At 36.2% G+C, this 288,358-nt stretch overlaps 2 protein-coding genes and 1 non-coding gene across 4 annotated transcripts; 1 reads left to right on the top strand and 2 right to left on the bottom strand.

Moving 5' to 3' along the window:
• Positions 1–40,290: 40,290 nt before the first annotated feature.
• On the bottom strand, positions 40,291–58,050 carry METTL11B (methyltransferase like 11B). The gene is given in 6 exon segments (XM_032636473.1): positions 40,291–40,432; positions 40,434–40,553; positions 41,324–41,378; positions 41,381–41,570; positions 47,161–47,336; positions 57,897–58,050. Coding segments are annotated over 6 exon segments (837 nt in total).
• Positions 58,051–116,977: 58,927 nt separating this feature from the next.
• KIFAP3 (kinesin associated protein 3) lies at positions 116,978–283,338 on the top strand. 2 transcript variants are annotated; one of them, XM_032636472.1, is made up of 21 exons: positions 116,978–117,233; positions 132,704–132,835; positions 137,815–137,969; positions 140,981–141,036; positions 141,591–141,732; positions 155,888–155,987; positions 157,253–157,377; positions 159,559–159,657; positions 166,191–166,369; positions 176,696–176,858; positions 201,047–201,147; positions 208,831–208,939; positions 210,158–210,270; positions 210,673–210,838; positions 211,461–211,586; positions 218,712–218,810; positions 225,297–225,382; positions 238,370–238,559; positions 244,606–244,705; positions 278,814–278,882; positions 282,871–283,329. In XM_032636472.1, exons 1-20 carry the CDS (start codon positions 117,202–117,204, stop codon positions 278,857–278,859), a joined length of 2,319 nt encoding a protein of 772 aa, XP_032492363.1. In that variant the 5' UTR covers positions 116,978–117,201; the 3' UTR covers positions 278,860–278,882; positions 282,871–283,329. The 2 variants fall into 2 exon arrangements, with proteins under 2 accessions (XP_032492363.1, XP_032492362.1); XM_032636471.1 differs by lacking the exon at positions 278,814–278,882 and having other exon boundaries at positions 282,871–283,338.
• Positions 236,457–236,529, bottom strand: TRNAG-UCC. Its single transcript has one exon. It is a non-coding gene; the product is annotated as a tRNA-Gly (tRNA).
• Positions 283,339–288,358: the final 5,020 nt, after the last annotated feature.

Genomic DNA, 288,358 nt, shown 5'->3' with positions numbered 1-288,358 from the left:
CTGAGTGTTTACTACTATGATTATTTCACCACTTCAAAAGAAATTCCAAAGGGTTGAAGAGAGGAAGAGACAGAGAAAAGTACTTCTCATGTACCTTCTGAGCCAGGGAGAGGGCCAAAGGGCTAATACTCCAGAGACAGACTAAAATTTCACGTCAAGAAATGGTAGCTTGACCCAGTGCAACACCCAGAAAGGCCTAATGAACAGGATTCAACATGCCACTGGATATTTCATTGTTTGGTGGGCTGGCTCTCATAATTTAAATGCAGTTTTATCAATACATATTGTCAGAGAACATCTGGTAGACACAGAGGGGCTGTCTGCCACATTCCTTTTTCCTTCTTGACAAGTATTCCTCTAACCCTAGAGGGGGCGAGAACCAGACATTCTTCCACGACATCCTTTTGTTCTTCTTACAATAACTGAAATCCTTTCTGTACACATATTTAATCCAGCGGTGCAGGAAAATCGCAGCCTTTTTCGTCTGGCAAAAAGTCCCAAGTGCAGGTGTTGGCTGCCTTCCCAAGACACTCTTTTTTTTTTTTTTTTTTTTTTGCGGTACATGGGCCTCTCACTGTTGTGGCCTCTCCCGCTGCGGAGCACAGGCTCCGGGCTCGCAGGCTCAGCGGCCAGGGCCCACGGGCCCAGCCGCTCTGCGGCATGTGGGATCCTCCCGGACCGGGGCACGAACCCGTGTCCCCTGCATCGGCAGGCGGACTCCCAACCACTGCGCCACCAGGGAAGCCCCAAGACACTCTTTTTAAGAGTTCCTATCAAGAGACTGCTTCATTTCATCTCTAGTGCACAGCATGAAGATGTTTCATGATTTAAAATTTTCTTATTATTTCCTGATCTCAGTCACTAAAGACACTCAGACACTGAAGACAATTTGGAATATCTTCCCAGCTCTACCCCTCCTTTAACTGTGTCCCTCAACTACAGCCCACAGCTGGGGGGAGACAGGATGGGATACAGAGTCATATTGCACAGCTGATGGGACAAGAGGTGCAACTCTAACCTGTGCCAGGTCAATTGGTGGCCCTTTCCAGTGAAATGAGAATTGAGAGAAAGATCAAGGGCTACTGAGAAAGAGTCGGCCGCTCCCTGTGGCTAAACCCAGAACATGCAAACCAGAAAGCCATGGTTGCCCATGTTTCCTGTTATACGAAGTAGCGAGCGGAGAATGCCACCCACAGGGAAAGAGAAAAATGAAGCATTGAAGGCAAATCCAGCCTCTGTACCCTGACACTGAATTAAATCTCAGAGACAGAGTTTTGGGTGAAGTAGAAACGATTAGCTTTATTGCTTTGTCATGCAAAGGGGGCCACAGCAGCCTAATGCCCTGAAAACTGTGTGTCCCCGCCTGGAGGCGGTAGTGAGAAGTTTTATAGTAATGGTTCAAAGAGGGCGTGATCAGTTCGTGGACATCCTTCTGATGGGTTGGTGGTGAGGTAAGTGGGAGTCAGCATCATCAACCTTCAGGTTCCAACTGGTCTAGTGTCTAAGTGCTTGTGGACAGCATACAGTTAAATTCTCCCACCTGGTGAGGGTTTCGGAATCTGCAGAACAGCTCAGAGATATTGTTATGTGTATTCCTTGAGGGGGAACCAGGACCCTGCCCCAAGTTTGCACTGTTGTATCTTTTGACTGTTCCTCCCGTGTCTCCACATCCATTCCCTTCCCTAATTAGCGACTGTTTGAACCTGCTCATTGGAACTCAGGAAAGGTCATGGAGGCTCAATAAAGCCTATTTCCTGTAATCAAGAAATGGGGGCACAGACAGGCTTCTGTGGCCAGGAGCCCCACAGGATCCTACTCTGTTTCAGTGTATGTGCAGAGAGAAGAAAAGGCTCAAGATAGAGAGGGTCTATTTCCTGGTTCCCAGCGGCTTTCTTACCTCTGGTCCCATCCTGAGACCCAGCCGTACTCTGCCCTTGAGTTTTATAAGGCACCCTTGCATCCATATACTAAACCTTCCCCTTTTTAAGCCAGCTAGAGAGTGACCCAGTGTATTTCCTGAGTCCTCTATCTTCCATTTCCCTCAGTACACTGACCCTGCATTTCGTACACAGTGGGAGGCACATTCTCCTATTTAGGGACCACGGATGACTAGGTTCCTTTATCTGCATTTATATCTCCAGTTTGCCTGTAGCTAACATAGAACCTGCCGTCGCTGGGGGAATGCTTATTACTCCATCCCTCAGTTTCCACAGACTTCCATTCCACTTTCAGGAAAGACAGTAGGGGAAGGAGGGAGCATTTCTATCCCTTATGGTCTCTAGCTCACTCTTCTGCATAGAAGGAGCAGCTACTTCTTTCACTGAGATTGGGAGAAGTGACTGGAGTCACAGAGTAGGCATTTTTTACTCTTACTTGCTCTTGTTTCACTGTGGAAAGAAAGTGTAGAGGCCTCACAATCGCTTCCCATAAGTCCTTCATCCTCCCTGGGTAAAGGGAGACTACAGATCTCCTTGTACATGTCTTGGCAAATGTCAGCTCTTCAGACCTGATTCTTTCCTGGGAGTTGGTGCGGGAAGGAGGGGAAGCAGTGGGATGGTGAGGGCAATAAAGTCCCAAGATCTAGACTTGTGGAGGGGAGACAGAGCATGTGAGGAAGGCTTATCTGGGCTGCAGATCCAAGATACATTCTCCAGCCTTCCTTTATACACAGTAAAGTAACATTTGATCCTTGATTCCTGAGTCTATTTCTAAATTGGGTAAACCATTTAGAGGAAAGAATACAATTGGTCCCTCAGAATCCTCACCAGTCTTGAAGATACTTTAAGGAATGTTGAGTTCCATGAAAGAAATAAATATCTAACTACAGAATTAGGTGCACTCATTAAGACTCTGCTGTGTGATTGCCTATTAAAAGATGTGTAATTGGGCTTCCCTGGTGGCGCAGTGGTTGAGAGTCCGCCTGCCGATGCAGGGGACACGGGTTCGTGCCCCGGTCCGGGAAGATCCCACATGCCGCAGAGCGGCTGGGCCCGTGAGCCATGGCCGCTGAGCCTGCGCGCCCGGAGCCTGTGCTCCGCAACGGGAGAGGTCACAACAGTGAGAGGCCCGCGTACCGCAAAAAAAAAACAAAAAACAAAAAACAAAAAACATGTGTAATCTACCAGGGTATCTTAGTTGTTCTCCTTTATTTCCTAAACTGGTAACAGGTAACATATTCTACCTAGTGACTGTAGTTGAAAATCTTCAAGTCTTTCTTGATTCCTTTCTTTTTCTCATTAACGTCATCAAAATCAACAACTATTGATTTTGCCTTCCCAGGGTTTCCTCTGTTCTTATGACACTGCTTAAGTTCAGATCCTTTTATCCCTAGTTTTAACTACTGCTGAAGCTTTCTGGTTGTCTTCTTGCCTCCAACCCCTTTCACATTGTAGCAAGAATTACCTTTGTGAAATAAACCTGATGAGGTCAGTGCCCTGACTAAAAACCTTAGGTAGTCCTACAACCTTTTGCCTGTAGGACAACCTGAATGTACAAGACCTATCACAATCTGCCCCAATCTACAATCAGCAAGTTCACTTTCTTCCATCATGCTTTATGATGTCCCAGCATCTCTACATCTGTAGCACCATGCCCCAACCTGATACCCCAACAAGATTTATATACTCACCATTTCTTCGTACATGCTATTAAATGCCCAACCATTTCACTATGCCTGAAACATTGTTTCGCAGGCCTCTCTGACTGAAGAACAACCCTTTTATCCATGGCTAAAATTTAAATCTTATGTGAATTTGGTACCCTTCGTGCTCCTCATTGCTATTTCCAAACGATTCTCATTCTCTTTCCTCCCTAGACACTCTCAGAGTTGTCTCATATAAATAAATTATATTACTCACTGTTCGTCATTGTTGATGTCGCTAACCATCCCCTAGATAATACCCCTTTATTTCCCACTGATTTTAGTTCTTGGTTCACTTTCACTCTCTCCAGTACTGCTAATGTCTGAATTCTTTGAAGATTGCAATATACACAGTAGACGACTCAATCCAACACTCCAGACTCTCAGCTTCTTGAATTCCTCTCTTCCAGTGATCCAGCCTTCCTCCACACCACCCAGGCCATTCATTTATATATTCAACCCTAGACCTTCTCATTACCAGTAATCTCTCTGTAATCTCAATTTAATTCATTCCATTCTCTAACCATAACCTCCATCCATCCCTCTAGTGCCCCAGTTCCAACTTCACCAGGATCTCTAATCCACTGATCTTTCTATCTTTTCACTGTCTCTAACCTTCTTAATAGTCTCTCTTTCTCCTCTCCTTATTCATCTTAAATTCCACAATCAATCAATATACTCACTTCTTTTCATATACCCTCAGTTCCTTGTTGTACTCACTTGACAAAACCACAACCCTGGTTAAATTCATCTCTTTACCTAATTTGTGCCTTCATTCATGCAAAAGAATGCGCTGAAGACAAATGCTCTTGATTATGAACCTCAAGTGAACCCATATGCTGCTTGACGATCATATTATTTTTCTCCCATCTAAAGTCAATCCCTCCACTTGCAAACTAGATCCCATCTTGTCTTACTTACTCAGTGACGTTGCTCCAGCAATTCTCCCATTTCCTCTCCTCAATCACAGATGGCTCCCTCTCTACCAAATCTTTCCCATCAGTCTACAAACTCAATCAAATTATTTCTCCCACCTTAAAAACAAAAACAAAAAACCCTTCTCTTAGCCCTACTTCCCTTGCTTGATGCTGCCTTATTTGCAAATATGTTTCCCTTTCTAGCAAAACTGCTTAAACAACTTGTCTATATTCATTCTCTACAATTCTTTTTCTCCCATACTCATAACTGCTCCAATCCAGCTTTTGTTCCTACTTACTTATCAAAGCTGCATGGTCAATTCTCAGTTCTCCTCTTACTTGACTTATTGGAAAGAGTTGATATAGTCAATCCCTCTGTCCTCCTTGATATACTTTCTTCACTTGGCTTCCAAAACACTCCACTCTAGCTTGACTTTACTGTTCATGCCTTAGTCTCCTTTGCTGTTTTTTCCTCTCCTTCCCAAACTCCTAACGTTTAACTGCTCCAGAGCCCACCCTTTGTCTTCCTCTCTATTATCACTCGTCCTTTTGGTACTCTCATCCAGAATCACAACTCTGAATACCATCTCTATGGTAACTTTCCATCTCCAGCCCAGGCTTCTCTCCTGAACTTCAGACTTGCCTATTCAGTGAGTTCCTCAATATCTTCACTTGGTGTCATCTAAAAACTCACACCTGTTGACTTTAAGCTGTTCTGATTCCTGATCTTTCACCACGAGAATGGTTTCACTACCAACTTTCCCTACCTCAAATGATAGAAACTGTGTTCTGGTTCAGGTCCAAACCTTTACTCTCATCTTTGACTTCCCTTTATTACACTCCCCCACACAATCATTTAGCAAATAGAATTGGCTTTAATTTCAAACATAGCCAGAATCCAAACACTTCTCACTACCATCAGTGCTGCCACCCTGGTCTGAGCCACCATTACTTCTCTCCTGAATTATTGCAATACGATAATTTAGGGATCGGGAAAGTTGTGGGGGGGTTTTGGTTTTGGTTTGTTTGTTTTTGTAAGAGGGCCATATCGTAAATATTTTCTGCTTTTCAGGCCATATGGTCATTGTGGTGACTCCTCACTTCTGCCATTATAGTGCAGTTGGGCATAGCTGTGTTCCAGTACAAGTTTAGTTACAAAAAAGCAACAAGCTGAATTTGGACCGTGAGCCATAATTTACCAGATCCTGGTCTATCTGGTCTCTTTGCTTTTATCCTCACCCCGACTATTATCCTTTCTCAACACAGCAGCCAGAGGAATCCTTTTAAAACACAGGTCATAACATGTCACTTCTCTGCTCAAAACTCTGCAAAGGCCTCCTTTCTCGATCAGAATAAAAGTAAGAGCCCTTTCCATAACGTACAAGACCCTGTGTGATCTGGCCCCAGTCATATCCCTAAAGCTCCTATCTTATCACACTCTCTCCCTCATCCACTCGGCCGCAGCTGCACTGACCTCCTTGTTGTTTCTCAAATAGTCCAGGCACACTCAAGACTTGGGGCATTTGCACCAGGTGCCCCCTCTTCCCCCAGGTGTCCATATGGTCAGTGCTCTTACCCTCTTAACTTCGCTCAAATGCCACCTCTTCAATAAAACCAATACTGGCAACTATTTGACGTTATAACCTTCCTCCATGACTCTCAATCCCCCTCACTCTATTTTTCCCTTTTACTTTCCAAAAATTTGCCATCTAACATTAAAAAAATAATTTACTAATTTCTATTTACTGCATTCCTATTTCTCCTAGAATACAAGCTCCACAAGGCCAGTGATCTTTGGCTTTTATTCCTTGTGTAACCTGAGACCCTAGAGGAGTGCATGTCATATTTTTTTCAAAAAATATTTGCTGAATGAATGGAATCTGTGTGGCCTCCCTCAAATCCCAGAGATGTAGTGAGTCACTGTATTCTGTATATTACTTTAACTCTTTGTTCATGCTATTGTTTTAGTCCTCTTTATCCTGATTTATAATTATTTATATATCTCTCTTGCCCGTTACAGTGTCATGATCTTCTTGGACATTTTCTGTATGTATATTTGCAGTAAGTAATACAGCCTGTCACACAGCAAAAGGACAAATAATGCCAACTTAATGAACATACAAAGGTGCTGTATGTGTGTAGTTCTCTGACACCAAATCATTAACTCTGCAAGTCAGTTATTATTTTAAAAGTCTCTCCTCAACCCCAGCTCTAGATACAAGTATATACACACACTACTAATTGAGATAATTTAAAACTATTTTTCACATATTTGCTTAATTAACTTGCAGTGACCTCTGCAAAAGCACTGGCCTCTGATGATTATAAGAGGTAGTTTTCTGGCATAGACACCAAAGCATCAAAGAGTCAGCTAGAACTAAGGAAAGCAATAACACAACTGGTTTTAATTACTCATGACAGGCAGCTGAGTATATCTGACACAGGTCTTCTCCCCAATACATCACTCAAAACAGGCCAGTTACAGGAAATGGTGGAGAAAAAAAAAAAAGCCAGAATGGGGCCAAAATGTGTCCACAATATAAAGCAGATCATCTTTCACGTGGATGACCTTGTTCATTTTGTGTTATACTTTTACGATGGTCCTGAATGTATAAAATTGCTGACCCCTTAAGACTTGGCATGCTTCTATACTGATGCTGAGGAGGGGTGGCTCAGGTTCTCAGAAGAGGAGATAGGTGAAGACTGTGCCTATTCATGAGTCACTGTATAAACCAAGGGGTCCTCCAAAGTTAATCTAGAATGGCAGGCATGTTTGTGATGAATTCATCTGTGAAGTAGAGGTGAGCAACTTCTACGTCTCCTCAACATTCACAGAAGGATTAACTTCATCTAAACCTGGTTGCTTCTTTGGACTTGTCGCTTAGCAGGTAACAGGTGAGGATTCACCTGTGAGTCACTTTGTTAACACCTACTCACAATTTTAACATATCTCTCTTACGAGGTACATCCTCCCACCTAATGAAACGATGGGCTTTGGTTGGCCATATCCTTGAGTTGGCTCCTGTTGAAAAAAGAGACTTCCTAATCAGGCAGGATTTTACCGCAGGACCTAATTTTCTTGCTAAAGTCTCCTCCCAGGTGCTTGTATGATGCCTGAGCTCACTGTCTTCTTATTTCTGTGCATTTCCTGGTTCTTGCCAGCTTGCGCTGTTTGATCACTCTTTTGTCCAGTCTTGCACATTCCAGTGCTCGTGGAACTTCAGAAGCCCTTGGTTTTTCCTGCTGCTTTGCTGATTCCTGTTTGATGCCTCCAGAAACACAGACTGCCTCCTGAGTCTTTCTACTTTTATACTTTCAATAAAAGTTGGAGTCCCTGCAGTGTGCTAGGGCATAGGCTAAAGACTGAGACTCTAACATGAATGCTCCATTAAGAAGCTCAGAATTTAATAGAGGAAATGGCAAGTAAGCAAGCAAGTACAATGCACATGATAAGTACTGTAATACGTTAAGCAGAGGGTATGAGGGTAGCATATAGTGGCGGCACCTAAGCCAGCACCTGGGGGGTGAGGGAAGCTTTCCTAGAGCCAGTAACATCTATGCAGTCTAAGCCAGACAAAAGAAGAATGAGAGATGTTCTACGCTAAGGAAGTAACGTCAATAAATGCCATGAGCCCTAAATCATAGCTCCTTTAGAGATCTGTATGTATTGATAATTAAGTACGGCTGCAGGGGATGTGGGAAAACTGAGGCTGGAGAAGGAAGCCAGGGTTAGATCACAAAAGGCTTTATATGTCATTCTAAGGTGATGGGAATTCATCATATCAGTGATGGGGAGTCACTGAAAGTTTATACATAACATGGTCAGATTATGTTTTAGAAAGATTGGCATCGGCGTGGAGAATAGATTTCACCATCTAGCTACTTCCCTGAACCTGGCCCGCTTTCTTGCCTGCCCTGTCTTATCTTCCTTTGACTCTAAAGGGCCCAGTTCGACACCCCTTTCCCTATCAGTGTCCTTAAACAAAACTAATGATCAGAATCATTTTGAGACCTTACAAAAATACAAGTTATTTGATCCCATTTCACAGAATCAAACTCTCACGGAGACAGAACCTGGGAATCTCTATTTTATAAAAACTGCCCAAAGGATCCTGGGGCAGTTGGACTATGGACAGAATTTGTGAACTAATGTAGATTGTCACTTATAATACAACAGAGATGTGTTGATAAACATTAGCAATGTGTATGGCCTACTGAATTAGATTGAAGATGGCTGGAGTAGGTCTTACTCCTAATGTCTTCTTTCTACAGCATTAGAAGACCAAAACAATGAGCCCCTTACTTGGAACCTCAAGATCTTTCCCTCGTTCTTTGAATAACATGTCCAGACCTTCACATGACCTGTTAGGCAGCATGATTTGGCTCTGATGGCCTCACCTCTCAAGCTACTCTTCCCTTTACCTTGTACTAATTATTAACTTGTTATAGATAGGGGATGTTGATACATTTACTCACCAGTTTCTACATTCTCAATTAAATTACAGATAGATACGGTTTGGGGGAACTTTGTGAAACAATAAAGACCTGGAAATTTTCTAAGGAGAATGGAAAATGATTTGATTTAGGATGAGAAAAGGACTGCTGCTCAACCTCAAAGACTCAACTGAGTTAAAGATGAAACATCCATATTCATAGGACAATTCTGTTATTTCCTCCTTGAGGAGCCAAGGAGCAGAGAAAATGGACAATTTTGTCAATCAGCATGTGAGTACTGGCAAAGCATAAAGTCAAGAAGTAAGAGAATAAGGGTGCTCAGATAAAAGAAACAGAAAATTCCTGGGATGGGCCAAAAAGGAAGATTCAGTTAATTTGCTCCAAGATACAAAGGATGAAAACCTGAGTACCCTTGTTTTGTCATACTACTCAGTCTGTTTGGTAATGATCCCCCATTTTATTTAATTCTGGTCTCTGGCTTCTCCACCAATGGTTCTAACTCACATTCTGTTACGTTACCCTAGAGCACTGTGAATAACATACTGCAGCTGGAAGGTGCCAGTGGCAGAGTAAGTGACATAATTTTCCAGGACATAAATGAAACTACCTAGGTAAGGTTATATCAAGGTAGTAAATGTTTTATAATAATTGTTTTCCTCCTAAGTTAGAGATATGACTTACAGACATGATTTTTATGGTGACAGCATATCCATACAATAGACTTTCTTTACTTAAATTGATTGCATTTCATAGAAGACTCGATATATATCAAAACACAAATATGTCCTTCACATGAAGATATTAGTGTTTTAAATACAGTAGCTATTATATTTAAACATTCTGCTAATAAAAATTAATTACATTTTTGTTTTTGAAAGATTTTAGATTATTTTTAATTAAACCAATGCCTTAAATTAATCCAGTTGGTTCAATTTTCAGGCTTATCATTTCGTTTCTCTTTCCAATGTACAGCCATATCAATCAAGGAAACAGGAGCAGCTGCAATGAAGCAAGTTGTGTTGGAAGCCAATGGCTAAAATTAGATTAACAATGACATTTACTTATATGTTCACGGCTGAAATTTCAAGGGTAAAACATTTTCTCTTGAAAGGAGACACTTCCCCATCACTGAAATGCAGACTTTTGTTATCAAATTATATCCATATTCCATCACCGGGTGGTGAAACTGACCCAAAATAGAAAGTGAAACCATAGTCTTTTTTTCTGCTAAAGACAAAATTAAGTAATGGAATTGTTTTTATAAGATTATTTTGACTGGTGCCTTCTTAATTAGGGGGAGATTTTTATCTAGAGAAGTAGTATTCCCAAGGAGGAAGGAAGTATAATGTATCTAGCATGAGGGCAGAGAAAGGTGGTCTAGGCTTTACCCCACCCACCCTAAACTACTCTATAATGCAAATCTTCAGAGACCAAGCAGTTTAGATTTTGTGAACGTTGCTCCCTTTTCTGTTTTTTGCGTACACTTGTACAGTTTAGCAGTTTTTCCAGATGCCACTTTCCATTTCTCTTTTGGAAAATCCAGAGTGTGTGCATGTACTTACATAATTAGTGGAAACATGTACATACTACATCAGTCATTTCCAAACATGCTGTAGTCCCTTCCCTTCACTCCTATGTGAATTACAAGGGGCACCTCAGAGGAGAACACCTCTTCCCAAAGCACTACCATGACTCGGGGACCTTGAAGATGGCGGAAGAGTAAGACACGGAGATCGCCTTCCTCCCCACGGATACACCAGAAATACATCCACACGTGGAACAACTCCTACAGAACTCCTACTGAAGGCTGGCAGAAGACCTCAGACCTCCCAAAAGGCAAGAAACTCCCCACGTAACTGGGTAGGGCAAAAGAAAAAACAGAGACAAAAGAATAAGGACGGCACCTGCACCTGTGGGAGGGAGCTGTGAAGGAGGAAAAGTTTCCACACACTAGGAAGCCCCTCCGCGGGCGGAGACTGCGGGAGGCAGAGGGGGGAGTTTCGGGACCGCGGAGTAGTGCACAGCGACGGGTGCGGAGGGCAAAGCGGGGAGATTCCTGCACAGACGATCGGTGCTGACCGGCACTCACCAGCCCGAGTGGCTTGTCTGCTCACCCGCCGGGGCGGGCGGGGCTGCGAGCTGAGGCTCGGGTTTTGGTTTTGGACGGAGCTCAGGGAGAGGACTGGGGTTGGCGGCTTGAACATAGCCTGAAGGGGTTAGTGCACCACGACTAGCCGGGAGGGAGTTCGGGGAAAAGCCTGCACCGGCCGAAGAGGCAAGAGACTTTTTCTTCCCTCTTTGTTTCCTGGTGCGCGAGGAGAGGGGTTTAAGAGCGCTGCTTAAAGGAACTCCAGAGACGGGCGCGAGCCGCGGCTAAAAGCGCGAACCCCAGAGACGGGCGCGAGCCGCGGCTGAGGGCGCGAGCCCCCGAGACGGGCGCGAGCCGCGGCTGAAAGCGCAAACCCCAGAGACGGGCGCGAGCCGCGGCTAAAACCGCGGACCCCAGAGACGGGCGGGAGACGCTAAGGCTGCTGCTGCCGCCACCAAGGGGCCTGTGTGCGAGCACAGGTCACTCTCCACACCCCTCTTCCGCGGAGCCTGTGCAGCCCGCCACTGCCAGGTTCCCGGGATCCAGGGACAACTTCCCCGGGAGTACGCACGGCGGGTCTCAGGCTGGTGCAACATCACGCCGGCCTCTGCCGCAACGTCACGCTGCCTCTGCAGCCGCAGGCCCGCCCCGCACGTAGTGCCCCTCGTACCCCCATCCCCCAACCCCCGGCCTGAGTGAGCCGGAGGCCCCGAATCAGCGGCTCCTTTAACCCCGTCCTGTCTGAGCGAAAAAACAGACGCCCTCCAGCGACCTACACGCAGAGGCAGGGCCAAATCCAAAGCTGAGCTCCTGTGAGCTGTGAGAACAAAGAAGAGAAAGGGAAATCTCTCCCAGCAGCCTCAGAAGCAGCGGATTAAAGCTCCACAATCAACTTGATATACCCTGCATCTGTGGAATACCTGAATAGACAAGGAATGATCCCAAATTGAAGAGGTGGAATTTAGGAGCGAGATCTATGATTTTTTCCCCTTTTCCTCTTTTTGTGAATGTGTACGTGTATGCTTCTGTGTGAGATCCTGTCTGTATACTCTTGCTTCCACCATTTGTCCTAGGGCTCTATCCGTCCATGACTTTTTTTTTAAAATTCTTTTTCTTAATAATTAAGTTTAATTGTAATAACTTTATTATACTTTACCTTCGTTCTTTCTTTCTTTCCTTCCTTCCTTCCCTCCTTTAGACAACGAATCACCCCAAATTGAGGAGGTGGTCTCAGGGAGCAGGATTTATGATTTATCCCCCTTTACCTCTTTTTGTGAAGGTGTATGTGTATGCTTCTGTGTAAGATTTTCTCTGTATAGCTTTGCTTCCAACATTTGTCCTAAGGTTCTATCCGTCCCTTTTTTTTTTTTTTTCTAAATATTTTTTAATTCAATAACTATATTATACTTTATTTTATTTTTACTGTATCATCTTTCTTTCTGTCTTTTTTCCTTCTTTCCCTCCTTCCTTCCTTCCTCCCTCCCTCCCTCCCTCCCGCCTTTCTTTCCTTCTTTGCTTCTTTCTTCCTTCCTTCCTTTCCTCCTTTCCTTCTTTCTTTACTCATACTTCTACTAATTCTCCCTACTTTTTCTCCCTTTTATTCTGAGCTGTGTGGATGAAAGACTCTTGGTGCTCCAGCCAGGAGTCAGGGCTCTGCCTCTGAGGTAGGAGAGCCAACTTCAGGACACTGGTCAACAAGAGACCTCCCAGCTCCACATAATATTAAACGGTGGAAATATCCCAGAGACCTCCATCTTAACACCAGCACCCAGCTTCACTCAATGACCAGCAAGCCACAGTGCTGGACAACCTATGCCAAACAACTAGCAAAACAGGAACACAACCCCACCCATTAGCAGAGAGGCTGCCTAAAATCATAATAAGGCCACAGACACCCCAAAACACACCACCAGACGTGAACCTGCCCACTAGAGAGACAAGATCCAGCCTCATCCAGCACAACACAGGCACTAGTCCCCTCCACCAGGAAGCCTACACAACCCACTGAAACAACCTTAGCCACTGGAGACAGACATCAAAAACAACGGGAACTACGAAAGTGCAGCCTGCAAAAAGGAGACCCCAAACACAGTAAGATAAGCAAAATGAGAAGACAGAAAAACACACAGCAGATGAAGGAGCAAGATAAAAACCCACCAGACCTAACAAATGAAGAGGAAATAGGCAATCTACCTGAAAAAGAATTCAGAATAATGATAGTAAGGATGATCCGAAATCTTGGAAGTAGAATGGACAAAATGCAAGAAACAGTTAACAAGGACCTACAAGAACTAAAGATGAAACAAGCAACGATGAACAATGCAATAAATGAAATTAAAATCACTCTAGATAGGATCAATAGCAGAATAACTGAGGCAGAAGAATGGATAAGTGACCTGGAAGATAAAGTAGTGGAAATAACTACTGCAGAGCAGAATAAAGAAAAAAGAATGAAAAGAACTGAGGACAGTCTCAGAGACCTCTGGGACAACATGAAACGCACCAACATTCGAATTATAGGGGTTCCAGAAGAAGAAGAAAGAAAGAAAGGGACTGAGAAAATATTTGAAGAGATTATAGTTGAAAACTTCCCTAATATGGGAAAGGAAATAGTTAATCAAGTCCAGGAAGCACAGAGGGTCCCATACAGGATAAATACAAGGAGAAACACGCCAAGACACATATTAATCAAACTGTCAAAAATTAAATACAAAGAAAGCATATTAAAAGCAGCAAGGGAAAAACAACAAATAACACACAAGGGAATCCCCATAAGGTTAACAGCTGATCTCTCAGCAGAAACCCTACAAGCCAGAAGGGAGTGGCAGGACATACTGAAAGTGCTGAAGGAGAATAGCCTGCAACCAAGACTACTCTACCCAGCAAGGATCTCATTCACATTTGATGGAGAAATTAAAACCTTTACAGACAAGCAAAAGCTGAGAGAGTTCAGCACTACCAAACCAGCTTTACAACAAATGCTAAAGTAACTTCTCTAGACACGAAACACAAGAGAAGGAAATGACCTATAGTAGCGAACCTAAAACAATATATAAAATGGAAATAGGAACATACATATCGATAATTACCTTAAATGTAAATGGACTAAATGCTCCCACCAAAAGACACAGATTGGCTGAATGGATACAAAAACAAGACCCTTATATATGCTGTCTACAAGAGACCCACTTCAGAACTAGAGACACATACAGACTGAAAGTAAGGGGATGGAAAAAGATATTCCATGCAAATGGAAACCAAAAGAAAGCTGGAGTAGCAATTCTCATATCAGACAAAATAGACTTTGAAATAAGGACTATTAAAAGGGACAAAGAAGGACACTACATAATGATCAAGGGATCGATCCAAGAAGAAGATATAACAATTGTAAATATTTATGCACCCAACATAGGAGCACCTCAATACATAAGGCAAATACTAACAACCATAAAAGGGGAGATCAACAGTAACACATTCATAGTAGGGGACTTTAACACCCCACTTTCACCCATGGACAGATCATCCAAAATGAAAATAAATAAGGAAACACAAGCTTTAAATGATACATTAAACAAGATGGACTTAATTGATATTTATAGGACACTCCATCCAAAAACAACAGAATACACATTTTTCTCAAGTGCTCATGGAACATTCTCCAGGATAGATCATATCTTGGGTCACAAATCAAGCCTTGGTAAATTTAAGAAAACTGAAATTGTATCAAGTATCTTTTCCGACCACAACGCCATGAGACTAGATATCAATTACAGGAAAAGATCTTTAAAAAATACAAACACATGGAGGCTAAACAATACACTACTTAATAATGAAGTGATCACTGAAGAAATCAAAGAGGAAATAAAAAAATACCTAGAAACAAATGACAATGGAGACACAACGACCCAAAACCTATGGGATGCAGCAAAAGCAGTTCTAAGGGGGAAGTTTATAGCAATACAAGCCCACCTTAAGAAGCAGGAAACATCTCGAATAAACAACCTAACCTTGCACCTCAAGCAATTAGAGAAAGAAGAACAAAAAAACCCCAAAGCTAGCAGAAGGAAAGAAATCATAAAAATCAGATCAGAAATAAATGAAAAAGAAATGAAGGAAACAATAGCAAAGATCAATAAAACTAAAAGCTGGTTCTTTGAGAAGATAAACAAAATAGATAAACCACTAGCCAGACTCATCAAGAAAAAAAGGGAGAAGACTCAAATCAATAGAATTAGAAATGAAAAAGGAGAAGTAACAACTGACACTGCAGAAATAAAAAAAATCATGAGAGATTACTACAAGCAACTCTATGCCAATAAAATGGACAATCTGGAAGAAATGGACAAATTCTTAGAAATGCACAACCTGCCAAGACTGAATCAGGAAGAAATAGGAAATATGAACAGACCAATCACAAGCACTGAAATTGAAACTGTGATTAAAAACCTTCCAACAAACAAAAGCCCAGGACCAGATGGCTTCACAGGTGAATTCTATCAAACGTTTAGAGAAGAGCTAACACCTATCCTTCTCAAACTCTTCCAAAATATAGCAGAGGGAGGAACACTCCCAAATTCCTTCTACGAAGCCACCATCACCTTGATACCAAAACCAGACAAGGATGTCACAAAGAAAGAAAACTACAGGCCAATATCACTGATGAACATAGATGCAAAAATCCTCAACAAAATACTAGCAAACAGAATCCAACAGCACATTAAAAGGATCATACACCATGATCAAGTGGGGTTTATTCCAGGAATGCAAGGATTCTTCAATATACGCAAATCTATCAATGTGATAAACCATATTAACAAATTGAAGGAGAAAAACCATATGATCATCTCAATAGATGCAGAGAAAGCTTTCGACAAAATCCAACACCCATTTATGATAAAAACCCTCCAGAAAGTAGGCATAGAGGGAACTTTCCTAAACATAATAAAAGCCATATATGACAAGCCCACAGCAAACATCATCCTCAATGGTGAAAAACTGAAAGCATTTCCACTAAGATCAGGAACAAGACAAGGTTGCCCACTCTCACCACTCTTATTCAACATAGTTTTGGAAGTTTTAGCCACAGCAATCAGAGAAGAAAAGGAAATAAAAGGAATCCAAATCGGAAAAGAAGAAGTAAAGCTGTCACTGTTTGCAGATGACATGATACTATACATAGAGAATCCTAAAGATGCTACCAGAAAACTACTAGAGCTAATCAATGAATTTGGTAAAGTAGCAGGATACAAAATTAATGCACAGAAATCTCTGGCATTCCTATATACTAATGATGAAAAATCTGAAAGTGAAATCAAGAAAACACTCCCATTTACCATTGCAACAAAAAGAATAAAATATCTAGGAATAAACCTACCTAAGGATACGAAAGACCTGTATGCAGAAAATTATAAGACACTGATGAAAGAAATTAAAGATGATACAAATAGATGGAGAGATATACCATGTTCTTGGATGGGAAGAATCAACATTGTGAAAATGACTCTACTACCCAAAGCAATCTACAGATTCAATGCAATCCCTATCAAACTACCACTGGCATTTTTCACAGAACTAGAACAAAAAATTTCGCAATTTGTATGGAAACACAAAAGACCCCGAATAGCCAAAGCAATCTTGAGAACGAAAAAAGGAGCTGGAGGAATCAGGCTCCCTGACTTCAGACTATATTACAAAGCAACAGTAATCAAGACAGTATGGTACTGGCACAAAAACAGAAAGATAGATCAGTGGAACAGGATAGAAAGCCCAGAGATAAACCCACGCACATATGGACACCTTATCTTTGATAAAGGAGGCAGGGATGTACAGTGGAGAAAGGACAGCCTCTTCAATAAATGGTGCTGGGAAAACTGGACAGGTACATGTAAAAGTATGAGATTAGATCACTCCCTAACACCATACACAAAAATAAGCTCAAAATGGATTAAAGACCTAAATGTAAGGCCAGAAACTATCAAACTCTTAGAAGAAAACATAGGAAGAACACTCTATGACATAAATCACAGCAAGATCCTTTCTGACCCACCTCCTAGAGTAATGGAAATAAAAACAAAAATAAACAAATGGGACCTAATGAAACTTCAAAGCTTTTGCACAGCAAAGGAAACCATAACCAAGACCAAAAGACAACCCTCAGAATGGGAGAAAACATTTGCAAATGAAGCAACTGACAAAGGATTAATCTCCAAAATTTACAAGCAGCTCATGCAGCTCAATAACAAAAAAACAAACAACCCCATCCAAAAATGGGCAGAAGACCTAAATAGACATTTCTCCAAAGAAGATATACAGAATGCCAACAAACACATGAAAGAATGCTCAACATCATTAATCATTAGAGAAATGCAAATCAAAACTACAATGAGATATCATCTCACACCAGTCAGAATGGCCATCATCAAAAAATCTAGAAACAATAAATGCTGGAGAGGGTGTGGAGAAAAGGGGACACTCTTGCACTGCTGGTGGGAATGTGAATTGGTTCAGCCACTGTGGAGAACAGTATGGAGGTTCCTTAAAAAACTACAGATAGAATTACCATATGACCCAGCAATCCCACTACTTGGCATATACCCTGAGAAAACCAAAATTCAAAAAGAGTCATGTACCAAAATGTTCATTGCAGCTCTATTTACAATAGCCAGGACATGGAAACAACCTAAGCGCCCATCATCGGATGAATGGATAAAGAAGATGTGGCACATATACACAATGGAATATTACTCAGCCTTAAAAAGAAATGAAATTGAGCTATTTGTAATGAGATGGATAGACCTAGAGTCTGTCATACAGAGTGAAGTAAGTCAGAAAGAAAAAGACAAATACCGTATGCTAACACATATATATGGAATTTAAGGGAAAAAAAATGTCATGAAGAACCTAGGGGTAAGATAGGAATAAAGACGCAGACCTACTGGAGAACGGACTTGAGGGTATGGGGAGGGGGAGGGGTGAGTTTTGACAGGGCGAGAGAGAGTCATGGACATATACACACTAACAAACGTAGTAAGGTAGATAGCTGGGGGGAAGCAGCCGCAAGGCACAGGGATATTAGCTCGGTGCTTTGTGACAGCCTGGAAGGGTGGGATGGGGAGAGTGGGAGGGAGGGAGACGCAAGAGGGAAGACATATGGGAACATATGTATATGTATAGCTGATTCACTTTGTTATAAAGCAGAAACTAACACACCATTGTAAAGCAATTATACCCCAATAAAGATGTTAAAAAAAAAAAAAAAAAAAAAAACAGAATACACATTTTTCTCAAGTGCTCATGGAACATTCTCCAGGATAGATCATATCTTGGGTCACAAATCAAGCCTTGGTAAATTTAAGAAAACTGAAATTGTATCAAGTATCTTTTCCGACCACAACGCCATGAGACTAGATATCAATTACAGGAAAAGATCTTTAAAAAATACAAACACATGGAGGCTAAACAATACACTACTTAATAATGAAGTGATCACTGAAGAAATCAAAGAGGAAATAAAAAAATACCTAGAAACAAATGACAATGGAGACACAACGACCCAAAACCTATGGGATGCAGCAAAAGCAGTTCTAAGGGGGAAGTTTATAGCAATACAAGCCCACCTTAAGAAGCAGGAAACATCTCGAATAAACAACCTAACCTTGCACCTCAAGCAATTAGAGAAAGAAGAACAAAAAAACCCCAAAGCTAGCAGAAGGAAAGAAATCATAAAAATCAGATCAGAAATAAATGAAAAAGAAATGAAGGAAACAATAGCAAAGATCAATAAAACTAAAAGCTGGTTCTTTGAGAAGATAAACAAAATAGATAAACCACTAGCCAGACTCATCAAGAAAAAAAGGGAGAAGACTCAAATCAATAGAATTAGAAATGAAAAAGGAGAAGTAACAACTGACACTGCAGAAATAAAAAAAATCATGAGAGATTACTACAAGCAACTCTATGCCAATAAAATGGACAATCTGGAAGAAATGGACAAATTCTTAGAAATGCACAACCTGCCAAGACTGAATCAGGAAGAAATAGAAAATATGAACAGACCAATCACAAGCACTGAAATTGAAACTGTGATTAAAAACCTTCCAACAAACAAAAGCCCAGGACCAGATGGCTTCACAGGTGAATTCTATCAAACGTTTAGAGAAGAGCTAACACCTATCCTTCTCAAACTCTTCCAAAATATAGCAGAGGGAGGAACACTCCCAAATTCCTTCTACGAAGCCACCATCACCTTGATACCAAAACCAGACAAGGATGTCACAAAGAAAGAAAACTACAGGCCAATATCACTGATGAACATAGATGCAAAAATCCTCAACAAAATACTAGCAAACAGAATCCAACAGCACATTAAAAGGATCATACACCATGATCAAGTGGGGTTTATTCCAGGAATGCAAGGATTCTTCAATATACGCAAATCTATCAATGTGATAAACCATATTAACAAATTGAAGGAGAAAAACCATATGATCATCTCAATAGATGCAGAGAAAGCTTTCGACAAAATCCAACACCCATTTATGATAAAAACCCTCCAGAAAGTAGGCATAGAGGGAACTTTCCTAAACATAATAAAAGCCATATATGACAAGCCCACAGCAAACATCATCCTCAATGGTGAAAAACTGAAAGCATTTCCACTAAGATCAGGAACAAGACAAGGTTGCCCACTCTCACCACTCTTATTCAACATAGTTTTGGAAGTTTTAGCCACAGCAATCAGAGAAGAAAAGGAAATAAAAGGAATCCAAATCGGAAAAGAAGAAGTAAAGCTGTCACTGTTTGCAGATGACATGATACTATACATAGAGAATCCTAAAGATGCTACCAGAAAACTACTAGAGCTAATCAATGAATTTGGTAAAGTAGCAGGATACAAAATTAATGCACAGAAATCTCTGGCATTCCTATATACTAATGATGAAAAATCTGAAAGTGAAATCAAGAAAACACTCCCATTTACCATTGCAACAAAAAGAATAAAATATCTAGGAATAAACCTACCTAAGGATACGAAAGACCTGTATGCAGAAAATTATAAGACACTGATGAAAGAAATTAAAGATGATACAAATAGATGGAGAGATATACCATGTTCTTGGATGGGAAGAATCAACATTGTGAAAATGACTCTACTACCCAAAGCAATCTACAGATTCAATGCAATCCCTATCAAACTACCACTGGCATTTTTCACAGAACTAGAACAAAAAATTTCGCAATTTGTATGGAAACACAAAAGACCCCGAATAGCCAAAGCAATCTTGAGAACGAAAAAAGGAGCTGGAGGAATCAGGCTCCCTGACTTCAGACTATATTACAAAGCAACAGTAATCAAGACAGTATGGTACTGGCACAAAAACAGAAAGATAGATCAGTGGAACAGGATAGAAAGCCCAGAGATAAACCCACGCACATATGGACACCTTATCTTTGATAAAGGAGGCAGGAATGTACAGTGGAGAAAGGACAGCCTCTTCAATAAATGGTGCTGGGAAAACTGGACAGGTACATGTAAAAGTATGAGATTAGATCACTCCCTAACACCATACACAAAAATAAGCTCAAAATGGATTAAAGACCTAAATGTAAGGCCAGAAACTATCAAACTCTTAGAAGAAAACATAGGAAGAACACTCTATGACATAAATCACAGCAAGATCCTTTCTGACCCACCTCCTAGAGTAATGGAAATAAAAACAAAAATAAACAAATGGGACCTAATGAAACTTCAAAGCTTTTGCACAGCAAAGGAAACCATAACCAAGACCAAAAGACAACCCTCAGAATGGGAGAAAACATTTGCAAATGAAGCAACTGACAAAGGATTAATCTCCAAAATTTACAAGCAGCTCATGCAGCTCAATAACAAAAAAACAAACAACCCCATCCAAAAATGGGCAGAAGACCTAAATAGACATTTCTCCAAAGAAGATATACAGAATGCCAACAAACACATGAAAGAATGCTCAACATCATTAATCATTAGAGAAATGCAAATCAAAACTACAATGAGATATCATCTCACACCAGTCAGAATGGCCATCATCAAAAAATCTAGAAACAATAAATGCTGGAGAGGGTGTGGAGAAAAGGGGACACTCTTGCACTGCTGGTGGGAATGTGAATTGGTTCAGCCACTGTGGAGAACAGTATGGAGGTTCCTTAAAAAACTACAGATAGAATTACCATATGACCCAGCAATCCCACTACTTGGCATATACCCTGAGAAAACCAAAATTCAAAAAGAGTCATGTACCAAAATGTTCATTGCAGCTCTATTTACAATAGCCAGGACATGGAAACAACCTAAGCGCCCATCATCGGATGAATGGATAAAGAAGATGTGGCACATATACACAATGGAATATTACTCAGCCTTAAAAAGAAATGAAATTGAGCTATTTGTAATGAGATGGATAGACCTAGAGTCTGTCATACAGAGTGAAGTAAGTCAGAAAGAAAAAGACAAATACCGTATGCTAACACATATATATGGAATTTAAGGGAAAAAAATGTCATGAAGAACCTAGGGGTAAGATAGGAATAAAGACGCAGACCTACTGGAGAACGGACTTGAGGGTATGGGGAGGGGGAGGGGTGAGTTTTGACAGGGCGAGAGAGAGTCATGGACATATACACACTAACAAACGTAGTAAGGTAGATAGCTGGGGGGAAGCAGCCGCAAGGCACAGGGATATTAGCTCGGTGCTTTGTGACAGCCTGGAAGGGTGGGATGGGGAGAGTGGGAGGGAGGGAGACGCAAGAGGGAAGACATATGGGAACATATGTATATGTATAGCTGATTCACTTTGTTATAAAGCAGAAACTAACACACCATTGTAAAGCAATTATACCCCAATAAAGATGTTAAAAAAAAAAAAAAAAAAAAAAAAACAACAGAATACACATTTTTCTCAAGTGCTCATGGAACATTCTCCAGGATAGATCATATCTTGGGTCACAAATCAAGCCTTGGTAAATTTAAGAAAACTGAAATTGTATCAAGTATCTTTTCCGACCACAACGCCATGAGACTAGATATCAATTACAGGAAAAGATCTTTAAAAAATACAAACACATGGAGGCTAAACAATACACTACTTAATAATGAAGTGATCACTGAAGAAATCAAAGAGGAAATAAAAAAATACCTAGAAACAAATGACAATGGAGACACAACGACCCAAAACCTATGGGATGCAGCAAAAGCAGTTCTAAGGGGGAAGTTTATAGCAATACAAGCCCACCTTAAGAAGCAGGAAACATCTCGAATAAACAACCTAACCTTGCACCTCAAGCAATTAGAGAAAGAAGAACAAAAAAACCCCAAAGCTAGCAGAAGGAAAGAAATCATAAAAATCAGATCAGAAATAAATGAAAAAGAAATGAAGGAAACAATAGCAAAGATCAATAAAACTAAAAGCTGGTTCTTTGAGAAGATAAACAAAATAGATAAACCACTAGCCAGACTCATCAAGAAAAAAAGGGAGAAGACTCAAATCAATAGAATTAGAAATGAAAAAGGAGAAGTAACAACTGACACTGCAGAAATAAAAAAAATCATGAGAGATTACTACAAGCAACTCTATGCCAATAAAATGGACAATCTGGAAGAAATGGACAAATTCTTAGAAATGCACAACCTGCCAAGACTGAATCAGGAAGAAATAGAAAATATGAACAGACCAATCACAAGCACTGAAATTGAAACTGTGATTAAAAACCTTCCAACAAACAAAAGCCCAGGACCAGATGGCTTCACAGGTGAATTCTATCAAACGTTTAGAGAAGAGCTAACACCTATCCTTCTCAAACTCTTCCAAAATATAGCAGAGGGAGGAACACTCCCAAATTCCTTCTACGAAGCCACCATCACCTTGATACCAAAACCAGACAAGGATGTCACAAAGAAAGAAAACTACAGGCCAATATCACTGATGAACATAGATGCAAAAATCCTCAACAAAATACTAGCAAACAGAATCCAACAGCACATTAAAAGGATCATACACCATGATCAAGTGGGGTTTATTCCAGGAATGCAAGGATTCTTCAATATACGCAAATCTATCAATGTGATAAACCATATTAACAAATTGAAGGAGAAAAACCATATGATCATCTCAATAGATGCAGAGAAAGCTTTCGACAAAATCCAACACCCATTTATGATAAAAACCCTCCAGAAAGTAGGCATAGAGGGAACTTTCCTAAACATAATAAAAGCCATATATGACAAGCCCACAGCAAACATCATCCTCAATGGTGAAAAACTGAAAGCATTTCCACTAAGATCAGGAACAAGACAAGGTTGCCCACTCTCACCACTCTTATTCAACATAGTTTTGGAAGTTTTAGCCACAGCAATCAGAGAAGAAAAGGAAATAAAAGGAATCCAAATCGGAAAAGAAGAAGTAAAGCTGTCACTGTTTGCAGATGACATGATACTATACATAGAGAATCCTAAAGATGCTACCAGAAAACTACTAGAGCTAATCAATGAATTTGGTAAAGTAGCAGGATACAAAATTAATGCACAGAAATCTCTGGCATTCCTATATACTAATGATGAAAAATCTGAAAGTGAAATCAAGAAAACACTCCCATTTACCATTGCAACAAAAAGAATAAAATATCTAGGAATAAACCTACCTAAGGATACGAAAGACCTGTATGCAGAAAATTATAAGACACTGATGAAAGAAATTAAAGATGATACAAATAGATGGAGAGATATACCATGTTCTTGGATGGGAAGAATCAACATTGTGAAAATGACTCTACTACCCAAAGCAATCTACAGATTCAATGCAATCCCTATCAAACTACCACTGGCATTTTTCACAGAACTAGAACAAAAAATTTCGCAATTTGTATGGAAACACAAAAGACCCCGAATAGCCAAAGCAATCTTGAGAACGAAAAAAGGAGCTGGAGGAATCAGGCTCCCTGACTTCAGACTATATTACAAAGCAACAGTAATCAAGACAGTATGGTACTGGCACAAAAACAGAAAGATAGATCAGTGGAACAGGATAGAAAGCCCAGAGATAAACCCACGCACATATGGACACCTTATCTTTAATAAAGGAGGCAGGAATGTACAGTGGAGAAAGGACAGCCTCTTCAATAAATGGTGCTGGGAAAACTGGACAGGTACATGTAAAAGTATGAGATTAGATCACTCCCTAACACCATACACAAAAATAAGCTCAAAATGGATTAAAGACCTAAATGTAAGGCCAGAAACTATCAAACTCTTAGAAGAAAACATAGGAAGAACACTCTATGACATAAATCACAGCAAGATCCTTTCTGACCCACCTCCTAGAGTAATGGAAATAAAAACAAAAATAAACAAATGGGACCTAATGAAACTTCAAAGCTTTTGCACAGCAAAGGAAACCATAACCAAGACCAAAAGACAACCCTCAGAATGGGAGAAAACATTTGCAAATGAAGCAACTGACAAAGGATTAATCTCCAAAATTTACAAGCAGCTCATGCAGCTCAATAACAAAAAAACAAACAACCCCATCCAAAAATGGGCAGAAGACCTAAATAGACATTTCTCCAAAGAAGATATACAGAATGCCAACAAACACATGAAAGAATGCTCAACATCATTAATCATTAGAGAAATGCAAATCAAAACTACAATGAGATATCATCTCACACCAGTCAGAATGGCCATCATCAAAAAATCTAGAAACAATAAATGCTGGAGAGGGTGTGGAGAAAAGGGGACACTCTTGCACTGCTGGTGGGAATGTGAATTGGTTCAGCCACTGTGGAGAACAGTATGGAGGTTCCTTAAAAAACTACAGATAGAATTACCATATGACCCAGCAATCCCACTACTTGGCATATACCCTGAGAAAACCAAAATTCAAAAAGAGTCATGTACCAAAATGTTCATTGCAGCTCTATTTACAATAGCCAGGACATGGAAACAACCTAAGCGCCCATCATCGGATGAATGGATAAAGTAGATGTGGCACATATACACAATGGAATATTACTCAGCCTTAAAAAGAAATGAAATTGAGCTATTTGTAATGAGATGGATAGACCTAGAGTCTGTCATACAGAGTGAAGTAAGTCAGAAAGAAAAAGACAAATACCGTATGCTAACACATATATATGGAATTTAAGGGAAAAAAATGTCATGAAGAACCTAGGGGTAAGATAGGAATAAAGACGCAGACCTACTGGAGAACGGACTTGAGGGTATGGGGAGGGGGAGGGGTGAGTTTTGACAGGGCGAGAGAGAGTCATGGACATATACACACTAACAAACGTAGTAAGGTAGATAGCTGGGGGGAAGCAGCCGCAAGGCACAGGGATATTAGCTCGGTGCTTTGTGACAGCCTGGAAGGGTGGGATGGGGAGAGTGGGAGGGAGGGAGACGCAAGAGGGAAGACATATGGGAACATATGTATATGTATAGCTGATTCACTTTGTTATAAAGCAGAAACTAACACACCATTGTAAAGCAATTATACCCCAATAAAGATGTTAAAAAAAAAAAAAAAAAAAAAACAACAGAATACACATTTTTCTCAAGTGCTCATGGAACATTCTCCAGGATAGATCATATCTTGGGTCACAAATCAAGCCTTGGTAAATTTAAGAAAACTGAAATTGTATCAAGTATCTTTTCCGACCACAACGCCATGAGACTAGATATCAATTACAGGAAAAGATCTTTAAAAAATACAAACACATGGAGGCTAAACAATACACTACTTAATAATGAAGTGATCACTGAAGAAATCAAAGAGGAAATAAAAAAATACCTAGAAACAAATGACAATGGAGACACAACGACCCAAAACCTATGGGATGCAGCAAAAGCAGTTCTAAGGGGGAAGTTTATAGCAATACAAGCCCACCTTAAGAAGCAGGAAACATCTCGAATAAACAACCTAACCTTGCACCTCAAGCAATTAGAGAAAGAAGAACAAAAAAACCCCAAAGCTAGCAGAAGGAAAGAAATCATAAAAATCAGATCAGAAATAAATGAAAAAGAAATGAAGGAAACAATAGCAAAGATCAATAAAACTAAAAGCTGGTTCTTTGAGAAGATAAACAAAATAGATAAACCACTAGCCAGACTCATCAAGAAAAAAAGGGAGAAGACTCAAATCAATAGAATTAGAAATGAAAAAGGAGAAGTAACAACTGACACTGCAGAAATAAAAAAAATCATGAGAGATTACTACAAGCAACTCTATGCCAATAAAATGGACAATCTGGAAGAAATGGACAAATTCTTAGAAATGCACAACCTGCCAAGACTGAATCAGGAAGAAATAGGAAATATGAACAGACCAATCACAAGCACTGAAATTGAAACTGTGATTAAAAACCTTCCAACAAACAAAAGCCCAGGACCAGATGGCTTCACAGGTGAATTCTATCAAACGTTTAGAGAAGAGCTAACACCTATCCTTCTCAAACTCTTCCAAAATATAGCAGAGGGAGGAACACTCCCAAATTCCTTCTACGAAGCCACCATCACCTTGATACCAAAACCAGACAAGGATGTCACAAAGAAAGAAAACTACAGGCCAATATCACTGATGAACATAGATGCAAAAATCCTCAACAAAATACTAGCAAACAGAATCCAACAGCACATTAAAAGGATCATACACCATGATCAAGTGGGGTTTATTCCAGGAATGCAAGGATTCTTCAATATACGCAAATCTATCAATGTGATAAACCATATTAACAAATTGAAGGAGAAAAACCATATGATCATCTCAATAGATGCAGAGAAAGCTTTCGACAAAATCCAACACCCATTTATGATAAAAACCCTCCAGAAAGTAGGCATAGAGGGAACTTTCCTAAACATAATAAAAGCCATATATGACAAGCCCACAGCAAACATCATCCTCAATGGTGAAAAACTGAAAGCATTTCCACTAAGATCAGGAACAAGACAAGGTTGCCCACTCTCACCACTCTTATTCAACATAGTTTTGGAAGTTTTAGCCACAGCAATCAGAGAAGAAAAGGAAATAAAAGGAATCCAAATCGGAAAAGAAGAAGTAAAGCTGTCACTGTTTGCAGATGACATGATACTATACATAGAGAATCCTAAAGATGCTACCAGAAAACTACTAGAGCTAATCAATGAATTTGGTAAAGTAGCAGGATACAAAATTAATGCACAGAAATCTCTGGCATTCCTATATACTAATGATGAAAAATCTGAAAGTGAAATCAAGAAAACACTCCCATTTACCATTGCAACAAAAAGAATAAAATATCTAGGAATAAACCTACCTAAGGATACGAAAGACCTGTATGCAGAAAATTATAAGACACTGATGAAAGAAATTAAAGATGATACAAATAGATGGAGAGATATACCATGTTCTTGGATGGGAAGAATCAACATTGTGAAAATGACTCTACTACCCAAAGCAATCTACAGATTCAATGCAATCCCTATCAAACTACCACTGGCATTTTTCACAGAACTAGAACAAAAAATTTCGCAATTTGTATGGAAACACAAAAGACCCCGAATAGCCAAAGCAATCTTGAGAACGAAAAAAGGAGCTGGAGGAATCAGGCTCCCTGACTTCAGACTATATTACAAAGCAACAGTAATCAAGACAGTATGGTACTGGCACAAAAACAGAAAGATAGATCAGTGGAACAGGATAGAAAGCCCAGAGATAAACCCACGCACATATGGACACCTTATCTTTGATAAAGGAGGCAGGAATGTACAGTGGAGAAAGGACAGCCTCTTCAATAAATGGTGCTGGGAAAACTGGACAGGTACATGTAAAAGTATGAGATTAGATCACTCCCTAACACCATACACAAAAATAAGCTCAAAATGGATTAAAGACCTAAATGTAAGGCCAGAAACTATCAAACTCTTAGAAGAAAACATAGGAAGAACACTCTATGACATAAATCACAGCAAGATCCTTTCTGACCCACCTCCTAGAGTAATGGAAATAAAAACAAAAATAAACAAATGGGACCTAATGAAACTTCAAAGCTTTTGCACAGCAAAGGAAACCATAACCAAGACCAAAAGACAACCCTCAGAATGGGAGAAAACATTTGCAAATGAAGCAACTGACAAAGGATTAATCTCCAAAATTTACAAGCAGCTCATGCAGCTCAATAACAAAAAAACAAACAACCCCATCCAAAAATGGGCAGAAGACCTAAATAGACATTTCTCCAAAGAAGATATACAGAATGCCAACAAACACATGAAAGAATGCTCAACATCATTAATCATTAGAGAAATGCAAATCAAAACTACAATGAGATATCATCTCACACCAGTCAGAATGGCCATCATCAAAAAATCTAGAAACAATAAATGCTGGAGAGGGTGTGGAGAAAAGGGGACACTCTTGCACTGCTGGTGGGAATGTGAATTGGTTCAGCCACTGTGGAGAACAGTATGGAGGTTCCTTAAAAAACTACAGATAGAATTACCATATGACCCAGCAATCCCACTACTTGGCATATACCCTGAGAAAACCAAAATTCAAAAAGAGTCATGTACCAAAATGTTCATTGCAGCTCTATTTACAATAGCCAGGACATGGAAACAACCTAAGCGCCCATCATCGGATGAATGGATAAAGAAGATGTGGCACATATACACAATGGAATATTACTCAGCCTTAAAAAGAAATGAAATTGAGCTATTTGTAATGAGATGGATAGACCTAGAGTCTGTCATACAGAGTGAAGTAAGTCAGAAAGAAAAAGACAAATACCGTATGCTAACACATATATATGGAATTTAAGGGAAAAAAATGTCATGAAGAACCTAGGGGTAAGATAGGAATAAAGACGCAGACCTACTGGAGAACGGACTTGAGGGTATGGGGAGGGGGAGGGGTGAGTTTTGACAGGGCGAGAGAGAGTCATGGACATATACACACTAACAAACGTAGTAAGGTAGATAGCTGGGGGGAAGCAGCCGCAAGGCACAGGGATATTAGCTCGGTGCTTTGTGACAGCCTGGAAGGGTGGGATGGGGAGAGTGGGAGGGAGGGAGACGCAAGAGGGAAGACATATGGGAACATATGTATATGTATAGCTGATTCACTTTGTTATAAAGCAGAAACTAACACACCATTGTAAAGCAATTATACCCCAATAAAGATGTTAAAAAAAAAAAAAAAAAAAACAACAGAATACACATTTTTCTCAAGTGCTCATGGAACATTCTCCAGGATAGATCATATCTTGGGTCACAAATCAAGCCTTGGTAAATTTAAGAAAACTGAAATTGTATCAAGTATCTTTTCCGACCACAACGCCATGAGACTAGATATCAATTACAGGAAAAGATCTTTAAAAAATACAAACACATGGAGGCTAAACAATACACTACTTAATAATGAAGTGATCACTGAAGAAATCAAAGAGGAAATAAAAAAATACCTAGAAACAAATGACAATGGAGACACAACGACCCAAAACCTATGGGATGCAGCAAAAGCAGTTCTAAGGGGGAAGTTTATAGCAATACAAGCCCACCTTAAGAAGCAGGAAACATCTCGAATAAACAACCTAACCTTGCACCTCAAGCAATTAGAGAAAGAAGAACAAAAAAACCCCAAAGCTAGCAGAAGGAAAGAAATCATAAAAATCAGATCAGAAATAAATGAAAAAGAAATGAAGGAAACAATAGCAAAGATCAATAAAACTAAAAGCTGGTTCTTTGAGAAGATAAACAAAATAGATAAACCACTAGCCAGACTCATCAAGAAAAAAAGGGAGAAGACTCAAATCAATAGAATTAGAAATGAAAAAGGAGAAGTAACAACTGACACTGCAGAAATAAAAAAAATCATGAGAGATTACTACAAGCAACTCTATGCCAATAAAATGGACAATCTGGAAGAAATGGACAAATTCTTAGAAATGCACAACCTGCCAAGACTGAATCAGGAAGAAATAGAAAATATGAACAGACCAATCACAAGCACTGAAATTGAAACTGTGATTAAAAACCTTCCAACAAACAAAAGCCCAGGACCAGATGGCTTCACAGGTGAATTCTATCAAACGTTTAGAGAAGAGCTAACACCTATCCTTCTCAAACTCTTCCAAAATATAGCAGAGGGAGGAACACTCCCAAATTCCTTCTACGAAGCCACCATCACCTTGATACCAAAACCAGACAAGGATGTCACAAAGAAAGAAAACTACAGGCCAATATCACTGATGAACATAGATGCAAAAATCCTCAACAAAATACTAGCAAACAGAATCCAACAGCACATTAAAAGGATCATACACCATGATCAAGTGGGGTTTATTCCAGGAATGCAAGGATTCTTCAATATACGCAAATCTATCAATGTGATAAACCATATTAACAAATTGAAGGAGAAAAACCATATGATCATCTCAATAGATGCAGAGAAAGCTTTCGACAAAATCCAACACCCATTTATGATAAAAACCCTCCAGAAAGTAGGCATAGAGGGAACTTTCCTAAACATAATAAAAGCCATATATGACAAGCCCACAGCAAACATCATCCTCAATGGTGAAAAACTGAAAGCATTTCCACTAAGATCAGGAACAAGACAAGGTTGCCCACTCTCACCACTCTTATTCAACATAGTTTTGGAAGTTTTAGCCACAGCAATCAGAGAAGAAAAGGAAATAAAAGGAATCCAAATCGGAAAAGAAGAAGTAAAGCTGTCACTGTTTGCAGATGACATGATACTATACATAGAGAATCCTAAAGATGCTACCAGAAAACTACTAGAGCTAATCAATGAATTTGGTAAAGTAGCAGGATACAAAATTAATGCACAGAAATCTCTGGCATTCCTATATACTAATGATGAAAAATCTGAAAGTGAAATCAAGAAAACACTCCCATTTACCATTGCAACAAAAAGAATAAAATATCTAGGAATAAACCTACCTAAGGATACGAAAGACCTGTATGCAGAAAATTATAAGACACTGATGAAAGAAATTAAAGATGATACAAATAGATGGAGAGATATACCATGTTCTTGGATGGGAAGAATCAACATTGTGAAAATGACTCTACTACCCAAAGCAATCTACAGATTCAATGCAATCCCTATCAAACTACCACTGGCATTTTTCACAGAACTAGAACAAAAAATTTCGCAATTTGTATGGAAACACAAAAGACCCCGAATAGCCAAAGCAATCTTGAGAACGAAAAAAGGAGCTGGAGGAATCAGGCTCCCTGACTTCAGACTATATTACAAAGCAACAGTAATCAAGACAGTATGGTACTGGCACAAAAACAGAAAGATAGATCAGTGGAACAGGATAGAAAGCCCAGAGATAAACCCACGCACATATGGACACCTTATCTTTGATAAAGGAGGCAGGGATGTACAGTGGAGAAAGGACAGCCTCTTCAATAAATGGTGCTGGGAAAACTGGACAGGTACATGTAAAAGTATGAGATTAGATCACTCCCTAACACCATACACAAAAATAAGCTCAAAATGGATTAAAGACCTAAATGTAAGGCCAGAAACTATCAAACTCTTAGAAGAAAACATAGGAAGAACACTCTATGACATAAATCACAGCAAGATCCTTTCTGACCCACCTCCTAGAGTAATGGAAATAAAAACAAAAATAAACAAATGGGACCTAATGAAACTTCAAAGCTTTTGCACAGCAAAGGAAACCATAACCAAGACCAAAAGACAACCCTCAGAATGGGAGAAAACATTTGCAAATGAAGCAACTGACAAAGGATTAATCTCCAAAATTTACAAGCAGCTCATGCAGCTCAATAACAAAAAAACAAACAACCCCATCCAAAAATGGGCAGAAGACCTAAATAGACATTTCTCCAAAGAAGATATACAGAATGCCAACAAACACATGAAAGAATGCTCAACATCATTAATCATTAGAGAAATGCAAATCAAAACTACAATGAGATATCATCTCACACCAGTCAGAATGGCCATCATCAAAAAATCTAGAAACAATAAATGCTGGAGAGGGTGTGGAGAAAAGGGGACACTCTTGCACTGCTGGTGGGAATGTGAATTGGTTCAGCCACTGTGGAGAACAGTATGGAGGTTCCTTAAAAAACTACAGATAGAATTACCATATGACCCAGCAATCCCACTACTTGGCATATACCCTGAGAAAACCAAAATTCAAAAAGAGTCATGTACCAAAATGTTCATTGCAGCTCTATTTACAATAGCCAGGACATGGAAACAACCTAAGCGCCCATCATCGGATGAATGGATAAAGAAGATGTGGCACATATACACAATGGAATATTACTCAGCCTTAAAAAGAAATGAAATTGAGCTATTTGTAATGAGATGGATAGACCTAGAGTCTGTCATACAGAGTGAAGTAAGTCAGAAAGAAAAAGACAAATACCGTATGCTAACACATATATATGGAATTTAAGGGAAAAAAATGTCATGAAGAACCTAGGGGTAAGATAGGAATAAAGACGCAGACCTACTGGAGAACGGACTTGAGGGTATGGGGAGGGGGAGGGGTGAGTTTTGACAGGGCGAGAGAGAGTCATGGACATATACACACTAACAAACGTAGTAAGGTAGATAGCTGGGGGGAAGCAGCCGCAAGGCACAGGGATATTAGCTCGGTGCTTTGTGACAGCCTGGAAGGGTGGGATGGGGAGAGTGGGAGGGAGGGAGACGCAAGAGGGAAGACATATGGGAACATATGTATATGTATAGCTGATTCACTTTGTTATAAAGCAGAAACTAACACACCATTGTAAAGCAATTATACCCCAATAAAGATGTTAAAAAAAAAAAAAAAAAAAACAACAGAATACACATTTTTCTCAAGTGCTCATGGAACATTCTCCAGGATAGATCATATCTTGGGTCACAAATCAAGCCTTGGTAAATTTAAGAAAACTGAAATTGTATCAAGTATCTTTTCCGACCACAACGCCATGAGACTAGATATCAATTACAGGAAAAGATCTTTAAAAAATACAAACACATGGAGGCTAAACAATACACTACTTAATAATGAAGTGATCACTGAAGAAATCAAAGAGGAAATAAAAAAATACCTAGAAACAAATGACAATGGAGACACAACGACCCAAAACCTATGGGATGCAGCAAAAGCAGTTCTAAGGGGGAAGTTTATAGCAATACAAGCCCACCTTAAGAAGCAGGAAACATCTCGAATAAACAACCTAACCTTGCACCTCAAGCAATTAGAGAAAGAAGAACAAAAAAACCCCAAAGCTAGCAGAAGGAAAGAAATCATAAAAATCAGATCAGAAATAAATGAAAAAGAAATGAAGGAAACAATAGCAAAGATCAATAAAACTAAAAGCTGGTTCTTTGAGAAGATAAACAAAATAGATAAACCACTAGCCAGACTCATCAAGAAAAAAAGGGAGAAGACTCAAATCAATAGAATTAGAAATGAAAAAGGAGAAGTAACAACTGACACTGCAGAAATAAAAAAAATCATGAGAGATTACTACAAGCAACTCTATGCCAATAAAATGGACAATCTGGAAGAAATGGACAAATTCTTAGAAATGCACAACCTGCCAAGACTGAATCAGGAAGAAATAGGAAATATGAACAGACCAATCACAAGCACTGAAATTGAAACTGTGATTAAAAACCTTCCAACAAACAAAAGCCCAGGACCAGATGGCTTCACAGGTGAATTCTATCAAACGTTTAGAGAAGAGCTAACACCTATCCTTCTCAAACTCTTCCAAAATATAGCAGAGGGAGGAACACTCCCAAATTCCTTCTACGAAGCCACCATCACCTTGATACCAAAACCAGACAAGGATGTCACAAAGAAAGAAAACTACAGGCCAATATCACTGATGAACATAGATGCAAAAATCCTCAACAAAATACTAGCAAACAGAATCCAACAGCACATTAAAAGGATCATACACCATGATCAAGTGGGGTTTATTCCAGGAATGCAAGGATTCTTCAATATACGCAAATCTATCAATGTGATAAACCATATTAACAAATTGAAGGAGAAAAACCATATGATCATCTCAATAGATGCAGAGAAAGCTTTCGACAAAATCCAACACCCATTTATGATAAAAACCCTCCAGAAAGTAGGCATAGAGGGAACTTTCCTAAACATAATAAAAGCCATATATGACAAGCCCACAGCAAACATCATCCTCAATGGTGAAAAACTGAAAGCATTTCCACTAAGATCAGGAACAAGACAAGGTTGCCCACTCTCACCACTCTTATTCAACATAGTTTTGGAAGTTTTAGCCACAGCAATCAGAGAAGAAAAGGAAATAAAAGGAATCCAAATCGGAAAAGAAGAAGTAAAGCTGTCACTGTTTGCAGATGACATGATACTATACATAGAGAATCCTAAAGATGCTACCAGAAAACTACTAGAGCTAATCAATGAATTTGGTAAAGTAGCAGGATACAAAATTAATGCACAGAAATCTCTGGCATTCCTATATACTAATGATGAAAAATCTGAAAGTGAAATCAAGAAAACACTCCCATTTACCATTGCAACAAAAAGAATAAAATATCTAGGAATAAACCTACCTAAGGATACGAAAGACCTGTATGCAGAAAATTATAAGACACTGATGAAAGAAATTAAAGATGATACAAATAGATGGAGAGATATACCATGTTCTTGGATGGGAAGAATCAACATTGTGAAAATGACTCTACTACCCAAAGCAATCTACAGATTCAATGCAATCCCTATCAAACTACCACTGGCATTTTTCACAGAACTAGAACAAAAAATTTCGCAATTTGTATGGAAACACAAAAGACCCCGAATAGCCAAAGCAATCTTGAGAACGAAAAAAGGAGCTGGAGGAATCAGGCTCCCTGACTTCAGACTATATTACAAAGCAACAGTAATCAAGACAGTATGGTACTGGCACAAAAACAGAAAGATAGATCAGTGGAACAGGATAGAAAGCCCAGAGATAAACCCACGCACATATGGACACCTTATCTTTGATAAAGGAGGCAGGGATGTACAGTGGAGAAAGGACAGCCTCTTCAATAAATGGTGCTGGGAAAACTGGACAGGTACATGTAAAAGTATGAGATTAGATCACTCCCTAACACCATACACAAAAATAAGCTCAAAATGGATTAAAGACCTAAATGTAAGGCCAGAAACTATCAAACTCTTAGAAGAAAACATAGGAAGAACACTCTATGACATAAATCACAGCAAGATCCTTTCTGACCCACCTCCTAGAGTAATGGAAATAAAAACAAAAATAAACAAATGGGACCTAATGAAACTTCAAAGCTTTTGCACAGCAAAGGAAACCATAACCAAGACCAAAAGACAACCCTCAGAATGGGAGAAAACATTTGCAAATGAAGCAACTGACAAAGGATTAATCTCCAAAATTTACAAGCAGCTCATGCAGCTCAATAACAAAAAAACAAACAACCCCATCCAAAAATGGGCAGAAGACCTAAATAGACATTTCTCCAAAGAAGATATACAGAATGCCAACAAACACATGAAAGAATGCTCAACATCATTAATCATTAGAGAAATGCAAATCAAAACTACAATGAGATATCATCTCACACCAGTCAGAATGGCCATCATCAAAAAATCTAGAAACAATAAATGCTGGAGAGGGTGTGGAGAAAAGGGGACACTCTTGCACTGCTGGTGGGAATGTGAATTGGTTCAGCCACTGTGGAGAACAGTATGGAGGTTCCTTAAAAAACTACAGATAGAATTACCATATGACCCAGCAATCCCACTACTTGGCATATACCCTGAGAAAACCAAAATTCAAAAAGAGTCATGTACCAAAATGTTCATTGCAGCTCTATTTACAATAGCCAGGACATGGAAACAACCTAAGCGCCCATCATCGGATGAATGGATAAAGAAGATGTGGCACATATACACAATGGAATATTACTCAGCCTTAAAAAGAAATGAAATTGAGCTATTTGTAATGAGATGGATAGACCTAGAGTCTGTCATACAGAGTGAAGTAAGTCAGAAAGAAAAAGACAAATACCGTATGCTAACACATATATATGGAATTTAAGGGAAAAAAATGTCATGAAGAACCTAGGGGTAAGATAGGAATAAAGACGCAGACCTACTGGAGAACGGACTTGAGGGTATGGGGAGGGGGAGGGGTGAGTTTTGACAGGGCGAGAGAGAGTCATGGACATATACACACTAACAAACGTAGTAAGGTAGATAGCTGGGGGGAAGCAGCCGCAAGGCACAGGGATATTAGCTCGGTGCTTTGTGACAGCCTGGAAGGGTGGGATGGGGAGAGTGGGAGGGAGGGAGACGCAAGAGGGAAGACATATGGGAACATATGTATATGTATAGCTGATTCACTTTGTTATAAAGCAGAAACTAACACACCATTGTAAAGCAATTATACCCCAATAAAGATGTTAAAAAAAAAAAAAAAAAAAAACAACAGAATACACATTTTTCTCAAGTGCTCATGGAACATTCTCCAGGATAGATCATATCTTGGGTCACAAATCAAGCCTTGGTAAATTTAAGAAAACTGAAATTGTATCAAGTATCTTTTCCGACCACAACGCCATGAGACTAGATATCAATTACAGGAAAAGATCTTTAAAAAATACAAACACATGGAGGCTAAACAATACACTACTTAATAATGAAGTGATCACTGAAGAAATCAAAGAGGAAATAAAAAAATACCTAGAAACAAATGACAATGGAGACACAACGACCCAAAACCTATGGGATGCAGCAAAAGCAGTTCTAAGGGGGAAGTTTATAGCAATACAAGCCCACCTTAAGAAGCAGGAAACATCTCGAATAAACAACCTAACCTTGCACCTCAAGCAATTAGAGAAAGAAGAACAAAAAAACCCCAAAGCTAGCAGAAGGAAAGAAATCATAAAAATCAGATCAGAAATAAATGAAAAAGAAATGAAGGAAACAATAGCAAAGATCAATAAAACTAAAAGCTGGTTCTTTGAGAAGATAAACAAAATAGATAAACCACTAGCCAGACTCATCAAGAAAAAAAGGGAGAAGACTCAAATCAATAGAATTAGAAATGAAAAAGGAGAAGTAACAACTGACACTGCAGAAATAAAAAAAATCATGAGAGATTACTACAAGCAACTCTATGCCAATAAAATGGACAATCTGGAAGAAATGGACAAATTCTTAGAAATGCACAACCTGCCAAGACTGAATCAGGAAGAAATAGAAAATATGAACAGACCAATCACAAGCACTGAAATTGAAACTGTGATTAAAAACCTTCCAACAAACAAAAGCCCAGGACCAGATGGCTTCACAGGTGAATTCTATCAAACGTTTAGAGAAGAGCTAACACCTATCCTTCTCAAACTCTTCCAAAATATAGCAGAGGGAGGAACACTCCCAAATTCCTTCTACGAAGCCACCATCACCTTGATACCAAAACCAGACAAGGATGTCACAAAGAAAGAAAACTACAGGCCAATATCACTGATGAACATAGATGCAAAAATCCTCAACAAAATACTAGCAAACAGAATCCAACAGCACATTAAAAGGATCATACACCATGATCAAGTGGGGTTTATTCCAGGAATGCAAGGATTCTTCAATATACGCAAATCTATCAATGTGATAAACCATATTAACAAATTGAAGGAGAAAAACCATATGATCATCTCAATAGATGCAGAGAAAGCTTTCGACAAAATCCAACACCCATTTATGATAAAAACCCTCCAGAAAGTAGGCATAGAGGGAACTTTCCTAAACATAATAAAAGCCATATATGACAAGCCCACAGCAAACATCATCCTCAATGGTGAAAAACTGAAAGCATTTCCACTAAGATCAGGAACAAGACAAGGTTGCCCACTCTCACCACTCTTATTCAACATAGTTTTGGAAGTTTTAGCCACAGCAATCAGAGAAGAAAAGGAAATAAAAGGAATCCAAATCGGAAAAGAAGAAGTAAAGCTGTCACTGTTTGCAGATGACATGATACATGATACATAGAGAATCCTAAAGATGCTACCAGAAAACTACTAGAGCTAATCAATGAATTTGGTAAAGTAGCAGGATACAAAATTAATGCACAGAAATCTCTGGCATTCCTATATACTAATGATGAAAAATCTGAAAGTGAAATCAAGAAAACACTCCCATTTACCATTGCAACAAAAAGAATAAAATATCTAGGAATAAACCTACCTAAGGATACGAAAGACCTGTATGCAGAAAATTATAAGACACTGATGAAAGAAATTAAAGATGATACAAATAGATGGAGAGATATACCATGTTCTTGGATGGGAAGAATCAACATTGTGAAAATGACTCTACTACCCAAAGCAATCTACAGATTCAATGCAATCCCTATCAAACTACCACTGGCATTTTTCACAGAACTAGAACAAAAAATTTCGCAATTTGTATGGAAACACAAAAGACCCCGAATAGCCAAAGCAATCTTGAGAACGAAAAAAGGAGCTGGAGGAATCAGGCTCCCTGACTTCAGACTATATTACAAAGCAACAGTAATCAAGACAGTATGGTACTGGCACAAAAACAGAAAGATAGATCAGTGGAACAGGATAGAAAGCCCAGAGATAAACCCACGCACATATGGACACCTTATCTTTGATAAAGGAGGCAGGAATGTACAGTGGAGAAAGGACAGCCTCTTCAATAAATGGTGCTGGGAAAACTGGACAGGTACATGTAAAAGTATGAGATTAGATCACTCCCTAACACCATACACAAAAATAAGCTCAAAATGGATTAAAGACCTAAATGTAAGGCCAGAAACTATCAAACTCTTAGAAGAAAACATAGGAAGAACACTCTATGACATAAATCACAGCAAGATCCTTTCTGACCCACCTCCTAGAGTAATGGAAATAAAAACAAAAATAAACAAATGGGACCTAATGAAACTTCAAAGCTTTTGCACAGCAAAGGAAACCATAACCAAGACCAAAAGACAACCCTCAGAATGGGAGAAAACATTTGCAAATGAAGCAACTGACAAAGGATTAATCTCCAAAATTTACAAGCAGCTCATGCAGCTCAATAACAAAAAAACAAACAACCCCATCCAAAAATGGGCAGAAGACCTAAATAGACATTTCTCCAAAGAAGATATACAGAATGCCAACAAACACATGAAAGAATGCTCAACATCATTAATCATTAGAGAAATGCAAATCAAAACTACAATGAGATATCATCTCACACCAGTCAGAATGGCCATCATCAAAAAATCTAGAAACAATAAATGCTGGAGAGGGTGTGGAGAAAAGGGGACACTCTTGCACTGCTGGTGGGAATGTGAATTGGTTCAGCCACTGTGGAGAACAGTATGGAGGTTCCTTAAAAAACTACAGATAGAATTACCATATGACCCAGCAATCCCACTACTTGGCATATACCCTGAGAAAACCAAAATTCAAAAAGAGTCATGTACCAAAATGTTCACTGCAGCTCTATTTACAATAGCCAGGACATGGAAACAACCTAAGCGCCCATCATCGGATGAATGGATAAAGAAGATGTGGCACATATACACAATGGAATATTACTCAGCCTTAAAAAGAAATGAAATTGAGCTATTTGTAATGAGATGGATAGACCTAGAGTCTGTCATACAGAGTGAAGTAAGTCAGAAAGAAAAAGACAAATACCGTATGCTAACACATATATATGGAATTTAAGGGAAAAAAATGTCATGAAGAACCTAGGGGTAAGATAGGAATAAAGACGCAGACCTACTGGAGAACGGACTTGAGGGTATGGGGAGGGGGAGGGGTGAGTTTTGACAGGGCGAGAGAGAGTCATGGACATATACACACTAACAAACGTAGTAAGGTAGATAGCTGGGGGGAAGCAGCCGCAAGGCACAGGGATATTAGCTCGGTGCTTTGTGACAGCCTGGAAGGGTGGGATGGGGAGAGTGGGAGGGAGGGAGACGCAAGAGGGAAGACATATGGGAACATATGTATATGTATAGCTGATTCACTTTGTTATAAAGCAGAAACTAACACACCATTGTAAAGCAATTATACCCCAATAAAGATGTTTAAAAAAAAAAAAAAAAAAAAGCACTACCATGCAGTGCAGCCGTTCACTCCCACTGCTGGTCAGGAGTGTCCATCGCTATGCAGTGCAAACATGCACACTGGGATGCACTGCTCTGGAAAGCCGTCCTGCTTCTCCTGGCCCAGCACCACCAGCCCACTCTTCCTAATGAGGCTCTGGAGGATGTCCATATCCCGAGTCACACAGATGGAAGATGCAGCCCACCTGAGCCACACTGTCCTTCAGTATGATGATGCCGTTTTCTTTCAGGCCATGTCGGCACCGGGAAAGAAATGTAAGAAGGTCTTTAACAGTCAGGTACCCAACAGGTGAGGCCAAGTAAAATGGGGAACAGGATGAAAGGGTGGGTGGGAAAGGAGGTGAGTAGGAAAGACAGACCAACCATAAGGCTACAAATCAGGAGCTCATTTGTTCACTCATTCATGAATTATTTAATAGCCTGAATTGTTTTGCTGCAGGAGGCTTTGAGAATTTAGATAAGAGGACAGGTATCTTCTTTGAGGTGAATCAGTGTATGCTCTAAAAAATAGATATTACCTTACCTAGTCTATCTACCTCCCAGGCACAAGATAAACTATTGCTCATCCCTTGGGTTCCCTCCATGTCCCCTGGACAGCCGAACTCTGTCATCATTCCTCTGTGTCTCACACACACACACACTCAGACCAAAATCCAATTCACCGCTGTCTCACTTCCTGGGAATTTAAATCTAAGAAAGTCTAGTTTTTCCAGTAAATGGGGATAGACTCTTTTTGTCCCCACTTTTTAAAGTTTTTCAAATATTTAGGTTTCTTCTATGATGTAGGTTGGTCTGAAGTCACTCCATCCCTAAGAATGGGAATTGTCAAGCTTGTTCAGAGGATGTTATGGGAGAAATCTGGAGGACCAGAGCTTTGGGGGAGTTCCCATGATACCTAAGCCTAGCTAACTGTTCTAAGCACAACTATAGCCAGATCTCCCTTTGTGTCCTTATTCTGCCTCCACAAATCCTCCAATCAGCCCCATGTGTTTTCTTCTTCTCTATCTGGAAAGGGAAGAATGGCAGATGCAATGCCATGCAGGACTAACCAGAGAGAGACCCACTGAATCCAGATGGCATCGTATCTCCCCAGTGGGGGTGTGAATTCTTCAGACTGTAGCAGTGGTAGGTTTCTACCTTGTCCCCTCTGACCTGCAGGTAGTTCTGTGCCATGAGGAGGAACGATTCCATCATGTCCACAAGTTCCACGGTGTTGGAAACCAGCAACAGGACATGCTTGCTGACCCTTCCTATCCCAGAGCCGCAATCCAGGGCACCGTCTGTCCCAGCTCTCCCAGACCCCTGCAGAAAGGTACCCTGTGGAATACTTCAGGAACAGACACTCACCCTGAGTTTGGACACTCAATTACCTCCTTAAATAAACTTTATTTGGGTCAATTTCATATAATTAAATGTACTATTTTAAGTATACCATTCAATGAGTTTGGACAAATGTATACAGGCACGTAAACACTACCACAATCAAGTTATAAAATATCCAATGACTTTTTTCAAAAAAAATCCAATCATGTCTAGTTTTTGCCTTCTTTATTTTATTCAAATATAGGTCTTTCAAAGAATTTCAAAATAGGATTTTAGAAAATAATGTCTTAAGTTTGAAAACTGGATAATTTTCTCTAAGATAAATGGGCCTTTGAAAGCCCTATGAAAATAGAACTTTGTTAACTGTAAATTTGGGTCAAACCCACAGCTAAATGGACCTGCACCATAGCTTATTGCCTTGTTAAAAAAAAGAGAGAGCAAAGCAGTGAGAGTCTTTCAGAGTTTTAAAATTACTTTTCAAATTCATGCGATGAAAACATTTCAATTCATACTGGGATGGATAACTGAAATTTTATTTTTTTCAGAAGTGATTTTGGGGGCTCTGAATTATCTACTATTCTTGTGTGGAAGATAATTTTTAAGACTTGAGCTGAGGAAATGCAAACTGTTCCATTCTCAGGCCAGGATTTTACTTCAAACTCAGCCTCAGTGACACACAGCACATTCATGAGGATAAAAGGTAGTTGCAGCAAAGTCCCCTTGTCTCTTTTCATGCTAAAAATTGTTTTCTGCTTTTATACCAGAAGCTACATGATTTATTGGGCACAAAAGCCCTGAAATGTTTTTAAAGTAAATCTCTGCATTAAATTAACTGATGGTGAAAGATGAATAGGGGGTAGAGATAGGAGGAAATCAGCCAATAAAAACTTTCTCAAATTTGCTTCTATAAAGTAATATACACATATACATATATACATATATGTATGTGTACATGACCAGTATATATCTATGATGTATATATATGTGTATGTGCATATATACATATATATGTGTGTGTGTGTGTGTGTGTGTGTGTGTGTGTGTGTGTATATATATATATATATATATATAAGATTCAGCTGGTCTAAATTATTTGGTCACAGTTGGGATGGCTGCTGAATAGGTTTTGTGCTAGAAATTACAGTAACAAGATACTTGAAGTTGTCAATCAAGATCTTAAGGAGAAAGTCTACTCTTGATTTCTCAGGACCTAAGGGTTTTAAAAAAAAAAATTGGCTAAGGATCAAAAGGTGAAGTTTAAGCAGAAGGAAACATCAGAAACACTGCTTTCCAGTCCACTCAAAAGGCCTTCCTTACAGCAAGAACAAAGAAGAACAAAAAGTGAAGTAATTGTAGTTTCTTTTCAGAGGAAATAATAATAATCACAATTTATTGACTGCTTGTGTGTAGCAAGCTCTTTGCATCCATAATAACTATAGTAATCAAAAAGCCCCACAAGATAATGATTATTCTCCAATTTGGAGATGAGGACCCTTAGACATTTTTAATATCACCCAACTAATGGCAGAACTAGAATTTGAACAGTGAACTGTGTGAATCCAAAGCCAGTTCTACCTTAGGGCTGTCACCTCAAGTGCCACAACTCTGGTTCCCTTGTTAGTAGCTGTCTAACGTTATGTTGAAGAGAATTCTAAGGCTTCATTCAGACTTACCAGGAAGAGGTCTATGATTGATTAGTTACGTCTGCCTTGAGTATGGGAATGGGAAGTGGTAGTACATGTGCCACTTGTTTGCCATTCCTACTTACAATATGCTACATCCCTCATTCAGATATTATAATATAAACTAAGCTAATTCATTAAAAGGCCTAGGCTAAAGTTTTATGTTATGAAGGCCATAAAAGTAGCATCATTTAAATAAATTTATAACATAAACAAGATGGAGGGAAATACAGGGAAATTATTTTAAGCTACTGAAAATGACTTTAGTTGAAATCTGTGTGCTCAACTAGAGATTCTCATTATAATTTTTTCTTATCATTATTTAGCCCTAAAGCCTCTACTGATTGTGTTGCTCACATTATTATAGCAAGTGGGACAATAAAACAGAGACAACAGAGATCTATGCCAGAGGATTTCAAGAAGTTTAAAACAGCTTAACTCCTTTTTCTCAATGAACAAATAAATATGAAGCTGTTCTGGTTAAAGTGAGGCAGGGCCTCACCCACTCAGCCTTTCTATCATTCTCCCAATAAGCCCTTGAAGGATATCAGTACAACCCTGGAGTTTTAAAACCATTCATGTCTAATCTCCCTACTTTTTCAGACAAAGAAACTGAGGCCCAAAGAGGTGAAATATTTGCAATAGAACTTCCTTGAAAATGCACATCCTCTGATGTGTATTTTTCACCAACTTAGATGTGTGATATCTGACCGCAGTTATCCTTGAAACAAGTTATTTACAAATACAAAAGATGCCTTTCACTCAAATCCTGAGCACCTTAGCCCTTCGCCACTACTGCCTAGTTCTCTTTATTGCATATCACTCCACATGGTTGGCACTACCTCATATCCTGGCACCACATTTATTCCTCTGTCTCTCATTCACATGCAGCACCTCTGAGAAGGGACATTTAAAGGCTGATCTTGGGAACAACATCTCTAGCCTCTTGGATACCATAGCTGCCCACTACTGTGACTGGATTGAAATTTGATGCTCTTCCATGAATGTGACCAGAACTACATACAATGTGTGATTTCAAAACAAGATGTTTTGTTATTTTCATTTATTATCCTATCTTCATATTTATGGATTCATATAAAATAGTGAAATATTCTTAGAAATTTCATTTTCATTTTGATTCTGCCTATGTACTTTGTCTTGAAGAATATTATTTTACCTTCTTTCCACTGGAGTTTAAAACTAAAATGAGGGCTTCCCTGGTGGCACAGTGGTTGAGAGTCTGCCTGCCGACGCAAGGGACACGGCTTCGTGTCCCGGTCCTGGAAGATCCCACATGCCGTGGGGCGGCTGGGCCCGTGAGCCATGGCTGCTGAGCCTGCGCGTCCGGAGCCTGTGCTCCGCAATGGGAAAGGCCACAACAGTGAGAGGCCCACTTACCGCAAAAAAAAAACTAAAATGAAAGTGCTAAATGCCACTTTATAAAAACCATGAAATACAAGTTAGCCCCCAATTTTTTAGTCATCCAATCTCTGAGAAATGTCAAGAGATAAATATCATCAAATACCAATTACTTTTTATAAATTTCTACTTTCCCCAATAGACAGCTAGAAGTAAGGAATGTTATCAGCTATGCTGTTGACATCATCTTGGTATCATTTGTTTATTTGCTAAAGTAAGCACATTTGCAACAAGTTTAAACACCTTTTCCCACTGTCTCATGTCACTAAGTGTTGAAAGGAAAGAAAAACTTTAAATTAAACAATCTGTCTTTTCCCAGTTGACACAAGGATAAATCATGTCAGATACTCATATTCCCTAACTCCTTGTATCTTGACCTGGATACTAATTTAGCATATTATTAAGGTCAAAGTACCAAAATATCATTTCTTTAAAAAGACTGTGTTTGTACTTAGTTAGAGGTCACAGCTTCACAATGAGCCTAGTCTACTAAGAAGGACTCCTTATATTTGTTTGAAAAGAGCAGGCTGCTCTTTTCCAACATAAATATGCAAGCACAAGGCTGTTTCCTTTCCCGGGTCCATGGGCGTGTGTATGGGCTCTGTCTGACCAGCATCCCTGTGGTCAGCTTGGCATTCCACATGGAGTGACAAGACAGCTGGATTACTAACTAAGCTTCTGAAATGCACTGGGATCAAAGTCAGCCTCACCATGAGGCGAGCAGGAGGGATTGCTCTTGGCCAGACTGGAGGAGAGTTGAGGTCTGTGGTATACACACACACACACACACACACACACACACACACACACACACACACACACACACACAAAGCAGGGATTTTTCTGCTTCATGAGACAAATGGAAAAAATATGTCGTGGATAAGAGCAGGGAGTTTGGTGTCAGACAGACCTTGCCAGGCGTAAGTCCTAGCTCTGTCTCTTACCAACTGCGTAACCATAAAAACTTATTTAACCTCTCCAAGCCTCAGTTTCCACAACTGTGAAAACAAGAAATGATAATAGTACTTACCTCACAGAATTATTATGAAGAGTAAATAGGACAGTGCTTCTAAAGTGCTTATCAGAGTGACTGACTATCTCAGAAAAAGTGCTCAGTAAAAAAAAAAAAATAAAAAAAAAAGTGCTCAGTGAAATCAGTCAGCAACACTCATTTAAAAATATTCCAGGTTAACCTGACCTAGAAATAGCCCCAGCCAACAGCCCTAGCTCCATAGTCTTTATGGCCACAGCTGATGTCCACTTTGGCCCAATGGGTGCTCCATCATTATCCTTTTTTCTATACTCAGGCAAAGGGTGCTCTAGGGAAGTTGGATGTGAAGTGAACCTCACCTCAACACTAGGGATATTATTAATGTTATGCTTCTAAATAGGTTGACAACATAACCCCAAATATTCATAATATTCTTAATGTTTCCTTCATTAGAATAAAATGGACTCCAAATTTTAAACGAATGACTTCATAGTGAATTGGAACAAAACCTATTTGCTGGGTAGGACTTTGTTCTCAGTAGAACCAACAATAGCTTTATTGTGTGGGGTAAGTCTATTCTAACAACTGAATGAAGCTCCTTAAAATATAATGAATGCAAAAAAAAATTAAAAAAAAAAAAAAATAATGAATGCATTTTATGAAAGCTTGTTATTAGTAGTAGTAGCAATAAATTAGATGTATTGGGCAATAATTATGTGCACTAAAGTAAGCACTTGACTTATATTATCTCATTTGAGCTTCACATTATCCTATGAGGTGAGTTCTGTGGTTATGCCCTAGTCACAGGTGAAAAATTGAGGTTTAAGAGCATTTAAGGAATAAGCCCAAGGTTGCTTATACAGTAAGAAGAACTGTAATGACTCTAGAGCCCAAGATTTTGGCCCCTACAGTATATGATCCATCTTCATATGACGTGGAAGTAAGGAAGTGGAGTTTCACCCAACACCAAGTCTACAAAGGGATCACATTCTTTCAAGGCAATGTCTCAACTATGTATAGAATAATATAAAGAGATTCTACTATACTTACCACTTTTAGACTGAACATAAGCTTGCATTTCCTTACAACATGGAATTTTTATTACAGGGACTCAAAAAATCACCCCAAAACCCAAAATGGCATGATCTCTCATCAATCATCTGGGTATCAACTGTTTATCTATGAGACTCCGAAAGAGAAGTCTTCTTAATCCACTAATTGTAATATTAACACTGCTAGTTCACCTTCCCCTGTAGCATAAGATATTAGCTGGTGCTAGGAGGGTGAAATGCCAAGTGGGACAAACCAGTCATTTAATGTGACCTATCCTTTCTGAACATCTTAAAACAGGCTTTCACACTAAACTCTTGGCTGAGCCATATGGCTTTAATATGACTTAAGCAACAACACAGAAGCATGTGAGCTCAATGTTTGAAAGGACTTTGCCTCCTCATCAAACTGCAGTTGGATAACTCACCCCAACAAATTTCCTAAGAAATTCCCGAGAGGCCTGGATATCTGGGTTGGACAGTTCGATGAAATTTCCCATCATACCCTCTTCTGTAGCTGGTACTTCTTGGTAGAAGAGTTTAGCTCTGGCATAGAAGTGCATCTCACCATTGATGACTTGACTTGTTAAAGCATACAATTTCACTGCAAATGAAATGTTATTAATATTTATCAGTATTTAAATGGCAGAACAAGTTTATTCTTATCATGCATTGAATTTCCTCTTAGAAGCCTGCAAATTTGTGCTGTGGGAGAAAGGGTATTAGTTTGATGTCAGAAGATCTGGGTTTGAGTTCTGGCTCAGTGACTTACTTGCTATGTAACCTTGGGTAAAGTTCTTAACTCCTATGATCTTCAGGTATCTCATGCATAAACCACAATCATGTGGCATTTTCATGATTTAATAACACTAGAGTTTAATTTTAAAAATAGCTTGTCACTGTATTAAAAAAAAGCTGAACAATGTTTGCTACAGTAGAATAAATAATATCACAAGTTTCAAAGTAACTTTTACCTTCAAATATTTTATGAGAATTTAATCACTAATCTTTACTTCTAATCACGAGGTAGATTAGGCATAGCTATTTTTTCATCTCTTTTTTTTTATGCAACTCATACCCAAATATCTCTTTGTACCAACATTACAGAAAATGTGCTTGAGATCTATCTTATGAAAATAAAATAATAAAAAGAAATATAATATTTATTGAGCAACTATTCTGTACCCGGTAGTGTACTAGGCATATTCACATATACTATGTCATTTCATTATTTCAGGTATTTTAAGACATTTATTTTTAGAAAAACATGTGTTCTACTTCTGAGTGGTAAATGAGTATGCATTTAAGTGTGTTTTTTAAACCAAAAGGTACATTTGCAGATATAAAATATTTTCATCAGAGGATATTCAGAAGGAAATGATAGAAAGTGAGATAAAAGGGAGAAACTTATGGTTCAAGATTGTAGGCTGAATATATGCATTTGTCCTCCCTGCTCCCCAGTACTCCCCAAGAATCATTTTAATAAACTCAACCCTTAACAGTGAAGAAAATGAGAAGGGGCCATCAATGGATTCATGATTTCAACAAATTTCTGGAAGACAAAAAACAGATAAAGCAGATGGAACAGAGCTAAAGAATTTACAGCGGGCTTCCCTGGTGGCGCAGTGGTTGAGAGTCCGCCTGCCGATGCAGGGGACACGGGTTTGTGCCCCGGTCTGGGAAGATCCCACATGCCGTGGAGCGGCTAGGCCCGTGAGCCATGGCCACTGAGCCTGTGCATCTGGAGCCTGTGCTCCGCAACGGGAGAGGCCACAACAGTCAGAGGCCCGCGTACCGCAAAAAAAAAAAAAAATTACAGCTCAGGAGAGTTGCAAAAGGAAGTAAGAGTTAATAAAACAAAAAAATCTGTCTACAGGCCAACTGGTGAGGCAACCAATGCACTCCCCACAAAAGTGACAAGCAGCACAGCTATAATCCTAGGGAGGGTAAATATGTCTCTTCTCTAAAAAAAAGGAAAAAAAATTAATTAAGTGCTTTAGGAGAAAAAGACCAGTTAGTGTTGGAATCCTAGAACACTACTCATTCTGGCATATAGAGGATTCCAAGTACCTCATTTCCTCATACTCAGAGTCTCGCAAGATCTACCGGCAAATGTAGAGCTTCTTGTCATCCTTTCTATTCAGTGGAGAAGTATATAACAGAGGAAACCTTCTCCATTACCTAAAATCACTGCCCCTGTCCTTCATTTCTAACTATGGATAAATAATGATTTCCAAACACATGGGGGTAAAATGGCAGTCTGAAAAACAAAGATACAGATAGACAATCAAAACTGACCCCAAAGGAAATAGAAATAATCCAGGAAATGAATGAGAATTTAAACCAAAACTAAACAAAAACTTACACCCTTGAAGAGGTATGAGAACAGGTGCATCCATAAATCGAAGATGTCAAGAAAATGATAATTTAAAGAATAATAAAGAATTCTTAGAAATTAAAATTTTGATTACCAAACACTTTGTAATATAACGTTGAGTAAATTATCAGGACATAAAGGAAAAGATTGATATGGAAAACAGAAGTAAAAAGATTAGAGCTGTAAAGACTTAATTCATGTACTTCCCTGGTGGCGCAGTGGTTAAGAATCCGCCTGCCAGTGCAGGGGACACGGGTTCGAGCCTGGTCCGGGAAGATCCCACATGCCGTGGAGCAACTAAGCCTGTGTGCCACAACTACTGAGCCTGTGCCCTAGAGCCCGTGAGCCACAACTACTGAGCCCACTCACCACAGCTACTGAAGCCTGTGCACCTAGAGCCTCTGCTCCGCAATAAGAGAAGCCACCACAATGAGAAGCGTGCGCACTGCAACAAAGAGTAGCCCCCGCTCGCCACAACTAGAGAAAGCCCGCGCACAGCAATGAAAACCCAGCGCAGCCAAAAAAATATAAATAAATAAACAAAAGTTGTATGAGTTGAAAGTGCTAAGTACATTCCATCAGTGCTCAGAATTCAATGAAAAGAATGAGCTATAATCAAAAAGAAAATTTGGAAAATATTTTTTAAAAAAAGACAATTCAGAAGACCCAACATCAAGCTAATTAGGATTCTCAAAAACAGAAAATGGAGGGAAGAAAATTATTACAGAAATAATAGAAAAAAATTTCCCAGAGGTGAAAGAGACTATAAAGTCCAAAAGTACTGAGCAGTATGGATTTAAAAATAATTATATAAATAATTAATAATTAAATAAAAGTCACATTTATATATATCCTTAGGAAATTTCAAATCACAAAGAGTAATGAGAAGATCATTAAGTTATTTAGAGGGAAAAAGTTTGTTGACCTTCAAGTAGGGTTGCCAGATTTAGCAAATAAAAATACAGGACACACAATTAGTTTTGAATTTTAGATAATCAATGGATAATCTATTAGTATAAGTACAGTTGAAATATCACACTTGCATGGGACATACTTATACTAAAATTTGTTCGTTGATTATCTTAAATTTAAATTTAGCCGGCCTTTTATATTTTATCTGGCAACCCTATGTTCAAAGAACTAGAATCAGGCATATAACACAGATCTCATCAGAAACCCTGGAAAACAGTGGAGCAGTGACATCAATATTCTGAGGGAAAATTATTTTGAGGCTAAAATTTGTTACCATTCAAATGGTGAAAGAATATTTACCTCCCATGGATTCATCCTTCAGAAGTTTTTTGAAGCTATATTCCAGCCCAATGAGGGTTAAAATCAAGAGAAGATATACAATGAAATTAACCCAGGAATCCAATGAAAAGAAATACCAAAATGACAGATACTATCAGATCTAGAAAGAAATCAGTTTATATTACAACAGAAAACATAGGTTTTAAAAAAATATCTTCAGGAAGTAGAATGAACTGGATTCTGGGTAATACATAGCAGGTAAGAAGTAAGGAGACATAGTGATATTCTTAGGAAGATATATTTTTAACCGCAATCAACAAAAATAAAACAGTTGAAAGTTCGAAGTAAAATATACAACAGTATAAAAATGTTACAATCAGGATATGAAGCAAACCAAAATATGACATAATTTTATGTAGAAGGAGTATAAGAAAAGACAATCTATTTAACCTTAACTAGGAACACTTTTCTTCAGGTAAACAAAGATTGTGACATTGCACTAATGCACTACTTGGCTTTGAATTGAACAATGGTTACATAATCCCAAATTTTTATTCTAAAAGTTAAAAATCCAATAAACACTACTACCATCCATTTTAGTATGCTTCATCTGTGGAGTTAAATCAGTATTTCCCAACTTGAAAACACTGGATGTGGCCAACATTTGGACCCTTGAATGATCATGAATTTGCTAAAAGGGGTACAGGAATCAGTTCCCATGTACTTTATTTTCTAGAGACTAACAATGTTATATACTATATCTCCCATATATATTAACCAACAATAGATTGTCATTTTAAAAATACAAATCTTTTAAAACTATTAATAATACATAGATTTTTTGACATTTTATACTCAAGTTAGTTACTGATTGAGAAAATAAAACATTAAAAGGAGCACCCTCATGTTCAAAAACATTGGAAACCACTGACCTACACCAGTCCCCCTTCCCTAGTACTTGGTAAAGTGTTGTGTGAACAGGTAGCTCAAGAAATGCTGATAATTTCAACAGGGACGACAAAAATTAATCATTGCCATGCCAAAAACATGACTGTTCCAAATTCTTCTGTATGCCTCAGAAAAGCAGGCTAGGAAATCACAGCTTACCAAGTCTTCCCAGAGTTGAATGCTTCTTGGGATCACAGGCAAGCCACAGCCCAGTACTCTCTCGTTGATCCAACCAAAGCAGCAAACAGCCACACTCATCATCACCTGGTTAAGTCAACAAGTTGGTGGAGTTTACTAAAACCCTTAATCTGGAAATGGGAATGGTCCATTATGCCAGCAACATTTAGACTACAAGTGAATGCCAAGCTCAGCAGGGGTCAGACTCAATAGGTACGTTTTTATGGTTATGGGCTTGTCACCTAATTGACAGGAACATTTCACTAAAAAGATATATGAGGTGTAATGGCCAGCCCCAGGTTCTCCCTTCTTGATAGCTCCTGCAATGGTGCCAGCTGATTCAGATAAGGTTATCAGTCATCAGCCTGTGCCTTTTTATTATAGAAATGCATCTAGTGGCTTATTCTTGCATGATTGCAATGTTTTTGTGAAACTTGGGGTAGTCTAAGACAGAGACCAGACACTCTATTAGTTCTTGATATAATACGGTACTTATTTCTTGACCTACATTATGAGCTGAACTCCCAAGGACCTTCCAACGGCTTACTTTTTACAAAAATAAAAATAAAGTATATGTGAATTTGCCCTGAAGAAGAACAAAGATCTCGTGAACTCTCTAAGAAAAATTTTGTTGCGAGATAAGTGTCTATGTTTGCTGAGTAGCTTTTTCTTTTTCTCTTTTTAATAGTTGGATATAACTATTTTAGACTTTATTCCAAACGTTAGACCTGTTTGTCAACTGAAAATTGACCTGGGAGTCTTCAGAGGATATGTAGGCTAGATTTAAATGGTACGTTTGAAATGATCGGAGATAGAATATTGAATCAAGTTAGTCTATAAGAGAAAAGAAAGTCCAACTAGAAGATGCCCTTATGAAGTGTCAGATCTTCCATGAAAGAGGTTTGTAGGTGATGACTTCTCATTTTAGCCATTAAAGAAGAAATGGTAAAAATTTAAGGAAGGAAGGAAGGAAGGAAGGAAGGAAGGGAGGGAGGGAAGGAGGAAGGAAAGAAGGAAAGGAGGAAAGAAGGAAGGGAGGAAGGAAGGAAAATGTACCTAGGCACAATGGAATATTACTCAGCCATAAAAGGAAGAAAATCCTGCCATTTGTGACAACATGGATGGACCTTGTAGGCATTATACTAGGTGAAATAAATCAGAGAAAGATAAATAATGTATGATCTTACTTACATATGGAATCTAAAAAAAACCAAAGTCATCTGTGTTTTCACCAACAGGAAGGGGTAGGAAGTGGGAGTTTATCAATGTTCCTGGTAGAATCCAAGGGTCTGTGTGTGCCAGAATGCTAGAAAGTCATCATTAACAAGTCTCAGAGTTACCCTGAGAGGCCCTCTAGGTTTTATTTCTTCCCTGCATGCTTTAGGTGTCTGGTGTTTCTTGCCTCTAAAATAATGCACTGCCTACCCTGAAAGTTTTAGTGGGTTTTGTTCTTTTCAACTGAGAGCTATTTCAGTGTTCCCTAAATTCTTTTCAGCCTTCAACACAAATAACGTAAGCAGAGGGGGGAAAGGAGGGAAAATACACTTTCCCCTCTTTAGCAAGAATGTACTCAAGCTCCCACCACACATCACATCCCCTGCCCACTTGGCTGAGTGTCTTCCTAACTCTTTATTCCAACTGTAGTGTTCTACCTGACCCACTGTCAAATTTGAAAAGGTCAGAATTCAGGTGAAGATACTGGGGACAGGTTTTTCATGGTGAGATTTTGCATCAGAAGAGTCAGAAGCTGATTCAGCAGTCACCACGCCTCCTCTGCACCTCTGCAGCATCCTGTAGTGGTCTCTAACATGACTTCCACATTCCACAAAAATTATCTGTGGGTCTCTCTCCTACACTAAACTCTCAGGATAAAGCTCTATTTTATTTTCCTTGTAATCCTAGGACTTACAATTACACTTAACACATAGCAGACCTCCTTTAAATGTTCACTGAATAAAGGAATATTGTCTAGCTTTTTGTTCTTTGAATAATACACAGGTTCAGCAAAGTAGTGAATGGCTATAAGGAAAAACCAGCATAATCACAAATAAGTCACACTTTTTGTAGTTTACGAAAAACTATAGGAGGATATATCTTCTCTCCTAATTAGGCATACCCAAATAATAAAAAATATTAACTATCACTGATCAAATATGTATATATGTGCTACATATGCTAAGCATTTATATCTAACTGAATATGTAAGATAAATGTGATTATCTACAGAAGAAAACAGGGCATCAAGAGGTTAACTAAACTGCCAGTGAGTGACACAACTGGGATTTAAACCTAGGTCTATTTAAATCCAAAACTCGTATTTCATCCATCTAACACAGTGTATCTGAAAGTCTGCTCAATAAAGGGAAATGATCTGGTTCTTCATTTCTTTAAAGTGAAAAAATGATCTTACGGCATTTGCACTGCAAAGGTAACAATAAACATTTGGAAAATGGATCACTGTACAAAAAGTTGTGCAGCAATGCCTACCACAGGGATGAAATCAATTTGAAAAATGCCAAGAGTTGTATGCTGAGTTTCATTTGGAAGTTCCAAGTGTATTATAGGAAATGTTTTTATTAATTCTAGTTTTTAATTGCGATGGCAAAGGCGTGGCCATTGTTCTCAATTTCCTCCTCAGAGCCTAATTCTTCTAAAAAGGGGTAAGTGAAGGGGGGGTTGGTTACTAACCATTAGTGGGTACCTATGTTCCAGGCATTAGGCTAGGCACTCTCAGGTCATCTCTTCACACTCTGATCCTCACAACGACACTACAAAACTGGCATTATAATCATCATTTTACAGGTAAGTAATGAGAAAATCAGAAAGATTTAGTAACTTACTCAATATTACACAGAAATGAAGTGTCACAGCCAGGCCCTAACCCAAACCTATTTAACTGCAAAGCCTTAAGTCAGAAAGAGTAAAACAAATACCGTATGCTAACACATATACATGGAATCTAAAAATATAAGCGGTTTTGAAGAACCTAGGTGCAGGACAGGAATAAAGATGCAGACCTAGTGAATGAACTTGAGGACACAGGGAGGGGGAAGGGTAAGCTGGGACGAAGTGAGACAGTGGCATGGACATATATACACTACCAAATGTAAAACAGATAGCTAGTGGGAAGCAGCCGCATAGCACAGGGAGATCAGCTCGGTGCTTTGTGACCACCTAGAAGGGTGGGATAGGGAGGGTGGGAGGGAGGGAGATGCAAGAGGGAGGAGATATGGAGATATATGTATACATATAGCTGATTCACTTTGTTATACAGCAGAAACTAACACACCAATGTAAAGCAATTATACTCCAATAAAGATGTTAAAAATAAACAAACAAACAAATAAATGCAAAGCCTTTGTTCCTTTTGCTAAACCATGTGGAACTATTGTTCTAAATGTGAAGTTAAACTAAGCCTTTAACAATGTCCAGGAGTAATAGATTCTTGCTCAATATATAATTAATAATTATTCGCTGACTTCTATCTACTAGAAATATGCTGTGGATAGTGCTAGAATAATTACTGAGGAGTAATTATATGAACATCTCCAATTGGGCCATATATAGGCCCCTGCATGCACTGGTATACAAACTGGAGATTTATATGAATTTTTTTCCTATTCTACCTCTGATTTGTTCACAAACAGCCACCTTTGGAAAATTCATTGACTCCAAGCCTCCAGCTGAACGTGGGCTAGTAAAACTAGATTATATGAACCTGCTCACTGGCTGCCCATCTTGTTGATTATCTCAGTAGAAAGCCAGCGCTCCTCATAGACTATGTTTTGCATTCCTGTCAATTCAAAAAAAGTGGTAAAACTTACATTGCTCCTCTCATTTGTCAAGTTGCCATTTACAATGGGAGGCAGCATGATTTTGTGGTTAAAAAAGACAGACCGTGGAGCTAGACTGCCTGGATTCTAATCCTGCACTACTTACTTCCTCTGTTCCTCAGATATAGGGTGGAGAAAATCACGGCACCACATAATAGAGCTGTTGTGAGGATTAACTGAGATAATATATGTAAACCACTGAGAATAGTAATAAGCTTGCTCCCATTTCTTTGTGAAGACCTGTTGTATTCAATGGCATAGCTAACTTTTCCATTGGAGATTTTGAATAGGCATCCTCTTGCTTCTCCATGAATCACTGAGGCTAGTCGGGGATATTTCAGCAAATGTTCCCGTGAATGAATGTCACTGCACGGTGAGCTGGTGTGAGCCTGGCTGCCTAACACAGGCAGTTGGAGGGAGGAAGGAAGGAAAGAAGGAATCAAAGAGTCCGGTTAGCCACTGTTCTTCCCATAACTACCCCAAACAACAAACTCTCTGTGCAGACTCTACAGTAGGGTTCCCCATCCTTTTAAAAGAAGGGTTTTATTTTCATTTCTATGAAGTCTTGAAATCATCAGAAGGAGGGGAAGCCAACTCTAAAACACTTCAGTGGGGCTGAGTTTTATTTCCAAACTGAAAAGACTAATATCCACTGCAGCCTGAAAACTCCCATATAGCAAATTAAGCTTATCATCTTCGGTAATGCCTGTTCTAAGGAAGGCTACGTGATGACTTTCAAAGAGATCTGACTCTAAGGAAGGAGATAAAAAGCTAATGCTTACTGAGCATTGGCTAGTTTCACATATATAATTGCATTTAATCCTCCAACAGCCCCACAGTTTTGAGGAAAATGATGCTCAGAGACTTTAGTAACTTGCAGAGGTGATTTTCTCTACCACTAGCAGTGCCAGAATTTGAACTCAGGACATTGGTAACCTGCAATTAATTATTAGTAAAGGGTCCTTAATTTGTCTAATAAATATTTATTGGGGTCTTTTAATTCATCTTTAGCTACTTTCAGAGATGAGTTTCTTTTCTAATAGTTATTTTTAAAATCGGGCAGTCATCTGCCCCTTAGTGAACCTCTCATAAGTTATTGTAATTAATATCTTTCTCCAGACTAATGCAACACGAGCCAACAAGCTACTGTTATTGAGGTGGAGCCCAAAGAGTGTCTCCAGAAAAGCAATGCTCTGACAATATGTGGAGTGGTCAGAACATCATCACCTTCCAAATAGACTGCTCTAACTTTTCCATTTGAATACAAATGAGATGCACACTATGTCCTAAAAGAATTACTCATGTGTAGTGCTATCTACCAGAAAGAGCCCTGGTCTTGGGTTCTTGCTTTGGTATCTAGATGAGATCTATCTAGATTAGATCTCACCATCTCTGAATTTTCTTTTCCTCACTTGAAAAGATAAGATAGGGGGCAAGAGTGAGAAGGTGGGTGGAAAAATAATAATACCCTATCTATCGCATAGCATGGCTGTGAGGATCAAATAGAGTCATGAATGCGAAATTTTTATAAGAAATAAATATAAGATGAAAGTATTTGTATGTCTAGAGTTAAAGATTCCCTTCAGAAATGGACTTATAGAAAGAGACTTTGGTAAGCTGCTAACATAGTTTTGAATGCAATACAAAGAATTATGTAGCTCCTTTCACGTCTGGAAACCCTGGCCACATCAAGTGTACAATGGGGCTTTCAGCAACCTTAACAAAGCAGACTGGGGTTGATACACACTGTTCCTGCTTTCATGGGGGGAAAATACAAATCAAAGGGAGATACTTTACTCCTTAATCGCAAGTTATTTCCTCTTCAGTGTTGTTAAGAGCGCCCTGAAGTAACCATTTTCACAGAGGCTGAGAAAAGTGGTGTAGACAAACCAGATAAGCTTTTTATTGCCCTATTGTCCAATTCCTGAAAACTAGAGGAAATAACTAAAATGGAGACAGACTACAGCCCAGTTTTTTTGTTAATATTCAAAGACCAAACTAAAATCTACTCCTTTTAAGCTCTTGGACTATTATTGTAATTTAGAAAGGCCAGAAAGGATTATGTGGAGTGTGTACTCATGCATACAAACACACACACACACACACACACACACACACACTCACACACAGCCACACACACCAACAACCTTGATCTATTATTGTTTAGCCTTTTTAAAAAATTCTTTGTTGATATGCTTCTGTATTAATATTCTCATCTTTGAGTTACCTAATTTGCCCACCTCTAAATTTTTGCAAATACTAAAAATGTCCTTCCAAACTCAAGAAATTAATTTCTATAATCCTGACACTCAGGCAACCAACACCCAGAGAAGCAAGTTACCCATGTCTGAGGTGCATGGAAGTCCCCAAATAGAGGCTTGTCCTGCCAGGCAATACTTGGTCTTTGCACTTTCCATAAAAGAATGTCATTGAAACATTTAAGCCCATGGACATTGGTTGTGTGTCCTTTTTATCTGGAAAGTGTCCCTGTTCTAATTCCTTTTGCAAAAGCCCCAGAGTCTCACACAGTTGCTCCAGTCATTTCTTGTCCCTTATCTAGTAGCTCTAACTCACTTACCCAGGGGAATATTTTCCAGCCGGTAGAGATAGCTCTGAAAGAAGTCATTGCAAATAGCTTTGTGAAGAATAAAGGACATGCTATGTCAACGGAGCTCATCATTGGTCTTCTGCCTGCGGGATCTGAAGGCAAAGTGGGTTCCCAGGTAGGCCATGGTGAAAGGCGATAATAGTTATTCCTACAGAAGAAGGAAGCTTGTCTGGCTGTTTCTTTGAATTAACTTTCTCTTCCTACACGAACTTGAAACTGTCATTTTAAACCAGCCCCTGTCCATCTGTATCAGGAGAGGTGTCACGGGGATTGGGGGGAGGGGCGGCAGACACGGGGAGGTCAGACACTTGGCACATCTACCATCTGATTGCTCGGCTGCCACCACTCTAAGCCAACAGGTGCTAACTAAAGATGAAAACAGGCTGAGTGAGATCCTGCTTCATCCAGGAAAAAGCACGCCTCCCTCCTTTAGCTGCCACTTCAAACAGGCAGGAGCACAGCTGGCTAACACCCTGAATACTTGCTTTAATTTGATTCCTAAATTGGAATAGCCTAATTTCCATTTCAAAGAGTTGTGAATATTTTGCACGAGATCCAGTTCCCTGATTTCCATCACTCCTCCTGGAATGCCATAACCTCAAGTTACAAGGACACTTCAAAGTCATCTTAGCTACTCACACTTCTTTCATCAGTACAGTTTTGCCCAAATCATTTCATAGAGATGGATGTGTGTTTCCCATTTTTAAGGATCTTCAAGAGACACAATTATATGAAAGCCTGTTCTGATGTTAAATACCCTTCTCTGTCAACAAACTCTTCCATCTAGCTTGCTCTAAACAATACCTAGTAGTGTGAGCCTGTTTCTTCCTCTCTGCCTATAATGGATATGATTTTCCTCATAAGTACTCATTTGATTTCGGTACTGGGTATCTTCTGATTGTCCCTCCAGGTCTGCTTTCCACTCTTCCCACATTACTGTGTGCAACTGGAGACTGGACTATATTGACAACATCAGTGAACTTCCTTGCCTTCTGGCTTCTGGTTGGGCTCTGCCAACGGGTAGTGCCAGCAGGAGGCTGGAGGAGAGTGATTCAATATACTTATTCCCCTGGCACCTTCCCTGCAGAGATGCCATAGGCTGACTGCTTCCTATGGTGAAAAGTCATAGCTCCTGTCCAGGGATCTTCTCATACAAATATCCTCTCCTAGTTCTGATATCTGCTGCTTCCTCATGCTGCTTCAGGCTTCGGGAGAGTGATACACCAAGCTGTCACAAACCCTGGAATAACATACTATTCCTTGTAATTTCTCTATACTTAACTTACCACACCTTTGTAAATAGTCCCTTTATCAAGCTGGCTCAAATTCTCAATTTGTGAATGTCATACGTTTCCTGTAGGGATAACAACTACCATTTTAACCCTCCAATACTCTTAACAGGAAAATCCATAAGAACTCATACTCTTTTGGCCCCATACCATGTGCAACCACTGACTACCCAGTGTCCCTGAAAACACATGTACACACCCACATACACACAAATGCACACTTTATGGTACGCAGCTTCTAAGATAGCCCCATAGATCCCCAACTTCTGCATGATATTCACACCTCTGTGTCCTCTTTCCTGAGAAAGGGCTAGACTTACTGACTCACTTCTAAAGAATAAAATATGGCAGAAGTGATAGAATGTCACTTCCAAGATTAGGTTATAAAAAGACTGTCTTGGGCATTTTCTTTTGCTTTCTTGCTTGCTTGCTCCCAGGGAAGCCAGCCGCCTGTTGTGAGCTGCCCTAAGGAGAGGCCTACATGGCAAGGAACTGCCTCAGTGCAAGAGCCCAGGTAAAGCTAAATTCTACCAACAACCATAAGTGAGCTTGGAAAATCTTTCCCCAGCAACCTAATAAAAGATGCTGAGCCAGCTAAGCCACACTCAGGTTACTGAGTCAGAAATAAATGCTTCTTCGAAGCAGCTAAATTTTGGAATTTGCTACAATGCAGCTAATGGAGAGCTAGCTAATTCACACATCGTCAGTGGAATTTTTTTAAGATTTGGAATCTAACCATGATCTTTCTTTTAGTTTAATTTATGTGTTAATCTTTTAGTGGGAAAGGAAGTAAGGATTCCATTTGATTGATTCTGACTTACTTTTTTCATTTTCCTGTGCTTCTATATTTCCATTTCCCCTCTCCCTACCTCAAGGGGCAGCCACTCAATTTCCGTGGGATTGTTCCCATCCCTGGCTTCAGGAATTACCTAAATTGCAATCCAAGTTATCCATTTTCCCCTTGCCACAGTGTGTGGTTCATGGATGGGTACACCATCCTGTCCTGGGCCAATGAATACATGGTGTTCCCCCAGCTCCAGTTTTCACTTGGAAGTGGGCACATTATCTAAATCTGTTATTAATGCCAGCTTGAGTTGGGCTTTCTGTGCTAGCAATATGGAATCTCATCTAACACAAATACCATCGTGCTTCATTTTTACTCAATTCTGATGAGGATGGAGATAAAGTAGATGATATTAAACAGAACAGGGAAACTTCAAGACTATTTCATGGTGTTAAGAGGAAGGCTCTTAACTACAGTTAAACATATCTGACTAAGTTAGAAACTCATTCCCACCACTTACATACTTGGCAAACTTGACAAATTCTTAGCCTTTCTGAGCCTCACTTTCCTCTTCTGTAATATGACGGTAATGATAATAGTATATACCTCATATGTTAGCTGTGAGAACTAAATATACTCTATGTAAAACACCTCAGTGCCTGGCACACAGTCCATGTTCAGTAAATGCAAGCTATTATCAGTATAGTCTTTGGAAGAAAGCTGATGAGTTATAGGTCCTAAAAACACTTTCTGTCTGTCTGGCTCTTTTGGGGTTATATTCAATGTAGCATTGCCTCTTACTGTGAAATTTCACCATATAACCAGGAGACTTTTTTGCACTGTATGCTTTTAAAAGTTGAAAGGAAAAGGAACTCAAGTTACATATGCTATTGGAACTCACTCATCATCCCTTCAGAATTTTCTGTTGTTGTAGGAAAAACTAAGCAACAGAAGAAGAAAACTCAGGGAACCTCCTTTGTCACTTGATTTGTCAATACATCTAACGGGAGGCAGGTTCTTAACTTCAACATCTTAGTAGTATTTTGATAACCTCTCATATGCTGAAAAGGTTAGGATGTATGGTCCTAGGAGAGAGACTGGCAATCACTGACTCCAGCTACTCAGTATTCTTTATTTGCAAGATATTGCAAGATATTGGCAAGTTTCTCCACTTTTTACAAAACTAATTTTCTTTCACTATAAAATGGACGTTAATTACTTATGTTTCGAGAAGGATTAGTAAGTGTTCTAAGATCTCCATATTTCAGACCTATAATTCCTGTGTGGGAATGAAAGACAGATTGGCTTATCCAAAATGCCTTTGTCAGCTTTTGTTTACCTCTGTGAGTCACATTAGGTTTTGCGACTATTTCTCATACTGGTATAGCTTGTGCCAATTTCTGGTTCATTGTGTTTATTTCCTTATGCAAATAATTTTTCTCTCATGGCTGAAATGCTCTATTTGCTAAAACCTCATACCACTCTTGACTATATTTATAGTAAGTGAATGAGGGTATGATATAGATCTCCAGTCTACCACAGGCATCCAGTTTCCAGGCAGGAAAGGAAAACAATGAAGACTATAGCAAAAGAATGTGGAAATTCTGAATTTATCCAGGTTGGTTTGCCTTCTAACAAACAGCCGATTCCTTAGTGAGGAGTAAACCACTGTTAAATAATAAATTAGCATGGAGAGAGACTCAGAAGTAAGAAATATAAAGAAAGAAAAAATTCATAGAGGAAGTATACTCATTCAGTAGTATGATAAACTAAATATTTGGGGAAATCCAATCAATATAAAATACATATCAAATTAAAATTCCATAATACTTCATACTGAAAATTCAACAGAGAAGATAAAGTAAAGATATTTTCAAATGAAGATAGAACTTACCATTCATAGATGCTCACTGAAAGGACTATCTAAAAATATCTACTTCAGGAAGAAGGAAATTAAGACAGGATGCTATTAGCATAAGAATAGCTAAAAAGATGACTAAAGCAGAATGCAGAGCCCCCAAACAAATCTATTCACATATGTTAAGTTGATATAAGACAGAGATAAAATTGCAGTAGAAAAAAAGATAGTTTCAATAAGACCCTTGTTGTTGGCACAATTGGATCCCTACCTCACATCCTACACAAACCAACTCCAGGTAGATTGAAGACTTAAAGGTGGAAAGCACAATTCTAAAATTCTTTGAACAAGTTACAGGAAAACATATTTATGACACCAGGGTAAAAAAAAAAAAAAAAAAAAAAGATATATTTTTTAAGATGCAAAAACCATAAAGAAAGAGTTAATTAATTTGACTGAATTAATATTTGAATAATGAACTTCTGCCCATCAAACGAAACCATAAAGAAAGTGAAAAGTCAACCAACAGAAAGATAAATATTTGGAGCACTGATAATCAATAAAAATTTGGGTACTAAATATATGAATAGTTCCTATAAATAAATAACAATACAAATAATCCTAGAGAAAAATGGAGAATAAAAAGTATACAGAGACATAGAAAACAAACTTATGGTTACCAAAGGAGAAAGGGAGGAGGGGAGGGATAAATTAGGAGTATAGGAGTAACAGATACAAACTACTATACATAAAATAGATGAGCAGCAAGGATTTACTGTATAGCACAGGGACCTATATTCAATATCTTGTAATAACCTATAATGAAAAATAATCTGAAAATATATATATGCATATATATATAACTGAATCACTTTGCTGTACACCTGAAACTAACACAATATTGTTAATCAACTATATTGCAATTTTTAAGAAAGTATAAAGAATTGGTGGTTAAAACAAGACTGAAGTAAAAGTACCTGGATCAAGATTCCCAACTCTAACCCAGGGAAGTAGATCTAGAAGACTAAAACAACAGGCCAAAATCATCTAAATTAAATTTAGGATAAAATCAATGCATTTTATTGTATATAGGTTTTAATGAAAATTAGTGGTGAGAACACAGAATGAGTAATTATTGCTTGATAATCTCTACGTGTCTTTGTACTAAAATGGGCATTTAAGTAGACTTTAAGCTTGGAATGAGATAGCAGTATGAAAAATAGGGCAAATAGGTTTCTATGAGCAAATCTTAAACAGACCATCTCACTTCACCCTATACTGGTATAACCTCATATGAAGTGTTTGCCTCTTTCTTTATCCTGCTTGTTTAAGAAACAGGTAGCCAATAAAGATTACCCCTGATTATAACTTGGAAGTCAGTAAGAGAGATTATGACCCTGTATGTGCTTAGAATATATGGTACAAGAGGAAGTTTGGATGACTATTTTCATCTAGTGCAGTGCTTCATGTAGTACAGAAAGGCTGTCTATCCGTTGAGTTAATTAGATTCAAGGTCAACAATCAGATTTCCACTTAACAGTCATTATTAAATAAAAATGGGGCTTGAGGTAAATGACCCGTTGCAGCTAAAGAAATATTTAACTCATAATTTTCAGGTTAAGTCATTCAATTAAACAGACAGAAAGACTGGTGTAGCCCTTAAAGAACTCCTTCCTGTCATACTGAGGAGGAGAGAATTCAACTGGGCTGCTTAGTTCTAACTAGGGTTTTTGATTCCTCAAGAATTTAGATTTAAAAAATACATTTACATCTCTAACTAGGGGAATATGTCCTTGCCTGAAACATCTGTTTGTGTGTGTGTGTGTGTGTGTGTGTGTGTGTGTGTGTAGAATTTTCTCATTTCTCATTTATGTTAATTTAAGGAATTATAAAACATTCAACTTCATTTCAAATTCTCCTTCTAAAATATAACAAAGCTTGATTTCATATAATTTCCATAATTTAATATTTCAATATGATTTTGGATAGATAAAAGTACATACATAGAACACTATCTAGGTAAATTAACTTTTGTACATTTTCCCTAACCAAAAGATATTAGGCAATTATTAATAAAAGAAAATCAAATTATTTTAAATCTTACTTAAAGAATTAAGAAATATGATGAAGTGTCAGATTGATATCCTAATATTTCAGCTTTCCCTTCAGTGTATCAACCCTTATTTTCCATTTTAGTTGGAAGGCAAGTTGAGGGAGGAAGTAGAGATATGAGCTAGGATGTAAAGACAATATGCCTTATCAGTAGTACTAGGTCTTCGTAGATTCGGGCAGAGCATGATGAGGTGAACAAGTAGGTGGGCTCTGGCCTTCCCACCCTCACATTGGCCAGAGGAGCAGATTTTAATTTTAATATAGAATTCTACATAGACTTTCACTTGAAAACAGTGTTCTGCTCCCATCCCCTCCTTTCATCATGCTTCCCCTTTACCTGATATCCTGGTTCTTACTCAACTTGCCCTTGGCTTTCTCCTCAACAATGTTTTCATACGTATATGAGCCTCCATAATTACCCCATTGTGCATTTAGTAAGCTATATTTTGGGATAAATATTCTATTTACACTACCCTCTGATTTCAGCTGAAACTGAACATATATCACTACCAGATATAAGTTTTTCAGAGGCCTAAGTAAAAGAATATGCTGTCCAATCCACAATACATAATACAAAATAAAATTCCCTCTGTTCTGTCTCTTAATCTCAATCCCCACCCCCTGTCTCTCTCTGTCTCTCTTTCTCTCCCCAACCCCCTGCCACCCCACAAGCATAGAAACTTGGACTCTTGATGTCCTTTGGATAACCCAGCATTGACGACAGAGTTTCTCAAAGTGTGAACCTCACACATTGAGCATCAAAAACTTCTGGGGTGTTTATTTTTTCCAACTAAAAGCTAGAAAAATAAGAGACTTTCTTCTCTGCCACAGTTATGTTTTTTATTTTCTAATTGACTGGGTTTTGAAAATTATGAAATAATTCAGACTTACAGAGATTTACAAAACAAGCATTCATGTTACCATCCAATGTTAACAAATGTTATATTATGCTGTATAAGCTTCAGATTTGTCTTTTCAAGAATTAAACAGTTATACAAATACAGTTGGGAGCTCTTTCCTACCCGCATTGTTCTACTGCCTTTCTCAGAAAACACATGCCAATTTGAGGTATGTATCCATCCTATATAGGTGTTTGTATTTTCAGTATATATGTACATATCCACAAATTGTCTTGTTAAGTTTTAAATGGACACAAGTTGGTATTCTGTAATTCACTTTACTCAGTCAACTATATGCTCGATATTTTATCCATGACATTACATATTCAATGCACAATGGGGAGAGGGGGAGCAAATACACACACATTCATTCATTCATTCATTTTAACTACAATATAGTGTTCTATCATATAACGGTACCACTTTTCATCTTTCCCTATTGATAAACATTTAGGTTGCTTCCAATCTCATACTTCACCAACATCCTTCTAAAATCCTCCTGGTGCATATGAGTGAGAGTTGCTCTAGAGAGTATGCTCTACTGGAATCTGTGGGTTGTAGACTATGCACTGCTTTAACTTTGCTACACATTCCAAAGCTGCTTTCCAGTGTGGATATACGCATTTACCTACCAGCAGTGTGAGACTTTCAATTTCCCTATATTATTCCTAAAATCTGTGATATTTTTTAAGTTTTGCTAATCTGTTTTTATGGGCATTTCACTGATAATACTAAGTAAACATTTATATAGCACCTAAATTATTCCAGGCATTGTTCTATGTACCTCTTTGAGAAGGTTCTTTTTTAAATTTCTTTTTTAAATTGAGGCATAGAGAGGTTGTATAATATGCCCAAGGTCATACTGTTGATAAGTTGTAGAGTTGGGAGTTTGAACCCGGGTAGCCTAGCTCAAAAGTGCATTCTCTTAGCCTCTGCACCATTTAATCATTATTCAAGAGAGCTGCCTGTAAAATGGGGGGGGGAAATGGCTTTAAAAATCTGTCATATTATCAGTAAAGTAGCAAGAAAGTCTTACTGTTGCAATTTTCCATCTCAAATTATTTCGATGAGGCTCTTCTGTAGAGGAAGAAAAAAAATATCTCCAATTGTGCAAGCTGCACCAGGCCCTGGGAAAGCAGACATGAAATGGTTGAGATGGCCAAAAGTTGTCACTGGGGACTAGGGATTAGAACCTGGTCAAAGCAGCACATAAAAAAAATTTTTAAAGCTCTTAAAGGAACCTGACAAGGGAAGCTTAAATCTTATTTAAAGGGTTGGGTTGTACTAAGCCTTGAAAAATTCAATCCTCTGGAGGACTATATCTCACTAAGAAAGCTCCATGTAAGTTTATCATGTATCCAACACCTAGACATTGGGCCTTGGAGACCACTAGGATAATATTTCCTCTGGATTAGCACTGAAGTTTGGAAGTGACATTTGTACGAGGCATACTTTAAACTCTAGGGCTTTTCTGATTACAAAATGATAATTCTGAGGGAGGAAAAAGTGCTTACTGCAGAAAGAAGTTGCCATGATTTATATGTCTTGGACAATCTTCCTTTTTCACACAGAGTAACTTATGAGACCAAGTATGTTTTGCTTTTACTTTTGTTTTTAACTAAAGTTGTCTTTTGATTGATATTAAGGGTAGAGCGTATTTGTTTTAGTGTGTTTTTATTTTTATAGTTCCACCAAGTCCAAAAGAATGATTGTATAAATGCTAGTTACAGGTGACATTGGCAATTAAACTGTACACATAGCACCGAAATGCCAACGTTAAGCCAGGGTAACCTCTGAAGCTTCACTGAGTGGTCCTTCCCTGCACAGACTCAATGGATCACTCTCCAACTGCTCTGGCTCTCTGATGAAAGACAGACAAGAATGAAGTGAGGCTGAAAAGCTGTCCCTCCTTTATTTTTGGTGCATCTATCAAGATCTCTGGAATCACTGTAAAACCTCCTATCGTTCCAGTTATAAAGGGTACTTTGAATGAGTTAAATATCTGGTGACAGCCAAGGTCGTAAATTGCTTGATTCCCTTGGGTCACTTTTCCCAGGCTAATTTTAATCGTACTTTGGCCAGTATGTATATTTTGTGCAGTTGTGAATACTGATGGGTTCAGTGACATAATTTAAAATAGTACATCTCTATATTTGCATATGTATGCATACGTCCAGGGTATCTAGAAAGTAAGCAAGACAGACTTGCATTTGAAGCCAAAGGAAGCCTTCTAACTTTTGTTTTACTTCTTAACTGCAGGCTGGATTCCTAATTGACTCACCTCTTTTATAAATCTGTGCAACTTGCCAGTACTGGGACTAACAGATTATGGTTAGATCACAGCAAATCCATCACCACTGGTAGAAAAAAAACACCTAGACCTGCTGACTAGATCAGTAAAATCATCATTATATGGAGAATTCTTCCCTCTCAAAACTAAAATGAATCTTGAAGCCAAATGTCAGAAGCCAAGTATCAGAAGACAATAAATTTTTTACACTTCCACATACTCTATAGAAAGAATTAGAAACCTGGTGTGAAAAAATTCCTGGCTTCCCTTCTCTACTCTGTGCTCACCTTGCTTTTCCTTTTTTCCATCACTCATTCCCTATTCCTATCCTCAGCTCCAACACTTCTTTTATCAGGATTTTGAAAGTTTTTATTAAGGCCTGAAAGGCGTAGTCAGTTCTTGAGATATATGAAAGTCCGAGCAATTTTACCAAATTTTTAAAAAGTTAGAATACACACATTTTTAGGAAACAGAAAATTGGTGATTCTTAAAGTTAGACAACTCTAGAACCACATTTAAAATCAGCTTTAGCCAAAGTGTCCCCTCAATAATATAAAATTAATATTCAATTACAGTGATTGAAGTCAAGATTCCAGTTTTGAAGATCCACATGAGGCAATTATTAAGAACTAGAGGAAGACCAGCTGAAGAGCAGATATGCAGATCTGCTATGACTTTGTAGAATTTAGTGTGTATCACTTGAGGGAGTGAGAGCAAGCCCTAAAGTTTAGAACACTAACAGTTTGGAGGAATCGTGGAACATTGGTGGTTGGATAAGATCTAATATAGAATGAAAGTCAATGACTAAACAGACAACTTTACACCCATGCATTCATTTAAAAATATTTTTTGAGGGAATTCCCCAGCAGTCCAGTGGTTAGGACTCAGCGCTTTCACTGCCAGGGCCTGGGTTTAATCGCTGGTGGGGAACTAAGATCCTGCAAGCGGCATGGCGAGGCCAAACATTTAAACATTTAAAAAATTAAAAATAATTTTTTGATCACCTACCATGATACTGTACTAGGCACTCGGGTCAAATAGTGAACAAAACTATTCTCAGTCCCTTATCCTCCTGAAGCTTACAGTCTAGTAAGCAATAGAAAGTAGCCAGGTAATCAGAGCCTTGTGAAAGCATGCGTCTTTATGACGAGTGCTGAGAAGGAGAAGCACACAGGCCATGAGAGCCTGTCAAAGGTAGAGGTGATCTATTTAGGGACCACTGCCCTGAGAAAGTCACCCCTGAGCTGAGATCTCAGGAATACGCAGGAGTTAACGAGAAGGGAAAGGGAAAGACAGCTGCTTCTCATTAAAGTAAAAGCGTGTCTGTTTTTTTTTTTTAACATAATTAATTGATTTAATAGTTTTTAAGACCAGGATTAAAAGATATTAGAAGAAGCAGTGTGAATGGGTGGTAACCTTTTTCTTTCCCTGAGTTTACTGAGGTACAATTGACCAATAAAAAGTATATAGAAATATTTAAGGTGTACAATGTGATGCTTTCATATACATATACATTGTGAAATGTTTGCTAATTAACATAGCCATCACCTCACAGTTACCTTTTTTTTTTTTTTTTTTGGTGAGAACGGAAAAAAAAAAACAGATCTACTCTCTTCGCAAATTTCAAATACACAATATAGTTGCTTTTCTTTTCTTTTCTTTTCTTTTTTTGGCTGTGCTGCACAGCTTGTAGGATCTTATTTCCCTGACCAGGGATGGAACATGGGCCTGCTGAGTCCTAACTACTGGACTGCCAGGGAATTCCCTACAATACAGTATTATTAACTATAGTCATCTTGCTATTCATTAGATCTCTAGAATTTATTTATCCTGCCTATCTGAAACATTAAAATTTTATATGTTTACTCCCCAACAAATCAAAGAAGCCTGCTCAGACCCCCTTGTCTGGTCCTATTTCCAGGCTCTCTCCTCCACTGTTAGGATGTGGCTTTGATCCTGGAGATAATTAAGCAAAGAAAGGAAGGAAAAGCATTCCAAGAAGAGGGAACAGCTTATGCAAAGGCCCTCTGGCTTAGGCAAGAAGCAGTCTGTGCAGAGCTTTATAAACTGTGTCAAAGAATTCTGTCAAATCTAAAAACATAGAAAGCCATTTAGGACATCTTAAGCCAAAGGGAAGAAGGTGGAGACGGGGCTAACATTACCAGGTTTGCATTTTGGAAAGATTATTTTATCTACAATATGGAAAACAGATGGAAGGAGTAAAATGATGAAAAGTTTGATTGTATACATAACCTCTGCCTCAGAAATGTTACTAAAATGAATGGCTTCTGTCACATTATATGGAAGAAGGATATAATCATCACTCTTCAGTTTATTCATTCAAATGACATTTACTGTACACCGACTGATTTCGTAGTGGTGCTATAACAGTGACACAAGAGATAAATTCTGTGCCCTCCTAGAGTCTACAAAATAGACAAAATATAAAAGTACATACTACAGCTTGTTAGAAGTTGATAAGTGCCATAAAAAAATAGAGCAGGATAAGTATGATTTGGAGTGAAAAGAGAGGAAAATGGCATGTGGTTTTAAACAGGATAATCAGGATAGTTTTCCTTAGCCAGGTGTGTTTTAGCAAAGGCTTAAAGGAAGTGAAGGCATCCACCTTGCAGAGGTCTGGGTGAAGAGCCTTCCTGGCCAAGGAGCAGCCAGTGCAAAAGCGGTAGCATATCTGACATGTCTGTGGAACAGCTGGGAGGCCACTGTGCCTGGAGCAGAGTAAACATGGGGAAGGACAGTAAACATAAGAACAGGGAACATAGGGCCTGGAAGGACATTAATGGTGCTCTGAGTGAGGCAGGGAGTCATCATAAGGTTTTGGGCAGAAGAGTCTCATGATATGACTTCTTTTTAAAAAAGGATCAGATCACCCTGCTGCTGTGTTGAGAACGGACTTTAGCAAGGCAAGAGTGGAAGCAGGGGGACCAGTCAGGAGGTTTCTGCAGTAACCAAGTGAGAGATGATGATCGTTCAGACCGCCATCACCAGACTTATGAATGGCAGCAGTGGTGGCTAGAAGACAATAACAGAGGAAGATTTTCAAAATTGTGAGAAAAAATTATTTCAATACTAAAATACACAACGAAACTATCCATTGTGACATGAAGGAAGAATATCATTTTTGACATGGAAGAAGGCACCACAAATTACCTCCCATGGACCATTTCACTAAAGGAAGATACTAAAAAATGTGCTACACCAAAATGAGAGTGTAAACCAAGAGGGAGACATGGGATTGCTGATTCTAAATTAGACAAAACTCTTACAATTTTGACTGAATAAAAAACACAACAGCATCATGAATTCTTTTTCACTTATAATCTTTTTCTAGCTAAACAAATAAACTTCAGAAGTACTTATAGTTTTCAACACGAAAAGACATGTCCATTTGAATATTATTTGAATAATATTACTGAATACTATTATTTGAATATTACTGACAGGTTGACAAATTAGTGAATAGGACAACCAGTCAGACCTGTAGATTTTGGAAAGAATATGATCTATTTCATAGGACATAGCAATAAATTCTATCTGGGTGTCTTTAAGATTTTTTGTAGGAATAATACTTCTAAGAACAGTTTTAAACAAATAATATAATAGACAAATATAGTTCTACTCAAATCTTAAGACTGGACAGGAGCGTAAAAATTGAGACTTTTGTAAACTTTTCCAATCATCATTTTATCAGGGTGAGTTTTATGATGCAGAGATTCTCTCTTTTATGCAACTGTAAGGAATGAAGGAACATTTTCCCATTTTGATTTTTCTCAGATTTTTTTCACCAACTGTTAGAAAGGCCTGAAATTTTTAAGGCTAAGGATTGGAGTTCTATTAGCACTGAGGGAAAAAAATTGGCCAACCCTTGAAGCTCAAAGCTTACATTATGAAAATTAAAGGGCAGAATGTGGTTATTGAAAAAGGAACTATAGGGTATGTAGTATTTTGAATCTACAGGATCCAGGAAAATGGGGAATCATGATAAAAGAAGAAAAAAAATCCCCAGGATTCTAGTGAAAAGAACCTCCATAATGGCAAGTATGCTACAGTTCTAGATAATCACCAGCCAGTTTAGAGCAAGAGGGTGGAGGTCTCTGGGAGGAAATAAATATGTTACCTGATATGTTGGATATAGTAGGAAGAGACCAACAGAGTGTAAGGAGAAATTGGTACATAGAATTCTAAGGAACTAAAAAAAGGAGGTTTTTACTGATTCCAGAGAAAACCAAAAGTTATAAAAGAATAAAAAATGTAAGTTATTATAACTACACAGCACAGCTATGAATATTATTCATATTATTGAATATGAATTTAACAAAAAATTATGATTTAACATTTTGAAAAATGTAGAAGTGAAGTGGGGATAGGAGGCAGGAGTGTAAGAAATCTAAATGTTCATTTTCTACTACAAAGATGTCAGTATATAATATCTAAACAGAAAAATATCAAGAAATAGAATAGAAGCATGTTATTTAGAAATAAGCTGGTAAATACAGAAGAAACAGCTACAAGAGTAACTTGGAGAGCAGGAATAAAAACTGGGTGGCTGGGCTAAGGTGGGGGACCAATGGACCTTTAATGAGCATCACCATCTCTATCATCACAATCCATCAACTCTCCGGGTCTGAGTTGGTGCAAGAAACTTCAAGGCTATATAGGGCAGGTCTGTGGTTCATCAATGCAAAAAAGATACTTAGGATTGGGGAGGAGATTAGTAGAGCAGATTTGGGCAGGTACTTAATGGCCTCACTTCTGTTCCTCTTCCATGAAGTTTCGGGGAAATAGGCAAGTTTGAAACAAGACAGGATAAGGGACAGACAACACTACTTCAAGGTGTAGTCAAGTATTTAAGGTTTGGAGGTAATGTTAGTTTTACTAGTGACCTACCCCCTTGACTCTAACACAGCCTTTGGCTAGACACCTGAATCAATAGATTTTTCATCCTCCCTGATGTTGACCTATAGTTTCTGACCCTGGCTTAACAATCCACCGTGTTTGTCCTGTTTTCTGATTTTTCTGTGGTCCTCCTCTTGCCTTAACAACTTCACTCTTATTAATGTTCCTAACTTTGGCCTGGAAAACTGATCTGATTTTCTGCATTCTTGATTTTCTCCCAGTTTGCTGCATCTGTTACTTCCTTCATGCTAATCTGTTTCTTGGGCCCCTGGTAACCTAACCTTGATTCTTTGGTTGCCCCATTTGATTCAGGATTTGGTTTAGTACTCATATGACACTATTTCTGATTAATGCTGTCATGTGCTCCAAACTTTTCTCCTGACAGTGGTATTATTGTGCCAGTATTGGTTGGCTACTTCTTACAAGTGGTATTGGCCAAACTACGCTTATGCAGCTAAACCAGCAGACTGAACAAGTTAGATCAGATGCTGACAATACAGAAATTTAAAAGTGTTCCTAGAATGAACAAAGCACAATCGGAGACCCTTAGACCCAGACAGATCCAGACAGAACTGCTCTTTGTGTCCCTCCAACCCCAATCCCACAGTCAGGGGAGAGATTTTCAGAGGAGGAAAAAAGTCCAAAGAAAGAGCTGGAAAGGTCATTCAGGGACTTCAGCTCTCAGAGGAGTTCCCTGAGTTTACTTTAGGGTTAGGAGGTTTAACTCTCAGGGCTCCCACAGTGTCTGTAAACCTAACTTCATGGTGGAATTTTAAAAAGCAAAGGATACTTAGGCCTCTGGATAGTTCACAGCCTCTCTAAATATCAGCACCACCTCACAGTGGATGAAATAGCTCTTGCCTGATTAAATTTCAGTAGATTAATATTGAGACACTCATATTTGACATCAGGGATTCTTTCTTGACTTTCTTTTGCCTGGTTTTATTCAATAGCCCCGGAGTGAATTAATTAAGATAAGACCAGAAAAAGAAAAGAAGAGAAGGAAGAAAAGAAGCAATTTAGTGATATACTGGCTCTAGGGGAAGGAAATCCACATAATTGCTTGTTCCTTCTTAGAGAGTCCTTTTTTTTTTTTTTTTTTTTGGCGGTACGCGGGCCTCTCACTGCCGTGGCCTCTCCCGTTGCGGAGCACAGGCTCCGGACGCGCAGGCTCAGCGGCCATGGCTCACGGGCCCAGCCGCTCCACGGCATGTGGGATCCTCCCGGACCGGGGCACGAACCCGCGTCCCCTGCATCGGCAGGCGGACTCTCAACCACTGCGCCACCAGGGAAGCCCGAGAGTCCTTTTAATAGATGGTAACTCTCATCCCTTCTTGGAAAAACAACAAAGAAAGGACAAGAAAGTACTGAAGACAATACTTGCCACTTATTGAGTGTGTATTAGGTGCTAGGTCTTTGTACACATTAATTAAATTAATTCTTATATCAACCCAATGAGATGGGTGACATTTAATGAATGAGGAAAGTAAGATTCTGAGCCATTAAATATTATAATTTTCCCAAGGTCATTTAGCTGCTAGCTGAAGAGATGGGACACAAAACAAAGACTATATGATGCCAGAGACCATAATCCTAACTTCAAAGGCATATGCTCTTCCCAGCAATATTGGGAATAAAAGGAAATGATAATTTAAACTTTTAGGGGAACGATTAGGATTTAGATGATGTTCAAATCCAAAAAGAAATCATCTCCCTTTATCATTCAGTCAGGAAATCAAAATATCTCCCAGGAAATCAAGTGAGAATTTCAATTCAATTCAACTAACATTTTATTGAGTGCCTTCTAATACCAGACTCTACACTAAGGTTTGGAATATATAAGAGTGAGCTAAGACAGGCATAATTTCTGCCTTCAAGAAAGCTGCAGCCATTTTAAAAGTAAAAACTACATGTATAGGGCTTCCCTGGTGGCGCAGTGGTTGAGAATCTGCCTGCCAATGCAGGGGACACGGGTTCGAGCCCTGGTCTGGGAAGATCCCACATGCCGCAGAGCAACTGGGCCCGTGAGCCACAATTACTGAGCCTGCGCGTCTGGAGCCTGTGCTCCGCAGAGAACAAGAGAGGCAGCGAAGTGAGGGGCCCGCGCACCATGATGAAGAGTGGCTCCCGCTTGCCACAACTAGAGAAAGCCCTCGCATATAAACGAAGACCCAACACATCCATAAATAAATTAATTAATTAAAAAAAAATTTTTTAATATATATGTATAATAACGATTACAAACAAAGAAGGGGAGCAAAAATCTGTGGGAGGGAAAAGCAAGGGTACTTTATAGTCTAGAACATAGAAGCTCTTGCTTAGGAGATGAAGGTTGAGCTAAAATGTAAATGATAATGTGAATTAGCTAAGTAATGGCTTCAATCTGATGTCACAGGTTAATCTAATGAACTAGAATCAGAAGAGTGGCAAGCTCTTCTCAGGAGAGATAGCACACACTACAGTGTCTCCTTTGCCAGAGCAGCAGAAGGGGAAGGAAGGGTAAGAAGAAAACAATTGAAATTTTAATAAATGTCAAAAGGCTACACATGGGCTGGCGTGACAGTATAGGATCCTGAGAGCCCCAGACACAAGGAGAGGCTGAAACATTCAACAACTACAAAAACAGTTCATAGTTCAACTCTTTTAGTCCTTAACTGAGAGCTCATGAAAAAGACCAAGAGCACAGCAGGAGAATTGAGAGAGTCATCTGCTAAATCACAGGCATGCAGGGTATGCCTAAGACTGAGGACAGAGTAGAAAGACTGAGAGAAATGCTCTGTGCTCTGGATCCTGCACGAAGTATAAGACAGCAGCTGTCTGCCACTGGGAAAGAAAGAAGAGACCCGAGAGAGGTTCCCTCTGAGGCTCACGCAAGCAGGAGCGGCTTAAGTCAAGGGCAGAGATGGAAAACCAAATGAAACCTTTCCACCTCCCCACCACCCCTACACACACACTCCAAGCCTCGCACCAAGCACTAGACCACAGCAGTCTGATGCTAAGGGAAGTGAAGAAGCATTGAGAGAGTCACCATTCTGAAGACACAGGTACACAAGTCTCCCTATATCTAAGGAAGGAGCAGCAGAATTGAGAAAGCCCTCTTACCTTCTGAGCATTGCCAAATATGCTTGGCATTGCCAAGCATTGCCAATAGCAGTCTAATTCTGGAGGAAAAAAAAAAGAAAAGCTTTGAGAGAGGACTACATTTTGGTGAAGATGCATAGACTTGCTAAATTCTGAGGCCACAAAAGGAGAACTGAGATATATGTTTGGCACTCCAGGCCTTATAGTAAGTACCGGACAGCATCAGGCCACAACTGGGAAAATGTGAAGCCCATGGTTCCTTGAACATAATTAAAGCATTCACAAAACCCAGACCCAATAAATCACAGGCTAGTTTAATTTACTCATGTAATGACCTCACAGAAGAAGAGCAACGCCTTTTTCAGAGAGTAAATGTTATTTACCTTACAATCTACTATACTTCTATTCAGTGTCTTGCATTCAATCAAAAATTATGAGACACACTCAAAAAATAAGAAAAGATAACCCATAATGAAATTATAAAATGGAACAAACCCAGACATGGCCCAGATGTTGGAATTATCAAACTGGGACTTTAAAATAATTATGATAAAAAGGTTTTTTAAAACGAAGGAAAAAATTAACAACTTACATGAACAGATGGGGAATTTTAACACAGAGATTAATAGTATACAAAAGAGTCCAATGGAAAATCTAAAAATGAAAAAAACTTGATATTGGAGATAGAGAATACTTTCAGTAGGTTTACCAGCAAAATGGACACAGCAGAGAAAAGAATCGTGGAACAAACTCAGAAGGATGTATTGGTGAATTCTATGAAACATTTAAAAAAGAAATAATATCAATATTGTACAAAAATTTCAAAAGTAGAGGAGGAGGGAACACTTAGAAACTAATTTTATGAGGCTAGTATTACCCTGATACTAAAACCAGACAGAGAAAAGAAAAGCAAAAAAGAAATGAAAACTGCAGACCAATATACCTTATGAACATAGATGTAAAATTGCTTAACAAAACATTAGCAAATTGAATCCAGTAATACATGGAGAGGATAATACACCATGACAAATTGGATTTGGCACCAGAATGCAAAGTTTATTTAACATTTGAAAATTACTCAATATAACTCACCACATCAACAAATTAAAGAAGAAAAATCTTATTATTTCACTAGATGCAGAAAAGGCATTTCACACATTTATGATAAAAACTTTCAGCAAGCTAATAAAAGAAGAAAACATGTGCAACCTTATAAAAGTCACCTACAAAAAACTTAGTTAGCTACAGTGAAATAGTAAATGCTTTTGCCCTAAAAAGCAAAGCAAGCCCTATTTACTAAACAAAACAAAAATGTTCACTTTAATCACTTCTATTGAACTTTATACTGGAGATTCTAGCTTGTACAAAAGGACAGAAGAAAAAAATAAGAGAAATTGGAAAAAGGAGGAATCGTCTTTATTTGCATATGACATGATTGTGTATGTAAAAACTCCTAAGGTAACTATAAGAAAACTACTAGAATTAATAAGTGATTTTAATAATGTTGCATGATACAAAGTCAATATACAAAAATCTATTGCATTTCTATATATTAGCAATGAACAATTAGAAATAAATTTTTAAGCAGTACCATTTACAATAACATCAAGAAACATAAGATCCTAGGGATAAATTTAACAAAAGGTATATAAGACTTCCGTTTTAAAAGGTACAAAACAGGAGAGGTTTCAAGATGTTGGTGTAGGAAGATCCTGAACTCACCTCCCCCACAGACACAACAAATCTACAACTATAGGTGAAATAATTCCCTCAAAACGGGCCTGAAAACCAGATAAACAAAGCCTCCACAACAAAGGGTAAAAGGACAGCATCCAAATGAGTAGGAGAGGCAGAGATATGGTCTCAACAAGGAAAAACCCACACCCTAGCCACAGTGATCCACAACCAGAAGGGATCACAAAAGTATGGATCTTTTCCCTGAGGAGCAAGGGATTTGAGCTCCACATCAGGCAGCCCAACTCTTGGATCCTGTGTAGGAGAGACCCCCCCAAACACCTGATTTTGAAAACTAATGAGGAATATGTCCAGGAAAACTGTGTAACTGCAGGGAACAACGACAACAAAAAGAAAACTTTTAAAGGGTTGGAGCATATGGTTGCTAGACCTTAAAACTGGCACAAAAAGTACCAGATTGAAATGCACATGGACTGTACATGAAGGGAACCCTCTTACTAATTTTGAAGCATCTGCCAGAGAGGCAGGAAACATTTGGGATGTTCCCCAGTGACTGAGAAATGAGCGGGAGCCCTTTTTGTTCTTTCAGCTACTTTGCTAATACTGCCACTGGCTGGGCACCATCTTGGAATTCTCCCTCTAACCTGTTAGTGCCAGAGGGCACACACCACTAAGAGCCCTGTCCACTCCTACACCTTGGCTGGACCTCATAGATGGCCCCACCATAGATGGCAGCCACAGGCAGACCCAGTAGCCACACTGGGAGCCAACTCACACAACAGCATGCTTCAGCAGCAGCTGTGGTCCCACCACAACGGAGGGCACACACGGCTCACATATGGGACATCCCTTGAGCACTTAGCTCTGGTGGCCAAGCAGGATTGCACTTCTGAGACCCACAGGACCTCTTCTAAATAATGCCACTCCTCAAGACCAGGAGAAATAGATGATTTACATAAGACACAGAAACAAATGCAGAGATTATGGTGTGCATATAAGAATGGCTAAAATAAAAACAATCTACATCAAATGTTGGAGAGAATAAGAAGCAACTGGGACTCTAATACATTGCTGTTGGAAATACAAAATGATGTAACCTCTTCAGACAACTCTTTGGTAGCTTCTCAAAAGGTTGAATATGCATCTACTATGTAACAGAGCAATTCTACTCCTGGGCATTTAACCAAAACAAATGAAAACGTATGCCCACAGACACCCTTGCTTATAGCAGTTCTATCCCTAAAGGCCATACAATGGATGTGTTATATTCAAAGGAAAACTATTCAGCAATAGAAAAGGGGCAATGTATTGATATATACAACAACATGAATAACTTTCACAAACATTTTTCTGTGTGAAGGAACCCAGACACGAAGAGTGCATACTCTTTGGTTCCACTTGTATGGAGAATAGGCAAATTAAGTTATAGTGGTGGAAATTAAATCAGCGGCTGCTTCTAGGAGAGTGGAACTGATTGCAAAGGAGTACAAAAAAACTTTCTGAGATGATGAAAATTTTCTGTCTTGGCGTGTGTGTGGCTTATACAAATGTAAGCATTTGTCAAAACTGAAAGTTACACTTGAGATCTCAAAAAATTAAACACTCATTCCCAATCTCCACACATTTGGAAACTAGATAACATTTCTAACTACATTAGGGTTAACAAGTGAAGCATTTTGAAACAAGTAAAGCATTTTGAAATAACATTTCTAACTACATTAGGGTTAACAAGTAAAGCATTATTAAAAGTAAGTATCAATGAAGGCACTAAGTATCAAATCTTGTGAGACATACAAAGGTAAAGCAATATGACCCTCAACCCCCTCATCTGTAATTCTGAATGCCCCAAATCCATGAAAGCCAATTTTTAAAAAAGTTTGACACCAAAGCCTGAACTGATGTGATATAAGGCTAATTATAGTCTTTATTATGTCAGTGTATATGAACACAGATTACTGGCACAGGTCTCACTGGAGATTTTTATAATATTCAGTATATACCACATTGCCATTCTAATATCCAAAAACACTAAATTCTAAAACACATTTGAACCCAAGAATTTTGGATGGTGGAATGTGGTTCATGTAATATATAACCTTAATTAAATATACTAGTTTAAAAAATTAAGAAATAATGAGCTAAACATTCCACACATAATAGAGAAAAATTTTTAAAACAGAAATGAATAAAATAAAAAACAAAAGATATGACAGAAAAGAACAATAAACCAACAGCTGATTCTTTGAAAAGATTAATAAAATAGTCAAACATCTGGAAATACTGACTGAAAAATCCTCAAGAACTCACATATATCATAATGTTGGGAATAAAAAATGGGACAAAGCTATAAAGGCCAACAGAGAGTCTAAAATTTATATATAATGTCAGTAGTTTTGAAAACTTTGGTTAATGGGCATATTAGAAAAATAAAAACAACAAAAATTAAAGAAGAAAGAGAAAATCTAAATATTCACTTTAACTGATCTCTTTTTTTGCCTTAGTGCATCAATGAATAGATGTTATGATAGTAGGTATTCTGATATTTTTAAAAAATCTTTTAAAATGTTACTTTATTAGTCCAGATTCTCCAGAGAAACAAAACCAATAGGATAAGGATACATAGATAGATAGATACATACATACATACAGAAATAGATAGGTAGATAGGGATGATTTTAAATTTGCTTGCTTAGTTGTGGAGACTGGCAGGTCCAAAATCTGCAGGGTTGGTCAGTTGACTGGAGACCCAGGGAAGAGTCAGTGTTGTAATTCCAGCCCGAAAGCCATTTGTTGGTGGAGGTCACTCTTTTGTTCTATCATACCTTCAACTGATTGAATGAGGCCCACCCACATTATGCAGAGCAATCTGTTTTACTCAAAGTCCACCAATTTAAATGTTAATATTGAAAAACAGTCTCACAAAAACATCCAGAGTAATGTTTGACCAAATGTCTAGACAATATGGCCCAGCCAAGTTGACACATAAAATTAATCATCACAGGGGCTTCCGGGAAATGGCAGAAGAGTAAGACGCGCAGATCACCTTCCTCCCCACAGATACACCAGAAATGCATCTACACGTGGAACAACTCCTACAGAACACCTACTTAACACTGGCAGAAGTCCTCAGACCTCCCAAAAGGCAAGAAACCCCCCACGTACCTGGGTAGGGCAAAAGAAAAAAGAATAAACAGAGACAAAAGGATAGGGATGGGACCTGCACCAGTGGGAGGGAGCCGTGAAGGAGGAAAGGTTGCCACACACTAGGAAGCCCCTTTGCGGGTGGAGACTGCGGGTGGCGGAGGGGGAAAGATTCGGAGCCGCGGAGGAGAACACAGCAACAGGGGTGCGGAGGGAAAAGTGGAGAGATTCCCGCGCAGAGGATCGGCGCCGACCAGCACTCACCTGTCGGAGAGGCTTGTCTGCTCACACGCCGGGGCGGGCGGGGCTGGGAGCTGAGGCCCGGGCTTCGGTCGGAGCGCCGGGAGAGGACTGGCGTTGGCGGCGTGCATACAGCCTGCAGGGGGTTAGTGCGCCACGGCTGGCCGGGAGGGGGTCCAGGGAAAACTCTAGAGCTGCCGAAGAGGCAAGAGACGTTTTCTTCCCTCTTTGTTCCCTGGTGCGCGAGGAGAGGGGATTCAGAGCGCTGCTTAAAGGAGCTCCAGAGACAGGCGCGAGCCGCGGCTAAAAGCGCGGACCCCAGAGACGGGCATGAGACGCTAAGGCTGCTGCTGCCGCTACCAAGAAGCCTGTGTGCGAGCACAGGTCACTATCCACACCCCCCTTCTGGGAAGCCTGTGCAGCCCGCCACTGCCAGGGTCCCGGGATCCAGGGACAACCCTCCCGGGAGAACTCACGACGTGCCTCAGGCTGCTGCAACGTCACACCGGCCTCTGCCGCTGCAGGCTCGCCCCGCCCTCCATGCCCTTCCCTCCCCCGCAGCGTGAGTGAGCCAGAGCCCCCAATCAGCGGCTCCTTTAACCCCTTCCTGTCTGAGCGAAGAACAGATGCCCTCCGGCGACCTACACGCAGAGGCAGGGCCAAATCCAAAGCTGAGCCCCTGGGAGCTGTGAGAACAAAGAAGAGAAAGGGAAATCTCTCCCAGTAGCCTCAGAAGCAGTGGCTTAAAGCTCCACAAGCAACTCGATGTGCCCTGCATCTGTGGAATACCTGAATAGACAACGAATCATCCCAAATTGAGGAGGTGGGCTTTAAGAGCAAGATTTATGATTTTTTCCCCTTTTCCTCTTTTTGTGAGTGTATGCTTCTGTGTGAGATTTTGTCTGTATAGCTTTGCTTCCACCATTTGTCCTAGGGTTCTAGCCATCCATTGTTTTTGTTTTTGTTTTCTTTTCCTCTTAATAATTATTTTTTTATTTTAATAACTTTATTATATTTTATCTTTATTTTATTTTAATTTATCTTCTTTCTTTCTTTTTTCCTTCCTTCCCTCCTTCCTTCCTCCCTCCCTCCCTCCTTTCTTTCTTTCTTTCCTTCTACTTCTACTAATTCTTTCTTTCTACCTTTTCTCCCTTTTATTCTGAGCCGTGTGGATGAAAGGCTCTTGGTGCTGCAGTCAGGAGTCAGTGCTGTGCCTCTGAGGTGGGAGAGCCAACTTCAGGACACTGGTCCACAAGAGACCTCCCAGCTCCACATAATATCAAATGGTGAAAATCTCCCAGAGATCTCCATCTCAACACCAGCACCCAGCTTCACTCAACGACCAGCAAGCTACAGTGCTGGACATCCTATGCCAAACAACTACCAAGACAGGAACACAACCACACCCATTAGCAGAGAGACTGCCTAAAATCATAATAAGTCCACAGACACCCCAAAACACACCACCAGATGTGGACCTTCCCACCAGAAAGAGACAAGATCCAGCCTCATCCACCAGAACACAGGCACTAGTCCCCTCCACCAGGAAGCCTACACAACCCACTGAACCAAACTTAGCCACTGGGGACAGACACCAAAAAAAACAGGAACTACAAACCTGCAGCCTGCAAAAAGGAGACCCCAAACACAGTAAGATAAGCAAAATGAGAAGACAGAAAAACACACAGCAGATGAAGGAGCAAGATAAAAACCCACCAGACCTAACAAATTAAGAGGAAATAGGCAGTCTACCTGAAAAACAATTCAGAATAATGATAGTAAAGATGATCCAAAATCTTGGAAATAGAATAGACAAAATGCAAGAAACATTTAACAAGGACCTAGAAGAACTAAAGATGAAACAATGATGAACAACACAATAAATGAAATGAAAAATACCCTAGATGGGATCAATAGCAGAATAACTGAGGCAGAAGAAAGGATGAGTGACCTGGAAGATAAAATAGTGGAAATAAGTACTGCAGAGCAGAATAAAGAAAAAAGAATGAAAAGAACTGAGGACAGTCTCAGAGACCTCTGGGACAACATTAAATGCACCAACATTCGAATTATAGGGGTTCCAGAAGAAGAATAGAAAAAGAAAGGGACTGAGAAAATATTTGAAGAGATTATAGTTGAAAACTTCCCTAATATGGGAAAGGAAATAGTTAGTCAAGTCCAGCAAGCACAGAGAGTCCAATACAGGATAAATCCAAGGAGAAATACGCCAAGACACATATTAATCAAACTGTCAAAAATTAAATACAAAGAAAACATTAACAACAGCAAGGGAAAAACAACACACAAGGGAATCCCCATAAGGTTAACAGCTATCTTTCAGCAGAAACTCTGCAAGCCAGAAGGGAATGGCAGGACATATTTAAAGTGATGAAGGAGAAAAAGCTGCAACCAAGATTACTCTAACCAGCAAGGATCTCATTCAGATTTGATGGAGAAATTAAAACCTTTACAGACAAGCAAAAGCTGAGAGAGTTCAGCACCAACAAACCAGCTTTACAACAACTGCTAAAGGAACTTCTCTAGGCAAGAAACACAAGAGAAGGAAAAGAGCTATAATACTGAACCCAAAACAATTAAGAAAATGGGAATGGGAACATACATATCGATAATTACCTTAAATGTAAATGGACTAAATGCTCCCACCCAAAGAAACAGATTGGCTGAATGGATACAAAAACAAGACCCATGTATTTGCTGTCTACAAGAGTCCCACTTCAGACCTAGAGACACATACAGACTGAAAGTAAGGGGATGGAAAAAGATATTTTATGCAAATGGAAACCAAAAGAAAGCTGGAGTAGCAATTCTTATATCAGACAAAACAGACTTTAAAATAAAGACTATTAGAAGAGACAAAGAAGGACACTATATAATGATCAAGGGATCGATCCAAGAAGAAGATATAACAATTGTATATAACATAGGAGCACCTCAATACATAAGGCAAATACTAACAGCCATAAACACATTCATAGTAGGGGACTTTAACACCCCACTTTCACCAATGGACAGATCATCCAAAATGAAAATAAATAAGGAAACACAAGCTTTAAATGATACATTAAATAAGATGGACTTAATTGATATTTATAGGACATTCCATCCAAAAACAACAGAATACACATTTTTCTCAAGTGCTAATGGAACATTCTCCAGGATAGATCATATCTTGGGTCACAAATCAAGCCTTGGTAAATTTAAGAAAATTGAAATTGTATCAAGTATCTTTTCTGACCACAACGCTATGAGACTAGATATCAATTACAGGAAAAGATCTGTAAAAATTACAAACACAGGGAGGCTAAATAATACACTACTTAATAACGAAGTGATCACTGAAGAAATCAAAGAGGAAATAAAAAATACCTGGAAACAAATGACAATGGAGACATGACGACCCAAAATCTATGGGGTGCAGCAAAAGCAGTTCTAAGAAGGAAGTTTATAGCAATACAATCCTACCTTAAGAAACAGGAAACATCTAGAATAAACAACCTAACCTTGCACCTAAAGCAATTAGAGAAAGAAGAACAAAAAAACCCCAAAGTTAGCAGAAGGAAAGAAATCATAAAAATCAGAACAGAAATAAATGAAAAAGAAATGAAGGAAATGATAGCAAAGATCAATAAAACTAAAAGCTGGTTCTTTGAGCAGATAAACAAAATAGATAAACCATTAGCCAGACTCATCAAGAAAAAAAGGGAGAAGACTCAAGTCAATAGAATTAGAAATGAAAAAGGAGAAGTAACAACTGACACTGCAGAAATACAAAAGCTCATGAGAGATTACTACAAGCAAGTCTATGCCAATAAAATGGACAACCTGGAAGAAATGGACAAATTCTTAGATATGCACAACCTGCCAAGACTGAATCAGGAAGAAATAGAAAATATGAACGGACCAATCACAAGCACTGAAATTGAAACTGTGCTTAAAAATCTTCCAACAAACAAAAGCCCAGGACCAGATGGCTTCACAGGCAAATTCTATCAAACATTTAGAGAAGAGCTAACACCTATCCTTCTCAAATTCTTCCAAAATATAGCAGAGGGAGGAACACTCCCAAACTCATTCTACGAGGCCACCATCACCTGGACACCAAAACCAGACAAGGATGTCATAAAGAAAGAAAACTACAGGCCAATATCACTGATGAACATAGACGCAAAAATCCTCAACAAAATACTAGCAAACAGAATCCAACAGCACATTAAAAGGATCATACACCATGATCAAGTGGGGTTTATTCCAGGAATGCAAGGATTCTTCAATATATGCAAATCAATCAATGTAATACACCATATTAACAAATTGAAGGAGAAAAACCATATGATCATCTCAATAGATGCAGAGAAAGCTTTTGACAAAATTCAACACCCATTTATGATAAAAACCCTGCAGAAAGTAGGCATAGAAGGAACTTTCCTCAACATAATAAAGGCCATATATGAAAAAACCCACAGCCAACATCGTCCTCAATGGTGAAAAACTGAAAGCATTTCCACTAAGATCAGGAACAAGACAAGGTTGCCCACTCTCACCACTCTTATTCAACATAGTTTTGGAAGTTTTAGCCACAGCAATCAGAGAAGAAAAGGAAATAAAAGGAATCCATATCGGAAAAGAAGAAGTAAAGCTGTCACTGTTTGCAGATGACATGATACTATACATAGAGAATCCTAAAGATGCTACCAGAAAACTACTAGAGCTAATCAATGAATTTGGTAAAGTAGCAGGATACAAAATTAATGCACAGAAATCTCTGGCACTCCTATACACTAATGATGAAAAATCTGAAAGTGAAATCAAGAAAACACTCCCATTTACCATTGCAACGAAAAGAATAAAATATCTAGGAATAAACTTACCTAAGGAGACAAAAGACCTGTATGCAGAAAATTATAAGACACTGATGAAAGAAATTAAAGATGATACAAATAGATGGAGAGATATACCATGTTCTTGGATTGGAAGAATCAACATTGTGAAAATGTCTATACTACCCAAAGCAATCTACAGATTCAATGCAATCCCTATCAAACTACCACTGGCATTTTTCACAGAACTAGAACAAAAATTTTCACAATTTGTATGGAAACACAAAAGACCCCGAATAGCCAAAGCAATCTTGAGAACAAAAAACGGAGCTGGAGCAATCAGGCTCCCTGACTTCAGACTATACTACAAAGCTACAGTAATCAGGACAGTATGGTACTGGTACAAAAACAGAAAGATAGATCAATGAAACAGGATAGAAAGCCCAGAGATAAAGCCACGCACATATGGTCATCTTATCTTTGATAAAGGAGGCAGGAATGTACAGTGGAGAAAGGACAGCCTCTTCAATAAGTGGTGCTGGGAAAACTGGACAGCTACATGTAAAAGTATGAGATTAGATCACTCCCTAACACCATACACAAAAGTAAAATCAAAATGGATTAAAGACCTAAATGTAAGGCCAGAAACTATCAAGCTCTTAGAGGAAAACATAGGCAGAACACTCTATCACATAAATCACAGTAAGATCCTTTTTGACCCACCTCCTAGAGAAATGGAAATAAAATCAAAAATAAACAAATGGGACCCAATGAAACTTCAAAGATTTTGCACAGCAAAGGAAACCATAAACAGGACCAAAAGACAACCCTCAGAATGGGAGAAAATATTTGCAAATGAAGCAACTGACAAAGGGTTAATCTCCAAAATTTATGAGCTGCTCATGCAGCTCAATAACAAAAAAACAAACAACCCAATCCAGAAATGGGCAGAAGACCTAAATAGACATTTCTCCAAAGAAGATATACAGACTGTCAACAAACACATGAAAGAATGCTCAACATCATTAATCATTAGAGAAATGCAAATCAAAACTATAATGAGATATAATCTCACACCAGTCAGAATGGCCATCATCAAAAAATCTAGAAACAATGCTGGAGAGGGTGTGGAGAAAAGGGAACCCTCTTGCACTGTTGGTGGGAATGTAAATTGATACAGCCGCTGTGGAGAACAGTATGGAGGTTCCTTTAAAAACTACAAATAGAACTACTATAAGACCCAGCAATGCCACTACTGGGCATATACCCTGAGAAAACCATAATTCAAAAAGAGTCATGTACCAAAATGTTCATTGCAGCTCTATTTACAATAGCCCAGAGTTGGAAACAACCTAAGTGCCCATCATCGGATAAATGGATAAAGAAGATGTGGCACATATATACAATGGAATATTACTCAGCCATAAAAAGAAATGAAATTGAGCTATTTGTAATGCGGTGGATAGACCTAGAGTCTGTCATACAGAGTAAAGTAAGTCAGAAAGAGAAAGACAAATACCGTATGCTAACACATATATATGGAATTTAAGGAAAAAAATGTCATGAAGAACCTAGGGGTAAGACAGGAATAAAGACACAGACCTACTAGAGAATGGACTTGAGGATATGGGGAGGGGGAAGGGCAAGCTGTGACAAAGGGAGAGAGAGGCATGGACATAGATACACTACCAAACATAAGGTAGATAGCTAGTGGGAAGCAGCCGCATAGCACAGGGAGATCAACTCTGTGCTTTGTGACTGCCTGGAGGGGTGGGATAGGGAGGGTAGGAGGGAGGGAGACGCAAGAGGGAAGAGATATGGGAACATATGTGTATGTATAACTGATTCACTTTGTTATAAAGCAGAAACTAACACACCATTGTAAAGCAATTATACTCCAATAAAGATTTAAAAAAAAATTATTTATCACGGTTACCTTTTCAGGATTATGAGAGAAGTAACATAATATGACATGTTTAACAAGATGATTCTGGCTGCTGATTGAGAATAGACTATAAGGTGACAAGTGTGGACTTAGGACACCAGTTAGGAAACTACTGAATTAAGAGAGATAAGATATGATGGAGGCTCAAGCCAAGTTGTTAGCCGTCGAGTAGTGAGAAGTCACAGAGTCCAAATGTAGTTTGATGGTAAAGCTAATAGAGTTTTTTGACAGAATGGATGTGGGATATAAAAGAAAGAAAAGAACAAAGAATAACTTAAAGCTTTGGCATCCAAACTACTGAGAGTATGGAGTATCTTTCAGCTAACAGAAAAGGCTGTGGGTAGAGCAAATTTTGAGAAAAACTCAAAACTTTAAGATGTCAGATATACAAGTGGAGATGTTGACAAAGTAGTTGGCTTCACATCTGGATTGCATAATTCTGGATTTCATTTTGTATTCTATTTGTATACTGAGAGTTATCAGTATACAAATAGAATATAAAGCACTGAGACCAGATGAAATAAAGAAGGAACTGACGATAGATACAGCAAAAGCCCTGTAAACACCAAAGACCCTGGGCACTCCAAAATTAAGAAGTCAAAACATAAGTATTGTTCAGATCTCATAAATCATTTTTAAATAAAATGAAATTTTTATTGGAAATATCTTTTAATAAGATAGATTGGATCTTATATTTTCAATTAATGTATCTATGGATAAATAATTTACTAGTATAATGAGACAGGACTGATCATAAATTCTATTTCTTTTAATTTAATTTGTTTTAATAGGTATAGACACTGAGTAACCGTCTTCATAGTATGGGAATGAAAGTTTTATTACACCATATCTATATATATATATTTTTTTAAGTTGATGTGGACTATTTTTAAAGTCTTTATTGAATTTGTTACAATACTGCTTCTGTTTTATGTTTTGGTTTTTTGGCCGTGAGGCATGTGGGATCTTAGCTCCCCAGCCAAAGTTCGAACACACACCCCCTGCATTGGAAGGCAGTCTTAACCACTGGACCACCAGAGAAGTCCCTATATATTTATTTATATTTATTATTTTTATGTCAAAAATCCTATATGACCTATTATCAAAAAAATTTTTTTAATTAGATAACAGCTAATAATTTAATTACATCTTCTGTCTGTTTTGTTGAAAGCAAAGAAGTGGAAATTTTATTTGCAAATGAAGCTGTAACCCAGAAGCAACCATTTATCAATACCATTAATATTTCAAATCGTCCTATTGGTTGGAGCCACAGAGATTTTTTACACCTCAGAAAAATGTATCATAGTAATATCCTAAATGGGATATCCTGAATGTAAAGTGAGGAAAGAACAACTGTGAAAATGAAGGTGGGAAAGTAATACCTGCTCCTTCAAAACAGGTGCTTTGTCAGGCAGATCAATTTGGCGAACAAGTATCAATATATATCAAAGTCAAAGATCTGGACATTTATTCCTTTAATCTATTTCAGGCATTTTATTTCTGAGAAAGTCTTCACCGACCATCCAAGATTTGTGACCCTAGTTTGAAGAGTAGGATAAAAGGTGAAAAGGCTTAGAATCAAGACCAAATATGAAACGGTAATAATAAAATCTTGTATTTGCATAGGAAGTTTTAGGCTACAAAATGTGTTTATTTTCATTATTTCAATTGACTCCTTCAACAATCATGTGAGATAAGACAGAAGTACAGAACAACAACAACAACAAAAACCTTAGAATGTGGAAATATATTGTCTTTAAAAATGTGTTAGCAACAGTATTTGAAAGATTTGTTCTTTTATTTCTTCTCCTCTATATTCAGATACTATTATCAACTGACCTTCACCTAAACAGGCTTTGAAAGGAATCTGCATAGTAACACTTTACCACTTCCACACTGAGGTTTCATTAAAGCCTAAACTACACACACACATAAAAATATTCATCCACAAGTGAAGCTTACATAGAAGGAAAATACTGTACACCCAATCTACCTCAAGATATATGTCATCAAATCTGCTTAATTCAGAACCTCACTACTCTAAGCATTTTTCCTCACTTCTTACTATATGTCTGGAACAAAAAATTTTCCAATAAGTAAATTTGAGGATGAATATCTACACAGTAAATCTGATTTCTTCAATGAAGGTCCCTGCCTGACATGAATGCTTATTGGTACTTGTATCTTGATTTGGTGAACAGTGTCTTAATTTTATGAAGCCATCCATAATACTTCCACAAGGAGTTTTTTGAGAGTATGACAGATAGCTACAGTCACATTTTAAGTCCCTGAAAAAAATTAAATGATTCAGGAATGATGTACTTCAATCTATCCTGTGTTGAGAAATGCCAGTAGAACTGATAAGTGTTGTGGGCAATGATATCATTACATATAGGCATACATTAAAATATAATCTATAAAATAAATTAAACTTGTGCTCAACTGGCACTGGTTTGATTTTTCTGATGTTGTGTAAAACCATACGGCTAAGAGATAATCACGTGTAATTTAAATCTTCAGCACCGGACTTCCCTGGTGGCGCAGTGGTTAAGAATCCGCCTGCCAATGCAGGGGACACAGGTTCGAGCCCTGGTCGGAGAAGATCCCACATGCCGTGAAGCAACTAAGCCCATGCACCACAACTACTGAGCCACATGCCACAACTACTGAAGCCCACAGGCCTAGAGCCCATGCTCCGCAACAAGAGAAGTCACCGCAATGAGAAGGCCGCGCACCGCAGCGAAAAGTAGCCCCCGCTCTCCACAACTAGAGAATGCCCGCACGCAGCAACGAAAACCCAACGCAGCCATAAATAAATAAATAAATAAATAAATAAATAAATCTTCAGCACCATGGCCAGCATCTACTTTGCCTATAAGCCTCTGCATAGGCCAGTAATAAAAATCACAGGCACCATTTGATTTCAGAGGTTAAGGAATACTTAGGTCAACCAACCAGTTATCCATATAATCTCTGCATTTCATCTACTGCTATCCAGACTCTGGCTTGAATGACCAGCATCACCCTATGGTTATAGTAATATATACAGTTCACTTTGATAATGCTATTAACATAAATGAAAAACCAAGGCTAAAGCAGTCCTATAGCTCTGAAAAAAAAAACGTTTACTGTAAATATATTACTTTATTTTAGTGTCCTATATATGCCAGGTCAATTGATTTACTGACTTGACTTATTACAACATCCCTCCACTGCGTGTAAAGCAAATTGTTCTAAGTTTCTAGGAACTGAAATGGGCTGAGAAGGGAGAAAAAAATATGAGGAAGACACAATCCTTTATCTCAAGGAATTAATATTTCAGTGGGTGATATACACAAGGATAGAGCAAGCTACAACACTGTAATAAATTCTATAATCTAGACAAAAGTGTTGGGGGAGTTATAAGAAGGAGCAAGTCATTCTATTTTGAGAATCTATCACTCTTTCTCAGGAGAGTTGAAAGATGAGTCAAAACATTAAAGGGAGATAAGCAAGAGAAGAGAAATCCAGAGAAAGCAAACTACGTGAGCTAAGCTATAGAAGAGTGAAAATACATAGTGGTTTGGTGATTTAGAAGCAGTCTTATATGACTTGAAAAGAGAATATGTGGAGGGTTGACTGACAAGGTAATGAAGAGCCAGACTGAAAATGTCCTCAGATGGAATGCTAATGTATACACATCCAATTATGATAGTTTAGTTTGCAGAGTTGGGGCAGAAATTTGTGTGGCAGTAAACCAGTATCCTAAATAGTAAACACTGAATAGATTGAGAAACCAACATGTAAAATTCCCGCTGGACATATCAGAGGTATTTCAGTTCAATACCTCTCAATTAAAAGAAACTTTTTATTATGTTTAGCCAACATTTCTCCAAATTGGATTTACTCATATGAGACATTTGGTTATATGGGAAGAACTAACACTGAACAGATCTCTGGAGTTCCAAGATTACTTAATGGTAGCAGCAAAGAGTGATATAACGTAGGGGCATACTTACCATAATTTAACCAGAACTGGAAAGTCTCAAGCCCACAAAAATAGAGACCCCCTACTCAGGTGCCTTGGTGCCAAAAATTACACAATAATTCCTTTGGTATATCCCTCATTAACATCTTAGTGTTACAAGACTATAAGAGACATATTCTTAACCATGAGAGAAGACTGCTGGAAAATCATGAAGACAAAAAAGTATGCACTAAAAGTTAGGAAGAAAGGAGATTATAGCAGAAGAATACAAGAGACAAACTTCACATATCTACCTACTGCCAGCCCTGAAAATACATTTGGTGTAAAAAAAATACATTAAGCATCAAAACTCAATAATGTCAATAAACATTTACTAGGAAGCTACTGTGTGTCAGGAACACTGGAATAAAATACATTAATAAAACATGGATCGTGGTATAGTTTGAAGTCAGGGATCCTGATACCTCCAACTCTGTTTTTCTTTCTCAAGGTTGCTTTGGCTATTTGGGGTCTTTTGTGTTTCCATACAAATTGCAAAATTTTTTGTTCTAATTCTGTGAAGAATACCATTAGTAGTTTGATAGGGATTGCACTGAATCTGTAGATTGCTTTGGGTAGTATTGTCATTTTCATAATATTGATTCTTACCATCCAAGAACATAGTATATTTCTCCATCTGTTTATGTCATCTTTGATTTCTTTAATCAGTGTTTTATAGTTTTCTGAGTACAAGTCTTTCGCCTCCTTAGGCAGGTTTATTCCTAGGTATTTTATTCTTTTTGTTGCAATGGTAAGTGGGAGTGTTTCCTTAATTTCTCTTTCTGATTTTTCATTATTGGTGTATAGGAATGCCAGAGATTTCTGTGCATTAATTTCGTATCCTGCAACCTTACCAAATTCATTGATTAGTGAGATAGGGAGGATGAGAGGGAGGCTCAAGAGGGAGGGGATATGGGGACATCTGTATGCGTATGCCTGATTCACTTTGTTATGCAATAGAAACTAACACAGTGTTGTGAAGCAGTTATAATCCAAGAAAGATTTATTAAGAAAAACAACAACATGGATCGTTTCTTTGAAGAGTTTACTCTCAATTGGGAAAAACAGAGGGTAAAAAGATAATTTTGATATGATGTGGAATGTGCTCTAAAATAAAAACAGGATTCTTACTGTAATGCTTCATGCAAGAAGCAATAATAAAGCTGGGTTTTAAAGAGTGGTATTTTAAAAAATTTTATTGGAGTATAGTTGATTCACAATGTTATGTTAGTTTCAGGTGTATAGCACAGTGATTCGGTTATACATATACATGTATCCATTCTTTTTTAGATTCTTTTCTCATATAGGTTATCACAGAATATTGAGTAGCGTTCCCTGTGCTATACAATAGGTCTTTATTGCTAATCTATCTTATATATAGTAGTGTGTGTATGTTCATCCCAAGCTCCTGATTTTTCCCTCCCCCAGACCACATTTCCCCTTTGGCAACCATGTTTGATTTTGATATCTTTAAATCTGTTTCTGTTTTATACATAAGTTCATTTGTATCATTTTTTAAAAAATTAGATTCCACATATGAGTGATATCATGTGACATTTGTCTTTCTCTGTCTTACTTCACTTAGTGTGACAATCTCTAGGTCCATCCATGTTGCTGCAAATGGTATTATTTCATTCTTTTTTATGGCTGAGTAATATTCCATTGTATATATGTACTACATCTTCTTTACCAATTCATCTGTCAATGGACATTTAGGTTGCTTCCATGTCTTGGCTATTGTAAGTAGTGCTGCAATGAACATTGGGGTGCATGTATCCTTTCAGATTATGGTTTTCTCTGGATATATGCCCAGGAGTGGGGTTGCTGGATCATATGGTAGTTCTATTTTTAGTTTTTGAAGGCACCTCCATACTGTTCTCCATAGTGGTTGTATCAATTTACATTCCCACCAACAGTGCAGGACATCTCCCTTTTCTCCACACCCTCTCCAGCATTTACTGTTTGTAGACTTGATAATGGCTGTCCTGACTGGTGTTAGGTGATATCTCATTGTAATTTTGATTTGCATTTCTCTCATAATTAGTGATCTAGCATCTTTTCATGTGATTTTTGGCTATTTGTATGTCTTCTTTGGAGAAATGTTTGTTTAGATTTTCTGCCCATTTTTTGATTGGGTTGTTTGTTTTTTTGACATAGAGCTGCATGAGCTGTTTGTATATTTGGGGGATTAATCCCTTTTTGGTCATTTTGTTTGCAAATATCTTCTCTCATTCTGTGGGTTGTCTTTTCATTTTGTTTATGGTTTCCTTTGTTGTGCAGAAGCTTTTAAGTTTAATTAGGTTCCATTTGTTTATTCTTGTTCTTATTTTCATTACTCTAGGAGGTGGAGCAAAAAATATTGCTGTGATTTACGTCAAATAGTGTTTTGCCTATGTTTTCCTCTAAGAGTTTTATAGTGTCCAGCCTTACATTTAGGTCTTTGATCAATTTTGAGTTTATTTTTGTGTATGGTGTTAGAGAATGTTCTAATTTCATTCTTTAACATGTAGCTGTCCAGTTTTCCCAGCACCACTTATTGAAGAGACTGCCTTTTCTCCATTGTATATTCTTGCCTCGTTTGTTGTAAATTAATTGGCCATAGGTGTGTGGGATTATTTCTGGTCTTTGGATCCTGTTCCACTTGTCTATACTTCTGTTTTTGTGCCAGTACCATACTGTTTTAATTACTGTAGCTTTGTAGCATAGTCTGAAGTCAGGGAATCTGATTCTTCCAGCTCCATTTTTCTTTCTCAGGATTTCTTTGGCTATTTGGGGTATTTTGCATTTCCATATAAATTAAATTTTTTTTTGTTCTAGTTCTGTGAAAAATGCCATTGGTAATTTGATAGGGATTGAATTAAATCTGTAGATTGCCTTGGGTAGTAGAGTCATTCTGACAATACTGATTCTTCCAATCCAAGAACATGTTATATCTTTCCATCTGTTTGTATCTTCAATTTCTTTCATCAGCATCTTATAGTTTTCTGAGTACAGGTCTTTTGTCTCCTTAGGTAGGTTTATCCCTAGGTATTTTGTTCTTTCTGATACATTGGTAAATGGGGTTGTTTTCTTAATTTCCCTTTCTAATCTTTTGTTGTTAGTATATAGGAATGCAAGAGATTTCTGTGTATTAACTTTGTATCCTGCAGCTTTACCGAATTCATCAATGAGTTCTAGTAGTTTTCCAGTAGTATTGTTAGGACTTTTCTAAAGAGTGGTTCTTATAAAGAATAAGACTGGTTAGGATTTTCTAGGCAGAGAAAATAGCACAAGCAAATGCATACCTGTAAAATAACATCCTTCATATAAAGAATAATATATAGGGTGTTTTTTTCTATATTATAAATTCCTAGGTAGATATTTACATGATGCAGGGGATCCTGAAACATTGAGAAATTCAGAACACTGTTTGTTTGCCAATAATAAATGCTTTGTTATGGTGATCCTTACATTTTTGCCTTCAAATTTGTTGGTAATCACTTCCACTGAATTCAACTGAACATAATACATACTTATTTATTTAAATAAATATGTATTAAGCTAGTTAGTATAGGAAAAGCCAGAAAAAGCAGCAGTTGGAGAAGTAAAATGACATTATTATTTTAGATTTCAAGAATCAATATCAGAGCTTCCCTGGTGGCACAGTGGTTGGGAATCCGTCTGCCAATGCAGGGGACGCAGGTTCAAGCCCTGGTCCAGGAAGATTCCACATGCTGTGGTGCAACTAAGCCCGTGAGCCACAACTACTGAGCCCGTGTGCCACAATTACTGAAGCCCACGTGCCTAGAGCTCATGCTCCACAACAAAAAAAGCCACTGCAATGAGAAGCCTGTGCATTGCAATGAAGAGTGGCCTCTGCTCTACGCAACCAGAGAAAAGCCCACATGCAGCAACGAAGACCCAACACAGCCAAAAAAAATAAAATAAATAAAATTTAAAAATAAATAAATTTAAAAAAAGAATCAACATCAGGATGTCAGTATCTACATAAGGAAATGTATGTTATTATAAGCCCAACTTTATAAAAGGTTGATAATTCCCATATTAATTCAGTGGTGCACTCCACAAGTAGTTTTACTTTTATTAAAAAGATTTCTCGGTTAAATGCAAGGCCTGAGTTTAATGGACAAATGATTTCTAAAAATGGGAAGGAGAAAAATCAAACATAAGAAGTCAAGTGCATTGATCCCAGTGAGGAGAGAAAAGAGTATTTGTGAAAGAGTGAATTCAGCTTAATTTAGTATATATTTACTGAACACCTCTGATGTATTACTGAACACTGTTTTAGAGCTAGAAAAGCAATAAAGATAGTCAGAGGGCTTGAAAAATACATAATCTGGCTATGGAGGCAGTCATAAAACAGTATGAACTTGTGACTAGCTACAAAATCAAAGACAAAAAAGCAATTATTTTTATTTGAAAAATTGGAGGGTCAGGGAAGTTTTCATAATGATGACATTAAAACTGAGTCTAAAGTGAGTTTATCAGGTGAACAAATGTAGAATGAAGAAGCAAATTTAAAGTGCATTTTCATGAAAATTTAAAGTTCATTTTTATTTGGGAAATGGCAAGTAATGTGGGATAGCTAGGGGTATCCCACACAGGGTTATGTATCATATGCTGAGTTTGGACTTTATAGATAATGGGAATTCATCAATAGTTCTTAAACAAGGGTATAATAATCAAGTCTGTGTGGTAGAAAGACAGGTTTATCAGCAAACAAAAGATTAGTTAGAGGTGAGAGAACCTCTAACTTAGAAGGCATTTGTAATTATTGAGATTGGTTCCATTTCACTAATAGACATTTTTTTCTTTTGTTCCCAGGGCTTTGCACCTTCTATTCCCTCTGTATTCCTGTTGCCCTGACATCCCTTCAATGAGTTCAGAGTAACCACCATTTTCCCAAGCAGAGAAAACTCACTTCCCACTAGACCATAAAACCAGTGACTGTGAGGACCAGGCTGATCTCACTCACCATTGAATTCCTAGTACCTGGTACATAAACAGTTCTCAATAAATGCTTATTTTTTTTTGTTGTTGTTGTTTTTGCGTTATGCGGGCCTCTCACTGTTGTGGCCTCTCCCATTGTGGAGCACAAGCTCCTGACGCGCAGGCTCAGTAGCCATGGCTCACGGGCCTAGCCGCTCCACGGCATGTGGGATCTTCCCGGACCGGGGCATGAACCCATGTCCCCTGCATCAGCAGGCGGACTCTCAACCACTGCGCCACCAGGGAAGCCCATAAATGCTTATTGAATAAATGAATGAATTCAGAGGTATTCAAGAGAGAGAAGCATCATGATTCATGATCAATTAAATTACACGTGAGGAATGTAAAAGTAGAAGGAATTAAAACTGATTCCAAAGTTTCTAATTCGGTCAACAAGATGAAAAGTGATACCATTAACTGAGAATAGGAATTCAGATGAGAAAGAATGTTTAAAGAAGAAAATAATGTGTTTTCCTTGGAGCACGATGAAAACTTAACAAGGAATGGAGCAGAAAGAAAGCGAGAACAAAGAGAAATTTGGGGATAAGTCAAAGGAAGAGCTGGTAATAACTGGTGGCAGCACATAAAAATATTATTTCAAAAGATCCATGATCTGGGAATCAGGAAGGACTGAATAACCAACTTGAAGTTCTAAGGAGTAGCCTGGGTTGGCAATTTTAACTTGAATTTTTACCTAATATTCACCAAAAAGAGTTTTTGTTTCTTTAGGAAGAGAGTCTAAAACACAAAATCTAGTAGACCTGGAAGGGATGAAATAGAACTTACTGAAAAGTAGTACCAAATTCCAAATAGAACAAAACTGGCCTCTATAACCGTGACATGTAATTGTAAAGGGCCTTTTCATATTTCAGCTAGAACTCTGAGATTTTCACACTGGAGTTGGAAGCTAGTTTGACAGTATGATAAATAGGATGGTTTCCTCTGAAGTGTTCTTTAAAATTTCTTTTTAGAGAGAGAAAGAGAGAATTTGATACCATAGACTATTTCATCCTATGTGTGGCGGTAATGGAAAGAACCAGCTGCAAAAATGTGACTCCTTTCTAGCAGCCAATATCCAACACTTCAAGCCAGAAAAGTTAACTTCAGAGCCTCAGATGACATAAATTTACTTATTGTCCTGCTATATCAATTTGATACATACACAGAATAAAACTCTTTACCTAAAATTCTATACAGTAACTATCTTTGAGCACTTAGCATGGTTCAGCCCTTTGGAAGGCATTGGGAAGAAATTTCAGGTAGTAGTATTCTCATTTTCAAAAGTAACGATATTGTCATAGTCACTTGGAATGTTCATGTCTCCTCAAAATTCATATGTTGAAGCCCAAACCCCCAGTGTGTCTGTATTTGGAGATGGGGCATCTAGGAAAATGATTAAGGTTAAGTTAGGACATAAGGTGGGGCATTGATCTGATGAGATTGGTGGTCTTAAAAGAACAGACACCAGAAAGCGCTTTCTAAAAAAGAAAAAGAAAAGCTCTCTTTCTTTCTCTCTCTTTCCAACTGCCAAACGTATGCACCCTAGAAAGACCATATGAGGATAAAGTGAGAAGGTGGTTGTTTACATGCTGGGAAAAGATTCTTTACTAGGAACCAACCTTGCGTTACCTTGATCTGGGACTTTTAGCCTCCAGAACTGTGAGAAAATAAATTTCTGTTGTCTAAGTCACCCAGCCTGTAGTATTGTAGTATGGAAGTCCAAGCAGACTAATGCAGCTTGTAAGTAATAAAATTAGCACATGTGCTCAAGTCTTCTGACTCCAAATTCCAAGCTTTTCTACAGTGCCAAGTATTTTAAAATCTAATAATCCAGCTACACAAGAAAAATGCACACGAAATAAAGAAGAAAAGAAAACAAATGGCAAAATGTTCAATGAAATATAATCAGATTAAGAAAGGGGGTATTATTGGAGATTTCATAAAGGATTTAAGGATTGGTACAACTTTGGCTAGATAGTAAGGAGACTGTTGGGTGGAAATGGTGGAGAAAATACCTAAGAAGATGCAGAAATGAGCCTGGAAGATTAGGCAGAAGGTTCTTACACTCCATGGGAGAACCGGGATCTGAAGCATGATTAATAAGGTAAGACTCGCTGTGGGCTTGAGATAATAGCAGAGCCTAGGGGACGCGCAGCAGAAGTACATTACTGTTGAAACCATCTCCATCTCTGAGGCAGCATTGGAGATTGGGTTATGCCTGGCAGGATGGAGCACCTTTACCTCAAAAGCCAGGGACTTGGCTGATGTCTAACCACCCTTAATTCAAGGTGCTCCTCTGTGAGTATTAAAGTTTTAAAAACAGGAGTTTTACAAGAGGATACCTCACTAAAAATGAGTATCTAATAGTGTTAGGCATGGTCCAGAGTCAGAAAGCTCTTTAGGAATAGGAAACAAAAAGAACTAAAGAAAGGCCAGGAGTCTATGATAGGGATGGGTATCAAAATGTACCCAGGATTTGTTTTAATCAGGTATGGTGAGGCCAACAGATCAGGAATGACCGCTATTGAAAAGATGGTTTATTACTACAGTTCCCAGGAGGAGGGAGCACTCCATGGCTTGCAGGGGCCACACAATGAAGCACTTGGATCAGTCAGGAGGCAGAGGGGAGAAGAAAAAATCATGAGGCAGAGACTTATTGGGGTTTTGAGAGGAGGAATGGGTTAAGCAGGGTAAGTACACAGTGGATAGTTTAGGATCAGATAGTTTGAATAATTCCAGTGGGTTCTAGACTATAGGGGTGTTTCCCAGTTGTCTGTTACCTAGTCGCAGGGAGACTATTGGCTTGGTGTATAAGAATATATAATGGAGGTGGTTGGAGGTATGGGCTCTGATTGGTTGGTTTGCATATCAAAGGTGTGCTCACAGGCAAGTTGTTTGCTACCTTTAGGAACTAAATAATCCTGGGAAGGGCAGTTCCCCCCTGGGTCCTCAAGGATCCCAAGATGTCAAATATAGGACATAAAAAATATGATTAATATTCAAAACACTATCCAAAACGTGTAGAATGAAAGAGTGAACTGAAAGAATAGGTAAGGAGTCAGGAGGTGATGTGAACCTGACATCTGGGTCTTGGAACACTTGATTTAGCCACTTGGATTCAGATATGTAGATAGATGATAGATACATAGATAGGTAGATAGAGTATGGTCAGGCCCCTCAAGAGGGTTGCTCCCTTGCTCTCTGTACATTCCCTGCCTGACCAGTGCCTGCTTCACCTATACTCTACTCATATGACTGACCATCCTGCATACTTGCCCCAGGCCCCAGCTAGTGACTCTCATGATCAAAGGGGCAGTGAGGGGCGTGCCCCTCTACTGGTTTCCCTGGTAACTAATAAGCCCACCTGACATCAATTCCCCTATAACTGGTAATCTCCTCTTCCCCTCTCCCCTCCCCAGGAACAAAGACTACCCCCGTGTCCTGCCTACCATCTGCTGAACACAGTGGGGTGTTGCTCTAGGACCCTGCTTCAGATGTGTAAACTTCCCTATCCATTAAACCACTGACATCTCTGTTGCTGACTCTGGGCTCTTAGGTCTTGAAGCTGGGCAAGCACAGACCTTGCAGGCCTGTGGGGCGCAGCCCAACAGATAGATAGATAGGCTTTTTTTTTTTTAAAGGGGCTACAACATAACCAGGCTGAGTTTGGGAACAGCCTGTAGGTTGTTAAGAAAAATAGAAATAGATTCAATAACTGCATTTTTGGAAATTTATGAAGTCGTTAAGGCCTAAGAATATTATGCTGGGTATGACTTTACCAAATCACGCCCTTGTGGGTTGAAAAACTTAATGTACCTCCAAATTTACAGTTATAATATTCAGGTATCAGCTTACTTAACTTTCAGTCTCTGGCCCAGTAACTTTCAATTCTGAACATATATTTAAGACAGACATGATTTTAAACCACATTTCATTAATGGGCTCTGTTTTAAATGAGTTTCTTTGTGTAAGTAATGCCACTTTGTGCTCGATTTGTTCAAAAGCTATTTAAAAATCCGTTGAACCTCAAATTCATTATTATGTCTTAATGCCAGTCTCATTTATGGAAATACATGTAAAGGAACAGAAATATTTCATCTCATTCTTTCTTTGCTTCCCCAAAGGGAGTTAATTGTGCTTCTTTAAAGCAAAGTGACAATTTCTGATGCAGGTTTATTTAATTTTTTAAAAATTACATAGAACAATAAAACATGAGCGTTAATGAGAAACATATGTGAGGTTCCAAATATTCTGTAAATGAATGCAAAGTAATGTTCCAATCAACATGGAGTCAGATTTCCTGGCCTGTTTCTGCACATACGAAAGCAGAGAATGTGAGAGGGTGAGCGTAGGTGTGTGGCCATTCATGACTCTGTGTGTATTTCCGTGTGTGTTGTGAAAGGCTTGCTTCTGCTGCAGCTCCCAGCAGCCTAGAGAAGCAATCTTTCACATGAAGCAAGACACACTCCAGGATATTAACACTCCACCATTTCCAAGAGCCTCTGTTCACACCAGCTCCAGAGTAAACACCAAGAAAGAAGGAGCCTCAAGCTGCTAAAAAGCAACAAAGCAACAAGGAGAAACAGTTCCAAATCCCATAAAAATAAAAAATGTTTCAAGAACAACTGCTCATTTGTTCAGTGAGTGCCCACAGAGCGGGAAGGTATATAAAACTCAGTACCCCTTAGATTTATAGGCAAATAACCATTATCTATTATGTGTAGATGAGTGTAGGATAATTTTATGCAAACCACAATAAGTAAATTCAAACAGTAAGAACTAAGCCTGCACAGTAAGAGCAGGAAGTTCAAGGAGAAAAAAATAAGGAAATGGCATTTTCTGTTGATGTATCACCAACCTGGGAAATCCATTATAGAGCCAAAAACTGGAACAAGATTTTATAAAGGCATTGGCTTGAAAGAGAGCTATGAATCCCTTAGGATTTGTGTGGTGACTTAATGCCTTAGGCAAAATTTTGCTTGCTAAGATCTAATTACTAATTGGTCTTACGTAGAGGATTATGGAGAATTAGTATATTGGGAGTTTTTACATAACAGAGTGTACTTGTATAAATTCCTTGGAAGCCTTCATGGTGTGTCCAATTTTTGAATGAATCATTTTCAATCAAGTATCATCAGGAGTCAAACACCCTGACCAAAGGAGCTTGGGATTTTATGAACTTGGGTCCCAGAGCAGTATAGTTTTCAAATCAAAGTAGTGCTTTTATAAGATTTTTCAAAAGCAGGATATTTGACTTTGGTCAAGTTTAAAATCTCTTTAAATTCTGTGGATTTTAAATTTGAAAGTGAAATCAAGGTTTTTTAGGTTCAGATTTCATTTACTTATCAAATGTGGTTTCCTGGATGGAGGTGGGAGATGAAAAAGGCTTTCAAAGAATTACATAAAATGCCTGTAAATATATTCATTAAAATAAAAGCATCGATTTACTTCTAACAAACCATATTTTAAGGAGGCATGTGTCACAGAATCTGACATTTATAGATTCCATTTGAAAAGTATGTGAGCATAAAACCAGAGAGGAAAATGTTCTTAGAGCAAGACAAGTGTAGGTTTTAGTGAAACTAATTTTGTTTAAATGGTTTTGCTGAATTAAAAGCGCCAGTGACTTCACATCATGGGGTAGAAGCATAGCATATTAAATGAGCTTGCAGAGGCTTTGAAGTCAGAAATAACTGTGTTTAAATCTAGGCTCTGGAGGGAATGAGGAAGAATTGGAGGCAATGAAGGAAGCAAAGAAGGATAGGAAGAAGAGAGGAAGGGAGAGAGGGAAGTAGGAAGGAAAGAGCATGCATTAAGTAGACTCTGTACCAGGTCCTAATCAAGGTGCTTTCAAGTACATTTATCTTCTGCGGCTAGCTATGTGATCTTGGGCAAATAACTGTACCTCCTTGGGCCGCAGGTACCTTATCTATAAAAAGAACAACTGTTGTGAGATTCTAGGAAGATAGTAGAGGCAGCATAGTTTTTCAGCATAGTCCTCCTGTATCACCACATTAAAAAGATAGCACCTAGATAGCAAAAACAAAAATTCAACAAACTGGGTAACAAGGTACAACACAACCTCAAAATACAAGCAGGTAGAGACAAACTACCAATAGTCACAAGACCTTTGTGTCATTGGCATCTGTGTGGGAGAAAGCAGCAGAAAATAACAAGGCATTTGATGACCCAAAGAATAAGAGAACCAAAAAACGCCCAATAGATAATACCTGAAAAGTACAACATGCCAATTTGAGAAGAGTGGCTGAAACTGAGAAAGATATTGTTCACTCCAGCAGCATGTGAGTGTAAAGCACCTGTTGTAAGTTCTTTAAAGGTGAAGCAGTCTGCTATCTAGGAACTCTTACACTTGACACACGAGGGCACAGGTCTCTATACTGAAGAGAAATTACTGGGACTGGAGGCACGGTTTAGCAAGAAAGAGACAAAAAAGGAAGAAGATACTGATAATAGTGGGGAAGCTGAACAGAGCCAGAAAATCTCAGAAAGCAAGGTGCTATATTTTTAACACTGTATGCAGATAGCAGAAGGGGGAGGTCTGTGAAGTCAGAAAAATCTACTACTACTTTCTAAACATTCCAAATATAATTTTATAAGAAATGAACAACTTAAAATGTATCAAGGTCAAATCCCATATAATCACAATGAAATCACACCAGAAAGACATGAAAGATAGAAAAAAAGATCAAAACTGCAAATTATTATTTCAGAAGAACCCAATCTATATTAATGATATAGAACATGAAATAACATAAATCAAAAGTAGAAAAGTCAGAAATAAGGTGATTCAATTCAAAACAATTAGAAATTTAAAATCTTTTAAAAATGTAAGCTATACTAGAATACATGAGTAAATAAATACAACAAATAAAGAATTAAAATTAGAAAATCAAAAGAAGAAAAAATTAAATTATAATGAGATGAAGAGTGATAAAATGAATTTAAGAGAAAATGACATTTAAGATAGGTAAAGAAGTTGCAATATATGAGTATTAGGAGTCCCTGAAGATGAAAACCCAAGGAAAAGAGCAAAACAAATTTTTAAAATTATAATTCAAGAAAGTATTCCTGACATTTGTTGTTGTTGTTGTTGTTTTTTGCGGTACATGGGCCTCTCACTGTTGTGGCTTCTCACGTTGCGGAGCACAGGCTCTGGACGCGCAGGCTCAGCAGCCATGGCTCACGGGCCCAGCCGCTCCGCAGGATGTGAGATCTTCCCGGACCGGGGCACGAACTCGTGTCCCCTGCATCGGAAGGCGGACTCTCAACCACTGCGCCACCAGGGAAGCCCCGCCCACTGATATTTTTTAAAAGGATGTGAAACTACATATTGAAAGAGCACACCATATAACTGACTATCCATGCAGAATAACCAACATCAAATCATAGTCTAATAAAATTACTAGACCTTGTAAAAAAGAAAAAAAATTTTTGGCCTTTTATGCAAAAAACATGTGTGACTTATAAAGAACAGAAAATTACATTACCAAACTTCTAATCAGCAACACTTTATGCCAGAAGAAAATAAAGTAACATACTTAAGACACTTAACACATTATTCACCAGAGACCTATCAATATGTTTTTAGAGAGAGATACAATTATCATCACCGGGGGGAAGTTGTTAGAGCTTAAAATTGATCAAGGGTTCATTATACAACTTATGATTGTTGTTATTCACATTTTGCTCTATACCTTGTGTATATTATAAATGCAAAATTTTCAAAAATGATGCATTGCGAAATTTTGAGTGAAGAAGAATTTTTCAGTGAATTTTCTGATTGTCTGAGCAACATATATACTAGTGTCTCAAAAGATGATAGTTCTTCGGAATATAGTTCTGATTCAGACAATATGAATATTAGACCCAAAAAAGACAAAAAACCTTAGTGATTGATTCTGATATGGAAAGTGAAAATGAAATTCATGGTGCTGGAGAATGCTCCTTTGCTTCTACAGAAGAGTGGATTGAAGAGAACATTTCACAAAATTAGAAGACTTTACAGGTGTGTCAGGTGTAACTATTGAATGTAATAATCCGCAAAGTGTTAGTGAAATAACAGAATTAATTTTTGGCCAGCCAAAATAAAAATCGCCAGCCACACGTATTAGTTTCTGCAAAAATCCCCCAGTCAATAATGAGTTAAGGAAAGAAAATGTGAGCCAAGGATTTTATATTCAGTAATACTGAACTTCAAGTATAAAAAGCACAGACAACCATTATCAATAAGCAAGACCTCAAGGAATATTGTTCCCATGAGCACTTCCTAAAGAATATACTAGACAATGAGCTTCAGACAACCAAAATGACTACAAGACACTGAATAAAGACTGGTTGACAACCTAGAAGAAATGGACAAATTCCTAGAAATGTACAATCTCCCAAGACTGAATAAGAAGAAATAGAAAATATGAACAGACCATTTACCAGTAATGAAACTGAATCAATGATTTTTTTAAAACGCCCAACAAACAACAGTACAGGACAAGATGTCTTCACAGGCGAATTTCACCGAACATTTAAAGAAGAATTAACACCTATCCTTCCCAAACTATTCCAAAACGTTGCAGAGGAAGGAAACTTCTGATCTCATTCTACGAAGCCAGCATCACTCTGATACTAAATCAGACAAAAACACCACAAAAAAAAGAAAAGTACAGACCCAAATATAGATGCAGAAGTCCTCAATGAAATATTAGCAAACCAAATTCAACAATACAGTAAAAGGATTATATACTATGATCAAATGGGATTTATCCCAGGGATGCAAGGATCGTTTAATATGCACAAATCAATCAATGTGACACACCTCATTAAAAAATTGAAGAAGAAAAATCATACGATCATCTCAATAAATGCAGAAAAAGTTCTGACAAAATCAACATTCATTTATGATAAAAACTCTCAACAAGGTGGATGTAGAGGGAACATACCTCAACCTAATAAAGGCCATATATGACAAGCTTACAGTTAACATCATATTCAACAGTAAAAAGCTGAAAACATTTTCTTTAAGATCAGGAACAAGACAAGGATGCCCACACTTGCCATTTTTATTCAATGTAGTATTGGAAGTCCTAGCCACAGCAATTGCACACAAAAAAATAAATAAATAAAAGAAATTCAAATTGAAAAGGAAACTACAACTGTTTGCAGATGACATGATTCTATATATAGAAAATCCTAAAAATGCCACCAAAAAACTACTGGAACTAATAAATGAATTCATTAAAGTTTCAGGAAACAAAATTACTATGCAGAAATGTGCTGCATTTCTATACATTAACAATGAACTATCAGAGAAAAACAATCCCATTCACAATTGCATAAAAAAGAATAAAATGCCTAGGAATAAATCTAACCAAGGAGGCAAAAGACCTGTACTCAGAAAACTATAAGACACTGTTGAAAGAAATTGAAGACAACACAAATGGAAAGATATACTGTGCTCATGGATTGGAAGAATTAATATTGTTAAAATGACTATATTTCCCCAAACAATCTACACGTTCAATGCAATTCCTATGAAAATACCAATGATATTTTTCACAGAACTGGAACAAATAATTCTAAAATTTGTATGGAAACACAAAAAAACACCAAATAGCCAACACAATCTTGAGCAAGGAGAACGAAGCCAGAGGTATCACACTCCTGGACTTCAAACTATAGCACAAAGCTATGGTAGCCAAAACAGTATAGTACTGGCACAAAAACAGACACAAAGATCAATGGAACACAATAGAGGGCCCAGAAATAAACCTAAACTTTTATGGTCAATTAATCTACAACAAAGGAGGAAGAATATACAATGGAGAAAAGACAGCCTCTTCAATAAATGGTGTTTGGAGAACTGGACAGCCGCATGCAAGGGAATCAAACTGGACTACTTTCTTACACCATATACAAAAATGAACTTAAAATAGATTAAATATCTAAATGTAAGGCCTGAAACCATAAAACTCCTAGGAGAAAACACAGGCAGTATGTTCTTTGATACCAGCCTTAGCTATATATTTTCAGTATGTCTCCTCAGGCAAGGGAAACAAAAGCAAAAATTAAAAATGGGACTATGTCAAACTAAAAAGCTTTTGTACAGCAAAGAAACTATCAACAAAATGAAGAGGCCATCTACTGAATAGGAGAAGATATTTGCCAATGATGCATCTGATAAGGGGTTAATATCCAAAATATACAAAGAACTAACACAAGTTAACATTATAAAGACCAACAACCTGATTAAAAAATGGGCCCTTCCTTCCATACCACTATATAGAGTTTTTTTATACAATAAAATAGATTTATCCTTGGGCCAGCAGAAACCAGTAAAATAGAAACAAAGTAAATGTATACTGAGGTAGAAATAAATAAAGAACTATCACCCAGCCTCCCTCTTGCCCACTGCTCTCTCTATGAGGAATACTACTAGAGAAAAAAATGCAAACGCCCCAATTTCTGTATAGTCTTTACTCTAGTGGCCTACATGCAAAAAGTTAAATGTAGAACCTACTACTTTATGATAAAGCACCAGTAATTTTATTTTATCTGGTGATTTCCCTCTTTGTCTATAGATATTCATTCAAAACTTATTTACTGAACACTTCCTATGGCCTGTTTTGCTTTTTCTTTGCTCTGAGTAAACTTAACAGCAAAATGAAAGAGTATGTGTTCCTTTAGTTATATTTGACTTTCCATTTCAGGCTTTTCATATTTCTTCAGTTTTAATGATATTATGAACTCAAATGTATTGGCAACAGAATAACCTTGGAATCAATCCTAGCCCAACATCTCAATGTCTAAAAAAGAAAGGTATTCTGGGAGCCATGAAAATATTTTAATAAGGTAAAATAAAACCAATCTTGTTAAAAATGTTTAGGCTGTTAATGCTTCCTTAGTTCAGATGGAGGAATTTTCACCAGCTGTCCATTTGGTTATGGGGGAGAGTATTTGATAGAATTCAGTGAAGAGACCATTTAAAGTGAAGTACACATCACCATATCCTGAGGACAGCAAATGCTGCTAAGTGGAAAAGCAGCATTTTGTTTATTTTGTTTTTAATTTGTTTTGCTTTTGTGATGGCATGATAGCATCTTCTACTTAGAGCAATGTTGACATTCTCTCAACTGACTCATTTGGAAAGAAAAAGAAGTTCACATGCCAATGAGTGGGAAAGGCAGGAAGAGGACTGATTTAACAGAAATATTTTACAATTTGCCAAACTTAGAGTAGCTGTATCTTATTTTTTACCTCTCCCTCTTAAAAAAAAAAGCAATATGGACAAGGTACTGAAGTGGGAACTAAAATGAGATGAATTTCAATTCCTTTTTGTCACTAACACACAGGAAAGATTCTGACCCTACTTCAACCATTTCTCAGGGTCTTTGATGTGTATCTACTTCCTCTCCTGATATGGTAATGATTACATTAAAGAGATATCGATTTGGCAGGAAATTTTCCAAATCAGAAAAAAATTATTTTTCCAGTATGCTATTATTTTTATGACACATGTGCTGTCTATACACAAAAAGAAAGAAAAAAGAAAGGAAGAAAAGAAGGGATAAAGAAGGAAAGAAGAGAAAGATGGGAAGAGAAGGAAAAAGAAAGAAAGGTTAAACAGTCAAATAACATAAGATTTAATTTCGGCCCCATACTTAAAAGGATGGAGTTACATCACTCGTTGGAACATCATATATTTCATCCCTGGAAGAAATATATTCATCTCTTACCCAACTTCAAAGTTATTGCTAACTGGCAGTTGCTAGGAACTGATCTGGAATGAATTGGCAGTTCTGGTTCTGTTCTTAGTGACCCAGAGGGTATGTCATAAACACTTATGTTATGGTAATACCTTTGTTAAAGAGGTGAAGAGGAGAGAGCACTCTTTGGTGACCAAATAGCTTTCAACTCATTCTAGCAGAGGTATGCAGCAGTAGTCGTCATGCTCTAAACATTTTCTAATTCTGCTATTAAGGCTTTAGAGGAGATGTCTGATTATTAATATAGCCATTGCCTAAATTTATCCATCCAGACTACAAGTTTAGCTCTGAAGTGTACCTGGAACACATAATATGCACTAAAAAAATGTGTATTTAATGAGAGATTGGATTCACTTAAATATCTAACTCAAATGAAACTTCTATCATAGTGAGGGATTATGGAATTGAAGCAATAAATTGAAAAGATATAGTGCAGCATATTCTTTATAGAAAAAAATCAATAGGTAAGAGCAGTTTAAAATAATCCAGGACAAAAACAAAACAAAACAAAACTTGACGTGGGATGTAGATGTGTGGGAAATATGGCTGAAACACCAATTACTTGTCCTCTGATTGGCTATTCATAGTTTTTAATTCCTTCAAGGTAAGGTCTGTATCTTATTCTTCTCATAGCTTCAATTTTTGGATGAGTGTATTGTGCAGAATAGGATTAAATGTCTGAATCCACAGTCATCTCTTCAGTTTCTATAGAGATGCATTATAGCTCTATCATAGAATGTATTATTTTGAATTTTATTTCTTCATTTTGTGTGTATCCCTACTGGATGTAGATACAATTCTTCAAGTAAGGAACTATGTCTATTCATTTTTGCATATTCAACTCTAAAGTAATGCCTGCTCATAAATTTTGTTTAGGTTAATAAATACAGCTGATCTGGCTGGATATACTCAGATCCTCGTCTTCCCTCACCATGTCATGTGCACATCTCTAAAAGCACACACACAAAAGCACAGAACTTCCAATTGAACATGTACGTATATAACTACACATACAAATTCACAAACACAGGTGTTTTTGTGTGTGCATGAATGTGTGTGTACATGTATGACAAAATACATCTTCTATTTATACTGGATAATATTCATTCGACTGATGTCTTTAAGGATCATCAGGTTGACATGTATTTAAATAGTTGACACAACTATTTTCTCAAAGTATAGTTCAGGCTGTAAGAGAACATGGGGAAGAAAAAAGGCACAGAGATTCATTATTTTCCTAGTAGGCCACCTCCCTCTCTGTTCTGATCCTTGGAGAAACCTAATGAATGATGTCATAGTTGTCTTACATCATACTAGTTGAATGCAGAGATTACCACCATCAAGAAGAGGATGTATTTTAAAGGATCCTCTTAACTTAAATCTCTTTTGCATTAAGATGTGCAATGTGAGCTCAAATTAACTTGAAAAGTGAGAAGATGACCGCATTAATAGCCAGTGGATGTGGATTCTTTGGACCACGATGGCCATTTGATGATATCCCAAAGGCAGTCACAAGGTAAGAAACGATTTTCTGTGAACTTCTGAAGCAAATTAGCATTGAAATTTAAAAGCAGCATATATGGAGAAGAAAAAGTGTAATTCTTACATCTCTGTTCTCTGTTGCTTTGTGGATAAAATACAGAACAATTAATACTGCTAAAATAATAAATTTCAACATATAATTTTTCTATGTTAAAATGATTTCATGGGGCTTCCCTGGTGGCACAGTGGTTGGGGGGTCCGCCTGCCGATGCAGGGGACACGGGTTTGTGCCCCAGTCCGGGAGGATTCCACATGCCGCGGAGCGGCTGGGCCCGTGAGCCATGGCCGCTGGGCCTGCGCGTCCGGAGCCTGTGCTCCGCAACGCGAGAGGCCACAACAGTGAGAGGCCTGCGTACTGCAAAAAAAAAAAAAAAAAAAAAACGCTTTCATGGCTCTTGATGTGTGCAGAGAATATACAAATACCACACTCTCTTATAGCAGGCTTTCCACAATTTTGCCCCTCCTGAATTTTCCAAATTTATTTTTCATTGCTCTCCTACTCAAACCTAACTCCCTATCTCAACTACTTGCATTTACCTAAATATATACTGATATTTCATATGTTTTTGTATATACTATTGTTTATATATTGTGTGTATATTATTGCCCTTTCCTAGGATATCCCTATTATGTTTCTCTGGTAAGCAATTTTTTATTTATCCTTTTTGAGCCCTACTCTAAGCTTCTATCCACCATGAGTGGATTATTTCCTTCTTTGTGCCAACATTCTACTTGTTTCACATTGCCAATATGACAGTCAAGTTATCTGTTTACATACATGGTGAGTACTTTATGTGCTTCTTGAAAGTTGTAATTATATCTGATAAAGCAGGAGCTACCATTTGTTAGTTATCACTGTGTCAAGAACTGTGACTGGAAATGTAATTTTAAATCTGTGATTTTAAAACTTTTGAATCACTCGTAAACAAATCATGTCCATAAAGTACAGTAAATGCAGTAGGAGAACAGAGAAAGCACTTTACTAAGTCTGGAACTTAAGAGAAGCTTCTAGGAGGTACAGTTTTGCAGGAGAAAACTGATATTAACAGGAAGGTTTCCCAAAGCAATGCAGCCTGACTCCTGATGAATATAGGTGCAAAAATTCTCAACAAAATACTAGCAAACTGAATTCAAAAGCACACTAAAAGGACCATACAACCATGATCAAGTGAGATTTATCCCTAGATGCAAGGATGGTTCAATATATGCAAATCAATAAATATACATCACGTTGATAGAAAGATGACAATCATATGATCATCTGAATAGATGCAGAAAAATCATTTGACAAAATTTAATCCTTTCATGATACAAATGCTCATCCAACTAGGAATAGAAGGAAATTAACATAATGAAGGCCACCTATGAAAGCCCACTGCTAACATCATACTTAACAGTGGAAAATGGAAGGCTTTTACTCTAAGATCATGAACAAGACAAGGATGTCCACTCTTGCCACTTTTATTTAATACAGTAGTGGAAGTACTAATCAGATCATTTAGGCAAGAAAAATAAAAGGCATCTAAATAGGAAAGGAAGAAGTAAAATTATTTCTGTTTGCAGATGACATGATTGTATATTTTTAAAGCCCTAAAGATTCCACAAAAATCTGTTAGAATAAGTGATTCAATAAAAAGTTTCAAGAAACAAAATCAACATACAAAAATCAGTTGTATTTCTGTATTCTAACAGTAAACTATCTAAAAAGGAAAGTAAGAAAACAATCCCATTCACAATATTATAAAAAAATCATTTAGAAATAAGCTTCATGGAGGTAAAAACCATATACAATGAAAACTACAAAACATTGATAAATGAGAATAAAGAAGACAAAAACCAATGGAAAGACAACCCATGTTCATGGATTAGAAGATTTAATATTGTCAATTGCACACTACCCAAAGTTATTTAAAGATTCAATCTATGGGGAGAGTGGGAGGGAGGGAGACGCAAGAGGGAAGACATATGGGAACATATGTATATGTATAGCTGATTCACTTTGTTATAAAGCAGAAACTAACACACCATTGTAAAGCAATTATACCCCAATAAAGATGTTTAAAAAAAAAAAGATTCAATCTAATCCTATAGAAATTCCAATGGCATTTTATTTTACAGAAGTAGGAAAAACAATCCTATAATTAATATGGAACCAAATGGGCCTCAAATAGCCAAAACCATCTTGAGAAAGAATAGCATACCTGGAGGCATCTTACTTCCTGACACATAGACAAATGGGACAGAAGAGACAGCCCAGAAATAAACAGATATTCTTCATTAGAGTGAGGAAGTCACCTTCTACTCTTAGTTTTCTAATAGGTTTTTAAATCATGAATTCTGTCAAATTCATTTTCTGCCTCTATTGACATGATCATATGGTTATTCACATTTATATTTGCAATGTGGTAAATTATTGGATTTTCATATGTTAAACTAACCTTGCATTCTGAGTTAAACCCCATTTGGTCACAATGTTGTATTTTTTTTTATATATTGCTGATTTAATTTACTAGTATTTTTTTTAAAGATTGTTACATATAAGCTCACTAAAGATATTTGTCTGAATATGATGGCAGGAAAATGCTGACCCTTTTATATGAGTTGGTAAATATTCCTTCATTCTTTATTTTCTGCATGAGTATGTAAGTTGAACTTATTTCTTAGAACTAATCAGTAAAGCTGTGCTTGGAATATTCTTTGTGTGAAAAACTGTAATTATGTCTTTGATTTCTTTTAAAAATACAGAGTTTTAACATTTTCTATTTCTTGTTTCAGTTTTAATGATGTGTATCTTTCAGATCTAGTATCTGTTGCTATCTCTCTGATCAGTTTGGTCAGGCTAGTGAAAACATAAATAAAAAATGAACAAAATATTTGAACAAAGACTTCACCCAAAATGATACACAAATGGTAAATAAGGACATGAAATATGCTTATACCATTAATCATCACAGAAATACAATTTAAATCAAATGAGATATCTCTACACACCTGTTAGAATGACTTGATTAAACAAACAAATTAAAAACTTGATAATACCAAGTGCTGGTGAGGATATGTATCAGCTGAAGTCATACATTGTTGGTGGGAATGCAAAATAGCACAACCACTTTGGAAAACAGTTTTGCAGTTTCACAGAATTATTCACACATTTGCTATATAACTGAACAATTCTACTCTTAGGTGTTCGCTTTCAGGAGAAAAGAAAACTTTAGTTGACACAAAAACCTGTACGTAAATATTTAGAGTGGCTTTATTCACAGTTCCCAAATACTAGAAACAACTCAAATGTGGTAAATGAATAAACTGTGATACATTCATACAATGGAACACTAGCTGACAGTAAAAAAGGAATAAATTAATGAAACACAATATGGATGGCCCCCAAAAGCTAAGAGAAAGAAACCAGACTCGAAAGGCTATATCAAATATGCTTACATTTAGATGACATTCTGGAAAAAGGGAAATGATAGGAACAGAAAACATCAGTATTTATCAGAGCCTGATGTTGGGGGAACAGGATGACTCCAAAGGAACAGAGAGGAATTTGGGGGATGACAGAATTGCTCAATATTTTGATTGTGTAATGGTTACATGACTCGTGTATTTGTCAAAATGCATAACTGCACACCGAGAAGAATGCATCTTATTGTATGCAAATTATATCACAATTTAAAAAACACTGTATGTAATCTTCTTCAATTTACTTTCATTCAATATAATGTTTCTAATACTCCTTCATGTTGTCTGTATAGTTCTAGTTCATTAACTTTCTCTGCTGCATAATATTGTATTGTGTGAATATTTCAAACGTATTTATCCATTCTCCTGCAAAAATATTTTGGAGTTTGTTTTTCAGATTTTCTTTTTCTATTATGCACAACACTGCTCTGATAGTTCTGGAACAAACCTCATTGTGCACATATGCTATAATTTTCTGAGTTATATAACTAGGGGTAGAATTGCAGAAATTTAGAGAATATCCTCGTTCAACTTTACAAGATAATGAAGACATTTTATTCTCAAGTGGTAGTTGCAATGAACACTCACACCTGAAATGTTTACTAAATCATTTCCAGGGTTTCACGTTTTCACCAGAATTTGGTATTGTTAGAATTCTTAAATTTTGCACTGTGGTCAGTGTAAAATTGTATCTTTTTATGGTCTTAATCGAGATCTTCCTGATTACTATTGAGATGGAACATCTTTTCATGTTTTGTTTTGTTTATCTTGCTAATACTAATTTGTTCTCTTCTTTGTCCATTTTCCCATTGGGTTGTTTGTCTTTTCCTTTTTGATTCATAGTGGATCTTGAAGCAGTCAATTTAAACCTTTGTTAGCTTTCATGTGATACAAGTAGGTCACATCATTTTTTAACTTATCTTTTTTACTTTATGGTATCATGGTTAATAATTAGAAGTTATTAATTTTAATGGAGTGAATTTATCAATCTTATTTCTAGTGCTTTCTGTATTTTGTTTTAAAATTTGTCCTTAACTGAATGTCATAAAGATAATTTATATTTGCTTCTGAATGTTTTTAAAGTTTTCTCTTCTACACTTAAGTGTTTATTCAATGTAGAATTAGCTTCTGCACATGGCATGAGGTAGGGATCCAATTTAATTTGTTACACATGCATAAACAATTGTCTCAAAAACATTTATTGAAAATACATTTTTCTCATAATGATCTGAAAATTCACTTCTGTCATATTTCAAGTTTACACATGTGCATGGGTCTGGTTCTCTTTTTTGTTTCACTTGTGTTCTCTCCCTATGTCAATACTATACTTTGTAATTATTATTCTGATATGATATATCTTGATATCCAATTGGGTATGTTCCCCACTCTTTGGGCTATCTTCTTTATTTAGTTCTGCACATGAGATCTGTTGACCTGAAACAAAAATAGACTGCCACACATTTCTCCAGCAAAGATGTGTTTATTTGGGCTCAGCAGAGCATTGTAATTTGGGGTCTGCAATTGCAGTGAACCACTTGCAAGTGCCCCATAGGGCAATGCTTTTATAGAGAGGAAAAGGAAGTTGGGAAGGCTATAGTAAATAAAGAGTCCATGACTTTTCACTGACTGAGAACTTGACAGGAAAGGAGTCTTCTTTCTGTTGGGCTCTGCTATCATCATAGGGCATGAGAGCTTCCCATTCTGTTTCCCAACTCTATTTAATTGAGATTTTCATTTATTAATTTTTTACAGATCTGACAGTTCAGTTAGATTCAGGTTAATTTTTGGCAAGAATACTTAATAGGTGATCTTGTGTGCTTCCTATTGCATATACTATCAGGTACTATGACTACTAATGATGCCTAGTTTACTTGTTTAAAATGCTGATAGCCAGATCTCCCCATTGTAAAGTAACATTTTTTCCACTTAGAATTATCAAGTTATCTGTGGGGTGAAACTCTACCACATTTTAAATTATTTTATAATAAATCAATGAGGTGCATTACTTCTTGGGGCTTGCAAAATAGTAACTGTCTATATAATTATATTGTTCCAGTACTAGCAGGAATTTTCTGTAAAAAAAAAAAAAAAGCTTTCCCTCATTAAGAGGAGGTAAATTATGGTTTATTTCCAAAAGGCTTGGATTAAATGCTTAATTATTTCCTTTAATTACCAAGTTTCAGAGTAAGAATTTGATGCAGTCATTACCTTCAATGAAAGTAAGGTTTTGTTTTTCTGTTTTTCTATGTGTTGTTGAATATCATTATGGACTCCTGTATTTTTATTATGTGTTAAATCGACCACAGTAATTATTCCTTGTGAGGCAAATTACCTCAAAATTGACTACTGTCTTTTGGGCACAATACCATTAGTATTTACTTACTTTCAAGAATAAAATGCCTAGGCTCATCTTATACTGTTCTTGCTATAGACTGACAGCTTCTCTAGTTCAGGCCCAGTTTCAGTTTATCTCCTTATTGATCTAATTTTCAGTTCTTCCTTTCTGGCCTCTGGGCATTTCCTCTAGATTTTTGTTGCTGTTATTGTTTCAAGCTCAAGTATGCATTTTTTTCAATTCCAAATATTTATTTAGTGCCAACTATGAGCCAGATGCTGTTCTAAGGATACAGAAGTAAACAAAGCAAAATCTCTGATCTCAAGGAGCTTATATTGCAAGAATGCTTATTATATAAACTATGAATTTTAATAGATATTGTGATCTGGCAATATTAGGTATTGTAGGGGTTTTAAGGTAATGTAGCTATGAGTGATAATTTGTAAAATTTTATATCAGTTTTGAGAATGAATATTTGGGAAAAAAAAAACAACAACAGAAAATAGGAAGTCCAGTTAGGAAAGAATTGCAGTACTCCAAGTCTGAAATGGTTAGGCTAGTAGGTAGAAGGGAGAATGGAGAAGAAAGCTGGATTGCAGGAATATCTTGAAGGAAGAAAAGATAAAATTTTGAAATAGTTTAATAAGAGGGCATGATACAAAGAAAGATGTCAAAGTTATCTCCATACAGTCTTCCCTGGAAGACTGGAAGAATGACTACAACACTGACAGAAATAATGTAGCCTGTGTGAATGGGTGGGCGATAAAAATCTCTTAGTCGGTATGGACTGTGTCTATATTTAATATTCCATGCAATGCACTGCATTAACTTACTGCATCTGAAAAAGGCAGTGGAACAATGGTGTAGACACAGTGCAAGGTGACTAAAAATATAGAACTAGAAGCGAGTGACAGGTGAGAAGTGGGAGTAGAAACGCCTCCTTTGTTATCCCTAGAGCCTGGTTTGATGTCTGGCCCTCAATTAATATTTATTGAATAAATGAACGTAAGTCATTTGCATAGATGAGAAAGCTGAGCCCATGGGAATAGATCTCAGAAAGAGGACATTACTTGCTAAGGTTCAAAAACAGCCCTATTGATTCCACGTATAAGTGGTATCACATCGTATTTGTCTCTTTCTGACTTACTTCACTTCATATAAGAGATTGGCACAATATTGTAAATCAACTATATTTCAATAAAAAAACCCAACAAAACAGAAAAACAGCCCTTTGGCCCTATGGTCTAAATTGCCAACAGTTGCCTGTCTTAGAGGAAATGATTCCAAACGTAGCCCGAGTTAGGGATAGTTTAGGAGTTGTAATTTCAGGAGCTGTGTGTGTGTGTGCGGGGCAGGGGTGCATTCTAGATTTAGGATACCAATATGGAAGTGAGAGATTTGCCCCTCGATCGAAGTTGATATTAATTGTATTCATTTCGTAAGGGTCAGCCTATCTGCTCAAGTTCCAGCTTCTCAGTGCAATCAGTGCAGCCCCTTTTCCACAATGCCCCAAATACAAACCTTTCTTTACAGGTTACCAGCCGAGGGCCTGACTGCTCTAGAGCATTCTCTAATTAAAAGGTTAACGGATTTCCTTTCCCTCTTTTCAAGCGAAGGACCTGAAATATCAATTCGACTGACCGGGATGACTCTTTCAATTCCCATCCTCAAGGGGGCGGTGACCACGGAGCCACTCCTTAACCACGCGCGCTGAAATCTGCTGCAAATACCTTCACGTTCCGCTCCAGGGTGCGTCAGATTAGTCCCAAAGGCCAGCACCGCAAACTGAGCCTGCGCATATTGGCGCCGCGGAGCAGGCGCATGCGCTTTGAGGCGGAGCTCATACAGGCCGCTCTGGGCGGGTCTGGGCAGCGCCAGCGTTTTGGGGCCTAGGAGCCGTGGGAGGAGCCGGCGGCTTCACCCTGGTAACCAGAGCGCTGTAGCTGCCCCGCCTTGCAGGCCTCAGGACTGTCATCGCCTTTGGGTGTGGGGTACTTTGGCCAGCGTCCCCGGAAATAGCCCCGCCGGCCTCTCTCAGACACCCGCATCCTCCCCACGCCGCCGTCGCCGCCGCCATGCAGGGGGAGGACGCCAGATACCTCAAAAGGTGACGACCCCCCAAGGCTCGGTCCTACCCTCCTTGCCCGGACCCTGAGGTTATTTTTAAAAGGTTCTTGGGTTGGCCGTGAGATGTCACTGGACAAAGCTTACAAGAGGGGTGGGAGACAGGGGAGAAATCACGGAAAGGGAGGGGGGAAAGGTGAATTAAAAAGAGGAAGGGGCCCTTAGGGGGTGCGGGTTTCTCCAGCCTCTTACCTGACTCAGCGGGGCCCTGACAGCATTGCAGATGGTTTCCTTGCTACATTACATTGTTCAGGTTAGAGGAACGAAGGGCGGAGTAAACTGCGTCTTCCTATCTTCCCCCCTATACTCCGACTCTCCATTTTCCTTTAATAGATAAATCCTGTGGGAGCCTGGAACTGAAGTCTTCTGGCGCCTCTGTACTATGTCTCCAATTTGGGGTTCACTGCCATGGGGTTTTGAAATGAAGGGGAAAGAAGTGGTGGCTTTTAATTAATGGGAGACTGGATTGAGATGTTGCTTTCCAGTTTATTTCTGCTTTCCTCATCCATTTCACTGCCATGTATACAGTATAATTTTTGTAGGAGGTTCGTAATTATCAAGAGGTTTGTTCAGGAGCTTGACATGAAACAGGCCATCATTTCTTTAGTTTAAAAATATTTGTAGTATCAATTACTCCTTAAAGAAAAATGTAATCTGTTGGGATTATTTATTTGACTCAGGTCAAAGATAAGATCATCCCTCAAAAAAGAATAACTCTCACTGGACCAAGAGTTAGCAGTGATCCAGTACAAAAAAATATTTTAATTAGGAGTCTCCATTTTTAGCTAAGTCCCTGTTACTGATTGTGCAAATACCCTAGAAAGTCACATGTATTCTTTTGGACTCAGTTTCCTTATCTAAAAATGGGGCAAGTATTACTTTATGATAGGTATGAGGACCAAATATGAAAATGTTTTAAAAAGATAAAACATGCATGTAAGGTGGTGGCATCATTTCAATTCATAGTATACTTTTACTGAACGTATTTATCCCAGCTTGGCAGGGCCCTGATCATCACAGAAAGATCTAACCTTTAAATAGACTCTTAAAAGGGATTGAAATTGTTGTAAAATCAATCAAGCAACCAACTGTATTCACTGTCTTTTTAGGCCTGAAGCATATATTGCCTGCCTGTCCCATTTTATAGAAATATATCTGAAACTGTTACATAACCAGAGCTTATCAGTAAAAATTTCAAAAAAGAATATATGTAATCATAACAAGTATATAGTCAGCATTTATTTCTTCACTGCATTTTACTTACATCGGTCATTTAAAATATCTTGATTGAAAATTTGGTGAAAGAAGAAAACAAGAAATTCTTTCTCCTTCAACTTCAAAATCAAGGTTGTTCTAGAGCAAAGAGTCACTATTACATCATTAGCTTATTTTCATGTAATGTAGTTGTGCCAGAAAATAGTTTTTCTTAGGATTCTGATATCCTGTGGTCCCTTAGGCATCCTGTGACTTGTAATTCGCAACCTATTGCTTACTTTTAAAGCTAAATTATGTGGAGTTCAACAAAAAAATCAGACAAGTCACTATAATGTTTGAAGTAAAATAAGGTCAGAATCTGGAAAGGCTGAAATATACACTTCTCAATTTTGTCTAATTTTGACAATATAAATAGTTTGCATTGCCTGCTTTCAGTTTAGAAATGTGCATCCAACATATAATCATATAGGCCCGATGGCTTATGATATGACAGAACATTCCATTTTAATGATTGATTCTTTGATAGTAATTACATATATTCATTCCTTTTGCAATATTTTTACTTTTATTTTGTTTTTAACAAGAGGGCACTATGTTTTCAATCTAATTGATTCATTCTAATTTTAATTTAATTTCAGTGGTTTCATTGTAGCTATCACTGAGGAATCTCTAGTCTCTATATGTTTACATGTGTAATAGGTTATAGAATCAAAAATGAGGTTTCATTTTTTGTTCTGCTACCCATTAGTGTTCTGATTCAATAGTGCTTAATACATACTTACCAAATACTTAGACCATGCCTAGCATTGTTCTGATCACTGAGGAAATGATTAAATAGACACAGTTCATATCCTCAGTTAGATATGCACACAAATAAATAGACAGTTAATCTAGTGGGTTTTGTTTTTTGCCTCTTAAAACTCTCTGATGGCTTTCCATTGCTTTTAGAGTTACAGCACCAACCTTTTCAGCTTCATCTCTCTCTGCTCCCCTCCTGCCCCCAACAATTCCATACTTCAGGCTTACAGAAATAACTTCTTTTAGATCCCTATGTGTTTCAGTGTTAGACTCCAAGTTCCCTTCCCATTGCCTGGTATTTGTCTTGTTCTTTATCCAACTAACTCTTCGTTTTACCTGTTTTAGCTTAAATGTCGCTTTTTCTAGAAGGTATTTCCTGAGCTGCCCTTTCCCACCCCACAATCTGCCATCCAGGTCAGATATACCTGCTAGCTTCCATGATAGCTAATACCTTGTCTTTTACCATTCTTACTATTTTATTGTTATTGTTTGTCTTTGCTGCTGGTCTATAAGCTTCAGAAGGGTAAGAATTTTTGCATCAGTATTCATAAAGGATATTCATAAATTATATTCAAAAATATATTCTGTTTTTATGGCGTATTTGTCTTTCTTTGGTATCAGGGTAATGGTGGCCTCATAGAATGAATTAAGAAGTGTTCCCTCTTTTTCTAGTTTTTGGAGGAGTTTGAGAAGGATTGGTGTTAATTTGGTACAATTCACCAGTGAAACTCTCTGGTTTTGGACTTTGTTGGGAAGTTTTGATCACTTATTCAACCTCTTATTTTGGGGGAATTCAGAATTTCTATTTCTTTTGAATCAGTTTTGGTAGTTTGTGAATTTCTAGCAGTTTGTCCATTTCATCTAGGTTATCTACTTTGTTGGCTTACAGTTGTTCATAGTATTTTTTTTTATTTCTATGAGGTCAGAGATGATAGTAATAATGTCCCACTTTAATTTCCAATTCTAGTAATTTGAGTCTTCTCTCTTTTTTTCTTAGTTTAACTAAAGGTTTGTCAATTTTGTTGAACTTTTCAAAGAACCAACTTTTAATTTTTTGATTTCCTCTATTGCTTTTCTATTCTCTATTTCTTTTATCTCTGTCTTTATTATTTCCTCCCTTCTACTAGCTTGTTGTTTAGTTTGCTCTTTTTCTAGTTCCTCAAGGTGGAAAATTAGGTCATTGAGTTGAAATCTTTTCTTTAATTGAGATATAATTGACATATACCATTATAATAGTTTCAGTTGTACAACATAATGATCCAGTATTTGTATATATTGCCAAATGATTACCACAGTAAGTCTAGTTAACATCCGTCACTATACAGTAACTTTTTTATTGTGATGAGACTTTTAAGATTTACTCACTTAGCAGTTTTTCATATATACAATATAGTATTATTAACCATAGTCACCATGCTGTACATAACAGCCCCAGGACTCATTTATTTTATAGCTGGAAGTTTATACCTTTTTACCAGCTTCACCTACTTCATCCGCTTCAACCACTTCCCACCTTTGGCAACCACCAATTTGTTATCTGTATTTGTGAGTTCAGGTTTTGTTTGTTTTGCTTTATTTTTAGATAAAAATAAATAGTGATATCATATGGCATTTGTTTTTCTATCTCTGACTTATTTTACTTAGCACATTGCCCTAAGCTCTATTCATGTTGCAAATGACAAAATTTTCTTCTTTTTTATGGCTGAATAATATTCCAGTGTGTGTGTGTGGGGTAGGGGGTGGGTGTATACACAGATATACGTATATTTTATCCATTCATCCATTGATTGACACTTAGGGTGCTTCCATGTCTTAGCTGTTGTAAATAATGCTGCAGTGAACATGGAGGTACATATATCTTTTGGAGTTAGTGTTTTCATTTCTTTTGGATAAATACCCAGAACAGAATCGCTGGATCATATGGAAGTTCAATTTTCAATTTTTTGAGAAACCTCCACACTGTTTTCCATAGTGGCTGAACCAATATAAATTCCTACCAATAGTTCACAGGCTTCTCTTTTCTTCACATCCTCTCCAGCACTTGTTATTTCTTGACTTTCTGATAATAACCATTCTAACAGGTGTGAGGTGATATTGCAATTTTGATTTTATATTTCTGATGATTAGTGATGTTGAACACCTTTTTATGTAATGTACCTGTTGCCCATCTATATATATTCTTTGGAAAAATGTCTGTTCAGATCCTCTGCCCATTTTTTGCTTAGATTGGTTTTTTGCTATTGAGTTGTATGAGCTCCTTATATATATTTTTTGGATATTAATCCCTTATCAGATATATGATTTGCAAATATTTTCTCCCATTTGGTAGGTTGCCTTTTAATTTTGTTGATGGTTTTCTTTGCTCTGTAGGAGCTTTTTGGTTTGATGTAGTACCAGTCATTTATTTTTGCTTTTGTTGCCTTAGTTTTTGGTGTCAGATCCAAAAAATGATCACCAAGACTAAAGGCAAGGAGCTTACTGCCTATGTTTTCTTCTAGGAATTTTATGGTTTCAGGTCTTACATTTAAGGCTTTAATCCATTTTGAGTTGATTTGTGTGTATGGTATAAGATAGCGGTACAGTTTTGTTCTTTTGCATATGGCCATCTAGTTTTCTCAACACTATTTATTGAAAGGACTGTCTTTTCCCAGGTGTATACCCTTGGCTCCTCTGTCATAAATTAATTGACCATATATGTGTGGGTTTATTTCTGGGCTCTCTATTTTTTCTGTTGATCTGTGTGTCTGTTTTTATGCCAGTATCATACTGTTTTGATTACCGTAGCTTTGTAATATAGATTAAAATCAGGATGCATGATGCTGCCAACTTTGTTCTTCTTTCCCAAGATTGTTTTGGCTATTCAGGCTCTTTTGTGGTTCTGTACAAATTTTAGGATTTTTTGTTCTATTTCTGTGAAAAATGCCATTGAGAATTTGATAGGAATTGCATTGAATCTTTAGATTGCTTTGGATAGTATGGACATTTTAACAATTTTAATTCTTCCAGTTCATAAGCATGGAATATCTTTCCATTTATTTGAGTCTTTTTCAGTTTATTCCATTATTGTATTATGGTTTTCAATATACAGGTCTTTCATATCCTTGGTTAAATTTATTTCTTAGGTATTTTATTCTTTTTGATGCGTTTGTAAATGAGATTGTTTTCTTAATTTCTCTTTCTGGTAGTTCACATTAGTGTAAGGAAATGCAACTAACTTATATACATTGATTTTGTATCCTAAAACTTTACTGAATTTGTTTATTCTAACAGTTTTTTGGTGGAGTCTTTAGGATTTTCTTTATATAATATCATGTCATGTGCAAATAGTGATGGCTTTATTTATTCCTTTTTGATTTGGATACTTTTCATTTCTTTTTCTTGCCCAATTTGGCTACCACTTCCAATACTGCGTCAAATGGAAGTAGCAAGACTTGGCATCCTTGCCTTGTTGTTGATCTTTCAGGAAAAGCTTTCAATATTTCACCCATAAGTATAATGTTAGCTGTGGGCCTGTCATATACCGTCTATATTGTGTTGAGTTTCGTCCCTCTATACCTACTTTGTTGAGAGTTTTTATAATAAATGTATGTTGAATTTTGTCAAATGCTTTTCCCACATTTATTGAGATGGTATTATATGACTTTTATCCTTCATTTTGTTTGTGGTGTATCACATTGATTGATTTGTGTTTGTTGAACCATCCTCATATCTCTGGAATAAATTCCACTTGATGATGGTGTATGATTGTTGTTTTAAAGTATTGTTGAATTCAGTTTTGTAGCATTTTGTTGAGGATTTTTGCATCTGTATTCATCAGGTTTGTTTTTTTTGGTGTCTTTGTCTGGTTTTGATATCACAGTAATGCTGGCCTCATTAAATAAGTTTGGGAGTGTCCTTTCCTCGTCAGTTTTTGAGAAGAGTTTGAAAAGGATTGGGTTAATTCTTCCAATGTTTGATAGAATTCACCCAAGCCATCTGGTCCTGGGCTTTTTGGGGGAGGTTTTTGACTACTGTTTTAATCTCCTTATTAGGAATCAGTCTGTTGTGATTTTCTGTTTCTTCATGATTCAGTCTTGAGAGGAATTTATCCATTTCTTCTATGTTGTCTAATTTGTTGCAGTATAATTTTTAATAGTAGTTTCTTGAGATCTTTTATATTTCTGTGGTAACAATTGTAATGTCTCTTTTATTTCTGATTTTATTTATGGGCATACCTTGTTTTATTGCCTTTTGCTTTATTGCACTTTGCAGATATTGCATTCTTTATAAGTTAATGTTTGTGGCACCCCTGAGCCAAGCAAGTCTATTGGTGCCATTGTTCCAACAGCATTTGTTCACTTCTTGTCTCTGTCACATTTGGTAATTCTCCCAATATTTCAAATTTTCTCATTATTACTATATTTGTTATGGTGATTTGTGATCAGTTATCACTGATGTTACTATTGCAAGAGATTATATCTTGCTGAAGGCCCAGCTGCTTAGCATTTTTTAGAAATAAATATTTTTAAAAATAAGGTATGTACATTGATTTTTTAAGCATAATGCTATTGCACACTTAGTATATCACAGTATAGTGTAAACATAACATTTATGTGCACTGGGAAACCAAAAAATTCACATGACTTGCTTTATAATGATACTCACCTTATTGCAGTGATCTGGAACTGAACCCGCAATATCTGCAAGGTATGCTTGTGTTTGAGTCCTCTCTTTTTTTCTTGGTTAGCCTAGCTAAAGGTTTGTCAATTTTATTTACCTTTCCAGAGAACCACCCCTTCATTGATCTTTCCTGTTGTCTTTATAGTATCTATTTCATTTAGTTCCCTTCTAATCTTTGTTTTTTCCTACCTTTTACTAACTCTGGGCTTTGTTTGTTATTTTTTCTCCAATTGCTTAAGATGTAAACTTAGATTGTTTATTTAAGATCATTTTTTTGTTTCTTGATATAGGCATTTATCTCTATGAACTTCCCTCTTAGAACTGCTTTTCTGTATCCTTTAAGTTTTGGTGTGTTGTATTTCCACCTTTACTTGTTTAAAGGTATTGATTTCTTCTTTGACACATTGGTTGTTCAGTAGTATGTGCTGAAACTTTGTGAATTTTCCAGTTTCTTCTTGTAATTAATTCTTAGTCTCATACTATTGTGGTTGGCAAAGATACTTGATATGATTGCAGTCTTCTCAAAAATATTAAAACTTGTTTTGTGGCCTAACATATGATCTATCCTTGAGACTGTTTTATGAGCACTTGAGACGAATGTGTATTCTGTTCCTTTGGGTGGAATGTTCTGTTTATGTTTGTTAAGTTCATTTGGTCTAATGTGTCATTTAAGGCCAATGTTTCCTTATTAAATTTCTGTCTAGGTAATCTATTCATTGATGAAAGTGAGGTATTAAAGTCTCTTCCTACTATTGTATTGCTGTGTATTTCTCCCTTTAGGTCTTTTAATATTTTCTTTATATATTTAAGTGCTCCTATTTTGGGCATATAAATATTTACAAATGTTTTATTTTCTTATTGGATTGACCCCTGTATTATCATATAATAACCTTCTTTGTCTCTTATTACAGTCTTTATCTTAAAGTCTATTTTGCCCAACATAAATATAGCTACCCCAGCTTTCTTTTGATTTCCATTTTTATGGAATATGTTTTTCCATTCCTTCATTCAGTCTGAGTGTGTACTTGCATTTGAAGTGAGTCTCTTGTAGGCAGCATATAGATGGGTCATTTTTTAAAACCATTTATCCACTCTGTATCTTTTGATTGGAGAATTTAGTCCATTTACATTCAAAGTAATGATTGATAGGTAGATACTTATTGTCATTTTGTTCATTGTTTTCTGACTTTTGTAATTCCTCTGTTCCTCCTTCTCTTGCTCTCTTCATTTGTGGTTTGTAGATTTTCTCTAGTGTCATTAGATTTCTTTATCTTTTGTGTATCTACTATAGGTTTTTGCTTTGTGGTTACCATGAGGCTTGCATAAAAACATTTATAACAGTCTGTTTCAAGTTGTTAACACCCTAAGATTGAACACATTCTAAAGCCCTACATTTTTACTCTCCCCTCATTTTATGTTTTTGATGTCACCATTTACATTTTTTTAATCTTGTGTGTCTTTAACAAATGTTTGTAGTTATAGTTATTTTTACTACTTTATCTCTTAACTTTCATGCTAGCTTTATAAGTGACCAACCTACCACCTTTACAACATTTTAGATTATTCTGAGTTTTACAACATATTTACCTTTACCAGTGAGATTTATATTTTCATAAATCTTCCAGGAAAACTATCTCTCCTTCAATTCACTAGGAGAACTTGGCTGTGTAGACTAAAAACTGGTTGGCAGGGTTTCACTGGTGGCACAGTGGTTGAGAGTCCACCTGCCGATGCAGGGGACATGGGTTCGTGCCCCGGTCTGGGAAGATCCCACATGCTGCGGAGCGGCCGGGCCCATGAGCCGTGGCTGCTGAGCCTGCGCATCCCGAGCCTGTGCTCCGCAACGAGAGAGGCCACAACAGTGAGAGGCCCGCGTACCGCAAAAAAAAAAAACTGGTTGGCAGTTTTTTCCTCTCAGCACTTTGAATATATTTTACTACTTCTGGCCTGCAAAATTTCTGCTGAAAATCTGCTGATAGTCTTATGGGGGTTCCCCTTGCACGCAACAAGTTGTTTTTCTCTTACTGTTTTTTTAAGATTCTCTCCTTGTCTTTGATTTTTGACACTTTAATTATAATGTGTCTTATTGTGGCTGTCTTTGGATTCATCTGTTTTTGGAACTCTCTGGACTTCCTGGATCTGGATGTCTGTTTCTTTCTTCAGGTTAATGGAGCTTTCAGCCATTATTTCTTCAAATAAGTTTTCTGCCCCTTTCTCTTCTCCTTCTAGGACCCCTCTATTGCAAATGTTGGTCTGCTTGATGTTAGCTTATAAATCCCTTAAGCTGTCTTCACCCCTTTTTTGTTCTTTTTACTTCTCTGGGTGTGTTCTGTTGCCCTGTCTTTGAGTTCACTGATCCTTTCCTCTGCTTCATCGAGTCTAATGTTGAAGCCCTTTGTTGTATCTTTAAGTTCAATTACTGTGTTCTTCAACTCTGTGACTTCCATTTGGTATTTTAATATTTTCTATCTCTGTTGAAATTCTCACTTTGTTCATCCATTCTTCCCCTGAACTTAGCAAGCATCTTTACGATCATTACTTTTAACTCTTTATTGTATACATCATTTATCTCTGTTTCATTTTGGTCTTTTTCTGAGGTTTTATCTTGTTCTTTCTTGAAACACATTCCTCTGTTTCTTCATTTTCCTTGACTCTGTGTTGGTTTCTATGCATTAGATAAAACAGCCACCCCTCCCATTCTGAAAGGAGTGGTCTTGTTTAGGAGATGAACCTTTTTATTCAACCATGCCTAGCTCTTGGTTGTCTTTCAGACCTTAGTGATTGTCCAAGTAGCCTACTTTATTTTTAGTGCTCCCTCTGAGCTGAGTCCTGGGGTAATAACCAGTTAATAACTGTTTTTTTTCTTTCACTAATGTCTCTTTGAACTGATGAATACAAGCCCCAGTGGCCACCAGAACCAGGTGATCACCTGGGTGGCAGCCACAAAAACTGGGGCACCAGATAAGTGTACAAGCTCTCCTCCAGGATATACTAGTGCTCTGGAGTGGGACAGAGGGAGAGTGCTCTCCCAGGTCTCTGGAGAGGATGACAGTCAGCCTTTAGATGTGTTTAATTAGAAGCCTGCTGCTAAGTCCACAGCTATGAAGATAAGCTAACAGATCTCTTTCATAGAAAGATTGGTTGCCTCAGTCTGTTGCCTCTCTGCTGTGCCCTGGGAGTGGTAGCCAGTTAAGAACTCCCTTTCTCTGTTATGGTCCTGTGGGACCTGGGAACGTAAGCCCTGAGGGCCACCTGAGTCAGGTGATCTAGAGGTGTCCCCTGGGCAGCAGCTGCAATAATCAGGACACCAGAAGACAGCAGTACAAGCTCTTTTCTGGGAGATACTGGTGATCTGGAGAGCATAAAGATGGAACCTGCCAGCCTCCATCCTGTGTATTTCAGTAGACTCATATGCCAAATTAGATGCTGGCCCCTCAGGCTGACCCTTTAAGATAAACAAATAATCCTTTTTAACAGAAGGTCTAGGTGCTTTTTAGTCAGTTGCCTCTGCACTAGGCTTTAGGGTGGGTGAGCTTGCATGTGCAAGCCCTTTAAGAACTGTTTCACTGTTTTGATATAGCCACTGGGGTCTCATGGAAGTTAGATGTTTTGGGGGCTTGTCTCTCAGGTGTAGGTCTTAAAAGTTGGGTTCCAGATGTAGGGTTCAAATCCTTCATTCCTCAAGTAGCAGCTCAGGTGTGAGTTTTTGCTCAGGTGTGATTTTTTGCCCAGTTGTGGGTCTCCACACCAGACGTGGGGTTTATGGCAAGATTATGTCTCAGTCTCTCTTATTTGCTTCAATGTGGGTTTTCTTGTTTGCTCAATTTGTGGGCATTGCTCAGCTAGTTTGGGTTTTTTTGTTTTTCTTTTTTTTAGTTGCGGCGTGTGGACTCCCCCTGCATTGGGAGCCCCCTGCATTGGGAGCATGGAGTCTTAACCACTGGACCACCAGGGAAGTCCCAAGGTGGGGGCGGGGGGGCATTCAGAGGAAATTGTTTCATAGATGGTATAGACTCAGTGCATCTATGGGAGGAGGTAAGTTCAGGAACCTCCTACATCACAGTCTTGAATACAAACCTGTAATAAACCCTTTTTTTTTTTTTTTTTTTTAATGCGTTACGCGGGCCTCTCACCGCTGTGGCCTCTCCCGTTGCGGAGGACAGGCTCCGGACGCGCAGGCTCAGCGGCCATGGCTCACGGGCCCAGCCGCTCCGCGGCATGTGGGATCCTCCCAGACCGGGGCACGAACCCGCGTCCCCTGCATCGGCAGGCGGACTCTCAACCACTGCGCCACCAGGGAAGCCCCAAATAAACCCTTTTGACAGCAATAATTTTTTTAAAAACCTGTTTAATGAAAAATAAAGGGATAAATTTTGTTTCTCTAGGAAATTGATGATGAATATGGAGCACAGTGTTAGTCAGCATCTGTTATCTGTTGTAGGGATCATAATGATATCATCGACCACATGAAGTCTAGAAACATCAGGATGTACTTTAGAAGTTAGTAATTAAGAATACTCTGCCTGAAGGTGACAATTATCACATGTAGATAAAGAAAGGTATATCTTATATCAGTCTGTGAAGCATGACTTCATATTGAGAGTAAAAACGCAAAACTTTCTAAATCAATTTAGCACATTTTTGGTTCCAGTTTTCTTGTGCAGGTTAAAAAAAAAAAAAAAAGGTGAAGTAGACCTGTTATTAAGAAGGCTCGATTAATACAAGAAATTTGCAGACAGTTAAAAGATATAAGTTTAATATCAGTGTCATAAGATGCTACAAATAGTAAATCAGTTAATTCTAATAATGGGCTAAATTATTTCTCACCTGATTCATGGATTCCAAATAAAGCATTTGAAGTTCATTGTCGCAATTGTTAAATATCTGACATCATTACGAATGCCATGTTAAATTCAGTTTAGAAGTATATTTACAATAGGCAGGAGATGGAAACAACCTAAGTGTCCATCATCGGATGAATGGATAAAGGAGATGTGGCACATATATACAATGGAATATTACTCAGCCATAAAAAGAAATGAAATTGAGCTATTTGTAATGAGGTGGATGGACCTAGAGTCTGTCATACAGAGTGAAGTAAGTCAGAAAGAGAAAAACAAATACCGTATGCTAACACATATATATGGAATTTAAGAAAAAAAATGTCATGAAGAACCTAGGGGTAAGACAGGAATAAAGACACAGACAGTGTGTCTTTATAACCACATATATATATAACCACAAAGCAGTGGTTATATGTATATGTATAACTGATTCACTTTGTTATAAAGCAGAAACTAACACACCATTGTAAAGCAATTATACTTCAATAAAGATGTAAAAAAAAGTATAGCATTTAAGATAAAATTATTCATTTTGTGGTGATAATACAAGTATAAATTTTGATGAGGCACATTGCTATGGTAAAAGCAATTTTTCATACTAAATCAGCTATCAACAGCAGATGTGTACTTGTCACAGGTTGCATGTAGACATAATTCATAATTGTGTCCAAAAAGCTGGAATATTTTACCAACCAAAATAGAATTTGAAACCATGTTTGTCAATTTAAAAATATTTATATCATTTATAAATATAGAGTAACTGAATTACAAAATGTAATTTTGTAAATTACATTGTAACTCAGCCAATTGTCCTGCAAATGGTTTTGAATGTTTTGTGAGGGAATCTTGTAAATTTCATGCAATGTAAGTTAGAAATAAAGAATCAAGGTGATATATACAGTGGAATGTTACTCAGCCATAAAAAGAAACGAAATTGAGTTATTTGTAGTGAGGTGGATGGACCTAGAGTCTGTCGTACAGAGTGAAGTAAGTCAGAAAGAGAAAAACAAATACCATATGCTAACACATATATATGGAATCTAAGAAAAAAAAAAAAAGGTCATGAAGAACCTAGGGTTAAGATGGGAATAAAGACACAGACCTACTAGAGAATGGACTTGAGGATATGGAGAGGGGGAAGGGTAAGCTGTGACAAAGTGAGAGAGTGGCATGGACATATATACACTACCAAACGTAAAATAGCTAGCTAGTGGGAAGCAGCCGTATAGCACAGGGAGATCAGCTCGGTGGTTTGTGACCACCTAGAGGGGTGGGTTAGGGAGGGTGGGAGGGAGGGAGACACAAGAGGGAAGAGATATGGGAACATATGTATATGTATAACTGATTAACTTTGTTATACAGCAGAAACTAACACCATTGTAAAGCAATTATACTCCAATAAAGATGTTAAAAAAAAAAAGAATCAAGGTGTTCAACAAATGGGAGTATCTAGTATTTGACTATATGAAGTTCTAAAGGCAAAGTATTCTTTTAAAGTCATTATATAGTAATTTTGGAAAGTATGTTACACACAGTATATATAATATGAGCTTAGTTTGTAATATGTGTATTTTATATATTCAGTGGCAGTGCCAAGGGGAACAGGGAAGAGGTTTATCCATCCCATAATCTCTATCAGCCCCCACAATGATATAAACATTTAATACTTGTGTCAACCTTATGTAAATTGCTATTCAAATGTAGTTTTAACCCTACCAGATTGCTACCCTTAAGCCTCTTTAAAGAAATTCTAGAGCTGACATTCTCTCATTATATATTATTTACATATAGATAGAAAAATGTCTGGATGTGTATGTGCTAAATGGTAACAATTGGTTTCTTCTAACTTTTTCAGTTTATTTTTTCTCTTTGCTAATTTCTGTGTTGTTTTTTTACAGTAAGCATAAATTGTATTCATAATAAAAAATAAATATTATAAAATTAATTAACTTCTTTAAAACACACATACAGAAAAGAAAAAAGCAAACGAAAGCTGAAAAGCAATAGTGAGGTTCTTTGAACTATTTGATTTCTTTGGAGAAAGGCAAAATATCAGACCAGAGGATAACAATTATGCTTTTCCGTCAGTTGTTAATATGTGGAAGACCCTCTTTGAAAGTGTTGGTATAAGGTTACTCTTAGGATCTGCACTTACATTTCATCCTTATGATTCTCTTCAATTGGATACAGTTACCCTCTCCTATATAAGAAGTTCAGTACTGGGGTTGCTTTCCATTTCATCAGGAAGCAAATAACTAGTTCTCTTTATAATTAGTTTCTTTAATGCTACATTACATTTGTTTTTCAGCTCTCTTACTTACTCTCTTCATTTCTGTGGTTTCTCTAGCTTTTGACTGCTAGTCTGAACTTGTATGCATTTATATTATCTTTTGGAAGCTGTACCATTCTCTTTAATATGTGTGTATATATCTAATTACCCAACTCCCTGTTTTTTACTGGCCTGCCTGGTTTTTGCTTTTATTCTTCATAGGCTTTGTTCTGTATGTCTTACTGTCAGTTTAGTTGCTGACCTACCTAGACTCTAGCTTCTGTATATTTGATTTCCTACTCTGTCTCTACACTTGACTCTTAATCATTGTCCTAATACAGACTGAAGAGCCTTACCCTTGTTGTAATAAAGAATTCTGGTGAAAAAAAATTTAAAAATTACATTGAAAATATGCATAATAAGCCAATTATTCCTAACTGAAGGAAAAGCTTTGAGTTTCTGTTTATTGGAATTTAAGGTGTTGTCATATTTCTGTTCCTTCCCATTAGGCTAAAAGACCTCACTAGCCAGCTAGCTGGCTCGGACTACAGTGGGAAATTTTGCTTGTTTCCATTGCTTAATCTCCTTTAATAAAACTCATTTTATCAGATCCTAAAGTGGCCAATAACAAGTAGTGATTAATTCATTATTGTGGCAACATGGATGGACCTGGAAGATATTATGCTTAGTGAAATAAGTCAGGCAGAGAAAGACAAACACTGTATGTTTTCACGTATATGTAAAATATAAAAATAAAACAAATGAACGAATATAACATCACAGAAACAGACTCTGAGATACAGATAGCAAACTAGTGGTCCTCAGAAGGGAGAGGTGTAGGGCAAGGGCCAAAATAGGTGAAGGGGATTAGCAGGTACAAATAGCTAGGTATAAAATAAGTTACAAGGATGTAATGTACAGCACATGGATTATAGCCAAAGTAAAAATATAAAATCACTATGTTGTACACTTGAAACCAGTATAATATTGTAAGGCAACTATACTTAAATTAAAAAAATTTGTTCTATAACTGTAGGGGTCTGGGGACAAAGTATATACAATCTTTCTATTGAAACTACTGATGGCACTATAATTTGAGATCTGTGACTATAGAATACAACCTGTAAATGCTTTTTTGTTACACAACTTGTGTGTGATTTGAAGAATGATTTAGGTACTAATTCAATTTATATAATTATGTAAGATAATATATAATCAATATTATTTTGCAGTTTAGATAATTCATGTCATTCTGTGATACAGTTAATGGGCCAATTATTGGGCAGTTTATTTTTTTTTAATATAAATTTTGGGGTAGCTACCTTTGGTTTTGAATTGCTGACTTTTGGTTGAGGTTATTCTCTCCAAAACCATCTTAATTGTTTGTTTTATTCACTGGCTATTATGCATGATTCTTTGGGTAAATGTATTTGTTCTCAGAGCTATTCATAAAGGTACTTTCTGCAAGACCAAGAATTACATGTACAGTACAGAGTTTACAGAGTTGGAGAAAAAGAGTTATTTCTTGGTCCAAGTCAAGAGTAAATCTGATTTAAATGCATATGTTAATCCAGCGCACATGTTTTTGGAACTAGGAACTAGATAAAAACCTTGCATGTTTTGTGAGCTTTTAATGTAGCTATGTCTGTTTTTATTTTATATTAATAGGAAAGTTAAAGGAGGAAATATTGATGTACATCCATCAGAAAAAGCACTCATTGTTCAATATGAAGTGGAAGCTACCATTCTTGGAGAAATGGGGGATCCCATGTTGGGAGAACGAAAGGAATGCCAAAAAATGTAAGTTTTCTTCATTTGTGCACATTTGAAAGTAGTAAACTTTATAGAAATCTGATGTTATTTAAACTTGCATAGATGATAAATGATTATGGCGTTCTTACAGACATACATTATCTCAGTGAAGCAGAGACTATATTAAATTATAAATATAGAGTATATTCCAGAGAAAATCATGTTTATGTGAGCATAATTGGAACCTAATGAAAAATGCCTATTCTTATTTATCCCATTTAGTAAATGCATATAATAGAATATAACTTGTGAAATCAACTATAAAAGATATGTTTATATAGGACTTTTTAGCTTAATTTAGGAAATTTGTATCTTAGGGGATCCTGTGTTCTTTCTTCCCTGGAATTACAGAAAGTGATATGACATCCAGAATTCACAAATGGGGCATGTACCTTGAATTCATCCCTTAAAAATCTAGCGTTGTGAAAGATATTAGAAATAGGACAAGCATTTTCTGACTAAATGAATTGAGCTTAGGTCTCGCAATGTTCTACACACTGTCCTTCCTGCTTTCATAGTACTTTCAGGAGTCCCTTGGGAACTGGCCTTCTTCATTAGTCTTCAGTTGCGCTGGCGATGATCTTGCGCTCCTTCCATAGTTTTATGGAAGTAGAGAGGGTCTGAGATCACCTAGTATTCTTTCCCAACTTTCTTCCCCCCATAGATAATTTTGATTTGGGAACTAGTTAAAAAGTTAGTGTGTTTTGGTGGTATTAAGTATATTCAGGATGCTAGAAGTGCATGTGATAGTATTTAGCACACTGAACAGCACTATATTTTAAATATATAGCAGTAGTTCTCAGCTGGTTAGGATTTTTCCCCCAGGGGACATTTGACAGTACCTGGAGACATTTTGGTTCTCATAACTGGAGGGTGCTATTGGTATCTAGTGGATAGAGACTGGGGTGCTGCGAAACATCCTACAATGCGTAAGATAGGCATTTACAAACAAAAAATTATTTGGCCCCAAATTTTTATAGTGTTTCAATTAAGAAACTTCATTGTATAGAAACCTGAAGAGAGAAGCTACCTACTGTCTTATTAAGATCTGTAGTCTCTCTTCTTATTTGGGTTAAAAGGCTAAATTACACAGGTAATTCATTAAAAATAAATGAGTCTTTGGATAATCCACTAGATTGAAGAGATATACACATGCACACATACATACTTACACTGTAGATTTTAACTCACATGCTCACAGTTTTTTGTGTTCTCTCACACTTCCTTCCATTTGTGTGTTATTGCTGCCTAAATTTTGTACATTTTGAGAAAGTAACATCTCTTGAGATTTTATTAATTTGACTTCCAAAGAAAAGCTAGCAGATTAGGGATCTTTGCCTTTAGAACCTCATGCATCCACATTTCATGAGAGAAATTTAGTTTTTAGTTTTTAATAGTGTAGTCAGTAGCCTTATTCAATTAAAATTAAGTGAGGGCTTCCCTGGTGGCGCAGTGGTTGAGAGTCTGCCTGCCAATGCAGGGGACGAGGGTTTGTGCCCCGGTCCGGGAGGATCCCACGTGCCGCGGAGCGGCTGGGCCTGTGAGCCATGGCCGCTGAGCCTGCGCGTCCGGAGCCTGTGCTCCGCAACAGGAGAGGCCACAACAGTGAGAGGCCCGCGTACCGCAAAAAAAGAAAAAAATTAAGTGAGAATGTTGTTATTGTTTGAAAATCTGTAGGCTTTCTAGACAAGGGGTACATTCACTAGAGTCAGCCACCTGGAAAGAGTTACTACCAACTGGCTAGTGTAAGTGGATTTAAACATCAGTATGGGAAAAACCTCTGTAACCCAACTTTGTGGTATTCAACCTGGCTGCTCAAGGTTTGCAGAGGAATCGTATTGTGGGAGCAAAAGGAGAATATGGTTTGTTTATAGTTCAAGAGGATTTATCAATGGTGGCAGCTGGGGGTGAAGGTTTTGAGGGGGACACTCATATAGATTGAGATAGGTGTGAAATGAAACTGTCATTAAATTGTGGTAGTCAGTGCTATGGCTCAGGTCCAGAAGACATGTATTTCATTCTCCCTTATCGGATAAAGGAATGTATAAGCTCACCTTCAACAGAGTCCCCGTTTTCTGAACATTTCATTATGAGAAATCTATGGTTAAGGTCCAAAAATAATATGGGCATTTAAAATTTTTATTTATTTATTTTTGCTGTGTTGGGTCTTCATTTCTGTGCGAGGGCTTTCTCTAGTTGTGGCAGGTGGGGGCCACTCTTCATCGTGGTGTGCGGGCCTCTCACTGTCGCGGCCTCTCTTGTTGTGGAGCACAGGCTCCAGACGCACAGGCTCAGCAGTTGTGGCTCACGGGCCTAGTTGCTCCGCGGCATGTGGGATCCTCCCAGACCAGGGCTCGAACCTGTGTCCCCTGCATTAGCAGGCAGATTCTCAAACACTGTGCCACCAGGGAAGCCGAATATGGGCATTTTTTGGTATGAGTTTTTGGTATTACTGATAGGCATGGGCTGCCTAATGAAGGGGGCCTATTTTTTTATTTTAGAAATAATCAGTAAACATACAGCTGACATTTTCTAAAAATTCTAGTCCTACATACATTTTCTTTGTCTCTTTTAACAAGGGAAGGATTTAGGAGAGAGATGTACACACTAACAGAAGAGAATCTTTCTGTTACTTGGTTGGAAAGAAGATGATGAATCAGATTGCTAATATATATATTGGTAGAAAATAAATCTAAAAAAAGCTAGAAAAAATCTGCTTTATTAAATCAAGATACTACTGCACACCTATTAAAATGTGTAAAGTCTAAAACACTGATAGCACCAGATGCTGGTGAGGATGTAGAGCAACAGGAACCCATTCATTGCTGGTGGAAATACAAAATGGTACAACTACTTTGGAAGTCATTTTGGCAGTTTCTTACAAAGCTAAACATACACTTACCATATGATCCAACAGTTGTGCTCCTAGATATTAACCCAAATGAGTTGAAAATGTATTTCCACACAGAAACCTACACATGAATGTTTATAGCAGCTTTATTTATAACTGTCAACAATTGTAAGTAACCAAGATATCCTTCAGTAGGCAAATGGGTAAACAAACTGTGTTGCATCCATATAGTCAAGTACTATTCAGCACTAAAAAGAAATCAACCATCAAGCTATGAAAAGACACAGAGGAACCTAAATGAATATTGCTAAATGAAAGAAGCCAGACTGGAAAAGCTATATACTGTATGATCCCAACTGTATGACCATCTAGAATAGGCAAAACTAAAGTAAAAATAGATTAGACGTTGTCAGGAGTTCGGGGGTGGGAGGGGAGAATATGTGGTGCACAGGGCATTCTTAGGGTAGCAAAACTATTTTGTATGCTACTTTAATGGTGGATACATGAAATTATGCATCTGTCCAAGTGCACAGAACTATACAATACAAAAAGTGAACCCCAATGTAAACTTAGACTTTAGTTAATAATATATCAATAGTGATTCATCAATTGTGACAAAGTTACCACACTATCACAAGATGATAATAATAGAAGAAACTGTACTGGGGGAGGGTAGTGGGGACATATATGGTAACTTTGTACTTTCAGCACAGATTTTCTGTAAACCTAAAACTGCTCCAAAAAAAACGAGTAGGAAAATTTCAAAAATACATGTTTATAGAATTTCTGTTGTGCTTCTTCTCAATCAGATTTATGGAAACTCAAGATTTCCCAGTTCCTTGTTAAAATTAAACGTGGAGATGTCTTTTGAGAGTTTTTCTCTGAATAGACTTTCCTTTATATCTCTGCTTTCTGATGGGCAGCTAAAGTTATACAAAAATATTCAACAGTTTAAAAGATTTAAAAGGTAGGAACTTAAACAGCCAAATAAATTAGAGAAAAATTAAAATAAAGGGACAGAGTATTGCTAGGGTTCTTGTTACAGACATTAGAAGCCACTCTAGAAAATTCAAGCATAAAAGGAATTTATTAAAGTCTATTAGGTAGCTTATAGATCCCAAGAGGACCAGATTCGAGGATGACTATAAAGCTGTGAACAGTATTCAAATCACTTTACTAGACTTGTTTCAGGAGAGATTATCTGTATCTGAATAATGATTTCATAGATGCTAAGTGCAGGACATTTTTCTGAGGTCTCTGTCCCTGTTGCCTCTAATACCTTGAGTGTCTCCAAAAATTGGCCATCTTCACTAAGAAGTATTTCAACATAGTGGCTACTTTCTTATGTTTCTCTTTTTGAATCTAAGCTTTGCATGAATGCATCTGTTTTGCAAGAATCTTTTGCCACCAGTTTGAGTCTTCACCCTGAACCTAATTTTATGTCCTTATAGCTTTCTTTGGTGCCATGAATCCACGTAAATTGGTCGTTGTTTCCAGATTTTGAACAACCTTTTCTTATTGACCTTCCAGTGAATCTCCTGGATTAAATTAAAAAGGAGGGAGAACCTGTTTTGTCTTTCTTTTTAATGTACTAGCAGGTATAACTATATTTATTTGTTCCCCAGCATTACTCATATAGATCTTAAAATGCATCCTACTTTTTTTTCTTGTGTCTTCTATATAATTTCCATCAGAACAACCAAATCCGAATATATTAATATTGTCTTGCCCCTAACTGAAAAGAAAATGACTGTGAATATGGTCAAGAAAATGATTCATTTTTGGCAGTATGGATTTTCACATCTAATAATAATTTAAAACTTTATGTGATATCAGAAAGACTTTAAAAACAAGCTCTCTGGATATGCTATCCTGCCTAGAAGAGTCAGATGTAGATTTTACCATTCCTTTTGTTATCTTATTTGTCCAGCTCAAGGAAAATCATTGCTTTGCATTTTTTTCTAAGCCTAATTATATCTAATACTTTATTATATTTTACTAAAAGAGATTATGTTAGGTACACTTAAATGTTTTGTAAATTATTTAAAAGAAGTATTGTTTAAGTTATCACTTATTTTAATAATACCTGAGTTGGAAAATTCTGATATGCCTGCAGCATTCGTCTTAAGAGTCTCAATGCCAACACAGATATAACTTCCCTGGCACGAAAGGTGGTTGAAGAATGTAAACTCATTCATCCCTCAAAGCTAAATGAGGTAGAACAGCTGTTGTACTATCTCCAGAACCGCCGTGATTCAGTGTCAGGAAAAGGTAAGCAGAAGAATTCCTAACTTTTAATGTAAAACCAGAGTTGTTTGACTATAGTTTGTACTTTTGATATTTGAATGGTGAGTTTTCTTTTGCCAGTGCTCTAAGTAAGTGAATGAAATAATAAAGAAACATACTAGTTTCCTACATGCCAGGCTTTATGTTAGATGCTTCCAAAATGATCTATTTCATACTGTGTGTGTACACATGTGCTGAAATAAAGAGTAAAAAGGCAAATTCCATATTGATTCTAGAATAATAAAAGGAGAAGATTGGGAGCAGAAAACCTGTTTTCTCTACGCCAGCAACTAGATTTATATTTTCTAAAGTTTTTATTGACATTTAATTGATAATTTGGATTTCTTATTTAAATGTTAAAATATATGTCATATGCATAAGTTTTGTGAATCTTTGTTAGGAAGACATTACCTTTTCATTCCTAAACGTCTTTGTTGTTACCATTCTTCTATCTTTAATTACTTCATAAAAGAACCAAGCCATTAAAATATTAGAGCTAAGCAGTTGATTATTTATAGAAGACATTTTCGAATAATCCAAACCCAAAACAAAATGAGAGTACAGACATTTGAATGGAAAGTCATCTCAGATTATTCAATGGTTAGTTATTCCATTTCATAGTATTTATTAAGTTTAACATATATCTCTCTTTTATCATTGGTGAATTCTAAAATATGGTACCCTTGAAATAACTTATACTTAAGTTTTGATTGTATTAAATAGAAAAATGAAAGAGAAAATTCATTTGGACTTTTTTCAGATTAACCAGTCTTCCCATCCACAGCAAATAAAATGCCTTGTGCCTAATATATACGTTTATTAATTGGCACTGTATATAGTATCTAACACACTTTATATGATCAATATATATGTGTTGAATGAATTGAATAGCTGTGAATTTATTTAAAAGCAAAAATGAACATTTTGAATTTGATTGTTTCCAACTACATAGCTGGCACTCAGTGTATCCCTATTAATTATTAATAATAAGTGCTATAAGGAAAATATTATCAAAAATTTTATTAACTATTTTTTGATACAATATTCCTGTTAACAGTGTTACTAAATGATGAGAGATAGCTTCAATAAGTAAGTGAGAAAAATAAATGCTATGCTCCTTTAAGATGTGAGTGTACTTATTGTAGGTTGTACAATATAGTTAAAACTGATCTTTCCTAATGTTAAATTAATATAATTCCGAGGGCATTTGTAATAAAATATCTTTAAACAAATGAAAACCCTTTCACTGAGTTTTCAGAGTAAATCAGTCTTCTTACCTCCTTCCCCAGAAATTAGAGGAATATGAGGAAATTTTCATGTTATCATAAGTAGATAAATTAATTCAAATCAGTATGTTTCTCTATATGGATATTAATGTTTGGAGGCATATATGAAATGCTATACCATAGTATATGTACACTTATTTTTTATTTTTCTGCGGTACGCGGGCCAGTCACTGGTGTGGGCTCTCCTGTTGCGGAGCACAGGCTCCAGATGCGCAGGCTCAGCGACCATGGCTCACAGGCCCAGCCACTCTGCGGCATGTGGGATCTTCCCAGACCGGGGCACAAACCCTTGTCCCCTGCATCGGCAGGCGGACTGTCAACCACTGCACCACCAGCAAAGCCCTGTACACTTATTTTTAAAAACTATTCCATTTTCCTTCTTTTTTACTTGATATTCACTATTTCAAAGCCAGAAACCTAGCCCTAAAAGTGGTTGAAATAAAACAATAATAGTTATTTGATTATGTGATTCTTTACCATAAGTATTTTTTTTCTTTGCTTAATTAAAATCACTGTCATAGTAAATTATCTGTTTGAGGAAAAATCTAGCTGTTAAGAAAACATAACTTTGGGCTTCCCTGGTGGCGCAGTGGTTGAGAATCTGCCTGCTAATGCAGGGGACACGGGTTCGAGCCCTGGTCTGGGAGGATCCCACATGCCGCGGAGCAACTGGGCCCGTGAGCCACAACCACTGAGCCTGCGCGTCTGGAGCCTGTGCTCTGCAACAAGAGAGGCTGCGATAGTCAGAGGCCCGCGCACCGCGATGAAGAGTGGCCCCCGCTTGCCACAATTAGAGAAAGCCCTCACACAGAAACAAAGACGCAACACAGCAAAAATAAATCAATTAAAAAAAAAAATAACCACTTTAAAAAAAAAAAAAGAAGACATAACTTTGTCCATAACAGCTACCTTCCTCTGAAAACAATCAGGGCTAATTCCTATTATATGTAAAACATTTGCTAATTATAGAATCAAAAATTTGATACTACTTGAACTTATTTTAATGTACATTCATTGCTTAGGTTTTTGACTTAGATCAGAGCAGTGAAGCATTTTTGATAATTTTTTTTTACAAAATGAAGTTCTGCTATGAATCAAATAATTCAACATAAAAAATGACTCAAAGTTGTGTTCAGCACCTTTGAATACCTCTTTAATTCATTTGGGAACAAGTGAGGATTAAATTAACACAAATATTAAACATTTGCCTTTTAATTTATGATCCTAATTTTGTTTAAAAAATCAGCAACTGTATTTTAGCTTTTTAACTTTATCCAAGTTATTTCTTTTCCTTTGTTAATTTTTATTTTAGTTTTATATTACTCAACTCATGAGTTTTTCTTTGCCTTACTGATTTTCCTATTCTTAAATGTGAATTAGGAAAAGAAAGAAAACTCAAAATGGAGTATTTTGCTTCTTGTTGGCAAGTCTGGCTATTTACATACCTAAAATGTTAGCCAAAGAGGAAGTTTAAATTGCTACCTGACATAACTTATTATTTATAGATTTTATTATACTCTCCGTGATATCCTTATTAGAACAAATGCATTATAGATGAGCATTTTTTATACATTGGAAAAAAGGTTATCTCATAAATTATCCATTTGAAGATCCCCAACTTAGCTAGAATTAAACTCAGCTGCTGAAAATAAAAATTACCCAGAAACCTAAAAACATTGCTCTTCTCATAAGAAAAAAATCTTTTTACAGAAAAAAAAGAAAAATCAAGCAAGCCTAAAGATCCACCTCCTTTTGAAGGAATGGAGGTAAGACTGTATTTTTATCTAATAGAGAATTGATTCTAAGGTATTGCTTTTTACCATCAATAATTCATACAATCACATTAAACAAATGTGGAATTTTAAAAAATGGTTGAACTTAAACTACCTGAAAAAGGTAGAAAATCAGTATTTAATAAAGGCAAAAATTATTGGATGTCTTTTAGACATAATTTATTTTGATAACTAAGTTGTGAAATGTTTTAAATATTCTTATTCTATGTTTTAAAGTATGTTTAATTTATTATGGTAGATACTATTTTGAATTACATTTAAGATACTTTATCAATATAAATAGGCCAGTTTTAGAGTTTATATACATCCCATTTTATCATATGGTTTATGACTACTTTCACTCAGGAGTCCTATCACCCAAAGGTCTAATTTCCCCCTCTACAAAAAGATGGCAACTGTTAAGTCCTTTGAAAACTTGTCTCTTACTATCAAGGGCAGTTTATTGATCACAGAATACCATTCCTTTGACATTGGCTCTGTTGAGCATTATTCTTTTAGAGTACTTCCTTCCTCTTCCTTTGTTTCAGATTGATGAAGTTGCTAACATTAATGACATGGATGAGTACATTGAGTTATTATATGAAGATATTCCTGACAAGGTTCGGGGTTCTGCTTTGATCCTACAGCTTGCTCGAAATCCTGATAACTTGGAAGAACTACTATTGAATGGTAGAATTTATAGACTTGAATTTATAGACTTATCTATAAATATTTAAAGTAGAATTATTATTGTGAAATATGATTTTTAAATTTATTATCATAGAGGGGTAAGCCAAAATTATTATATCAAGCTTAGGAATGCACTTATTTTCCAGCTCTTTATTACTTTCCTTCTTACTCAAATTTCTTAACATGTGGGCATAACATTTAAATATTCTCTGGAGGACTCACTAATAATTTAAACCAGAAAAGTAAAGCATTAATGGTACTGAATCTTTTCTTTCTTCTATTCTGGAAGACTTTTTATTTTTTCTTCTATTCTGGAAGACTTTTTATTCTTTCAATTAGGATACAATATCAGACTTTTGACATTTGCACATGTATGTATATGCTTTTATTAAATTACAGTTCCAATATTAGTTTTCTTTTAATAGCACAGCCAAAAATAGTAATCTTTTAAATTTCATTTAGATTGATTTTGATACCAAGTATTTGCTTTCTTTTCATTAGAAGTGCTGGGTAATAAAATGGAGATATAATGCTCTTAAAACCTTTTTTCTCAGTAATACCACTGTAGAATACCACTATAGAATTATTATGATTTTCTGATTACACTTTTGCCAAAAATAAAATATGGAAGATATTGTTATGATTTCCATCATATGTGAAGGAATGTGATGGAAATCATATCAACACTTTGTAGCATGGAAAATATATCCAGAGATCTTTCCAGAGAGTCATAGGATATTACCAATATTCCAGTTAGGAAATTTGTACATTTTAAGTATTTTCTAAATTATACAACTCATATATTAATATATTCTTTTTAAAGAATTAGAGTATTACAGATAAAACCCCCTTTGACCATTAGTCTATAATCTGTTAGGAGTTTGGAGTGCATTCTTCCAGATCTTTTCCATATATTTATACATATATATATAGGGTTTTTTCCTGTATTAAAGAATAGAGTATTACCTTATATGAATTTTTATGTTAATTATATCACACCTCTTACTTGGCAATTTTTTCTCCAGGTAGTAATGGTTCAAGATTATATGCATATAGATACATACAATGTAATTAGTTTTGAACTACTTTTGATTATTGTATTTTATGAAGTTATGCATATTCTTTAGCCATTCCCCTTTTGATGGTCATTTGGTTGTTTCCAAAGTTTTCAGTAGGGAACTTTAGTGAACATCTTTGTTCATATCTTATATACACAGGCAAGGGTTTTTTAAGTGTGTGTACACAGAAACAAAGGTCATACAGAAATGCAGGTCATAATTTCTTAGGGATATTTCTGAATTGTCCTCCAAAGTGGTTGTACCACTGTCTCTCCAGACCAATGGAATATGAAGGCTATAAAACTTAAACATTTTTGCCACTGCATTGTTGGTAATAAATAATATCTCTTTGTTTTAAGTTGTATTTGCCTGATTAATTAATTTGATCTTTTTCTTATGTCACTAGACTTCTGGAATTCCTACCCTGTGAAGTTCGAATTTATATATACATGTGAATATATGTATATTTACATATGAGTATACATCCTTTTTCTTTTATATATATGTATTATATATACAGTCATCCCTTGATATCCATGGGGGATTGGTTCTGAGGCCTGCCAAGGATACCAAAATCTGCAGATGCTCAAGTCCCGTAGTTAGTCCTCCATATCCTTACATCTGCGGATGCAACCAACCACGGATCTTGTACAGTTGACCCTTAAACAACATGAGTTTGAACTGCCTGGGTCTACTTATGCACACATAAGTTTAAACCCATGTTCAAGTATAAATGGGCCTGTGCAGTTCAGACCCATGTTGTTCAAGGGTCAACTATACATCCTTTTTCTTTTATGTACTTAGAAATAGTTTTTTTTAGTCTGTCTTTTTTTGTGTGTGTGTGACATATCTTTTTCCATTCTTTTACTTTCACCCTATTTGTGTCTTTGAATCTGAAGTGTTTCTGTTGTAGAATGCATACAGTTGGATCATATTTTTTTAATACATTCAAATAATCTACCTTTTGATTGGCGTGTTTATTCTATTTACCGTTAACATAATTACTCATAAAGGATTGTCATCTAACACTTTGTGTTTTCTGTATGTCTTTTATCTTTTTTTGTTCTTCTGTTTCTCCATTACTGCCTTCTTTTGTGTGAAATATTGTCTAGTATACCATTTTAATTCTTTCATTGTTCCTTTACTGTGTTTTCCTGAATTATTTTCTAAGTGGTTACCCTAGGATTACAGATACCATCTTAAATTTTAAAAATCTAGTTTAAGTTAATGCCAACATAATTTTAACAATATACAAAAACTTTCCTTCAGTATACCTCTATTCTCACCCCATACCTTTATACTATTATTTCGTACATATTACATCTGCATACATTATCAGCCTATCAGCAAGTAATATAATTATTGATGTATGCATTTTAAAATCAGATAGAATAAGATAATACAATAAAAAATATGTTTATAATGTCTTTTATATTGATATATAGAGTTACCTTTACTGGTGCTCTTTTTTTCTCTGTTTGGATTTAAGTTACTCTCTAGTGTCCTTGCATTTCAGCCTGATGGAATCCCTTTAGTATCTCTCATAGAAAAGGTCTACTAGCAACAAATTCTCTAAGTTTTTGTTTACCTAGGAATAACTTTTCTTCTGTTTAAAGGGTAGTTTTGCTGGATATAGAATTACTGGTTGACAGTCTTTTTCTTTTACAATTTGAATATGTCATCCCACTGGCTTCATGTCTGCATGGTTTCTGATGTGAAACCAACTGTTAACCTTATTGAGGACCATGTGTACATGTTGAACTGATTTTCTCTTGCTACTTTCAACATTTGCTTTACCTTTGGCTTTTGCCAGTTTGACTTATGATGTGTTTAGGTGGTCATATCTTTGAGTTTATCTTGCTTGGAATTTGTGGAGCTTCTTGGATATGTCGATTAATGTTTTTAATCAAGTTTAGGAAGTTTGGACCATTATTTTGTTAAATATTTATTTAGCTCCTTCCTCTCTATCCTTTCCCCTTGGGATCCCCGTGTTAGTAAGCTTGTTGATATCATATAGATCTTTGAAGCTCTATTTGTTTCTTTCTGTTCCTCAGACTGGATAATCTTAATTAACCTGCCTTTACATTTGTTGATTTTTTTTCTAATTCACATCTGCTGTTAGGACCATCTAATGAATTTTTCATTTCAGAAATCATACTTGGAACTTCAGAATATCTATTTGGTTCATTTTGTATAATTTGTATCTCCTTATTGATATTCTTTGTTTGGTGAGATATAATTCTCATACCTTCTCATATTTTCCTTTAATTCTTTAAACATCATTTCCTTTAGTTGTTTAAATATATTTACAGTAACTTCACATAATTTAAAATCTTTGTCTCATAAGTTCAAAATGTGAGCTTCCTCATGGACAGTTTCTATTGAATGCTGTGTTTTCTGAGTATGGGATATACTGTCCTGTTTCTTTGCATGTGTTGTATTTTTTGTTGTTGTTGAAATAATATTGGGGCAACTCTGGAAATCAGATTTCCACTCCTTTCCGGACTTGTTATATTTGCTGTTTATTTGTTTAATGAGTTCCCTGGATTAATTAATTACTGTAAAGTCTGTATTCTTTGTCTCTGCAGTCACTGAAGCCTCTGCTCAGTTAGTTTAGTGGTAACTGATTAGATAGAGATTTCTTTAAATGCCTGGCACATAGTTTCCCAGCCTTTGCTGAGGGGCTGTGGGTGTGTACATGTGGGTGGGAGGATGTCTTCAGTGCTCAAGGAAGTAGTTTACAAGCCTTAGCCTTCAATTGCTGCTTGAACATTGCCTCAAGGTTGGCCAGAGACGAGAGATTAGGCTCTTTTAGGTCTTTCTCTGGTATGTGCACATTCCTACATGTGTGCCGGGCCTTCTGGAGTCCCAGGAATGTGTTGGAGTCTTTCAAAGACCCAGTGAATATCTCATTTCCCAGTTTTTCCTTTTAAAGTGTTTTGGTCAGCCTCTTGTTACCTCAAGTTGGCTAGGCTGCTGCTGCACATAGCTGCAGTGTTGCTGCTGGTAGTTTTCAGCAAATGCCCTGGGTCTAAGGCTGTTTGTAAGAGCAATCTCTGAGTCAGGTCAAATAAAGCCAAACCATGGGAATGGAGCTTTTCAGCAAGTATCCTGATGGATAAGATATTGACAGTTCACTGGAGTGGGAATTTGGGGGAGCACCACACTGTTCTACTTCCTCCAGCTGTTGCTGGGGTACTGTTTTTCACAGATATCATGGTTGTGATACTGTTGGTTTTCAAAGTTTCCACAAACTTGCACAGAGGGGATGGATTAGGGCAAGTTGAAATGCCACAGAGCTCACTGTTCTTACCAAGTCAGCCATATTTCTTAAATAAACACTTCTTGAGTTTTTACAAAACTAGTTTCCAGAGTTCTAAAAGAGTTTATTTTGAAAAAATTTACCAGTATTATATTTGCTTATGGAAGAGTGGATTTTTGCAAGTCCTTACTCTGCTCTTCCTAAAGTCCTTGCCCCTGGAATTCATTTTTGTTGAAAGTGACAGGTAGAGATGTAATTTTATTTTTTTCCACATTGTATAGCCAGTTATTCCAACTTAGTTATTTTTTTGTTAACATCTTTATTGGAGTATAATTGCTTTACAATGGTGTGTTAGTTTCTGCTTTATAACAAAGTGAATCAGCTATACATATACGTACATCTCCATATCTCCTCCCTCTTGCATCTCCCTCCCACTCTTCCTATGCCACCTCTCTAGGTGGTCACAAAGCACTGAGCTGATCTCCCTGTGCTATGTGGCTGCTTCCCACTAGCTATCTATTTTACAGCTGGTAGTGTATATATGTCCATGCCACTCTCTCACTTGGTCCCACCTTACCCTTCCCCCTCCCCATGTCCTCAAGTCCATTCTCTACGTCTGCGTCTTTATTCCTGTCCTGCCCCTAGGTTCTTCAGAACCACTTTTTTCTTTTTTTTTTTTTTTTTAGATTCCATATATGTTAGCATACAGTATTTCTTTTTCTGATTTACTTCACTCTGTATGACAGACTCTAGGTCCATCCACCTAACTACAAGTAACTCAATTTTGTTTCTTCTTATGGCTGAGTAATATTCCATTGTATATATGTGTCACATCTTCTTTATCCATTCATCTGTCGATGAACACTTAGGTTGCTTCCATGTCCTGGCTATTGTAAATAGAGCTGAAATGAACATTGTGGTACATGACACTTTTTGAATTATGGTTTTCTCAGGGTGTATGCCCAGTAGTGGGATTGCTGGGTCATATGGTAGTTCTATTTTTAGTTTTCTAAGGAACCTTCATACTGTTCTCCATAGTGGCTATATCAATTTACATTCCCACCAAAAGTGCAAGAGGGTTCCCTTTTTTCCACACCCTCTCCAGCATGTATTGTTTGTAGATTTTTTGATGATGGCCATTCTGACTTGTGTGAGGTGATACCTCATTGTAGTTTTGATTTGCATTTCTCTAATGATTAGTGATGTTGAGCATTCTTTCATGTGTTTGTTGGCAATCTGTATATCTTCTTTGGAGAAATGTCTGTTTAGGTCTTCTGCCCATTTTTGGATTGGGTTGTTTGTTGTTTTTGATATTGAGCTGCATAAGCTGCTTGTAAATTTCAGAGATTAATCCTTTGTCAGTTGCTTCATTTGCAAATATTTTCTCCCATTCTGAGGGTTGCCTTTTTGTCTTGTTTATGATTTCCGTTGCTGTGCAAAAGCTTTGAAGTTTCATTAGGTCCCATTTGTTTATTTTTGTTTTTATTTCCATTTCTCTCGGAGATGGGTCAAAAAGGATCTTGCTGTGATTTATGTCATAGAGTGTTCTCTATGTTTTCCTTTACGACTTTTATGGTGTCTGGCCTTGCATTTAGGTCTTTAATCCATTTTGAGTTTATTTTTGTGTATGGTGTTAGGGAGTGTTCTAATTTCATTCTTTTACATGTAGCTGTCCAGTTTTCCCAGCATCACTTATCAAAGAGGCTGTCTTCTCTCCATTGTATATTCTTGCCTCCTTTATCAAAAATAAGCTGACCATATGTGCGTGGGTTTGTTTCTGGGCTTTCTATCCTGTTCGTTGATCTATATTTCTGTTTTTATGCCAGTACCATACTCTCTTGATTACTGTAGCTTCGTAGTATAGTTTGAAGTCCAGGAGCCTGATTCCTCCAGCTCCATTTTTCTTTCTCAAGATTGCTTTGGCTATTCGGGGTCTTTTGTGTTTCCATACAAATTGTGAAAATTTTTGTTCTAGTTCTGTGAAAAATGCCATTGGTAGTTTGATAGGGATTGCATTGAATCTGTAGATTGCTTTGGGTAGTATAGTCATTTTCACAATGTTGACTCTTCCAACCCAAGAACAGGGTATATGTCTCCATCTGTTTGTATCATCTTTAATTTCTTTCATCAGTGTCTTATAGTTTTCTGCATACAGGTCTTTTGTCTCCTTAGCTAGGTTTATTTCTAGGTATTTTATTCTTTTTGTTGCAATGGTAAATGGGAATGTTTCCTTCATTTCTCTTTCAGATTTTTCATTCTTAGAGTATAGGAATGCAAGACATTTCTGTGTACTATTTTTGTATCCTGCTACTTTACCAGATTCATTGATTAGCTCTAGTAGTTGTCTAATAGCATCTTTAGGATTCTCTATGTATAGTATCATGTCATCTGCAAACAGTGACAGCTTTACTTCTTCTTTTCCAATTTGGATTCCTTTTATTTCTTTTTCTTCTCTGATTCCTCTGGCTAAAACTTCTAAAACTATGTTGAATAATACTGGTGAGAGTGGCCAACCTTGTCTTGTTCCTGATCTTAGAGCAAATGGTTTCAGTTTTTCACCATTGAGAACGATGTTGGCTGTGGGTTTGTCATATATGGCCTTTACTGTGCTGAGGTAAGTTCCCTCTGTGCCTACTTTCTGGAGGGATTTTATCATAAATGGGTGTTGAATTTTGTCGAAAGATTTTCTGCATCTATTGAGAGGACCATATGGTTTTTCTCCTTCAGTTTGTTAATATGGTGTATCACATTGATTGATTTGCATATATTAAAGAATCCTTGCATTCCTGGGATAAACCCCAGTTGGTCACGGTATATGATCCTTTTAATGTGCTGTTGGATTCTGTCCGCTAGTATTTTGTGGAGGATTTTTGCATCTATTTTCATCAGTGATATTGGCCTGTAGTTTTCTTTCTTTGTGATATCTTTATCTGGTTTTGGTATCCGGGTGATGGTGGCATTGTAGAATGAGATTGGGAGTGTTCCTCCCTCTGCTATATTTTGGAAGAGTTTGAGGATAGGTGTTAGGTCTTGTCTAAACGTTTGATAGAATTCACCTGTGAAGCCCTCTGGTCCTGGGCTTTTGTTTGCTGGAAGAGTTTTAATCACAGTCTCAATTTCAGTGCTTGTGATTGGTCTGTTTATATTTTCTGTTTCTTCCTGGTTCAGTCTTGGAAGGTTGTGCTTTTCTAAGAATTTGTCCGTTTCTTCCAGGTTGTCCATTTTATTGGCATAGAGTTGCTTGAAGTAATCTCTCATGATCCTTTGTATTTCTGCAGTGTCAGTTGTTACTTCTCCTTTTTCATTTATAATTCTATTGATTTGAGTCTTCTCCCTTTTTTTCTTGATGAGTCTGGCTATTGGTTTATCAATTTTGTTTATCTTCTCAAAGAAACAGCTTTTATTTTTATTGATCTTTGCTATTGTTTCCTTCATTTTTTTTCCCTTTAGTTCTGATCTGATCTTTATGATTTCTTTTCTTCTTCTAACTTTGGGTTTTTTTCTTGTTCTTCTTCTTTCTCTAATTGCTTTAGGTGTAAGAGTAGGTTGTTTATTTGAGGTGTTTCTTGTTTCTTGAGGTAGGATTGTATTGCTATAAATTTCCCTCTTAGAACTGCTTTTGCTGCATCCCTTAGGTTTTGGGCCATTGTGTTTTCATTGTCATTTGTTTCTAGGTATTTTTGATTTCCTCTTTGATTTCTTCATTGATCTCTTGGTCATTAAGTAGTGTATTGTTTAGCCTCCATGTGTTTGTATTTTTTACAGATTTTTTCCTGTAATTGATATCTACTCTTATAGTGTTGTGGTTGGAAAAGATACTTGATATGATTTCAGTTTTCTTAAGTTTACCAAGTCTTGATTTGTGACCCAAGATATGATCTATCCTGGAGAATGTTCTGTGTGTGCACTTGAGGAGAAAGTGTATTCTGTTATTTTGGTTGGAATGTCCTGTAAATATCAATTAAGTCCATCTTGTTTAAAGTATCATTTAAAGCTTGTGTTTCCTTATATATTATTTTCATTTTGGATGATCTGTCCATTGGTGAAAGTGGGGTGTAAAGTCCCCTAGTATTATTGTGTTACTGTCGATTTCCCCTTTTATGGCTGTTAACATTTGCCTTATGTATTGAGGTGCTCCTATGTTGGGTGCATAAATATTTACAATTGTTATATCTTCTTCTGGGATTGATCCCTTGATCATTATGTAGTGTCCTTCTTTGTCTCTTGTAATAGTCTTTATTTTAAAGTCTATTTTGTCTGATATGAGAATTGCTGCTCCAGCTTTCTTTCGGTTTCCATTTGCATGGAATATCTTTTTACATCCCCTCACTTTCAGTCTGTATGTGTCCCTTGGTCTGATGTGGGTCTCTTGTAGACAGCATATATACAGGTCTTGTTTTTGTATCCATTCAGCCAGTCTATGTCTTTTGGCTGGAGCATTTAATCCATTTACATTTAAGGTAGTTATCGATATGTATGTTCCTATTAACATTTTCTTAATTGTTTTGGGTTTGTTTTTGTAGGCCTTTTCCTTCTCTTGTGTTTCCTGCCTAGAGAAGTTCCTTTAGCATTTGTGGTAAAACTGGTTTGGTGGTGCTGAATTCTCTTAGCTTTTGCTTGTCTATAAAGTTTTTAATTTCTCCGTTGAATCTGAATGAGATCCTTGCTGGGTGGAGTAATCTTGGGTGTAGGTTTTTCCCTTTCATCACTTTAAATATGGCCTGCCAGTCCCTTCTGGCTTGCAGAGTTTCTGCTGAAAGAGCAGCTGTTAACCTTATGGGGATTCCCTTGTTTGTTATTTGTTGTTTTTCCCTTGCTGCTTTTAATATTTTTTCTTTGTATTTCATTTTTGGTAGTTTGATTAATATGTGTCCTGGCGTGTTTCTCCTTGGATTTATCCTGTATGGGACTCTCTGTGCTTCCTGGACTTGATTAACTAATTCCTTTCCCATATTAGGGAAGTTTTCAACTCTAATTTATTCAAATATTTTCTCAGAACCTTTCTTTTTCTCTTCTTCTTCTTGGACCCCTATAATTCGAATGTTGGTGCATTTAATGTTGTCCCAGAGGTCTCTGAGACTGTGCTCAATTATTTTCATTCTTTTTTTTATTCTCCTCTGCAATAGTTATTTCCACTATCTTATCTTCCAGGTCACTTATCCATTCTTCTACCTCAGTTATTCTGGTACTCATTCCTTCTAGAGAATTTTTAATTTCCTTTATTGTGTTGTTCATCATTGTTTGTTTGCTCTTTTGTTCTTCTAGGTCCTTGTTAAACATTTCTTGTATTTTCTCCATTCTATTTCCAAGATTTTAGATCATCTTTACTATCATTATTCTGAATTCTTTTTCAGGTAGACTGCCTATTTCCTCTTCTTTTCTTTGGCCTGGTGGGTTTTTACCTTGCTCCTTCATCTGCTGTGTGGTTCTCTATCTTCTCATTTTGCTTAACTTACTGTGTTTGGGGTCTCCTTTTCGCAGGTTGCAGGTTTGTAGTTCCTTTTGTTTTTGGTGTCCACCCCGAGTAGCTAAGGTTGGTTTAGTGGGTTGTGTAGGCTTCCTGGTGGAGGGGATTAGTGCCTGTGTTCTGGTGGATCAGGCTGGATCTTGTCTTTCTGGTGGGCAGGACCGTGTCTGGTGGTGTGTTTTGGGGTGTCTGTGACCTTATTATGATTTTAGGCAGCCTCACTGCTAATGGGTGGGGTTGTGTTCCTGTCTTGTTAGTTGTTTGGCATAGGGTGTCCATCACTGTTGCTTGCTGGTCATTGAGTGGAGCTGGGTCTTAGCGTTGAGATGGAGATCTCTGGGAGAGCTTTTGCCATTTGATATTACGTGGAGTTCTCTGGTGGTCCAGTGTCCTGAACTCAGCTCTCTCACCTCAGTGTTACAGGCCTGACACCTGGCTGGAGCACTGAGACCCTGTCAGCCACACGGCCCTTTTCAGAAGAAAAGGGACAAAAAAGAAAGAAAGAAAGAAAAAAATAAAATAACGTTATTAAATAAAAAAGAATTATTAAAAGTAAAAGAATTAAAAAGTAATAAAAAGAAAGAAAAAGGAAGGAAAGAAAGAAGAGAGTAGCCAAATCAGAAAACAAATCCACCAATGATAACAAGCACTGAAAACTATACTAAAAAATAAACCAAAATGGACAGACAGAACCATAGGGCAAATGGTAAAAGCAAAGCTCTACAGACAAAATCATACAAAGAAGCATACATGTACACACTCACAAAAAGAGAAAGAGGAAAAAAATATATATATCGTTGCTCCCAAAGTCCACCGCCTCAATTTTGGGATGATTCGTTGTCTACTCAGGTATTCCACAGATGCAGGGTACATCAAGTTGATTGTGGAGATTTAATCTGCTGCTCCTGAGGTTGCTGGGAGAGATTTCCCGTTCTTTCTGTTCACACAGCTCCTGGGGTTCAGCTTTGGATTTGCGTGTAGGTGTCCTGAGGGCATCTGTTCTTTGCTCAGACAGGACAGGGTTAAAGTAGCAGCTGATTAGGGGGCTCTGGCTCACTCAGGCCGGGGTGGGGGGGGGGGAGGGAGGGGTACAGAATACGGGTTGAGCCTGTGGGCTGCACAGGCTGGTGTGATGTTGCACCAGCCTGTCACGTTGCACCAGCCTGAGGCATTCTCCTGGGGAAGTTGTCCCTGGATCACGGGACCCTGGCAGTGGAGGGCTGCACAGGCTCCCTGGAGGGGAGGTGTGTCGAGTGACCTGTGCTTGCACACGGGCTTCTTGGTGGCTGTAGCAGCAGCCTTAGCATTTTATGCCTGTCTCTGGTGTCTGTGCTGATAGCCGTGGCTTGCGCCGCCGTCTCTGGAGACAGTTTAGGCAGTGCTCTGTACCCCCTCTCCTCGCACACCCCGAAACAGTGGTCTCCTGCCACTTAGGCAGGTCCAGACTTTTTCCTGGACTCCCTGCCGGCTAGCTGTGGCGCACTAGCCCCCTTCGGGCTGCGTTCATGCAGCCAACCCCTGGGATCCGACCGAAGCCCGAGCCTCAGCGCCCCCCCGCCCCAGTGGGTGAGCAGACAAGCCTCTTGGGCTGGTGAGTGCTGGTTGGCACCGATCCTCTGTGCGGGAATCTCTCCGCTTTGCCCTCTGCACCCCTGTTGCTGTGCTCTCCTCCATGGGTCTGAAGCTTCCCCCCTGCCACCCCCCATCTCCACCAGTGAAGGAGCTTCCTAGTGTGTGGAAACATTTCCTCCTTCACAGCTCCCTCCCAGAGGTGCAGGTCCTGTCCCTATTCTTTTGTCTCTGTTTTTTCTTTTGCCCTACCCAGGCATGTGGGGAGTTTCTTGCCTTTTGGGAGGTCTGAAGTCTCCCAGCGTTCAGTTGGTGTTCTGTAGGAGTTGTTCCACATGTAGATGTATTTCTGATGTATTTGTGGGGAGGAAAGTGATCTCCTCGTCTTACTCTTCTTGAAGGTCTTCCTTGAAGGTCTCTCCCCAGCTTAGTTATTGAATACTCCTCCTTTTCCCAGAGATTTGAAATGGCTTTTCTACTATATGCTGGCCAGTTTTTTATTCAATAGATACTACTTGAAAGCTTATTCTGTGCCAGATACTGTTCTGATATATTCATAGATATGTTTTGATGCTCTCTTTTCTTTTCCATTGATCTGTTTGATAATTTCCATACTAATATCATACTGTTGTTGTTATGTTTTGTTTTGTACTTTGACTAGAGTTTTAGAGTGTGTAGGAGAAATGTTCCAATTTGTTGTTTTCTTTTTTTTAATGTGGTGTTGCTGGTCTTTGTATGTTTTCTTATATATTGTTTTAAGATCACTTTATTATATTCTCTGAGAAAATCTTAACAGAATTTTAATTATGATTGCACTCAAATTATAAATTAATTTTGGGTTTATTTTGATCTGTTGTAAACTTTGTAATTTTCTTTTGGTTTATTTCTTCATAACCTGCTGTGTATAATTCCTATAGCTGTATTTTTATTGAGACATTTTTCTGTTCTTTAGTAAAGAAGAAAAATGCTGAATTTGTGACATTATAGTACATCATTTTCCAAAGTATATTCTAAGAAATGCTGTATCCTCTGGATTATAAGGATGAATGCCTTTGGAAATACTGGATTAAGCAAAGCTAAACCAGATTCTTTATTAAGTAGGACTTTTTTAGAGCTTTTGCATATTACCTATTTATTTGACTTCAGAATAATTGTGTTCAAAACCTATATTATACCAGTGCTCTGTATTATGAATATGAATAATACTGTGAAATGCTATTATAGGGTGTTTTTAAGTTTGTATAAAAAATTCCTCACTAAGTGGATTAGTAATATAGTGAATTCTTGTTGTTTCATAATCTGAATGGCCAGAAAGCTCAAATAAACGAAATACTTTCATTACCATAATAAATACTTATAATGCAGTCCACGAAGTACAATAGGTCCGCAATGCCTATTATAGGAAGTTGAATTATGATCACTATATAATACACAGATATTTTAATTTTTAATGATTTCAAGATTTAGTCAGCCATGTAACAGTACTAATTTGACACTAGTCTCATTACTTTATGGTTACTTAATGTATAGTAATTCTCATTAATCAATTTGTTACCTTTTTCAGGAAAAAGGTGTAACAAGGATGTTTATCAATCTACCCTAAAGCTAGTTTCATTAAAAATTTTTTGCTCTATTTATGTCCGTTGGCATCAATTTAACATGACATTAAAATATTAGACTTATTTTTCTGTGTATAAGTTTTATTTGATTATTAATTTGCTTTAGTGAAGTCAGTGTTAGCCTGCTTTAAACTGCTCATTTTTTTTTAGACTTAATCTAGTTTTTCACTTATTCATGAACACATTAAATCAGATGTTAAAAAAAAACTGGCACTGCAGTAGCAAGTGGAAATGAAAATTAAGAAATAAATGTTTTTTTATTATTTTATTGTCACCCATAGTATACTTACTATGTTACTTTATTTAAATCATATTTTATTTTTCTATTTACAGTTAGACTTAAAGCTGCATGTTGTGAGTTTTAGTATTTCAGTTTTAAAAATAGCTTTCTGTGTTGGAAAGAAGCATCCTACTTTTTGTCCCAGTTCTATCTTAGCTTTGTTATTTATTTATTTATTTATTTTTAACATCTTTATTGGAGTATAATTGCTTTACAATGGTGTGTTAGTTTCTGCTTTATAACAAAGTGAATCAGCTATACATATACATATGTTCCCATATCTCTTCCCTCTTGTGTCTCCCTCCCTCCCACCCTGCCCATCCCACCCCTCCAGGCGGTCACAAAGCAGCGAGCTGATCTCCCTGTGCTATGCGGCTGCTTCCCACTAGCTATCTATTTTACATTTGGTTGTGTATATATGTCCATGCCACTCTCTCGCTTTGTCACAGCTTACTCTTCCCCCTCCCCATATCCTCAAGTCCATTCTCTGGTAGGTCTGTGTCTTTATTCCTGTCTTACCCCTAGGTTCTTCATGACATTTTTTTTTTCTTAAATTCCATATATATGTGTTAGCATATGGTATTTGTCTTTCTCTTTCTGACTTACTTCACTCTGTATGACAGACTCTAGGTCTATCCACCTCATTACAAATAGCCCAGTTTCGTTTCTTTTTATGGCTGAGTAATATTCCGTTGTATATATGTGCCACATCTTCTTTATCCATTCATCCGATGATGGACACTTAGGTTGTTTCCATCTCTGGGCTATTGTAAATAGAGCTGTACTGAACATTTTGGTACATGACTGTGTTATTTATTGATAGTAGACATTTAAAACCAATTACCCTTTATATCAGAGGCAAGGTGAGTGATCATTTTTGTACATCCCCTTTTTCTTTAGAAACTGCCCTTGGTGCATTAGCAAGAGTCCTCAGAGAAGACTGGAAGCAAAGTGTTGAGTTAGCTACAAACATAATATACATCTTTTTTTGCTTTTCCAGGTAAGTGTAAAAATTAGGAAATAAAAGTACTGATCTATATCTGTTTCTCTCTGTGTCATTGGTTTAGATAGTAGATCACTAGTTTTCTCAGTCTTCTTATGTATCTAACTATGCTCTGCCTCTAACTTCTATTTCCGATTCTCTGTCCTCTTTGTTGTTCTGTCTTTCTTTCAGTCTACACTAACCAATGCATATACATGTACAGTAGGATGATACAATAGTTTAGAGTTTAAGAGTTATGGGCTCTGGAAATAGACTCTCTGGCTTTGAATCCAAGTCCTGCTGTGTATTAGCCGTGTGATCTTGGTTACATTACTTAACCTTTCTGTGCTCAGTTTCCTCATCTGTAATTGTGGATAGTAATAGGAGCATCCTCTTCAGGAAGATATAAGAAAAAAGCCTGACCCAGAGTAAGTGCCAATAAATGTTACTGTTTTATATACAGTTGATCCTTTTTTCCACTAAGTATGTACTACCATACTACACGGTCCTCCAGTTGAAACTGTGGATGCAGAACTGCAGATATGGAGGACCCACTATAAGTTATACTTACATTTTTGGTGATACAGAGGGTTGGCATCCCTATCCCTTGCATTGTTCAAGGGTCAACTCTGTGTGTGTGTGTGTGTGTGTGTGTGTGTGTGTGTATACACAATATGTGTTTGCAAACACATACCTGTTATGTATTCATGTATTTTATTTATACACATATATTCTTTAGAAGGATACTTATTGAGACATTGTGAAAAGTTTCTCACTTCTCAGAAATTCTAGGGAATTTCTTGCCTCTGTTCTAAAAATGTGCCAGCATTAGCAAATAAATATTTACTGAATAAATACTTGGATGAATAAATTGTCTAGGAAACATATATAAAACCTGATGGCTAATACTTCACTAGTTTATTTCCTGGTATCAGTTTTATTCAATAATAGTACTGTTATATTATTAGTTTTGTTAGGTGGTAGTCTGAAATTTTATTTTGAGGGTATCTGAATAGTTAAAATGGCGGTTAATTACAAAAATGTGTTTTGTGTAATTTCTAACTTAAAAATAATTATGTTTCAGGTAAGTGTTGTGTGTTAAAATATATTTAAAGTAATCTCACAATTTCAAGTCTTCCTGATATACTGTGGGCATATTCATTTATTGAAATACGTATATCAAGTCTATTTTACATTGTTTGTACCAGTGTTTATCCAAAACAGATTTCCTGAAGTCACAAAATGTATTCCTTTAAATACATACTAAAAACTCTTCTTTAAAGCTTTTCTCAGTTTCATGGACTTATCACTCACTATAAAATTGGAGCTCTGTGTATGAATATCATTGATCATGAATTAAAAAGACATGAGCTTTGGCAAGAAGAACTTTCTAAGAAGAAGAAAACTGATATCCTTTGAAGCGGCATTTCACCCCACTGTTGCCTATTGCTGTGAGCTTTGGATGGAGAGGATTTTGTTTTGTTTGTCATTCACATTACTTGAAAAAATGCAAGAGTGTGCGCTGAAGGTTAAGCTGAAGATTGAAATTATCAGAATGAATATAGTTTTACATATACTTTTTAATCTTTTTACAGCTTTGATTAGGTGATAAGCTAGAGGGAATAGATAATAGTGGTCCTGGATAACTGAATTGGTGAGTCTCTAAGTGACTGTGCTATTTTGTCCCTCAAGATCCTTTAGTTAGCTGAAGTCTGGCTCACCACTGTTTCTTACATGGTTTTCTCTGTGTAATAAGGTGACTTTGATTGGAATGAGTGTGAATTTGGTGAAGAACATAGTTTTAAATTCTATTTTTCTAATTATTAAAAAAGTATTTTTGGACTTACATACAAATTCGAGATGCCTGCAGAAGCATAGAACCTGTGAAAGGAACCTTAAAAAGAATCAATTTTAACCTTTCAGTACAAGAATCTTTTCTGCAACTTCCCTTACAAATCGATTATTTAGTCTCTTCTTTATCATGTCACTGCTTATTGATTTAGCTCATTCTGTGTTTTGACATTCTATTTATTATAATGTTTTTTTGCTTAGTGTACTAAAGTCTACTTCCGAATAACTTCTATCCCGTGATTCTAATCTTGCATACTGAAGCAATATAGAATAAGGATATTTTCTTCAATATCACATTTCTTATATATGAAGATATTTATCATATTTCTTCTACAACTTTAATTCTAAATTGAAGGTCCTGGCTTATTCATATCTATCTAATATGACATGTTTTGCAGATGGCAAGTCATACTGGTAACTTTCTTTTGAACCCAATATTTATTGATCTCTTTTAAAAAGTAAAAATATTATTTCTGTTGTGCCCAATATCTCATGTTTTCTACCTCCCCTTTGTGGAATACCCAAGGCACTATAAAAGTACACCCTCACACACACACACAGATTTGACTTTTCTTAATTAGGATCTTTATAGGCTTAGAGATTTTCTGTGTGTGCTGTAAGCTTCCAACATCTAGATTGGTGTTGACTTAAACCACGTGGACAACTCAATAATCCTGGAGGCTTCAGGTCATTTCTTGAGTCCCAAGTTTCCTGAATATATCTAAAATTCATTGAAACTAAGGTGGGAGCGGGATACAGAGAGAACCACTAATGGGACTTTTAGCAATCATTAATTTATACTTTGTGATTGCTTGGTGACAAGAACTGATCTTTTAGGACATATCATATTCCTATAAATATTAGACATCATTGAATGTAAGATACACCATTATTTATGAACCACTACAAAAGGAGAAAGATGCTTCCAATTAAAACTATGACATATCATGGATTTTAAGATATATTCAAATTCTGGAGATGTTAAGATGTGCAAAAAATGTGTCTCAGAATCAATGGATTACAATAATTGAAGGAATATAAAAATGACCTATCAGAATTTTGGCCATTTCTCCTAAAATATTACTATTTTATTAAGTGTTAAGTTTCCTTGTGTTGTGATGCAAGTAGCATTCAACAAGGGGGATGTTTTTGAGTGCTTGGGAATCCTGAAGTCATACTGAAGTAATTGGTTATTTCTGCAGGTGTCCAAGGGACTATTTGGGGCTATAAGATATAATTTTTAAATTTTGTTTTTCTCTAACTTTGGGATATTTCTCTTTTTGTATGTAGTCTGAAGAGGGTGCTAAAAAGCTTTAGATATAATCAACGTCCTTTCAATATACTAGACATCTGTCCAAAGTGGAATTCACTGTTCTTATTAACTAAATCATTCTTTAAGGCTGTAACCTTTTTGATTCATGGACCTATTTTTTAATCTGGTGAAAGTTAGAGACTTGTGCACATACGTAAAATATTTACATACAATTTCTGAGGATTCAAGTACTTGGTGAAGCCTAAACATGTGTTCACCCAAGGTCTGCAAGCACATCCTCGAGCACTTGGTTAAGAAGATCTGTTATAACACAATTGTGCAGGGAATACTATTTTAATTAAACTATTGGTTACAGAAAATAACTGGATAAAATTGCACATAAAATTTATTAGCACTGTTCTTCATAGTATTTTTCATTAGGTTTTCTTTGCTTCAATGAATATGGATGATCCTTAACTTGTTTACTTGATGAAGACCCTGAAAACCAAACCTTGAGAAAAGATTATGAAAAAACCTTTAAAAAATACCAGGGACTTGTGGTAAAACAGGAACAGCTCTTACGAGGTATGAATACCTAAGCAACAAGAATGCAACAAAGTTCTTACTATACATTCAGCTTGTTCTATTTTTGTCAGATAAATAAAGCTAATACCAGACTAATTGAAAGTTCTGTGAATTTTAATGTAGTACAGAATCTTCTGTCTTTAGCATTGATAATGATGTTTTAAATTTCACTCTACTATCTTTCTACCAAAAAGCCCCATTCAGCTCTTAAATGTATAAATTACATTCTTGAAATTGTATTAATCAGAAAGGATTTTTAAATCCAATGTATGACCTTTTCAATAATAAGAATCTTGTCTCTCAAACCCTGCTATATGTATCTTATATGGTGACAATTTTGTTGCTTTCCTAGGAAATAGATGAAAAACTTTTCAAAATATTTCTCTTTAATAAAAAATAGTCTCCTCTTTCTGGGGTTTGTTGAGAGATTTAACAGTTAAATAGTATGGTTTCTCAGTCATTGATAAGATGCAAAATCTTATGTCGTTAGTAAGAATGATGTGGGACTTTTAAGTGTGCATTCAATTCCTGCTTTGTAGCTGACTATTGATTTTTTCCCCCAGCTTTATTGAGATATAATTGATATATAGCACTGTGTAAGTTTAAGGTATACAGTGTAATGGTTTGATACAAGTATATGTTCCAGAATGTTTACCACAATAAGATTACTTAACAAATCCTTCCCCTCACATAATTACCATTTTGTTGTTGTTGTTGTTATGGTGAGAACATTTAAGATCTATCATAGCACCATTCAAGTATACAGTACAGTATTTTTACCTGTAGTCACCACGCTGTATATTAGATCCTGGAAATTACTCATCTTATAACTGAAAGTTTGTACTCTTTGACCACTGTCTCCCTATTTCCCCCACAACCCAGTGTCAGGTAGCCATCAATCTACTCCTTGTTTCTGTGAGCTCAGCGTTTTTAGATTCCACATATAAGCATATAAGTGAGAACATATAGCATTTGTCTTCCTCCATCTGACTTATTTCATTTAGCATAATGCCCTCAAGATCCATCTTTATTGTGGCAAATGTCAGAATATTGTCCTTCTTAATAAACAAGTAATATTCTATTATATATATATTATATATAATGTATAAGTAATATATGTTACATATTTTATATAATATTTTATATAAAATATATATCACATCTACTTTATTCATTCATCCATGTATAGACACTTAGGTTGCTTCCACATCTTAACTATTATGAATGATGCTGGAGTGAACATGGGAGTGCAGATATCTCTTTGAGATCGTGGTTTTATTTCCTTTGGATATATACCCAGAAGTAGGATTCCTGGGTCATATGGTAGTTCTGTTTTTAACTTTTTGAGGAGCCACCATACTGTTTTCCAGAGTGGCTGCACCAATTTATATTCCTGTCAACAGTACACCAAGGGTTGCCTTTTCTCCACATTTGCCAGCATTTATCTCTTGTCTTTTTTTTTTTTAACGAAGATGTTGGGGATAGGAGTTTATTAATTTATTTATTTTTGCTGTGCTGGGTTTTCATTTCTGTGCGAGGGCTTTCTCTAGTTGTGGCAAGCAGGGGCCACTCTTCATCGCGGTACACGGGCCTCTCACTATCGCAGCCTTTCTTGTTGCGGAGCACAGGCTCCAGACACGCAGGCTCAGTAGTTGTGGCTCACGGGCCTAGTTGCTCCGCGGCATGTGGGATCCTCCCAGACCAGGGCTCGAACCCGTGTTCCTTGCATTAGCAGGCAGATTCTCAACCACTGTGCCACCAGGGAAGCCCTATCTCTTGTCTTTTTGATAATAGCCATTCTAACAGGTGTGAGGTGGTATCTCAGTAGTATTGATTTGCATTTGATGATTAGTGATGTTGAGCATTTTCATGTGTCTGTTGGCCATCTGTACATCTTCTTTGGAAAAATTTCTATGCAGATCCTCTGCCCATTTTTTAATTGAGTTGTTTGAGTTTTTGATGTTGAGTTGTGTGAGTTCTTTGTGTATTTTGGATATATTAACCCCTTATTGGACATATCATATGCAAATATCTTCTCTCATTCTGTAGGCTGCTTTTTCATTTTGTTGATAGCTAGCTTCCTTTGCTGTGTAAAAGCTTTTTAGTTTGATGTAGTCCAATTTGTTTGATTTACTTTTGTTTTCCTTGCCTGAGGAGACATATCCAAAAAATTATTGCTAAGGTTGATGTCAGAGAGCATACTGCCTATGTTTTCTTCTAGGAGTTTTATGGCTTCAGGTCTTACATTTAAGGCTTTAATCCATTTTGAGTTTATTTTTGTATATGATGTGAAAAAGTAGTCCAGTTTCATTCTTTTGCATGTAGCTGTCTAATTTTCCCAACACTATTTATTGAAGAAGCTGTCTTTTAGCCATTGTATATTCTTGCCTCCATTGTTGTAGATTGACCATGTAAATGTGAGCTTATTCCTGCACTCTCTATTCTGTTCCATTGATCTATGTGTCTGTTTTTGTGCCATACCATACTATTTTGATTACTGTGGCTTTGTAGTATAGTTTGAAATCAGAGAGCATGGTATCTCCAGCTCTGTTCTTTGTAAAGAACAAAGCTGGAGATATTGTTTTGGCTATTTGGGGTCTTTGTGTTTCCATGTACATATATATTTAAAATTGTTGTATTTTCTTGTTGGAGTGACCCCTTTATCATTATGTAATGTCCTTCTTTTTCTCTAGTTACAGTCTTTGGTTTAAAGTCTATTTGTCTGATATAAGTATTGCTATCCCATTTTTCTTTTTGTTTCCATTTGCATGGAATACCTTTTATCATCCTCTCATTTTCAGTCGGTTTGTGGCTTTAGATCTGAAGTGATTCTCTTATAGGCACCATATGCATGGGTCTTGTTTTTGTATCCAGTCAGCCACTCTATGCCTTGATTGGAGCTTTTAGTCCATTTACACTTAAAGTATATTGATAGGTATGTACTTTTTGCCATTTTGTTCATTGTTTTGGTTTTTTTTTTTTAACAGTCCTTTCATGGTCCCTTCTTTTGCTCTCTTCCCTTGTGATTTGATGTCTACCTTTAGTGTTATGTTTGGATTCCTTTGTCTTTTTTGTATGTGTATCTATTATAGATTTTCAGTTTGTGGTTACCATGAGGTTTATATATATATATATATATATATATACATATATATATATCTGTTATAAACCCTATGATACATTATTATTTTTGTATAGACAGTCAATTTTACTTTAAAGACATTTAAATATTAAGAAAATAACCTTATATATTTGCTTATATAGTTACTATTTCCACTGATTCTACTATTTTTTGTTAGATTATGTTTCTGTCGTCATTTTCTTTCTGTCTGAAAGATTTCCTTGTATATTTCTCACAGGATAGATTTACTAATGAATTATTTTATCTTTTTACATCTGAAATTCTTTTTTTTCTTTTTTGAAATATTTTTACTCGTTTATAATTCTAGGTTGACAACTTATTTCTATTTGTTAAACATACTGTTACACTGTTGACATTCTTGCATTGTTTCTGATGAGAAGTCTGCTGTCATCCTTATCTTTTCTTCATCTATATATGAGGTTTTTTCCCTCTGGCTGCTTTAAAATGGTCTCGTCATCATTTGTTTTTACCAGTTTGATTATATTGTGCTTTGGTTTAGCTTTCTTCGTGTTTCTTGTTCTTGGATTTCACTGACCTTGGATTTCACTGACCTTATTTTTATCAAATTTGGAAAATTATCAATTATTATTTCTTCAGGGACTCCAATTACAGGTATATTAGGTCACTTGACGTTTTTTTCCATAGTTTACTGATACTCTTTACATTTTTGCTGTTTTTTTTTTTCTTTGTGTATTTAATTTTGGATAGTTTCTATTTATGTCTTCAATTTCACTGATCTTTTCTTCTCCAGTCTCTAAACTGCCGTTAATTCCATTTAGTACACAGTCTCAGGCATTGTAGTTTTCATTGCTAGATGTTTGATTTAATCTTTTATATATCCTCCATGTCTCTACTAAACTTTTAGAAAATTTAGAATACAGTTATATAACTATTTTGATGTTCATGTTCAATCATTCTAACTGTGGTGTCGGTTCTAGAACAGGTTCAGTTAGCTGATTTTTCTTTTCCTGACAGGTTGTGTTTTCCTGCTTTTTTTGAATGGCTAATAATCTTTGATTGGAGGCAGGACAATGTGAAATTTTCATTGTTAGGTGATGGATATTATTTTATTCCTATAAATATTCTATTCCTGAGCTTTATTGTGAGACACAGTTAAATTACTTGGAAGCAGTTTGATCCTTTTGGATCATTCTCATAAGATTTGTGAGTATGGACATGAGCAGCATTTAGTCTAAAACTAATTATTCCATACTACTGAGCCAAGGCCCATGTGAGAACTCTACCCAGTGGCCCATTAATTATGAAGTTTCCAGTATAGCTAGTAGAAAGAGGCATTATTTCCAGGTCTGTGTGCATGTCATGTATTTTTTCTTCTAATTCTTTCATTTTGTTCTGTCCCCAGCCTCAGATTTGTAACACATGTGACTAGTCAGTACTCTGCTCAATATGTAAAGTAGACCTCTGCAGAACTCTGGAACTCTTCTCTTTTTGAAGCTCTGTCCTCTCTGGTATTCTTTTCTGTGAACTCTAGCCACCTTGGCTTCCCTGGTCCCTTGGTTCCATCTCTTCATTCAAGAATTCTTTGGAGTTCTTCTGGGATTTTTCCTTATCTGTTTCATGACCTGGAATCTCTCAAGACAGTATTCTGGGGCAATCATGGGCCAGGTCATTTGTTTCTTATCTCTCAGGGATAACTATCCGTCATCATCTGGTGCTCAGTGTCCTGAAAACCCTTATTTTAGTCTTTTTGTTGTTGTTGTTGTTATTGTTTCTGGTGAGGGTTTCCAATCTGGTCCCTGCTCCTCTTATGTATTAATTTCCCAGAGTTGCCAAAACAAAGTACTGCAAACTGGGTGATTTAAAGCAATAGAAATTTCACAGTTCTGGAGGCTAGAAAGCCAAAATCAAGATTTCAGCAGGGCCATGCTGCCCCTGAAGACTCTAGAGAAGAATCTTTCCTTGGCTCTTCCTAGCATTTGGTGGCTTCTGGAGTCCTTGGTGTTTCTTGGCTGTGGCTGCATCTATTCATTCTCTGCCCACATCTTCACATGGCCTTCTTCCCACGGTATCTCTCAGTTATGTCCTCTCTTCTTATGAGGACCCCAGTCATTGGTTTCAAGGAAGGACTACCTTAATCTGTTATGACCTCATCCTAACTAGTTACACCTGCAAAGACCCTGTTTCCAAATTACTTCGAATTCCCAGGTTCTGGGCGGATGGAAATTTGAGGAGAACACTATTCAACCCACTACATCTATCTTGGTTGCAAGAAGAAGTCTACTATATGCTTTTCCAACACAACTTTAAAACCTTTTATTAGTGCCTTGCATGGAAAGTCAGCATGGTGCAATAGTGTAAATGTGTAAGCTTTGGTTTCTGGTGGGTTTTCTTGCTGTGTGGCTAGGGCAAGGTATTTAACTTCTCTGAATCTGGGGTTCCCCATCTGTAAAAATTTTTATAGTATTTCTTGCCTCGTAAAATTGTCTTAAAATGGGTTACTGTTTATATATCAACTAGTACAGTGCCTGACATATAGTAGGTACTTAATTAGTGAGAATTGCTTTTCCATTTCAAATATTTGTTAAATAAAAGTTTATATGTATGCATATATATTTTTCATAAAGGTTTAGAGATGGTTTATAAGAGTACATAAATGAAATACTAAAAAAAAGAGCAAAATCAAGACAATAGGAGAGCAAAAAGACTATGTTGGCCATAACATTCTATATAATTCTGACAGAAAACTTTCAGGTTTAACTCTGAAGCTTCCTGTCAGTCAAGGCCAAATGGAAAACATTATCTGTTACATAATCTCATTGTCAAAAGGGAACAATTAAATGAGTTTCTTATGAGAATTTAAGCATTTTTATTACTGGTATCTAAAAGAAATTTTACTTAGAACTAGTAGACAGTGGCCTCAACTTTGGTTAGTGTAACAGTTATTTTACTGAATTTCATATGGCCATTTTCTGTAGACTATCAAAAACTCATTTTGAATATGAAAAGCAGGTTTTAGTATCCTTAAATTCAGCTCTAGCTGTACTCTACATTTTTTAGCACAGCAGCCCCTAATTGTTGAAATTTTACCTTGTTTTCTACATGCTTGCCTGTTTTATTATTTGCTAACATATACGTTTAATTGACATTTGATTACAATTAAGCTCTTAGCTCCAAGAACATAGGAATCATTGACTTATTTTGGTTATTGCGTCTTTCTCAGCATCATAAGAATATTATTTTATATATAAGTTTTGTTTCATATAGCATATATATCAATAATAATAGTTTTCTAATGAATAAATTAACTAGTGAAAAATTTCAAGATAATATGCTATCTTCTACATCTGTTACTTTAATGGGTAGAAATGATTTATTAAATTGTTGATTCAATACGCCAGTTATTTAACTCTCATTTATTTTACTTTCCTAGTTGCTCTTTATTTGCTTCTGAATCTTGCTGAGGATACACGTACAGAGCTGAAGATGAGGAACAAGAACATAGTTCACATGCTGGTGAAGGCTCTTGATCGGGACAATTTTGAGCTGCTTATTCTAGTTGTGTCATTTTTGAAGAAACTCAGCATTTTTATGGAGAATAAAAATGATATGGTAACTTACATTGAAACAGCCCATGTTCACCATTTTTGAGTTAGAATATTTTGGTAAAAAGTAAACACATTATCCCCTTACTGAGATAATTCTGAATGAAAATTTTACAATGGCAGTAACTCACTTAAGTGGCTTCATTAAGAAATATATTTCATATTAGTTAATTATCCAGATAAAGTTTTCTGGATAAAAGTATTTTCCTAATATGTTGTACAGAATGAATCTTTCCATATTAAACATAATATATAGAAAGTAATTTTAACTTTAGATTGTGTTTCAGAGTCATCTGGCCTTGTTATTTTCCCCTAAGGTACTTTTCTCCTACATTTCTGGTATTAGTGTGTGGAATTACAGTTTAGCCCAATCTGTTTCTCATTTATTATTCCAATTGGTAGCTGCAACCTGTTGATTCTGCTTAAGTATCTCTTGAAGCTATCTGTTCTTTCTATTCCCAGTGCCATTGTGTTAGTTCATGCCCTCTTTATTTATACACTCTTCATTTCTTGTTTGAATCATTACAGTAGGTTCCTATTTGCCATCTTACATTGTGTTGATGCAGTTGTCTTTGAGAAATAGTACAAATTGATCATATATTATTTCTCCAGCTGAAAAATATGTATAATATAGAAATATAGAGAGATGGAATAAAAAATATCTGCTTTTTTCCATGTCATTAAAAAGTCTTTGTAAGCACAGTGTTATATTAAATAGATCATACATTAACTATACCTTGCCTTCAGATACTTAAGTTGTTCATAATTTTAGCTATTGTAAATAAGACTTCAATGGACACATTTGTACATGCATCTTTGTCTGTATTTCTGTTTATTTTCTTAGGATAGATTTCTCAAAATGGAATTATTGGATCATTGGCTTTAACTCCATTGGAAACTATTTTAGAACTGCATGTTAATACAAGTCATTATGTGACTGTGTATTATTGGTATAAGTGGATTCTCCTTCAGATAGTCTAAATATATAGTAGTTCTACCTGTTCTTTTTCCTTCTTTTAAAATCTGATGAGCTAGGAAGTAGCTTATGCTTATTGAACAATATGGCATGCTCTTTGAAAACCTGAGACTGATTAATTAGATTTAATAAGTGCCTTGAATTCTGATACTTGGAATACATGAAATTTTATTTTATCCACAGATATTTAGTATGTGTCATTTTCTTCATTAGTTTTGATGATTATTGATGATCACTGTGTCTGATACTCTTTTAAGATTGAATTTACTTAATCAAAAACATGTTTTTGTTTTTATCAATCTTATATTCAAGAATAATATGACATGGTGATATATATACTCCTGAGTATAGTTAGAGTGTGGCTAAGTAGTCGCTTCTCCTTGCTGTAAGTTGAAATATATTCTTCCATTTATGTGTTTAGAATAAGTTCACCTTTATTAGGTTTGCAGAATTCAAATTGATTTGCCATAAGCATGTGTCTACTGTGCATTGCTTAGATTTGTATTTAGATAATACTCTTCTTATGTGTTTATTCTGTCAAAACTGATCTCAGGTACATAATTAAAAATTATTTTCTGGTAAAATCATAGATTCAGAAAATAGAATATAAATTGTCTCATCAAACCTCAGTTTTTATTGGGGAGGAAAAACAGGTTCAGAAAAGGTAATTCATCCAAGGTCATAAGAATAATTTGATTGGCAGGGTTTTTAGGGTAGATGTTATGAATTTCATCTTTTATTGTGGAAAAGAATTCATTTTATTTAAGGGTGTTGTATAGAATTAGGATTTTTAGAGCTCAGCTGGACCTTATCTCTATGTTTACATTTTGTAGATTAACTCCTAATTTTACAGATGAAGTAACGGAGGATTAGAGAGGTTAAGTAATTTGCTCAAGGAAATATCTCCAGGATTCGGCTTCCTACTCCTTTTCTCTGCCTCCAAGGAAAAATTTATTTTTGTTTTTATTTTATATTGCTTTTTTAAAAAATTTTTAGCAAGACTAAATATAAGCAATTTTTAAATGTTGGCTTTCAGAAACACTGAAAAATAATTACTTAAAGGCTGAAATAAATTTGCTTGTCAGTTTGATAAGCTGTCACTTTGTAGAGAACTTTTAATAAAAGTACTAATTAACTATAAATTCCATTTTAGAGACATAAAATTAAGAGGGTTTTGCATGTTGAGACAATGACTAAATTTAGCTTTGGGGATTGGGCTTTTATCAGCCAGAAACATGATTAGAAGGCTGTGTCTAGTGTTTAACTATCTGATTGGGCTACATGTTTTACATTCCATTCTCTGCAATGGAAATACAAATTAAAAAAAAAAACTCTCCAAGTTACTTTATTAAGTTTGCCATAACCACCAGTGTGTACTGTTGCTGTTTTGAAAGAAAAATATTACTTAATATAATTAGTAACAAATGAAGCCTGTGGCATTTTTATTTAAGAGGGATGGAGGGGAGGGATGACTGATCCATTTGTGAGGTTGTATTATTTATTTAAATAAAGTGTTCATTTTACTGTTATAATGAACTAATACTGACCTTGCTTTTTAGAGTTATATATTTTAAAGGAAGTTTACTTTGCATAAAAAATCTTTCAGTTAATTATTTAAATTGAGTTTTCATATTTTTTATGTAAATACAATATGGTTAAAAGGGAATAAGTCATATTAGAATATGAATTTAAGAACAACAGAGAGGATATATATTCCTTGGGTTGCTTATTTTCTTATTAAGTTTTGAGACTTGTTTTTGTATTTTGAATATGTCTTTTATCAGTTATGTTTCCAAGTATTTACTACTTTTCTGTGGCTTGTGTTTTCATTTTCCATGAGGAGCAAAAGGTTTTAATTGTTATGAAATCAAGTATATCAAAAAAATTTTTAATAGATTGTATTTTGGTGTTATAGCTAAGAAATCTTTTCTTTTTTTTTTTTTTGTTTTTTGTTTTTGGAATCTTTTCTTAACTCAAGGTCGCAAAGATTTCTTCCTGTGTGTTCTTCGAGGAGTTTTGTAGGGTTTGTGTTGTTGTTGTTGTTTTTGTTTTAGTCTGTGATCCATCCATTTTTAGTGAATTTTGCAGATGGTACAATGTATAGATCAATATCCATGTTTTGAATATGGATTTCCAATTGTTCCTGCACCATTTGTTGAAGAGACTATCCTTTCTCCACTGAATTGCCTTTGCACCATAATGAAATTGCCTTTGTACTGTTTTTGTTGAAAATCAGTTGGCTATGTATGTGTGGTTTAATTTTTGGACTCTTTTCTGTTCCATTAACCTATGTTTCTCTGCTTTCGCTGATACATTTTTGTCTTGATTACTGTAGCTTTATAATAAATCTTGAAATAAGGTAGTGTGAACCCTCAAATGTTGTTGCTGTTTTTCAGAATTATTCAGGCTATTTCAGATTCTTTATCTTTCCATATATTTAGAATCAACTAGTCTATTTCTTTAACAAAATATCCTGGAATCTTGATTGAGATTGCATTGAATTTATTGGCAGGATACAGTATATTGACCGTATTGAAGTTTCTGATACATGAACATGGTATAACTCTCCATTTATTTAGGTGTTTCTTGATTTCTTTCATCATTTAATAGTTTTAAGCATATGTATTTTGCACATATTTTGTTAGATTTATACCTAAGTGTTCTACCATTGTAATGGTAGCTTTTAAAAAAGAATCAGTTTCCTGTTGTTGAATGATAGTACATAGATATACAGTTGAATTTTGTATATTGACCTTATGTCCTGTGACTTTGCTAAATTCATTTTTTTACTTGGGATTTTCTAAGTAGACAATTATATTTCTTGTAAATAGAAAGTTTTATTTTGTCTATTCTTAGCTATATACTTTTTATTTCTTTTCTTTTGCTTTTTTTTTTTTGGTCTTACTGTACTGGCTAGGCCCTCTAGTATGATGTTAAAAAGGAATGATGTGACTTGACATCCCAGCCTTGTTACTGGTTTTAGGAAGAAAACAATGTCTTTTACTATTAAGTGTAATTTAATATAGTTTTTTTATAGATACTTCATTGGTTTAAGTAAGTTCTGTTCTAGTTTGCTGAGAATTTTTATCATGAATGGTAGTTGGATTCTGTCAAATGCCTTTTCTGCATCAATTGAGATAATCACATGGTATTTCTTCTTTAGACTGTTAATGTAGTGAATTGTATTGGTTGACTTTCAAATGTTAAGCCATTCTTGCATTCAGCAGGTAAACACGACTTGGTCATGATATATTGCCTTTTTATATATTGCTAGATTTGATTAGCTAATATATTGTTAAAGATTTTTGTGTCTGTGTTTATGAGGGATTACTAGTTTATAGTTTTCTTATGATGTCTTGGTCTGGTTTTACTATTAGGGTAAGTCTGACCTCATAGAATGAGTTGGGAAGTATTCCCTCTTCAATTTTTTTGGAAGGGTTTGTGTAGAATTGGTATTATTTCTACTTAATTGTTTAATAGAATTCACCAGTAAAAAAGTCATCTGGAGGTAGAGTTTTCTTTCTTTGAATTTCTTTAATACCTATAAGACTATTCAGGTTATCTGTTTATTTTTGAGTGGTAGCTTTGTAGTTTGTATCTTTCAAGTAGTTTTTCCATTTCATCAGTGTTGTCAAATGTATAGGTATAAAATTTTTTGTACTTTTTCCTTCTTATATCTTCAGAGTCCAAAGGTCTGAAGTGACTTTTCCTGTTGCATTACTGATATTGGTAATTTGTTTTTCTCTCTTTCTCTCTCTTTTTTTAATAGGTTAGTGGTTTATCAGTATTATTAATATTTTCAAAGAACCAGCTTTTGGTTTCATGTTTGATTTTTGGAGGATATTTTCACTGAATATAGAATTCTAGGTTGACATACTTCATAAATATCTCTGCATTGTTTTCTGGGTTGCATAGTTTTTGATAAAAAGTCTGATGTCATTCTTATCTTTTGTCCTCTATATACAGTGAGTCTTTTATTTTCTGCCTGCTTCCAAGATTTTATCTTTGATTTTCGAAGTTTGAATATGGCCAGGCACACAAGTGCGTGTGTGTGTTGTATTCTACTTGGGGTTCTTTGAGCATGTATCTGTGTTTTGATGTCCTTCATTGTTCTTGGAAAATCCTTAGCCATTATCTTTTCAGGTATTCCTTTTGTCTCTTTCTGCCTCTCTTCTACTGGCTTCCAGTTACACATTGTTAATCCATTTGGTAATGTCTCATGGCTCTTGAATACTGTGTTGCTGTGTTTTGTTCTTCTCGTTTTTATTTTTTTGGGGGGTGGGGTGGGGTTCAGTTTGGAAAATTTCTATTGACCTACCTCTGGGTTTATTAATCCTGGCATTAGCTGTATCAAGTCTACTAAAGAGCCCTTTGAAGTTTTCCTTCATCTTTGTATTATGTGTGTTGTGTGTATTAAAATTTAATTCTTTTGGTATCATTTTTTTCTGTGAGATTATCTGTGTTTACATGTGTTTTTCATCTTTTCCAATAGAGCCTTTAACATATTAATCATAGTTATTTTAAATTCTCTGTCTAGTAATTATACAAGTCATATCTGAATCTGGTTCTGTTGATTGCCTTATCTCTTATCAATGGGTTATTTTCTTGCTCTTTCATGTATCATTTTTTGTTGAAAGCTAGATATTATGTGTAGATTAGTAGAGTGAGATAAATATTATTTATGTATGGAAATGGACAGACCTTTTTTTTAGGTCTTTAATGTAGGGGGGGATTAAGTCATTTTTGTCAGGAGTTTAGCTGTATTTGGTTATCCTCCAGACACCATTAGCTTCAAATTCATCTAGCATTTCTTTGTCTTTGGTAGAGTATTGATGGTCAGAGGATTTTTCTCATTGTTCATGTTCCACCCTCTATTTCAGGCTTTCCTAGCGTGCCTGTGACTCAAAGAGGCTTTCTCCTCATTTTAACTCTCCCCCAGTAATATACTGCTGTTATTTGTCACTTGGCTTTTGCTAATCTGGTGCCAGGGGCAGGGAGGGGAAAAGAAAAGAGACTTTTTCCGTTGTTCTAATTTAGTTTCAGGCTGGTCTTAGGCTTATCCTGTGTCCATGGTTTTCAGCAATGGGGCTTCCTAAGTCATCCTGTCAACTCCTCTCAGGAATTTTTTTCTGTTTTCTGTTTCCTTGCCCTAGCTGCAGTGGGTCTTCACCTATGCTTCAGATGTGACAGGATTTGCCATACTTCCCCAAGAGGCTTAAGTCTTTTTTTTTTTTCTTTTTTTTTTTAGGGGAAATGGGAGAAAAAGATCCAGACAGGATTTTATGCCTTCTCCCCGGTGGCAGCTGTGCCCCTCTCCCAGACCCATGCCACTGAGGGGAAGTTTTCTTCCATCTCCTGTCCTATCCCCAGTTTTTCTTGTGACCCTCTGATAAGGTCCTTGGAAAAGAGCTTGCAAGTGGTTGCAAACTCCCTGAGCATCTGTAGCTTCAGAGTTCTACAGTCTCAGGCTACTTCACATTTGGCCTTTAGCTACTTGTTTAAAAGTTTTTGTGCAGTCTTCCTACTGACTTCTGTGGCAGCTCTCTTTCTCTCCAGTGCTCTGCTCCATATAAACCAGTGTTCATGACCCTTATCTCCTTGGGGGTGCCTATTTTCCTTATATTTCAGGCCAGTTGATTTCCGTGCAACCTCAGCTCTCTGATTTTTTTTTTGCTTTTTTAAGTTATGATTTTGTATTTTTCTTGCAGTTAGAGTGGGAACCATATCCTTTCCAGATTTTTTCCAGATTTTTACATCCTTAGAGGAAGTTTGAGATTCTGCTTACTTTTCTTAATCACTAATGCCTCTATCTGACTAATTGCATGGCATTTTAGTTAATCTGACTACTTTTGTTTTTGCCTTCTTCCAATATATTCTCTGTTTTGTAGTCAGAATGACAGCTTTTAAAGAGCTTCTCGAATGCTATATTTTCCATGTCACTTCGGGGCCTTTGTACACTGCTGTTTTTTCTATGTAGACAGCTCTTTCCTCTGCCTCTTCAATTAACGTTAGCTAATTTCTGTTCATCCAGTACATTGTTCTTCCTCAGAGAAGCCTTCCTTGACAGCTCCTCACACTGAGATTATATCAGGTTTACTCCTTATATTCTTTCATGGTACTCTGTTTATTTCTCACATATAATATCACAATTTATACAGTTACAATTAGATAACTGTATAATTGTGTGTGAGACGGTTGTTTTGGTTTTTTAACTGTATTTCATGCTCTCTAGAATATAAGCTCCATGAAGACAGGAACCATTTCTTTCTTGTTCACCAAAATATACCCAGGGCTTAAATTAAGAAATATTTGTCAAATGGATAAATAAATAAAGCTGGAAAAGAAGTTATACACTGTAATCAAAGAAGCTACTGTAAGAATTACAGTTTTACATAAATGTGACAAATATTTGTCCCTGGCCTCTGTGGAAATTATTGTGTGAAGTTAACGAATGAATCCTGCAGCCTGCTTGGAAGACTAAACTAAGAGAAAGGGAGAACCAAAGTTAAAGAGTCTTTGGAGATGGAGTTGTACTTTTTAATAAAGAGCTCTAGGATATGACTGCAGTGTGGCCATGGAGTATAGATACAGGTCTGAAGGAAAAATTGTTGTTGGTTTGTCAATTTACCATTTAAAAAAAATTGTTTACTCCTTGGCATGGAATGAAAAGAAAAAAATATATTGAGGCCTCAATTATTAATGTGATTTTTATGAGGTCAGTGAAAATTTGCAATAAAGATATGGGAAGGGTGGTATAAATAAATGCTTTAGACCTCCCATAAAAGAAAAGTAGAGCAAGGTTATTCATAAATATTTTGGTAATGAACAAGAAAAATGCGTAGTTATATAGAATTTCTCTCCTTTTTTGGCCATTTCTTTGTAACAATGATGTGAGATATTTTTATAACCAAATTTTTCTGATTATTACTTTGAGAAATGTGAGTACAGGGCTTACACTACCAAGTAAGTTCTGTCCTCTGATTTCTTATCCTAAAACAAGCTCTCCTGAGGCAATTTCATAATCTTCTAGAGTGGGGATCAACAATCTTTTTCTGTAGATGGCTAGAATAATCTGTATTTTAGGCCTGCCCTTCATGTGGGCTCTGTTGCAACTACTCATCTCTGCTGTCTAGCATGATAGCAGCCATAGACAGTCTATAAACAAATGAACGTGGCTGTGTTCCAATAAAACTTATGAAAACTGAAATTTGAATTTCAAATAATTTTCATGTGTCATGAAATATTTTTCATTTTTTTTCAAACATTTAAAAGTGTAAAAGTCAGAAACCATTTTTAGCTCTTGGGTTGTATGAAAACAGATGGCAAGCCAGATTAGACCCACTAGCCATAGTTCGCTGATCCTGGTTCTAGAGTTTAAACTATTACTCATAGCCCAGCTTCTCTTCTGATTTTTGAAGATTTCCAAATATCCACTGAATATCATCTCAAATTAAACATGACAAAACTTTTAGTAATTTTTTGCCCTCCTTGTCCTACACCTGTTTTTCAATTTAAAGATCTTAGTTAATGGCACCTACATCCACCTTATTGACTGTGCAGAAAAGGAACCTGAGATTGCTCTCCTATAGGCCGTCTTTCAAGGTTGGCCCTGGGCTGGTGTCTAGAAACTTGGACTCAGGAGTGTTCTCACTGTTTCCTAACTAATACGTGTAGTTTACTCTTTACACAAGCAATGTGGTTTAAGCTAAACATCTGCTTTCCTTCTCAGGGTTTGGAATTTTACTTTATGCTAGGCAGAGGTTTCCTATGTGACCAGCCCCGAATAAAAACCTTGGGCGTCGAGTCTCAGTCTCAATTCAGTGCTGGAGCATGTTCTGTGTGATTCTATGAGGAGAGGGTTCTAAGAAGCTTACACCTGGCTTCTTTCAGACTTTGCCTCCATGTGCCTTTTCCCTTTTCTGATTTTACTTTGCATCCTTTTATTGTAATAAATCATAACCATGAATATGACTATATGTTGAGTCCTCCTAGCAAATCGCAGGACCTGGTGGTGGTCTTGGGGATCCCCAACACACACTGACCAAGCCAAAAGCCTGAAAGTCACCTTCAAAGCTTCCTTTTCACTTCACATTCAAATGCTTTGACCATATCTTCTAAACACCTCTCAAATTATTTTCTCCTCTTCAACATCTTTGTCCTTTCTTTGATTCAGACCTTAATCACGTCTCACCTGTCTAAGGTAATATATTCTTGTGCCTGCCTTCAGTCTCTACCTATTCCAGTCTGTCCTATACAGTGCCCCTTATTTTCACATTTTTGTGTATGTTTGTATGTATGTATGTTGGGTGTGTATGAATACATATATATGTGTGTGTGTGTATTATATTTATATTTATCTTTGTTCTAGTCTGACCACATCACCCTCTGGACTTAAAATCATTCAGGGCACTCTACTGCCTAAGGAATAATGTTAAACTTCTTAGCAGAGCATTAAAAGCTTTTTGTGATCTGTCCAACGTCTGTCTGTATAGGCTCCTGCCACTTCCCAACATATACTTTATACTATGGCTATATCAAAGCACTTGCAGTGCCTCAGACCAGCTCTTTTATGCATAAATGCCTATCCACTGTTTTTTTCTTCTATTTGGATTACCAGTGTCTTTACCAGAGAGCAAATTATTACACATTGTTTAGAACTTTGTTCTGAATTTAGTCTTTTCTGTTCTTCTAGGTAGCTTGTAGTTCCTTCTAGTTTCTAGAGCACGTCATGCATTCCACTTTTATCATATTGTATTTAAATTATTTGTTTTATTTCTCTGCTGTGTTTTTAGACTGGAATCCTTAAAAGCCAAGACAGAATCTTGTTTAATCTAGCACAGGGTCTGGCACTTAGTAGGTGGAGTCCATAATGTGCTTTCAAGAACCCAAAGTAATTTGTCTTCCAGTTGATGCTATGAAATGAGGGAAGGAAGGGATGAACTGGAAATATATATTTCCTCCTGAGAAGTTTGGTTTCAGAGGGGCTTCCCTGGTGGCGCAGTGGTTGAGAGTCCGCTTGCCGATGCAGGGGACACGGGTTCGTGCCCCGGTCCGGGAGGATCCCACGTGCCGCGGAGCGGCTGGGCCCGTGAGCCATGGCTACTGAGCCTGCGCGTCCAGAGCCTGTGCTCCACAACGGGAGAGGCCACAACAGTGAGAGGCCCGTGTACCACAAAAAAAAAAAAGTTTGGTTTCAGAGAAGTTTACAGATTAAAATGAGAGTAAATAAGTTAACACGTGTTACTTATAAAAAATATATACATGAGGGTAAAAACAATGAAAAAATAATTCTTTGTAATCTTTTTTGTTGTATTGTGCAATAGAGCCTGACTGCATTTGTATTATTACTTTACATAGGTGGAAATGGATATTGTTGAAAAACTGGTAAAAATGATACCTTGTGAGCATGAAGATCTGCTGAATATCACCCTCCGACTTCTACTGAACCTATCCTTTGACACAGGACTGAGGAATAAGATGGTACAAGTTGGGCTGCTTCCCAAACTCACTGCACTCTTAGGTATGCTTTTTAAAAATTAACGATAGTGTTGCTTGGAATTTCCAACATCACTAGAAAATTTAAGTCTGTCTTGAAAAGTCTGCTGAAAAAAAATCATTGTGTATATGTTCTTTGATTGGGTACCTAAATATAAGCAGAATGAATGAAAAATGACCTGTGCTAGGATTTCCATGGTGGTATAGAATGAAATGGAATAGGAACTTTTAGCTGTTTGACTTCATTTACCCCTGTGAAAATGAAACCAGAGTGAAAATATAAAAATACTACTATGGGAGCAAGAATGAAAAATTACTCTCTCTTCAGCATTTTTTTACAAAGCAGATATTGTTTAAGTTCTTATATTCTGCCATACCTTTAAAATACTCCTTACCAATATACAAATTTATGGAGCCTTTTTGTCATCAAGTAAAAAAGGGCATTTTTATATAGTGTCAGAAAATATTATATTGGAGGATTCAGTTTATACATTATTTTCTTTCAGCTATTAGCAAGATATCTATATAGTGAGGATGGATTCAAGAACTAACTCTTCTGTGCTCATACATAATGCTTCTCATGCATAATGCTTCTTAGCAAAATATTTAAAAACACTTTTTGATCTGTTAAGTGTCTGTCTTCATAGGCACCTGCTACTCCCCAACATACACTTTATACTATGTCCATACTGATCCCCTTACTGTTCTCTAAACAAATTCTTTATGCCTCAGTGCCTGTCCACCTGCTTTTTTCCTCCACCTGGAATGCCATTGCTTTTCTTAATGAGAAAGCAAAGTTTTACTCAGCTGTTAAGACTCTGTTTCTTTGTTTAGCACTGCAGCTTCATTCTTTTTTTTTGTAGCTTTCTCCATATATTCAAATATTTTTAAGCAGTGGAATAGTTGGAATGATTTAAAATTAAGTTTATTCTTAGCTATCTAATATCTGCGAATCCAGTCTAATTGACATCATCATTTTTTTTTACAATACTAGAAGTAAAATTTATTGAATATTTACTGTGACAGTTATTTTGCTGTGTGCTCTGTTTACATTATCTTATAGAATCCCTGTCTGAGATCTTTACCCAGGATTACACAGTTAGATAAAAGACAAAGCTCAAATTCAAACTCAGGTATATCTGCTGCCAAAGTTGGATTTATTAACTACTATAATAAACTACTATGTATAATAATATTAAGTTAACTATGATTAAGATAGGCAGCACTATAATTTAAAATTTCAGTTCTCCAAGTCCCCTTAAAAAAAGTTTTAAGGAAATTTATTTCTTACTTTTTTTTCTCAGAAAAGGAAAACCTTTAGTCTATTAGTCAGTCTAAGAACATTTGGTCCATTGGCCAGTCCACAAATATTACACAGGAGTTTTATTATGCATTTTAGAAGAAACTCTATTGAGCAGCACTTTCAAAAACTGCTTTTGGGGAACCAAAGAAATACTAATATCTAGTGAGGAAACAGGAAAACTTTAAAGTAAACTTGGTGGGCCTTGAATTTAATTTATGTGATCCTTTATTTATCATAAATCTAGCAGAATTATATATCGAATATCAGGTTAGATTCTTAGTGTATGAAGATGATAAGCTAAAGTCCTTGTCCTGAAGCAATTCATAGTCTATTTGGTTTGTTCAGTATCCAGTCACCTACTTTAATGAAACAAATAATGTAAAAGAGATTTTTGGGAAATTACTCATAGGGTACTCATTTCATATTTTGTTAACAAGTAGTAAATTTTGGCATATAAGATATTCAATACAAAAAATATTTCTTTCATCTCTCCTAGAGTTCATTTCTGGAGTCAGACTGTCTTATTAGAATTGTCACTTTTTCCTTTTAAACGTGTCACGTTGGGCAAGTTACCCAAACTCTGATTTGGTTTCCTCATCTGTAAAATGAAGATAATAATTATAACCAACTTAAGTTATTTTGAAGGTTAAATGAGCTATTGCATGAACGTACTTAGACAGTACCTGACACATAATTTCTTAATAAGTGTTAGCTATAATCATATTTATTACTAACATCATCATTATCATTTAATGTGAAGTGGACGTTCTGTAAGTGTTGCTGACTTACCTTTCTCTGAGCACAAATATCCTTCTTATAGATATTAAATCGCTGTTAACAAACAAGGTAGCTTATTTATTTTTACTTCCCTGTGATACACGTGCAGTTTAATTCAGTTTAAGTCAGTAAAATGTTGCTAATCTACTATGGCAGAGCATAATGCTAAGCACTGTAGAGAAATATTTTTCAATCTGTAGATATATTGGAACTCAAAAGAGAGAATGTTTCCACATTGATACTTCATACATAAAGTGCCATTTGAGATGGACATTGACAGATTTGTCTTTTTAACAAGGTGATATTTACAAAGGAAGGAAGAATAGAGGCTGTAGAAAATATTTCAGATAAAATGATCAATATTACCTAAGGCATAGATGGCACTAGGCCAGTATGAGGAACAATAACTAAGAAAATAGTGGGAGATAAGTTTGAAAAAATGGGCTCGTATGCTTATGTGGCATCATGAAGTTTAAGGCTGTGCTAAGTGTTATACTTAATATAGTTGATGATAGTAATCATTGCAGGTTTTTGAGCTAGTTGGGTCATAATCAGAGTATTGCCCTAGGGAAATTAATCTGGCATCATTCTACTGGATGCACTAAAATTAGAGTCTAAAGAAGAGAACAGTAGCATGTTGTGTTAGCAGGACAAGAAGTAAAGAAAACCTGAATTAAGGAAGATGTGGTATGTCAGGTATGAGGCAAAAGGAAAGGGCAAAAGAGACATATCATAGGTAGACTTAATATGACATGGCTGCTGTTTGGATATGGATAATGGTAAAGAATTCATAAAAACTCAATGCCTGTTAGAATGTTAGTGCCAGGAACAGAAATAGAGACGTGTAAAGGAAGTAATTTGAGGACATCAGTGATGGATTTAGTTTGAGATATGTTGGAGACATCTTAGACAAAGATGTTCAGTAAGCAGATGGAAACATAGGTCTAGAGCTCAGGAGAGGTAGGAGTTAAAAAAAGAGAAACTTGTCCAATAGATGAGTAAAACTGGAAATCGGAAACCACTAAGTGAGCTATAACAGTCAGAGAAATATGATTATTTTTCAACAGATACATAAAAAACACGTTAAATTTAGGCTGTTCCTGAGAAGCAGTGATGTTCTTGGAATTTTCATGCAGTAGAGAAATGAAGAAACTGAGTAGGAAGAGCAACTGAAAACTTTTTACTTCCTTTTCACTCATTCTTTCAAAGTCATGCTTTATTATTTTCTTTGAAGTATTATGAATTCCTAGGGCATCAGATTTTGCTGCACTAGGGAGAGTAAAGAGCTAGTATTATTCTAACCTTACATTACCTAGGTAGGAGTGGATGAGATCTTAAAAGTTTCCACCTCTGTTCTTAGCTGATCTGTAAAAACTGATTGAAAGCAAAATAATTCAGTTGACATGTTTATGGTTAGCTTGCCTTAGTAACTTCTTGTCTTATCTTTCTATGGCAAGTAAAAGATGATGACTAAGTAGCATTCCTCATGAAAATATACACAAAAATTTTCGTAGAGAATAAATTGAAAAAAAAGAGAAAAGATATTGTGATTTGAATAATTATTAAAAGCAAAGAGGAAGTTGGTAACCGCTCGGCTCTTTTGCCATGTGAGGAACGAATATTCATTTATAAACTCATGAAAACTTTTCATCTATCTGAGAACTACTAAGTTGACTCTAAAATCATTCCTGTTTAGGTAAAAATTTAGTATGTCATACTCTTTATTCCCCCCTCTCTTTTGTTGCCCACAGCCATTGAATTTGAATTTAAGCAGTTTGTTTTTTCAAATGTTCATTTTTCTTTTTTTAAACATCTTTATTGGGGTATAACTGCTTTATAATGTTGTGTTAGTTTCTGCTTTATAACAAAGTGAATCAGCTATACATATACATATGTCCCCATATCTCTTGCCTCCTGTGTGTCCCTCCCATCCTCCCTATCCCACCCCTCTAGGTGGTCACAAAGCACCAAACTGATCTCCCTGTGCTATGCGGCCGCTTCCCATTAGCTATATATTTTACGTTTGGTAGTATATAGATGTCCATGCCACTCTCTTACTTTGTCACAGCTTACCTTTCCCCCTCACCGTATACTCAAGTCCATTCTCTAGTAGGTCTGTGTCTTTATTCCTGTCTTACCCCTAGGTCCTTCAGAACCACTTTTTTTTTTTTAATTCCACATACATGTGTTAGCATACAGTATTTGTTTTTCTCATTCTGACTTACTTCACTCTGTGTAACAGACTCTAGGTCCATCCACCTCACTGCAAATAACTCAATTTCATTTCTTTTTATGGCCGAGTAATATTCCATTGTATATATGTACCACATCTTCTTTATGCATTCATCTGTCGATGGACACCTAGGTTGCTTCCATGTCCGGGCTATTGTAAATTGAGCTGCAGTGAACATTGTGGCACATGACTCTTTTTGAATTATGGTTTTCTCAGCGTATATGCCCAGTAGTGGGATTGCTGGGTCATATGGTAGTTCTATTTTTACTTTTTTTAGGAACCTCCATACTGTTTTCCATAGTGGTTGTATCAATTTACATTCCCACCAACAGTGCAGGAGGGTTCTCTTTTCTCCACACCCTCTCCAGCATTTATTGTTTGTAGATTTATTTGATGATGGTCATTCTGAGTGGTATGAGGTATGAGGTGATACCTCACTGTAGTTTTGATTTGCATTTCTTTAATGATTAGTGAGGTAGAGCATCCTTTCATGTGTTTGTTGGTAATCTGTGTATCTTCTTTAGAGAAATGTCTGTTTAGGTCTTCTGCCCATTTTTTGATTGGGTTGTTTGTTTTTTTGATATTGAGCTGCATGAGCTGCTTGTAAATTTTGGAGATTAATCCTTTGTCAGTTGCTTCATTTGCAAATATTTTCTCCCATTCTGAGGGTTGTCTTTTCATCTTGTTTATGGTTTCCTTTGCTGTGCAGAAGCTTTTAAGTTTCATTAGGTCTCATCTGTTTATTTTTGTTTTTATTTTCATTCCTCTAGGAGGTGGGTTAAAAAGGACCTTGCTGTGATTTATGTCATAGAGTGTTCTGCCTATGTTTTCCTCAAAGAGTTTTATAGTGTCTGGCCTTACATTTAGGACTTTAATCCATTTTGAGTTTATTTTTGTGTATGGTGTTAGGCAGTGTTCTAGCTTCATTCTTTTACATGTAGCTGTCCAGTTTTCCCAGCACCACTATTGAAGAGGCTGTCTTTTTTCCATTGTATATTCTTGCCTTCTTTATCAAAAATAAGGTGACTATATGTGTGTGGGTTTATCTCTGGGCTTTCTATCCTGTTCCATTGATCTATATTTCTGTTTTTGTGCCAGTACCATACTCTCTTGACTACTGTAGCTTTGTAGTATAGTCTGAAGTCCAGGAGCCTTATTTCTCCAGTTCCATTTTTCTTTCTCAAGATTGCTTTGGCTATTCGGGGTCTGTTGTGTTTCCATAAAAATTGTGAAATTTTTTATTCTAGTTCTGTGAAAAATGCCATTGGTAGTTTGGTAGGGGTTGCATTGAATCTGTAGATTGCTTTGGGTAGTATAGTCATTTTCACAATGTTGATTCTTCCAATCCAGGAACGTGGTATATCTTTCCATCTATTTGTGTCATCTTTAATTTCTTTCACAGTGTCTTATAGTTTTCTGCATACAGGTCTTTTGTCTCCTTAGGTCAGTTTTTTCTTAGGTATTTTATTCTTTTTGTTGCAATGGTGAATGGGAGTGTTTCCTTCATTTCTCTTTCAGAGTTTTCATCCTTAGTGTATAAGAATGCAAGAGATTTCTGTGCATTAATTTTGTATCCTACTACTTTACCAAATTCATTGATTAGCTCTGGTAGTTTTCTGATAGCATCTTTAGGATTCTCTATGTATAGTATCATGTCATCTGCAAATAGTGACAGCTTTACATCTTCTTTTCAGATTTGGATTCCTTTTATTTCTTTTTCTTCTCTGATTGCTGTGGCTAAAACTTCCAAAACTATGTTGAATAATAGTGGTGAGAGTGGCCAACCTTGTCTTGTTCCTGATCTTAGTGGGAATGGTTTCAGTTTTTCACCATTGAGAATGATGTTGGCTGTGGGTTTGTCATATATTGCCTTTATTATGTTGAGGTAAGTTCCTTCTATGCCTACTTTCTCTAGGGTTTTTATCATAAATGGGTGTTGAATTTTGTCAAAAGCTTTTTCTGCATCTGTTGAGGTCATATGGTTTTTCTCCTTCAATTTGTTAATATGGTGTATCACATTGATTGATTTGCATATATTAAAGAATCCTTGCATCCCTGGGATAAACCCCAGTTGATCATGGTATATGATCCTTTTAATGTGCTATTGGATTCTGTTCGCTAGTATTTTGTGGAGGATTTTTGCATCTATTTTCATCAGTGATATTGGCCTGTAGTTTTCTTTCTTTGTGACATCTTTATCTGGTTTTGGTATCTGGGTGATGGTAGCCTTGTAGAATGAGATTGGGAGTGTTCCTCCCTCTGCTATATTTTGGAAGAGTTTGAGGATAGGTGTTAGGTCTTGTCTAAACGTTTGATAGAATTCACCTGTGAAGCCCTCTGGTCCTGGGCTTTTGTTTGCTGGATGACTTTTAATCACAGTCTCAATTTCAGTGCTTCTGATTGGTCTGTTTATATTTTCTGTTTCTTTGTGTTTCAGTCTCAGAAGGTTGTGCTTTTCTAGGATTTGTCCATTTCTTCCAGGTTGTCCATTTTATTGGCATATAGTTGGTTGTAGTAATCTCTCATGGTCCTTTGTATTTCTGCAGTGTCAGTTGTTACTTCTTTTTCGTTTCTAATTCTGTTGATTTGAGTCTTCTCTCTTTTTTTCTTGATGAGTCTGGCTAATGGTTTATCAATTTTGTTTATCTTCTCAAAGAACCGGCTTTTAGTTTTATTGATCTTTGCTATCAAATGTTTATATGTTTTTTGCTTGATAACTTTATTTCCTCCTTTGCCTTCCACTTACAAATCATGGAAGCAATGACAATCATGTGTAGTAAACAAAAGAGAATATCTTCTGATATTCCAGGATTAAGGAAAGGGAGAAAACGTACATACTGAAGAGAAATTAAAATATACTAGAACAGTGCCTTCCAACTTCTATAAAATGCTTCAAAATGTCTACACATGTTCAGAATACCTACAAGTATTTCACATGCTTTTTATTTAATTATTTAATGCCACTGTTATTTTCACTTGTTTTTCATTTATATTATGGGTTAAATAAGCTTATGTAGGCCCTTTCTTTGTGTTTTTGTTTGTTTTTGGGTTTTTTTTGGCGGTACGCGGGCCTCTCACTGTTGTGGCCTCTCCTGTTGCGGAGCACAGGCTCCGGACGCGCAGGCCCAGCGACCATGGCTCACGGGCCCACCTGCTCCACGGCATGTGGGATCTTCCCGGACCGGGGCATGAACCCATGTCCCCTGCATCGGCAGGCAGACTCCCAACCACTGTGCCACCAGGGAAGCCCTGTAGGCCTTTTTATAAGGTGAGCCTATGGGGGAAAAAAATCTTCCAAATTCCAAGTAACTGATTCAGTATGAACTTTTGGAACATAACCATTTTGTAAACTTCAGAATTGTTACTTTTTTATTAAGTCCTCAAAATAGCCCTTTTATCCATCACTTTCCAGAAAAACCTATTTATTAAATGTATTAGTCAGGAGGACAAGCCTATGATTATTAATAAATAACCCTAATATCTCAGTAGCTTAAAATAGAAAAAAGTTTTATTTTTTGCTCGTATTTATATCTACTATAAGTAAGTAGAAACTGCTGGTTCGTGTTAGTATCAGTCAAGGACCCACTAACAAAGCCTCCAGGTCACTGTGGCATCTGGGAAGGGAAAACAGAGAAAATGGTTAATTGCAAACTTAAAGGCTTCCACTTTGAAGTAACAAATATCATTTTTGTTTACATTTCCATTGATAAAGCAAATCACATAGCCATGTAGAACTTTAAGTGGGGTAGGCAAATGCTTGGAAGGATTAGAAGTGGAACATTAGTAAGCATGCAACCTAATGGTCCTGAAAGATATTTTAAAATTTTTCTGAATTTTAACTGGGTTTCCAGGATTACCAGAATCTCTTAAAGAGTATATCCTGAGACATTATTGCAGATATTACCGTATGTAGTATACCTTGCCACTGTAGTGGCACAGAGCACTTTGAATAAAAGCTAGAATTCTGGAGCCAGAGTATATTGAATATTTGCTTTATCAGTTACTAGCTATGTGATATTGTACAAATTACTTAACCCATATGTCAGTTTTCTCATCTCCGGTATGTAGATAATAATGGTACATATTAATAGGGAAGGGTTAAATGATATAATGCAGTAAATATTAGTGAATATAAAAATATTATAAGTGAAATTAATGTAAATATATGTAGAACACAAATAATTGTTATCCAGAAATGGGTCTTTTTTGATAAGTATGTTTTCCAGGCTTAAATCATTAAGGGTATTTAATCATTTTGTATTTAAAAATTGATTACATTGTTCTTAAATATTTTCTTAAGTTTATCTTAATACATAAACATAATTTAAATTTTTATTGAGAAGCAGTATAATGTTGTAGGGGTTAAAACCGTGGGCTTTGGAGCCAGAGTGCCTGGCTCAAGTGCTATATAAGTAATTGCTATTTTTTTCAATATCATTGATTCAAATTTGTAATTCTGAAGATAATTTATTATACAGGGCTGTAAATATTACTATGCTCAAGTACTTCCCTTTGCTAAATGGCCCCAGAATGCTATGTATTTTTAATTTTTATTAAAAATACATAGTTTTTCTGTTTTCCTCACTTGTCCTTGGCTGTCACTTCTCATTTCTTTTGTACCAGCAGCAATTCCATGGCAGCAGTTTTCCTTTCCTCTAATGATATATTTCTAATCTCCTGTGGTCTTGGAAACCGACAACTGAACTTATTTGAAATGTGTATTTTGTTAAAAATGAAATTCCAAATGAATGCCCAAAGGGTTCTCTTCCTAGTAACCTTTATTGCATGGAACTTGTAACATTTCTTTTGACTGTGAAGAACCTATTTTGTTTGATTGTACTCTTTGCTGTGTTCAGAGAAATTATATGTAGGGTATACTAAATGATTTCCTGATAAGTGATTAATAGAATGGTTATTTTTACATTTGTTAATGTATATGTTATATGTGCGGAAAATTAAATCAACTCCTAACACAATAAACTAAACTTCTCAATTGAGTAGTTCAAGATATATTTAATATCTCTCATTTTTGGCCACTACAATTGTATAGAAGTTGGAATTATAGAGAGCATAGATTTTAAAGGCATAGGAAATAATTCATCTAGAGCAGTGCCTTTCAAATATCTTTTACCCCAGACTATAGTATTATGTTGTACATTGCAACCCAGTACTCACATGTGTATGTGATGTATATGTATGTATATGTATGTATATGTGTATATTAATATACACTATATTTTGTGATATATATTACACACTGTGTTTAATATATGTAATTTTTTAGACGTTCATGAAGCACTATTTTGCCATTTCTATGTGCAATGCACTATATTTTCTATTTTTTCTATTCTTTTTAAATTCTACTTATGACTTAATCATTGATTTTATGTCCTCTGATTTGATGTTCAGTTAGAAAACTGAAATAGGGGAAGTGATTAGACGTCTTTTCCTTCAAATCTTCAGAAATATCACTGTCTCTTTTGGATTTTTAATGTGTTGAACAGTAGATAATCTAAATTATCTAGGTTACTCCTTGGCTAGTACTTGGAATGATTCCATGGAATTGAAATTTTTTTTGAAAGGGAAAGAAAAACCTTCTGTAAATCAAATATTTAAAGAATTTAAGGTACATTTTCTTCACTGTAGTTATGCAGAAGGAATTAAAGAGCATGTAGTTTATAATATGACTGGTCAGTTTGCTTTTTTCATTAGATAAAAATTCTTTGTTTATTATATGTTCACGTTGACAAATGACTGAATTTAAAATTACCCATTTATATATAGAAATCACTTAATTTTTAAAAGATGCAAAAAATGTAGAAGCACTTTTGTAGAGCTATACATCTGGTAGAACTTTTCAGAAGTGATTTTTAAGGGATGCTGTTTCAACTGGAAATGCTATCAGATATTAAGTAGGTTTTCTTTATTATTATTTGGGGACCCCATAACTGAAAAATCTTTTTATACTTAATAATAAATTATTTTAACTAGAGTATAATGAATCATGAATATTTCAGGCTCTAATAAAGCTGTGCTATATGAACATTTAATCCCCTTCCCTTGTGTCCTGAAACATTTAACTAGTACATTGCGACCCCTGCTGTTGTGAGAATTGCCAAATAACTGGAAAAAAAATATGTACTTGAGGAAGGTTTTGTGATTTGAATAATTACTAAAGGTAAAGAGGTTATGTTATAGCTCAGCTCTTTTGCCATGTGAGGCTCTGAACAGAACCAAATATTGTAGTTCAACAGAACTAAAAATTATATTGATATTGTTTTATCATATGAGTATTTCACTTAGAAATTTTGAATTTAGCTTTTTCCTTTGACATCAGGGACACATAAAGGGATTAATAAGGAATTTTAGAAATCATCATTTAAAATGTTCTTTCTCAACTTATCCTGAAATTAATTTGCTTGAATAGTTTTGATCTTTTCCTAGGCATAGAGAAAGAAGGCATTATTTCCCCAAATATTTCAAAATTTTTACTTGGGTCCTTGGACAACCTTATATCTAAAGGTTATAAAAGCTTATATCTAAATTCCTTTGTTTTTATTTTCCTAAATACCACCAAAATTATTCATTTCTTATTTCATTTTTTGATATTTTATTTTCCTAAGATTTCATAAAGATCTTAAACTTATCTCTGCTTAGTTCAGTATCAATCTATAATCTTTTCAGTACTATTAATCCCTGTACGTGACATAGTTTCTTATGCTTAGTAACTTTATGTTACCATCTGGGAGACCTATCATAGCCAATGGTTTCATCAATTATGATTATTTGCAAATTGAATTGGACCTACGAAGTTTGGCCTTACTTATGTAATTGTTAGTTTGTTTAGGTTTTTTATGATATTGAGTTAACTTTTTAAAGTGTTCAAAGATTTTTTGGCTCATCTAGGAATCAGATCATTAAAAAAAAAATTCCCTTGTCAAAAGTCCTTAAACCGTTTGACATTGATATGTCTCAAGAGTGCTTCCTTATGTCAGAATATCCTGGGTTGGGAGATGGCAAGGAAATTCCTTGTCGTAGTGTATTCTTCAGTTCCCTGGAGAATGCACTGACAGTGCTTCAAAAGTAACTTGAAAAACTAAATTTTCTTAGCTTTCTGTCGGATGCAACCAGGCAAATAATGTTTTTCTTATTTGCCTCTCAGTTGCTTTGGCTTGGATGTTTCATATGCTGAGTATTGTTTAATGTGCTTGGGGATGATGTTAGCACAGAAGCAAGCATAAAAATACAACTGAAATGTATTCTTTGGAAGATCCTAGTTCAGCATGACATCGCATCGTGCATAAAGCTTCAACATCACAGAGACAGTGTATTACAGGGTCCATACTTAATAATTTTATTAAAAAACTGCCAAATTTCACTGATGAACTCTTTGGGACAATTTTGAGTTAATTGACAGTTTTTCTTCCCCCTTTGTGAATGACATTGATATGTATTTTAAATTGAGTGATGTCTGAGGTTTCATGTCAGCCTTTCAGTTTTTAACTTGATTTTCAAAGGAATTTAAACTCACGGGAATAAACCTTAGAAAATATAGAGGTCTTATCCTATAAACATGAATTTTTTGATTTGTTAAAACAAAAATAGAATAGGCACAACAACCTAATGGTTAGGCAGATTAGGTAGCTACCTGTAAATTATAGACAATCACCACTTTCCACACTTTCTCTGCTGTTTTATAAGTTCCCTGTTTACTAGGTGATTGTTGTAATTCAATGATTAGTGCATCAGTTTTCAAACTTTTGGTCTCGGGACATTTTAATACTCTCAACAATAACTGAGGACCCCCAGAGATTTTTTGTTTATGCAAAGTTATATTTATGGATGTTTATTGTATTCAAAAATAAAATTGAAAAAGTGTTACATATTTATTTTAAAATAACCTGCTACATGTTAACAAATATTTTTATGAAAAATAACTCTTCTAAAACAAAACAAAAAATACTGAGAGGAGTGGACATAATTTTACTTCTGCAAATCTCTTTATAGTCAGACTTAATAGACAACAGCTGGCTCTCATATCTCCCTCAACAATATGCTGTGAAATCGTATGTCATATATGTCACGTATATTATGTCATATAGCCTCTTATGAAATAATGAGAGTAAAAAAATGAAAATAATATATTATGATTGTTATAAAAATGGTGTGACTTTGTGGATCCCCTTTCGGGGTCCTCAAACCACATTTGGAAAACCAATGAATTAGAGCATTCTTTTAAAGCTTTTAATTCCCATTAAATGCAAACACTTCTGGCAGTAACAATACATCAGGAGTCTCAAACTAGCAGGTTAAATGTAGCTAGAAGGCATGTTTGGTTTTCCCCAAATATATTTTCTTAATTTTATATTTGGATTTCTAGGCAAGACCCAAACACTCCCGTTTCCATAGGATAATCCTTATTTTCTCTTATACTTAGACATTTAGTTATATTTCTTTCCTTGCCCTTTGGACCACTCACATATTAGTAACAATTTCTTTGGTGCTTCGTGAAGGGAGTTGGGGGATGGATGTCATGGTGTAGGAAAATGGAGGTGGAAGACCCTGAGCACAGAGGGACAGAAACATACAGAAAATTCTGGATAATCAGTACTAGACCTTTAATGCTGCCGAGCAGTCATACTACATTTTCTTTGTCTAGTCATTCTCCCACTCTTTTAGGTGAGAATTTCATTTCTCTACCTTCTTCTAAATCCAACACCTTATCCTCATCCTCATCTCATTACCTTGTTTTGCTTCCTGTTTCACTGAGAAAATAGAAGCAGTCAGAAAGAATTTCCATGAGTTTCTCTTGCCACAGTTACCCTCCTGCCTACATCTGTGTCTATACTTTGCTTCTACTCTTACCATAAGCCATGCTCCCTCCCTATTTCATTCTTTCGCCTACTCAAGATTCTTGCTCCAGCAGTTCTCCTCTCTGTTCCACATCATTAATTTTTCCCTCTCTATTAGATCATTGCTATTGACATACAAATATACTATTATTTCATCCATCTTAATATTCTTCTTGACTCTTCACTCTTTTACCTTTAGCTGTCATCTCATTTCTTTTCTTCCCTATCTGTGTAAACTTTGATTCCTTTACATTTGACAGTTGTGAATCTATGCTAATTTGCTGAAACTAATTTTATTGGTTATGGCAGAAATATTAGGATTCCTAGATTCAATAGCACATTGTCGTGCCTGCTTCATAATTCCACATGAATCATTTCAAAATGGATCCAAATGTTAGACCATATTCTCTTCAGTGGAAGGTAAATTAGAGTTTCTAAGGTGCTCGAAATGGATATAAATTTTTCTACATTCTGTGAGTAGACCCAGAATGGTTTTGAGAGTAAGAATGGCACCTGATTCATCTTGATCTAGATTACATTAGGTAATCTGGGTTTCAGGGCATTTTCCAAGGCTGTAGAAAGATTTTATCAACATGTAGGGAGTCAGACCAGGTCAAGAGTTAAGTGATAAATGTTTGATTTCTTCCGGTTGAGAAAAGTCTGATTTCCCTTATTGTTGGATATTGCCAGAGTAGATACTGTTAGACTCTAAACTTTGATCACTTAAAAATTAAGGGTTATTTTCTGTGACCATTCTGTCATATGTCCTTAAAAGAAAATTGAAAATGTTCTGAACACCTTTGAAATTCCCCCATAATGTTAAATTTACTTTTTTCATTATATATTAATGACTTAATTTATAATTTTTAAAGTATCATAAAATGAAGACATAAAGCTTGTCTTTATTTTTTAAAGAGAATAATGTTTTATAAATGACCTTTTCTGACTTATTAAAAACTGGAAATGGTCAAAATATTTTCCAGTTAGGAGGTATTTTCCATTTTTAAAAAACTAAGTTGCGTTTTTGATGATTTCTTTAAGAAACTTAAAGTAGATTTTTTTTTAATAACTTCATTTGGCCTGTTGATTACAAAACTGTTATGGAATTTCACACATCTATTTCAGTACACAGCTCATCATAGACTACTGCACTGTTTCTCATTTTAATAGGCCTCATTTATCCTATAAATAAACCTACATTTTCTTACCTGATCAAGTGAGCAAACAATAGGGGTCAGATGTGGCAAACACTTTAACAAAAAGCACATGTCTGGCCGTCAGGGTGAAGTAGAGTCATATCAAGATTGCTTGAAGTTATTAATGGCAGTAAAATTTATGCTTCCTCCTGTTTTCCCAATTAAATCAAGAAGCCTTTTTTCTTCGGATTCTTCTATCACCAGCTGGTTCCAATACTCTGTGTGTGAATATTGCCTGGGGTCTCTCCATTTCGAGGTGGTAAAAGCTGACCAAAGCACATTAAGTCAATGATGTGGACCTGTAGGCTAGAAAGCAGCCATTGTTAAGGGCTTTATTTTGGCCCTTATCTTTTGTACTACAAGTATGCATATTTTGTAGGGTGTATTATAAATAAGTTGTTGTAGTATGCTCTGGATAAAAGAACACTACAGACAAGGTAATAGAATAATTGAAACATGTTGAAAATATTTTAAAAATAAACTACATGGCGTAATGTACAGTTGTACATACTAAAAGAGAGTGAAATATATCAAAAGTGCTGAATTTTAGAGTACTTACTTCATGAATACATCTTAATGTGACAAAGCTATTAAGCTTAATGGTAGATTTACAATTTCAGTTTCTTATAGTTTTTAAATTAAATAATTTAGCACAAGAAACATTTATCCATGAACCACTGTATCACAAAACTATTGTTATGCTTGTTTTCATACTGATCATCGTAACCTATAAATTCTGACATTTCCCCCCCGCCCCCGTACTCACGGTTAAAAAACCGTTGGCTTTTATCTATTCATTTCAAATCTCTGTTAGATTTGACTGAACAAATCCATTCTAGAAGAGAAGACTATCCAGTAGAGTTGCAATCTTAAAAATTGGTCTTTCCAAATTCAAGTTTTAACTAAGGCTATCTATCTAGTCATGCTGGTTATGTATCTGCAGTATGTGCGCTAATAAGTTAAACATAAAATGATATGGAAACGTGTACAAAAGATCATCTAATCTACCTGCAGTATATTTTTAGTGTATTTCAGTGTAGTCAATATATGTGTTCAATAATTGTTGCAATTATCTTTTTTTTTTTTTTCTTTTTTTGCGGTATGCGGGCCTCTCACTTTTGTGGCCTCTCCCGTTGCAGAGCGCAGGCTCTGGATGCACAGGCTCAGCAGCCATGGCTCATGGGCCCAGCCACTCTGCGGCATGTGGGATCTTCCCGGACCGGGGCACGAACCCGTGTCCCCTGCATCGGCAGGTGGACTCTCAACCACTGTGCCAGCAGGGAAGCCCTGCAATTATCTTTTAGGTGGTGGTTTTGCCTGTGGCATTTTCACTATAGTGATAGAGCTTTAAAGGCTCCAACTCTACAGTAAACTTAAAGGCAGTTGTGATTTTTGAAGCATGTTGTACTCACATAGACTTTCTAGGGATAATTTATCACCTTAATGCTGCTCTATTCTAATATAGGGGTGCTTATATCCCCACTTCTCTTATCTTTTCATGGACCCTTTGTGACTTCGAAGGGAGTTTTCTACTTTGAACGAAGACATGGAGTGCCGAAGGGAATGAGAATCTGGCTAATAATGTGACCCATAATTTGTGTTCTCACTCTGCTTTTACCAAGTATTGGGCTGGGTCTACTGCAGCAGCGGAAATTTGGCTTTGAGTTCTGGTGTTCAGAACTCATATTTCTGCTTGACTGAACTGTGAATGGAAAATCCCAAGTATCTTACAAAATTAGTAGCTAAATGGTGTTTTTACTAACCACTTCAGAGATGGAAAAAACTGAAGACATTTTAAAATTCAAAACCCATCAGCATGTGCTTCTCCTTTAATTGGCAGAAAATCGATCGTGAGAGCAGTCCAGAGAGCTGACTTTTTTTCTCCTTCAGTTGCTCCAGCTGAACTACAGCTGCAAATTTCTTTAAAAAGAAAAAAAAAATCTTGAACGTATAAGTGCAATAATTCCCACAAAATCAGTTGCTGGAGTTAATGACCAGTTTGTTAAGGCATCAACTGCCCTCAGCTGGGAATGACCAGTTTTGAGGGGAATGGCTGCACAACTGCTAAGATAATTCAGTAACGCGTTCAAATAATGATCCAGCTAATTAACAGTGAATTTCTATGGAAATCCTATCGAAGTACTTATGGCCTCTGCATTTAATAGCCGGTGAGTTCATCTTGATTCATGTTTATTATCATAAATACCAAAGGAATCATAATAACTAGGCCATTTTATTTTCACCGTGGCCTTATTACTTGAACAGATCTGACTAAGCCACCTATAGTCATTAAGGACCTAGTTCTCAAAATATTCAGTCTTTTCACTGCTCTGCTCAAAATTCACAGAACCTTTGGTGCTATGCCAGCATAGCGACTATTGGCAGACTGTTTTAACTTGGGATGCCATTAGGGAATAATTGATGTCTGTAAGTCTTAAAGGAGCCCTTTTGAAATGTCTGCCATTGGTATGATGTGGAGAAATCATAGTTGGTTAGCTGGAGTTTATGGTTCTTCATCATGAATTCTTATGGGAAAATCATAACTCCCAGCCCCAAATTCGTTTAGGATATGCAAGATTTTTTTTTTGAGTTTTATTTTTTTAAGAACTCAGATATCCAATGAATGAAGAAGACTATTATTAGCTTATAATAAGGGATAAGCTTTAATTTTACTTGGACCATTTAATCTCTCTTAATTTCTGTTTATTGCTATGTGATCTTTAAATTAGTCTTTAAGTAATAATAAATGTTGGCTGCCAGAAAACCTCTACTTTCTGTGTGCAGCTGTGTTTGAAGGGATGAATTTAGGTTATTTCCAGACATCTTCCCCCTCCAGGTATTCACTTTTCTCCTACAATATTTTGTCCTTTTGCTGTAGCTGTCAGATATCTGCTAGATACCGTAAAGTTATAGGCTGTGTTTTTATCAAGCAGTTAATCACTTGTATAATCATTTATGATTCAATGAATATGATACCTGTGGTTTATATACTATAATATTCCTTCATACATTGCAGTTCTTTAGAGGAGATTGGAAATATGTGATTTGAAGCAATAAGATATGAATTAGAATCATCAAGGTAACATATGGGTAACAAGCATTTATAAAATATTTCCATCTTTTTTTCTGAATAAAAAACCAAGTGTCATCTTGTATCTTTTTTCATTCCCTAAATAAATACAAAGTGAGAAGAAAATCAATTTTATAGGTATTTGTAAATCAATTGATTGAATTCTAGGGAACCTTTACCTAGATAAAATCTAGAAGACGTATCAGCAACCTGGGTTATATAGACTTCTGAGTACAATATTGTAGTCCCTTATATCTGTCATCACCTCCTTTCACACTTTCCTCAAGGGAAAAAAAAAAATCTCTGGTCATATTCCAGTTTTCTTTTGTTTGGTTGTGCTCAGCTCAAACAAAGGGGGAAACACCTGTACGTTTTATTTGCCTGTGACATGAAACTTAAAGGTAAATGAAGTAATATAGCTAATAGTGAGGTTTGTCTTCTGTGTTCTCAGACTTCTCTCTCTGTGTCCTTTCATCTTTTTGTACCCCGTCGCCTCCATAACTATTCCCCACTCGAGGAGTGAAATTAAGTTCTGTTACAGACAAGGAAGCATGAAAGAAGGAAGAGAGGTTCACAGTGTTTGTGGTAGTGGTGGTGGAGGAACACATACTGATGATAATAATCTATCCTTTGATTATTTTCTTTTCCCAATTTTTGTTCTGATTAAGGGATTTATAACCCTATGAGACTGATGAAGGGTCCTTATCAGATACTGGTCACTGAGTGGAGCCTTGAAGGATGCGGTGACTCTCCTAAGCCCGTACTTTGGGTATAGCAGAGCTTTATAGGAAAGTGACTAGGGACAAGTGGCTCAACCATAGGCTCAGAATATACCTGTGAACCCTGTCTAGCTCATCTCAGAGGAATCTTGGCTGCCTCTTAAACCTACATTACCTCTAACTGTGGTCAAATCTTGAGGATAGAAACCACAAAGACAACATATATAATAGGGGAATGTGAAAATAGTGTTCTATTGGTAAAACAGAAAAGTGTTATTATCAACATAATAATACTAAGAAATGACATGTATTGATTCAGTTTATTGTGTGTCAAACTCAGTACTAATTGTTTTACCAGGATTCTTTCACCTAATCTTCACATAACAACTCTTTGAGATAGGTACAGTTGTTATTCCAGTTTCACAGATGAAGAAACTGAAGCACAGAGAATTTAAATAACACTCAAAAGGCCATTTATGCTAGTAAGTGGCAGAGCCACAAATTGAACCTAAGCAGTCTGCCTCCAGAGCCTGAGATTTGAACCACAGCATTTTACTACCTCTGTTTACCACTCTACTCAACTTTTAAGCTTCTAGCACCTTGTTTTTCTCATAAAATCAAACACTGCTTGATAGCAGTTCTTGTCCAATTCAGTGAGAGTGAGTTTCAGAACTGCTATATAGATCTAGTCCCTCAAACTGCTTGGGGGATAATGCAGTTTGTCCCTGTCAAGATCTTTCATCCATTGGAACCTATTGCATCTGGGCTCAGGTACTCTGATAAATAACTGATTGTTTTTCTTCATTTCATCTCCCCTCTTCTCTTCTACCATCTTCTCACCTCCTTCTCCATAGAGTCTCTTCTTAACTGCATTTCCTTTCGGTACTGTGCCACTAAGGAATGATGATAATAATTTATGTTTATTTGGCATTATTTCACCCTTCCTGCTGCTTCCTGGAAGGCTTAGTAGAGAGTACATACACACAGGCTTTGTAGTCCGACCTAGGTTTGAATCTCAGATTCACGAGCTGTGTTTCCTTTTGAAGGATTCATAACCTTAATGAATGTCATTGCCTCACATCCAGATCAAAGATAATACCTACCTCTTCAGTTGTTATAAGGGTTAAATGAGAAAATACATGCTTAACATACAAGAGGAACTATCAGTTTGCTTAACTCTTTCTCTCTTCCCTTCTCTCAAAGCATTGTAGTTATAAAAAGACTGGCTATCCACAAATCTTTTGGGATAGCCTTGTAATCCTTGAGTTTCTGTTTTCTTCAGTCCTTTAGTTTTAGCACATTTTGGGGGCATGATAATCATTTTAGGTAAAGATTATGGGAAATTAGGCATATGTTCAGAGACTTTTTTTTTTAAATCAAGCTTTATTTTCTAGAGCAATTTAAGGTTCATAGCAAAATTGAGCAGAAAGGACATTAATTTCCCATATACTTCCTGCCCGTCCCCCCAGCTTCCCACCTTTTTTAAAATTAATTTTTATTGGAGTTTAGTTGCGTTACATAGGTTTTTAAATAGAAGATCACAGATAAAGAATTAGGAAGGTACGGGAGTACTGCAAGGATCTTTCACTTTTGGCCATGAGTATGGGGAGAGAAGGAGAAAGAGAAAGCACACAAGAGCAGAATTAGAACTGGCAGTAGAATGACTCATCCTACTTTTTGAAACTAGATATTTAGTTTTGCTGTGGAAAAAGAAAGTAAATTATTGTTGAATTTGAGATGTTTCTTGCATATGTTATTCATCTACGTTTTAAAAATTATTGTAATTTTAGGACTTTTCTCTAGACTTTCTATTCTGTCACATATCCTTTATCCTGAGTTATCCTTTGGAAGTGATATAGATATAGATATATAATCATATATATGTGTGTATGTAATTTGCTCTAGAAGGACCTTCCTTGTTATTCTCTTTATGGGATACAGATCTCTTAAAGGTGAATCTTTCTTTCCTCTCACCTTACATGAATTGATGTACCACTTTAGAACATTGCGTTTTAGAATCCTTTCATTGATAACCAGCAGTAGACAGACAATCCTCAAACATAGAATAGTGTCCTTTTTCATTCTTAGTTCCACACTGAATTTTAAAGTCTGATTATTTACTTTGATGTTAAAAAATCTTTTATGTTGGATATAGATTTCTATGTTTCTTCTACCATTTATTTAGTAAGTTGTGTGACTTGGAATCCTACTTTTCAGTGAATCCATTACATAGAGAAAATATTTTCAAATAATATTTTGAAAAAATTAAGTAGGACTAGAACCTACCCACAGCTGAACAACATATAGAAAGAAACTGTTATAGCAGGGAAAGAGACTGTGCCTTCGGAATATGAGTTTGCTGTAGGAACTTACTTGAAAAGATATTAAAATACCTCAGTCCCTGGAGGAAAATACTGTGAAGTATAATCTGACCAAACCCCTAAGGGATACTTTCCTCTCTGGAGAATAAAATTGGAATTTTTCATTTTTAATCTATGTATCATGCAAACTGATGCAAAGATTTGTTTTCCTATGGCAAGTGTGTTTTATACTAGAATAAGTATAAATGAATGCCTTCAGCGGTGTAAAAATGTGATTTATTAAAATCTATGAGTCTTTTCTATTTAGATTGCTCTGATCCCAAGAGCAAAATACTGGGGTTGGGAACACCCAGTTAGTCTCTACTTTTCTCTTTTTTGGAGTAATTTCAGTTTTTGCATTACGTTTTCCTCCAGATGTAGTTCCTGCATATGTTGTATTCCAAGTGGTTAAGTTAGTGAATTCATAGATTTTTAGTTAAGATGAAAATGTTTACTAGTATGTATTCATCTGACGAACATATGCTAGATTTTATTGTTTTTGTTTTATGCCAAGAAGTCATTTTTACATTGATACTGAAAGCCATAGGAAATAGGCTTTAGCCAAACAATTTAAAAAGATGCAAAAGTCTTGATTTTTAAAAATTCTGTTTTTAAAATGTGTTTTATTCTATCATATGTCAGTGTATCTCAGTCTTTTTTACCTGATACTATCATCTTACTTGAAAGACCGTTTTACCTTATGATATAAAAATGTTTGAGAGATACTGTAATATACCTCTGGTGAAAATTCTGGAGTCAGAGAAACCTGTGTTTAAAGCCCTGCTCACCCACTTACAAGGCTGTGTAGGAAGTATTTATTTTTTTCCAAGTGTTAAGTTCCTCATCTGAAACATAAGGATGATAAAATTTATTTGACAGATTATTTTGAAGACTCACATTGTTCTTCCTTACCATATGAAATATTTTTCTTTAACATATAAGCTCCAGGAAAGCAACAGGCTAGAGAAAGGGTCACTATATGTTTTTAAAAAACATCTGGAAACTTAAAACACTTTTGTGTCAAATCTGAAGGTCTTGTAGAGCTAGTAATTTCTGTCTTTGACTAAGCGTGCTTATTTTTTCAGTTTTAGCCTCTGATTTTTTAAACATAACATTGTTTTTTTTTTCCAGCTTTATTGAGATCTAACTGACATATAACAGTATGTAAGTTTAAGGTGATGACTTGATATATATATATATATATATTGCAAAATATATAAGGTTAGATATAAGGGTAGTTAACTATAAAAGTTACCACTTTAAGATTAGTTGCCACATCCATCAACTCACATAATTACTTTTTTTCTGGTTGTAAGAACTTTTAAGATTTACTCTCTTAGCAACTTTCAAATGTACATACAGTATGTTAACTATAGTCACCAGGCTTTTTAGATATTAAAAATAGAATCAATCAGCAGGTATTTATTGAGAAACTTCCATATGCTATACTAAGCCTATAAGAATACCAAGGTATGTCCCCTAAGAATTTCTCACCACCTCATAAAGAGATAACCTAATATCTGAAAAAAATCAATAAGATTATAAAATAGTATTTTTAAAAAACACAAAGTATTTTAGTAATTTTATACTATGGTAGACACAAGAATAAAGGTGCTGAATTTATCCTCCATGTCACAATATATTTAAAATTTTCTTGATATGTTATTTATCAACTAAATTGATGTATATCCTTGATTTTGTTTTAAAACTCCAAATATCTCCAAGGATTTCTCATAGCCAAACTTTTTAAAAATAATTTTGGATAAAACCTTTTAGCCAAACTTTTCTAGCTCAAGTTTTGTCACTGACTTTGAGATCATAAATAGATCCTTAAAATATGGTCTTTCTGAAAGCATGTAGAAGAACTACATGACATATTAAAGTCCCATTTTATTTTTCAACTCTACGATATATCATTCACTTTTCTTTTTTCAGTTTCAAGGTGTACGAAACTAGAATAATCTTACCTCAGAAGTTCTGAGACAATCCTTAGACTATGCTTACTATCTCTACCCTTTAGCATTTTATAGTCATGTATTTTTTTCCATCTTTATTGGAGTATAATTGCTTTACAATGTTGTGTTAGTTTCTGCTGTACAACAAAGTGAATCAGCTATATGTATACATATACCCCCATATCCCCTCCCTCTTGAACCTCCCTCCCACCCTCCCTATCCCACCTCTCTAGGTCATCACAAAGCACTGAGCTGATCTCCCTGTGCTATGGAGCAGCTTCCCACTAGCTATCTATTTTACATTTGGTAGTGTATATATGTCCATGCCACTCTCTCACTTCGCCCCAGCTTCCCCTTCCTGCCCGTATCCTCAAGTCTGTTCTCTATGTCTGCGTCTTTATTCCTGCCCTGCCACTAGGTTCATCAGTACCGTTTTTTTAGATTCCATATATATGCTTTAGCATACAGTATTTGTTTTTCTCTTTGTGACTTACTTCACTCTGTATGACAGACTCTAGGTCCATCCACCTCATTACAAATAACTCAATTTCATTATTTTTTTATAGCTGAGTAATATTCCATTGTATATATGTGCCACATCTTCTTTATCCATTCATCTGTTGATGGACACTTAGGTTGCTTCCACGTCCTGGCTATTGTAAATAGTGCTGCAGTGAACATTGTGGTACATGTATCTTTTTGAATGATGGTTTTCTCAGGGTATATGCCCAGTAGTGAGATTGCTGGGTCATATGGTAGTTCTATTTTTAGTTTTTTAAGGAACCTCGTATTGTTTTCCATAGTGGTTGTATCAATTTACATTCCCACCAACAGTGCAGGAGGGTTCTCTTTTCTCCACACCCTCTCCAGCATTTATTGTTTGTAGATGTTTTTGATGATGGCCAGGCCATTCTGACTGGTGTGAGGTGATACCTCATTGTGGTTTTGATTTACATTTCTCTAATGATTAGTGATGTTGAGCGTCTTTTCATGTGTTTTTTGGCAATCTGTATGTCTTCTTTTGGGCATGTATTTTTTTTTAATGTAGCAAATACTATTCTACTTCATTTATTATTTGTTATTTTTCCAGTTTCTGATTCATAAAAATTAAATATACTTTTCGTTTACTGTTTCTTATACATTATCACTGTCAATGAAATGTGTTTATCACATATTTTGATAAAACAGTAAGGATGGGGAGGCCAAATCTACATTTTAGTGGGCTACTGGGAACAATTAATTCTTAGGTTTGTGGTTAATTTTTTCAAAAATATACCTTGTAAAATACACATAATCTCTTGGAACTTAGTGATATTTCATAGATAGTGTGCTCCAAACTTTGGAATTGAAATAGGGAGCTCAAAATATTTTCTAGGGCTTCCCTGGTGGCGCAGTGGTTAAGAGTCCGCCTGCTGATGCAGGGGACACGGGTTCATGCCCTGGTCCGGGAAGATCCCACGTGCCGTGAAGCGGCTGGGCCCGTGAGCCATGGCCGCTGAGCCTGCACGTCCGGAGCCTGTGCTCTGCAACAGGAGAGGCCACAACAGTGAGAGGCCTGCATACCGCAAAAAAAAAAAAAAAAAAAAAAAATTCTAAATTAGGGTTAGTGATTTTTTTTGATTCAGTAGCGTAAAAGTTGTAATGCATTAATTTGAGTGTGTTATACAAAAAAAATTAATTTCTTTGTGGTCATTCCCATGCATGGCATAATATAAAATCTCACCATATCCATGATTTCTTATTTCCAGGCAATGAAAACTACAAACAAATAGCAATGTGTGTTCTTTACCACATAAGCATGGATGACCGCTTTAAATCAATGTTTGCATACACTGACTGTATACCACAAGTAAGTGCTTTAAGTGTTTTTTTAAAAAGGCATTCAAAAATATGTTTTTTACTTTCTTCCCTTGATTTGCCAGATAGGTTTTTTTCTTTAAAAGTCCCCTCTTAAAAATAATATAAATTTGTTATATACAATCTGGAAAGTACAGAACATTATAAAAATGAAAGTAACTTTCTGTTATCCCAAACCCAGAGATAACCATTTAAAATTTTGGTACATTTTCTTCTACATAGTTAAAAAAATACTGTTTTGGGATTATATGCCATATGTAATTATATATTGCTTTTTTAACTTAATATATCATTAAATACCCTCCCATGTCACTGAACATTCTTCATAAATTATTCGTAATAGTTGTATACTATTTTATTGCATAAGTGTACCATAATTTAAATATTGTTAAATTGTATATTTAGGGTTTTTTTCCAGTTTATCACATAAAAACTGATGTAAGTAAAAGTATGTAAACAAATGAAATAATGTGGAATAAATATCATAGTATGTAAAAGCTTAACCACATCTTGATTTTTTCTTTAGTTTAAATTCCTAAAAGTAGAATTACTAGGTCAAAAGGTATTTTGTGTATTTGACACAATATGGCCAAATTACCTTCTAAGAAGACATGAGTTGATTTTTTTACAACTGTCACTTCACTTTGAACAGCACTGCATGCTATCATTTCTCTAAAAATGGAGTGTCTCTATTTCTTTCTATTTGCATTTCTGTGGCTATTGGTGAGGTTGAACATTTTTCACATGCTTATTGTTGATATTATGTTATAAATCATTCATGTCCCTTGATAATTTTTCCATTGGCATGTCAATATTTTAGGATTAATAAATAATATCTCTATATGTAGTAACTATTTTAACTCCTGGTCATATTACAGACATTTCCCAACTTTGTCATTTGCCCTTTAATTTTGTTTGTGGTTGACGGTTTTAATTGCTTTGCGTTCTCTGATGGGAAAATGCTTCATCAGATACTTTTATTTGGGCTTCCCTGGTGGCGCAGTGGTTGAGAGTCCGCCTGCCGAGTAGGGGACACGGGTTCGTGCCCTGGTCCGGGAGGATCCCACATGCCGCGGAGCGGCTGGGCCCGTGAGCCATGGCCGCTGAGCCTGCGCGTCTGGAGCCTGTGCTCCGCGAGGGGAGAGGCCACAACGGTGAGAGGCCTGCGTACCGCAAAAAAAAAAAAAAAAAACAACTTTTATTTTTATAGCACTGCTCTCAAGAAAGATTTTTGCTATAACTCAGTTGCTTGACATATTTCATATGTTCGGTTTATTTGTCTTGAAAGAGTTTAGTGATTTTTTTTCATAGACTGTAATGGTGGAGATTCTATACATGTGTAATTTTTTTTTTTTTTGTGGTACGCGGGCCTCTCACTGTTGTGGCCTCTCCCCTCGCGGAGCACAGGCTCCAGACGCGCAGGCTCAGTGGCCATGGCTCACGGGCCCAGCCGCTCCGCGGCATGTGGGATCCTCCCGGACCAGGGCCCGAACCCGTGTCCCCTGCATCAGCAGGCAGACTCTCAACCACTGTGCCACCAGGGATATACATGTGTAATTTTACTCTTAGGGAATTTACATTCATGGAATCACTATTTTGCCATTAATCTTCATTAAACTGAGCTCTACTAATTTGAATAATATCTGATGATTGGAACACTAGTTAGGCTGATTTTTAATATTATTTTTATAATACGGCTTTCTAAAATAGAAAAAGCAAAATCACAGGATGTATACTATACAATAAAAATAACACTTTTAAAAGATACTTTAGAAGAATATGTATAGTAAGTCATACTTATTAAAATAATCCTCTTAAGACTCCTACTACATAATTCCTTATTAGCCTAATATAAGTTATTAAATGTATATTATTTTAAGATTAATAGTAATAATTAATATGTATTACTAATATTTATTAATATTTATTACTACTATAATTATTATTACTAATAATAGTAGTAATAATTATTATGTAGTAAAAAACAGGCCATAGTTTTTCTTTTTATTAATTCTTATTAATCCTTCTATTCATCCCAAATTAATAACCCGGTTCTAAAAATTGAATTTGCTGTTCCAGAATTTTAATACTTTATCTACATGCAATTAAAAAACTGATAAACTCTCAAGGATAATTTCTTAGGCTTTTATACCAGGGGATAAACTAATTATGCTTGTTTACAGAAAGTAGACATCCTTCAAATATGCAGCATATTTTATCTAACAAGGCAAGGCTTCTTATAGAGATAACACATGTCACACTACAGCCGATACAAAGTGTAATCAAACTCTTTGTCAAACAAGTTGTCAATAAAAGAGTAGCCATGTCAAAGGGAGATTACAGGTGATTTACTACAGTCTCACTTCATATGTTCCAAGGGGTTTTGCTTCACAGTTTCAAAGGGTGTTCCTTTTCCAATCCCATTTAATGTCAGAACTTCATTGACTACAGGATATGAATTGGAAAGCAGTGATAAAAGAATAATACTTTTGTCTAGATTGACTGTTTTTATCTAGATTAGATTTTAAAGAGAATAACATTAAATAAAAGAGAAATAAATGTACACTAAAAAGAGATGGAAAACTTTTTTTGTTAAATATTTAATTTGGAGTTACCCTTCCCTCTATACCCTAGAATTTACAATCTCAAACATAAAATGTGAAACTTTATTTTCAATAAATAATCAGAAATAAAAGCCTGTTTAAGTTACTTTTGAAACATTATTATTATTGCAGTTGAAGACTTTGTAGAAAATTCTCCCGTACCTTTTCAAGGACAACATTCATGCATGTTTCCTTGCCAGATAATTTTCTAACATCAAACATTTCTGCAGTGGGGTTTTCAGAACATTTATGGTCTGTATTTCATGAACAAAATCCTTCAAAATTCATTCAATGTTCAATGTTTTGGGGTTTTAGTTTATTATATTTTGTTTTTAAAGCTCAACCCTGGTGGGAATAGTGAGGGTATGTTATCAAATTATGTTGTAAACATCCTGAAACTTTTTAGTATTAGGCCATATTTTGAGAAACCAAATGGTACTCTAGAATAGTATGTTTGTTCCTAAAGTGCTATCCAGCCTATAACTTGTACTTTGTAAGGCTCAACTTTGGCATATTTGGGGAAAAGTTGACATGGTTTGATTGGCACCCAGTACCAATTGTAAAAATACATTGTAAAATAAAAGAATCATGGAAAGCAAATTTGGGATTACATTGAAATTTCCGAGCTTGTTAAATAAAACTATATCTGAAGTTTGGAATATTAATGTAATACTCTGTTCACTTTGAAATTATGCACATTAATTTTTGTTTAGTAAATATTGTCAAGTATTACAAATGAATTTTTCAAATGAGAAGCCTAAAGTAACTTTGAAAGTAAGAAAGCAGTGGTTCCATTGTCATTCATATTCATTTCAGTGATCAAAAAAAATGTGGGATATGGTCATATTCTTTAATTCCATTAGATACATATGTAAAGGAACTTTATAAACTGTGAAACACTGTACAAAAATAAGGTGCCATTTGTAAATGCTTCTCATTATTTTGGAACCACTCAGAGTCCAATTTAAATACTCCCTTTCTTATATGTGTTTTATAGGATAAACCTATACTTTTTAAAATTTCATCAGAATTTTATTAGTCCAAATAAACAGTGTGTTAACATTGGGCTCATGGAATAGCATTTCATAAATTTGATTAACCTTAAGAGGCTGTATCTAGTGCATGATCATGGTCTTTTGGGGGAAAAATGATTCTATTGATTTCTCATTCTTAAAGAGCTGGGCTTTGGTGGAAATAGACTGTGAGATGCTCTAACATAAGCCTATAATTAGAGCTCACTTTTGTAAAATATTTAACATTTAGAGTAGATGTTATAAAGTCAACATGGCTCATAATCTCTCCCAATATTATGTTGCTTTGCTTCTTTTGTACTTTATTGCCTCTAATTATCCAATATATTCTCATTTTTTCCCTCTATTATGACACTATTTTGTAAAACTTGGGGGTCAGGGCAAGTCTGTCTTTATGTATGATCTTAATGGTCTCAGTGGGTGAATTGTTCCAGGTAAGCGTACTTGGGGATAACCAGGAGTTAATGGTTGTATTCTAATAATAGTTAAGAGTACACATTAACAGTTCATTGTTATTTAGACCTCTAAGATGCATGTTTTGTTTAAATAGGTGCAAATGCCATCCAGATGCTTATGAAAGTATTTATTGGTAATAGAATGGCCAAAGTACATGTTTAGGTAATGATGTCATGGTGTTATTTAACATTTTACCTAGAACAGTGTGCAAGAATCTTCATAGTAATCCACATGTTTTCTACCACAGTTGTCCTATTTGGCCCCTCTTTGATCTACACGCTTCTTTTGAGCTGAATGCTGGTAAACGTCCTTTCTGACAGCCCCCTTTGCTCCTGCCTGCCATTATCTGCTGAAGTTCAGAAACCAGAGCATCACTTCAAACAGCAGAGTTAGGGAGTAGCCAGTCAGAAGAGATTCCTGAGGCATGCAAAGTTCTGCCATAATCATTCAAAGATGTTTGGGTAGGGGGGTGGGGGTGGCAGAGGTGTATGTGAATACAGAGAGCTGTAGGGGTTGGCCTCTGGTCACTGGTAAATAAGTGAAGTCAGGTGCCAGAGAGTCTAGACACAGTGATTTCAGTCCTGGGTCTTTGGTATCTGATACTCAATATGGGACTTGTCTGATTGAACACTATTGCCTCTTCATTGCACAGGCTGAAGCCTTTTAGTGCCTTCCTGTTAAATTAGTAAAAGATGACAATGGACATAGTTAAAACAGAACAAATCTAGTTTTAGTATTTCCTAGTTGTCAGCAATTACACTTACTTCTGAAGTGCTATGGGTAGCAGTCAAAGACAGTGTTGCACGTAGAGCTTGTACTAAACTATTATTTTAAAATGTGAACACTTTAAAATTGAAATGTTTCTCTTATTAGGAAAAGCTAACTCTATATCATGATGTATTTCATTCACACTTAGTCCTGATTTCTCTTGATTTGGGGATGTAGGTGTTGGATAAGGTTTTAAACCATGCATTATTTTTTAAAAAGCTAGCTCCTGAATATTTCATCACAGGACTTAATGTGGAAATTACAAAAACAAGGCAAAAACCCTCAGCTTCTAACAAATCACCCTGTAACACCATTCTTAAGGGCAAATTTCATACTACAAGGTTAATTTCAAGTAAACAGCAACGGATATTTTGCCTTGCTAAAAATTGCATTGATGTAACAAACACACTTTTGTTATTTTTAAAAAGCTTCTTGTATTAGAAGTTTGGAAGAAATCTATAATGGGTTTTTGATTAGAATGTGAAAAACATACTGTATATATTTACATTTTTAGAGGATTGTCACCTACATTTTTATTAATTTGTAATTTAATTTTAGTTGGCAGTTAGTTAATAGGTAGCAAAATCTGTTAAAAGTATATCCAATAAATTAAGATTATTTTATCTTTGCCATAGAATTTTTTTGTTCTACAACATTATTAAGTGTTAGTGATTAAATCCACTAGCAGCAACATTGGTGTTAAAGAAGTGCTCTCTGGGAAAAGGCATGATACATGCCAACCATTCACCAGCTATAGTGTTTTTGTAGTTCTCAGCAAATAGTGAATTTTATATATATACATATAGTTTTGTTAGAATTACATCTGAGTATTTTGGGGAGCAATTGTGAGTGGATTTGCTTTTTAAATTTTGGTTTCCAGTTGTTCATTGCTAGCATACAGAAATAAGATTAATTTTTGTGTGTTCACCATGTAGCCTTTTTGAAACTTAGAATTTATTTGGAACTAACATAGAGAATAACCAAAACAAGATTTAACAAAATAGGGTCTAATCAGTCAACAAAGGCATGTTGATCTAAAAAGGTATCCGCCGAGATAAAACATAAGAAATTTTTAGGTTATAAATTTTAGGATTGACTTCCATATGTTGTTAGCAATTTGACTAAGAGAAAAATATATTTATATAATATGCACTAAGTTAATTTGCTATTTACCAATAATAGTAGACAAGCTTCTCAAAAGTATAGCTTAAGGTTTGTTCATTTCTCCTTTATTACATAGCAACTATCTCTCATCATGACAAATATAGATTACTGCTAAATGGCATAAGTGGCCTGCCTTTTTCTTCCTACTTTTCTGTCTGCTGCTTCTCAGACCCATCTTCCCTTTCTCTCTCTCTTTTTTTTAAATTAATTGATTAATTGATTGATTGATTGACTTTTGTCTGGGTTGGGTCTTTGTTGCTGCACACAGGCTTTCTCTAGTTGCAGCGAGTGGGGACTATTCTTTGTTGCAGTGTGGGCTTCTCATTGCAGCGTCTTCTCTTGTTGCGGAACAGGGGCTCTAGGCATGTGGGCTTCCGTAGTTGTGGTGCACGGGCTCAGTAGTTGTGGCTTGTGGGCTCTAGAGCGCAGGCTTAGTAGTTGTGGCGCACGGGCTTAGTTGCTCCACAGCATGTGGGATCTTCCCGGACCAGGGCTGGAACCCGTGTCCCCTGCATTGGCAGATGGATTCTTAACCACTGGGCCACCAGGGAAGTTCCTTCCCTTTCTCTTATCATTAAGTAGAGTTCGTTTCTTATTTTATACACACTCCCAAATGATTGGGTCCAGCTTTACAGGTTCAGTTATCAACCATAAATGGCAATTCCTAAAATTATACCTTCAGTCCAATCATGTCTCCTAAACTTGTGTTTATAACTTTTACTGACTATCTGCACTAGACTGCCACATAGGCAGCTTAAATTCAGCATGTCCAAAACCAAAATTACTGTCTTCCCTTTAAAGTTTTCTCCTACTTTGGTTTCTGTCTTTTGGTAAATGTTAGCACCACCATCCATGTTGTTGTTTAGGGCAGAAACCTGTGAGTCATCTTTGACCCTTCCTCTCCCTTAACCCCAACATCTAGTCAGTTATTAAATCCCAGTTTGATTCTCTTTCCTAAATATATCTCTGAACCATCCTTTTTGTCTCTATCCCCACTGCTCTACCTAGTCCAGGCAGCCATCATCATACCTCGACTTTTCCACTAGCCTCTTAGATGGTTTTGCCACATTTTCCTATCCTACTTCAGTCTATTTTCTACATTGACCAGATTTTTTCAAAATGTAAATCTTATCCTGACACTTTCCTTATTTGGAAGCCTTTAATGTCTTCCCATTTACCTTAGGATGAAGCCCAAAATCCTTAACGTGTACTTCAGAATCCTGCGTGATCTGACTTTTACCTTATCTCTTAACACTATTTCCCTCACTCCAACCATGCTTGCCTTCTCTTAATTCTTCAGAAGAATGACTTTTTTTCCTGCCTTGTAACCTTTGCACAAGCTATTTTCATTGCTCAGAATGGTCTACTTCCACACAACATTTTAAATTCCTTAAATGCAAAGGCTTTATGTAATATTTCTCTTATATTCTCCAGTGTACTTGGAAGTTCATATTGAATGCTGAGCATCTAATAGTTCATTAAGCATTCAGTTATTCAGTAGTAAAAGCCTACCACTTCTATGTTGAAAATGTAATTGTATTATATTATTTCCAACATACAATCTAAGGTAACATACTGTGATAAAATAGTGCCTGTGGTTTTTTGTGTGTTTGGGGGTTTTTTGAGTAAAATATGTCTTGTGCTTCCTGCTAGTTAATGAAGATGCTCTTTGAATGTTCGGATGAACGAATTGACTTGGAACTCATTTCTTTCTGCATTAATCTAGCTGCTAACAAAAGGAACGTACAGCTTATCTGTGAAGGTTAGTGCCTTTGAGCTTCATAGATAACTTCTATCATATGCTATTGGCATATGATGGAAAATAGATAATAAGGAATTAAGAATTATAGTAAGTATGTAAATACTATTTTTAAGTAGTTTTAAAAATTATAGCTATAATCCTTAAATGTCAGACTCAGAATATTCTTACATCATGAGTAGAAACGCTTACCCTTTAGTAACATTTTATAAACCATTTGGTCAGTTACCCTTAATTGAAATTTGATTTTTAAAAATATTTTCTAGATGAAATAAAACTTTTTATTTGCAAAGCAATCTGTTACAGTGTAAGATGTTGCAATACAAATGTATTAGCTATTTGTTTCTGTAGTATCTTCATAAACTGATTCATCATACATTATGATATTTCAGAGTTTGCTCAATAGTTTTTTCGTATTTGAGAAGTATACATGTTCATTATAAAAAGTACAAATGAGCAAATAGGAAAAAATTAAAAATTTTACTCCCACTATCCAGAGATAATCATAGGTAAGACTTTGGTACAATGCTTCTGTGTATTTTTAAATTAAAATGGGATTTTCTCTATAAATGGTGACATGTTTTTTGAAGTTAATATCTGAATATCGTTCCATATGATTAAATACTTTAATAAAACATAATTGCCAGTAGCTGCAAAATAATCCACTAAAGGATTTTCCATAGTTTAATCTGCTAGTTTGTTGCCACTTCTTTTCTGTTACAAGCAATGCTACAGTAATTTTCCTTTCTCTGAATCTTTCATGTTTCCATTTTTACATTCTTAGGATAAATTCCTAGAAGTACAATTTTTATGGGTCAAAAAGTATTTACATTTTAAAACTTTGTGGTACATATTTCATATACATACTGTGCTTCCATTTATGTGAAATTCTAGAAGAGGCAAAACTAATCTGTATTTAAAAAGAAAAAAGAAAAAGGGGAAGAGGAGGAAGAGGAAAAGGAGGAGAAAAGAAGAAAAGTAATTGTATTGGGGGACTAAGATTGACTAAGAACAAGGGAACTTTCTGCATTGAATGGAAATATTCTGTATCCTGATATGGGTACGAATTACACAGGGGCATACATTTATTAAATTTAATTGTACACTTAATATTTACGTATTTTCTGTGTGTAAATTGGGGTTTTTTGAGAACCGAAAATTTTTTAAATCATTAAATTTAAATGAACCTTTTTGGGGGAATTTTTTTGTTTTTATTATCAGGAAATGGGCTGAAGATGCTCATGAAGAGGGCTCTGAAGTTCAAGGATCCATTGCTGATGAAAATGATTAGGAACATTTCCCAGCATGATGGACCAACTAAAAATTTATTTATTGTAAGTATAGTTTTTAGCTTTCTATCTATTAAAATAGCCTGAGAATTAAAGCTTTAAAGTGCTGTGTCTGGAAATATAACTCTTCCTTAGCTCTTGTCAAATATTAATTCATGACCCAAGTTGGTTTTTCTTCAACTTACTTGTAAGTTTAGCTCCTAGAAATCTCAACCTAAGTTTTAATGTTGTTTTTGTTTCACGAGCCCTATCCCTAACCTTTTCATCCTCACTCCAGTTTGCTTGCCTTAAACCAGTCCACCATAGTCTCTCTTAGCAATTTAGCTCAAGGTTATTAAAACAAGAGAATCACATTTGATACTTTTTCTTCCTATGGGTTAAATTATTAGATTAGTTCTTCTGCAGAAATCATATTTTAAATTTGTATTAAAATTCTGTTTTATTCAGGATTATGTTGGGGACCTTGCAGCTCAAATCTCTAATGATGAAGAGGAGGAGTTTGTGATTGAATGTTTAGGAACTCTTGCAAATTTGACCATTCCAGACTTAGACTGGGAATTGGTTCTTAAGGAGTATAAGCTGGTTCCGTACCTCAAGGATAAACTCAAACCAGGTCTGTGCTAAGTATTTCACTTCTGCGTAATCAAGTTATTTCTTTCTGTTGTGGATAAGGCAGCTAGAACAGTATTTTGTGACCATTATTGTACTACGTAACACATTTTCTTCCCACACCTCTAGGTCTAGCCCCAGTTTGTTTCTTTCTCTCAGAAAGGCAGTCACTAGTTCTCCACGTATATGTATGTACTCTCTTCCCTAACAATATGTTTTTTTAATATTAGTTTCCCTTTCCTATCCTGCCTTCTTATTTTTTTTATCCTGCCTTTTTAAAATTACTAAATACCATCCCGCTCTACACGAGTTCACATGCACACACTAAGTTCTCTGAGGGATTCAAATGACTCTTCTATTTTCTGTGTTTACATTGTCATTCATTTGTATTTTCAAAGACTTATCTCCACCTCTCTACTGCTCCACCACCACGAACTGTCATCATGGAATGGAATTCCATGAACATGGAATTTTGGAAAAAGGACACATTTATAAGCGTGTTAAGGATTCATAAGAACTGATTTAATAGCTTTTAGTATCTTTTCTGTGAATTAGAATTTTGGCAATATAAAAGGATTTGTATCAGGACATTTCAATGAAAACTTTCTGTGATTTGACTTTACTAGGTGCTGCAGAAGATGACCTTGTTTTAGAAGTGGTTATAATGATTGGAACTGTATCTATGGATGACTCTTGTGCTGCATTGCTAGCCAAATCTGGGATAATCCCTGCACTTATTGAGTTGCTAAATGGTAAATTATAATTTATCTTAATTTATTTTTGTGCTAATATATAAACAAGTTATAAGTTCAGATTTTTAAATGTGGAATCTGCAATCATGAAATATTATTTATATTGTTGCATTACTCATCTTATAGCAACTTAAATTATATAGTTAGGAAAATGAATTAAATATACCTTTACTGGGATTAGATAGCATAGTATCAAATAGCTTTAGGTTGCAAAGTTAAGAATGTTGCTATAAAATGATTCAGGACCAATTTTACAGACACTACCCTCCTCTTATCAGCCTTGAACAACTAATATTCCACCATTTCTTCTTTATGTTGAGCTTTGTTTTGGTTGAATTGGATCTCCTATCTTGCACAAACCCTTTTTTTAATATCTTGATTTCTAATCAGAAAAGTTTATTTGGAAGCTAATTCTAATCATCATATTCCCTCCTAGATCCATATATAGTATTGTCCTCTAAACTTTCTGCAGTGAAGAAAATGTTCTCTATCTGCACTGTCCAACACATGTGACTATTGAATACTTGAAATATGGCTGTTGGGACTGAGAACCTGGAGTTTAAATTAAATTTAATTAAAATTAACTAGCCACAATAGCTATGGTTACAATACTGGATAAGCGAAGGCCTAGATAGTCTTCCCCTTACCTTTGTTTTGCTCTTAAGGGCCCAGGTTTCATTTTCCATATTGCATACAAAATTTGTCTGACTCTAATAGTATCTTATTAGGGCCAAGTTCTGTAGGACCTTGTGTTAGTCTGCTCAGGTCACCATAACAAAATACCACAGACTTGGTGGCTTAAACAACAGAAATGTATTTTCTCATAGTTCTAGAGGCTGGAAAGTCTATCAGAGTGCCAGCCAATTTGATTCCTGGTGAGGTCTTTCTTCCTGGGTTGCATAAGGCCACCTTCTTGTTGTGTCCTAACATCCTCATATGGCAGGCGGGCAGAGGAAGTGGGGGAGAGGGAGAGAGAGAAAGCACGAGCACACACAAGTGCTTGGATATCCCTTCTTATAAGGTTACTAATCTTATGGGATCAGGACTCCACCCTTATGACCTCATTTAACCTTACTTATTTCCTTATGGCCCTATCTCTGAATATAGTCACATTTGGGATTAGGGCTTCAGCATATGAATTTTTGGAGGGATGCAATTTGCCCATAGCAGATATACATTAAAAGTAGCTAATTAGTATAGAAGTTAAAAATACTAATATGGAAAGCTTAAAAAGACCCTCTAATCTCAGTCTTTCCTGTACCAGGTATAATACATAATGAAAAATACACAAGTTGTAAGTATGTATAGCACAATGAATTTTCAAAATGAGAGCTCTCATGTTATTCCCACTCATATAAGGAAATGAAACATTACCAGCACCCTAGAAGTCCCTCTCCTGCCACCTCCCAGTCATTACCACCTTCACCAGAGTGGTTTCCATTTTTCTTTTTATCACCCATAGATGAATTCTGCTTTGGTTTTCAGCTTTTTAGAAATAGAGTCTTGTTTCTTTTCCCCTATGAATGTGAGGTTTGTGTATGTTTTGTACAGAACTATGTTTCTTTTTATTGCTGTATAAATAAATATACCACTATTTTCCCTTTCTACTATTTATTGATAGTAGGGTGGTTATTTTTGTTTGTTTTCTTTTCTAATCAATTTATTTATTTTTTATTGGAGTAAAATTGATTTACAATGCTGTGTTAGTTTCTGCCGTACAATGAAGTGAATCAGCTCTATGTATACCTATATCCCCTCCCTCTTGGACCTCCCTCCCCTGCTTCCCCCACACCTAGGTCATCACAGAGCACCAGGCTGAGCTCCCTGTGCTATACAGCAGGTTCCCACTAGCTATCTGTTTTACCCATGGTAGTGTATTTATGTCAAACCTAATCACCCAATTCATCCCACCCTCCCCTTCCCCCCAAGTCCACATGTCCGTTCTCTACGTCTGTGTCTCTATTCCTGCCCTACAAATTGGTTCATCTGTACCATTTTTCTAGTTTCCACATACACGTATTAATATACGATATTTGTTTTTCTCTTTCTGGCTTACTTCACTCTGTATGACAGACTCTAGGTCCATCCACGTCTCTACAAATGACCCAATTCCATTCCTTTTTATGGCTGAGTAATATTCCATTGTATATATGTCACATCTTCTTTATCCATTCATCTGTCAGTGGACACTTAGGTTGTTTCCATGTCCTGGCTATTGTAAACAGTGTTGCAGTGAACATTGGGGTACATGTGTCCTTTTGAATTATGGTTTTCTCAGGGTATATGCCCAGTAGTGGGATTGCTGGTCATATGGTAGTTGTATTTTTAGTTTTTTAAGGAACCTCCATACTGTTCTCCATAGTGGCTGTATCAATTTACATTCCCACCAACAGTGCAAAACGGTTCCTTTTTCTCCACACCCTCTCCAGAATTTATTGTTTGTAGATATTTGGATGACGGACATTCTGACTGGTGTGAGATGATACCTCATTGTAGTTTTGCTTTTCATTCTTCTAATAATTAGTGATGTTGAGCATCTTTTCATGTTCCTCTTGGCCTTCTGTATGTCTTCTTTGGAGAAATGTCTGTTTAGGTCTTTCACCCATTTTTTAATTGGGTTGTTTGTTTTTTTTGATATTGAGCTCCATGAGCTGTTTCTATATTTTGGAGATTAATCCTTTGCCGTTGCTTCATCTGCAACTATTTTCTCCCATTCTGAAGGTTGTCTTTTCATCTTGTTTATGGCTTCCTTTGCTGTGCAAAAGCTTCTAAGGTTAATTAGGTCCCATATATTTATTTTTGTTTTTATTTTCATTACTCTAGGAAGTGAGTCAAAAACCATCTTGCTGTGGTTTATGTCAAAAAGTGTTTTTCCTATGTTTTCCTCTCAGAGTTTTATAGTGTCTGGTCTTACATTTAGGTCTTTAATCCATTTGGAATTTATTTTTGTGTGTGGTGTTAGGTAGTGTTCTAAATTCATTCTTTTGCATGTAGTTGTCCAGTTTTCCCAGCACCACTTATTGAAGAGGCTGTCTTTCCATTTTATGTTCTTGCCTCCTTTGTCATAGATTAGGTGACCATATGTGCATGGGTTTATCTCTGGGTTCTCTATCCTGTACCTTGATCTATATTTCTGTTTTTGTGCCAGTACCATACTGTCTTGATTACTATGGCTTTGTAGTATAATTTGAAGTCAGGTAGCCTGATTCCTCCAGCTCCATTTTTCTTTCTCAAGATTGCTCTGGCTATTTGGGGTCTTTTGTGTTTCCATACAAATTGCAAAATTTTTTGTTCTAATTCTGTGAAGAATGCCATTGGTAGTTTGATAGGGATTGCCTTGAATCTGTAGATTGCTTTGGGTAGTATAGTCATTTTCACAATATTGATTCTTCCCATCCAAGAACATGGTATATTTCTCCATCTGTTTATGTCATGTTTGATTTCTTTCATCAGTGTTTTATAGTTTTCTAAGTACAAGTCTTTTGCCTCCTTAAGTAGGTTTATTCCTAGGCATTTTATTCTTTTTGTTGTGATGGTAAATGGGATTGTTTCCTTGATTTCTCATTCCTTGATTTTTCATTGTTAGTGTATAGGAATGCCAGAGATTTCTGTGCATTAATTTTTTATCCTGCAACCTTACCAAATTCATTGATTAGTTCTAGCAGTTTTCTGGTGGCATCGTGAGGATTTTCTATGTATAGTATCATGTCATTGGCAAACAGTGACAGTTTTGCTTCTTCTTTCCCAATTTGTGTTCCTTTTATTTCTTTTTCTTCTCTGATTACTGTGGCTAGGACTTCCAAAACTATGTTGAATACGAGTGGCAAGAGTCAACATCCTTGTCTTGTTCCTGATCTTAGTGGGAATGGTTTCAGTTTTTCACCATTGAGTATGATGTTTGCTGTGGGTTTGTCATATATGTCCTTTATTTTGTTGAGGTAGGTTCCTTCTGTGCCCTTTTTCTGGAGAGTATTTATCATAAATGGGTGTTGAATTTTGTCAAAAGCTTTTTCTGCATCTATTGACATGATCATATGGTTTTATTCCTTAATTTGTTAATATGGTGTATCACATTGATTGATTTGCATATATTGAAGAATCCTTGCAGCCCTGGGATAAATCCCACTTGATCATGGTGTATGAACCTTTTAATGTGTTGTTGGGTTCTGTTTGCTAGTGTTTTGTTGAGGATTTTTGCATCTCTGTTCATCAGTGATATTAGTCTGTAATTTTCTTTTTTTGTGTGATATCTTTGTCTGGTTTTGGTATCTGGGTGGTGGTGGCTTCGTTGAATGAATTTGGGAGTGTTCCTCCCTCTGCAATTTTTGGAAGAGTTTGAGAAGGATTGGTGTTAGCTCTTCTCTAAATGTTTGATAGAATTCGCCTGTGAAGCCATCTTGTCCTGGACTTTTGTTTGTTGGAAGATTTTTAATTATAGTTTCAATTTCATTACTTGTGATAAGTCTGGTTATATTTTCTAATTCTTCCTGGTTCAGTCCTGGAAAATTGTACCTTTCCAAGAATTTGTCCATTTCTTTGTGGTTGTCCATTTTATTGGCATAGAGTTGTTTGTAATAGTCTCATATAATCCTTTGTATTTCTGTGGTGTCAGTTGTGATTTCTCCTTTTTCATTTCTAATTTTACTGATTTGCATCCTCTCTCTTTTTATCTTGATGAGTCTGGCTAAAGGTTTATCAATTTTGTTTATCTTCTCAAAGAACCAACTTATAGTTTTATTAATCTTGGTCTTGTTTTCTTCATTTCTATTTCATTTATTTCTTCTCTGATCTTTATAATTTCCTTCCTTCTACTGACTTTGGGTTTTCTTTGTTCTTCTTTCTCTAGTTGCTTTAGGTGTAAGGTTAGATTGTTTATTTGAGATTTTCCTTGTTTCTTGAGGTGAGATTAAATTGCTATAAACTTCCATCTTAGAACTGCTTTTGCTGCATCCCATAGGTTTTCGGTCGTCGTGTTTTCATTGTCACTGTTTCTATGTATTTTTTGATTTCTTCTTTGATTTCTTCAGTGATCTCTTGGTTATTTAGTAGTGCACTGTTTAGCCTCCATGTATTTGTGTTTTTTACAGTTTTTTCCTGTAATTGATGGGCTATTACTATAAGTAATGCTCCTATGAGCATTCTTAAGCATTTCAATTAGTGAACATATTTACTTATTTCTGTTAGACACATACTTAGGAGCAGAACAGAGTACACATATATTTGGTTTTAGAAATAATGCCAACTACTTTGTTTTCCAAAGTAGTTGTGCCAATTTTCAGTCCCACCAGTAATGTACAAAAGTTCCAGTTATTCTACATCACCAACATATTTTGGCGTACAGCCTCTTTAATTATAGCCTTCATAGTGGTATCTCATTGTGGTTTTAATTTGCATCTCCCTAATCATTAATGAAATTGAGTACCTATTTTTATTTATTTGTTATTGGATGTGGCTAATAAAGTGAAGTGCCTATTTAAGTCTTTTGCCCATTTTTCTCTTCTAAATCTTTAAAAGTTTGATTTGTAAATTCTTTTACATAATGCATTTTAATGGTCATCTAGAGATAGTGCCTCCATATTTGAAGTATGTCGACAAATAGTGTATATGTATTTGTTTTGGTGCACCCTTCACACAGCCAGGAGTTTTCAGATTAGAAATAATTAAAAGACCAGGTAGTTGGAAGGTGAAAGTAAAGATAATGTAGTTGGCAGAATGAGAATGAGGATTTTGTGGTGAGCTGGAGAAAGTTGAAACAAAATAATCTGGGTCCTTGAATTGCTGTCCATTTTGATTATGACTGAGAGATAATAACAGAGCCAGCTCAGTGTTTTACTGTATTTTGATGTTCTCTGACATGTGGTTATCACAGGCAGAGGCTGTATACTACTGTTTTTATGAAATATATGGATTTTCAAGATTAAAACCCTTGGGGTTAGGTGGGGGAACACTATATACCAAGAGAGAAATTAATAAAATTTTAACCCAAGTAGTCTAAGAGACTGGCACTTTGGCAAGTTAGTGAGGAAAATTATTTGGAACAGTTGGACTTTGAGAGGACCACAATTTATTCCACACAGCTAGTTGGATGCTCTGTTGACCTGTAAATCTTTGTCTAACAGATAGCACTGATCTGTTGCCAAGAGTTGTTAGCAGACTATTAGTAAATCAAATTTCATAACCAGTATCTAAACATTGGATTTCTATAAGTATTTGCTTTTGCCATTACATGTATTAATCAGTGGTCATCCACTATTCTGTTAAAGTCTTCTTTTCATGATAATAAACATTTCTTAATTAGTTTGTATGATTATGTAACATTCCTTTTTACTAGTATAATTGATTGGAACTAAAATTACTTTATTACTTCATACCAATAAGTAAAGTTTAATTTTGTTAACATTATTCTACAAAGAAAAAACATGTTTATAACAGTCTAATTTCTACCAAAAACTTAGAAGACGTGATTTTTTAAGAACCATTTTTCTCATGTGAGGTCAACAGTATAGAGACAAAATAAAACCAGGTTTATGTTACAAATTAGAATTATTTGAAGAACTTTTTTCTGAGGCACCAAAATAAAAAAGAAGTTCCCACAGTGGTGGTAAGTGTTGCCATGTCACACTGGGGACTTAGAAGTTAATCAATTTCTTTATACTTGGTGGCAAAAAATAGCAAAAATTACAGAAAAGCACCATTACTATTCCCTTAAACATGTCTTGTTTCTCAGTTCCTCCTAGATACAACCTTTTGAGATTGAACAGTCTCAAGTAGTGTGGTTTGGACTCAGAGATGATATAATTTCTCTCTTTAAACTCTTATTTTTTATTTTTGTATTTCAAAGTAAATTAACCTATTTAGTTTGACCACAACCAAATTAACTAAAACTTCTGAAAATATATTATTATGAAATTTTTTGACTGATCACCATCATGTAATTTAGAAAAAACACCTGAGGCGTAAATGATACAACCCCACCCATATATTATAAATAATATAAACTAATTGTCCTTTACCTGTCTCCTTGTCACCATTAGTTTTTCTCATTCTTCATTTTTCCCCTCAATGTTTTTCAATTTTGTATATAATATAGTATTCTTTTATTTGAAGTTTTCTGTTTCTTTTCAGCTCAACAAGAAGATGATGAATTTGTGTGTCAGATAATTTATGTCTTCTACCAAATGGTTTTCCACCAAGCCACAAGAGATGTCATAATCAAGGAAACACGTATCCTTCAATGTTTACCATAGATAATGACATTTCACATATTAAGAAAAGATGCATTTTTAGGTATTTTTTCTTGCAAGTATTCAAATATTGTAGAAAATATCAAGTTTTGAAATAAATTTAGAGGCAAGCTATTCTTCATAGAAGCTATTTACCCCAAATCAGTATTATATGTAAGGTACATTGGAGAACAATTTTATTAACTTGTCAGGTTTCCTAAAAAACCTAACAAATATCTCATAACTTCCTTCTCTATTAACATAACTTAAATGTCACAGGTTCCTAGGACTATCCTTAGTCCTCTTTTAATCTTACCTTATTCACTATACATGGGAAAACACATCTACTGTTCCCATGACTTCAGCTCCTATGCTACTTATATGCTAATAAGTATTTTATATCTTCGAAACCTCTTTCTTGAGTCCCAGGCATTTGTTGCTAACTGCCACCTGGATGTCTTCCACCTACCTGAGGGGGCATAGTGTGGCCTATAAAGCATTATAATTAAATAATATAATATAATATAATTAAATAGCCCTAATTTTAAATGCACTTACTAGCTACAGGACATTGGATAAGTTACTTAATCTCCTTGAGCATCTTACATCTATAAAATGGCCATAATATTATTAAAATAAAAAGACCTCCTATAGGATAGCTGTCAGTACTAGTGGATTTAAATCATCTATAATAGTTCCCAACACAGAGAGGTTCTCAGAAATTGGTATTTTATCACTATTGCATCCAAAAGGGTATTCAATATTGCTAACATCTCCCTCTCAAAAAGTCTACCTTCTGTATTCATGGTCGATAATAAGTGTCATCCATCCAGTCCCTTAGTTGAAAATGTTGTGTCTGCTGTCTCTTTTACTATATATAATCATTCATTTATTCTGCAAACATTTATCAAGTTCTGACCATCTAACAGGTACTGTTTTAAGTGCTAGACATATAGAATTGTCAGTCCCTGTACTCAAGGAGTTTATAGTCTAATTGGAAGGCTAGATAAGTAAATCAATATAAAATTAAAATCCAGTATAATCAATGTCATAAAGGTATGTACATCAGGCACAGGATAGGATATATATAAACCAAGTCTGGGAATGTCATGAAAGGCTAGCAGTGGATGTGGTATCTAAGCTGAATCTTTGTGATTTTTGTTTTTTTTTTTCAATTGTGGTGGTCTGCTCATTTGTGTACAAAAAAAAAAAAAACTGCTTTCAAATACTGCATAAAATCGTTCATTACCCATATGAAAAATCTAAATTTTTTTTGCATATAGCTCTTCATAACCTGACCTTAACCTATTTTTCCAAAGTTTCCCCTTAACCTTATAATACACAGTTTCTCTTAGCATACCAAATTTCTCATCATTTATCAGACATTACCCTCGCTGTCATAACTTATTCCCTCTTCGTATGCCTTGTCAAACTCAGATGCATTTTTCTCCTTTTTTTTAACCTGACAGTCTCCAATTCATCAAAGATACGTTTATAAGCCATCTTCTCAGCTAAGCCTTTCTAATCCTGTGCCTACTTTCTTACCACTGGGAGTAATTTCTTTATTTTTCACCTCTAATAAAGTACTTTAAATTATGTATTTATATGCCTGTCTCTACCAAAAGATTTTGAGCTCCTCTAGCTCAAGGACTGGCTTTGTCTTCCTTTTATCCATACCCAAAACTTAACATAGTACCTGCCATGTGGTTAGAACTTGTTTAGTCAATGAATTCATGTGTCTAAATGGTTAAAGCTCTTTCAAAATTTAAAATTTAATTGGGATACTTTTTTATACACTAGGCTATTGCTCAAAACATTTTGAGGCTCCTCTGGTGTTCAGAGCCAATAACACATGCTTTAAGTATTAACATTGCCTTGCTTTTGAGGACAAGTTGAATTTCTGGAACCATATAAGGTCTCCAAGAGTCAAGTCTGATTAAAGCAAGTTTAATTGAGAAATGTTCATTTTGCTAAGGGCTGTCAGAATGCAAATACTATTTTGCTGTAACAGCATCACTAGAGAGAACTCTTTTTATCATAAAGTAATAAATATTTTTAAAATGTGGCTTATAAACTAACTCTCCCAGAAAGATAAATTCGAAATACACTTTTGAGCAATGTTAACATTGTTGGAATAACTTTTCAGCTGTGTTCCATGGAATGCGTTCCTTTAGAATTAATAGTTGCTTAATGAAAAAAGGTTCTGTGATAAATGAGTTTGGGAAACACTGAGTTAAAGTTAAACATATTATTGCTGCAGGGTCTTCTTGGAGCCTTTAATATGCTTTTCTGGGTTGAGAATCTAAAAGAATATTTTATGTAGAGAAGATTTATATAACTGCAGAAGTCACTGTAAGAAACACATATTAGAAAACATGAAAGTATAGCTTTTTCTAGGTAACTTCTTTGGAAGACAGCCCCTTGTTTATGTGTCATCTCATAGTGTTTCTTCCTTAGGACTAAAGAAGAATGAAGCATTTAAAGTATGTACCAAGTGCCTGACACACAGTGAATAAATGTTACCTCTGTTCTGGTCTGTCTGTTTTAAATGTACTCTCACTACCTTATTACCAAAGCTCACACTATTAAGGCTACTTGTATTTGACTTTTTCTTCTCAGTGTAACTCTCTTTTCATTTTCTCCCAAGTGCGATTTTTGTTAAGCCATTGAATCTAAAGTCAATACTTTTTAAATAGTTATTCTGAAGAATATAACATGTTGATAATGGTGGGAGTGGGAGATAAAAGATCTGCTGAATTAAAATTTTTACAAAAGCATCAAGGAATATTAGATCTGATGCTTTAGTCCATGTCTTAAGATTGGATAAAGATTGCTGAAGGGCTTCAGCCCAATATTTTGGTTTTCAAAAAACAGGATTTTTGTTGATGTCAATGATATTTGAGTATGTCTCATATTTTGTAACATAGTTTAAAATTATTATTTAAATGTTTCACCATAATTTTAAGCATTTTACTGTAATTTTTCTCTATGAAACCAATATACTTAAATATTTTATAAATTTATTTATTTATTGTATTATTTATTTTTGGCTGCGTTGGGTCTTTGTTGCTGCATGCCGCTTTCTCTAGTTGCGGCAAGCGAGGGCTACTCTTCATTGCAGTGCGCAGGCTTCTCATTCCGGTGGCCTCTCTTGTTGTGAAGCACAGGCTCTAGGCACGTGGGCTTCAGTAGTTGTGGCACGTGGGCTCAGCAGTTGTGGCTCACAGGCTCCAGAGCACAGGCTCAGTAGTTGTGGCGCACGGGCTTAGTTGCTCCACGGCATGTGGGATCTTCCCGGACCAGGGCTCGAAGCCGTGTCCCCTGCATCGACAGGAATATTCTTAACCACTGAGCCACCAGGGAAGCCCTTAAATATTTTAAATAAAATTTATTAGTCAGGAAATCCTTGCTTTTTCCAATTTTTTAAGTTAGAAAATCTGATCAACATTATTTGATAAAATTTTTAACGGAATGAAAGAAACTTGACATTTTGAAATGGTTGGTGTAGACTTATTTTAGGTAAATATATGATTTATATTAAGATGTTTGAAATAATAAAAATGGCTCTCAGCACAACTCATAGAAATTGAGAACCAGTGCTATAATAATAATTAATTTTCATATAATCCTAACAGTTTCAGCATGAAAAATAAAACAACCCAAATTAGACTAGATCCTTTTAGATTCCCCCTGAGAATTCCTAAGAGTTTCCTAAGAATTTTATTTTCATCTTATCTTTTTTTTTTTTTTTTGCGGTACACGGGCCTCTCACCACCGTGGCCTCTCCCGTTGCGGAGCACAGTCTCCAGACGCGCTGGCTCAGCGGCCATGGCTCACGGGCCCAGCCGCTCTGCGGCATGTGGAATCTTCCTGGACCGGGGCACGAGCCCGTGTCCCCTGCATCGACAGGCGGACTCTCAACCACTGCGCCACCAGAGAAGCCCTCCAATTTTTTAAGTTAGAAAATCTGATCAACATTATTTGATAAAATTTTTAATGGAATGAAAGAAACTTGACATTTTGAAATGGTTGGTGTAGACTTATTTTAGGTAAATATATGAGTTATATTAAGATGTTTGAAATATTAAAAATGGCTCTCAGCACAACTCATAGGAATTGAGAACCAATGCTATAATAATAATTAATTTTCATATAATCCCAACAGTTTCAGCATGAAAAATAAACCAAATTAGACTAGATCCTTTTAGATTCCCCGAGAATTCCAAAGTTTCCTAAGAATTTTATTTTCATCTTATCCTCACAAAATCCATGGGTAGTATGTAGACTAGGTCTTATTTATTTATTAAATAAAAGTTTATTGAGCACCTGTTATATTCTCAGAGCTGGGGATACCATAGTGAACAAAATAGACCAAGTCCCTACCCTAATGGAACTTACATTACAGTAGAGAAAAGAGGCAATAAACACCATTTTCTTTACAGATTTTTCTAAAAATGAATTTGAATGTACACAGATATATTTTTCTGTATATTCTTCTACACTTTAAATATATCCTTTTTATTCCTCCCCAAAATAGTAAGTAGCACTGATGAATAGAAGATCTGGGATAACCTCTGTCTTTGCCACTTGCTATGAAACTTGATAAAATTTTTTTGGCATTATAATCATTGCCTCAAAAAATGTCATTTGCTTGTACACATGTGCTAGAGTTTCTTGTTAGAAACTTGTGGCCTTTGTTTCAAATAGTTTTAACCAAGGACAACTTTAAGTATTGGAGATTATAGCTTTCCTTCTTCACTGCCTGTTTCAGATCCATTGAGGTTTCTTTATTGATTTGAGTTTTCTTTATTCTTCCCTTTTCCCCTACTTGTTATTTATACATTCCATTTCTTTTCTTTTGTGTTAGTCTTAAAGTTCAACGTGCATTCTCACCAAGTTCTAAATGAATATATCTGTTCTTCTACTTGTAAGTCTAATGTCTCCACTTCCATCGTCCATGTTATTTGTTGCTCTCTAGTATTGTAATTTCACCTCATTTTTATAACATAAAATTTTTATAACATTTAAAAATTATTATTTTGATTATCACTTTTTAAAAACCAGTGCTTATTTAGGATTTATACTATGTTAAATAATATAGTATGTTTCCTCATTTACTGTTTTTTCTTGAATTCAGTTCCTCTATTTTTCTGCATTGATTTTCTTTCATAATTGATTACATTCTCTTATACTGCTTAGTGAACATCTATGAATAATAAATATATCTGTATCTGAAAATAACTCGTTTGTCCTCTTTAATAATAATTTAGCAGAATATGGAATTCTAGATTTCTAGTTATTTTCCTCAGCAATTTGAAGGTATTTTTCCACCTTGAATTGCTGCCAATGAGAAGTCTGTAGTCTACTAATTATCTGTCATAAAGTCTGATGACAATTTACTTTTTTTCCCCTTATAAGTGACTCGATCTTTTTGCCAGGAAGACCAAAGTATGTTTCTGAGTTTTTTTAAAGCCAAGTAGTTTTATTAGAATTTGACTTGGTGTTCGTCATCCTTGCTTGATTTTTCCAAGTATGCAAATATAGTCTTTCAGTATATAGTTTTGTCTTTTTTTTTTTAATTTTAGGCAAATTTTCTTGAGTTGTAGTTTATAGTATTTGTTCTGTTGCTTTGGTTGTCTTCTTTAGAATATCTATCAATATTATGTTGGATCTTCTTTGCCTATCTTTAGTATCTGTCATTGTCTAATCTTTTTACTTTCTTTTCAGTTTTTAAAATTTTATAAATTTTCTTCTTTTTTACCTTCTGTTTAACTTAGAGTTTTATCTGTTGCTTTTATTTACTCTTGCATTATTATAAACTTAGTTTTTATATATTTGAAATGATTTTTATGTTTATTTTTAGTTATTTCTGGAATTGTTTCTCTGAATTTTCTAATTCTGATTCATATTGTTCTTTCATATATATCTATTGATTTCTTAAATTCTTTTATTTCTTTTTGAAATATTAGCGTTGCAGCTTTCAGCTTTTATGTGAAAATGTCTTATGTTTTCTCTTCCTTATAATAACCATACCCATATATGGGATTTGACTATGATTCTTTCCTGTTGTTGTGCAAAATTTTTTGTATGTGAATTTTTGTGTGAAATTAATTTTTCTGAACTTTTAGGAGGGTCAGGTCAATCAAAGTTTTACAACTATGCAGCTATAGAGCTCCTTATTTAGTTACTTTCACAAGTTTCATGGTTTCAAAAATATGGCCTTGGATGTTCTGAGATTTACTGGCTCTGTTTTCCTTACCCATTTTTATCTAGTTCTTTCCCCCCCTTTCTTATCCCTATTATCCATGTTTTTTAAATAAATGAAATATTAAATATTTTTGGTCATCTTGTAGTAATGATTTTATTTTAAAGTTTGAAGTTAAATTTCAGATTAACATTTGAATTTAGAGAAATGCAGGATTCTCTAACATGATTGAATAGCTGCAATCTCAAACACAGTTTGTTTCTTTAACCACTTTTTATTTAGAGGCTCCAGCGTACCTCATAGATCTGATGCATGATAAAAATAATGAAATCCGAAAAGTCTGCGATAATACATTAGATATTATAGCGGTAAGTAATTTTTCTTCCTACACAAAGTATAACAGTCTTTATTTTGTGGGGCGAAAGAGACATTGTACACCTGTTTAGAGCTTTGCATTCAATGTACGCATTGAATTTGAATTTTGGTAAAGTTCAGAAAATACAATGATACTAAATTCACTTTTCAATTGAAGTATAGTTGACTTACAATGTTGTGTTAATTTCTGCTGTAAGCAAAGTGATTCAGTTGTACATATACGTACATTCTTTTTAATATTTTTTCATTATGGTTTATCACAGGATATTGAATATAGTTCCCTGTGCTATACAGTAGTACCTTGTTGTTTATCCATTCCATGTATACTAGTTTGCATCTGCTAACCCCAAACTCCCACTCCATCCCTCTCTAACCCCCTTGGCAACCACAAGTCTATTCTCTATGTATGTGAGTCTGTTTCTGTTTTGTAGATAAGTTCATTTGTGTCATATTTTAGATTCCACAAAAAAGTGATATCATATGGTGTTTGTGTTTCTTTTTCTGATTTACCTCATTTAGTATGATAAACTGGGTCCACGCATGTTGCTGCAGAGGACATTATTACATTCTTTTTTATGGCTGAGTAGTATTCCATTGTATATATGTACCCCATCTTCTTTATCCATTCATCTGTCAATGGACATTTAGATTGTTTCCATGTCTTGGCTATTGTGAATGGTGCTGCTATGGACATAGGGATGCATGTATCTTTTTGAATTATAGTTTTGTCCAGTTATATGCCCAGGAGTGGGATGGCTTGATCATAATGGCAACTCTATTTTTAGTTTTTTGAGGAACCTCCATACTGTTTCCCATGTGGCTGCACCAGCTTACATTCCCACCAACAATGTGGGAGGGTTCCCTTTTCTCGACACCATTTCCAGCATTTGTTACTTGTAGACTTTTTAATGATGGCCATTCTGACTGGTGTGAGGTGGTACCTCATTGTAGTTTTGATTTGCATTTCTCTAATAATTAGTGATGTTGAGCATCTTTTTATGGCCTGTTGACTATCTGTATGTCTTCTTTGGAGAAATGTCTGTTTAGGTCTTCTGCCCACTAAATTCACTGTTTAAACATTATTAAGACCTTTGGCTTTCAACTTTTAAGTATAGGCTCCTTACTTAAAGAGGTTTTATACATATTCAGAGTTTTAGGTCTGGTCTAAATGCCATCTCAGAATCACTTGTTTTTCAGAAAAATTATTGCAGAGAAGCAGGGAGTTTGATGACAGTTTTGCCAAAACTCAACACAGTCAACTTTGCAGTTTGGCCATTACATTTTTTAAATAAATCAAATCTTATATCAACTATTTTTTCAATTCTTTGATAATTTTTGTTGTAGACATAGATTTGTTTTATAAGTTGCTTTGGAATGATGAAACACCCCCAAATTTTAATGTTATCCATGACTTTAGAAGTTTTTAAAGTATATGTAACTGTAAGAATTCGATCAGAGGGATAATCTGAGCCCTGGATTAGAAACTTGCTCGCTGTGCAGACTTTTCTTCAGACATTGTGCTGCCCTTCTGCCTGGACTTGACCCTTGTACCTGGGATGTGCTAGATGCTGGATTACTTTGAATATTTTTCTCACCTATGGCATACACACATGTACAACCTACTTCCTTCTTTGGACTGGATTTACACTGTTTATTTTGGCTCATCCTGTAAAAAATTTCTTGAATATAGCCTATACAGTAGTTTTTCAAAGTTTTACTTAAGTGTTTTAAGAGGATCAGAATAGCAGTTTAAAGAATCAATTAACACCTTCCGTGAAATCCTCTAAGTTGGCATTTCTGCTAGTGATTTCATTACAAAGTCAGATTACCACCAGGTACTTTCTGGTCCATTTCATGCATTTTATTTTAGAAATTCATCTTATTTGATTTCATCTGTTTTTTTGGATTTGACAAAATATATCATTACTGGTTTAAAACTAAATCTTTAAACCATTATTGGCTTAAAACTAAATCTTGACATTTTAGCTTTGATATCTAAATTAAAATAGGGAAGCTTTATGTATTAAATCATTGCTTCACCAAGATGTTTCATACATATAAGCCACTGATCACAGGGTTTATGAACAATATCATGACTCATGTACTATTTTCTAGATCACTAATGTCATTGTTGTATATAAAGTATATAGTATAAGAGTAAGAAACTTCTTAAAGTTCTATATCTGATTATCTTACCTTAAGCAATGAGGAAAAGAGAGAGATGTCAGTCTGTTATGAATTGCTTTTATCATACTTTTAATATTACCTTCTTTTGAGAAAAAGTAGATGGAAGGTAAAAATATGTTTAGATTTATGTATTAGGTATGTTTGGTTTAGAATACAGGCTAGTGATAGTTCCAAAAGGCCAGCTTAGTCTTATAAAAATATTTATTGTAAAATGTGAATTTATTTGTCATAAGATAAAATTTTCATTCCCAATTATTTCTAAGCTCTGGGCTCAAGCCTCTCATTTTAAACAGGAGTTATCAGGAGTTATCCCCACCCTGTGTCTTCTGTCCTAGCTCTCTCTTTCTCTCTAGAATCAACATTTTGAAAAAATGTCTACATATTACTTCCTTCACTTCTTCACTTTCCCATCCTCCTTTCTACATTCCCCTTTCTCCTTTCTACCAATTCTTGCTTCTGCCTCCATTACTGCATTGAAGTGGTGCTTACGAAAGTCACCTTGACCTTCATTTTTCTAAATCCAATGAATATTTTTAGTCTTCATTTTACTTCGTTGATCCTACCCTCCTTGCAAGAACTTATAAATCCTGGTCAGAGTTAAAATATAAAATCACAAAGAAAATTATTTTAGATTATTACATTCATAAAAAGCCTTGTGAATAAGAGGACTTCCAAGAAGAATCAGCAAAATGAAACTGGTGATACGTCAGCTAGCTCTGTCTGGTTCCCTAAGATGCTGTCTGATCATGTGAGTTAGTATAAAACAAATTTGAACAAGTAATCTGAAAGTTCACCTAATCTCTCTATACCTCTCTACACTGGACTTACAAAGTAAGTATTTGATGTGGTGCCAAGTAATTTTAGATTGTTTCATTTCATACTTTGTAAAACTTAAGTCTAAAAAGATACTCAGAAATACTAGAGTTGTTAAATTGAGAATATTTAAAGATATTCACATGTGAATTATTCATGTGATCTGGAAGTCCTATGCTGTGCTACTCAACTGAGTCATAGTCATAGCTGAGTTTCCTAGAAGAGAAGGAAGTAGTCCAATACAGCTGATAGGTGGGCACCAGACTCTGGAAACATCCCATGTTCTGCTAGAAGAATGTTTTTTTACCTTTCTGCTATTATAGACCTGTAGGATTCAAGGCCCTGGCTCAATTTTATCTTGGTAATAGGAAACTGCACCACCAGGGGCAGCTTCTTCCCAAAACATTTTTCTTCCCTTGTCAGTTGAGTAGGGATTCTGATCTTAGATTAAACTTTTGGCCTCTATGAAGTGGCAACTTGATCCAATAGAGTATTGCATTTAGAGTACAACTGATTCTAGTTCTCTCACCTGCTGAATAATCTCAGGCAACTTATTTAACTTTTTGAAGATTTAGTTTACAGTGACACTTCTGAGGATTAAAGAAGTTAGAGAAAATATATATGAGCATCTGCCACATGATGGTCACTCAATATGTTTTGTTCAAACTAAACCAAAATTCACACCAAGTTGTGAAGTTTATGTATAGATTAAATATCTGGATCAACGTTTCCTTTCCTTAGTACAGTTAATTATTTATGTTATTTTCTGTTCAACTTTTAAAATGATATGGGAAGATAGTCTGTTCACAGTTTGGATTTAAACTCTGGAAAGTTATTTGGAATATATATATATTTTGGCCAGACATATTTCTATTTGTAGTTTACTTTAAGATTGTCCTGAAAAATGGCTGAATTTGGCACTTTAAGACTTCATGTCAGGGAAGTTAACAGAATGGGTCAATTTACTGAAAGGTGTTGATTAGGACAGTGTAGAGAAATAGGAAGCTACCTTTGCTAGTGTAGAAGTGCCCCATGTGTTAAATTACCCATGTTCTGAATCTGTGGTGACTAATTTGGATTTGGACTCAATTTATCAGACCAAACCAGACTAACCTCAGACCAAAGTTATACTCCTGGTTTGCTGGGCCTCATTTGGAAGAAATTTGAGGAGTGGGGCATTTTAATGCATCAGTAAAAAGACAGCTTCTCAGGTCCACTTGGGACGTAGCTGCCATTCTTTAGTTCTTTGAGCTCAGACTCTATTACTGATCTCGACGCAGGGTGTTATTTGCTTGTCCCAAATCTTTTTAAAGAGTAAAACAAGAGGAAATTGACTTAATTTGAAACAGGAGAAACTTTGATTACAGACACAGCAAAGATGATGAAACACTAGAAATAGGCTGTCAAGGGAGAATGTGAAGTCTGTCCAGTTAACATTAGTAACAGCTAAATAACCAACTTTCTAAAATAGTTTGTTAGAAACCTGCCTAAAATGGAAGTAGATGATCTCTTAAGACTCTTTTTTACCTCTAGATTTTGATTTCCGAGTATTCTTGGCATGGCTATGATCAAAAAAATATAGAAAGAGTGGGAATATTTGTAGCTTAAGGCGATTTATCTTTAAGAAAGCAAACTTCTTGCACTCAAGACAAATATCATGGAATAATACCAAGAAAAATTAGATGCCTTGCAAACCTTAGGGAAATATGCCCTCTGCAGTAAAGTATTCTTTCCCCAAATTATAGAAATGTTACATTAGTGATGAAGTGTTTAATGTATTTAGGCCCAGGCCCTCAACTGCTGAATTGAAACAGATATGTGTTCATAGTACTCTCTGTACTGTAGAGGATTACATGTTTGGTGATGCAGTCTCTGTTGCCTCATCAGCAAATTGTTGCCTGTCTGACTAGGCTTTGCATGTAGCTTTGGGAGGCAGGGAATGGGGTAGCTGCAGAGAGGAGAACGGAGGCCAGGAGAGAGGAGCCTAGCTTCCTCATCTTCCAAGGGAATTATACAGCAATTGATCATTGCCTTTTCTCTTCCAAGACTTGAAGATCATCAAGGGAAGATCAGAACCCTCTATACATAGAGAGCTTCTAAAAACCCAATTAGATTTTTATCCCTCAGTCCTTCCTCAGCTTTGTATGAAGTATTTGAGAACCTCAAATTCCTCCCCAATTAGTAAACAATTTCCTCCCCTGACATTACTGGGTTGTCAAACATTTAATACATGTTTATTAAGCACATACTGTGTTCCAGACAACTAAGGTTGACACTGGGAATAAAAAACAACACGAAGTCTCTAGAATATAAAAGTTTACAATCTAGACCCCAGGATACTGTCGTCTAGACATGAACTGACCTTTCAGGAGCAGTACTACTACATGGGCTGTCAATAGATATTCTGTACTAATGCATTGCACATTGTATCTACAGGATGTTTATGGAGAAGGGAATGTACCTAGGTTCTCTGGTAAAATACTGATGTCTGTTGCCTTCTAGCCAGCCACAGGCCTACATGTGATTTGATACTAACACAGGTTTGTGTCACTAAGATTTTGAATGGCAGCTTTTTCTCTTTTAACTGTTAATTTTGATCATTGGCAAATTGTGTATATTAAAATAATCTGGAATTATTTTAAACTACGAAAACAAGGTGCTATCTTCATTCTAGGATAGACACAATTATATTTAATAAGACTGGTATATTGAAGTGAGATAAACTAATGTAGGTTTACATGTAACCTCTAAGACATCAACTGTCATAGTCCCCCCAAAAATTACCAGGGGAAGCCTGTGTCAGACAGAAAAGGTGGATTTATTAATAATAAATGTCTAGCAAAGGAGAACGCTTTTTAAAAATATCTTATAGTATCTTTTTTTTTTTTTTTTTTTTTTTGTGGTATGCAGGCCTCTGACTGCTATGGCCTCTCCCGCTGCGGAGCACAGGCTCCGGACTCGCAGGCTCAGCGGCCATGACTCATGGGCCCAGCCGCTCCGCGGCATGTGGGATCTTCCCGGACCGGGGCACGAACTCGTGTCCCTTGCATCAGCAGGCAGACTCTCAACCACTGTACCACCAGAGAAGCCCTAAAAATGTCTTATAATATCTTGAAAGGGAAGTTATAGAGAAAGTTTCATAGGGTTAGGATTAGGGTTAGCTTAAAACTCAGGTTATTTCAGGACAGGATTTCAAAACCATGAATGGGTAGGGATTGGTAAAATGGGTAGAAGGTTTTTACTTTTAATTGGCTTGCAGGTTGGTTATGGGCACAGAGCGGGGATTTTCAAGTGAGTTGTTGACAGAAACTTCTAAAATGTTCTTTCCAAAGCAGGTGGAGTTGGTTCTTGCTTGTTCTACAGTCTTGGCAAATTTTCATTTCTCAGATTTGTAAGTTTGATGTTAATTTCTCAATTCCATACAGTCAAATTGGGCTTCGTGAGATAAACCCAGTTGGTTTTAGTGGTTAGCCCTCTTATGGAGTTCATTTTTATATTGCATAAATCTGAAAGGCAGAAATTTAAGATATTTTTCTAGTTTATTAGAATTTACATGCATATATATATATATACACATATATGCATGTGTGTATATTCCCTGCCAGTATTATGCATGTTACTTTATTGCTTTTTTTAATTGTCAGCAGTTGGGTTTTAAAAAAAAAGCATGGTATGAAAGAAAAGTCATGATTCCTTGCTTAAATAAATTTTATTTAGTTATATCTTTTACTCTGTGGACATGATATTTGAAATGATATTACACAGATGAGCCTCCTCAGTGCTTTAAACAGAGGTTGAAGTGATAATTGTACTTTGAGGTCTGGTTAGAAAATGCCATAGTCAAGACTAAAGGGCAACATTTGGGACAGTACTATTGAGAAATAGGTAGTATGTGCATAAAAGTCAACAACTCTATATGTATGTGTGTTTAATTATGTGTTAGATAAATATAGATAATATATACATATCATTGGGAGAAGTATTTTCTAAGCTATAAAAGGCATCTTTTTAGCAGCTACTACCTTAATCTTAATGAGCAACTAAATTATTCTAGATCTGCTTTAATTTAGTATGAAGAATTGTATTAAATAAACCATATTACATTCTCAATTAGGGAGCAGCCACGTTAAAGGAGAAAGGAAAATCTGTTTTCCATCAGTTATGTTAGAACACAAAGCAGATCTATGTAGCTCTGTGTTACCCTGTAGTGTGTTAATCAGATACAGGGTGTGACGGAAGCCAGTGACAAAGAGTTTTCCTGATAGTGAACAGGCTCTGATAATAAGCTGGTTAAGGCTTCATAATGTTTCAGTGGTTTAGTAGTAAACAAAATGATATAGGACTTCAGAAAGGATGGCACATTCCATATAAAATCAAAACATAAGTCTTTTGTGACACTTTAGAATTTATGAAAACTAGTGCTTAAGGTCATAATGTCAGGAGCTGAGAAGAAAATAAAAGACAAAGCATGTGTACCTTTAAATACAAGACAAACTAGAGTCCCAAAGCAAGGATATCAGGGTGCACTCCTTGTGAAAAGAAGCATTTCAAAAATGAAGAAAAAACAACTGTATTCCTAGAGTATTTCCACAATAGCTTGATAAATTTTGATGACATTTCTTGCCTGTGTTTGAGCTATGACATCCCTGAATTCCCGTATCTATTTTCTGATAATGAGGGGGCAGTGATATAAGAGGGAAGTAGGGATTTGGGGGAGAGGGGTTAGAGGGAATTGGTTTTAATTGATATATGTTGAATTTATTAAATTTTGATACAATATTCATTTAGAATTGCTATGTAATTTTTAAAAGATGACCTCTATATTGCTATTATTCTGCAGTTTGGGGGGATAGTTATTTCAACAGCTTTATGAGGTAATGGTATTAATTATAGATTTGTATTTGAGGAATTTTAGAATTTGAATAAATCTTAGATTTGTTTCATTTTACAATTGAAGAATCTGAGACCAACAGATTTTAAAATACCTTTAGAAGGTTGTATATTTCTGTTAGTATCAGAACTAGAAGGAGAACCCAGGTCTCTTGGCCCTTATCCAATGTTCTTTGTATTATACTATACCACATTATTAGTGTCTATAAATTCAGACTCTGAGACACAAAGAAAGTATGACTTTGCCAGGGCTATTAAACTATACTCATTGAGGATAGATACAGAAGATAGCTGAGACTAGGGATTCCAGAATATGCTGGTCCACTGGGGTATGATAAAGCTTTCACTGGTTTTCACTAAAATGGAAAAGAGAGGGAAAAGAAAAAAGTGTGTGTGTGTGTGTGTGTGTGTGTGTGTGTGTGAAAGTCAGAGAGGAAAGAGAAGAGAGAGACCAGAACTGGGAGGAGTCGTAAATGTAAAGTTAAAGTGTTTTAGTGTTGGGAAGGTATATCTTTATTTTGAGATCGTCTTTCTCACATTTTTAGTCTTAAAATGGCCTTTCTTTTATAAAACAATAATCGTAGGTGGAACTTGATTTACATTTAATATCAGTCCCACAGATTTACTTTTTTTAAAAAATTAATTTATGGGCTTCCCTGGTGACGCAGTGGTTGAGAGTCCGCCTGCCGATGCAGGGGACATGCGTTTGTGCCCCGGTCCGGGAAGATCCCACATGCCGAGGAGCGCCTGGGCCCGTGAGCCGTGGCCGCTGAGCCTGCGTGTCCGGAGCCTGTGCTCCACAACGGGAGAGGCCACAACAGTGAGAGGCCCATGTACCGCAAAAAATAATAAATAAATACATACATAAATATATTCATTTATGTATGTATTTATTTATTTTTGGCTGCGTTGGGTCTTCGTTGCTACACGCTGGCTTTCTCTGGTTGCGGCGAGCAGGGGCTACTCTTTGTTAAGGTGTGCAGGCTTCTCATTGCAGTGGCTTCTCTTGTTGCGGAGCACGGACTCTAGGCATGCAGGCTTCAGCAGTTGTGGCACTCGGGCTCAGTAGTTGTGGCTTGTGGGCTCTAGAGCACAGGCTCAGTAGTTGTGGCACACGGGCTTAGCTGCTCCACGGCATGTGGGATCTTCCTGGACCAGGGTTCGAACCCATGTCCCCTGCGTTGGCAGGTGGATTATTATTATTATTTTTTTTTCTTTTGCGCTACGCGGGCCTCTCACTGCTGTGGCCTCTCCCGCTGAGGAGCACAGGCTCCGGACACACAGTCCCAGCGGCCACGGCTCACGGGCCCAGCCGCTCCACAGCATGCGGGATCCTCCTGGACCGGGGCACAAACCCGTGTTCCCTGCATCAGCAGGCGGACTCTCAACCACTGCTCCACCAGGGAAGCCCTGGCAGGTGGATTCTTAACCACTGCACCACCAGGGAAGTCCCAAGTCCCACAGATTTACTTTTGAACCTTTCTAAAATCTAAAATTCTTGGGACCACTGTCCTAACCTATTAATTCACTATGGTTGATAAATAGATCTTCAACATCCATAAGCTAAAATATTTAATTTTCAAGAAATATGGAACATAAAAATCAGTGTTTCAGAAACATAAAGATGAAAAATACAGCATCATATAGCAAAACTGTACTATCTTTTTTGATTCTAAACAATTTGCTATTAAGGAAAAAGAAATGAAAATATTTAAACAAATATTGCGTTCCTCATAACATGCTTCATTCCAAGATGCTACATTTGGTAAATATTCGAATACCTGAAGCTGCATTGTCACAAACTAGAACAAACCTTTATGGCACAAGTATAATATCTTAATAATGTTTTATACTTAGCCTCTAAATTTAAAAATGCATATTTTAAAACATCCTCCAAAGTTAGCTGTTAATATTAGAATTAAGAAAGTCACTGAAAACTAGTATATACCGGTATTTATTGTGGTTCTATCTAAGGTAAAGACATTAGGGTATTTTTTCTATAATTTTCAACTTTCAGTCAGGAAATAGTTTCATAATGGAAATAGTTTTATAATCATAAAACTCCAAATGTTTTCAAAAAGTCATAACTGCTTGAGACTTTAAGGCCTTGATACTGTTTGGTCAGGGTTTTTTGCCATTTTCTTTCCTATGATCTATAACAAAAAGCTCGCTGTATTTAATAAGTCTCAAGGCCATCTTTTGTGAAAACTCCACATGTCATTGCAGTGGATTCATTGTAGTAGGATTCTGTAATCATTGTTGGATCTTCTGCAGAACATAATTTTCTATATCCTAAATGATTACTCAGCTTGGTATAGAATAACATATTCTGTTTCATATTTACTGAGGGAGAAACTTTTGTTTTTGTTTTTTTTCTGAAGAGCTGAGAAGACAACCATAGTTGTTATCCAGTAAACAATAATGTACATGTTACTCATTATGTTAGTCATAGAAAAGTAAGCCTGTTGTTTTATTGTACAAAAATACTTAAAATAAGAATAAAATTATCTTTAATAAAGAAAATAGTACAATCTATATCATTGTTACTGTACTTTTTGGCCTTATAATGTTAAGAGATGCCCTGGTTCTGTGGGTTTGCTCAGTCATAAACTGATATTAAAAAATAATCATAATAAAAGGAAGGCAAAAGCTTTAAAGGAATTCAGATCAGCATAAGGGTAGTCTTATTAAATCTGATGCTAACTCACTGCATTGGAAAATCAGCTTTCCGAAGACACTAAGAAGTCAAGCTTTAGTGTCACAAGCTAGCCATGGAGTCTCATGGATGTTTTTGGTTTGTGTGTTTGGACTTCTGTCAAATATAGTGTAGATAGTCTTTAAACAAAAAAACTCAGACTTGTGTGTGTAGGTTCATTAATAAGAACATTGCAATAAGTTTAAAGGGTAATAAGGCTTAAGTTAGAAAGGCTGTTGTTTGTGATGAAAACAGCTCATTTTTTACACATTTCTACATTTATTAGATGTATTTTTATTATTAAACTAGAATAGTAAAATCTTACAAGGGTAGAGATGATAACTCATAGAATAAGCGTGAATTTTCTTCTTTGTGCAGAGCATTACTTACTAGGCCAAATACATTTTTATGGATATGCAGTTGAAGGCTTTACTTTTTTATTTTATTTTTTTGGCCACACCATGCAGCATGTGGGACCTTTGTTCCCTGACCAGGGATCGAACCTGCGCCCCCTGCATTGGAAGTGCAGAGTCTTAACCACTGGACCACCGGGGAAGGATTTACTTTTTTAAATTATATGTACCCCTGTAACGTTTCACAGATATTCACAAGAAGCAAGTTTTAGCCTTAGTGGAATAGCAAACCCCATATTTTACATGCTTTGGGTGCTTGATGATTTCAACTTCTGTTCTTACACTAGGAATCCACATACTTGAACTTAAATTATAATAAAACTTTCAAATCATATGTCTATCATCTTCCTTGGATACTTCTTCATTCAGATAATCAAATTTAAAATTTTTCTACCAAAATGAAAAGTTAGTTTTATACCTCTTGCCCAGTGAAACAAACTGCTATTCATGAAAGAAACAATACCACTCAAATTAGTTCCAGTATTTAATGTAGATCTAATAGGATACCTAGTATTATAAGGCATATTCTATTAAATACTGTGATTATAACAGTTGAATTAATGTTTATTATTTTAAGTAAAATGCAATAATATTTATGATAACTCTTTTATACAATTTAATTTTAAATAATTATATTAGGAAATAAACTGACAACTAATAGGAATTTTAATAGATAACCACTAGAAAGAAAAACGGTTAATAATTTGGTGACAAAATTGCCATTAGCAGTACCATAGCCAAAAAATATCTTCTACTTCCACCAACCTAAGTTGAAAAGTAACATCTATATAGTTTCAGAGTTGTACAGTATAGAACACACAGTCTAACAGCTGACACTGCTAAGAGATATATTGATAATGTGAAACTTAAAATTTAACAAGAAAAATTTTGATAATAATAAATACCTTTATTATAAAATTTCATATGTATTCTTACATCCCAGAAATTTATTCTGTGATGACAGTTTTTGACTTCAGCCTTACTTGGCTTTGTATGAAAATTGCTCAGCATTTACCTAAAATATATATTTGGTCCACCTCTTAGTTATCGTGATGATCCTAACTATTGGAGGACAGTAGTATTGCCTGGCACCTTTCCAACTGGCACCTTTCCAACTTATAAACAAAAGTGTTAAAGACAGAGGAATTTAAAACTAAGAACCCGGTGATTAGGATGACAAGAAATACCTGAAGCCATTTTTTCCATCTAAGTCATCAGTGGTACTGTCCATTAATTAAGTGAATACACTTGTCAGAAGTAACCACCACCTGTGGAGCTAGATAGGTTCAGCTGTAACTTTTGTAATAATTTGCCTACTTGCCCTTCAAAAACACGCACCAATGAAGTTCTCTGTCAATAGATGCTACAGATACAATGAATAAGCCACAGTCTTGCTCCTCAAGAGTTCATGGTTAAAGCAGGAGATGTTTAAAGAAATAATTATGACTAAGACATTATTATTTTGTGGTTGAAACAAAATTGAATTAAATTCTGCTATTTGTTTTTTGTAGTAAACCATTTCAGTTTTTAGGAGAAATTCTTTAATAGTGCTTTTTTTTTTTCCTACTGAAAAATGTTATCTAAACAAAGAGATACAGCGAAAGATGTAATTTTAATGCTCAACCACCTGTCATTAGCGCCACAGTAATTATAGCCACAAAACTCTTTGGAAGCTGAAGTCTGGTTGCTTACCTAAATTCTAGTAATACTTAGATAAAGAATTTGTGAAATTTGAACTTTTCCAGTTTTTGCCATTGCCAATGGCGATTGATAATCCAAACAGAGATGTCTTAATATATGTAATAAATTGATTTTTATTGATTATCGTGTACAGTAATTCTGAACAGGTACTTTTAATGTTTTCTCTGACCCAAACAAAAGCCCCAAAATTCTCTTCTTATAAGCTAAATGTACTGCTATCTGAGTGCCAAGGAAGTGCCTTCATAAGCTTACATAAAAATAATTGACTTTGTTTGCAATAGGAATATGATGAAGAATGGGCTAAGAAAATTCAGAGTGAAAAGTTTCGCTGGCATAACTCTCAGTGGCTGGAGATGGTAGAGAGTCGTCAGATGGATGAGAGTGAGCAGTACTTGTATGGTGATGATCGAATTGAGCCATACATCCATGAAGGAGACATTCTCGAGAGACCTGACCTTTTCTACGGCTCAGGTAAAATGATAACCAAAGCAAAAATAAGTAGTCTCTGTGTATGATATAAATAGGGATTTTTGTCTGCCAACCTTGCTCATTCCCAAGCTTTGTAAGCACTTCTTTTAGTATATAAATGGCCTTCTGCTAATGATTTTAGACATAACATCAGTATACACACCAAGCAAACCTATTAACTCACCATTATTTTTTTCCAAGTTAGTCTTTGATGTGATCCCCATTAAAAGGGCTGTGTTTGATGTGATCCCCATTAAAAAGGCTGTGACCAGGAAAATTAATTGCTCTTAGTTTATTATTTTCTAGAATGTGTAACTTAAAATGACATCTTCAAGATTGCTGACTTCTGTTTGAAAATGTGATATTTTTCTCTATTCTGCATTTATTTAAATGTATAATTTACTAATTTATGTTTTCTTTTCCAGTGTGTTTCATTTTAACAGTCTCATTTTGCCATGGTTTTGCTTTAGTTTCGAACTAGTAACCCCTGTTTGGTTCTCTGGTTGGGAAGGTTTAGACACTTTATAGCAATAGTTTTTTCATTCTAAACTCTTGCTAGTATTTTCAAGGCAAAATTTAATTTTTACATAGATCTTACATACCCTTGTTGATTCTGCCATCCTGCCTTTTTCCAGGGATTTTGGTACTAAGAACAGTAAGTTTTTGCATATTCTCCCTTTTAATGTGTTGCACTGTTACCAGTATTAATTACTTCATTGAAGTCATTTAGTTGAAGAGACAAAAGAAAGGATTTCTAACTAAGATCTGTAGCAGGTTGCAAATAAAAAGCATTTAAAGTAATTGTATCTGAATTAATGGCTCACCTTTTTTTCCTACTATGTATTCATTCATATATTTTCATAATTGTATTCTGTGCATATTGCCCATAAGGCTGCATTATTTTTATATTTGATATAGATACTTGAATCCTGGAAAATTGGTACTTTACTTTGAAAATTAAATAGATTTCTTCCTAACTGAACTTTACAGTAGTTATGAAATACTGCTTTGAGTTTCAAACCAGATGGAGTAGATGATTAATTTCAACCAACCAGAATTTCTTAATTCAGTAATGGCAAGCAGCTGTTCCTTACCTAGTCAGATATTCATGAAGTAAAATGATGTAAAATATATATGATGTGAATTTTTTGATAATAGAAATCAGAATTTCTTGGAATCAGGTTTCTTGCTTTGAAAATTGATAGATAGCTACTTTTCAGTGTGAATCAATGAGCAGTTTCCAAAAATGAGTAAAACATGTAACCACCTCAGTATTTAACTTTGTTGTTTTAATACAATTAGAATTTCAGAACAGATTTCTAAAAAATTATACCACTTATCCAAAATTAATTCATTTAAGTTGACCCCTTAAAATGAAAATCATAACATTTTTCTGTGAGATACAATTAAAATGTACAACCTATGCTTTTGTGAGAAATCTGAATTGTACACATTTTTATATATCTAAATTTAGAAACAGCCACAGCTGATGGAAAAATAAATAAATTTAAGCATTCCAGGGGTGAAATGTTACCTTTAGATAGCCTCATGGTTGTTTTTTTATACCTATAGCCTGATGATATGGTACACACTTGACAGCAGAGATTACATTGCTGTGAGTTTAAAGATATAATTCTCATATCAAGCCACCTGTACTTTTTTTTTTTTTTTTTTTTTTTTTTTTTTTTTTTGGGTACGCGGGCCTCTCCCGTTGCGGAGCACAGGCTCCGGACGCGCAGGCCCAGCGGCCATGGCTCACGGGTCCAGCCGCTCCGCGGCATGTGGGATCCTCCCGGATCGGGGCACGAACCCGTGTCCCCTGCATCGGCAGGCAGACTCTCAACCACTGCGCCACCAGGGAAGCCCCCTGTACTTTTTTAGTTTATTATTTTACCTACTTTATTTTTCATGAACAGTTCATCAACTAAGTGAGTCTCTGTGGTGTTTTTGATATGTGTCATGGAAATCTCGACAATGCTAGTCTCTTGTCTTTTACTGTGTGCAGTTGTATCTTCAGAAACATCAGATAAATTTGTAACACTGCAGATTTGTTGGGATGCTTTAGCTATCTTACTTAAGTCTCTGGCTCTCCATGAAACTTTAGGCTGCTTCTGATAAAAGCAACTGTAGAGTTTTTCAACCACAGAGTTTAAGCTAAATGGCCAGTGATACCCTGGTCTTATCTTTTATTTAAAAATGAACTAGCATTTGCTACTTCCTGGTCATTAGTATTGCCCTCTATGCTTTCCAACTGTTAGACATGTCAAAATGTATCTGTTTCTTTCTTGCTATTATTTTAAAAAAGGACCCTCATTCTGTTATCTGAAATAGGAATCTACTTATACATCTCCTTATAGCTACATTATTTTTTTTTCTTAGTCTAAAATAATTGTGATTGCAGTTACTGACTAATTTCCTTTTCTATCATGAAAATGATGCTGTTTGCTTTAGTACTTTTTTACCCACAGAGGAAGTATATTATAATTTATAAAGCTGTATTGCTACTACACATTTCTAAATTATTTGCTACTTTTTTTCTGTTGTTCTTCATTCATTGTGATGAATCTTATTCTTAGCATTTATTATGTAACTATATTACAGTATATGAAACTTAAAATGGTTTATTTCTGTCTCAGGATCATTATAAAACCACAATTTTCATTTACCTATGTGTTTATGTGATGTATCTTATCAGGTGTAGCCAAATAAGTTATGATTAATCTATTTTATTCATTTCTTTTTCTCATTTTATTCACTCTTTATATCTGTTTCCTCCCACACAGTCATAATTTCACTTTTAGCTAGTTCACCAAAGAGCCTAATACTACATTTTCATTTGACTTTTAGAAATAAAGTTTACTTCAGTAACAATATATAAGAAGATACTGAGTTTTTGTATTTTTTTACTTTTATTTATTCAATATGTATAAGCCAGTTTTTTTAACTGAGTTTCAGAAATCAGAAAGTTGATAAATTATCTATGCTGGCAGTAAATTTGCTTTGATTTCATTCTTGTTCCAATACATACCCCATTTTACTCATAACCACATTTATCATCATTACTTAGAGCACCTCAAGAAGGTGTGTTATATAACTATGGTCTAAAAGATTTCATGTAATTTAATAACCTAAATGTATATAATGCTCTACAATTTACAAAGTGCTCTGGTGTATATCCTCTCTGTCTTCTATTTGTTCTCTGGGCATTTAAATGTTACATGAAATTCTTTGATTCCTTGTTGCTATCTTTGAAACAGTAAGGTTAGAGTAGGAGCTTAAGAAGGACACTCCTAGATTTATCTGAATACGTGATTACAACCAAAAATACATAAAAATTAATTTTGGTTACAGAATGCTGAGAAACAGATAATTCCAAAGAAGTTGAAGTGCTTGAGTTGATGATTTAAGATATAATTTAACTTCTATACTTCATTATAGTGAAGAATGATTGCTCATATTACAGAGTTACCTAAATTTTGTCAAGTCATTAAAGGGCAGTGTAGAAGCTGTACTTTACCGAATGAATTGCAGGGCCTTAGGATTATTAAAAATTAAGTTCAGAAGTATAAATTTACTCTTTATTCATATAATATCAGGCTTATTGTATTACTAAACTTACTGTATTCTAGGTTTATAAAATTTCTTAAACTAGTTTTATTCTGGGTTTATAAAATTTCTGGCTGAATCTTTAAATTCAAATTTTTTTTAGTTTCATCTCTATTTGATGAGATCCCCGTTTGTAGTTCCCTGTATTCCATTTATCCTTCTTACTCATTTTTCCCTTTGAAGACAATGAGAGCTTTGAATCAAAATGAAGATGTTGAGAATTTGACAAGTTTTTCATTTAAGTTCTTCCTCATCTGATTCACTTCACTAGATCGTGTTTCATGTAATATTAACTTTTAATGTATAATTCAGGTATTTTTATTTGGTTGTATTTATATGAGTGTTATATTTCTGAGTGTTAGAATCTTTTATGCTGCTGGCATGCTGAATATCTTTGTATTCATTTTCAAAGTGTGGTATATATTTTATTTTGGCATTACTTAGCTTTGTTCCTCTAAAATTGGCAGATTTCTTAACTCCTGATCCTAAATTATTTGGTTTTAATTTAACAGAGAAACTTGTTGATTTTTGTGGTCTTCACCTTGTTAATTTTAGCCAAACTTTCACAGTCTTAGATCCATAGAAAATTAATTTTTTTAGCCGCTTAACTCTCAATCTATGATGTCTTGGCATTCCCATAATTTCATTTTTTGTAACTTTTTTTGTGTTTAGCTGGACTTTTGGTTTATAGAATTTTTAACTTTTAGAGGACACAGAAACTGGACTAAATATTACATACTTTTTAGCTACCTCTTAAGTATTTTAAATTTACTAAAGTAATAAGGTAAATACCAGAGGTATTATTAACAATTCAACAATTAAATAATAATGCAAGTGTTTAGTATATGGTATGTAACAAATGGATATATGTAACAAATGAGTAGTACAGGAGTCTTATGGAAATACCAATTATTTTTACCTATTCATTTCCCAACTCTATTAATTTTTACCATCTATTCGATTTTTAATACCCTTATTCCTAAACAGATTTTATCATTTAATTCCCAGCTATCAATACTCAAATCAGTTACACCTCTGCCTCCCTCCCTTCCCAAGTAGGATTTTCTAACCTCTACAGAACACAGTAATCCTTCTGTAGCTTTTTCAGCCTCCAGCATTCATTTAGTAGGTATATCCCTTCCTGTTGTGTATCATTTATTAATGAAATGTATTATTTAATTGCATCTTAAGTGTCTATTTGTATTTCACTTAACCTGAAATTCCTGAAAACAGAAATTATGTATTCTAAGTTTTTCCACAGGACCTAGCAAAGTATTATTGCATGTGGTAGGTGTAAAATGATTGTCTGGTGACTGAATAATTTGCTTACTGTGTGCCAAATTTATAAACTATGTTGTGGATACCACCTAGCCAACAGGTGACCTAGAGGTCACTTACCAACCCAGAATACTTTCAGAAAAGGAAACTTTAAAAGGCTTCAGAGCTTTTCAAATAGTAATTACAAAAGCCATATACTAAAATATATTTGTTCTATGCATAAGACAGCCCTGAGGCCATCACTTAGATCCTTTTTCCTCAGATTCTTCTTATTCTTAACTTACTCATAATTCTATCAAAAATAGGTCATCTGGATTCTTAGATTGGAGCGAATGAGAAAGTAGTATCACTCTAAAATCAGCAAGAAGTAATAATAAAGACTTAGATTTAGGAAAAGGAGCACTTTATAAGCAAAGAAAAAGTACTCAAAAAGCATAGTAGTGTAGCCACATAGCGTAGGTAGTCAAATATATCTAATAACCTAGGGCGTTACTACATAATAATTGATGTTTATAATGAAGATTGAGTTATCAAGAAGTTTTAAAATTATATTCAGTATACTTTTTAAAATCACAGGAAATATAAAATGTATTTTCAAGGATTTCTAACCCAAGTTTGTGTGTTTGTTTTAAGGTTTGACACTTAAAGTGTCAAGCATTGCTTATATAAAAATTCACTTATTTGAAATGTATAATTCCCTAATCATACTACACAAATGAAGCTGTCCGGGTATAAAATGTTGGACATACTAGAGTGTTGGTCTTTACCGAAACCATGCTATTTAATGTCTCTTCTATTTCCTTACTCATTCTGTTTCTTAGCCTGGAAGGTTTATTGTCCCTCCCTATCCTACCTCATCCCTTAACTTTTGTTGTCTTCTCCACAAGACTAGAAGCCCCTTGAAGGCAGAGATTTTCTTATTCATCTCTCTAATAAAATAGTACTACCACATAGTAGATGCTCAATAAATGTCCAATCATTGTAAAAGAACACTTAAGTATGTATGGTCTTCTGTTCATACTCCCAGAGAGAATTGAATATCATGCTAACATTTTTCTTCCGGATTAAATATACAGGTTATTTTCTATTGTGTTACTTGATAGAACAGTTTCCTTTTTATTCCCTGCAAAGATGTTTCACTAGTTACTATTTTCTTTCATCCTAGATGGATTAGTTGCCTCTGAAGGAGCCATGAGTCCAGATTTCTTCAATGATTATCACCTTCAAAATGGAGATGTAGCTGGGCAGCATTCATTTCCTGGCAGGTAAACAGTCTTCCAAGAAAAATCTAATATATGCTGTTCCCCTTGTTTTTGAAAAGCTAAAATTTTCTTCACTTCCCATTTTTCTTTTTCCATCAAAGAGTAAAAAAAAAAGAATCCTGAATATTTTCAAGAACATACTCATTTGATTTTAAATTAACTTATGAAGTCACATTTTGTATGTAAAAAAATGAAGATCACAGTTCTAAAAAAAAATGTGTGTGTGTGTGTGTATGTGTGTGTGTATATATATATATATATATATATATATATATATATATATAGTGTGTGTGTGTGTGTGTGTATATATATATGCTTCCTCGTTTTGGAAAATACAGGCTGTCTATTGAAATACAGTACTTTTGCCAAATTAATGACCCAGATTGTTTCGTGTTTTCCAAAGCCAATAAAATATAAAATAAGAACACAATACATGTATTTTTTTTAACTTTGTTCTTTTTTTTTTTAACATCTTTATTGGAGTATAATTGCTTTACAATGGTGTGTTAGTTTCTGCTTTATAACAAAGTGAATCAGCTATACATATACATATATCCCCATATCTCCTCCCTCTTGCGTCACCCTCCCTATCCCACCCCTCTAGGTGGTCACAAAGCACCGAGCTGATCTCCCTGTGCTATGCAGCTGCTTCCCACTAGCTATTTAGTCTACATTTGGTAGGGTACATATGTCCATGCCACTCTCTCAGTTCGTCCCAGCTTACCCTTCCCCCTTCCCGTGTCCTCAAGTCCATTCTGTAGTAGGTCTGCATCTTTATTCCTGTCCTGCCCCTAGGTTCTTGAGAACCTTTTTTTTTTTCTTCTTTTTTTAGATTCCATATATATGTCTTAGCATACAGTATTTGTTTTTCTCTTTCTGATTTACTTCACTCTGTACGACAGACTCTAGGTCCATCCACCTCACTGCAAATAACTCAATTTCATTTCTTTTTATGGCTGAGTAATATTGCATTGTATATATGTGCCACATCTTCTTTATGCATGCATCTGTCAATGGACACTTAGGTTGCTTCCATGTCCTGGATATTGTAAATAGTGCTGCAATGAACATTGTGGTACATGACTCTTTTTGAATTATGGTTTTCTCAGGGTATATGCCAGTAGTGGGATTGCTGGGTCATATGGTACTTCTATTTTTAGTTTTCTAAGGAACTTCCATACTGTTCTCCATAGTGGCTGTATCAATTTACATTCCCATCAACAGTGCAGGAGGGTTCCCTTTTCTCTACACCCTCTTCAGCATTTATTGTTACAATACATGTATTTTAACAATTATTCAGACATCACCGTTTTAAAAAGTTGATGCTTTGGGCTTCCCTGGTGGCGCAGTGGTTGAGAGTCCACCTGCTGATGCAGGGGACACGGGTTCGTGCCCCGGTCCGGGAAGATCCCACATGCCGCAGAGCGGCTGGGCCCATGAGCCATGGCCGCTGAGCCCGTGAGCAATGGCCGCTGAGCCTGCGGCCATGAGCCTGTGCTCCGCAACGGGAGAGGCCACAACAGTGAGAGGCCCACGTACCGCAAAAAAAAAAAAAAAGTTGATGCTTTGATTAAATTAAAGACTTTTCCTCCCTGCATGGCATTCAAATAAAATATTTAAGGAAAAAAACCTAACATGCCAGCATTGTTGTACAATTATAGTAAAGTTTCCCTCAATAGATATCCTGCTTCATTACTGGTCTCATAGATTTTTTAAGTCTTGCCAGAAAGTGTAAATAATAGTTTTCCCTTCATATCATTGCTAGAGGTGTAATATTTTAATTTAGGATGACTATTGAAATTTCACATTAAAATGGTCCAATGAATAGATGTAGTCTTTTTGCCCTTAAGACTAGTTTTTTCTTTAGATTATTGATTTAATTTTCTCTTCTAAAATTATAATTTTATTAACATAAATATTTATGTTTGGAGGATGTGTTTAAGAATACAGTTGTGACCAATGTGTTACAACTCTTGAATCATCGCTTGTAGTAAGCCATTTCAATTCAATAGTAATAATTATTGCAACCATTATCAATTATGTATAATTTATTTTGCAAATATTATGTTTATTTTAACCTACTTAGCAAGATTATTATAATGTCTATTTTCATAGACATTTTAAAAATGAAAAAATCAGGGCTTCCCTGGTGGCGCAGTGGTTGAGGGTCCGCCTGCCGATGCAGGGGACACGGGTTCGTGCCCCGGTCCGGGAAGATCCCAAATGCCGCGGAGCAGCTGGGCCCATGAGCCATGGCCGCTGAGCCTGCGCGTCCGGAGCCTGTGCTCTGCAATGGGAGAGGCCACAACAGTGAGAGGCCCGCGTACCGCAAAAAAAAAAAAAAAAAAAAAAATGAAAAAATCAAGGCTCTAATTTAAGTAACCAACTCACACATGTAGGATGATAGAGAAAAAAATTTGAACTTAGGTCTATATGTCTTATGGTCTTTCCAGTATAACACAGTACCTAATTTTGAAGGAAACATAGCATATTATAGTGACTTTTAAGTGCTTTTTTGTTTTGTTTTGCCACAACCCATATTAAAAGATACCTTTCATATTGCAACCCAGTGCACACATACATATTTATATATATACATATATATCCATATGTGTTATATATATACACACACGTATATATAAAACAAAAAATTCTTAAAACAGTAATTACTCTTACTATCTGTAATGCACAATGATATATTCTGTTTTAGTCTTTTCAATTTTATTTTTAAAATTCAGATTGCAGCCCACTATATTGATTTCACAACCCACTGTTGGTCGTGACAAAATTTAAAAGCATAGTGGAAAAATACAGGGGTATTTTATGAAATGCAATAACCTTATATGTAGTTCAGTAGTCTTTAGTGAACTTTAAATAAATAATAACACTTTAGAAATAGTTTCATTGGTGTACTGGATTGTCATGATGAGAAATGACTTGCCTTAGGAAAAAAAAAAATTAAACATGGTTAAATACCAGAAGCATATGGCTTTTGATTACTTCTGATGTCTCTGTCTGTGTTAGCTATAATTATTTAAATAGAGATTCTCTTTAATTATTATAACTATTATACTCCATCATGTGACAATTCACTGTACAAATGTTTTCTGAAACATAATTAGAAAGGGAAGAAGTTATTTTGTTATATAATCCCAATGTTTATATTGAAAATTTTTGCTGATAGCATTTAAAAGATTAATTTTTCTGCCATTTATGTTTCACTATGAACAAAACATTGTTTTGTGTGATACTAGCCACGCGTTACTTATTTGAGAAAGACATGATTTTTTTCTATAGTTATGTGATTTTAAAGAACCTGAACATTTTCATTAAAATTGAATATCCAAAGGAATGGACTTGAGCTCAACTCAGCAAAATCTTTCATTTCTGGTTTTCAAAAATGGTCATTTTATAAAACAGTAAAGATGTTTAGAGAGATGGCTATACTCAAAGACTAAGTTATGTACTGTGTCCAAAGATTTCAGGATTTTATTCCTCAGTTCTGTTAACAAGTTGTTTTTTAAAAGACTGGGAAAGTTCTCTTACTTTTGTGCCTTTAGTTCCTTTTCAAGAATAAAAATATATAAGTAGCTTTTTTCACATCATAAAAAACACATCACAGCTATGTTGGTTTAAAGGATTAGTTAATAAAACTTCATGTAGACTATATATTTTTTCAAATCAAAAGAGTGATATACTTATTTATTATAATCATTTTGAATTGAGAATTGTTTGCCCTTTCAAAAGAACTTCCCTTGAGAAAGCTAAGTCTTTCATCTCTTGTCTTTTGTAATTTTTCAGGCCTTAAATCATGTAACTGTATCATTCTCTCTTTGTATTTCCAGAAGAAATAATTTACTATGAATTTCCTCTGTTTTTTTCTGAGTAACAGATCAAATAAAAAGGGACTTTAAATTTTATCAGCAGATATACAGAGAAAGCTTACAGTATAACCAAAAATTCGTAGTTGTTCTTTGCTACATTTTTTATTGACCTTCTCTAGAATCATTTACTCTTTCTTTTATGAATCATTTTTGTTGTTAGGATTGTCTTCTAATAGGATTTCTTTGTTCTTCTTTGATAGCAACAAACCATGGACCTTAACTCTGGCTTATTTTTTTTAATTCTACAAAGATTTAAGTATTTTAAATTGTTCCATAATTATTCACATATTTTGGCATGATAATTTTGATGCATAATGTCCCAGATGTGAAATTTTAAACTAATGGCTACCTTTGGGCTTCTGATATCCAATAGGTAAATTAAAAACCTATTAGACCAAATAACATTGACTTAAAATGATGCTTTTGAAATATTTCATTTTAATTGATTTTAAGCAAAATGGGAATATTTTTGAAAAATGTAGACAGAAGGTGTTGAACTCTTATTCTTCATCTTTACTGTGAAGATAAGAATAAGCAGACTTACTGAACAACATGAAGAATTTTGGGTTAATTATGAAAGAATAATGCCTTGATTGAATTTTGAATATTGAAAAAGCTGATTTTAAAAACAGGAAATGTTATCTATTTTGAGGTGTTTTTTTTTAACATCTTTATTGGAGCATAATTGCTTTACAATGGTGTGTTAGTTTCTGCTTTATAACAAAGTTAATCAGTTATACATATACATATGTTCCCATATCTCTTCTCTCTTGCGTCTCCCTCCCTTCCACCCTCCCTATCCCACCCCTCTATGTGGTCACAAAGCACCGAGCTGATCTCCCTGTGCTATGCGGCTGCTTCCCACTAGCTATCTATTTTACATTTGGTAGTGTATATATGTCCATGCCACTCTCTCACTTTGTCACAGCTTACCCTTTCCCCTCCCCATATCCTCAAGTCCATTCTCTAGTAGGTCTGTGTCTTTATTCCCATCTTACCCCTAGGTTCTTCACGACCATTTTTTTTTTCTTATATTCCATATATATGTGTTAGCATATGGTATTTGTTTTTCTCTTTCTGACTTACTTCACTCTGTATGACAGACTCTAGGTCCATCCACCTCACTACAAATAACTCAATTTTGTTTCTTTTTATAGCTGAGTAATATTCCATTGTATATATGTGCCACATCTTCTTTATCCAATCATCTGTTGATGGACACTTAGGTTGCTTCCATGTCCTGGCTATTGTAAATAGAGCTGCAATGAACATATTGGTACATGACTCTTTTTGAATTATGGTTTGCTCAGGGTATATACCCAGTAGTGGGATTGCTGGGTCGTATGGTAGTTTTTTTTTCTTTAAATCAGGAAAATTGTCCAGATGACTTAGAAATTCTTTCCCTGTTCTTCATCATATGTCTTTGATTAACAAGCAGTGTCAAGTTAATTGGAATAGTAATAATATTTTAAAAATGTATAAAATGTGAATTTTTATAATTACCATTGTTTCTAATGATTTGAGAACATGAAACTGCATACCAGTGCCAAGTGGCATGCTATTCAACCAGTAATCGTGACTTTTCAGTCTTTGTGGATTTTAACATGTCAGTTTCAGTGGGTTCAGGTAAAGTAGATGATCCCAAGTTTCTGCAAGGTAAAGAACAAATTTGTGTAAGAGTTTTTTTTTTTTTTAATTGTTCACAGAAAAATTCTTCAATTTCTTCCTAAAATAACCATGTTTAGTAATGGGACAAGTCTGTTAAAATGGGATAACTGAGTCAAATTTAGAGTATTGTTTAAACAGTTCAAATTGTATATTTCTTAAAATCCAAGTCGGGGGGGTCCTTCTTAATCTGAAGGTCTGCATTTTTGTAATATAGCAGGGCAGTTTAATTGGAGACAGTGAAAACTGTTAAACTCATCCATCCTATTCTACGAGGGAGACTGGATGTTTGATAAAATGCATACTGGCAGTTGGACAGCGAATCCTGGGTTTTAGACATGTGTCACTATCAGTTTGAACCTCTTGGCACCAGAATTTCCCAACATTTTGAGGTAATGCAAAGTGTATTAGGGCTCCAAGGCATTAGCTATAGAGTTGACATTGCCAGAGGGTCAGATGTAAATCTTCCCCTCCTAAAACCTGAACTGGCGTTAGAAAGTAAAGTGGAACTTGCTATTGAAGCTAATTAAAAATAATAGGAGTAAGACTAGCCTTTTTTCCCCTTATATACAATGTATCCGTACCATATTTTTGGACAGTTTTTTTTATTATAACTCTTACTTTTCAAGACTAACAAGAACCTCATGTTGAGTATTTTTAAACTGCTTCCAGCTTTTACAAATCAGTTTTTGTTGCAGTAAAAATGGTCCATTTTTCTTTTATAAGAATCCAATTTTCATAAACTGGAAAAAAATTTCAGAGACTGCTTAGGTTTCCTTGGGGCTTTGAAAAATATTTTTCAGAGGGCCTGAAGATCTTCTCTGTGGTTGGCACAGTGATGTCATCTACTGACCATTTCACTAGAGTCAGAGATGAACTAGATGTGTGCATTATTGAGCCATCTGAATCTTACACTTTCATTTTCTGTGTATATGCCTGCCTCTTTTTTTTCTTTCTTACAGTACTTGGTGATTAACTTTTCTGTTCATTATATGTATTATATATTTCACATATATACCTTTTATTCTGTTCTCTCTAATATATTTTCTTTAAAACATTAAATCACGGTTGAAACATTAGTTGCACTTTTTAAAATTTTACTGACCAGAACTAACACATTATTTTCTTAATATATGAGAAATAATCTTTTATCCAAAATTTTAAATGTGTAATTTTTCCTAAGACAGGGACTCTACCTGTAGAAATTAGACTTATTTCTTTGCTAGAGGCCACCTTCATTAAACTCAGGCATTTAGTTAACTCAGTTATTTCACTTGAGAAAAGCAACCTTAAAATTAAATATTGCGTGTCTAAAAGGCATTGTGTAGTATTTACTGACCTTTTTTATTATTCCTAGAACTATATATTAGGGTATTATTTCAAAGCAGTTATTCAAAAGATAAATCAAATTATTGTCTATATTACAACCCTTAATTTGGCAATCGAGAAATTCTTATATATTGAGATAAAATTAAATATGCCTATAAAATCCCTTATTTGATAAGTCCTATATCAATTTTAATTGATAAACCAAACTCTTCCATTTGTTCTAATAGTTTAAGTTTTAGTGACCTTCATTGCTGTGGCAGTAATGTTGAAATTATGTGGAAGGATCAAAAGAAAGTGAAAAGAACCTCATAGAAACATTTCCCTTTGATAGATATTGGAGACCAACCATTTGTTCAGCAGCATTGTAAGAACTAAATGAATTATAAAATACTTATTAAATCTTTTAAAGATAATCATCAAAAAAAACACTGCTTTATTTAGTGTGTAGCTTTTTTGTTCCTAATTTCTTTATAACTTTTTCTCAGAGGAGAACATGCTTCATGAAGTCTTTAAAAAAAAACTCCTGACTTTAGTTAGTAATTTTTCCAGACATGGTGAATATAAAATAAAGCAGCCAGATTCCGTTTTCACCTATCAGTTGCCAAAGATTTTCTAATGCTAATACCCACACATGGGAGCAAAGAGGCACTCTGACACACTTCTTGTGGGACTTAAATGGACAAAACCTTTGTGAAATATATTTGGTAACAGAGAACAGAAGCCTAAAATTGTATACTTCCTTAATTCTGTAACTTCATTTCTAAGAATTTATCCTCATGAAATAATCAGAGATAAAGACTGGATAAATGATTGTGTGATTTCTTTCTATCAAGAAAATAGATACATTGAGTATCGTGAGATACACTTACCTAATTGGGGAATAAATGTTATTTTTAGTACCTACTTTTGTGCCACATGATTTTGTCCACATATTAGATTAGTGTTCTGATTTAAGTAAATATGAAAGTCAAAATAGGTAAAAATAGATATTTAGCAATAGACATTACTTTATATAAAATTCATCTTTTTAAAGAATTGACCCCAGAGACCTTTTAATTTGCTTTTTTCTTATTGAGAAAAATTTTGAATAAAACTATTATTCACCTATGATGTTTTGACAGCATAAAATTGAGTACACCACTGCCACATCTGTAATTCTAGTAATGAAAGCTGACAGTATGTTTGAAATACTTGGTCATTCCATTTATATTTTTTGCATGTATTAAAACATTATTATTAACAGTGCATAATATTTAAAAAAAAAAACCTTGCTGAATGCTTTGTTCAGGCACTGTCACACATTTTATTTACTCTTTGTTTTTCATGTGCACATTTGTGAAGTTCCCTAATACTTGTTCTTAGCTGTATCTAAGTTGGGATATTTGCAAGAGTTGCTTCTCACTTTAAATGGAATTTTGTTAAATCATGATTAAAACATATACAGCAGAACCTCTATAGAAACCATGGTGTTGGGTAACAAGACAATATCCTGTTTACTTTTATTTTTTTTTTTTATTTTTTATTTTTTAAACATCTTTATTGGGGTATAATTGCTTTACAATGGTGTGTTAGTTTCTGCTTTACAACAAAGTGAATCAGCTATACATATACATATGTTCCCATATGTCTTCCCTCTTGCGTCTCCCTCCCTCCCACTCTCCCCATCCCACCCTTCCAGGCTGTCACAAAGCACCGAGCTAATATCCCTGTGCCTTGCGGCTGCTTCCCCCCAGCTATCTACCTTACTACGTTTGTTAGTGTGTATATGTCCATGACTCTCTCTCGCCCTGTCAAAACTCACCCTTCCCCCTCCCCATACCCTTAAGTCCGTTCTCCAGTAGGTCTGCGTCTTTATTCCTATCTTACCCCTAGGTTCTTCATGACATTTTTTTCCCTTAAATTCCATATATATGTGTTAGCATACGGTATTTGTCTTTTTCTTTCTGACTTACTTCACTCTGTATGACAGATTCTAGGTCTATCCATCTCATTACAAATAGCTCAATTTCATTTCTTTTTAAGGCTGAGTAATATTCCATTGTGTATATGTGCCACATCTTCTTTATCCATTCATCCGATGATGGGCGCTTAGGTTGTTTCCATGTCCTGGCTATTGTAAATAGAGCTGCAATGAACATTTTGGTACATGACTCTCTTTGAATTTTGGTTTTCTCAGGGTATATGCCAAGTAGTGGGATTGCTGGGTCATATGGTAATTCTATTTGTAGTTTTTTAAGGAACCTCCATACTGTTCTCCACAGTGGCTGAACCAATTCACATTCCCACCAGCAGTGCAAGAGTGTCCCCTTTTCTCCACACCCTCTCCAGCATTTATTGTTTCTTGATTTTTTGATGATGGCCATTCTGACTGGTGTGAGATGATATCTCATTGTAGTTTTGATTTGCATTTCTCTAATGATTAATGATGTTGAGCATTCTTTCATGTGTTTGTTGGCATTCTGTATATCTTCTTTGGAGAAATGTCTATTTAGGTCTTCTGCCCATTTTTGGATGGGGTTGTTTGTTTTTTTGTTATTGAGCTGCATGAGCTGCTTGTAAATTTTGGAGATTAATCCTTTGTCAGTTGCTTCATTTGCAAATGTTTTCTCCCATTCTGAGGGTTGTCTTTTGGTCTTGGTTATGGTTTCCTTTGCTGTGCAAAAGCTTTGAAGTTTCATTAGGTCCCATTTGTTTATTTTTGTTTTTATTTCCATTACTCTAGGAGGTGGGTCAGAAAGGATCTTGCTGTGATTTATGTCATAGAGTGTTCTTCCTATGTTTTCTTCTAAGAGTTTGATAGTTTCTGGCCTTACATTTAGGTCTTTAATCCATTTTGAGCTTATTTTTGTGTATGGTGTTAGGGAGTGATCTAATCTCATACTTTTACATGTACCTGTCCAGTTTTCCCAGCACCATTTATTGAAGAGGCTGTCCTTTCTCCACTGTACATTCCTGCCTCCTTTATCAAAGATAAGGTGTCCATATGTGCGTGGGTTTATCTCTGGGCTTTCTATCCTGTTCCACTGATCTATCTTTCTGTTTTTGTGCCAGTACCGTACTGTCTTGATTACTGTTGCTTTGTAATATAGTCTGAAGTCAGGGAGCCTGATTCCTCCAGCTCCTTTTATCGTTCTAAAGATTGCTTTGGCTATTCGGGGTCTTTTGTGTTTCCATACAAATTGCGAAATTTTTTGTTCTAGTTCTGTGAAAAATGCCAGTGGTAGTTTGATAGGGATTGCATTGAATCTGTAGATTGCTTTGGGTAGTAGAGTCATTTTCACAATGTTGATTCTTCCCATCCAAGAACATGGTATATCTCTCCATCTATTTGTATCATCTTTAATTTCTTTCATCAGTGTCTTATAATTTTCTGCATACAGGTCTTTCGTATCCTTAGGTAGGTTTATTCCTAGATATTTTATTCTTTTTGTTGCAATGGTAAATGGGAGTGTTTTCTTGATTTCACTTTCAGATTTTTCATCATTAGTATATAGGAATGCCAGAGATTTCTGTGCATTAATTTTGTATCCTGCTACTTTACCAAATTCATTGATTAGCTCTAGTAGTTTTCTGGTAGCATCTTTAGGATTCTCTATGTATAGTATCATGTCATCTGCAAACAGTGACAGCTTTACTTCTTCTTTTCCGATTTGGATTCCTTTTATTTCCTTTTCTTCTCTGATTGCTGTGGCTAAAACTTCCAAAACTATGTTGAATAAGAGTGGTGAGAGTGGGCAACCTTGTCTTGTTCCTGATTTTAGTGGAAATGCTTTCAGTTTTTCACCATTGAGGATGATGTTTGCTGTGGGCTTGTCATATATGGCTTTTATTATGTTTAGGAAAGTTCCCTCTATGCCTACTTTCTGGAGGGTTTTTATCATAAATGGGTGTTGAATTTTGTCGAAAGCTTTCTCTGCATCTATTGAGATGATCATATGGTTTTTCTCCTTCAATTTGTTAATATAGTTTATCACATTGATAGATTTGCGTATATTGAAGAATCCTTGCATTCCTGGAATAAACCCCACTTGATCATGGTGTATGATCCTTTTAATGTGCTGTTGGATTCTGTTTGCTAGTATTTTGTTGAGGATTTTTGCATCTATGTTCATCAGTGATATTGGCCTGTAGTTTTCTTTCTTTGTGACATCCTTGTCTGGTTTTGGTATCAAGGTGATGGTGGCTTCGTAGAAGGAATTTGGGAGTGTTCCTCCCTCTGCTATATTTTGGAAGAGTTTGAGAAGGATAGGTGTTAGCTCTTCTCTAAACGTTTGATAGAATTCACCTGTGAAGCCATCTGGTCCTGGGCTTTTGTTTGTTGGAAGGTTTTTAATCACAGTTTCAATTTCAGTGCTTGTGATTGGTCTGTTCATATTTTCTATTTCTTCCTGATTCAGTCTTGGCAGGTTGTGCATTTCTAAGAATTTGTCCATTTCTTCCAGATTGTCCATTTTATTGGCATAGAGTTGCTTGTAGTAATCTCTCATGATTTTTTTTATTTCTGCAGTGTCAGTTGTTACTTCTCCTTTTTCATTTCTAATTCTATTGATTTGAGTCTTCTCCCTTTTTTTCTTGATGAGTCTGGCTAGTGGTTTATCTATTTTGTTTATCTTCTCAAAGAACCAGCTTTTAGTTTTATTGATCTTTGCTATTGTTTCCTTCATTTCTTTTTCATTTATTTCTGATCTGATTTTTATGATTTCTTTCCTTCTGCTAGCTTTGGGGTTTTTTTGTTCTTCTTTCTCTAATTGCTTGAGGTGCAAGGTTAGGTTGTTTATTCGAGATGTTTCCTGCTTCTTAAGGTGGGCTTGTATTGCTATAAACTTCCCCCTTAGAACTGCTTTTGCTGCATCCCATAGGTTTTGGGTCGTTGTGTCTCCATTGTCATTTGTTTCTAGGTATTTTTTTATTTCCTCTTTGATTTCTTCAGTGATCACTTCATTATTAAGTAGTGTATTGTTTAGCCTCCATGTGTTTGTATTTTTTACAGATCTTTTCCTGTAATTGATATCTAGTCTCATGGCGTTGTGGTCGGAAAAGATACTTGATACAATTTCAGTTTTCTTAAATTTACCAAGGCTTGATTTGTGACCCAAGATATGATCTATCCTGGAGAATGTTCCATGAGCACTTGAGAAAAATGTGTATTCTGTTGTTTTTGGATGGAGTGTCCTATAAATATCAATTAAGTCCATCTTGTTTAATGTATCATTTAAAGCTTGTGTTTCCTTATTTATTTTCATTTTGGATGATCTGTCCATGGGTGAAAGTGGGGTGTTAAAGTCCCCTACTATGAATGTGTTACTGTTGATCTCCCCTTTTATGGTTGTTAGTATTTGCCTTATGTATTGAGGTGCTCCTATGTTGGGTGCATAAATATTTACAATTGTTATATCTTCTTCTTGGATCGATCCCTTGATCATTATGTAGTGTCCTTCTTTGTCCCTTTTAATAGTCCTTATTTTTTTTTTTTTTTTTTTTTTTTTTTCGGTACGCGGGCCTCTCACCGTCGTGGCCTCTCCCGCTGCGGAGCACAGGCTCCGGACGCGCAGGCTCAGCGGCCATGGCTCACGGGCCCAGCCGCTCCGCGGCATGTGGGATCCTCCCGCACCGGGGCACGAACCCGTGTCCCCTGCATCGGCAGGCGGAATAGTCCTTATTTTAAAGTCTATTTTGTCTGATATGAGAATTGCTACTCCAGCTTTCTTTTGGTTTCCATTTGCATGGAATATCTTTTTCCATCCCCTTACTTTCAGTCTGTATGTGTCTCTAGTTCTGAAGTGGGTCTCTTGTAGACAGCATATATAAGGGTCTTGTTTTTGTATCCATTCAGCCAATCTGTGTCTTTTGGTGGGAGCATTTAGTCCATTTACATTTAAGGTAATTATTGATATGTATGTTCCTATTTCCATTTTATATATTGTTTTGGGTTCGCTACTATAGGTCATTTCCTTCTCTTGTGTTTCGTGTCTAGAGAAGTTCCTTTAGCATTTGTTGTAAAGCTGGTTTGGTGGTGCTGAACTCTCTCAGCTTTTGCTTGTCTGTAAAGGTTTTAATTTCTCCATCAAATGTGAATGAGATCCTTGCTGGGTAGAGTAGTCTTGGTTTCAGGCTATTCTCCTTCATCACTTTCAGTATGTCCTGCCACTCCCTTCTGGCTTGTAGGGTTTCTGCTGAGAGATCCGCTGTTAACCTTATGGGGATTCCCTTGTGTGTTATTTGTTGTTTTTCCCTTGCTGCTTTTAATATGCTTTCTTTGTATTTAATTTTTGACAGTTTGATTAATATGTGTCTTGGCGTGTTTCTCCTTGTATTTATCCTGTATGGGACCCTCTGTGCTTCCTGGACTTGATTAACTATTTCCTTTCCCATATTAGGGAAGTTTTCAACTATAATCTCTTCAAATATTTTCTCAGTCCCTTTCTTTCTTTCTTCTTCTTCTGGAACCCCTATAATTCGAATGTTGGTGCGTTTCATGTTGTCCCAGAGGTCTCTGAGACTGTCCTCAGTTCTTTTCATTCTTTTTTCTTTATTCTGCTCTGCAGTAGTTATTTCCACTACTTTATCTTCCAGGTCACTTATCCGTTCTTCTGCCTCAGTTATTCTGCTATTGATCCTATCTAGAGTGATTTTAATTTCATTTATTGCATTGTTCATCGTTGCTTGTTTCATCTTTAGTTCTTGTAGGTCCTTGTTAACTGTTTCTTGCATTTTGTCCATTCTACTTCCAAGATTTCGGATCATCCTTACTATCATTATTCTGAATTCTTTTTCAGGTAGATTGCCTATTTCCTCTTCATTTGTTAGGTCTGGTGGGTTTTTATCTTGCTCCTTCATCTGCTGTGTGTTTTTCTGTCTTCTCATTTTGCTTATCTTACTGTGTTTGGGGTCTCCTTTTTGCAGGCTGCACTTTCGTAGTTCCCGTTGTTTTTGATGTCTGTCTCCAGTGGCTAAGGTTGTTTCAGTGGGTTGTGTAGGCTTCCTGGTGGAGGGGACTAGTGCCTGTGTTGTGCTGGATGAGGCTGGATCTTGTCTCTCTAGTGGGCAGGTTCACGTCTGGTGGTGTGTTTTGGGGTGTCTGTGGCCTTATTATGATTTTAGGCAGCCTCTCTGCTAATGGGTGGGGTTGTGTTCCTGTTTTGCTAGTTGTTTGGCATAGGTTGTCCAGCACTGTGGCTTGCTGGTCGTTGAGTGAAGCTGGGTGCTGGTGTTAAGATGGAGGTCTCTGGGAGATTTCCGCTGTTTAATATTATGTGGAGCTGGGAGGTCTCTTGTTGACCAGTGACCTGAAGTTGGCTCTCCTACCTCAGAGGCAGAGCCCTGACTCCTGGCTGGAGCACCAAGAGCCTTTCATCCACACGGCTCAGAATAAAAGGGAGAAAAAGTAGAGAGAATTAGTAGAAGTATGAGGAAAGAAAGAAGGAAAGGAGGAAAGGAAGGAAGGAAGAAAGAAGCAAAGAAGGAAAGAAAGGAGGGAGGGAGGGAGGGAGGGAGGAAGGAAGGAAGGAGGGAAAGAAGGAAAAAAAGACAGAAAGAAAGATAATACAGTAAAAATAAAATAAAGTATAATATAGTTATTGAATTAAAAAATATTTAGAAAAAAAAAAAGGGACGGATAGAACCTTAGGACAAATGTTGGAAGCAAAGCTATACAGAGAAAATCTTACACAGAAGCATACACATACACCTTCACAAAAAGAGGTAAAGGGGGAAAAATCATAAATCCTGCTCCCTGAGACCACCTCCTCAATTTGGGGTGATTCGTTGTCTAAAGGAGGGAGGGAAGGAAGGAAAGAAAGAAAGAACGAAGGTAAAGTATAATAAAGTTATTACAATTAAACTTAATTATTAAGAAAAAGAATTTTTAAAAAAAGTCATGGACGGATAGAGCCCTAGGACAAATGGTGGAAGCTAGAGTATACAGACTAGATGTCACACAGGAGCATACACGTACACCTTCACAAAAAGAGGAAAAGGGAAAAAAATCATAGATTTCGCTCCTAAATTCCACCTGTTCAATTTGGGATCATTCCTTGTCTATTCAGGTATTCCACAGATGCAGGGTATATCAAGTTGATTGTGGAGCTTTAATCCGCTGCTTCTGTGGCTGCTGGGAGAGATTTCCCTTTCTCTTCTTTGTTTTCACAGCTCACAGGAGCTCAGCTTTGGATTTGGCCCTGCCTCTGCGTGTAGGTCGCTGGAGGGCGTCTGTTTTTTCGCTCAGACAGGACGGGGTTAAAGGAGCCGCTGATTCGGGGCCTCCGGCTCACTCAGGCCGGGGGTTAGGGGATGGGGGAAGGAGGGGCACTGCGTGCGGGGCCGGCCTGCGGCTGCAGAGGCAGCGTGACGTTGCGGCAGAGGCCGGCGTGACGTTGCACCAGCCTGAGGCCCGCCGTGCGCTGTCCCGGGGAAGTTGTCCCTGGATCCCGGGAACCTGGCAGTGGCGGGCTGCACAGGCTCCGCGGAAGAGGGGTGTGGAGAGTGACCTGTGCTCGCACACAGGCCCCTTGGTGGCGGCAGCAGCAGCCTTAGCGTCTCCCGCCTGTCTCTGGGGTCCGCGGTTTTAGCCGCGGCTCGCGCCCGTCTCTGGGGTTTGCGCTTTCAGCCGCGGCTCGCGCCCGTCTCGGGGGCTCGCGCCCTCAGCCGCGGCTCGCGCCCGTCTCTGGGGTTTGCGCTTTCAGCCGCGGCTCACGCCCGTCTCGGCGGCTCGCGCCCTCAGCCGCGGCTCGCGCCCGTCTCTGGGGTTCGCGCTTTTAGCCGCGGCTCGCGCCCGTCTCTGGAGTTCCTTTAAGCAGCGCTCTTAAACCCCTCTCCTCGCGCACCAGGAGACAAAGAGGGAAGAAAAAGTCTCTTGCCTCTTCGGCTGGTGCAGGCTTTTCCCTGAACTCCCTCCCGGCTAGTCGTGGTGCACTAACCCCTTCAGGCTATGTTCAAGCCGCCAACCCCAGTCCTCTCCCTGAGCTCCGTCCAAAACCAAAACCCGAGCCTCAGCTCGCAGCCCCGCCCGCCCCGGTGGGTGAGCAGCAAGCCTCTCGGGTTGGTGAGTGCTGGTCGGCACCGATCGTCTGTGCAGGAATCTCCCCACTTTGCCCTCCGCACCCGTCGCTGTGCACTACTCCGCGGTCCCGAAACTCCCCCCTCTGCCTCCCGCAGTCTCCGCCCGCGGAGGGGCTTCCTAGTGTGTGGAAACTTTTCCTCCTTCACAGCTCCCTCCCACTGGTGCAGGTGCCGTCCTTATTCTTTTGTCTCTGTTTTTTCTTTTGCCCTACCCAGTTACGTGGGGAGTTTCTTGCCTTTTGGGAGGTCTGAGGTCTTCTGCCAGCCTTCAGTAGGAGTTCTGTAGGAGTTGTTCCACGTGTGGATGTATTTCTGGTGTATCCGTGGGGAGGAAGGCGATCTCCGCGTCTTACTCTTCCGCCATCTTCAAGGTCCCCCCTGTTTACTTTTAAAAGTTACTCTGTTTCAGGGTATATGATTTGATCTAAAAATATCCAGATCTGTGCAAATGTTTATTATAATTGTATTTAGTTGTCCAAATGACATTGTTTTTAGTATGTATAAACATGTATTTCACACTCAGTAATAATTGCTACAGCTAGGTATAACCAATAGAAATAATCTTAAGTTCTTCCCACCTTCATTAGTATTAACCAATCAAAAATGCATGGTATAAATGTCTTGAAATGAATAAAACCATTCATAAGAAATAATACTATATGACAGGTAAAATCCCATCTAAGGTAATGAAGTTGTTAAATCTGTGGGATGGTGAAAACAGGAGAACAAGAGTGGCAATAGCTGTGTAACACAGTTCTGATGAGAAAATCAAACCAATGCAAATAAATGGTTTTTTATACTATGAGACTTGCTGTAACACAATCCTTACATTAAATCACATTACATTTTTTTTCTCTCTAAATACTCTCATAACAATTCTGCTAGTTTTTTTTTTTTTTTTTCAGAAGATGGAATGTCTTAGGAGCCTTCTAAAAGTTTTAAAGAATTAAATGTTTTTTGGCCTAAATCTTATTATACCAGGACTAATAGCTCGCATGTAGCTAACACATATCATCATATGTCTCACTTGACCATCAACAGTGTGTGAGGTATATAGGGCAAAAAGTAGTATTGGCCCTATTTTAACAAATGTAGAAATTAAGACTCACAGATTTTTAAGGGACTAGCTCAAAACCAGTTAGGTAATAAATAGTGAAGCCTTTAAGCTTGGTAAGAGCCAGCATTCTTAGTATTACACCATTACTGCCTCCAAAAGGCAAGCAGATATATTAGTCTTAATAGTGAACTATGCTTTAGAAAGTTTTAGAGTAAGTGTTATCTAACTTCAGAGTAAGATATGTAGGTTTTTTTGCGTGATACAATATATTGTTTACTTATTTTGCTTTAATACGCTGTATATGGCTTACTGCAAATTGGTATTTAGATTGCTTGGAGAACAAGTTGCTGAAAATTTATTAACACATTAAGTAACTAATTAGTTCACTACCATTAAATTCTTTTAAGTAGTTCATTAAGTTCACTACAGATTAATCCAGTTGTATAAAAAATGAGGATGAGTGGGATAATCTCAGTCTAGAAGGGTTTATGTCTGATGCAAATCATTTATTTAGCTAATTAATCAATGTTTATATACATGATGCTATTATTTTATGCCTATAAATGAATCTTCATATATTAGTCTTAGTTGACTTATTTGTTTAGACTTTTTAATAGAGAAAACTTCTTTCTAGCCATAAAAGGGCAAGGAAATTCGGTTCCACTGCTTGGACACTAATAATTTGCATTTCCCAAGGAAAATTGAATTAGGTTTTATTAGTAAATTGGGCGTATAACTTTTAAGGCCAGATTCTATTAGATTATCACACATCAGCATTAGCAAATTGTAAACTTTACTGAAATATAGAAATACAAGCCAAAAATCAAGGCTAAGAATCCTGTAAACCTGGGAAGATGTTTTATCCTAGAGAAATTATACTGACTTGAAAAAGTATTTTAAGTGATTTACTTTCCTTTGGAAATTTAGAAACAAGAGAAGAAGTTGGTGACAGGCTGCTCTCATCAAATTTGTGTTAATTTTCAATCTGGTGATCTGAGCTAAGTTTTTGGAGGTATGCATGTTAGCTATATGTAAAATCCAAAGATGCTCCCAAAGGAAACCAAATTTTTTGTCACTTTATTAGGACTTTCATTTAGGAGAAGAAATTCAGCATAATTGAGTCTATAAATGAAAAAAGTAATCTGAATATGACTAGATCCTGTAAAAATGTTAACACATCAGTTATGGTATAGCTTTGCACTAGAAGAAATGAATGGGAGTTAGTCCATTCATGACTAGGAAGTTCATTATATCACCACCATTTAAGAGTGATTATCCAATGTTAAAGTTCATACATTTTTATACATATTAATAGCATTTTTGTTGGCTGTACAGATATATAAAAATTAGTTATAAATTTAAAAAGAAAGTAGAAAGTCCTTAAGCAAAGGTGACTGCTTTTATGACATATTTGACCTATGAAATGCTCTTATTTTCAAAAAAATTATGGGTTTTTTTTAAAAGGAATAGGATGTGGATTACCATTACAATATTATTTGTTTGTTTGTTTATTTATTTATTTATTTATGGCTGTATCGGGTCTTAGTTGTGGAACGCAGGATCTTTCCTTGCAGGATCTTTTGTTGTGGCATCTTTTGTTGCGGTGCACGGGCTTTTCTCTAGTTGTGGCACGCAGGCTCCAGAGCGCATGGGCTCTGTAGTTGTGACATGTGGCACTGTAGTTGTGGAGTGCAGGCTCAGTAGTTGTGGTGCGTGGGCTTAGTTGCCCCGCGGCATGTGGGATCTTAGTTCCCGACCAGGGATCGAACCTGAGTCCCCTGCATTGGAAGACATACGTAACCACTGGACCACCAGGGAAGTCCCAGATTACCATTACAAAGTCTTGATTATTCGTAGTCTAATGAGAAATTTAAAATTATAAGCAATTTGGTTGATAAGCACCACCACCCCCTCCAAAAAAATAAAAGAGAGAGGAAAACAGAGCACGTCATCTTTTATTTCCCTTAAGTCTGGATTCAATGATACTGAGCTTACTCCTAAACTCAGGGACGGGGTTGATTGATTCTAGCCCATCTGTGTTTTGATTGATATAACAATGTGATTTAAGTATTTATGAATAATTGTTTAAAAGTCCCTATATTAGAAATATTAAACATATATTAGAAATGTTAAACATGTTTTTTCTTAAATATTTTTAAAAAACAGACGAAACCTAAAGCCTATGGGTTTTTAAATGTAATATTAATTTATTCCCGTTTTCTCCATATTGCCCATAGTCCTACCAGATGTGCTATTACAAATAGCTCACCCCTCAGATATGAGCCATATGGGCTCTGTAAACTGATTTGCACTTATTTTGAATAGGAATTGTACAGATTACAAATGAATTATTAAGGTAAATATATATTGCCAAATAAATCTAAGAGCAAAATATTAAACTGTAGTAAATGAGAAAGGAATGTGCAAATGAAGACCTGCCTGTTTTAATAAGTTTAGTGGTTACCTCCTCAGTTTCAACCAAAAGAAAAGAGTTTTTTTCTTTTTTTTGTTGTTGTGTTGAAAAAAAAAAAAGTCTTTAAAACTGCTTACAGAAGTATCTAAGACAAAAACAAGGAAATATAATGTTCTAAACTCTGCCAGTCCAAACCATTTGAGCTGCTATGACAGCTCATAAAACTGAGAGTAGTTTTTAACTGGGCTCTGTTTTACATTGCCAAAGTGAATTTTCCTTGCAGGAAGTAGCCAGAGGGTTTATTTAGTTTCCAATCCAAGGCTTTGATCTTTCTGTACTGTCACATCTCGGGTTACATAGCCCTTTTTCACTGCAGTAAATCTGCAACCATTAATGAGAATAAAATTTCCTCCTCCTTGCTGATCACTTGCTGTTAAATGCCAAAGCACAGCCAACTGCATATTTGCAGATTTCAGCTACAATGTATGAAAACAGGGCAATCAGTTTAAACTTGTTGTCTTTGTAATTCATTTTATTGGGCTTTCTTCCTTTTTAAGTGACCTATTTTATCAAGTAAGTGGTTGCAAGGCCAAGCCTGGGAGAAAGATTTAGAATGCTAATAAGCTGAGAGGAGAAAGGTGTGCGTGTGTTGGGGAGGCAGGGTACGGGAGTGGTTGCACATGCACGTGCACTGCCATTAATGCTCAAATTGGGTCTGCTTTCGTGCTCTTGAAAGACCCGACCTCTCTTTCCGCTCAAATAAAGTAAGCTGGTTTGTTGTTTCTTTGATTATGTTGTATGTTCAGTTTCAACATAAATTTGTACTTAATGAGTTTATTTAATAAGTCAGAACATTACTTTTCACTTTCAACTTCAGAGAAGATTTCATAGTATTTAAAGGAACTTAAAGGATTTCAAAAAACTTGATCTCTACATTGTAAGAGCTATTCTTAAAGTAAAAAGAACATCATTATAAGTATCCACTGAACCATCTTACCAAATGGGTCCTTACAAATATTGGAAATATTATAAATATCTGTTGAATAAATCAATGGAAATTCAAAATCACATTTAAGCAAGCTGAATTTTATACATTATTAAATATATGCATCTTCAGACTGAAATACAATAAAATCTCATTTTTTACTGCAATGAAACCTCTCAGTTGAAGCATTAACTATTTGATTCAGTTAATATACGTTGTTAAATTTATTTTTCACTTATACCTTTTATCTTTACTACCGTCTTATTTTGTGGTTGGCAACTAAACTTACCTCTGTCAAGAAATTCACTTTTAGAATGCCATTTTAGATGATAGCCATTGATAAATATATTTTATTAATATATGTTGATATAGATCATATTAATCTACATAAATATGAAATATGCTAAAATACATGAAAGAAAGAAATCAGCTTCTATTTTCTCACCATTGAAGCCAGTTACTACTATCTTATAGCTGTCTGTTTTCACAAAATAAATTATTTCTATTTTCATAAAAATCAAAATGTTGGGATAAATCGACAGTGCATAATACCCATTCATTGATTTAGACAACTATCATAGAAGGAGTAACTGAAAATATATTGAAACACAGAATAAGATTTCTAACTTGGGGGCAATAAAGTCAGATCTGATAAAACAGAGGACCCATTTTGGGGAAAGTGTCAGTTTTTAGTTACCCCAATAAGAAAGGAGGGTAAGAAAAGAATGGCTTGAAAATTTTAGGAGAGGGGGAGGTACAGCACTACCCTAGGCCTTTTCAGAAGGTATTTAGTATAATGTAGAAATGCTGAACTTTAAAATTATAGCTTGTACTTTTTTTTTTTTTTTTTTTTTTTGCAGTACGCTGGCCTCTCACTGCTGTGGCCTCTCCCGAAGCGGAGCACAGGCTCCGGACGCGCAGGCCCAGCGGCCATGGCTCACGGGCCCAGCCGCTCTGCGGCATGCGGGATCCTCCCGGACTGGGGCATGAACCCATGTCCCCTGCATCGGCAGGCGGACTCCCAACCACTGTGCCACCAGGGAGGCCCAATAGCTTGTACTCTTAGAATTATTGCGTTTTCAAATAAGCCTATCTACGTGTACTTAAACTGTAACATGAAAGTTTGCATGTGGGCAAAAAATGGTAGAAACTAAAGCAGTTTTAGACACTGTATCTGAGGGTGGTGGGGACTGTTCAAAGTTTGCTTCTTTGTTTTTCTAATAGTTTAAATCTGCATCAGACAGTCCACAGTCCATCCAAAATTCTGGACATGAAAGTCCACAGAAAATTTCTGCACAAAATAAACATATTTTTTAAAGTTTTTGTTGTTCTTTAAAAAGAAAAAGAAAAATCTTAAATAAGTGAAACTGCTCCAAAGAGTTTGTTTCTGTAACATGAACCATCCAGTCCAGTTTTAAATGAAATTACTGGAAAGGAATAGAAACAATGCAGGCTTCAATGCCGTACAGACTCAATCTTTATTCTAATTGTATAATTTGAAATATTATTCTCTAAAATAGTTTCAAATCTGTCTATAATCTGAGATATGCTGATTAATAGTAATGCTGGCATTTATTGAAATATATTTACTGAGTGCCAGGCAGTATGCTAATTGCTATCATTACATCCCTTATCTAATTTGATCTTCACAGCAGCTCAGGGAAGGAGACATTAAGAAAACCCAAGCTTACTGAGTTAAGCAACTTGCCCAAGTTATCTCCCCACCTCTCAGTGTCTACTCTTATTTTTACCCCACCTCACTCTCTTCCCTCTGTTACAGGCAAGGAAGTGCCCTTTTTTTCAAAGTCCAGTTGGTTCATTTTGCTCGGAACCCCATCCCTTCTTACCTTCCTAAGGACTTCTTTCATGTCACCACACTTTTCCCTTCTGCTAGATCGTTCCTGTCAGAATATAAACACAATGTGGAATCTCCAACGTCAAACTCTCTTTGCCCCAACATCACATTCCAGCTACTACCCATTTCTCATTTCTCTTCATACAGTGCATCTCAAAAGACTCCCACTCACTCTGCTGTTTCTCCAGTTTTGTCACAATCGCTAGTAATCTTCATATTGCCAAATCCATGGACCTTTCTCATCTTTAACTCTCAGCAGTGTTGGACACAGATATCCAGGCCCTACTTTTTGAAACTCCCTTCTTTCAGCTCTCAAGATACCCTGCTTTTTTAATTTTCCTCCGAAGATCTTCTCCATTCCTTCCCAATGTTGTTCTCTGCTGGATATTCCTCCTCCTTTTCACCTTTAAATGCTGGTTACTTCAGGACTTCAACCCTGTTCTCTATCCATATCATTTTGGGGAGCCCTCTTTTCTAATTTCACCCACTACCTAGAGGATTTCATCCAGATCCCATGGCATTAAATACTATCTGAAGGCTTGTATTTTTATCGGATGCCTCTCCTCTGAGCACCAGCTTTATTCCTCTCACTACTTAACATACCCAATTGAGTGTTTAATAAAATCATCAGACTTAACTTTTGATTTCCTACATGCAAATAGGTGCCTCCTCTAATCTTCCATCTCAGTAAATGTCACCACCATCCAGTAGTTCAAGCCATAAGCTTTGGAGTCTTCCCTGGTTCCTCCCTTTTCTTCACCATTACCACTCTCCCCAGTGCAAACCATCTGCAAGTCCTGTTGTTTTCATTTCTAGACTGTCTGAAATTTGGCCTTTTCTTTCCATTTCCACCGTTAGTACTCTAGTCCAAGCCACTATCATCTGTCACCTGAACCATTCAAAATAGCCTCCTAATTAATTTCCCTGCTTCTGCATTTATCTTCCCTTGCAATCCATTTTCCCCCATAGTAACCATCGTGATCTTTTTAAAGTGTAAATCAGATCATTTCAAATGTATAATGTGTAGTATTTATTAACTATATAATCAAGATGTATATATAGGGCTTCCCTGGTGGCACAGTGGTTGAGAGTCCACCTGCCAACGCAGGGGACACGGGTTCGTGCCCTGGTCCAGGAAGATTCCACATGCCGCGGAGTGGCTAGGCCCTTCAAAAGGCAGTTTTTTATGTTATGTAGGTTACTAAAAAATTACCTATATAGCATAGGCTCCTACCAACAATTTTATAATACAAGCACATAATACTATATATACATTTTTTTTTTTTTTTTTTTTGCGGTACGTGGGCCTCTCACTGTTGTGGCCTCTCCCGTTGCAGAGCACAAGCTCCGGACACGCAGGCTCAGCGGCCATGGCTCACAGGCCTAGCCGCTCTGCGGCATGTGGGATCTTCCCTGACCGGGGCACGAACCCGTGTCCCCTGCATCGGCAGGCGGACTCTCAACCGCTGCGCCACTAGGGAAGCCCAAAATATAATTTTTTGAGATGACTTAAAGTATCCTATTTATTATTCTTTATATCACTTTTTAAAAACATCTTTAAAGGTAATAGTATTATCGTGCTTAGAAAAATAATTAAGGAATTAATACTAAGTACAGTGTCAGTTTTTATACATCAGTGTTCTTCAACATGTTCCTGCTAACTTTTGTGTTATTCTCACACCTTGATTAAATAAGGGTGTGTGTATGTGTGTCCCAATGAAATAAACATCTTAAACATTTTTGATTTGTCCTTAATCTTTAGAGGACACAAATTAATCATTAGAGAAGAATGCCGTAATGTCTTAAATAGACACTTTTTTTTTAAGAGCATGCTATTTTGAGTGTTGTCATTTGTTAACTTCTGTTACAAAAGATTCTACCTTTAACATTTTCTTACAGAAGAAAAAAATCAGATAATCTGAAGACAATAGTATTTGTCAATTATATCTCAAAGCCAGAAAAAAAATAAAAATAATTTTAAAAGACACTGTGATGAATTTTCTTAGATTGAAAAGTAAACAGATTTATAGATTCGTATTTTTGCATTTTAACCTAAGCAGTGCAATATTTGACAAAGAATCACATTATTATTAAAATACAACCTCCTGAGTTATATAGGCTGTTTAATAAGTCACTGTTGTTTTTTTTTGACACTGATCTTTAATGGTCTGGTAATTCACTAGAATTTAGTTACTTCATTATAACAGTAAGCACTTTGAAGGGATTAATTCAGACAGTAGCTTTTCATAGCTTTGTAATAGAATGTCTCTTTAGAAACACATCAATGCCCTACAAAACATAATTTGAATAATTGTGAGATTTGAAGAGACATTGTATCAAAGAGTTTGATTTAAATGTTGGGTTCTGATGCATCCCATCTCATGAGCAAAGGTTTACGTAGGTAGGTAGGTAGATAGGCAGATAGATATTCCCAAGGAAATAAGTTACAAAACATTTTAGTCCTTGAATGTTTTTTAATGCTGATGTCATAGCTGTTGATGAATTCTCAAAACTTTTAATTGAAAGGGTTTTAGATTTGTTAAAATCATTAGGTTTTCTCATTTTTTAAAAAAGGCAGTAAACCTCCATTGAGGGTTATGGAAATGGAAAGGAAATCTGGAGTTAAGGGGATTAATTATGACCTATAATCCTGTGGATTTTACCTGTAGGGATTTTAGGCCAATGTGCAGTCTTTCAGCAGTAGCCCAAATCACTTGGTAATCTTGTAAGTACTCAGCGCCTCTGCCAACTAAATATAACTCAGACCTACTTCAGAGAGGCAAATGCGGCATTCTGTAATAGAATCTATTTTCAAATGTGGCCTTGTTTCTGTATTTGAGAAGAAGGGTTAGTATTTTTCTAAACTTTATACTTTTATCATTAAAGTTAATTATTGGTGAGTGTAAAATCTATGTATGGCTATGTTGCTTTTTACATAAAAGCTACACATTTCAGACTAGAGAGGCATGATCAACAAATGGTTTCTTGTGCCTGTAATCAAAGTTAAACATTTTAAATAATTAGTCTTTTGAATAGACTTATAGAGAGGAGCATAATTAATGATTTTCTGAATATCATCTCTTTTGTGGACATAAGTCAGCATTCTATCTCAAATAATATACCATACTTTAATATATATTTAAGCCTATTTTCTTTGTTTATCTTTATCTTAAGTTGATACATCCCACTTTTTCAGAAATTCTTTCCATTTCAGGTTTTTCCAGCCAAAAACAAAGCACCTTCATATTGGCCTGTCAGAAATTGAAAGGCAAAACAATCTTGAAAAGGAATCCAGATTCCTTTTTCAGTGGCTAATTTAGCGCCCCTCAAATGTGAAAGGATGGGAGGAGGCTCCTATGAACATAGTTAGGCAAGTAAATTTTTAAATTGCAACTGTAACTTAAATTGATACAAGAAACCCCACAAAGCTATATTTACATGGGTACTTAAACTTCATGTGGAGATCTCTTTTGAGGTGGCAAATAAGCAGGAATTCTTAAAAGTCTCAAAAAGTTTTTTAAAAAGGTTTCTGGGTTTTAAGGACTTTATAAATATTGGGCTATTATAGTTCAGCTCATTCTCTGTATATATACTAAGGGGAAAACAGAAACTAGGTCAATATCCTACAGTTGAATTTTGCCTTTTTCTTCTAAAATCTGAGGGAGAGAAGTACTATTTGCCATCAGCAAGTGTGCACCCTAGTCATTTTAAATCAATTTGTAATCTTTCCTTGTCCTGCATACTTGAAGTAACTAATATGGATATACCTATGTGCTAGTTGGAAATACTGCTTAAAACCCTACACTGCCTTTAATTTAAAAAATGTATAGTGCATTCCCGTCTCCCTGAAGAATTCTCCTCATGGCTACCCAGCTCTGCTTATGTGTCCAGTATTGTCAGGTTGGCACCACCCCAAGACAGTGAACATCACAGAATGAAGATACCCCACCCTAAACACTTCTGTGACCCTGTGCCCTTTTCAAAGAAAAGCCAACACTACAGCATTAAACCTAAGTGCAGGAATGTATGCAGTGTGGGAAGTGATGATTTGTGTGAAATAACTAAAAACCTTACCCTTGATTTACTACTTTCAAAATAAAGTCCCTGAATATAAAATAAGATGAAAAAGCATGTAAAGAGACTTTCCCAGTATTATTCATCCCTAAAGGTGTTGTATCGTTTGCATCTATCTTGACATAGAATCTGAAGGGTTTTGATTGAATAATTTTATTTATACAAGCAGTCCAGTCTCACTATGGTAAAGGAAGATATGATTGGCCATGGCATTATTTTAGTGCAACAACAATTAGTTGCCTATGTGTAGGCATAAATCTCTATGAATTATGTAAGAGCCCTGTAAAGGCAAACAGAAAGCATGTGTAAGAAGCATGCCAAGTATGATAGAGTATCTCTTAACAGTCTAGATTATATGGCAGGAGCCAGAATTTCTTAAGTATTTTCTAGGGAAGCCTCTATCATTTTCATATGTCATAACAATAACACCAAGTACATACTACAAGAGTCTTTGTACTGTTCTTCTAAAAGACCTGGAAATATAATAATCTCAAGGCAGAGAGATGTTAAAAGGGATAGCCATTATTCTTACTTTACCGAAAAAAAAAGAAAAAGAAATCATGACAAAGAAAGTTACAGATTTAGATGGAGACGAGTTATATCAGTAGAGACATAAATTATATCCAGATATTCTGGTTTTGGGGTCATTGCACCCCACTAACTTTAATAAAATGCAGGAGTTGTTGATAAGTTCATACTTAAGTTAGTGTAGCTGAATTTGTAAACATAATTACTAGTCCTTAAATTAAGGGAGAAAAATGCCCTTGTACATCAGTGATAAAGAAAAAAAAGTATGTTTACTTATGTTGCTTTAAAAATAATAATTTTAAAATATGGTAATAGGGCGAAGTCAGAAAAGTAATTGTTAGAATCATATACTTCTGCATTGAAGTCTACACGGGATTTGCTTGGTGTCAATGCAGTGTGTGCAAAAGGTGCTTAGCCCCATTCTATGAAGAAACTGTTAGAAATACCTTGTTTCATCATCAGAAGACTGCAATCTGGTTGATCAGGATGACTTCAATCAGTTTGTATCTTGACAATCTAAAATTAGCCTTAGACTTAAGTAGAAAATGAATTTAACTTTTTTTGTACAGACCTATAATATAATAAATACATTATCAAGGGCCAAGAGAGTTTATGAAATTTAAGAGTAGAGATTTACTTTAGTAACTGTTCTTCTAGTGCTAAATGCATTGCTGGTGTATTATGTAGTATATGGAGATCCTAAGTGCTCTAGAGGATACTAAATAACTATTAAATAGTTATCTGACCTGTATTGATTACTGAAATTACTGAAGGCTGAAAGTATCTATATAACACTGCCCAACATAGATGTTTTAATTATGCTAAGTGAAATAAGTCAGACACAGAAAGAAAATACTATATGATATCACATATGTGGAATCTAAAAAATACAGCAAATTAGTGAATAAAACAAAAAAGCAGACTCAGACTCACAGATATAGACAAACTAGTGGTTACCAGTGAGGAGAGGGAAAGGGGAGTGACAAGATAGGGGTAAAGGGGGGAAAAGGTGTTTTTATTGGATTATATGAAATCGTGTGTAAAACTTGAAAATTGTAAAGCACTATAGAATTTAAAGAATCATTCCATTTAAATTTTTTATTAAAAAAATAAAGTATCATAATAATACAAGGAAATGCCTGTTGTATATTTGATATTATAAACTTATTTTAGAATCGAACTTTCAAACTTTGATGCTTAGCTACTTAAAAACATGCACTTTTAATTTGTTTAAATATAGTTTCTATTATCCATACTTGTGCCCTCAATTTTAGAAAAATATTACTTAGTCTGATTTAGCTACATAAAAGGTCCTTATCAATCACCACTTGATTTTTATCAGCCAAAGGTAATTTGCAGGCTATTTAGCCTAAAAATTATTGAGACAAATAAATGAATAAGTAGACTAGGGCATAAATTGGAAACTTTACATTAAGCTTATATGTGATAAGATTTTTGAGATTTTTTTTTTACAACTAACATTTATATACCTCTTATGAAAGGTAGTAAAAGAAAAAGTTTCAAAGCAATATAAAAATATTCCAAACCGTATTATTTATTTAAGGACGTCAGACAAGGTTTTAACAGAAGCTTAACATTAATTTTTAATTTACAAGAGACTGATATGTCAGTAGGGGTAGCATGCATGTTAGATAGTGGTATTACCTCTTTGATTATATCCATATGTCAGATTTCTGTCTGCTTTATAAAGAATGATGGGAAGTTGATATAGCCCATTATGTATAGTACTTGTGATAATTTTAGGTTCTATTCCATCTCTTGAACTTGTTCATTTTGATAGTGCATTATCATTCTAAGATTCTGGTTGGTGTTTAAATTTCAGTAACTGAAGGTCATTATTCATATTTTAACTGGACTAAAAAGTTTTTAATGCTAGCATTAACTTTTGAATTATGCTCGAGCTCTTAGACTTTACAGCATGTTTAGTTTCTTTTCATTTCTTATTAGTATTTTTCAGTATTTAATAGTCTCCTGCTCCCACCTCCAACAAGAACTCTCCTCTCTGTTCAACATCAGAAACATTTTCCTCTTTGGCATGTGCTTTTAGTTCCCCAAGCAGTATAAGCAAATTGGAAAGTTCAGCTGTCATTCTTGGAAGGTCATAGATCACACTAGCAGCCTGAGTAATCCAAGAGGTTTTAAGTATCATAGCATTTAGTTTAAAGTGAAATTTGCTCTGACAGAGCTGGCAGACCAATAGGAAAAAGAAATATTTGTGCTTGGAGAAGTGCATATGTAGAGACCAAGAGTCTAACTGATGGCTGGAAGTGATTTCAGTCTAAAAAAACAAATCATTAAGAGAGTGCATAGGGGTAAAATACACAGTTCATATTTTAAAGAGTCTCAAAATGAACCAGCAACTAAGGTTAGCATTACATAGTAATTAGCTGTGGTGTTCAGACTTTAACTCACTCAGTACCAAGCAGTATGGTTAAACTATCACTGTGAAAACATCGCTACTTAAACTCTCTACTTTAAACCTACAGCAGTAATTTTTGTACCTTAAAAAACCAAAGTATTATGACAGGTTATATAAATGTTGAACCAGTAACAGACAAACAATTATTTAAAAGAGGTGCTAATGACTAAGTTTATTGATCTAGGGGTTAGTTAAGCAGCTCAGCAAGTTCCCTTAACATTTGGTGGTGTGAACTGAGGCATGCCTTGATATTATAGAACTGCTAATTTCAAGAAGTCCTTGTACTTAATTGAAGAAATGCAAGTTAAAGATGACAAGATGGTATACTTTCATTAAAAGATTGCTATAAAAATTTTGAGACCATTAAAATTTCAGTAAATATTCACTTCAGCATCATCACATCTGATGGCTTCTATTAGGCACCTATTAGAGTATTATTTCTGTTAATTGCTACAAATAAGGGGAAAAAATCTTCTAATGGCTCCAGTTATTTCTTTCAAGTCATTGTTCTGTTCAAGAAAGCCAATTTTGAGTCACAGGAATACAAGGTTTATAAATTCTTTCCTTAGATGTGCAAAGCAGATTAATAAGAGTAGAATAGAAGGAACTCCAGCAAGATGGTAGACTGACCTGACTTGGAAGGGCCCCCTCCTGTATAGATATAGAAAAAGTGGACAAAATATAACCCCAAGTGACACACAAACACAAAAGAACCACCACAAGAATATTGAACTAGGTATAGGTTATATGGTATAGGAAGATAGAGCTGAATTCCCTATATAGAGCCTGGAACTTCAAAGGGCTGCCTTTTTCTCATCAGTTGAAAAGAGGACTAGATAATTTTAATTCACCAGCCCAGAGGAGTGGCTAAAACTTGTCTTCTGCCCTAAGACCCTAGAAGGGGAGGATAGTCACCCATGAGGAATAGGAATCATACGCTTGCTTCATGAACACGCGTGGGGTCAGAATTTATACTATACATTTAATTCAGGAAACCCCAAGTCAAGAAATTATCATTAAAATGGCTTCAGGACAGTGAAATTCCAGGACCTTGATATATTATAAACAAATACAGAACCTCTCTGTAGAAGTATCTCGAAGCTCAAGGGCCAGCAGACAGGCAAAAAAGAAAAAAATGACTAAGCTCGTGAAGAAAGGGACCGTCATGAAGAAGAATTGTCAGAGGCAACAGTAAAAGAGTAAGGATGCCCAAGAACTAGAGTTAATAGAAGAATCTCAGTGAGACTATAAATTTAAAAAAAATAATAAAAAGGGATAGAAGACTTAATCCAAAGATGATATAATATGAAAAAGTACCAACTGTAACATCTCCACATAAAAAAATATAATCATTAAACTAGGCTCTGGAGATGGGTTAAATAACAGATTAAGATGTATAATTGTAAATTGAATGGTATTAGAAGAGCGTCAGTGAAATGGAATTTCTTTCCATTTGGAATAAATCAGTGACTATTTTACACATGCTTCCTCCATCATTAGTACAAATTAGTTTTTATCTGAAGCATCTCAGTATAGTAACTAAATTGAAAGGATTTGTCCCCAAGATGGTATTTTCCCCTTAGAACTGACAGATGTCTTTTTCAAAAAAATTTTTTTAATAAGTTCCAGATGAGTACATTAAATACAACCTCCCACTACTCCTATCATTTATAATTTTGAAGAAAATATTACTTAGTTTGATTTCACTAAAAATATGATTCTTTAAAATTGATAACCATGCATATAAAAGATTAAGAGTAAAAGAAAACTAAATGGAAAATGACAGCTAAACTTGATACATATTGGTGAAACTCATTAAAAGACTGCTTCACTCTGCTCATTTTCTCTATAATACAAAGGCTCAAGTCAAAAGCAATCAGTAACACTTTTGAGCAATCTAAAATATATATTATTACATTTAAATTTATAGAAACAAGATGCTATTGACAGGTTCAATGAAAAGTTTAGAAGTTTTCCTATAATAGTAGTACTTTAACATGCAAGTTCATTACATTTTTCAGTGTCCAAGACAATCAGCATCTTCTCTCATTTTTATAGGCCTCCACATTCACAAAACTTTTTTGCATATGAATGATAGTGATTCCTATTTAACTCTAAATTGTTTCACATATATAAAGACATCGATTATATGAAAAAGCAATGCAAACCACATTCTATCAATGTTAAATATGCTGAGAAGTTTAAATTTGATAAAGCTTGCTTTAAAACTTTGTAAAAGTACAATACTCGGTGATAAAACAAGCTCTCCATCTAGCGGTGGATCTCTAAATTGCAAACATTTAGATCTTGATTTAGTAATACATCACTATACAAATGTTAGGTATTATTTTATAGGCATTATGTCAGTCAATCCAGACTTCTCTTATTGCTCTATATGAATTTCAAGAAAAAATGCTCTCTTCTGCCAGAATAGCCCATCTCTTCCTGTTCAGTACAGGGACAAACTACTTCTACAGTTTGATTTCATCTACATGGAATACTACAGCCTCTTATTTATTTGATGAAACATATCCCCATATTAAAGGGGCAAAAATTGTTTCATTCCAGTTAACTATAACCTCAAATTTTTGGCCAGTTTTGAAGTTCTTTCTCTTCATTCTCAGTTCCCAAATAGTAAATGTATAACTTAAAACTCCATTTCAAAAGAGAAAAGATACCATTTTTTGTCATGAAATGTAGCATATTTGATCATTGTTAGTTCTGCCCGTGCCTCTACAGACTCGCATTACTTCACATATGGACAGCCATAATATTCTTAAATGTTCCCCATGCTTTTGCCTCTCAACCCCTTGTTCCACAGTTATCTTTTTGAAACACAGAAGTAAGTTGTTCTTGGTCCCCTTCTTAAAAACATTGACAGCTCTCCAAAAGTATGTGGTTCTTAGTATGGCATATGAAGAGCTTTTAAAATCTAGTCCTAACCTCCCTTTCTAGCTTTATCTTCTGCTACTGCTTACATTGCAAACCTAAGACTTTGACCATAACAAATCATTTGCTCTTCTTCAGCCCTTTCTCTTGCTCAGGCTGCCACACCATCAGGAATTCTCTTTCTCTCTCCACTTGTGAAATCCTACTTGTCCTTTAAGATTCATCCATTCATGCAATCAAACACTTTTTGAAATCCCACGCCATGTCAGATACAATACTAGATGCTAGTGATATAGCAATGAATAAGATAGTCCTTACCATTCATGGTGCTTACAATCTAATAGGAAATGAAGACAAAAAATAAAATATAATGTCAGGAAATGACAGATACATTAAAATCAAAGTATTTTCTATAAAGGCTTTCTAGTTCTTGAGATCCTTCTGTAACAATTTGTACATATCTCTAATATACTCTCACATTATGTTATTTGGTCCTATTCTACTCTGTAGTAGTTTATAAATGTACTAGGGTAACACAACACATTATTATCAGAATTTTGTTCCATATTAGTTGCCTCCAATCCATGGTCAGGGACCATGTCTTGTTTATTATCGCCTTCCAAGCAATACATCTTTTTTTTGGCATTGACTTCCAACACTATACTTAACACATTATAGAAAGTCATGTACTATTTGAATGGGTGGGTGGATGGATGTACAAAAGATCACTATTACGTAGACCTAAATTTCCCATGACAAATCATACTTAAGCTGAAATTACTCCGATGATAAATTTATAACCTAGTTGGAAAGGAAGATAAACATACTGATTTTGGTTCTATGATCAGTATATTGGAGTAATTAATAAAAAGAATGAACTGTTCTAGGAGACTGTTACTAAATTATTTCATGCAGTGTTATAATGTCCTGGAGCTGTATCCTCCAAAAAATCTTAAGTCCTTTCACTTAATGATCCCAAAAGAATTCCAGCCTTCAGTATTATCTTATGGATCACAAAGATAGGTAGTTAATAAGTGTCATTGTTCTCTACTTGTAAGTATATTGTCATAAAGGATTTTGTCCTAGGGAGAATAGAATCCCCAAAGAAAGACCCAAGCTAAAAAGATGCAATTCAACATGGTAGTTGTAAGTTATAAATTTCATGTGTGTCTGTATGTATATACACACACAACTATACACACACATATGTAAGCTTACACACACATATGTAAGCCAGTCAATGTAAGCCATTTTGTGATAATGACTCCTTAAAAATTTTGTTCAGGATCAACACAGTTTTGGCCTACATTAGCAGAGAGTCAGAAATGGGATCTCATTTTTATCTTCTGTACTGGTTTCAGACCATATCATAAGTACCACATTGTTTTCAACTTCTTTATTTTAAGGTTAATACTGAAAAAATTGAAATGCTTTAGAAAACAAATGATTTTAGAGACCATGTCATGAGGATTGATTAAATGAGATTTGTGAAATAGTCATATTAAGGAATAATTAGACTTCTTGTATGGTTTGAGAAGGTAATTCTAGGACTCATAGAACCAGATTTCAGATGGGTGTTAATGAAGAACTTTCTCATAGTTTGGTAAGTCTGTAGAAGGAACGAACTGCCTTGACAATGTAGAGTTATGGAGGTGTTATGACAAGAGCTGTATAGACCCTGTCAAGGATGTTGTGAATGAAAGGGTACACTAGAGTATTTCTAAAAATGTTTCCAAGTCAAAGATTCTATGAGCCTATGAAAAGAGAACTTGGCTTGAATGTATCCTTTTTTATTTTTTCCTGTGTTATTCACTAATATATTCATTATGTGCTTTGCATTCATTTTGCTGACCTGGAAATTTCAAAGAAGAAAAAGACTTGTATTGCTTTTATCTAACTTTAATAAAATAATGATAATACTTTTCACTTATGCAGCACTTTTCACCCAAGGATTTCAAAGGGCTTTACAAATATGCACTAATTAAGCCTCACAAACAGCCAGAGGTAGGTGATTTTCTTTCCTTTCTACAGGAAGTAACGTTACTTCCTTTCTACAGGAATGTCAATTCTGACACAGAAGTTTAATCAGAGCCTCGGAGTGCCTAGGATTCCTTACTGGTGCCATTCCCTTTGTAATATGCTGCATGTGAAGCGTCACTTGTCATGTCTGGATTTCTTTTTTTCACCCTTCTCTGAATCATCTCAAGTTTAGAATTCTAATGAAGTTGAAAAAAAAAAAAAAAAAGAATTCTAATGAAGTTGAAAATTTGTTTGAAGCCTTGTAAATATTACAGAAAATTTAGTCTTCTGCTTGCTGAATGCTAATTAGATTTCTAAATGTTTGTTTAAAAATAAAACCTAGGTGTGGTTTTATATTTGTTGTTGAATTTTAAATATATATTTTTTACTTATAAAGAATTTGTCATTTTTTCTAGGTACCCCAAAGTCATTGTTCTTAGGACATAAAACTTAATGGCAGATGGATTGGGGGGCCTTACCTTTCCTAGTTGTCTTTTCACAACAAACAGTAACCATTTTCTTTAGACTAGAATTATATATTTTCAAGAAGCAGTATTGCATTTTGGTATTTTTCTAATTTAAAGGTCCAAAATATATCTAGACATTGAGGATAAAGGTTAAATGACGCTACATAATTAGTCTTGTAAAGAAAAAGTGGTCTAGTAGTGGCATATTCTACTCGAAAGGGACACACAGCTTTTTTATATAGTTTAGGAGTACCAGGAAGAGAATATGTACGTATGGAGACACACATGCAGTGTTGGATTAAATTCCAATATAAATAGCCAAATATACAAACTCTTCTCTGAAGCAGGATGGTCACACAGGGCACGAGCAGGTACAGCATATCACCACTTAGTTTCTGTTGGTTCTGAGGGTCCCTGTTGAGGGCATGCAAGTGGCTTTAATACTGTGTACTCTAAGTCAAGTCTTAGTGGATCAGGAAAGGACAATTTTTGCTGTGATACTTCCTTTTATATTCACGTTTCTGTCCCCTTCCAGAAGAATTTATATAATCCGTCTGCTTCTATTGGGAAAACTTACATTAGGCTCTCCTGGTTTGAACCAGGTTCAGCATTAACAAGGCTACATCCTTATCCCAAGGGAGAAAGTAGAGTAAGAGTTCACATGTCCCAGAAGAATATCTATCTCCAGGTTTTAACATCCTGAAAAGTCCAATTTCCTCACTATATTAGAACCAAATGAGAGACTAAAGAATCAAAATATTCTGTATCAGAGTGAATTTTATTTAAAAGATATTAATTGTAGGGATATGGTTGATCTTTCATGATACAAAAGGATATAGAACTTAGAGTACCACCAGAGTACCCACACTGGTCATAATGTTTCACATATTCTTTAAACAGCGATTTGATCTATGATACATGATGGATAATTCCAGAAAAGCTCATTTTAAGAGTTAGTCTCAAATTCTCCTATTTGAAAAATTTCCCCATATGATATTTATGGAAGTTCACAAAAATTTGGTTTTTACACTGTAATACAGAAGTCTCTGGGTTAACTATTGAGTGCATAAATAGAAGTTTATTGCAGTAAACCTGCAGGCTCAGAAAACTCAAACTCAACAGTGTTCAAGATATGGTCTTACTTTCACTGACTTGGGGATGCATATTCTTACCAAAAATTGTGACTAACATATTTTTTAAAAATCCATTTGTCAATTTACAATGAAAGTATAACCAGCAGGCAGATCAGATATGTCTTAAGTTTATTCTTTACCCTGTTGGCAAACCATATGAGAAAACAGTAATCAGAAATTTGTTTATTGGTCATAGAAATTAAAAAGTTTTGCAGTTTGAATGTGTAATAACTTTAGACTCAGAACCTTTGTTAATGCCCCTTCCTCAATGAGGACAAGCCTGCCAAAAAGGTCATATATTCCTGATGGTGTTATAGGTCACCCCAAGGGATTGCTTGGGTTGGTTCCACTACAGCATTGCCTCTGAGGAACTCCTTGTTCTGTGCCAACATGGCTGACAGACACCCTTCTCAGTACCATCATCTTCTTTTAGATAGAATTACGGTCATATTGTTACTCTGTGAGATGTTCTGTTTTGAAGGTACTTTCGCATATTTCTTCACTGATCAACCATATGCCTCTTGTTTCCAAGTTCTTAAAAGAGATCTCACCACAGCCCCTAGATTAATAAAGACAAAATTAACTTGAGTTTTACCGAAGTCTGCTGCTATTCAGCCTCAGAAGAGATGCTAAAACATGTAAAGAGTGGCTGAAGGCAGGTAATAAGTAGAAAGCTGAAAAAGGAAGGAGCTGAAATCCACAAGCTATACAGTCATCCTTTATATAACTGAGAGTTGTTTAGATACATGAGTATTTGATAGCCTTAGTGCTTCAACAGAAAATTTTTCAATGGCCAACTTTTCCTCTAATTTTAAACTGATACAGGTGTGTCTTAGTCGTGGGCTCCATTAATTTCTAAAACATCTTTAAAGCTACCTCTAGAGTAATATTTCCCTTCATCAGAAAATTTAATCTTTCTTTCCATGGGACCAAAGTAGGAAAGGCGTACTTGTATTTTGCCATTTCAAAATAAAATTCAGACTTAAAACTTTCAAACAACTTTCAGAAATTACAGACACAGTTTTTGATATAGAAGGAACCCAAAAGTTTGATTTGTCCAGGATCGTTCACTACAAATGCTAACCTAAACCTTATATTTCAGAAATTCCATTCCCCTAAGAGGTAGATTCACATGAATTATATGCCCTTTACTTTTAGTATTTAATCCTATTCCAACACACACACACACAAATTATTTAAAACCTTAACATTTTAATCGTTACTTCTAAAGCGTTTTAACTTAATCTCACTTTGAGTTGTGAGAAGAAATCAGTGCCTGTATGAATATATTTTTTAATCATATTGAGATTTTGCTGATAAAGGGAAAAGTATCTTTCTATCTAGCATTACCTGGAATAATCTTAAATCATTTAAATATATTTATTTTTTCAAAGCTTACATTTCTGGATTATAAATAATTTCTTTTGATTGGAAATAAGCTCCCTAGCATTCACTGCATGCGCTATGCATGAGCCTGTTATAGCTGCCATATTTGCCTGGAAAAATAATATCCTGTCATTTCGCTGAGTGTTTAATAATTCTCTGACTCTTTAAAAGTACTTTTTCTTCTAAATGTATTAATAGATGAAAGAAGAATTTTTAAAGTAATATCAGTTTATCCATGTTTCAATCCACCTTTTTAACTCTGAAGGTTATCTTTGGGCTTCTATTATTTCCATAGAATAAATTTATCATTTATAAATTTATAATTATAAATTTGTAATCCAAAATTTATAATTTGCTTGCTGTAACTCAAAACATGTACTATTTAGTAATTTTTTTGCATTGAGGAGTCAGAAGAAGAATTTGCATATCAAATCTGGCTAACTTTCAAATTTTGTAAAATTCTTTGTCTTCTTTTAGTCATAGGCTTATGGTATGATTTGGCTCCAAGTGAGAGTTTACTGCTAAAACTCAATTGCATGTCCTTACTAATAGTGGATTAGTCCTGTGAGATAGAGATCTTATTATAAATAACAAAACTCACTTTACTACAGTTTTAATTTTATCATTCCCTAGCAGTGTATTACTGATAGTTGCTAACATGTAAAATATTTTCACATTCTGGCATAAACGCCATGTATGAATGTAATTCATTAAAACGTTTCTGATCTCTCTTTCTCTTTGTCTTGAATGGTACCTTATGACAGAGGTTTTCAACATTTTTAACAGAAGTTATTAGAATTAAATATTTATTAAACACATTTTTATGACTACAGTAATTTAAAGAAGAAAAAAAGTTAATGATAGCCAGCCACATAAGTCACTTTTGCTGCTAGGAAGAGAATTTTGGAGATATAAAGTTCCAGGCCTCTTCTTTGACCTGCATTGGAATGAAAAATATAATAGATTATTCCTTTTTTCTCTTTTTAGCCTTGGAATGGATGGCTTTGGCCAATCGGTTGGCATTCTTGGACGCCCTGCCACAGCTTATGGATTCCGCCCTGATGAACCTTACTACTATGGCTATGGCTCTCGATAAAGTCATCCCTCTCCATTTGTGCTCTCAGCTTAGAAGAGATCTGTGTGGGTTGGGTTAACTTTGAATCTTGGCCTAATAATGCATGTTGATACTATTGCGGGTCTGTGTTTCTTTTTACTTTTCCATACTGTTAGCTGCAGGTTAACTTCGGCCCCTTCCGTCCTATGTTAAGTACAGTTGATGCTTGACACTGTTCACTCATCAAACCACATCCTGATGCTGAATAATATTTACCATGAGACTCAGAAGTGAATGCTGAAAAGCAACTGGACTGGAAAACAAACACTACATTATGTACATTAATTGACTAATTTAATTTCTATTAAAAAGAAGCATAAAGTACAAATGAATTAGCAAAAGTCATGTGTTTCTATTTAATGTGTTTTATTAGGAGTTACATGCTTATGTAGAGTGCATATAATTTTTTTTCCTGTCCTTTCCCCCCCTTATAAACTCTTAAGTATTTCACGTGATATGTGCTACCTTTAAAATTTATAAAAGGAGTGTCACCTTTTTTATTTCATGCCATGTGCCTGAAAGGTTGCTTCCCAAAGTTATTAACTATGATTTTTTGATTAACAGTGGAACATATGCCATAATTATGTTATATGTGAGTAGAGTTTCTTCAGCAATTAATTCAAATTAATTTTGTCTTTCTGATTTTAATACAGAAAACCTAGGACATCTGTTAGTATACATGAAACTAGATTGGCATTGGGTTTTTAAATTTTATTATTCAGGAAGTCTAAAATATGGAAAAGCTAATTATGTCTCACTGAAGAAAACTAAGGAACAAAATATTTTGCTCACTTAGATACCCGTTTCCCATTTGTTCACTTGTTTTTACAAGATTTAGGTAGTAAGAAATGGAAAGACATAATAATGAGTTGTGAAAATAACTCATGCATGTTATAGTATGGAAATATTTACTTGAAAACAGAGCAAATTAAATAATTACAATCTACAGATATTTCCTTGAGCACCTGCTGTGGAAGAAATTATATGAGGCTTTGAAGTAAATACATAGATCAAAGACAAGAATTTAAAATCTCATTGGTCTACTATACTAGTTATTGGGCTTCATTTATATTTTAAGCATAGAATAGTAGAGCTGGAAAGGACCATTGAAATAATTCAGTCCATCTATTTATTTGGGAAACCAATCACATAGAGATTTAAAATATAGTCAACAGATATTAACTACCTGCTATGTATAAGGAAGTATATCATGCTCCTTAGGGAATAAGTGAATCTAAGATATGATCTGTGTCTTTGAACTCACAACCCAATTGATCTTTCTGAAAACATGTATTTATTTGTCTTGGTTTCTATTTTAACTATAGAATATTAAAGCTGGAAAGGGCCTTAGAAACAGCCCTATCAAACTCTTTCAGTTGGAAAAACCATGCCAGGAGAAATTAAATGACTTCCCCAAGCTTATGTATTTAGTCTGTGACATAACCTGTCTTCAAGCTTCCAATCTAGTAACCTCAATTAGTAAGTATCGTGCCTTATTACTTGTCATATGTACAAAGTATAAATACAAATAAGTGACATTATTAGAAAGATAAAGCAAACATTCTATAACTTAACTTCCCTCATACATTATAAACTGATTTAGGAAGAACATCCACAACAATTCATAACATTTCCAGGGCTGGTCTCCAGGGTTTACATGCACATACGCATTCTCCCGGTATATTTTTTTCATTATTTTAGGACTTCACAGAATTAGAAATTGTGATCTTTCCACTCAAGCATGGACTGATTTACCTTTGCATTATTTATGAAGGAAAATTTTACTAAAGGAATAAGGAAGAATATCTAAAATTCTTACATACTTCAGAGAACAAAAGGTTTTGGCCTTGGGCACTTTTAGAAATACTATTTATATGTAAGTCAGATATCCTGGACTTACCAGATTTTGTCTACAAATTAAAGTCATGTTTACTTTAAGAACTAAATTGCCATGGCCTCAAGCCATAGTTTATAGCTGGAAATTATTTCTTCTCAAGAGTTTTCTGCCCTTTCTGAGAGTTCCCTAAGGCGCTTTCTCACATGGGGCCAAGAATAGGTTCCTCATGTTCTGTTTCCTCCCCTTGTCCCTACACTGCTTCGTCTAGGTTATTCATCTTCATGAGATCACAGCTGCCCTCTTCTTGGGAGAGCCACCACTACATTCACTCAGGACTTGGGGAAGAGAACACTGCTCCACCCTTTCCTAGCCCCTTCCATATGTGTGACACACCTATTGCTTAATTCTGCACAGCACAATAGAACTGAAGCCATATATCCTGTCATGACTTTACAGAAACCTCAGAAATGGTAGATGACGTACATCACACAAAATAACTTGCTACTATTACTAGTTGTAGCTACAATCAGAGCTTACAGTCACTAGGCTCTCACTTGGTGTTATGTTGCAGGGCTTACTCCGTGCCACCAGAAATATGCCAAGAATCTTTAGGACTCAAAAGACTAAGCCAAATTGTCAGAAGGTCTCAGAGAAAAGAGAATGCTTTTTCTTCAACCCAATTGAAGGCCTATTTTTCAGAGTCTTTGTTTCTTGTTACAAGATTTTTTATTAGCTGCCTGATCTTCAGGATTTTAAAGACCTTGCATATTTTAAGTCATGAAACAGAGAAAAAGAGAGAAATATAAATTGATCTTCCTACTTTTTGCTAAGTGGTACCTTGAGGGTTTTTTCCAAATCTAGCCAATTTGTCCTGGTTATTGGCAAATCTTCCCAAATTCTATCATTGAGGATACATCAACGTTTTCAGTGAGGTGAGTTTGTCTTTCTGTGTCTTTGTTGCTAGTTTAATGAGAAGTTGGAAAATATGGTGTCTCCTCAGATATCTAAAATCCCACATACACATTCTAGCCAGGTACCTGACAGTCTACTAGATTGAAGGGATAACATTAAGCTTCAATATGTGATCTCTATGGAGTATAGCAGAACCTCCCAACTATTTGGGATAAAGACTTGCATGAAATAGAAAGGCATGAAAGAATAGAATTAATAACACTGAGAAAAATCAGTGATAAAGAAAAATTTGATAAGCTCTCTGAGAAGGCAGAAGAAAATAACATAGATTAAATAATATATAAAAATAATATAGAAGATAAAAATCAGAGCACCAATATTTGGCTGGTTGGTTTTCCAAGAAAAGAGTTTTTGTTTTTTTAAGGTACAGGAATAACAGCCAAAGATAATAGAAGAAAATATTACAGAGCTAAAAGGATTTTTATCCCTGCAATATGTGAACCATTTTTTAAAATGGATACTGACATCTATTTTGACATAGAGAAGTTCTTGATAAAAATGAATTAAAATTTCCATAAGAATCCTGAAAAGAAAGACAAAATACCTTCAGAAAATCTTAAAAGCAGGCAGAGGTTAAAAAAAAATAGACACGTAGAGTGGAACAAAGATTAAGATGGCAGCAAATGTCTCATCAGAAACAATGTAAACAGGGAGACAGTGGAGCACTATCTTTAACAGTAATGAGAGGAAAAATTGTCAGCCTAGGATTCTATACCCAGTGAAAATGCTTTCCAGGAATGAAGGTGAAAAAAGACATGTTCAGGCATACAAAAGCTGAAAGAAGTTATCACCAGCAGAGCCACACTACAAACGTTAAAGGAAGTCTTTCAGGCAGAAGAAAAAGTGATACCAGATGAAATATGGATCTCCACAAAAAAACTAAGAGCACTGAAAAAGGTAGCTAAGGGGCAAATATTTCCTATCTTCCTGGTGTTGGACTTAGAAGCTCCTACCATAAATCACTTATGGCATGGGGTGTGGGGGAGGAGGTAGGTAAAGGAAGGGAAAGGAGGAAGAAAGGAACAGAGGAGGAAACAACAGGAGGAGGAGGTAAAAGAGAAGAATGTCTGCTTAGTATTAGTATTAGGCTAGTGAAAGTCTATGTGACTGACTTTGGCTCTCCAGAAGAATCTTAGTTTTCCTATCAGGTGTTTTCTCAGGAAAATTAATTTCTTCTCACAAAGAGCAAATAATCACATCAGACTACAGAGTTCTGCCCCAGCTCGTGTTTGAGATGATTCTCTTTCTCACCCATTAGTAGGAATAAAATGATGCTTGCTCAAACTCCATCGAATAATTTTGCTAGTTCAGTGGATCTCAAACATTAGCTTACATGAGAATCAAGTGGAGGGCTTCCCAGACCACATTTCTGGGCCATATCCCAGTATTTCTGATTCAGTAGGTCTGGGATGGGGCCCCAAATTTTGCATTTCTAGTAAGTGTCCTAGGTGATGCTGCTGCTTCTGATCCAAGGACCACACTTTTGAGAACCATTGCTTTAGTTCATAGGGTGGGTACTATTTTTTATACCAGTATGCATTCAATAGAATCACCTGAGGAGTTTTTTAAAAATTCAGGTACCCAAACTCCAGCTCAAGCCAATTAAATAATAATCTCTGGGACAAGAGCCCAAGAATCATGGTTTAAAAGTTCCTCTGGGTGATTTTAATGTACAGCTAGCATTGATAATCACTGATTTACAGGAAACCAGTAAATATGCAGGGACTCCCACATGGAGCATGTTTTAAATGGCTGTGTGCACGTCCATCCACCTAAGTTATAGGTTGTGGGTGAGTAGGGATGTTGTGAGCATGAAATTCCTGTGCTGGTAGATAACTATATCTGTAACACTTATTGCAGCACATGTGGCAGATGCTGATGTTTTGATGCTCCTACAGTTATTATATGTAATTCAGGCACCAAGACACAGGGATTCTGCTTCCACATAAAGCAGCCACAGCAAAAAGCACCAGCCTGAAAACCTACAAACACACAATGCAGTACACACAAAACCAACTGCCCTAATGGTCATCACAAATGGGGGTTGAGTTGTACAACTGGTCATAAATATTGTCATTATCCCTGAATACAAGTGTAGGGCAGTAAGTCAATCCTGCTTCTTGCTACCTACATCAGAAGTCCTTAGAATCCATCTACCATGTTCCCTCGGAAATAGTACCCTAGGAACACAATCCTAGGACCTATTTGTAGTATCTGTCAAGCTGGGACACCAAATTAGAATATATTTGGTTGGCTTTCACTAGTTTAGATCCCAATTTTTACATGTCAGTTACTTATAAGGGTGGTGCCCAACTTTCAGGATGTTGTCTGAACCCACCTTCCTAACACTTCCATGAAAAGAATCAGTGATGGATAGAACTCCTGTTGCCTCAGTTTTCCTTTTTACAGGCTCAGGGTTCAGGTTGAAGCATCTATTTCAAAGAGTTGCTATATTTAGAAACTTCTTCCTCATCAACTGACTATCTACATATAACACCAGTGCTTCTGATTGTTTTCCTACACCGGTTTTCCTTTAACTACCTAGCCATTTT

Source organism: Phocoena sinus, chromosome 1, assembly GCF_008692025.1.
Source record: "Phocoena sinus isolate mPhoSin1 chromosome 1, mPhoSin1.pri, whole genome shotgun sequence".
NCBI classification, from domain to species: domain Eukaryota; kingdom Metazoa; phylum Chordata; class Mammalia; order Artiodactyla; family Phocoenidae; genus Phocoena; species Phocoena sinus.
Note: the sequence above shows the minus strand (reverse complement) of the source record. Positions and strands in the feature narration are given on the sequence as shown.

Coding starts and splice junctions, on each gene's coding strand:
- KIFAP3 (XM_032636471.1), top strand. CDS start 117,202: ATGCAGGGGGAGGACGCCAGATACCTCAAAAG. Junction 117,234..132,703: donor GACGCCAGATACCTCAAAAG/GTGACGACCCCC, acceptor TTATATTAATAG/GAAAGTTAAAGGAGGAAATA. Junction 201,148..208,830: donor ACACTGACTGTATACCACAA/GTAAGTGCTTTA, acceptor GCTTCCTGCTAG/TTAATGAAGATGCTCTTTGA.